Below are 288,358 nucleotides of genomic sequence, written 5' to 3' on the forward strand. Positions count from 1 at the left end.
ATGCGCACGAAAGCTCATACCAAGAACTGACTTAGTTGGTCTTTAAGGTGCTACTGGAAGGAATGGAAATTAAGTCATGTTGGATAAAGTGGCTGACCAAACAAAGTGGTCTAATGACAAGGGAATGGAGCTAAACAAATAGAGTGTAAAGTAATACATTTTTGGACAAAGAGCAAACATGTTCTGTTATCCTATCTATCGGCAAAACAGATCTGGAAGTGGCAGTGGAGGTAAGATCTTGTGATACAACCGCTTAATCAGAAGGAAACTACATGCCATCAATAAGATGCAGCTGCAAAAAGAATGGTTGGAATTCTTGGAAGTAATTAGGCAAAGTTTTTGTAGAACAGATGGAGGAGGATGAATAGCCTTCTATAAGGTACTGGTGAGGTCAAACATTTGTCCAGTTGTGGACATCCATTTTCAAGGAGAATGAATTCATAAGGAAAATTGTTATGTACTGAGTTGAATAGGATCCAGAATGCAGCAGTCTGATTGGTCCTAGAACAATAGGATTCAGAATGGAGCAGTCTGATTGGTCTACAGGAGCCACCCAATCCAGCTCCAGGTGGAAGTGAATCTGCAACCTGATTGGCCTGCAGGAGAATCCTGGAATTAGCCAATCACGTGGGGCCCATTGTGTAAATAATGTATATAAAGGAGACATTCTGGGAGAACTTCCACTCCTCCTCACCACTATGAGTTGAATAAAGAGCATGAAATCCACTCTCGACTCCGAGTATATTTCAAAAATGATGGAAAGAAGACCAGGTATAGAGGTATAGTTACGAGCAGAGACTGATCTGTTTATCTTAGGAAAAATAACACTTATGCCCCATTCAGTGCCGTGCAGTGGCAGTTGCTTCTCAATGCCATGTGGCTGAAATAAGGCTGTGAATTATAGACCTTTCTGGGCATAGTCTGCTATGAAAGGTTTCCCCAGTCAGTTGGCTATTTATTAATCCATATGTTTTTGTTGTTACTATTATTTGCACCACCCTTCAACTTAAGATCTCACAGAAAAGGCCCATTCTTGTGTTGCCATCCTCCGGATCTCAGTATGGGGGATAAAACTGAACCCTGGCATGTTGGGACAGCCTCATAGTCATCATGGCAGCCAATAAGTTCTGAGCCACCCCAGAGCCAGTCACCTTGGCATGGATGTAGAAGTCCTCCAGAACTAGCAGTCTGGGAGTCTTCAACAATGCCTCTGAGACCATCTCTGTCAGCTCAGGCAGGGAGAATGCTGGGCAGCGAGGCTGGCAAAAAACCAGCAGAATCCCTAATCTATCCTGATTGTCCAATGCCAGGAATGCGCACTCAGGATCCTGCCCCCGCACCCCCACTGGACATGGACATAGAGCCTGGAGAGTAAAATGGAATCTCTATAGACTTCAGCAATATGAAGGGACGCTATAGTGTTTAGAGCTTTTTAAAACTGTTATCATGATTAGGACTGGAAGACGTGAAGTATGGGGAGATTTTATCACATAGGAATGGGGGAAGGGTTCTTTTCCGTTCACATTTTTATGGGAACCAATGTGGTTTGCATTTCCCAGAATAATACACATACTAAAAGGCAGCTATCCTTCTAAATTCTCTGTATCTTGGAATGCAGTACTCCAACCCAAAAAAGTGTACAGAATTGTGTATATTAGGAGAAAGCGTAGATAAAATGCATTTATCAGTGGACGTCACATAGAAAATGCATTATGTTACAGGAAATTGCTTACAAAAATGTGTTCATTAGCCAAAATTGCATGCAAAAAAATAATAATGTGTATGCTGATTAATTATCAAGAGTGGGAAAAAAGGAACACCATTTCAAACTGATGCAGAAATTTTGTGAACTGGAATAATGAGAAATTGGGAGGAACCAGAATTTACATCCTGGTAGACTGAGCGGACAGGACCAATAGTGGGTCCAACAGTCAAGAAGCGAGGGGCAGATGGGGCTCGTCAGCCTGGAAAGGTAGCCCATCTAGGAGAAGGAAAACTCTGGTCCTAAACCTCCGCTGCTTTGTGGGATGCCTTTGGAAGAAGAAAAGGCTAATGTGAGTTTCACCTACAGTATGCTGCTAACTGATAAATGCCGCTACCTGAAATTGACCCTTGCATTAGTATAAATTATGCTGAGTCATATAAGAATGTGTAATTGAAGCCAGCTGACAAGAGTGACTAAACTATTCATGCTGAAACATGAATCAAGGACTCTGAGAGACAAAGCATCTACTGTCTTATCTCAATTATGGGATGTCACCATTCATAACAAAACCAACTCTACAGTCCTTTGTTTCTAGACAGTACGTTTACAACTGTAATCTGGTGTGTTATACGCTGGAGAAAATGCTCTAAAAATCAAAATTCTGTTGAAAAACAAAGCAAAACTATTTTGAAAACAATAGAATTGTGGTCATTAAAATTAATGGGGTTTGCAGATAAACAGAAATGGGAAGTATAATGACTATAACTGGAAGACAGAGTCTTAAGGAAAAGAGACATCCAGAGGTCAAAATGATGAACTGAAATTGAAATGAAATTAATTTTGATTGATAATTCAGACACCCAAAAGAATGAATATTCTGGGATGGTGGGAATAATAATAATAATAATAATAATAACAAAACAAATTCCTTCCAGTAGCACCTTAAAGACCAACTAAGTCAGTTCTTGGTATGAGCTTTCGTGTGCATGCACACTTCTTCAGATACACTGAAACAGAAGTTTCCAGACCCTTCTATATAGTGAGAAGGTGGGGAGGGGTATTACTCAGAAGGGTGGTGGGAATGGGTGATTGGCAGATAGCTGTGATGAGCCTGTTGACGACTCTTAACGACTGCAATAGGTCTTACAGGAAAAAGCAAGGGGTGAAAAGGTGAAAAATGGCTTACAACTTATCACCAAACTCAAAACCATAGAGAAACCTGGTCTGAACAAAGACCTTGGATTCTTATCTCATTATACATGACAAAGCCATTTTTCACCTTTTCACCCCTTGCTTTTTCCTGTAAGACCTATTGCAGTCGTTAAGAGTCGTCAACAGGCTCATCACAGCTATCTGCCAATCACCCATTCCCACCACCCTTCTGAGTAATACCCCTCCCCACCTTCTCACTATATAGAAGGGTCTGGAAACTTCTGTTTCAGTGTATCTGAAGAAGTGTGCATGCACACGAAAGCTCATACCAAGAACTGACTTAGTTGGTCTTTAAGGTGCTACTGGAAGGAATTTGTTTTGTTTTGACTATGGCAGACCAACACGGCTACCTATCTGTAATAATAATAATAATAATAATAATAATAATAATAATAATAATAATTTATTTATACCCTGCCCATCTGGCTGGGCTTTCCCAGCCACTCTGGGCGGCTTCCAACTGAATATTAAAAACAATACAGCAATAAACAGTGTGAGTGAGGGTTTATCTACACTTCCTCTTGTCCTGCTGCTACCTCAGGGGAAAACTGCTCTTTAGGGCTCAATTGGAGCAAATGGCAATTCAGGTTTTCTCCAGATTGATGTTTGCACCTGGCTCTGTTTAGAGAAAAATAAAAACCAAAGCAAAATTGATCTAAAAAGCCTGAAGTCTCCACTTCTCCAATATATCCTGCCCTGAATGTGATCTAATGAAGGGTTGGAGGTGGCATGCTTCTGAATACCATTTGCTAGAAACCATATCGGGGAGAGTGTCCTTGTATTCAGGTCCTTCTTTCAGGTTTCCCGCAGTGGTTGACCACTGTGAGAACAAGATGCTGGACTAGAGGGGCTGTTGGGCTAATTCAGCAGGCTCTTTTTATGTTCTTAGGGTTCTCTAAATCAAGGAACAATGCAGGCAGCCAAGAAATGATCAAAATGAATAAATGGGGGGGGGGGTGGAGGGGGGTAAGAATGTCTATGCATGCTTTCAGAAATGTGTCAGAATGTGTCACGCTTTTGAACATGGCTATAAGAGGCAGGCATTCCTAACAAAGGCTCTGAGGGCCCAAGTTACACATTGATCACAATTTTCACCTGATTCCTTGTCACCTGAATCTTTGATTACACAGCAGTGACACTGAGACAGTGTGGAAGCCAGTTTGGTTGTGCTTTGAATATATTCTGTCAGATCACAAGCCACCATAATCAGATAAAAAGTTGACAGCTATGGAAAAGTAAAGAGGGGGCAGGGGCTTGTTTGGGGAAAGCTTTCCAATCACCCTTTTAGCTGTTTTTTCCCCCTTTAAAAACTTTGGCTCAGATCTCATTATGAGTCTGAGTTCTTGACCTAGATTCACATTTCCAGTTTAGCTAAGGGCCAATTCACATGTTTCGTTTTTAAGGTGGCAAAACCTCACAAACTTGGTTTTCACATGCTGTTTGCAGAAAACAGGTTTTGTGTTAGAAAATCTGAATGCGTTTAAATTTTTTAATGTAGAGCTAATTCATACAAATTGTTCCTCCATGCACAGTGCAGAGGCAAAAGCCACCTAGAAATCAGGTCTAACTTGTGACATAATTTCTGCAAAGCTGTTCCCTGCTACTTGTGCCCGCCTAAAACTTGAATTTAAATTATTGTTGGCCCAAAGTATTAAGTCTAGCTTTTTCATCATGTTGCGGTGGGGGGGGGGGACCTCAGTTGGTTTGATCTTCAGTGGAAGCAATGTGAATACAATTCAGAGGGTAAGATGGTCTTTCTGTAATGTGGCTAAAAGTTATTCACAGGGGAAACCATGTTTTCTCCCCAGAATGCCCTGGGGGTTTTGGAAGAAGATTAAATCCAGGCAAAATGAGGTGCTTCTTCATCAAGCACACAGTGAAGCTATGAAGCACAATATCACAAAATGTAGTGATGGGAACCAACTTTGATGGCTTTGAAAGAGGTTTAGACAAATTCCTGGAGGATTCAGCTATCAATGGCTTCTCAGAAGATGGATAGGTACTTACCTTGGCATGCCCCAAATTCTGACAGTGAATCTAAAATCAAGGCTACTTTATCCTTTAGACCACTGTATTTTTCAAGTGGCAAACTGAAGCACAAGAGCTTCTTTGGATCGTTTGAAAGATCCAGTTCTTGTAGGCTGCAGTCCAATCCCCTAATCCACTACACTATGTTGGGAGTCAGATGGACAGTTTATCCCGTTCTGCACATAGGTCACAAAGACAGGAGTTTGGTGGTTGTTTCTTTAAGCTTGCTTTGCTGTCTCCATTCTATGATACTTCTTCCGGGACATGCCCCTTTCAACTCAATGAGACTTCATTTTGAGAAAATGGTAAACATGAACATCATTGACATAACTTACTTTAAATACAACTTTATTCATTTTAGAAACTCAGAAATTTCCAACACAATTCTGGTTTGATAGTACAGTAGACACTCGGGTTGTGAACGTGATCCGTGCGGGATGCATGTTTGCAATTCGCAGCATCCACAATCTGCAGCGGCATGTCTCCACATGCACGGGTCAGAATTTGGCACTTCTGTCCATGCACAAAGCGAGATTTATTGCTTCTGCGCATGCGCGACCGCCAAAACCCGGAAGTAACCCATTCCAGTACTTCCAGGTTTCGGCGGTCCATAACCTGAAAAGACACAACCTGAAGTTTCTGAAACCCGAGGTTTGACTGTACAGTCACTGTACTGAGATTCTGAAAAAAAGGATGAAAAAACTTGAAGCATAAAATAAAATACCTGAATCGTTACAGCAACAGCAAACAACAATACCATTCTGAAGGCTTTGACCTAGTGACAATCATGAGGATAACGTCCCCCCTTTTTAATACTTAAAAGCCTTTAGTGCTTTATTGCCAGCTAGAAACTAGTCAACATTAGCATTTGACTGATGGAGTCCTCTTCCTAGTGTAAGTACCTGCAGTATGATGAATCGGATAATAAAGGGATCAGTCACTACAGGTTCCTAGTGAACTCTGGCTGATTATACTTTGGAAAATGATCTGATGAAGGAGTAAAGGAGAGGAGATAAATCACAAACTTCCCATTTCTGTGTATTATCAAGGCCACAGTGTGCTACCGCTTCTTTAAAAGCACAGAGTTCAATAGGTACCAATGGTTTAACTTCCATTCTCCCCTTGTAAAAAAATGGAGTTCACGCGATCATAGGATTGTAGAGTTCAAAGGGACTGGGCGGGTCATCTAGTCCAACCCCCTGCATTGCAGGAATCTTTTGCCAAATGTGGGGCTCAAACCCACAGCCTGGAAATTAAGATTCTCACGCTCTACTGACTGAGCTATGCAGCTGAATAAATTTGGCATTCTGTTCTGCCACAGGAGGCAATTCTAAAGGACTTCCTCTGTGAAATCAAAGGAAAGGAAAAAGTTTTAAAACAGAGATATTTGGGGTGTATAGGCATGGGAATTAAAAGGAAGCTATTTCTGCTAGCTTGCATCCATATGTATGTATGGGAGAATCTTGTTACTTTCCATTTCTCTCTGTTTCACATTTTTCCAATCTTAAGTTTAGTTCTCCACGCTGTTTCGACATCAGTTTGTGATTTATTAACTTTTTAAAAAAGTTATCATAGAAATTCACCAGCATTTTCATGTCAAGTTCTCCTAATATACATGCATTTCTACACAATTTTGTCTAGTTTACACATTTTTGAAAATGCAGTTTTGGATGATATATGCATTTATATGCCTATTTTAGCATATGTGTTTGTGTAGATGTGTGTGTGTGTGTGTGAATCTCTCTCTCCGTGTACATACAGTGGTACCTCGGGTTAAGAACTTAATTCGTTCTGGAGGTCCGTTCTCAACCTGAAACTGTTCTTAACTTGAGGTACCATTTTAGCTAATGGGGCCTCCCGCTGCCGCAGCACAATTTCTGTTCTCATCCTGAAGCAAAGTTCTTAACCCAAGGACATATTTCTGGGTTAGTGGAGTCTGTAACCTGAAGCATATGTAACCCGAGGTACCACTGTATTATTTGGCTAGAGAGCTGCATTGCAAGATGTGGATTTCAAAGGATGGCTGAGGTCTGGTTCACCTATTCTTTTGGAAAGTACTAATTAGCTATGTTCGCCTTTAAATGCAAACTGAATCAATTTTCTCTCATATCCCTATCTATGCATTTGTACGGTATTCACAACCACAGCATTACAATTTCTAGGCATGGTTATTTTGGAAGGGTGCTTTCTTGCCATAGCAAAGGCAGTTAAATGGTAAGGAGGATATATGCTGAGCTTCATCAATTTTCATGTTATGCCTGCTTGGAAGTCACTGCCCTCAAACCTGAACACCATCACCTGCTACCCTAGATCTGTAGGAATGGAAGGTGATGAGTGACTGACTCAATGGTGAGGTTCTTATTTGTCTGCATTTTCTACTTTAAAATTCATTCCTTGGCAGAAATGAGCCCTTGGAAGTAGAGGAAGTTGATTTAAAAGTGCGACAGATACATTTTTTGTTAAAAAGAATCCATATTTGGAGGGTCTTTGTGTCCTGAGAAATGTGTCCTTAGCTTTTCTTACGCCCTTCAGACTCTTTTCTCTCCTGTATCTCTTGCATGTTGCCAAGAGCCAAGTGCTCAATAAAGGAGACTTGAGGCTGAGTCTAATACATCAAAGTCAAGGCCTGAAAGTTTCAGAGGAAAGTTTCGCACACATCCCTCAGCACAGTGTAAATGTGTAACGCTCAGCAACACTTAAAGAAATCATTCCTCATTCAAAATTCATTATATTGTAGCTGCAGTTTTATTAGGAAGCTGGTCGTTTCTATCGATTAACCCGAGGATGTTGTGGAAACCTGAGACAAATGGAAAGTGCCCTCAAGAGCAAACTGTGACTTCAGAACAGTACATAAACACAAATGGAAAGATCCAACCACTGTGCTTTACTCAGGCATGATGAGGAATAACAATGCACAAACAGGTTGGCCTACAGAAGGTCCCAGGTATCTCCATGCAGGACGAAGAAATTTCCTTGTCTGAAATCCTGGACAGCCACTGCCAGTCATTGTTGACAATAATAAGTTACATGGACCAATGATATGACTCAGTATAAGGTAGCTTCCATATAAGGCAGCTTCCCTAAGAAGGTGGTTCACTAATAGTCCCTCTAGAAGTCTAAATCCAGGCCTGAGCAGATAGGTAAGGATCCAGACCCATTTCTCTTCTGGATTTCTTGCCGCAAACATCATCACCACGACTGATTGTGACTGGGAATTCCACATGAGCTGTTTTATTTGAGAAGGGAGGACGAGAAAGGTCTGGAAAGGCTTTAGAGCTTTCTGTTTGGGGGGCAAATCTTCTTGTAAATGGGCATGAACATATTTCGCCAGAGGTGAATCCATTTTCATCCTTTCTAAGGCTGTGGTAAGATATTAATAGAGCTGTGTTGAAAAGTTCTCCTGCACCCCTTCCCCCAATTCTCCATCAGTGACTGAGAAAAGAAATGGCATTCAAAAATTACTCAAAGGGGGACTTTGGGTGTGTGAAATTCTCATGGGTTGGGTACAGGGGTTTTGTTGCATTTACCATACTTTTTAAGTGGCTGTTTGTTTGTCCTATGAATCATTTCACAAGTGGTCTGCACACTGCAGCCTCCCTGGGTGCCTGTGATTCAATCAAAGTGCAGAAGAAGCCACCATCTGCAGATTAGGAAGCATGAACAGATGGAGTGAGGCTGCAGAGGGCCAGAGAAATGTTTACTGGAAAGCAAAGCAAATGCACCCTTCTTGGTCACCTTGCAACAGTATGGTAATCTAAAAATTCCACACCAACAGTAATTCAGAAGAAATTCTAAAGTTCCCAGGGAAGGAGGCAGAAAAGTAAAAGCCTCAATTGCAGAGGAGGAAAACCTTAGAGAAACTGCGGGATGAATTTTGGCACATATTTATATTAGTGAAACAGAGTAGGACTTGTTCACTTTGAAAGCTTTTACCATGGATGACTGGGTGGGAAATGTCACCATACAAATGATAAAATGGGACCACTCTGTCCTGCTTTGGATCACTGGGTATGTTGGTTCAGTACTGAATTATTCTGTTAAATTCCACATTCTGGACAGATGCTCATTTTGTAGCATGAACTGGGTGCTTTGTTTTATCTCATCTGTCCAGTTTCCCTATTTGCTTGAGTGTTTTAGCACCAAATCCCCATAAAAACGGAGGTCATATAAAATGGTGTGCATGTTCAGAACACAATTCTGTATTTCAAGTTTGGATATTGGACCTTGCATCCATTTTGGAGGAGATTAGGAAAGATGTAAAATGCTGCTGCAGTTTGGGAGTCTCCTTGAGTAATGAGAAAGCCCAGTGAAGCTTTATTATATAGCAATATTAGATATATTAGATATATTAGATTAAACTCTTTTAGAAGTTCAAACAGCATTTAAATCCCTTCATTTTTAAGAAACAGAAGAAAGCGCCAAACAAAACTGAAGTTTGAACTCATGAACATTGGGTTTTATTAATTAAAATAGATAAAACTTGTGGTGGAAGGCAAAGTTCAACAATAATAATAATAATAATAATAAATTTTATTTATATCCCGCCCTCCCCAGCCGAAGCCGGGCTCAGGGCGGCTAACAACATTCAATAGGCTGCAGTCCTACCCAAGTCTTTCTAGTGTGAACGAGCACTATATATTTTAAGATACTTTTTTTTTTTTACCTTCTGCTGAGAAAATAAAAGTCTTTTGTTCAAGGTCACAGACAAATTTACTTGCAACATGATAGTTTTTGCAGTTGCTTAACAGCATTTCTTTCTCAAAGAGGGAGGCATAAAAAAAGAGAAGAATTTAAAATAAATATGTCCTTTGTTATTTAAGGTAAGAACATGATTCACATTTGTGGCCTAGACTTGTATTATTTAACAAGGTTCCCCCACCCCCCCAATGTGATTCGGTAATTTCATGTTTCCAGAATGTCAACAAGGGTAATAAAATAGCAATTTAAAGCGGCATTAAAAGCTAAAGTAAATGGCATGATTCTTCTGAAGCTATTATGACAAAAGTACTCCTGTTTTTACACAGCTTTGCACTGTAAAAAGAGACTTACTTATGTTACCAATTCACTTTTGGATGCTTGTTCACTCATTACATTTTTGAGACTGTTCTGTAATTTTGGACTGGACGGAGGTTGTAAGAAAAGGATCAAAGTAGCTAGTGCTGCTTTATAGCATCTGATGAATGTGAGAAGCTGCTACTCCTCTTGTCTTAGGGAACAGCCCTAACTTCCTACCTCAGGCTGGTAGGGCTTTATGGAGCAGTAGGGTAGCCCTGCTGTGCAAAGCAGCTGAGGCTGTAGCGGAAGTGACAGTGATTGGTCTAGCTTCGCACAATAGCAGTGGGCTTGTCACAGGATCGAATGGCTTAGGCCAGCCCCTTCTCTGCCCCTGCCAAGTCCAGGTCAAAAATAAAAGAAATGAAAAGCAACAATAGAGATATATACTGACAACCTGCCCACCAAATATTTTTTGCTAATTGTATCAAAATTATCTCAGAATTCTGTTGATGGAAATCAAAAACACTACAACATTCACCTCCAATATGACAAGAGGCAAAAATGCAGCGCTGTCTCTAGCAATCATTTGTGTTACACAATATTTGCTATGATGAGGTATTATTATTATTACTACTACTATTTCCTGAGAGCTGTTTCAGACAAGACAAACGACATTGTACAGCTCTTGGGTATAGAGTAGGCTGAAAGCAAAGAGTAAGGTTACCATAACTGCTGTCATAGAGCTTCAGTATGCTGATGACAACGCACTGTGTGCACACTCAGAGGAGGACTTCTAAACCATCCTAAATATCTTCACGGAAACTTATGAAAAGCTTGGCCTATTGCTCAACATCCAAAAAGGCCAAAGTGATGCACCAACAAGTACAAAACACCCTCTCTGCAGCATCGCAAATCCAACTTAGTGATGCAGCATTGGAAAATGCCAATCACTTTTCCTACCTGGGCAGTTATCTTTCCACAAGAGCTGACACTGATGCCGAAATCCAGCATAGCCTGAGCTCTGCGAATGCAGCTTTCTCCCGACTGAAGTGCAGAGTGTTCAAGGACTGGGACATTCGCAGGGAAACCAAAATGCTTGTTTACAAAGCTATTGTACTATCAACCTTACTGTATGCTTGTGAAATATGGACCACTTATAAACGCCATCTCCAACTCCTTGAAAGATTCCATCAACAGTGTCTCTGAAAATTTTTACACATCACTTGGTACCCCTGCCCGTACGGGCCAGTCTTGCCAGACTCTAGGGTTGTGCGTTCATCTCACTCTATAGGCCGGGAGCCAGCACTGTCCGCAGACACTTCCGGGTCACGTGGCCAGCGTGACAAGCTGCATCTGGCGAGCCAGCGCAGCACACGGAATGCCGTTTACCTTCCCGCTGGTAAGCGGTCCCTATTTATCTACTTGCACCCGGGGGTGCTTTCGAACTGCGAGGTTGGCAGGCGCTGTGACCAAACGACGGGAGCGCACCCCGCCGCGGGGATTCGAACCGCCGGCCATGCGACTGGCAAGTCCTAGGTGCTGAGGTTTTACCCACAGCGCCACCCACATCACTTGAGAGACAGGCAAATTAATGTCAGTGTACTGGAAGCAAAGATCACCAGTGTTGAAGCAATGATTCTTCAGCATCATCTTCATCGGACTAATCATGTTGTTTGGATGCCTGGTTATCATCTCCCAATGCAACTACTCTATTCCCAACTTAAGAATGGAAAGCGAAATACTGGTGGACAACAAAAGAGGTTTGAAGATGTTCTCAAAGCAAATCTAAAAAAAAAGAAAGTAGTATAAGCACTGATGACTGGGAAACACTGGCTAGCGAGTGCTCCAGTTGGAGAACAGCCTTTACCAAAGGTGTCGTGGACTTTGAAGAAACATGAACTCAGGGTAAAAAGGAGAAATGAGCTAAGAGGAGGGCATGCTTGGCAAATCCTCACTGCGATCAACTCCCTCCCGGAAACCTATGTCCCCACTGTGGAAGGACTTGTGGATCCAGAACTGGCCTCTTATGGACTCACTGTTAAGACTGTGATCAAGGAAGACAATCTTACTTGGCTAAAAGTGATCACCAAAAGAGGAAGAGGAAGATTCTTGCCTCAAACAGTAGATGCTGAAAATTTGGAGAAGTGCAAATTTCAAAGGATCCCTTTTTGTGTGTGTGTGTGTGCATTGTTTTGAAAACTGCAAATTCTGTAAGTTTTCCTTTAAGTGCAAACTGAAGTGAATTTATCTTCCATCCCTACTCCTAGCCTTACCTGGAAATTGAAGCAAGGACTTTCTGAATGCAAAGCAGTTGTTCTACTGAGCTATTACCCTTCCCCATTTTTCTTTTCTGAAACACACACTATTTATATGTAGGGCATAGGTGTAAACATGGAGGTGTGGGGTCTTGCTTTTAGCCTACCCTGGTGTTATATCTCTTTCCTCCTCCCCCTCTCCAAAACTACAGCTGCATGTTGCACATGGCTGTGCAAAAAGAAAGCCTAACCTGGGAACTCCTACTTGTGAGTGGGGATTCCACATTATCAGGACACCCACACAAGCAGGTAGGCTTAGAGCACCTGCTTTAAAGTTCACACTCATGTTCCACATGCTAATAATGGATAAAGAGGATTGTTGTCTTGAGACATTCTGGCCACATTCCTAGTCTAGCACTGATAACATTTTAAACAGTCCTAACTTCCCCCAGAGGATTCTGGGAGCTGTAGTTAAGGGTTCAGATAGTTGCTAGGAGACCTCTATTGCCCTCACAGGCCTACTATTCTCGGAGCATTTAAACAATCAAACCCTCTTCCCAGTGAACTTTGGGAATTGTGGCTTTGTGGTGGGAATTGGGGTTTCCTACAGCTCTCAGCATCCTTAACAGTCTACATTCCCAGAATTCTTTTAGGAAAGCCATGACTGTTTAAAGTGATAACATAAAGCTTTAAATATATGGTGTGAATGTTGGCTCTATATACAGGGCTCTGGGTGACAATAAGGCCAGTTCTTCCTGTCTCCCTGGCTGCTGGTTTCTGTACTCATTCCACCACTCCTCTGATTGGTGCAATAGGAAATCCAAAGCAATGCCCTTCCTGCTTTCAGTGCTATTTTTCTAGAAAAAGAGCTGCTGGAACTCACCATGAACACCTCCACTATTCTCTTATAATAGCAATGGCACCCACCTTGAGAAGTGCCGGAACTGAGTTCCGGCTGAAATAAAGCCCTGTCTGCCATCATGTGAAATTTATGACTGCTGCCCAGCATGCCAGCCTCCACTAAAAACTGTAATGCCACTCTTGCACATTGTGTGCCAATCTGCTCCTGCTACATCGTCCAGTTCTCTTAGTTCTTCATGTCATACCTGAAGCAGGCATGTTTTCTTTTTGAAAAAGAAAAGTAATGGGTAGTTTCTAGGATGTATATGTTGCCTTGCCTTTCCTCTAAGGTAGCCTCAAACAATTTTTTCCCCTCATACATATACCAGGCTTCAAGGGACACGGGTGGCACTGTGGGTTAAACCACAGAGCCTACGACTTACAGATCAAAAGGTTGGCGGTTTGAATCCCCACGACGGGGTGAGCTCCCGTTGCTCAGTCCCTGCTCCTGCCAACCTAGCAGTTCAAAAGCAGTTCAAAAGCACGTCAAAGTGCAAGTAGATAAATAGGTATTGCTCCGGTGGGAAGGTAAACGGCGTTTCCGTGCGCTGCTCTGGTTCGCCAGAAGCGGCTTAGTCATGCTGGCCACATGACCCGGAAGCTGTACGCCGGCTCCCTCGGCCAATAAAGTGAGATGAGCACCGCAACCCCAGAGTCGGTCATGACTGGACCTAAGGGTCAGGGGTCCCTTTACCTTTATACCAGGCTTCAGCGTAGCAAAGGTGCAAATTGTACAGCACACAGAGTCCCAAAGTTAGTGAGGCTGAAAGAAAAACTTCACTGAGTAATACCCACATCTCGAAGCAGTCAGGGGCACAATTCAGGGATGGAAACACCCCTAATTTAATGGGTGCAGTGATACTCCTTTATCTTATTCCTTATCTGAGTGTGTAAACTGAGACATGGTATAGCATGCTGAACAACTGAGTATCTGTGATGAATATAGTTTGGCTAAAAAATAAAAAAAGCATGGCATGAGGTAATACAGAGGGAATCTGGGAGGGTGAATAAGGGACTGCTCTATTGTAATAATGCAGAACCCCTAAGAAATTATATATAAAAAAGAACACTTGAAAAACTCTGAACTCAGCAATGCAAAGTGCTCTGAAACAAATGGAGAATCGCCAACTGATTAGGAGCCTTTTCTTTTGCTTGCTTGCAAGATTAAGGGTATCTGAGATTGTTAGTTTAGGTTTCCTGTAGAAAAGTGGGGTTAAAATAAATAAATACATTCAGTAGCACTTTGAACTCATGCCTGCTTAGTGAAAAATGCTGGGTAGAAGTCAGTACATTTCATTGATCTTTTTTAAAGGAAAGATCAGGATGGCTTCCCTGTGCATGGAATTGCAGTATTTTACAGTTATTGACACGAAAATGCATTTGTCTCATCTAAAATGAGCTGCATGAAGCATGTAGCTCGATGACTTGCTTTACTAATAATGTACAAAATATATGTCGAGCATATGCATTTACTACAGGAAGATGGGCATTTTAGCTAAAGACATCCTCTTAATAAGTCAGGCATGAAACACCCCAAGAGAAGTGTGTTTGATGTTTTTTTATTAATTAAAATGCTTAAGGAATTCAAAAGGAAATAATTTATTCCCTGCCAGTCATGTAATTTTAGTGAAGTTGAATGGGAGGGTAAAAATGAATCAGTTTTTTTTTTTAACTGTAATCCAATTTGAAAGGGAGATTTTTTTTTATTTTTTGGTAATGGAAGAAAGACTTCACTTTTGTACCAATTTTATGAGATCGTTTGTCACTAGAGAAATTGGAGTTTAAATTGCATTAGTGTTTCTGTCCAATTACTGCTTCACTTTGGCTTCTCTTTCTGCCCTGGTTCCTAAACTTTTTTTTAACAACAAAATATGATATTACAGAATAAGTCACTCTGGTGTTCTTTATCTGGGTCTACAATTCCCTATTAGCACAAAACCTGAACGGAAGTGAAACACTAGGACTTTTAGAGATTTGCTTTTTACTCCAATTAGTTCATTCTGATCCCAACTATAGTGTCAAACTAGAGAAATGTCCTTATAAGTGATTGACCAAACAGCACATCTAACTGCATCCATGACTGATCATAGATGAGCTCCCATGCTGGGAGAACAGAAGCCTTGACAAAAATACAATTTCCAATAATCTCTGTATTGGGAAATTCTTGTTGGTATTGTTATGTGCCCACCCATACCTGCAAACTATAGTTTCCAAGAATTTTCTGCATAGAATTTGCATAATTTTATCCACCTCTAACATTTTCCTCTTACTCCCCTTTTCTCTAAAGTAAAAAGCTCTAAACATTTTAACCTTTCCTCAAAGAGAAGAATGTTCATCCTCTTGATTATGCTTTGGTTGCCTTTTTTTTAGGAATGGAAGGATCTGCCCATTTCAATTCTCAGTTCCTCATTTTTCCAGTTTCAAATTCAGTTTGTTTTGCAGCAATTTGGGAACTTGGGGGGGAGGGAAATCCTCCTGAAAATTTGTCAACATTTTTAGTGTGAATTTGTTTAATGTACACATATTGTTTTGCAAGCATTCCCCCTTGATATAATGCATTTTGCATGTTCTTTTCACTAATATCTTTATTTTTTATGTACACTTCCCCCATTAGATGCACTTTGGTAAACATTTTATCATTAGAGAACTGCATTGCAAAATTCAGATAGCAGTGTTTTGGTGCATGTGCAAATTCGATAAACTCAGTTTTAAACACAAACTGAATTGAATTTCTCCTCTACTCCTAGCCCTTTTCTGAACCTTTTCAGCTCTACAATATACTTTCTGAGGTGAGGAGAATTCCTTACCCAGGAATTCGGTACCCAGAATTTCAAGTGTGGTTGCATATTTGATTTGTATAAAGGCATTAAGAAAAATAAAAGAGGCCCCTATCAAGCACTCATTTGACAGCCTGCTACTTCACTTCCTCAGCAGAATATGGCCATGTGTAGCTGCTGAACTTGTCTGTTATCTAGCTTCACATTTCTGAAGCAGAGGCAGTTATCTTCATGTCTCATAAAAAAACAAGTATTGAGAAAAGAACACCTAGCTGGTTTTTTCTCCCTCCAAACAATCTTGTTTCTCTTTTATTGCTGGTGCTGTCAACTGACTTAGTTTATATCCAGTTACAGATAGGTAGCCGTGTTGGTCTGCCATAGTCAAAACAAAATAAAAAAATTCCTTCCATCTGAAGAAGTGTGCATGCACACGAAAGCTCATACCAAGAACTAACTTAGTTGGTCTTTAAGGTGCTACTGGAAGGAATTTTTTTATTTTGTTTTAGTTTATATCATTAATTAGCAGAATCAAGTCACAAAGCCTTTCATGGATTGCCACACCATCGGACTGCAGGTGGGAGCTGTGTGTTTGAATTTTGTGCAGCATATAAATCTCCCTGCAAGAATGGCAGAGAGAAGGCTCTGACCTAGCTTCTTCTAGTAGATACTGGTATATTCAAACATGTATGCTTCCACAGTTCATTGAAAGGTTACTGCATGACTCTGGGAGGTAGGCGCAGGGGAGGGTAGTTTGTCTCACAAACACAAAAAGAAGATAGTGTCTGTACAATTTGCCTCCTATCTTAAGTTCAACATAAGCAAAAAGTTTACTCATTTTTTTTAATGAAACCTGGGGAGCTGGATATTATAGTAAGTTAGGGCAGTGGAGGGGGGGGAACGTGGCCTCCCTGTGTTATGTTGGTTCATCTAAAAAGCCCATTCCTGCCTGTTTTGTATCTTTTTCTTTCTCTCTGTTCTGGGTTATTCTAGGTGTAGTAGGTGGTTCCATTAACAACTTGGTGCAACAGTGTGGTTTCTGCTCAGAGGAGGGTTGGATCTGCGATCAAGATGTAATTCATAAGTAGAGTAGATAAAAAGTTCAAAGTGATCACTCTTTTTAAAAACAACAACAACAACAACTATTATAGATGTAGGGTGGAAGCCTAGATCTGTGACCATTCTTACATACCTGGGAGCAAGAGTCATTGAATTATAAGTGTGAGTTTTATTTATTCTTTCTATTTTATTTATTAAATTTGTATGCCACCCTTAATCCATAGATCTCAGGGCAGTTAACAACATAAAAGTACAATATGATTAGGATAAAAGTACAATATGATTGGGACTTGGGTGGTGATGTGGGTTAAACCACAGAGCCTAGGACTTGCCAATCAGGTCAGCAGTTTGAATCCCCGCGACGGGGTGAGCTCCCGTTGCTCAGTCCCAGCTCCTGCCAACCTAGCAGTTCAAAAGCATGTCAAAGTGCAAGCAGATAAATAGGTATCGCTCCGGCGGAAAGGTAAACGGTGTTTCCGTGCGCTGCTCTGGTTCACCAGAAGCAGCTTAGTCATGCTGGCCACATGACCCGGAAGCTGTACACCGGCTCCCTCGGCCAGTAAAGCGAGATGAGCGCTGCAACCCCAGAGTCGGTCACGACTGGACCTAATGGTCAGGGGTCCCTTTCCCTTTACCTTTATGATTAGGATTCATGCAGATGGAGGCTTTGCTCCACTTCCACAGAGCTGCCCCCCCCCCCGGGGGAGGGACATGATGGCATTATTAAGACCCACCATTGGAAAACAAAAACCTTAGATTGTGGTTTGCTATGGGTAATGTGAAAGCAACAAAACATGCGAAAGACCTTTCATTAATGGCTCAGACTAGACAAAATCGACATCTTACATTTTAGTATAACAGGTGATTCTTGCTTGCAATAAAAATAGTGGCAGCTTCTTCTCTTCCTCACCAGCTCAGAGGCACCTGGAACATAATATGATGGGGAGGGTTATTCATCCCCCAAGTTTGTAGCTTAGCTTCTGTTGAAGAACGTTTGAAATGGGATTTGGTTTAATGTCATTTAAATGGAATTTCCCCCCAATTGAAACATACAAAAAATAGTCACCATCAGACTGACACTACACTGACATCTTGTAGCATTGTTTTGCTAGTCAATTACCCCACACACTGTTGGCTTTCATGGGTCTCACTGCCAGACTCCATGAATTTGAGAGTTCACCTGGAACACATCCAGCACACACCTGAGACTGCATGTTGCAGTGGAAGTCTGGTCTAGGTGGCAGATCAGCGAGTCATCTGCCATTGGCGATCTTTTTCAGTGAAGAGTCTTCATAAGCTTCCGTAGAACCTAATCTGAACACACACTGTGTTCAAGCTACTTAAGCTCCTCAGTCACCTATTATCCTTTGTACCTCATCTGTTCTGGAATTTGTATCCCTGTTTTCAAAGATCACTGATCATTTTATGGCACTGATTGCACACGTGCTATTTACCATTGTCAAGGGAAATACACACTTAATTTGTTTTTCATAGTCAACATGACTAACTGCACACCTGTGTGTAGTATTTAGTTAGCATTAATTACCCATTGTCACAGCTGCAAAAACAGTGATTACAATATAGTTTGGAATCTCTACACAGGTCTTTATGAAATTGCTGATTTCCTGCACCCTATTCATCTAGGGTGGTCCAGTGCAAAAGCTTTGGCTGGGGAAAAACCTGGGTTCCGGTTTCTCATTCTGCCACATACTTACTGGAGTAAGCCTGTCTGTAAAAGAGTCCACCAAGTTATTCAAGGGATGACTCGGGGAAGATTTGAATCAGGTCATGTTTCTCAAGCATTATGCTTTATACAAATGAATGGTTCTAATTGTACATGACAGAGCCTAACACAAAACTTGCTTTTTCTGTCATCCCAATACAATTTTCCTTTGAAATGGGTTGTGATCTCAGCTGATCTATGTTGCACCCAATCAAGAGTAATTACACCCCAGCCAATATGTAGTTGCCAATTTGGCAACCGTACGAGCTCAAAAATGAAGGATCTGCTTATTGTGTCTCATCATAGCTCATATCGTATTTATATTGCTGTTACTCTGGAAATGTAAGCTTGTACCCTATTTATGTCATTCAAAGTAGCTGCAATTTTTGGTGGAAGGCTTTAAGGACATTTTTTTTGGCAATATTTCTTAAATCTATTTCCTGGTCATTATGCTGGAGCACTTTTCCATTTAGCTGCTGCTCATTTTACTCCTTCCTCCCATGCTCATTATTCTCTTTTTATCTTTACTGAGCTGTGTTTGGCATCTATTAACCTAGGTCCTTCAAATCACGTATATAAACAAAATCAAGGCTGTGCCTGTCCAACAGTGAGTGGGGGAAAACTATGTATGGGAGTGGGAACACTACCCACTTAGTCCATCTTTGCAGAACAAGAACAGAAAAGATTAGACTAGGCAACATTCTCTTATGCAACAAGGCAGTTTATAAATCAACCTTTACCCAGAGTGCTCAGGGTTCATTTTATTTAGTACAAATATAGCATTGAATGTGATTGATAGTCAGTAGCACTGATCTCATTAGCTGTTGTAGACAGTTGTGAGTATTTTGCCTAAACTGGACTTAATACTGGGTTGTGTGAGTGTGTAGTGGTAGGACACACCATTGACCTTGTGATGACTGTGTACTTCCTTCATTTGAAGATGCATAAAAAAATTAATGACTTGAACTGGGGAGACTTGGGTCCTAATCTTCAGTGAGCCACAAAGCCAGGGGGCAACCTTACCAGTTCGGGATTCATGTGTTACTGTCAGGAGCGAGCTGGCAGTAAATCACACCATGCAAGTCTTTATTAGCAAGAACATGATCTGCATAGACTTGGCGGAGTGCCAGGCCTGATGAGCACAGCAGCTCATCCTCAGTAGGTTTTGCCCCCTGCCTCCCTACAGTCATCCAAGTCTCCTCTTCTCTAGGGTTCCCTCCAAGCAATCAGAGACTGCATGTGCATGAAACCAACCTCTGACCCCATCCTTTTCATGCCTCTCCTGGTTCTGGGAGACAAGCAGGGAGTGGAGCTTGTCACAGTAGGAGGATGCGAGTTTCTGTGTCCCCACCCTTCCTTTAAAAAACCCATGTGCAGCCACATAGAGGAAACTAATGGTACCTCCTAAACTCCTGATCCTACTGGGTTTTCTGCTAGGAATGGGAGAGAATGTCCATGGGATTAATGATATCAACTTTCTATGAAACACCCTTGTATTAGTGAGCAACGAACCTTAACATTCCCCTTCTAAAAGTCCTTTGCTATAGAATTTTCTCCCCTCAAACAGTTCATGAACTAAAAAAGAATCTCTAACAGAACAATGCATTCCTCGGAGCCTTTGATAATTGGCATATTTCTGCTCCCACTGGGATGTGCCAATTAAGGGAATCAGTTGTTTCACTGTGTCTACCTCAAGTGGGTCTTAGGTTCTCCACTGTCATTGTTGGGAGCTTTGGTGAATCATCAGATTTTATTAGAAAGTCTAATAAGGGCATGAAGACATTCATGGGTTTTCTCTTATTTAATGTGCTCTAGTAGTTTTGTTCATTTAAGCACTTTCTCTTCTATTACCATTTCTGTCAACGGATACAGTCTTCAACATGACTTTCTATGCAACTTCACTTCATGCTTTGAAATGCTCACTCATTGTTACTACAGGCCATTATTAACTCACTCCACCACAAATTGTCATATAGTCTGCACACCATCTTCTTTCTCTAATCTAGGGGTTACCAATGCAGTGCCTGGAGGTGCCAACTGAGCCTGCCAGTACCTCCAATGGTACCCACGAAAAGTCTCAATAAGTGTCTTACCTCCTCAGAACTGCACAGTGCACAAGATACCTGTTTTCTCTTGCTCATCTCCTGTTTTGTATTTACTTGCTTCAGTTTTTTATTCAATGTTTCCCTGAAAACAAATGTCATTTGACAACATATAAACAACATAAGTAAATACCTTTGGTTCTTTGTAATACTAGAAAATGGGGGTGCTGCAGAGATCTATCTTAGGTTCGGTGCTGACCAACATCTTTAAAATTGACTTGTATGAGGGAATAGAGGAGATGTTCATCACATCTGCAGCTGACACCAATCTGGGAGGCGTAGCTAATACCTCAGGAGACAGGATCAGGATTCAAGATGACCGTAACAGATTGGGGAACTGGGACACAACTAACAAAATGAATTTCAATAGGGACAAATGTAAGGTTCTACATTTAGGCAGGAATAATCAGATGCACAAATATAAGATGGGCGACAGCTTGCTTGACAGCAGTACATGTAAAAAAAAATATCTGCACAATATGACAATTACTCCTAGTGATGCTAGCATTGGATAGTTTTTTCACAAGCCCCTTTTATCACATAAATACTGAGAAAGAGAATGTTAGCTCATATGGATCGGAGCTTCACATATGGCATTTCCTAGGGCAGACCATTAAATAAAATTAGGATTAATGGCTGTGGAATAAAATGCTAACATCACCAAAATCCAGAGTCATTTTCAGTGAAAAAGTAGATTGTGCCATACACTGTAAGGCTGGTATACTGGCATTCAAATTAACCAAAAGAGGACAGACGGACAGGGATGATTTAATGCTTGGCCACATGAAAGACTTATTTAATGGCACTTTGTTCTTGGGTGTTTTGAAGAAACATCAATGCTACCAAAATAATGAAAAGGTCAGAAGCCGATTGTAATAAATTAGGAAAGACTGAGCCAATTTTCAACACCTCTGTTGCATCCATTTAAATTAGTGTTCTTTTTTTTAAAAAAAAATCTGTGACATTCACACTTTGATTAAGGATAACAAAAGGGCCAAGCCAGCCTCAACAAAGCAAAACAGAGTCAGGGACAGTAAACGTCACATAAATTCATCGTTGTTGTTGTTTTTTAAAGAGAACAACAACAAAAGGTTTCAGAGGAGCAGGGTGTGTTACATTGCTATTCCATTAGCATCAAACAGTGATCTCTTCAAAGCAAACTTAATTGTCGATGTGTGATGAAAGAGCAACAACAAAAATGTTGGGTATTGCTTGCATTGATGGGACACAGCAGTTATACTATACTGGGAGCCCCACACAGAAAAAGACATTTTGCCCAAATGGTCTGCTTCAGAGGCGGCTACCCTGGGGGGAGGCCACATTTACCCATAGTGAGAGGATCCAGAGGTTGCATGGCACCCCACACTCTTGCATGCACACAAACACACTGGACTCTCTACTCCACTGATACATGCATATCAACTGTGCTCATCAACTTATCAATCTGGTAATCAGAGAGGAGGCTGATAGAAATCCCATTAAGATGCAAACTTTTCTGCCACCCAAGTGCTATATCTATTTGCACCCTCCCCTCTGCTCTTTTTTCTGTCCCTTACAAAAATGGTAAGGTTGAATGTGTGTGTGTAAAAACCAGCCAGTGGCAAATTATTGGAACCAACTCACAATCCAATTCAAAATTCAGAATTTTAACAATCATGTTTTAGTTTTGTAAAGCAAGCGGAATCAGACTTCCGGGTTGGCGCCTCCGGTAATGGCAGAATTCCTCTGATCGGGAGGAATTTGCTTCGTAGGAATCTGGGTCTGGCCGCCACGGCGAAGGCGGAGACTCACTAGAAATCACAGGCGGGTGAAGCCTGTGAATGTGGGATTCGGCTGGCACCTTTTGCGCCTCCCCTACTAGCGGGGAAACCCAGTTTCGGGGATCCGGAGCGACGTGGGGTGAGCGGCGCGGTGCTTCGAATTGACTGCTTCTTCCACGGAGCGAAGCCGCATAGCTGTTGCCGGAGAGCACTGACTTTATCCTGTGGACAATTTGATCTTAAAGCAACTACCCATGAGTAGAGCGGAGAATTGGATTTTTAAACGTCTTAATTTGGTGCCGAAATGGGGAGGTCTAAAACAGGAAGTCCACCTTCCCCTTTTGTAAATAGATGAAGCAATGAGGATGCAAGCTGAAGTCTTGGAAAGCCTATTGTAAAGGACTAAATTTCCATCAGTAAAAAATACTAAACCCCCCCTTGGTGGCAGGAGAAGAGGGGGGAAAGTTTTGGACTGAGTATACCTGCAGGAGAGAGTGAACAGAGTTAATATACCACCGCTCCGATCCTGGAAACGGCTGCCAACAGGACTGACCGTGATTAGAACGTTCATTAACAGTTAGTTAAATAAGAGGAATACATTGTTTCCATGGTCTCCGTCTGCGTTTAAAAAGGAGGAAAAGTAACAGAAAATTGAAACTAACTTTATTGTTTGAATTGAGTTTAAAAGGACTAATACAACTAGAAACTGTTTCCCTCTAGAGGAAGCTTTTGAAACTGTCACAAGAGTTGAGCTGGGGGAATTTCCAGCTGCAAGATAAAAACCTGTGAGATTCTGGGGACCTTGAAAAGGTTAAGAATGTTGACAGAAGAGGCCTTAGTGGTTGTATTATGTAAGATAAGTGATTCACTGGAACAGCTTCACAAAAAGGTGGATGTGGTAACTACCAAAATTGACAATTTGGGACAAAAAGTGAACACCAATATAGAACCTATTCAGAAACTGACATAGGAATCTACTTTGACATGGCAAACTGTGGAGAAGGCTAGGGAGAAAGTTGAACCTAAAGTAACACAATTGGAGAGAGAGAGAGTCCCAGCCTTACAGATGCAATTTGATGACCATAAGTTGATGCCTGCTATGATTGATTTTAAAGAAAATCAGATTTAGAGGATCAGAGCCCTACCTGAACTGGAGAAGGAAAGTTTGATAGATTTCCTTACACAGGAATTTGATGACTTGGGTCAAGAAGAGATTAAAACTGTGAGGGCTCTCGGACTTGGAAGAGGAGGGAAAAAAGAGAAGAACAAAATAAGAGACTGTTGGAAATACCAGAGGAACTTAGAAGAACAACAGTCAAGAGTGGAAATTTTGAAAGACGTCCTGAAATACCTTTCGGATCTTAGATTTAACTACGGAGATTTGGTTGCCCTGTCGAGAAGGAATAAAATCATCTTTAGGTGGGAGTTTCCCCGAGATCTACTCTTTAGCCTCAAAGGAAGGAAAATGAAAATAAGATCAGTGGAAGACAAAGTAAAGTTCATGTATAAATATGAAAAAGACTCGCAGAAGGGACTTGGAAAAGAGTTAAGAGCATCGGACAGAAGATCACCAGGTTGATGGACTATAGGGAATTGGCAGATATGACTGGCAGAATCCGGGACCAGGGAGAAGAGTCGGTGGAAGAAGATTGGAAAAAGTTTAAAGACTATTTATAAAAATATTGTAAAATTAATGAGTGTTAGAAAAATGTTGGAAAGGAACTATATGGCTTTAGTAGAAATGTTACAAGGAATTAAGTACAAATAGATTATTAGAGTATTAAAAGGAAAATAAAGTTAAAATATGTTAAGACAATTATATATTAAAGGGAAAAATAAGGTTAGAATATGTTAAGATAAATTACAGGACAGAAAACAGAGGAAGATGGAAAGGAATTGCTGAAGCAGTTAATTAAAGTGGAATACAAAAAGAGAGGTGTGAGGAGGTCGTTGAAACAAGTAAATGAAAGTTAAGATACTGAACTTATTAGATGTTGTCAGGGGCTCAGGAGCAGAGACACAGGGGAGAGAGGAAACGGAGAGCGAAGGGGAGGAATCTGAGGGCAGCGTAGGGGAGTATGACAGTGGCCTGAGAGATTCCATGAGTTTCTCCAGCGATTCAGAAGATTCCCAGAGGGGGGCGCCGATGGCCAGGGCAAGGGGGGTCCCAGGGGGGACACACCAGAAGCAAGGGGCCAGCGGGGATTCCCAAAGCAGCAGAGGGAGATCAGGACCAGTTCCCCCACCAGAGCGGAGTGGGGGGGAAGAGTCCCATGTGTCAGGGCCAGCATCTCCTCCAGTAGGGAGAGAAGATGAGTCAGGGCTGGCCATGCCTCTATCGCAGAGTGAGGGAACGGAGGGGAAGTCAGGTCCAGCTAGTCCCCCCGAAGAGGGAAGCAGAGACAGGAGCAGTGTAACGGTCAGGAGAAAGGTTGCCGGCTGGGCGCGCGCCAAGTTCAAATGTACAGGCGCGCGGGACGGCAGAAAACCCGGATTGGGAACCAGGTCCTAAAGCCCGCCGGAGGCAGGGGGAAGAATCAGGGGACTCAGCGTCAGAAGAGTCCAGAAAGGGCAAGACCCCAGCGGACAAGCGGACCCAGAGGAGGAAAGAGCAGAGGAAGAGGTGGAGCAAGGCTAGAGTCTTGAACTGGTGTCTGGGGGGAGGAGATTCAGACGGAGCTTCAGCGGTCTAGAGTTCAAGACGTAGAGCTGCGCGCCGCGGCTTTGAAATGGAAACTGAACTTCAATAAAGACTTTTGTATATAACAAGAACTGGCGTTGGTCCTTTGTGAGCTGGGACCTCGGGCAGCTCTGACAGATGTGTTTTAAATTGTGTTTGGTTTTGTTAATTTAATGTTTGGGGGTTGGTGTTGTGTGGTGTTTTTGTTTTTGTATTGTATTGTTTTTTTTTGTTCTGTTTAATTCTTTGTCTTTCTTTTGCAGTCTTTAAAATGTTAATAAATATTATTTTTTAAAAAAAGTAAAGCAAGCTGAATCAAGCCTTTAAACTAAAGAGAAAAGCATATCAGCAGAAGTCAGAGAAAAGCTGAACAGATTTGCCAGTTATAGTGGTGGCTGTGTCTCAGTGCTTTCCCCTCCATCATGACTACTACAAGAACCCTATTTGAAAACCTTAGAAGATAAATTAATTATCAAATTAAGCACATATATGAAAACTTGCTTTAATGCACGTAATACATTAAAAAAAAATTAATGTACTTAGCTCAGAATCTGGATCTCTTTCCTACACAATTTAGATTTAAATTTGTTTTTCACTGTTTTCACTGTGGAAACCCTAATTCCTGTTTGTTCCAACTCAGCCATAAATAGTGGGTTTTTCCAGCAAAAGGAAGTTTGGAAGAGCCTAGAGTCTAATCAGTCATGATCATATTCTCTTCCACCATACAAAAAATAAGTATACTTGTTTTCTCAGAATAATAAGCAAATTGTTGTTGTTTAGTCATTTAGTCATGTCCGACTCTTCGTGACCCCATGGACCAGAGCACACCAGGCACTCCTGTCTTCCACTGCCTCCCGCAGTTTGGTCAAACTCATGCTGGTAGCTTCGAGAACACTGTCAACCATCTCGTCCTCTGTCGTCCCCTTCTCCTTGTGCCCTCCATCTTTCCCAACATCAGGGTCTTTTCCAGGGAGTCTTCTCTTCTCATGAGGTGGCCAAAGTATTGGAGCCTCAGCTTCACAATCTGTCCTTCCAGTGAGCACTCGGGGCTGATTTCCTTAAGAATGGATAGGTTTGATCTTCTTGCAGTCCATGGGAGTCTCCTCCAACACCATAATTCAAAAGCATCAATTCTTTGGTGATCAGCCTTCTTTATGGTCCAGCTCTCACTTCCATACTTCACTACTGGGAAAACCATAGCTTTAACTATACAGACCTTTGTTGGCAAGGTGATGTCTCTGCTTTAAGCAAATAGCACTAGACAAACTTTTACAACTTTTGTTCTGACACCCAGTGTTCAAAATATAACAGTTGCTATTTCTTATCTTCTCCTTCTCTGTTAGGATTCACCCATCTAGGGGCTTATCCCCACACTTCCTCTTGTCCCACTACTTCCCCTACCCTACCCCCGGGGGGGGGGGATGCTCTTTAGCGCTCAATCGGAGCAAACTGCAACTCGGGCTTGCTCTAGATTGATGTTTGCTCCTATTTAGAGCAAGGGTTTCCTTGGGAAGGGTGGGGCAAGGGGAAAACTACTCAGACCCGTGCTTTCTGGGTAAGGGACAAGCTGAAGTGTGAACAGACACTAATTCAATAAGCTTTTCTGAGGCTGGTTGTGACCATTGCCATTTTTACTGCAGCGCAGTGCAGCGCTCACCTCCCACACACAAATTCTACAAATAGGGTCTTTAACTTCCCAACCAGAAATGCAACAGCTACATGTGCACCCCAGTGTTTTATACTTGGTAGTCATCATCTGCATGTGAGTGAAACAGGACAGTGATGCAAACCTGAATAAAATATTGGGGGTGCCCAGCTAAGTCACATGACACATTGAGCATACACCATTTGAATGGCATTGCACATCTACTTAGGGGAGTGGCTCCCTCAAATATTTTATTGAGGGGGGTAGGCAAAGGGACCTTGCCCTCTAGGAGTTGATTCCTATGAAACAGGGGTAGGGAAATTGTTATGTTTCTAGTCTGAGTTGCTTTTGCATATGTTCAGCCATAAGTCTTTTTCATCCTGTTTTTGCATGAATTTTTGTTTGGTTTTTCGTTTTTTAAAAAAGCACATAAAATGCATTTAATTATGATTATTTATGGATCTCTTCTTACGAAGCATCTTGAAGTAATTTCACATTACAATAAAAGCATTGCACGTGCACACACACACACAATTTAATGCAGTCACATATATAACAACAATTTCAAATCCATTACAGATATGAACTAGGATAGACATCTGCATTCAGAAGACTTGTCTGCAATAGACTCTGAAAAGACAATAGAGTGGAACCAGTGGGATATGTAATGGGACAGAATCCCAAAGGCATAGGCACCATTAATAGGATTACAACATTATGTGAGGATCTGCTGATACAGTTGTATCTGCAGAGTTCCCACTTCTGCAAATCACAGTGATCAGTTGTATATATAAGGGATGAGAATTGCTTTTTAGGTACAATATATATATTAAGTGTACTTCCTCTCAGAATACCCATTTCTAAATCACCCCCACCCTCAAAATACATGTCTTAAACATACTTTGGTTGCAAAATCCGGATCATTGCAAAATTCCTTGGATATTTCTGATATGCAAATGAGTCTGAGAGATGTGGATCAGATCAGTTCATATCAGCATCCTGTTGGTGACAGTGTGGTGCTGATAATGCCAAGGTTGCAGGTTCGATCCCCGTATGGGGCAGCTGCATATTCCTGCATTGCAAGGAGTTGGACCGGATGATCCTCAGGGTCCCTTCCAACTCTACAATTCCATGATCCCTAATGTAAATCAAGCATGAGAGTGAATAACTTGCCTAGGAAAAATAAATGCCCCGTTCCTCCAGCATGTGGCTTCCATATAGGTGTGCACCTGCTGAAATGACTAGCATGAACTTCCAGTTACGCAGAGGAAGTCTTAAGAATCAATCTTATCCAAAGCAATTGGTGTTTGGGAGCCCCACTGTTTCATTGCAACAGCGGGAGTAGCATTAGAGCGCTGCTTAAGTTTCCTGGATTCTAAGTTTGCATTCATTGCCACACGCAATGGAATTGTTGGCATGCAGTGTGGAGGAGGAAAACACAAAACAATGTGCTCAAGAGAAATGAGGTACATGACCTGAAGTTTGTGTGTCTAGCGGTGGGGGGTGGGGAAGAGAAAAGGTGAGAAGCAGCACTACTCAAATGAGAGATGCAAAGAGATTGCCAGATCAAGGCTGGAATGGAATGAATAGCACTGGCTCTGCAATAGAGGAAGCCTTAGAGAATTTAATGGAGAGGAATGTTTTCCAGCATACGGAGTGGAGTGAAAGCCGTTTTGACAGGAATGTTAAAATCTCCCAAACAATCAACACTTCAGCCCCAGCGATGCTGAAATGACAGCAACCGACACAGCTACCTAATGAAGCGTCCTTCGTTATCTGTTCTCTGCTGAATCTGTGCATCTTTTGTTGAATACATGCAGCATATAACAAACACAGTCATAATTAAAACTAGGTACAAAAAGATGGTAGGCTGATACTTAACTGAAAATTCCACATTGTTGGTAACTTACCTACTTCAGTCCAGTGGCGTAGCGTGGGGGGTGCCAGGGGTGCCGGCCGCACCGGGCGCAACTTGGGCGGGGGGCGCACTCGCACTAGCAGCTTTCTGCCCCTACTAAAATCCACGGGTTAGAGAGCCCGCGCTCGCTCGGCTTGGCGAGGAGGTCGCAGAAGGGGGAGAGCAAAGCCGAGCGAGCGCGGGCAAAAAAAGGAGAGGAAGCCGGGCGGGCGGGCGGGCTGGCTGGCTGGCGGGGGTCTGGCTGCGCCTGCTGCTGCCGTGGCCGCTGCTGCCGGGCTTTGACAGCTTGGCGAAGCGGAGGGAGAGGAACATTATGGTAATTGCGGCTCTCTCTCCACTGGCCGCCTGGGTAGTGAGCCGAGCCGAGCAGGGAGTCTGGCGAGGGGGCGGGAAGAGACTTTCCCCCCTTTTTTCCACCTCGCCTGGTCAAAAAGGAGAGTGGAGTCTCCTCAGGGCGCCCTCAGGCAGGGCAGGGCAAGGCAAGCAGAGCGAGGAGGAGAGAGGGGGGAAGGGGGGGGAAGCAGCCAGGAAACGCCGCGGTGTGGAGGGGGAATCAATTAAGGAGAGAAAGCGAAAAGCCTTGGAGAAAGGGAAAAAAGGAAAGAAAAGAGGCAGCTCTGGGAGAGCGCGGGGGAAAGAGAAGCCTTGCTGCTGCTGCTTGGGAGAGTAAATTACTGTACTTGCCTTGCCCCGGGTTAGGGGGCGCAAATTACTTGCCTTGCCCCAGGTTAGGGGGCGCAAATTACTTGCCTTGCCCCGGGTGCTGATAACCCACGCTACGCCGCTGCTTCAGTCAATAGGTTTTTATGCAGCTCCCTGACAGGGCCTTTAATGCAGGCCTGCAGCAGAGTTTCATCTTTTACCTTGTGTATTCTTATCAGCCATGACTGCTGTTATACCGCGCTTTTTTGAGTGGGCGATGGAGGCTTTTAAGCTTCACAAACAGCCCAATATTGCTGAAAGTAGACAGAATAGCTTTCACCCCATTCCCCTGAGCTCGGTCTGGACATGTGGAGAGGAAGAAAGAATGAGACTTGTAGCCACTTTTACACCATACATTTAAGCCCTATGATATAACTCTAAATAGTCATGGTTTTCCCTAAAGAGTTCTGGGAGCTATAGTTTATTAAGGGTGATGAGAGTTGTTAGAAGACCCCTGTCATCACCACACCAGCCACAGTTCCCAGAGCTGTTTAACAATCTATCCCCCTTCACAAGGAACACTAGACAAATGACAAACTAGCTCTGAGATTCATATACCAATGAATTCTTATGCCAAATGAACAGAATCTCTAAGTGGTTTATAAAAACATTAAAATGAACCTATCTGAATGGAACTATCCCTGCAGCCTTGCCTTAAGAGCAGTGCACCTCACCCCTGACCACCAGGGAGGCTGTCTGGGGCCAGTGAAACATCCCACAGGACCCACAGGTGGGGAAGGGTGCTATAATTGTTTGTAATACTTGAGGAAGTATTGATGCAGAAGATGGAAAAGACCGGCATTCTTTAATGCCACAAGCTGGACTCAGTGTACTTTGGGAGAAGGGAGTAGGAAGCCAATGAAATGTGGGTGAGCAAGAGCAAATGCGGAAATGCTGCCTCACGGAAGGCCTTGAGCAAAGACAAGCTACCATATTTTTCACCCTATAGGACGCACTTTTCCCCCTCCAAAAATGAAGGGGAAATGTGTGTGCGTCCTATGGGGCGAATGCAGGCTTTCGCTGAAGCCTGGAGAGCGAGAGGCGTCGGTGCGCACCGACCCCTCTCGCTCTCCAGGCTTCAGGAAGCTATCTGAAAGCCTTGCAAGCCCAGTGGGAGTTCGCGCGGGCTCGCAAGGCATGTGGGCAGCAGCCTGCAGCCCGAAGCACGGGGCGCCCTCTGGAGGACGCCCCGTGCTTCACGCAGGTGTCCGCAAGCCTTGCGAGCCCGGGGGGAGTTCCCCCAGGCTCGCAAGGCTTGCGGGCGGCAGCCTGTTCTGGGGGCTGGGGTCGGGGGAAGCTCAGGCTTTCCCCGCCCCAGCCCCGTGGCTGGGGGGGGGGAATAATTTTTTTTATTCATTTCCCCCCCCAAAAATGAGGTGCATCCTATGGGCCAGTGCATCCTATAGGGCGAAAAATACGGTATTTCCTCCAGGGCAGGCATCCCTAAACTCGGCCCTCCAGATGTTTTGGGACTACAACTCCCAACATCCCTAGCTAACAGAACCAGTGGTCAGGGATGATAGGAACTGTAGTCCCAAAACATCTGGAGGGCCAAGTCTGGGGATGCCTGCTCCAGGGGGATTTGGGAACTGTGGACTTGGAAAGGAAGTGCCAGGGAAGAAGGCCAGATAACAAGTAGAAGAAATACTTCTTGTATCTGTGCTGAATCTTCCAACAATCCATTGGATGTCTGTGAGTCCTTGGGTGCTATCCACTTTTTCAGTGCCTTGCATGAATCTGTAAGTAAAGTTCAAAGCCGAGCTGCTGCCAATCACCATGGTGGGGATCATGTAGAGGAGCTGCCTTGCTCACTGCCTGTGATAACAGGGGCAGCCCCCTTGCAAGTTGTACCCCTTTTCAGAAGACCTATACAAATGCAATGCTAGAATTGCAGACTATTGGACTATTTCCAAGAGAAGTCCTATGGAAGAGGCAAACTTGCATAAGCCAAGGCGCATCTGTCAGCCTTCGCAACTCCATTGTGATATGGCATAGCCCATGAAGAGTGTGAACCAGGATAAAATTAAGAGGAGGAGCTGCAAGGGGCAGATAGAAAAGCAAATTTGTGGTTTGAGCTGTGGGCCTGAGGTTCCTTACCGTTGACATATAATTAAGGCAAGGACACTATCAATAACATTTATATGCCCATCCAATAAAATTGTTTTTTTGGCCTGGAGATTTCTTTTTGAAGTTAAACCAGTCTTAGTCTTCCAGACCATGGAAGCACATCCCATAACTTTCTTCACAGGTCTCTGTTTTCATTATCCATCTCCGAACTGTTAATGTTAACTGGTGGGTTCATTCATCATTGCTCGGTTGCATTTCAGCTAGGGGAGGCTTTCTTGAAGTCTGTATTATTACACTGGCTTTATTACAGCCACAAATAGCTGTGGGAGCTCATTGATCTCCCCTTCCTTGCTCCTTCCAATTCAAAGATCTGACCTAGATTATACTAGATAAAACTGAAATATGTTTATGTCCATTATTCCCATAGGAGGCATTTATATTTTGCATTACGAGTTAATAGCGAAAGACTCTACAAGTTTTTGCATGCATAAAACAAAAGCTTTTATAATCCTGAGGAGGCATCTTGCTGTGATAATATATTTAACTCACTTGCAGTGCTGTAAAACAGATAAACTTTAAATACAACATATTGTGCCAAAAGATTAGAACCGACTTTGCTTGAGTTCACTATGAGTTCAGAAAATCAATGTTAACAGTGTTTCCCCCTCCCATTTTGGTTAAAAATACAAACCGTTTCCTGTTCCCATCACACTATCTCTTTGCATGCATAGACCACAGATAAAAGGTTTTACAAGGGGGAAAAGCAGGCAAATTTAATGTACAAATATGCTCTTATTGGAATTAAAGTAACGATTTTGTTTAGCACATGTGTATTCAAGAGTGATAAGAATTGAGAATAGCAGATTGGTTAGGCTTAAACTGAACCAGAATGACAGTGATCCATCCTTGTAACATGGAAAGAAAAAAATAATAATTCTACTCTAGTGGATTTCCCACCCATTATTGAAAATATGGGGTAGTATGGGGTAGTAGGAGAGGGAATACCTCTGGTGTGGGGCACATTGTGTTCCTCCTGGGGTCATTTGTCCACCTTTGGTCTCCAACCCCCTGCACTCACTTCTCACCTGTGGCTCCTAGAAGCTGTCAACATGTGACAGTGGCCACACCCTGGGAATGGCTTCGACTGGCTGGCAAAACCAGGTGAGGGTAGCCAATGTGTCTCAAACCCTCAGTGAGATAGGCACTTACCCTACATGTGAGAGAGGCTCCAGAGGATTGAGAAGACAAGGTCAATAGTGGGTTCAACTGCCAAGAAGGCGGTTTCTGCACAGGCTGCAGAGGGAAGCGAGGAGCAGATGGGGCTCATCAACCTGGGAAGCCACCCCATTTAGGAGAAGGAAAATTCTGACCCTAAACTTCCACTACCTTGCAGGATATCTTTGGGAGAAGAAAAAGGCTAAGGAGTAAAACCTACACAAATCCAGAGCGGAGTCCCTAAGATGGTTGGATGGTGCATTGTACGCCTCCTTCTGGCAACTCCTGCAGCCAAGCTGGTGCCAAAAGTATTGCTCTGCTGTGGGGATGCAGATGCAGCGTGGGGGTGCACCCCCATCTCAGCATAAGACACGCCACAGTGGGTCTAGCCACCATGCCCACTCTCTGACCTTTTCCTCTTTCGCAGAAAGCTTTGCTTAATGTTCCACTTGGCTGGAGCATGTCGAATAACGCAGACTTTCGAGTATCAGGGGAACATTTGGGGGAAAAACACCTGTCTGACACATGTATAGCTAACGCTGGAAATGTGCCTTACTGGAAATACGTTAAGTTCAGGGTGGTTTCGCTACTGTTTCCAATTGTTGACTTCTGCTAATAAAAGGAGCCTCTGCTGAGCTAGCCGGCAGCTTGCTTGGAGCTTGCTTGCTAGCTTGCTCCTGCACAGCTCACATGCATTCAACTCCTGTGCCGTCCTCTGTTATTTCTACACTCTGCTTTCCTCTGGAACACATCAGTGAGGCTGAGAGGAGGATTTTGTCACTCCAGATCCTCCATACACACTGCAAATGCTTGTGCCCCAGGAAAAGTCACTTTGGTGCCTCTAATGCAGCAGTTTGAGGCACAACCCCAGAGACAGATGGATTCTAACAACAGTAAAAATATATTTTGGACTGAGCCACCCCAAACTTCACAACCCTTTTCACATATTGTGAAGTTGGAGTAGCATTTTGGCAATGCAGGGTGGGGGTAAATGTGATTTTGGAGCTGGCAGCAAATCTAGCACCAGTGTCAAAAGTGCTCCCAGGAACTGTGGAATCACAAAGACAATCAGAATGCCCTTGATCTGCAGGAAGGTAAGAAATGGTGGCCACCAACTGTTGGGACTCCCAGGAGCCCTGCCGCTGTTGTCAGAACCACCAAAAGGGCTACTGGCATGGGCAGTAGCTCAGTGGTAAAGCTTCTTTTTCCCATGTAGAAGGTCTCAGGTTCAATCTCTGGCAACGCTAGGTAGGGCTGGGAGAAACTCCTGCCTGAAATCCACCTCAGACCATCTCTAAGTATTTGTTGATCCACACAAAACTCACTGTGCTTGAATTTGGCTCATGACGACAACAACAAAATTGCCCTATAGAACCAAGAGTAGTCAAATTTTGGTCTCATGGTAGGAATGAAAGACTGAACCTGAGCAAGGTAGAATTTGATGAGTGATCTCCCCCAAACTTAGTAAGATTTTTTTTTTTTAAAAAAACAACAACCTATGTTTCTTTCTGCACTGAAACAAGAGATAGTTTGCATGCTGGTGTAATTTGTTCCAGAAGTCATTGAAGGACAGGCTTTACTGGCAGTGATTTAGAGACCTGTTCCTACCTCTGGTGACTTTGTGTTGGAATTCTGTCAGCAAAATGTATCTTCAAAGCCATTTCATCCACAGTAGTTATTACTCAGCTAGGTTCACTCAGTGAATAAATATCCCCTCACGCTAACACCAATTTTTCTTTCTTGGAGCGTTCTCTACAGAATTTGGAAGGGAAGGGGGGAGATGACAAAAACAAGGGGAAATATGTTAGGAAAGGCCTGGATATTGGACTCTGAAGACAAACCAAACTAACCTTTCTTTGGAAGACAGTTCTGCTTCCATGTAGATGCAGAGGCAACTTAGTCCAGCTTCTCATGAAATGGTCACATTTGCTCCTGTGACCCCATCGCTTTGAAATGCCAGCCATCAGACTGGAAGATTCTGCAGTGGGAACATGATTGTTTTATTTTATTTTTTTTATAATATTTTTATTAAGTTTATAAAGTACAGAAAAAAGAAATAAAGACGTAGAGAGAAAAATACAGTAAAGAGATTACAAATTTCCATAATCCTTTTTTCCATCTATTGGACTTCCCCACATCCTCCAAACCCTGCATTCTCTGTAATACAGAATATCAGCAATTTGTTAACTTATTTCCAAACTTGTTGTATCTTTCATTTTATCATGTTTCCTAATTTCCATGCTGTTGTAATTCAAATCTTATATGTTTTGACTTAAACATAATAAAGTTATTTCATTATTCCACCTTTAAATTCTTGTACCTTAATTTCCATTTCATTAGTTTACCAATGCTGAAGCAAAAATTTCTGAAAAGAGCATTTTTTAACATTCATACAACTTGTAATGTTTTTTCAAATAGTCTTTGAATTTTTTCCAATCCTCCTCGATTGTTTCTTCTCCCAAGTCTCGGATTCTGCCAGTCATTTCAGCCAGTTCCATATAGTCCATCAACTGCGTCTGCCATTCCTCCAGCGTGGGTAAATCTTGTGTCTTCCAATGCTTAGCAATCAGGATCCTTGCTGCTGTGGTAGCATACATAAAAAAAGTTCTATCTTTCTTAAGTACTCTCTGGTCCACAATGCCCAGAAGAAAGGCCTCCGGTTTCTTAGGTAAGGTATATCTAAGTACCTTTTTTAGTTCATTATGAATCATCTCCCAAAAGGCCTTCACTTTCGGGCAAGTCCACCAGAGATGAAAAAATGTCCCTTCCGCCTCTTTACATTTCCAACATTTGTTATCAGACAGGTGATATATCTTAGCAAGTTTAACTGGGGTCATGTACCACCGGTATATCATTTTCATAATATTTTCCTTCAAGGCACTGCATGCCGTAAATTTCATTCCGGTGTTCCATAACCTTTCCCAGTCTTCAAACATAATGTTGTGCCCCAAGTCCTGCGCCCATTTTATCATGGCGGATTTGACTGTCTCGTCCTGTGTATTCCATTTAAGCAGCAAGTTATACATTCTCGAAAGTAGTTTATTTTTTGGCTCTAACAGTTCTGTCTCTAATTTCGATTTTTCCACCTGGAATCCAACCTTTTTGTCCACTTTAAAAACCTCCTGGATTTGAGCATAGTGCAACCAATCTCGCACCTTGTTTTTCAATTTTTCCAAGCTCAGCAACCTCCAATTGTCTCCAATTTTTTCAATTATTTCCCAATATTTAGGCCAGTAGGCTTCCATGTTAAGTCTCTTACGTGCCTTGGCCTCCACCGGTGAGAGCCACCTCGGAGTCTTACTCTCCAATAAGTCTTTATATTTTGTCCAGACCATCAAAATTGCTCTTCTGACAATATGGTTTTTAAACAATTTGTGAACTTTAACCTTGTCATACCACAAATATGCATGCCACCCAAAAGCATTGTCAAACCCTTCCAGATCTAGGACATCAGTGTTTTCCAATAAAATCCAATCTTTCAACCAGCAGAATGCTGCAGATTCATAATATAACCTCAAGTCTGGCAGGGCAAATCCCCCTCTTTCTTTCGCATCAGTTAGTATTTTAAACTTTATTCGGGGCTTTTTGCCCTGCCAAACAAACTTGGAAATATCCTTCTGCCACTTTCCAAAACATTCCACTTTGTCCACGATCTGTAGGGCCTGGAACAGAAATAACATTTTCGGCAATACATTCATCTTTATAGCTGCTATTCGGCCCAACAAGGAAAGTTTCAATCTTGACCATATTTCCAAATCTCTTTTAATTTCTGACCAGCATTTCTCATAATTATCTTTAAACAAATTCAAATTTTTGGAGGTCAGATACACCCCTAGGTATTTTACTTTTTTAACCACATTTAATTCCGTTTCTTTCAGGAACTCATCTGTTTCTGTAGTTGTCAAATTTTTTGCTAGAACCTTAGTTTTTTGCTTGTTCAACTTAAATCCCGCCACCCGACCAAAGTCAGAAATTAATTCTAACACTCTTTTAGTACTAGAGACTGGCTCCTGTAATGTTAATACCAAGTCGTCTGCAAAAGCTTTCAGTTTATATTGTTTCACTCCGACCTCAATTCCTTGTACAGACCGGTCCTTTCTAATCATGTTCAGTAGCACCTCCAGGACTGAAATAAACAATAGGGGGGATAGGGGGCACCCCTGTCGTGTCCCTTTTTCTATTTTGAATTCCTCTGTCACCACATTGTTAACAATCAATTTAGCTTTTTGCTCTGAGTAAATTGCTTCTATTCCATTTTCAAACCCCCGCCCGACTCCCATCCCTTCCAAATTTTTCTTCATAAACATCCAAGAAATGTTATCAAAGGCTTTCTCCGCATCAATAAAAATTAAAACCGCTCTAGTATTAAGATTTGTTTGTAGAAGTTCCAAAATGTCAATAATGTTTCTTGTATTATCAAACAAATGCCTACCAGGGAGAAAGCCGGCCTGGTCCTTATGGATCACTTCATTAAGAACTTTTTAAAATCTACTTGCTAAAATATCCGCAAAAATTTTGTAATCCACGTTTAGGAGTGAGATGGGGCGGTAGGAACATGATTGTTTTAGATTAACAAGAGCTATGGCTTAGTGATAGAGCATCTGATTTGCCTGCAGAAGGTCTCTGGTTCAGTCCCTGGCATCTCCACATAGGGCTGGGAGTGACTTCTGCCTGAAACCCTGGAGAGCCACTGCCAATCAGTGCAGACAGTACTGATCTAGATGGGCCAATGGTCTTTCTCAACATGAGGCAGCATGTGTGTGTGTGTGTTTACTGTGATTACCAAAATATAGATTTTATTTCTGTGACGAAATGTTTTGGCTTGTACTTTTGGCTTTAATAAAAATGAAACGATACTGTTGCCAGGGTGGCAGTTATAAAGCTTTGAGGATGAAATGTCCAGAAGGGCTTCGTGTTGGTACTATCCTCAAGGCTGAGGCCATGTGTTGTAAATGCATCTAGTGTGTGCATCCAGATGTTGCCTCCATTTGTTACAGAGTAAGATCCATTGTGAGCTCTCTCCCTCATCCTTCTTTACCTGCTCCTGTTATTTAATCACAGCAATAACCAAGGTGACGAAAATGAAGGAATGGCTTAGCGAGGTCGAATGCAATAAAGCACGCAGAGCCACAAAGGGCAGGCTTATTTAACTCGTTGCGAGAGGGTGGTTGCTGGAGGCATCCCATGAGTTAAATGTACTTCCTCACACAATTTAAGAGAATTGGTGTTGGTCATCTGCTTTTTTATGATTTTGTAATGTAGTAATGTTCTAATTATTTTATTGTGCACCTCCATGATCTTCCCTTATTTGTTGCTTAGATGATAGATAGATAGATAGATAGATAGATAGATAGATAGATATAGATAGATATAGATAGATAGATAGATAGATATAGATAGATGATAGATAGATAGATGATAGATAGATGATACATAGATAGTTGATGATAGATGATAGATAGAGATAGATAGATAGATAGATAGATAGATAGATAGATAGATAGATAGATATTCCTGCTGGGTAGAAGAGGTCAAGGATATAAACAATACAATGAGTTTAGATTTGTGGGGAAGGCTCCCCACTGCAGACTTGTCTCCAGCATATGGAGGGCTGTAGGGCCTCCAGCAATGCTGTGAGGAGTCTTGATAAGTGTCTTTTGGGATTAGTACTGTGGAAGGGAGAGGAACCAGCAGTAGGCGAAGCCAGAGTCAGACAGGCAGAGCCACCCTCTGAGTGTCTGTCAGCCAGTGGAGGCAGGCTGAGCTTGTGGAGCAGTGCTACTATCAATGATTCCAAACCCGATGGCTATTACTCACATGTGCCCACTCAAACGCTTCAACTGGTGGAACTGACACCATGTAATGCCCATTCCACATTTGTAAGAACTTGGTCATTTAGTGTGGCAGCACCTAAACTTTGGAATTCTTTGCCTATTGATATCAAGCAGGTGCCTTCGCTGTACAGTGGTACCTCGGGTTACAGACACTTCAGGTTACAGACGCTTCAGGTTACAGACTCCGCTAACCCAGAAATAGTACCTCGGGTAAAGAACTTTGCTTCAGGATGAGAACAGAAATTGCGCAGCGGCAGTGGGAGGCCCCATTAGCTAAAGTGGTGCTTCAGGTTAAGAACAGATTCAGGTTAAGAACGGACCTCTGGAACGAATTAAGTTCTTAACCCGAGGTACCACTGTACTCTTTTCAGTGCTTGCTCAAAACACTCTTACACAAGCCTATCCAGATGTTTAGAAATTTGAGGTAATCTTACTTTTATATATTTTAGAGAAGGATTGTATTTTTTTCTTGTTTTATCTTTTTGTAGACTGCTTCGAGGGTGTTTTTTTTTAACAAGCAGGTGGTGTATAAATTTTATGAAATAAAATGAAATAAATAATAATGAACTTTCTCCAGTGTCAAAGGTAGTATGCTTCTAAATATCAGTTGCTGGAAACCACAGGAGGGGAGAGTACTGCTGCCCTCAGGTCCTGCTTGCAGGCTTCCTGTCAGCATCTGCTTGGCCACTGTACGAACAGGATGAAGAAGAAGAGTTTAGATTTGTGTTTTGTTTTTTTTTGTTTTTTTGCATTTTAAAATTTTTTATTGATTTCATTATAAATACAATATATCCGAACTACAAAACTTTCCATTCATTTTTGACTTCCTTCAGCGACGTTGACATTCCTTCGAATTTGAATCTTTAAATCACATTCCATCCTTACATATTGCCATACATACCTCCCTTTATACATTATTTCGATTTGAACAATACTTGTTAGTTCTTTACAGTGCCTCTTTAAAACCCACTAGCGTTGTATTTACAAAACATTTATTCTCCAGATAACCCACAAATTTCCCCCAATCTTCAATAAACTTTTGATCTTTTAAGTATCTTAATTTCCCTGTCAATTTATCCAACTCAGCGTATTCTGTCAATTTTGCTCTCCACTCTGCAACTGTTGGCATTTCTTCCTGCTTCCACCTCTGGGCTATCACAATTCTGGCTGCTGTGACCGCGTACTGGAATAGTTTACAATCCTTTCTCCTAATATCCTTTCCCATAATGCAAAGTAGAAAAGCTTCTGGTTTTTTTACAAAAGTATAACCTAACATCTTTTTCAGTTCATTGTATATGTCCTCCCAGAAGCTTTTAACTTTCTTGCACTCCCACCATTGATGATAAAACGTCCCCTCCATAAGTTTACACTTCCAACACTTATTATCTATCTTATACATCTTAGCTAATTTTACAGGAGTCATATACCACCTGTATTGCATCTTCATTACATTTTCTTTTAGTAGTGTACAGGCTGTAAACTTTATATTTACTCTCCACAGCTTTTCCCAGTCTTCCATTTGGATATTATACCTTAAATCCCTTGCCCATTGTACCATCACTGACTTCACTTCCTCATCCTTCGTATTCCACTCCAGCAGTAGTTTATACATTTTGGAAAGGTTCTTATAATCACTATTTATTATCTCTTTTTGGAATATTGATTCTTTTTCTTCGTATCCTCTTTCCTTCACCTCTGTTTTAAACATCTCATTTATCTGGAAATAATGCAGCCAGCCTTGTGTAAGCATTTTGACCTGGTCGTATGGTTTAACTTTCCACTTCCCTCCTTCGTAGACAACCATATCTTCATACTTCCCCCATTTTTCCTTCATGTTAACTTTCTTTACACCTATCATCTCCTGTGGGGACAACCAATGTGGTGTTCTCGGTTCTAATATGTTTTTATATCTGTCCCAAACCTCTATTAATGGACCTTTAAAAATGTGGCTACCAAATCCCCTATGCACTCTCTTTTTATCCTTCCATAAATACGCGTGCCACCCAAACCTGTTGTTATACCCCTCCAAATCTAATAACTCTTTGTTCTCTAACTTTACCCATTCTTTTAACCAGCACAGACATGATGCTTCGTAATAAAGTCTCATGTCTGGTAAGGCGAAGCCCCCTCTTTCTGTTGCATCTGTTAACAACTTAAATTTAATTCTGGGTTTCTTCCCTTCCCAGACATATCTAGAGATCGCTTTTTGCCATTCTTTGAAGTCCTTTGTTCCTTTTAAAATGGGTAGTGTTTGGAACAGGAACAACAACCTGGGTAGCAGCATCATCTTCACCATAGAGATTCTTCCCCAGAATGATAATTTCATCCTGGTCCAGAGCGCCAGATCTTTTTTAATTTTATTCCACACCGGTACATAGTTATTTTGGTATAGGTCGATGTTTTTGTTGGTAATCCAGATACCTAAATATTTTATCTTTTTGACAACCTCAATTTCAGTTTGTTGTTGCACTGTTATAACCTTATCTTGCTCCATATTTTTAATAATCATCTTGGTCTTACTCTTATTCAATTTGAAACCTGCAAGTTTCCCGAATTGTTCGACCTCATCCAAAAACGCCCTTATACTTTCTATAGGTTCTTCCACCGTTAAGACCACATCATCTGCATAGGCTTTAACCTTGTACTCATTAAGGCCTAAAGTTACCCCTTTAATTTGTTTGTTTTGTCTAATTGCATTCAATAACACCTCCAAAACCATTATGAAGAGCAGAGGCGAGAGCGGGCAGCCCTGCCTCGTTCCTTTACATATTTTTATGTCCTCAGTAATAACATTATTAATTATCAATCTCGCCTTCTGCTCTGTGTAAATTGCCTTTATCCCATTTAAGAACTTTTGTCCCACCTCCATAAAGAGTTTAGATTTGATATCCCGCTTTATCACTACCTGAAGGAGTCTCAAAGCGGCTAACATTCTCCTTTCCCTTCCTTTGTGAGGTGAGTGGGGCTGAGAGACTTCAGAGAAGTGTGACTAGCCCAAGGTCACCCAGCAGCTGAAAGTGGAGGAGTGGGGAATCGAACCCGGTTCACCAGATTATGAATCTACAGCTTTTAACCACTACACCACACTGGCTCTCGTGTGGTCCAGGATGCTGGACTATTATTATTAATTGAATTTATATACTGCCCTATACCTGGAGGTCTCCGGACAGTTCACAGAAAATACCACAATATATAAAATCAAAATAAAAACAATAACCCAATAACACCCCCCCCCCAAAAAAAGAGCCACATTTTAAAAGTGTATAGGATGTCAAACAGGTCAACAAAAGGCCTAGTTAAAAAGGAGCGTTTTTGCCTGGCGCCTAAAGGTGTATAATGAAAGCACCAGGCAAACTTCCCTGGGGAGAGCATTCCACAGATGGGGAGCCACTACAGAGAAGACCCATTCTCGTGTTGCCACCCTCTGGACCTCTCAAGGAGGAAGCACACGTAGGACCATTGCTCTGATCCAACAGGCTCTTCTTATGTTCTGTCCTAGGAGACCACCCTCCACTGCATATGATGGAGAGGGCTAGGGAGTATTCCCACACCCTGCCTCCTTGTGCTATTGGAATTACGTGAGGAGGGGAACAACTGAAGAGAGCCAAAGCAGGGCCTAGCTGGAAAACAAAACAGCATGATAATCATGGCTCTCTCTCTCACCAGATGGTCAGAAACAGAAGCTACATATATTTGTAGACCAGATCCTTTTGGATCTTAATGTCTTACGCAAAATGAGACACCAACTATGTAAATAATAAAAACAAAGAATGATAGCACAGATCTCTTATAACCACTTATCTGTTCTGTATTATGTATGCTGGCCCACCCTGCACAAGTGTTACCAGCTTAAAAGGGCTTTAATCCTCAATGAAATTATTTACCAGTATCTTCTGTTCTATTCATCCAGGCTATTTGCATTCAGTTCAGCTTTCTCAAGACAAAAAGCCACCGGAGCCTGCCTGTCTAAAGAGTTTAAGCTTATGTGCAATAAAGCAATATTACATTCCCTTCAGATTAGAACGTTGTGCTGTTGAAGGGATTATGGTGGCACCAGTCACCATGCAAGAATTTGGAGGAAGAGAAAGTTTTGCATATTACAAAGTGACATCTTAAAATAATAATAAAAAGAGTCTTTCACAAGCTGTAATCCTCTTCTGGAGTTTTTCCAATAGCTTTATGGACTTCTGTGTGAAAAATGCTGTCATAGTGATTATATTGCAAGATGACACCAGTAGGGGGTATTGGATCCAGGAGGTGATTATGCTTTTCTTGTCAAACAGAAAGCAAAGTGATGCTGAACCTACCTAAGGTTTTACTTTAAGTAGGAAGGAGATGGGGGGGGGGAATGCAAAGAACTCCTGTCATGTCAGGTTTTGCCTGACCTTTTCCAAAACAGATAGGAAGGATCATACTAAGTCAGTTCTTGGTATGAGCTTTCGTGTGCATGCACACTTCTTCAGATACACTGAAACAGAAGTTTCCAGACCTTTCTATATAGTGAGAAGGTGGGGAGGGGTATTACTCAGAAGGGTGGTAGGAATGGGTGATTGGCAGATAGCTGTGATGAGCCTGTTGACGACTCTTAACGACTGCAATAGGTCTTACAGGAGGAAGCAAGGGGTGAAAAGGTGAAAAATGGCTTTGTCATGTATAATGAGATAAGAATCCTAGGTCTTTGTTCAGGCCAGGTTTTTCCATTGTTTTAAGTTTGGTGATAAGTTGTAATTCAGCAGCTTCTCTTTCCAGTCTATTTCTGAAATTCCTTTGTAGTAAAACAGCTACTTTGAGATCTTGTATAGAATGTCCTGGGAGATTGAAGTGTTCTCCTACTGGTTTCTCTGTCTTGTGATTCCTGATGTCCGATTTATGTCCGTTTATTCTTTGGCGTAAGGTCTGGCCTGTTTGTCCAATATAGAGAGCTGAAGGACACTGTTGGCATTTTATGGCATACACAATGTTAGACGATGAGCAATTAAATAGTCCCGAAATGGTATGTGTGATGTTGTTGGGGCCAGTAATGGTGTTGTCCGGGTGTATGTGGCAGCAAAGTTGGCATCTGGGTTTATTACAGGCTCTGGTGCCAGTGTCTGTGTTAGGTCTGGTTGTAGTATTATTGTGGGTTAGGAGTTGTTTAAGACTGGGTGGCTGTCTGTAGGCAATGAAAGGTCTTCCTCCCAGAGCTTGAGAAAGAGAACTGTCATTGTCCAGGAGAGGTTGTAGATCTCTGATGATGCGTTGTACTGTTTTAACTTGGGAGCTGTATGTGATGACTAGAGGTGTTCTGTTATTTTCTTTTTTGGGTCTGTCTTGCAGCAAGTTCTCTCTGGGTATCAGTCTGGCTCTGTTGATCTGTTGTCTAACTTCATCTGTTGGGTATTTTAGTTCTAAAAAGGTTTGCTGTAGATCTCTTAGGTGAGAGTCTCTGTCAGTAGAATTGGAACAGATGCGGCTGTAACGTAGTGCCTGGCTATATACAATGGACTGTTTGGTATGTTTGGGATGGTAGCTAGAGGCATGTAGATATGTTTGTCGGTCAGTTGGTTTACGGTATAAGGTGGTGTCTATGTGCCCATCCTGTATTTTTATAGTAGTGTCCAGAAAATGTATTTCTTGCATAGATTGATTCATTGTTAGGTTGATTGTGGGGTGAAAATCATTGAATTTCTGGTGGAAGGTGTTCAGGGTCTGTTGACCATGTGTCCAGATGATAAAAATATCGTCAATGTATCGCAGGTATAAGAGAGGTTTGAGTGGGTGAGAGTTTAGGAAACGTTGTTCTAAATCTGCCATGAAGATGTTGGCGTACTGTGGGGCCATGCGGGTGCCCATTGCTGTGCCGCTGATCTGAAGGAACAGGTCATCACCGAATTTGAAGTTGTTGTGGGTAAGGACAAATTGGCAGAGTTTGGTGGCAAAGTCCGCTGTGGTTTTATCTGAAATGGTGTTCCTTATAGCTTGTAAACCATCGTTGTGTGGGATATTGGTATACAGGGATTCCACATCCATAGTAGCTAGTATAGTATTGTTGGGAAGATTATTTAAAGATTGTATTTTCCTCAGAAAATCTGTGGTGTCACGTACATAGCTGGGAGCACTGATGGCATATGGTTTCAGAACAGAGTCCATATAACCGGAGACACCCACTGTAATAGTGCCAATACCTGAAATGATGGGGCGTCCTGGATTTCCTGGTTTGTGTATTTTAGGTAGAAGATAGAAAGTTCCTGGTCGAGGTTCTGTTGGTGTGTTAGTGAGGATCTGTTCTTGGATGTGTGGGGGTAGCTCCTTAACAATCTTGTTCAGTTCTTTTTTGTATTCTTGTGTGGGGTCTGAATCCAATTTTATGTAAAAGGCGGTATTGGAAAGTTGTCTGTGAGCCTCCTGGATGTAGTCAGTTTTGTTCATGATGACGACAGCTCCAACAACATCAACAACAACTCCAACAACAACTGGCCCCAACAACATCACACATACCATTTCGGGACTATTTAATTGCTCATCGTCTAACATTGTGTATGCCATAAAATGCCAACAGTGTCCTTCAGCTCTCTATATTGGACAAACAGGCCAGACCTTACGCCAAAGAATAAACGGACATAAATCGGACATCAGGAATCACAAGACAGAGAAACCAGTAGGAGAACACTTCAATCTCCCAGGACATTCTATACAAGATCTCAAAGTAGCTGTTTTACTACAAAGGAATTTCAGAAATAGACTGGAAAGAGAAGCTGCTGAATTACAACTTATCACCAAACTTAAAACAATGGAAAAACCTGGCCTGAACAAAGACCTAGGATTCTTATCTCATTATACATGACAAAGCCATTTTTCACCTTTTCACCCCTTGCTTCCTCCTGTAAGACCTATTGCAGTCGTTAAGAGTCGTCAACAGGCTCATCACAGCTATCTGCCAATCACCCATTCCTACCACCCTTCTGAGTAATACCCCTCCCCACCTTCTCACTATATAGAAAGGTCTGGAAACTTCTGTTTCAGTGTATCTGAAGAAGTGTGCATGCACACGAAAGCTCATACCAAGAACTGACTTAGTTGGTCTTTAAGGTGCTACTGGAAGGAATTTTTTTGTTTTGACTATGGCAGACCAACACGGCTACCTATCTGTAACTGGAAGGAAGGATCATATCACTGACAATTCATGTTTGGGTATAAAAAGTTACAGTTGTCACACTGATACCTGTTTAAAAGTTGAAGATTTTCAGTGGAGAATTAGCCTCATTTGGCAAGCAGAAAGCATAGGTATAGCATATGTTTGCATGGGGAAAGATAGTGCAATTCATAGCATCCTCTTCTTGGAGTTCTCTTCCACACATCCATAATAAAGCTTGGCTCACACAGGGACCTAACAGAAGTCCAGCTCCAGATGTGAGCTTGTTCCTCTGTGAGGAGGGCCAGTGATCCACTCTCCATACAATTGGTATTTTTCCAAGGCATATTCAGACAGATGTGTGTACTGAGTTCCATGCATGCAACAGAAATTCTCCTTCCTCTTCTTCCTGTGCACCCTCAGAATCTGCTCCAGAAGTTCCTCCAACCCCCTGGAGTGTTGGTTTCTGCTCTCTTCACTGTGCAGCGAAATGCTTGTCACAAGACAATGTTTACATTCCACAGTCTGTGCTGTTGGGTTTTCCCACGGGAAAGGAGACTGGATGTGACGTACACTGGTTTCCTGTTTTTCACTGTTCTTTGCAGTTCAGTGTGTGTTCTCTCCGTGCTTTAGAGGAGAGAGGATGCTTTCTCTGCTCCGGCAGAGGCAAGATGTTTTTCTGTAACCTACCAGCTTTGAAATGTAAATAAAGCAATATAGAGTATGTGCACGTACTCCTCATCATTCCGCTGTGCACGGGACACTGCAATCTCAACAATAGTGTACACAGGGGCTGTAGGTGAGATGAGAGGAAGTATCCGTTGTGCAGGTGGAAGTTTGCTAAGCTAGCAGAACAGCCTCATTGGATATCCCCCATCATCCCTCCAGACATTTAAGATTGCATGCCCTGGTCTCCAGTGTCATATCCCTTTCTGATCCTGTCCCCATGCTGTCCATTTGTTGGAGCTTGTTTGCGAAGGACAAGCCTGCTGAACAAGCACAGTCTCTCCATGACCGCACAAGCAGGGTTCCCAATCATAGGGAGAGCATATGTGCATTCAGCCGTCTTCTGATTTCACTTAATGCATGGATAAGGCTTCAGTGCAGACTTAAATCAGGTAAAAAGACTGCCTGATGGTTAAACTTTCACACACATTTGTAAGCAGCATAGGATCACATTTTGGGAAAGCAGTTCCCCCTGGTGCTGGGTGAATGTGGGGAGGGGGGATCCTTTCACTAACCCCCATGATATACTGTATAAGGGTTGTTTTGTGTGTGACTTTTATTCTGTAAAGGTGATACCATCTTTGAGCCATACACTGCTGGTCTCACAGCTTCTCTGGACCCCAGTCCTGATGTCCTCCTGTTAGGTATGGCAGTCTGTAGAGGAAAGGACTGTGCATATAGATCTCTACATTCCTTTGGAGCTTGAAACTTGTGTGATAAGGGTTCCAGGTAGGGATGGAATTTTCTGAAAAATATGATGTCTGCATGAATTTGTTTTTCTAATCTTGCTCCTTAATCTTGATGAGAAACCAGATTGCACTGCTCCCCCTGGTTCTGCTAAAATTATGAACAATTTTCATGTATTTTATGCATTATTATACATTGATTATTATATATTTATTATGCATACATACACTACAAGTTTCCTTAAGTAAATGGCACAGAAACAGATACATATCTTGATCTTGATCCCCTCCCCCTCTTTCCTTTTTCCTATCTCCTTCTGTGATGGAACTCCTATTTGGGGACTTCCCTGGCTTTTTTCTGGCCCACGTAGGACCAGTCTGGATAGTTGGCCTCCGTAAAGATTTGACGTATTCATCCCCCAAAAGTTTTTGATTTGAGTTTCTACTGAAATGAGGCTGCATTTTAATGTTGTATTTTAATCTTGTTTTTAAGTTGTATTTGAATCATTTTTTTTTATACCTGGTGTTAGCTGCCCTGAGCCCAGTCTTGGCTGCGGAGGGCGGGGTATAAATAAAAGTTATTATTATTATTATATAACCATGCATATACCTGCAAAAAATTACATATTAATATACTTGTAAAATTATGCTGCAGAAATATATGTACAGTGGTACCTCGGGTTACATATGCTTCAGGTTACATATGCTTCAGGTTACGGACTCCGCTAACCCAGAAATATTACCTCGGGTTAAGAACTTTGCTTCAGGTTGAGAACAGAAATCGTGCTCCGGTGGTGCAGTAGCAGAGGGAAGGCTCATTAGCTATAGTGGTGCTTCAGGTTAAGAACAGTTTCAGGTTAAGAACGGACCTCTGGAACCAATGAAGTACTTAACCCGAGGTACCGCTGTAGTACAAAATGGAACTATTTTATACATGTTATAATAATAATAATAAATTTTATTTATATCCCGCCCTCCCCAGCCAAAGCCAGGCTCAGGGTGGCTAACAACAATCAAACAATCAAATAATCAAACATTCTAAAAACATTTCATTATAAAAATTAATTAAAATCAAATTAATGGCAACCGTTAAGCAAAATTCTGTGCAGGTTGCCAGAGGAGGGGGTCAGGCTCCGCCCTGACCAAAGGCCTGGTGGAACAACTCTGTCTTGCAGGCCCTGTGGAAAGATGTCAGGTCCCGCAGGGCCCTAGTCTCTTGTGACAGAGCGTTCCACCAGATTGGAGCCGCAGCCGAGAAAGCCCTGGCTCTAGTTGAGGCCAGCCTAACCTCTCTGTGGCCTGGGACCTTCAGGATGTTTTTATTTGCAGACCGTAGGTTCCTCTGTGGGGCATACCAGGAGAGGCAGTCCCGTAGGTACGAGGGTCCTAGGCCGTATAGGGTTTTAAAGGTTAAAACCAGCACCTTAAACCTGATCCTGTACTCCACCGGGAGCCAGTGCAGCTGGTATAGTACTGGATGAATGTGATCTCGCAGCGAAGATCCCATAAGGAGTCTCGCCGCGGCATTCTGCACCCGCTGGAGTTTCTGGGTCAGTCTCAAGGGCAGCCCCACGTAGAGCGAGTTACAATAATCCAGTCTGGAGGTGACCATCGCGTGGATCACAGTGGCTAGGTCAGGGCGAGAGAGATAAGGGGCCAACTGCTTAGCTTGGCGGAGATGAAAAAATGCCGCCTTTGTTATAGCTGTAATCTGTGCCTCCATAGAGAGGGAGGTATCAAAGATTACACTCAAAATCTTAACGGACGGTGCTGGCACTAATTGCACCCCCGCAAGAGATGGGAGTTGCCCCCTCAATCCCATATCATCCCGCCCCAGCCAGAGGACCTCTGTCTTCGAAGGATTTAACTTCAACTGGTTCCCACGTAACCATCCAGCCACAGCTTCCAAACATCTGGTCAGTGTGTCTGGGGCCGAATCAGGATGGCCATCCATCAACAGATAGAGTTGGGTGTCATCAGCATACTGATGGCAACCCAGCCCAAAACTCCAGACAAGCTGGGTGAGGGGGCGCATAAAGATGTTAAAAAGCATCGGGGAGAGTATCGCACCCTGAGGCACTCACTCCACACACCAAGGAGTGGCGCGATGACAATCCCCCCCCCAAGCGCCACCCTCTGTCCCCGACCAGAGAGAAACGAGCGCAGCCATTGAAGGACTGTGCCCTGGATCCCCACGTCGGCAAGGCGGTGGTCCAGGAGTTCGTGATCGACCATGTCGAAGGCTGCTGACAGGTCTAGAAGAATCAGCAGCCCCAACCCGCCTCGATCCAGCTGCCTGCGGAGATCATCTGTTAGGGCGACCAGAGCCGTCTCAGTCCCATGACCAGCACAGAAGCCGGACTGGAATGGATCCAGGGCCGATGTTTCATCCAGAAACCTACCAAGCTGTTCAGCAACCGCTCTCTCAATCACCTTACCCAGGAATGGAAGATTCGAAACCGGGCGGTAATTGGATAGATCTAAGGGATCTAATGAGGTTTTCTTTAAGAGCGGGCGCACCACTGCCTCCTTCAGTTCCCCTGGGAATATCCCGGTGCCAAGGGACAAATTGATGATATGCCCCAGGGGGGCACGCACCTCGTCTGGACACACTCTAATCAGCCAAGACGGGCACAGGTCAAGAGGACAGGTGGTGGGCTTTCCAGCTCGGAGGAGTCTGTCCACATCGGCTGGGGATATCCGGTCAAAGTGGTCCAATACTGGACCCGAGGACAGTCGAGGGGCCTCCAGTTCCTTTATTGTATCCAAATTGGCAGGGAGGTCATGGCGGAGCAACAGGACTTTCTCCGCAAAAAAGCTTGCAAATGCCTCACAGCTGTGTGTCAGATTGTTATTTAAATTTGGCTGTCCTTCAAGGGACGTTAAAGACCTAATTATACTAAATAATTGCGCCGGGCGAGAGCTAGCGGATGCAATGGAGGCCGAGAAGTAAGACTTCTTAGCGGCCTTCACTGCCATCTCATAGGTTTTCATAAAAACCCTATAAGATGTTCTTGAGGCTCCGTCACGGGCACCCTGCCATACTCGCTCTAGCCGTCTGAGGTCCCGCTTCATTTTCCGAAGCTCCTCGGTAAACCAGGGAGCCCAGTTTCTGTGGGGTCGCAGAGGGCGCTTAGGTGCGATCTCATTGATGGCTGCCAGGAGCTGGATATTCCAGCCCTCAACAAGCTTAGTCAATGAGTTGCCAGGGGGAGCAAGGTCCCGCAAGGCTTGACGGAATCTATCAGGGTCCATCAGCCTCTGCGGGCGAGCCCAAATCGGCTTGCCACCTAAGCAGGGTGGGGATGGAACGTCAGTCCTGGCTTTCAGAGCGTAGTGATCAGACCATGGCACCTTCATCGAAGGAGACATGATCACATCTATACCGGCGCCAAAGATCAAATCCAGCGTGTGGCCTGCTTGATGTGTGGGGCCTGAAACAAACTGGGAGAGCCCTAGTGTCGCCATGGAAGACACCAGGTCCAGAGCCTGTGAGGAGGGAGTAGCATCAGCATGGATGTTGAAGTCCCCCAATACCAATAGGTTAGGGAACTCCAAGGCCCAGCCGGCCACCGCCTCCAGGGTGGCTGCTGGTGCGCTAGGTGGCCGGTACACCAACCAGACAGCCAAGCTCACAGAGCCCCACACTAGGCCAACACATTCAATGCCGGGGATCGATGGCGATGGTAGAGCCCTGAAAGAACAATCTTCCCGGATTAATAATGCCACCCCTCCCCCCCGGCGCACAGTCCGTGACTGGTGGAGGACGGAGAAACCCGAGGGCGCCATCTCTCGTAAGGTAACAGTTTCCCTTTCACGCACCCAGGTCTCCGTCACACAAGCCAGGTCGACCCCCTGCGAGGTAAAGAAATCTCGCAGAGTGGTGGTTTTGTTGCCTATAGACCTGGCATTGCACAACACCAGTGACGGAGGTGAGTAATCCTTGCTCACCCTACCCTCATCTCTCGGGATGGGGCGCAGATTGGAAGGGGTACGAGCATATCCGTATCTCGATCTCCTTCGCCTATGACATCTGCCCCCACCGCCATACCTGTTAGGGGAAGAAGTTTGTGTCCCAATAAGAAGATCGCTCCATCAGTACATGCATTTTTGCCTGCCTGATGGAGGGATCTGCCTTCTCCCCCACCCCATGCTGTTCTGACCCCCCACCCCCGAACAATGAGTGGCCACACAAAAGGAGGAGAGGAGGTGAAAAAACCCCTCAATTGCACTAGCAGAAGCCCTTGCACAGGCTTCCACTGGTGGGGCTCATTAGTTGAATCCTGTCCTTTAGGTATAATAGTCATAATTTTTGCATATAATCACTTGAGCTTATAAAGCCCTGCACACCAACAATGCAACTCTCAGTTGGTTCAGAGCTGCCAAATTCAGTGTATAAATCTATTTGGTTCTTCTTCCATCTCTAGTTCTAGCTTCTGGGGAAGTCTACACATGTAGAGATGCATGTAGGTCCACACATAAAACATGGACCTTGGGGTGGTACTAGGATGGGGGGGGGAATCTGTGTAATCTCAGGGGTGGGGTGAACTGCACTGTTGTACAGTTCAATCTGTTGTCACAGATTGGCCAGCAGTGCAGCCGTACTCCACAGTAACCTCACAAATGCTTCTTCATTCCTGGAACACCACGAAGAGAGATATATTTGGAAGCTGCTACACCTTCGAAATACATAATATTTGTTAGCTGAGGTACTTAAATAACGCAGATGACATTCTAAGAGAAAATCCTAGTAAAAATTTATAGCACAAACTGAACCAAAAAGAATACATCTTGAACAAAAAGGCACAAAGTAGTTTTGCTTTTCTGACTGAGCTTGTTCAGAGCATGGTTAGCTTCAACTAAAAATTCACCGCCCAAAAATCCTCCCTCAGAGCAAGAGAGGATAACAGAACACATGCTAACCTCCCTAAAGATCATGCCAAGTTCCCTGGTTCCTTTGCAACATTGCCACTCACTCCTCTTGAGTTGTTGACCAACACTGAGACCAGAATTAACTCTTAAATTTCAAACTAAGTGATCTTGGCTGCTGTACTTCCAACAGCATTTAAGCCAGCAATCTTATGTCTAGGTAGAGGAAATTTACATGTAAAGGAGTTCTAAATCACCATCATTTTTTTTGGGGGGGGGGGACAAAAGTATCTAAATTAGTTATGTATACAGCTTAATGTGGTGATATTAATAATAATAATTTTTCTGGCAAGGGGGAAGCAGCATGAGTTCAAAATTAAACTGATTCACTTTCTCTACTGCATGTTTTATTAGTTCAATATCAGTTAATACTCCTCGTGGGTTTTTCTCCTGCACTGTATAAATCTCAGCTGAATGAAGTAATGTCTTTTGGAACTGAAAATCCAACCCCCTCAGGAGAATGTGGGACTCATTGCTTCCCCTACTCTTTCTCCTATATTAATGCCAGAAAAGAGCTTCATTCTACGCACAGGGGCCCTGCGACTGATGCCAGAGCGGAGGGGGGGGGGAGGAAGACGGCATAAACACAAAAGCAACAATGATTCTAGACCAGCCTGGTGTCCTTTGGATGTTTGAACTCAATTCCCAACTGCCCCAGCCAGCATGGAGGACACCAGATTGATTAAGGCTAGTGGTCCATTCTAACAACTCTATACAAACAGCTCCAACACATCCATTATATGTTCCACCCTTTGTTTAGCTTACCATGAAATTCTGTTTGTGTCAGCTGTCAAAATGCTGTGGACATAGTGTACTTTGATTTCAGCAGGCCTCTCTGCAGGTCCTACATGATATTTCTGTTGACAAGTTGATAAAACGTGGGCTAGATTACACCTTTGTAAGGCGTGTATGCAGCTGGTTGATGAACCATATTGAAATAATGTTCATCAGTGGCTCCTCAGTGAGCCCGTAGAGAGGTGAGAAGTGGGATGTCACATGGTTCTTTTCTGGTCGACAAAGGACAAAATGACAAAGGAAGAAGTAGAGGAGAAGTTTGTTAGAGCTGCAGATGGCACCAAAATAGGTGATGTAGCTAATACCTGAGATAACAAAAAAGGATGAAATCTTATCTTGACTGGATGGAGAACATGGGTCATTCATTTGATATGTTTTCTAATGGATAGTGCCAGGAAAATGTATGAAATGGAACATTTATGGCAGCAAACATTCATAAATGTCCAACCCAGGTTTCCTGTTCCTGTTCTCTACAAGAGTCAGAAAACAAACACCATGATAATGTCACAAGAATCATATCTGGAATAACTGCAGTGGTAAATAGATCTTTATTATCAGTATACCCAATAAGAAAATCTTCTTAAATTTTTCATAAAGTAGCTCAACAATTCATCTTCAGTGAAGCTGAAACTCTGCATTACAAGCTTTCTTGTGAGAGGTAGCTCTTTAAATGAAGCAATGCCCTGAATATTGAAAGTGCATTATGCTTTAATTCTCAGTCTGAAGTTCTGTTTTGTTTCAACAAAAGTATAATCATTTTGTCAAGTAGAAAACTGCTAGATCTTTCTCCTGATTCTTAAAACGAGGTCTGCATGCATTCATACTGTAGCAGCAGGCTTTGATAATCATATTCAAAACTGAATGAGCCAGTTTTGAAGATACTCCCAGGCTTAAAAACCTGTGAAAAGAATTCCTAAGCATTTCACTCCTTATTTTAAGCATGGAGGATGTCCCAGCTGTTGTGAAGACAAGGCCCTTCATTCATGCAATTTGTATGCCGCTTTTCACAAAAAAGAAACACGCTCAAAGTAACTTACGACAAAAGAACAGGGATACGTTTCAAGCAAATACTCAAAAAAACACAGTTACACATAGGTAGCCGTGTTGGTCTGCCATAGTCAAAACAAAACAAATTCCTTCCAGTAGCACCTTAAAGACCAACTAAGTCAGTTCTTGGTATGAGCTTTCGTGTGCATGCACACTTCTTCAGATACACTGAAACAGAAGTCACCAGACCCTTCTATATAGTGAGAAGGTGGGGAGGGGTATTACTCAGAAGGGTGGTGGGAATGGGTGATTGGCAGATAGCTGTGATGAGCCTGTTGACGACTCTTAACGACTGCACAATAGGTCTTACAGGAAAAAGCAAGGGGTGAGAAGGTGAAAAATGGCTTTGTCATGTATAATGAGATAAGAATCCAAGGTCTTTGGATTCCAAGGTCTTACAAAGGAATTTCAGAAATAGACTGGAAAGAGAAGCTGCTGAATTACAACTTATCACCAAACTTAAAACCATGGAGAAACCTGGTCTGAACAAAGACCAGAGTGGTCTACCACACAGAGAACAGAACTATGGTTTATCAAGAACATATGGACGGAACCACTTTGGCTACCCATAAGGAGAATCAAAAACTTTTGTTCTCTAAATAGTCTATACTGGACAATCTTAAAGAGAAATGCTCATTTGTGATGTAATTCCATAAGGAATAAGCTCCCTTTTTATCCTGATAGAATTAAGGGATGGGGGAAGAGAATTCATCCAACAGACACCACAGGTGGCCTTTGAACACTTTTATTTATTTTACACCTGGGATGTGGCATGTCCAACAGATAGAGAGATGAGTTATTAAGACTTTTCAACAATGAATATTGTCTGTGAACTGGGAGATATTTCCTGTTTATTCCTGGGACCTATGAAAGCAGCAACATATTTTGGGAGTGTTCTGACTGAATGGCTTCCTTGGTGCCACTAAAACAAAAGAGGTATATATATATATATATATATATATCAATCATATTTTTTAAGGCATGAAACAACTGCAAAGTGCTGAAACAAAATATCCTCTTTCAGATAGGAAATTCCTATAATACGGTATTGTATAAACATCCCAGAATATTTGCTAATCAATATTCATGCAACATCATATAGTAGACATGACAACCACATATTGGAAACATGGGTGGGTGAGCAGTGATCAGCAATTTTAACAAGATGTATGTCATCTCATTGATAGTAATACCAGCTGCATGCTTTTTGTCCACTGGTAATAGGGTTAGATAACACATTGAAAGATGAAGCTCCCAATATCATAGGCATAAAGAATTCAAATATGAAAATAAAACTCAGTCTGCTCTTTACAGCATTCATAACTGAAAAATATATTGACAAAAGTGGAGAGCTTTACAGAGCTGACAGTAAGGAATACTTGAGGAATACATATAGCCTGTCACAAACCAATGAGCTATGAAAGTGGAAAGTATTTTACGTCTGTGAGTGTGAGTGTGTGTGCGCGCGCGCATGCTTATGTGTGGAAGTCTCAGTACTTAAAGTAAAATGAGCACCCTTTTCCTAATCCCTTGTTTAAAGGTTAGCCTATTAGGTTTTATTGGGTTTTTGGCTAGATTTGTAGGGCTGCCTTTATATATCATCCAATCTGATTATGACAGCTAGCATGCTGTGTGCAAAATATTAAAAGTGGGACACTAGCAACTAATGAATGGTTAAATAAATAATGGGATTATGTGGCAAAACCTAAAATAACAAATTGTGTTCATGTTAAAGAAGGAACACAAAGGTTAAATGTATGTTTTATTGGGAATGGCATGTGTGTATTTTGTAACAGAAAGGATATTAAGATTAGAAATGCTTTTTGTAAATTATAAGTATGCGTTTGCATGCATTTGATTTAGAAGTGCAGATGTTCAAACAATCAAATAAACAACCTTCAGTTGGTTCAGCAAGGAGCTAACCGATTGCTTACTGGGGCAGAGGAATGGAAGTAGTTGATGTTTACCATGAAATAACTTCACAGGGGCTCTCTTGTTAGTTTTCTGAGTACAAGTCACAGCTGCACACATTTATGAAGGGCATCTGTACTCCTTGCAACTTCATTTAAGGTCCTGGATGCCAAATGGGCCTGAGCAGATTCCTAATAAAAACCCGCTAAAAATTGACTACACTGCTGTGGACTACACACTGTGAATAGCCCTTTCATCAGCAAGGAGACATCTCAAGGCTATCTTTTTGCTGACTTCTCTATCTCTTCTGCCAGCCTTTGGATGGTCAAGGCTCTGCTTTTATACTGGGTGGTTTTCATGTAGGACTAACCTTTTTTGCCATTTTGAAATCCCCATGGAAGAACAGCTTTGCAAAGCTCAGTTGCTCTTTTCTGTCTGTTCTTGGAGTCTGTAATATTTAGGAATGTAGTGAAACTCTTGTTTCTAGCATTTACTTTGGAGATGAGCTAATCTGTGAAAACACAACATCTGCTAGAGCTATAAAACAAATGAAAATTAATTAGGTATTTGAAGGTCTGCTTTGGAGACAATAGGGTTTTTAAAGTTTACTAACTTCTCAAAGGGCTTAAACTATTTAATGGGAGTTCAGTCTGTAAAATATGTTGGTTGCTACTAGTTTCTTGATTCTTGTATTCTCTCAACATATTTTCACTTTGCTGGAAAGTCTGAGAGGATTAGAAACATGAGATCAATCTCCAAGGAGTTTTTCATGCAACCGATAGCCAAGATCATTCCTTTCTCATGTAGTAAATTGCCATCATAATCTCTTCCATCTCTAGTGCTGCTGCATCCTGTCAAACATATATAGATAATTTTTCATGTAATCTTCATTTATTCTACATACAGCTTTTCGTTTACATACAGCTTCCTTAGCAAAATATATGAAGAATGGTTCTCTCTTGTGAAAAGCCTGGATGGTTCTCCTGAGTGAAAGCAGAAAAGCTTACATTTCCAGGAGAGAAAGATTTATATAGCTTACGTATTAGGGATGGGTAAATCTGGCTATTTCTGTTCTGACAGTGTAATCCTATGTCTACTCAGAAGGAAGTCCTATTGAATGAAATAGGACAACAAATATGTGCTCTTCAAGGCCCACATTCCCAGCATGTTTGCACTTCTGACTCAGTGACATCTACGCTGGCTTGGTCATGTACACAGAATGGAAGGTGGCAGGTGTTGGTTTCTGTTTGTGCCACTGTGCAGTGCTTGGAGTCACAAGACTCTGTTTTGCATTCCAGACATTCCAGGCTGTTGGAAGTCTCACGGGAGATGGGAGACGGATGTGATATTACTGTTTCCTGTTCCTTTATTTTTTTCAGTTGCTCTCTGCTTTCACAGAGAGAGCATGTATATTTCTTTTCTGTCTGCGTAGTTAGAAATAAAACGTAGCAATGTAGCTCATACATTTCTCATCCTTCCCTGCTGCTGGATACTCTGCGTAATGAGGGAACGTGCCTGGAGCCTTATCAGAGGCTCAGGTCATTAATCATCATCAGAGGCGATTCCGAAGGGCTCGGCCAGAGGAGTAGCTCGGTCGTAGCGCAGGCTCCGACAGCAGGATCCCCAAGGATGTGCTTTACGGGGAGCTGGCTTCAGACACCGGGCCTGTTAGCAGACCAACTCTGCGTTATAAAGATGTCTGCTGAAATAGACTCAGAGTTGAGTAGTAATTTCATGCTCCTTATTTCAGCTCATGGGTACAGTGATTGAATTCCCCCCCCAAAAAACCTCAGGCTTTATATACATTATTTGCACAGTGGGTCCCGTGTGATTGGCTGACTCTGATTCCCATCTGGAACCTGATTGGCCTGCACTTGCAGGCCAATCAGGTTGTTGCATTCTAGGATCCTCCCGACCTAATAGGCTGATAAGCTTCCTCCTGGGGCCTGATTGGGCTGCTCCTGCAGGCCAATCAGGTTGTTGCCTTCTAGGATCCTACCTGCCTATTGTTCTAGGATCCAAGCTCAGTACATAACACCTGCAAACATGATATGAAGGCTGGCAACATTAACCCTGCCGTGTGGGAATCCCTTGCAGACAAGGGCAGTGCCTGGAGACAGACAGGCCATGTATCCACAGCAGTGACCAGAGGAGAAATGACTGCTGGGAGGAGCACAGAGAGGACAAACGCCGTGATGCATCAGCACAACAGGACTCCTTCATCTTCCTCAACCACAATAACAATAAAAGAATGATACCGTAACTCTCCAATGGTTTGTCTTTACCACCAATGGCACACTCTTCCATTGTTTTGCAAAACAGACAGATGCCCATGTTAGGTTGAGTAAGGATTGCAGCCTCAATCACTTCTGCATGCTTGTAGCCAGAATGACTTTTAGATTATGTTCTTGTACTATGGGGACTAAGGGGCGGGCATCAAAAATGGATTTTGCAAGCCTTTCCGGTTGCCAGGAGACTTAAACATTGAGCCTGGAAGGATCAGCACCCATTATCTATTATGTAATGGTCTGAGGACCTTAACACCCTTGCTATATTTGAATACACTTTTTTTTAGAAACATCAGCTTTGTCTGAATACCTGATTTGACATCCAGATGGCATAGATTGAACTATATGTGTAAACCAAGATGTATGTATTGATGGTTATTGTATTATGGATGTGAGCTGGCAGGGTTTTTCTTGTGTTTTCTCTTTCTTTTTTCATATGGTCCCCAGGTTTTTCTTTTTCTTTAATACATTTGCAGTAAGAGAATCAATAACAATTGTTTGCACCCCAAAATCCATCACTGTTCAGCATTAATCTGCAACAAAACAAAAATATTATTTAATTGCATACTTTAATACATGGTTTAATGCATAATTTTTCTGAAAATATGAATTTCACTGTGGGAGTTTGGGGCTCAAAATGTGTATTTTGCTACATTTAGCCTGCTGAGAAATGTTTCACAGCATTATGATAAATCAAATTCTTAGAGGGATATATATATATATATATATATAGGGATATATTCACATTTGAAATTATGGATTCATTCAAGGTAAAATGCACTTGTAGAAGATAATTCTGTTGTAATGTACTATGTGCAAGAAAATCACCCTGGCCTTTTGACACCTGAGGTGTGTTTTCCCTATTCCACTGAGAGTCATTTGTTTTAACTGTTTTTAATGCTGAATTTATTATTGTTGAAACCAGCTCTGGGGTCTGCTGGTTAAGGACAGGTAATAAATATAATATCATCACCATCAGAAAGTGTGCATAACAATGCTTAAGTGAACATCTCATTCAAAAATATGTTACATTGGGGAAATTTCCTTGCAAAAATTTACCTATTGGGAGAAATGTGCGTAAAAATACTGGCATATTTTCATGAAGACATTTAACAAAACGTGTTCTCCCTAGCAGAGAGCATGTGTTGCGGTGGGGGATACAAGCCAACCCAGTGTTGCTGGGCGGATTTGCGTAGTGACCCAGGCAGTGAATTGGTTAATTGGGTCGCTGGGGAGAATTGCTTGTTGCCAATTTTGAAGGAGGGATCAGAGGTTTTAAATATTGGACGCCCAACTTTGGGCGTCTTCTTGGCTGCTTGCACCAGATCATCCACCCACCCACCCTGTATTTGGGGGGGGGGTGTTGTTCGCTTGACCTTGCTATGCCTGTCACGGGGTCATCTGCTTTGAGGCAGGAGCCTGGTAGGAATTTTGTCCATCTGGCTGATTGGCTGGTGCCATTTGGTTTTTACCTACTGTGTAGCAAATCGTCACAAGTTGTAAGGTTGGCGGTTAGGCATTGGTTCAAATTGGTTGGTGGAGGGGTAAGTGCCTATCCCTCCAATGGTGGTGCGGAAAGGGAATTCCGTTAAAGGAATCCAGGGGCTTGCCATTCTTTTCGTCCTTGTCCCTGGCATCGGACTTGGGCCATGCAAGCCACCAGGAGCATGAGGGTGAGAAGTGAGGGACTGAGGCCCAGCTTCATTTTCTCCCCAAAATTGTTTCCCTCACTGGCTTCTGCTGGAATCCAGAAGTCAGTTCTGTCCCTGGGCAAGGACAGATAGTCAGAACCAGTGCCTAAGCAACCACTCACTTGTGTGTATTTAAATAAAGTTGTGGCCAAAATCTTGCCCAAAACCCAAACCAAAATTGATGTGTGAATTATTGGGGGGTGGCTTAGGGACCTCGACACACACACACACACACACACACACACACACGCAGTGAAGCAGAATTGTGGTAGACTGAATTTAAGGTTGGAAAAATGAGAAGCTGAAGTTGACATACCCAACCATTCTTAGGGCATAAAGACATACGTAAGACGAACCTGCAGGATCAGGACAATGGTCCATCTAGTTCAGCATCCTTTTCTCACAATGGCCAACCAGGTGCCTGTGGGAAGCCCACAAGAGGACCCAAGTGCAGGAACACTCTTCCCTCCCTTCCAGCAACTAGTATTCAGAAACATTGCTAACTCAATGGAAGTAGTGCAGAGCCACCATGGCTAGTAGCCATTGACAGCCTCACCCTTTATGAATTGATCCAGTTCTCTTTTAAGGGCATCCGAGTTGCTGGCCATCACCGCCTCCCATGGGAGCGAGTCGAGTGCCATAGTTTAACTATGTGCTTTGTGGAAAAGTACATCCTTTTATATGTCATGAATCTTTCTCCAGCCCTTGAGAATCTCCCAGGTTTAGGACCACCTCCTTGGTCTTGTAGTGAGGTGAAAGCTTACTGGGAAATGATATATAATGAATTGAAAAGGATGTTTAAAATAACGTTTGTAAAAAAACAAAACCCAGAAGCTTTTCTTTCGGGAATTATAGGGGCGGAACTACCCAAACTGTATAGAAACCTATTCATGTATGCTACTACAGTGGCAAGAATGTTACTTGCCCCAAATTGGAAAGAAGTAGAAGTCCCAGCAAAGGAAGAATGGATATAAAAACTTATGGAATATGCAGAAATGGCGAAACTTACCGGAAAAATAAGAAATCAAGATAACAAACTTTATAAAAGAATGGAAATGGTTTAATGAATATGAATACGGATAAAATAAAAACAGATAACATTGGCAGGATTATTGTAACAACCTGCAGTTTCATTAGAATATATATTTAAGGTAGATGAATAAATGAACAAATTAGTTTAATTTGAATATGCAGAAGATATTAAAAAAATAAATGAAAGGAACTGCAGAAAGAGGGGGAAGGAAGTCAAGCTTTGAAATGTTGAAATGACTGTAAAATTATTGAAATGTATAAACCTGAAAATCATATTTTTTTTAAAAAAAGGTTAGGACCACCCCCAGGCCACCATACATCTCTCTCCCCAGAACAAATCCTTCACTGTCCCTTCTCTACAGCCTCCCCAAGTGCTTACACCCTTGAATTTTGATAATGCTTCTGGCTTGCCTGTACAGTGTTACCTCAGGTTACAGATGCTTCAGGTTACAGACTCCGCTAACCCAGAAATAGTACCTCGGGTTAAGAACTTTGCTTCAGAATGAGAACAGAAATTGTGTGGTGGCGGCGCGGCAACAGCGGGAGGCCCCATTAGCTAAAGTGGTACCTCAGGTTAAGAAGAGTTTCAGGTTAAGAACGGACCTCCGGAACGAATTAAGTACTTAACCCGAGGTACCACTGTATGGAGAATGATGCGTGGGGTGGTGGTGGTAAGGATGCTGTTGCAATCTCAAACTTCTGTATGGGTGAAATCTAGCCCATTGTGAAAAGGTAAGACTCACCCCCCTTTTTTTTGTCTCGGGTCCAGCCTGCCGCCAGCATACAGCCCCCGGAAGATTGGCCATGATGGAATGCAGTCCTCAGGCTGAAAAAGTTTCCCCACATAATATCCTGTTTCCTTTTGTAAAAAGAAAGAAATGTCTTCAAGTATATCCAGAGTTTAGCCTGCAGTTTGACAAAACATCCTTATTGTGTATGGATTCCAGACCTACTTGTCCAACTCAATTACTGTTCCAATCTAGTCATGCTGATAGAATTTACAGAACAGCTTCTCTATTTTCCCACATTTTAATTCTGTTACACATTTGACTGTGAATTTATTCTGGTCGGGCAAATGATTGTGGGGCGAGCTGGGGGAGCAACTGAACCAACCTGAAGAGAAGGAGAAAATAAAATAAATACTTTTTTTCTTTTGCTCTTCCCTATTCCATAATATGGAATGGAATCGACCATGAATGAACAGGGATGATGGATATGGGAGTAGAGTTAAATAAGAAGGTAAAGGTAAAAGGACCCCTGACCGTTAGGTCCAGTCGCAGATGACTCTGGGGTTGCGGCGCTCATCTCGCTCTATAGGCCGAGGGAGCTGGCGTACAGCTTCCAGGTCATGTGGCCAGCATGACTAAGCCGCTTCTGGAAAACCAGAGCGGAGCATGGAAACGCCATTTACCTTCCCGCCAGAGCAGTACCTATTTATCTATTTGCACTTCATGTTTTCGAACTGCTAGGTTGGCAGGAGCAGGAACCGAGCAACGGGAGTTCACCCGTTGAAGGGATTTGAACCGCTGACCTTCTGATCGGCAAGCTCTAGGCTCTGTGATTTAACCCACAGCGCCACCCGCATCCCTGAAATAAGAGTCATATACAATAAGTAAACTAATGTTTGGCTCCTTAAAGAAAGGAAAGGAGAAATTCATCAAACACATTGCTGCCTAGCTCTTGGTTTCAGGTAAATCCCCAAAGTGTTGTAAAATGAACAAAACTATATGCCTGCCCAACAAGGAAGAAGTTAATCATTTATAATTTGAGGCTATGGTCTGGTCTTGCCTCACTCTTCAACTCCTTTGTTTGGGATTAAAGTCCTGTTCCCATTGCATCCAGCCACCCAGAACCCCTTGCAAAAGGTAGCAGGAGATTTCTGACCCCTCTAGCAGATGTACCATGTAGCGAGTAATGCGGAATCTGTCACTCTATATATTTTTAGACCACGTGGAATTGATTAGAACTCAGGAGCTGCTCTACATCTGACCACGTCACTGCTTCTCGTGTTCACACTGAGTGATTATTATGGTTACAGTGCAAGGGACTTGTGTACAAGATGCGCAGGCCAGACAGAAATCTCTCTGTATAAGAAAGTGATTGTTTTATGTGTGCTGACCACACTGTCCCAACTATAGGCTTGCCATACGTCTGTCAAATTCCAAACATGCCAGGAAATCAAACATCTAAAATGGCGTCCGGAGGGGAGTTTTTGAATTTTAAGAGATGTCAGGAATTTCCAGGACTTTTGGGGGGTTTTCTGCCCCCCCCCATTTTTTCAGGGTTGAGAGGTCACTTCCCTTGGCCGGTGAGTGGGGGGAGAATGAGGAGGCGGGGGAGGGAGGAGGCAATGCAGTGGGAAAGAAACATCCAACAAGGAATCTTGTAGGCTGGTAAAGGGGGTTGCTGGTCCTGACTGTGTGTGTGACTGTGTTGCTGCAAGAGGAGAGGTGCAGGGAGAGGGGGAGCGAAAACAGCTGAGAGTATGTAAACACTGGCACCAACATCTGTTGGGAAAGGAATTCTGAGCAGGGTGGGTTTTGTGTCTCTCTCTGTGTGTGCATTAAGCATTCTCTCTCTCTCTCTCTCTCTCTCTCTCTCTCTCTCTCTCTCTCTCTCTCTCTGGATAGCTCGGCAGGGGACTCCTAATCTCAAGGTTGTGTGTCTCAAGGCAGGGGTTCTCAAACTTTTTAAACAGGGGACTGGTTCACTGTTCCTCAGACACTGTTGGGGGCCGGACTATAGTTTGAAAAAAATATGAATGAATTTCTATGCACACTGCACATATTTTATTTGTAGTGCACATTTTGTGTTGTATGTCTTAATAGCAGTATTAGTCTACCTGACATTTATTATTATTATTATTATTATTATTATTCCTTGTGTTTAAAAATAATAATTTCATTTTGCAATATAGAATAGATAGTAAGTGTTACAAACATATTGACTGTCTTTGCATTATTCTTTTATTAAAGGGCCAACATGTTGACCTACAACTTTTCATTTAGGAAGCTTCTAAAGTTACTAGTTCTTCCAAACTCTGGGCCCTGCCCACAAGATTATAATGTAGCCAACAGTATATTTTTGGAGTATTCCTTAGAAGTTTCTCCCTGATCTGGCCTGACTATCCATAATCACTAAGGCAAACCTGGCCTGCTATTGTGCTCAGTTTCTGTCTGTGAGTTTCCAACAGGCATCTTGACCGTCTCTCTGAGAACAGTATGCTGGGCTAGATGACCCTTTGGCCAGATCCAGCAGGACTCTTCTTATTCATCTCCACCCCCATCGTTCAGCCTGGACACTGAGATTCAGCGCTGAGGGCCTTCTGGCAGTTCCCTCACTGCGAGAAGTGAGATTACAGGGAACCAGACAGAGGGCCTTCTTCGTAGTGGTGCCCGCCCTGTGGAACACCCTCCCATCAGATGTCAAGGAAATAAGTAGCTATCCTATTTTTAAAAGACATCTGAAGGCAGCCCTGTTTAGGGAAGTTTTTAATATTTATTGCTGCATTTTTTTAACTCAATTGAGAGCCACCCAGAGTGACTGAGGAAACTCAGCCAGATGGGAGAGGTATAATAAATTATTATTATATTATTATCTTTTGGGAATGTTTCCCTTTTTCAGTCACATGCCTGGATCCAGTCGTATTTTGCTTCTCTTCTGTATCCAGTTCTGCTTTATCTCATGACTGATTCCAATCCTGCTCTGATTCTTTTGAGATGAGTTTTTAAACAATGGTTTTTTGGATGTTTTTTGGAACATCCAAAGGCTGAAGTGTGCATAAGTCCGTTCTATGACAACCTTAAGCCGAAGATACGCAGAGCAGGGCTAAGTAACTTTGTCGTCAACCATCTCTTCCCCTTCTTTAGCAGCTGACAAATTTTATAGAAAATCCTACCCTGCATCAAAATGACTCAGGATTCTATACGATTTCATAAAAATCCCAAATGTCATTCAGCACAATGTTTAGCTTACAAGCACATGGATGAGTGTCCCTTGTTCTTAATCCCAGATCAGTCTGTGCTGCCTGGAATTCACTGAGGGCAAGGCATGTGTCACATACGCCATGCTTCTGACTTTTGAGCCAACATTTTCTTTGTTGGGCTTCAGTCATTTATCAGGTGTTCTATCTCCTTAGCACACACACCCAACCCCTTAACTCTTAAGACAGCAAAATGTGAAAGGGTGAAGGCTACTGTCTGACAGAGTTTGATAGCAATGCCATCGTGTTTTCTAGAAAGCACCCTATGTTTTTCCTAGCTGCATAGGAGATAGAAATTCATTCTTCAGTACTTTCCACCTTCGTGCTTTGATACCTAAGATTTATTATGTTTTATTGAAGTTCTCAGGTATTATAGGCACTAACTCTATAGGACTGAGGAGTCTTCAGGCCCCTCAAAGTCTGTTGGGATGGGGCTGAGCTTGAGGGAGCAGAGGAGGCCAAGCATGATTTCTCAGTCGTTCACCTTTCTCATTACGGGGTGGCCAGGACTGTCTGGAACATCCCAGGGGCGAAAGGATGGCTCCCCTTTTCATCCCTGCTGCTGCACTGTCTCCCAAAGGGGCACCGCCTCTGCTTTATCTTCTGCTCCAGCTTCCAGAGTGGCATGGGCAGGGATTACAAGTCCCATCATGCCTCAGCCCCATCCATTCCTTCTGCCTAGCTCACTTCCTCTGCAGGGCCACTGCTCCATAGATATTGTTGTTATACAATTCCATTCACCATATAGATGGGTTTATGAAGCATTTTTGTATCCTTCTGCTGTGCTGAGGAAGAATTCTATGAAACAGTGGGTATATCCAGAATCACTGTTCACTACGTCTGTTGCGGACCACTTCGGCAGCATTGGACGTCATAAAACAAAGCTTTACGGCTTGTTTTCATCAGATAAGAATCTGACCAATTGCTTCTTTCAGAGACTTGCATAGTCTACAAAGACTTTCAGAGACTTATAAGACTTACTTTCAGAGATTTATGAGATTCTGCTTATTTGGTTTTTCATATTGTTCAATATTCTGTATAGATTATATAAAGAGTTTATATTGCATTGTTGTACTTGGTCACTGTTTTGCCTTGGATATTACTCATAATTGGTTGCAACACAGGGTTTAATTGTTTGCTTACTTAGCTCACTTCCTTGGCAGGGCCAGCAGTGGCAAGGCCTGCGAGCCAGGAGCCGAGTGCAGTGGCGTAGCTAGCTGCTGGGGTGCCTGGTGTGGGGGCTTGTCCTGCAGCCAGGGGTGGGGCAATGCACCCGTGGGGGCGGGGCGATCCACCCATGGGGTGGGGCGAGACTCACTGATGCTTGGAGACTCTCCGCCACCTCCCCCTCAGCTTTAGGGCAGTATATACAGTATATACAGTTTTGTTCATGTTACTTTCCTAGAGAACTGCACTGGAAAATTTATAGAAGTAGGGCTTTCAAAGCACGGGTGTCTTTCAGTTTTCAATTAGTTGTAGAAAGTGTGAATTAGGTAGGTTTGCCTTTACATGTGAACTGAATTGAATTCCTCTCCCATCCTAGCACAGAGCAGTAGCGGAGTGGAAAAACTGACAGCAAAAGAGGTAAAGGGTTGGAACAATTTGAGTCTCTGGGGGGAAAAACATGAAACAGGTGAATATTCAGCACAGTCCTGGAGTCTTATGGGAATCATGTATGAACTTGACTGAACCACCACCGTCATCATAATTTATTACAGTCAAAGACCAGCTCGAAAAGCACAACTGGGACAGATTTCACAAGAATAAAATGTACATGTAAAGCAGTGTACAACAAGAGCTTAAAGATTAAAATCTAAGATAAGTAAATATGCACATAAAGACCTAAAAATTTGGGCTACCATACAAATTGGCCCTGCCAACCTGGAGGCCGACTTTGACTGTTTTCCTGAACCACCAATTATTTGTCCCTTATGTAGTTTCTTTCTTCTTCTTTTTAAAAATACATCTTTATTCAGCTGAAGATACTTTGGTGATGTAAGCAACTTGGCAATGATCCAACCTTGATTGTCAGCTATGGGAAGCAAAGAATTTCAAGCGCAAGCTTTTCCAAAGCTGATAGTGGAAAGCCCCAGATGTGCATGTGGTCTCTGGATGAGTTTTAATGGATTTTTTTGCCAGCAGAAGGAAAACCTTTAGTGCATTTTGGTGGTTTCCTGTTTTCACAATAATGCCTAGAGCACCTTAAGTATGGCAATGATATGTGAAGACATCGGCAGTCACTTTCTCATAGAAGGAATGCATTAGCACAGACACTTCTGTCATGGCCGTATTGAAACATCGCTACTCTCTGATGGGTCATTTTGAATGGGAACTTTCAGGAAAAATTAAACAAAATGTGGAGGCTCATAGCTCTAAAATCCTAAGGTGTAATGAGATGCTTGATTTACAAATTATTTTATTTAGATTGTGGATATACCACTCCATATGTCAAATCCCCCCCAAAATGTATTTTTGTTGGCATACAGTGGTACCTTGGGATGTGAACGGGATCTGTTCCGGAGCCCTGTTTGCATCCCGAACAGAATGTAAGACGCGACAGCGCGTCTGCGCGTTCGCAGGTCGCGTTTTGCCGCTTCCGTGCATGCGCATGACGTCATTTTGACCGTCTGCACATGCGCGAGCAGCGAAACCCGGAAGTAATGTGCTCCGTTACTTCTGCGTCGCCGCAGAGCACAACCCAAAATTGCACAACCTGAAGTGTATTTATCCCGAGGTATGACTGTATTTCAAATCTCTGAGCAGTTCGCAACATCACAACATTGTAAATAAAAATAAATAAATAATAGAAATAGATAATCCACACTTAGATAAGATCACCTCCATAAATCAATGTAAATGAGAAACAGCTAACATGCAGGGACCGTAATAATTAGTAACAGACCAAAATATAGAAATAGAGCAGAGACAACCAGCCCCACCCACATGCATCTATTAATAGGCAGCAGCACTCTCACTTCTGCTGCTATTGCTCCAACTTAAGATCACCCAAAGGTGGAGCATAATAACACACTTCCCACCGATGGAGCTCCCTGCTGTCACCAGGGAACACCCATAATTATTCCTGCCCCAGGAAGAATTACACATGTCCCACACCCCTAGTGCTCCTTGCTCTCACCAGGGAGCACCCCTAAATACGCATGAATCAAAAGCAAAACAGGGTAGTGATCTCACCCTTGATATAACCCAAATGGGTGATCAGTAGCAGCACTATGGGCTGGGAGTGTGCCTAACAAACCCCAGGTTATCTCCAACCATCTCCTCCAGCTTCTTCTGTTCAGGCTTGGCTGAAAGGTCTGTAGTCTTTTGGCTGAGATCCTTTGTGCTCTTGTTCTTCAGTTCACCCCGGGGGCTCACACCTCAAGCAAGCTGTGAGGCTTCATGCTACATCCCATACATCCAGTCAAGTCATTTCCCTGGTTTTCCTTTCCGGTTCTCATGTATTTTTGTTAGTCATTATTAGATCTGGAAAAGCATGCACCAACATAGATTTCCTTCAGAATACAGACTAGATCCAGGAAGTGGATCCTCGATACTTTCTCTACCAGTTGGCCAGTTATACTATATCTCTTGACCATGTCAGTCTTTTCTTTGAAGTCAACATTCTAGCTATCCATACAACATGGCAGATTCTGACATAATTAATCAGCAAGTACAGGCAGCGTTATGACAACCAGGACTTGTCACCAAATTTGTCCCATATTGATCACATTTGCCATGTTATCAAAACGTTATATTTCCACAAACAGCCTCTGGCATGCTAGGATTGCATTGGGCAAAGCAGTGAACAGCTGATTGTGATTCCAGCCTAGACACATGAACATATCCCTTAAAATATCGCAGACCAGTCATGGACCCAGATGGCAAAAGATTGATGTTCTCTCCACCCCTTTACACTTTAAAATGTATATGAACGATTTAACATCTGCAGTGTGTCTGTGCTTCATTTTTGTGTGCAGTGATGACCTCATCCTCTAGGTTGCCTTTTTTTGGTACCTAACCATCATAGAGTTTTAATAAACCTGAGCTCACTGAGTAATCACATCTGGATTGCTGCATGTCAAGAGCAGCGCTTGCGGGTGGGGTGGAGGGAGGAGAAGAAAGGGACCAGGCCATAGCTCTACAAATCAAATGTTATGGTACATGAAGTAGTTTTGAGGTGGGAGATGACTATATGTTCCAGATGTTATGCAAATACACTTTTTACAAGCACCTACTGTGAATTCTGAAAAGAATTAGCATTCAAACGTTACTGATGCTAAAACAGAAATGGGGGGGGGGTAGGATGGAAATCCCTACAGTATCCCAGAAGACAGGAGTCTCTCTGCATCACTTTCTGAAACTATGCTCTCCTTGTCTTCTCCTAGACTGAATGGATTCACCTAAATGCCATGCCCTCCAGCCTTGCTCCTGTGAAACAAAAGAATGCAATGTCATATGCCACTGAAAGCTCCAGAAGAATCAACAGGGTTGCATTTCCCTTTCCATTTCTGGTACAAATTATCCATCAGGGCAGGGATAGCCAAGATGAATAGCCCTCCAGATGTTGTTGGACCACAACTACCATCATCCCTGAATTGGCCATGCTGCTTGGGACTCTTGAGAGCTATGGTGTGGAGAGCACCACACAGGCTATCTCTGCACTAAGGTAGACAAGGTCAGTTTGGTCGATAAGCTAGGCCACAATTTTGACTGAAATGGCTCCAGGTGATTATATAAAGGGTCCACTCCCCAGTCTTGCTGCTCCTCCAAATGATATTATGTATTATACATCAAAATGACAGAACAAGCATGGCATTTTCATGAACCAGCATGGCTTGCTCTCTTGCTCTCCTCAGATGGATGTTTATTCAACTGCAGTGGTATGCACAACATTTCTGTAATTTTATTCCATGGCTATTAAACTTGACTTTATTGAGAACTGCTATTCGTTTTGTTTTCAGACCACCACATTTTCTGACCTTGTAGACATCATGAAGGAGAACACTTAAAAAAAGAAAAAAAGAATTAATAGCATTAGGATTTATGTTATTTGTGTGTGTGTGTGTGTGTGTGTGTGTTTCATCTGGAACTCTTCCAAAAGGGTCCTGAGGAACTGGCACAGTGAACTAGGGCTTGATCTGTGCTTTGAGACGGAGGTCTAAGTTCCCACTCAGCTGAATGAGCAAAAGGGTCACTAAACACAGCAGGGCTGGCCGGCCACATTTTGAAGTAAAATGATGTACACAGTTAATATCTAAAGAAGGGCTGAGGAACTTTGGACCCACCCCCACCCCAATGTTGCTGAACTACAACTCCCATTAGTCCCAGCACGCATGGCCAGTTTCCAGAAAGCAATCCAAAACGTCCCCCAAGATAAGTAGAAATGGGCATTGAAACAAACTGAAATTGGTAAATATATTAAGCCCTGTCCTTCAAATACTTATTTCCAAGGCAGCTAACCAACTAAGCATAAAACTATAAACAATACAATACAAAATGAAAATGACAGCTGAACTGCATAAAACAGCTAATGTAAACACATTGCCAGAGTTATAAGTCAAGAGCAACATAAAACATTACAGCAGTTAAAAAGCCTGGTGTTTTTTTTTAAGGTCTTCAAGAGGCATCAACAGTATGTGAGTACACCAAAAAGGGACCTAGAGTAGTGGTGCAACATCTGCTTTGCCTGGGTTCAATTCTTGACATCTCCAGGTAAGTTTGGGAAATTCTCCTGTCAGAAACCCTGGAGAGGTACGGCCAGTCAGAGTAGACAATATTGAGTAAGTTGGACTATTGGTCTGACTCACTGCACAACAGCTTCCTGTGTTCCTATTAACCCAGGTGAAAATGCACACTCCTTTTTTTTTTTTTAAGCATAGCTTTTTGAGACAGTGCTCTATAAGGCATCTTCCTATCCTCTTATGTGCACACCAGGTGCCCCCTCCCCTCATTCCAGAAGCCTCTCCTCAATGACATCAGGCTGCAGCTGGAGCCAGCAGAGGGACTCCATAAATGACTCCAGTGCATGGACAGACTGATATGGGAGCCAGCCTTCCTTCAGATTAATATGAATACTTCTTTGTAAGGCAGCCATGGGCAGATACTAAAGGGTGTGTGTGTGTGGTAAAGCTTCAGGAAGGTGTTGGATGAGATAGGTCTATGTGCCATGCCTTGTGATCCTTTAGCCACCCAGCCAGTCTCAGGTGTGATGTTGTCCTTGTGGTGGAATTGAAGTAACATTCAAGTCCAGGGTGTGCATGCCATCTTGTCTTCCTCAGGAAGCAAATTGTCTTGGGCTAGGTCTTGTACTGGCTTACTTGAACTTTGCTTCGGTCTGAGACACTAGAATGCAGTGTTTCACCAAGCTAAGCCTGCCCCCACTTGCCCTCTCTTTACTTACAGCAATATCAAGGAGAAGCAGGCACTGTCATCTCCCTTTTCTTTAATATCACACTTGCCTTTTTAGAACTGAGTGGGGAGGTGGGGAGGTGAATAAAACCCAAATTGGTTTTGCCTATCCTTTGCTCTGGTTCCACCTAGTGTTGGCCTCCATGCCTTGTACCCTACCAGTCTCAACTGGCATCTACCTCCTCTGCTTGCCTTTCCATCTCAATATGGAGGTATCCAGGATGCTTTACCACAGATCAAAAATGTCAATAATAATAATAATTTATTATTTATACCCCACCTGACTGAGCTTCCCCAGCCACTCTGGGTGGCTTCCAACAAAATATTAAAATACAGTAGTATATCAAACATTAAAAGCTTCCCTAAACAGGGCTGCCTTCAGATGTCTTCTAAAAGTCTGGTAGTGGTTTGACATCTGGTGGGAGGGCATTCCACAGGGTGGGTGCCACTACCGAGAAGGTCCTCTGCCTGGTTCCCTGTAACTTGGCTTCTCACAGTGAGGGAACCACCAGAAGGCCCTCAGCACTGGACCTCAGTGTCCGGGTAGAATGATGGGGGTGGAGACTCTCCTTCAGATATACTGGACTGAGGTCATTTAGGGCTTTAAAGGTCAGCACCAACACTTTGTTTTTTGTTTTTTTTTTAAAATAATATTTATTAAAGTTTCAAATGTTACAAAAAGAGAAAGAGATAATTCCAAGTTAAACAAAAACTTAATAACACATCACAATAAAGAAAGAAGAGAATAGAAAAAAAATTATAAAAAACAGAAAAACAGAAAAATAGAAACAATTAAAAAACACAACAAACCTTCCCATAACTTATCTTTCATTTACTTGTTTCCTTGACCTCCTCGCACCTCCCTTTTTTGTATTCTAGTTCGGTTAGCTATTTCAGCAAATCCTTTCCATCTTTCCCAATTTTGATCCTATAATTTATCCTAATATAATGTAACTTTACCTTTCCTCCTTTCATCCATTAACAATCTATTTTTACTTAATCCTTTATAATATTTCTGCTAAAGCCACATAACTTCATTCCAGCCTCCTTCTAACATTCCTTAATTTTACAACAGCACCAACACTTTGAATTGTGCTTGGAAATGTACTCAGAGGCAATGTAGGTCTTTCAAGACCGGTGTTATGTGGTCTCGGCGGCCGCTTCCAGTCACCAGTCTAGCTGCCACATTCTGGATTAGTTGTAGTTTCTGGGTCACCTTCAAAGGTAGCCCCACATAAAGCGCATTGCAGTAGTCCAAGCGAGAGATAACCAGAGCATGGACCACTCTGGCAAGGCAGTCCGTGGGCAGATAGGGTCTCAGCCTGCGTACCAGATGGAGCTTGTAAACAGCTGCCCTGGACACAGATTTGACCTGTGCCTCCATGGACAGCTGTGAGTCCAGAATGACTCCCAGGCTGCGCACCTGGTCCTTCAGGGGCACAGTTACCCAATTCAGGACCAGGGAGTCCTCCACACCCGCCCGCCTCCTGTCCCCCCAAAACAGTACTTCTGTCTTGTCAGGATTCAACCTCAATTTGTTAGCCACCATCCATATGCTGCTGTTTTAGTTTGTGTTTGACTTGACACAAAGCAGCAGCTATTAACAGTCAAATAAAATCAGCAGAGAAGATCAGGTCAAACTTCCATAGTGACAACAACTGAAGCATCCAATACGGCAAAAGGCCTGCAAGAAGTCTTCAGTCTGACACCTGGATCCCTCAGGGAACTGAGCATCCAAAGCCTGGAGACTGCAAGAGAGAAAGCTCTGTCTTGCGTACCTGGAAGCCATGTCAGATATTGGCAGGACACACAGCGGGGGGAAATCATACTCTTCTAGTTTTAGGCATTTGGAAATGCCTCGGTTCTCACACAAAGATTCAACCTACCTATTTGTCAATAACAGAAAGATAATAGTTGGCATATGGATGGGCATGGAGCAGCTTTCTCCAGCATGGTGCCTTCCAGATGTTTTGAACTATTTATTTTATTTATTTCATAAAAAATTATGTACTGCTTGATTGTAGAAAAAACCCCAACACAGTTTACAAAGAAGATAATACAATAAAATAATCTCTAAAAGATTTACAACTATAATTTACAACACAGAGGTTAAAACTGCAATAAAATAGACTAAAACAAATTAAAAGTCATACCAACTTTCTAAGCATCTGGGTAGGCTTGTCTAAATAAGAATGTCTGGCTGGGGCTGATGGGAGTTGTAGTTCAAAACCTCAGGATGACACCAGGTTGGCAAAGACTAGTATAGAGGAACAATAATACAGTTGAAATATACTCCAAGTCTAGAGTGGATTTCATGCTCTTTATTCAACTCATAGTGGTGAGGAGGAATGAAAGTTTCCCCAAAGTATCTGCTTTATATAGATTGTTTACACAATGGGCTGCATGTGATTGGCTAATTCCAGGATTCTCCTGTAGGCCAATCAGGTTGTGGATTCACTTCTATCTGGAGCTGGATTGGGTGTCTCCTGCAGACCAGTCATACTGCTGCATTGTTCTAGGACCAATCAGACTGCTGCAATGTGAATCCTATTGCTCTAGGACCAATCAGACTGCTGCATTTTGGATCCTATTCAACTCAGTACATAACACCAGTAAAGCAGGTAAGGGCAGGGGAACAACCCAGGTTTATTGTTAGGAAATAATGTGGATAAGCTTAAGAAATGCTATGCTTAAATATTATATTACATTATAATTATGCTGAAAAATACTGTTTCTTGTCCTTAAGAACATTTGTATCACAAGTAGTTTGTAGCTTGGTCTTCTATATGCTTACTTCAGAATATGTCCAACTAACGTTTTAAAAACTCCAATGCCCTTCTCAGAAAATGATTACAAAAGAAGAGAAGGGCTCCATTTCCTGTTCTGTCCTATTTGATAAAGTTGCAATGGTTTTCATGAGTAAATAAAATTTAAAAACAATAAGCATACTTTTCCTCCTTTGAAATTGATTCCCATCCTTCTGCCTAATTGCTATCAACATTGTAATGGAAATCATATTGCAATATTGATTAACAGTGGTTGCATTTTCCAATTATTTCTCTAATGAGTTAAGTGGCAATGACCCAGAAAATGGACTAAGACCTCACTACAGACTAATGTTAATTTGGTTTAAATTGTTATTCCCCCCCCCCTCTTCCAGCAAATAATGATGAGAGACGCCTACTGTTAATTAATCAAAAAACTTCTCAAAACAGAGTTCACCAGGTGGAAATAATTAGGCTTTAATTGTCTCTTGTTTATTACTCTTCAGAGATGTAAACAAGAAAAGCTGGGTTCGTTTGACAGTCGTTACTAAAAAGCTTCGTAATAAATAAATCAGAGGCACCAGTGTTGTGATTATGTCATGAATATTTGTTCTTCTGCATTTGTTCTGTGAGTCAGTTTGACAGGTGAAGAACTGGTAATTTCCCTTTAGAATTAAAATATCAGATCAGCAGGTGGGAACATTTGCCTTTTGTTTCATTCTCTTCCTTTTTTGTTGATTGTTTTCAAATTGCTTAACTGACTGGCGGAAAGATACAACTCGTTGTCAGATGGAATAACTTTTAATGATGGAATTCACAGACAATGAAGAAATTTCGGTTGCACCTGCATTTTGATTTGAACAAAGGTACTTGAAATCTGGGAGGAGGAAAAACCCAACAAAAACCCAATCTTCACAACTGTCTACTTTAAGGTATTTTCACTTTCCTCTCTTCACTCATTTCATCATATTAATAGGGGTCTTTTTCCATTCTTTCCTTGCCAGCATACATTTAGTTCAGAATAACAGGCAGTATGAGAGATAAAACCTGGATCAACTGAAGGAATGGCTAAGGAGGAAATTGTGCAAGCATGAACACAATCCCATCACAATTAAGCACCTTGAAGTTCCCTTTACCTTAGCAGAATAATTCATCCACCTAGAGATCCATTGATTGTAAGGTGAATAAGGTGGAAGCATAATGCTTACTTTTGCAGCTTTTGGTGGAAAGTTTTCTGAGTACCTTGTAAAGCAGGGGTAAGGAACCTGTGGTATTCCAGATATTATTGGACAACAATTCCCATCATGTCTGACTGCTGGTTGTGGAGACTGGGGCTAACAGGAGCCAGAGTCCAAAGGGTTGCCATTCCTTTCATCAAGAACAGAAATCTAGAGCTTCCATAAGAAAGGGACCATTGAACAGTAAGGATGAGCGCTGATGAATGGGGTAGTCAGCCAGGAGTCACAATTATACAATGGAAGGCAGTAGAGTGTGAAGGAAGATGTGTCAGGAGGCATGTTGTCATATAGAGAACGTTTAAGCTATGGAAAGGACTTGGAATGACATCTGTAAACAAAAGGAGGGGGAGCCTAGCATAGTGATGGGCGACTTTGGTTTCTTTCAGTTTTTAATTTTTCCAATCCCATATTCAGTTATCCATATTTCCACATTATTATTTTTATTGATGTTGTTGTTTGGCCAATTTCTCCTATTATTATTATTATTATTATTATTATTATTATTATTTTATTTTCTCCAATTAGGTTTGCCAGCTATTCTGAATTTCTCCCTCAACCATTGGTTAGCAGGCAAATGTTTGAGGAAGTTTATTTTATCCAGATTGTCACAGTGCAGAGGTCCCCAGTCTGGGTTGGGAAACCTGTGACCCTCCAGATGTTGCTGATAGGTGTGTTGGGAGCTGGAGTTCAGCACATAATTCCCCCTTTAATCCTCATCCTGGAACGATCACAGAATATCAGTTAGGAATATGCAACGCGATTTCCCATTATGAGCTTTACAATGCGTTTCCTGATTTATTTATTTTTTAAATGTGTCTAGATCCAGCCAGAGTAGTTGTTGCTTCCCTTTGTTGGGTGTGGGGAAATCAATAAACTTTACCCCCGGCTACTGCTAATAAGGGAAGCCTGCTCTTGAGAAAATGTCACTTTCCTTTGAGAAATTTGGTGACATGATGCTCCCCTTCTCTGCCCACAAAAGGGGCATAAGAGCATAAGAGCCAACTCCTAGGGGCCAAGACCATTTTGCCCTCCCAATAAAATATTTGAGGGGGCCACACCCACCCTCCCCCAAGTTGATGGGCATTGTTATGCAAATGGTGTGTGTGCTCCACATCTTGTGATCGATTATGTGGGGGGGGGGCAAGGCTTACTTGCCCCTCCCCTCCATATTTTATTTAAGTTGGCAGCCCTGAGGTAGAGCATCTGAAGAGGCCATCAAAATCAGACTTCCATGTTGTTATCCCAGGGGTGCAGAAAGCTGTCTTATCCCGAATCAGGTGACTGGTCCATCTACATCATTGTCATCTGCACTGACTGGCAGTATGCTCTCCAAGACTGGAAGCAGGAGTCTCTAGCCTTAGCAGATATTCCAGCCCTGAACTACAGCCCTTTCCATCTCTTGTCAGGTGGGGAAGTCATGCACACCCACAGCTGCCGCATGTGTCTGCATCCATGTAGCTTTGTAAAGAAAACTGCATTGAAAAGTGACTTGGTCCACCTCACTCTCCCTTCCCTGCCAAGCACTTGATTGGCAGGTTTTTGGCTTTCCTTGCATGGCTCCCTGGATGAAGTCATGATGGTCACTCACATGCTGTATTAGAGTACAGCCCTGATTTAATGGATTTCTTACGCACTGTTTACCCCAACCTTTGCCAACAACGGTCCGTATAGTTAAAGCTATGGTTTTCCCAGTAGTGATGTATGAAAGTGAGAGCTGGACCATAAAGAAGGCTAATCACCGAAGAATTGATACTGCTGCTGGAGGAGACTCTTGAGAGTCCCATGGACTGCAAGAAGATCAAACCTCTCCATTCTTAAGGAAATCAGCCCTGAGTGCTCACTGGAAGGACAGATCCTGAAGCTGAGGCTCCAATACTTTGGCCACCTCATGAGAAAAGAAGACTCCCTGGAAAAGACCCTGATGTTGGGAAAGATGGAGGGCACAAGGAGAAGGGGACGACAGAGGACGAGATGGTTGGACAGTGTTCTCGAAGCTACCAGCATGAGTTTGACCAAACTGCGGGAGGCAGTAGAAGACAGGAGTGCCTGGCATGCTCTGGTCCATGGGGTCACGAAGAGTCGGACACGACTATACGACTAAACAACAACACTGTTTACCCCCAGAGTGAGTGAGAGTAACAAAAGATATAGCTATGAAACCATTGCAGCTACCAAACAATAAAGGAGGGAAACAATTAAAAACAGTTCCATATAAAAAACAGTTTAGAACAATTCCGTATATATATATATATATCATATACATCTTTAAAGTCACATTATATCTGTACACTACTTTCCAAAGTACCCAATGGCTTGTGAAATCGTATGAAAGCAACAAATGCTAGAAGTTTTAAAGACGAATAGGGCTTCTGTCTTTTTAATCTGCTGCAATCATTTTAGGGGGAGGACTGAGAGAAGAAGAATACATTTTTTTATTTTTTTAAAAAAATGTATCTTATTTTAAAGGGGGGAAATTGCAGCATGCTCCTTTGGACAGTTACAAATTCTTTCTGAAGTCTGTTTTGATAATTCATGGGGAATCACACACACAACCTGCCTTGGAATTACTGTTTGAAACATGCATGAAGGTACATTTTATTCTCAAAAAAGTAGTGAAGATAATACTGAAATATATGACTGAGCCTATACGAAGGACCCCCTGCTGATTTCTGACACAGGTATATATAATTCCTTGACATAGCATTCGGTAGCTACATTTAATAATAAGATCACTCACTTTTTATTGTTTTCTCCTTGATTTCCCCCTTCTCCTTTATTTTATGCTTTCATCAATCTGAGCCAAATATTGGAAATGGGAGGGGGACCCCCGCGCTCTGCATTGACGCAAGCTTTGAGTTCTAGATTAAAATGTAACAAGCGGCATTCCGATCATTATTTTTCTTAACCACCAAATTAGAGAAACTGAAATTGGAACTGATTTTACACTTTCCTATCATAATATTTTTATGAGCGAAATTGGATCAACAGCCACTCAATGGGAGGGAAGGCAACCCAGAAGCCTGGCTGCTAGCAGAGATATTTATGAGGGGCTGCTGTTTTGCTTGGAGTGCAAGGAGAATTTGGGGCGTTTGGAAAAAAAAGAAAAGAAAAACCTGCACAAGGATCTTTTTGTCGTGCTAGTGATACTTTCGCCCTAAGGTAATGAGGAGCTTATTTCTACAAAGGATGGGTTGACGTAGTGCTAATTTTTGCCTCTGACCCACTTGTAATCCTATATCATACTATTATGTTGCTTGAACAAGAAGTGTCTATGTAAGTTGTTAGGTTTTTTGGAGATGAGTTTTGCAGGTCTCGGAGAATAGGAATGTGTGATCCTGAGCCAAAGTCTGACTTGCTCATATTTCTGCTGGTGGCAGCAGGACTTTCCATTGCTCAAACATGGAAGGATTTGCAGGGGGTGTCTATGGACTTACAGTATTAGAAGGCTTGTTAATTGGCTCTTGCCGAGAAGGAAACTCACAATATGAAAGTCTTAAAAGGAACATCAGAAACCAGACAGATTTCATATTGCAACAAAACCAAAAATTAAACACACACTGCCACAATTGTCTTTGCAGATTTGGATATAATAACCCTGTGAAGTAGGGGCTTTTTGTCAATTAAAAAAAAAGTTGTTTAAAATTGTTTTTAATCTTGTTTTTCATGCTGTAACCTGGCACAGGACTTTAAGGACAGGTAATAAATAAAATCCTCATCGTATCATGTGTCTAGAATGGTCCATTTGCCAGTTTCCAATTGGCCTCTTGGACAATACGTACCTTTTTATGTACCTTTGTACTGTATGGATCAAAAAGGAACAATTATATAGCAATACAACCTGATACCACTAGGGGTATAAGGGTGGAACCTATGGATTTGATGTAATCCCTGCTATTTTTTGTATATTTATTATATCCATTGTTGTTTTTAAAAAACAGTGGTAGCAGAGTCAGTAAAAAAAAAAAAATCAACAGCCCATAATTATAATCAAATATGCTCCCCCCCCCAAAAAAAAACACACCAATCAGATAAAAACAGGAAGAACATAGATCAGTCATTAAAAGCCCTGGCAATAAAGTGGCCCAACAAATGCCTCTGGAGGTACTGAAGTAAGTCATACTAAGAGTAGATCGAATCACCAAGTGATTTCACTGAGTCTTCTCTGAATATGTCTAAATTGGATTCAAGCCCTTGTTTGTGACTCTCAAAGCTGCCTAGGGCGAGTGCTTCACAGACAAAGCACCACCTCTCAAGAGGTCATTGCCACCCACTTCACCTAAAAACAGAAAAACTTAAGAAGGGCTTTCTGCATCATGCCAATGGCCCATCTAGTCCAGCGTACTGTTCTCATAGTGGCCAACCAGATACCCATGGGAAACCTGCAAAGCAAGATTTGAGCACAAGAGCACTCTCCCCTCTTCTGGTTTTCTCTATTGCGTGTTGAGGTCCCCAAGGAAAACCCCTCAAATAAATCACACTTCACACAGAAATTTTGTTTAAGGTTTTTGGCATAATTTTGGCCACAACTTTATTAAAATACAAAATGTGAATGGTTGCTTTGTTTGCTTAGGCATTGGTTGCGACTATCTGTCCCCACCCAGGGACAGAACTGACATCTGCAAGCCAATCAGTCAAATGGACAAAATTCCTACCAGGCCCCTTTCCCAAAAACAGATGACCCCATGACAGGCATAGCAAAGTCAAATGTGAACAAACCCTAAAATTAGGGAGGGTGGGAGAGTGATCCAATGCGCGCAGCGAAAAGAGGAACCGCGCAGGGAATGTATAGCCACTAGGCTGTCAATCAAAACTGGCAACATCAATATCTCCCCAACAACTCCGGAGAGCCCAAGCACTTTCGTGGCCAACCAATTGAACCTGCCCAACAACAGAGGGATGACTTGCAAGACCCCACCACAACGCGTCCTCTCCATGAAGGAGAACACGCTTTCATGTTCTCCATGTCATGCACGTTTTTTCAAACTCCTATCATTCCATCTCTTACTCGCTCAAGCCCAGTTTCTCTTTCCTTAATCTACACATTTGCCAAACACTAATCTATGCACACATTTGTCACTGAAAACCTGTGTTCGTCACCTTTTTATTTAAATAACTTATGCAACCATAATCACACAATCACTGCTGTTTATTTTGTGAGGTCCAACTGCATTTTGCTCAGATTATATTTCAGTCCCCAGGACTTACCCTTTTTCTACCATACTTAATAGAAGTATGATTCATAAGCCATATCTATAGATATACAATCAAATGATGGAAAATGTACACGTTATTTTAATCTTACACCTTGACTGTGCCTCAGCACAACTGATTGACTGATTGAGCAATAGATGGATTTCAGATATTTATAGCCTACATTTAAAATATAATATTCAAGGCGACCCACAGTATGTTCTCCATGAACACAAAACACTCTCTGATACCTCATGAACAATTCCAGAGGGGTAGCCATGCCCGTCTGCTGCAGGAAAAACAGCAACCAAGTCTCTTGTGCCACTCTAAAGAGTGACGGATTTATGGTGGCATAAACATTTCATGGACTAGATAGTGATGATTTTATTATGATGCCTCCTTGTCTGAGGTCAGTTTGTGTGGCAAAATAAAAGTCCAGCCTCTAGACCACTACCTGGAAAGTCGAGTGGATTCTGAGATGATATGGTTCAGCTAACCCTCTTCTAAAGCTCATATAGAAGTAGCAAACTTTTTCTGTTATGTACTGCTCTGCTCTGCTTAAAATGGAGACTCTGAACAGGAGAATCAGGTGTGAATGGTACTTACTTGGCCAGAAAAAAATAGCTGATTCTTTAATTACCAATAAACACAAGCATATAACTGGCTCTGATCTTATAGATTATAGTCCTGCAGAAAGGATCATTAATTTTTATCTAAGCAAGCAGGCACAGTGGTGAAAGTCACTTGAAGCACAGAGACTTTGAGATTTTACATGCCTTCATTTTCAACACAGTTCTTTTTATTTACATGATGGTCCTTGGCAAATACTCACCATCCCGCAAATTATTATGGTTTCCACAGAAGGCCAACTCCACAGAGGGTCAAAGGCTCACCATCCCTCTAATTATGTTTGCCTCCACAGTGGGTCAGCTCCTTAACTGTGCAAGCCAAAGTAGTGTGATGGGCAGGATAAATTGGCCAAAGTCAATATGACTTGTGATACAGGATGCATTATGAAGCATCATATAAATCTTGCTTTTGGTAGAGATGACTATTACAAACGTGGTAGCTGGGTTATTATTGCTGTACTTAAAAGCAGATGAAAGGAGACTTGTGTCAGAATTATATGAATGTATTTGGTTAAACAGCATTTGCTGGATCACTTGATCCAAATGCAGGGCAAGCACACTTTCCAGTAAGAAAGAGCCCCAGCAAAACCCTTCTTTTAAAAAATAATAATCACAAAACATGCAGCATATTGAAGTGTGGGAATTTAGGCTGTTAAACCTTTTAAATATGGGTGCTCATCAATGGTTCCTCTTCATCCTGGAGAAGAGTGACTAGTGGGGTGCCACAGGGTTCTGTCTTGGGTCCGGTCTTATTCAACATCTTTATCAACGACTTGGATGATGGACTCAAGGGCATCCTGATCAAATTTGCAGATGACACCAAACTGGGAGGGGTGGCTAACACCCCAGAGGACAGGATCACACTTCAAAATGACCTTGACAGATTAGAGAACTGGGCCAAAACAAACAAGATGAATTTTAATAGGGAGAAATGTAAAGTATTGCACTTGGGCAAAAAAAAAATGAGAGGCACAAATACAAGATGGGTGACACCTGGCTTGAGAGCAGTACATGTGAAAAGGATCTAGGAGTCTTGGTTGACCACAAACTTGACATGAGCCAACAGTGTGACGCGGCAGCTAAAAAAGCCAATGCAATTCTGGGCTGCATCAATAGGAGTATTGCATCTAGATCAAGGGAAGTAATAGTGCCACTGTATTCTGCTCTGGTCAGACCTCACCTGGAGTACTGTGTCCAGTTCTGGGCACCACAGTTCAAGAAGGACACTGACAAACTGGAACGTGTCCAGAGGAGGGCAACCAAAATGGTCAAAGGCCTGGAAACGATGCCTTATGAAGAACGGCTAAGGGAGCTGGGCATGTTTAGCCTGGAGAAGAGGAGGTTAAGGGGTGATATGATAGCCATGTTCAAATATATAAAAGGATGTCACATAGAGGAGGGAGAAAGGTTGTTTTCTGCTGCTCCAGAGAAGCGGACACGGAGCAATGGTTCCAAACTACAAGAAAAAAGATTCCACCTAAACATTAGGAAGAACTTCCTGACAGTAAGAGCTGTTCGACAGTGGAATTTGCTGCCAAGGAGTGTGGTGGAGTCTCCTTCTTTGGAGGTCTTTAAGCAGAGGCTTGACAACCATAAGTCAGGAGTGCTCTGATGGTGTTTCCTGCTTGGCAGGGGGTTGGACTCGATGGCCCTTGTGGTCTCTTCCAACTCTATGATTCTATGATTCTATGAAATATCCTGGCAAGAACTCATGCCACTGCTGAAGGCAAAAGCTGCGCTGTTGGGTCCCCCTAACATTCTAATCATTCAGCTGGGTGAGAGCGACCTGGCTAGCAGGAAGAGTGTGGACTTGTTGTGGAACATGAGAAAGGTCTTGGATGAGTTGGTTGCCTTATTTCCCAGAACAACCCTGTTCTGGTCCTCTCTCTTGAAGAGAAAGGTTTGGCGCAGTGCGCATAACATTATGGCCTTTGAGAAATCCAGGAAACGAATCGCGCGGTAGCACGCAAAGTGCGTTTTATGAATGGCCTAGTTATATCTCATGATGATATCCAGTTTGGCGACCAGACCCTATTCCGGGATGACGGTGTTCATCTTTCAGATCGCGGAAACAACATATGGCTGGCTAACATATCCCATAGTCTTAGGGATTGGTTGCAGCTGTGAGGGTATTGGCGGTGAGCCTTTTGGCTCGGGTGGCGGTTAGGCATTGGAATGTGTTGTTGGTGTTTCGGGGGGCAAGGTGTGGCCATCGCCTTCCCCGACAATTTTGGGTATTCCGCTAAAGGAATCCAGCGGTCGTGGATCCTGTTCGATGCCCGTGTGGCGGGGGGCCATGGCACGACCCTCAGTGACATCAGGAAGAGAGCCTATAGTTGGATTAGCATCAACAGGCTCCCCCTACTGGTGGTTAACCCCTCCTCAGACTCACCCCTCTACGAGTGGGTGGAGTCTAATGTTCCGTGGTCCAATGCCTAAGCCAATACCTTCTCACATGCTGTAATCAATAAAGTTGTGGCCTTTACCTTACCCATTAACCTTACATTCTGTGTCCACGTGTCTTTATTCCCCAAGCGGGGATCGAGTCCTCGAATCACAAACTTTATTCTCATTAGCCAACGGCCATAGCAACACAAAGAAAGCATTATATACAATTAAAAAGACAACAATGGGTAAAAAGGACAATCAAATGATCAAGTGTGCGGTGAAATTCTTAACCAGTATCTTAACCAGGGACGTGGGTGGCGCTGTGGGTTAAACCACAGAGCCTAGGACTTGCTGATCAGAAGGTTGGTGGTTCGAATCCCTGCGACAGGGTGAGCTCCCGTTGCCTGGTCCCAGCTCCTGCCAATCTAGCAGTTCAAAAGCACGTCAAAGTGCAAGTAGATAAATAGGTACTGCTCTGGTGAGAAGATAAACGGCATTTCCGTGCACTGCTCTGGTTCTCCAGAAGCGGCTTCGTCATGCTGGCCACATGACCCGGAAGCTGTACGCCGTCTCCCTCAGCCAACAAAGCGAGATGAGCGACGCAACCCCAGAGTCGGTCACGACTGGACCTAATGGTCAGGGGTACCTTTACCTTTACCTGTGGGTGGGTCCTATATAAGCAGTGGCAGGAGCACAGCTTCTCACTCGTCCACCTGCTCCTGTCAAAGGGCAAGAGCAGCAATTGTGTTGGCAGCCTAGCCACCATTTTGTGTCTTTCACAATGTCCCTGACCTAACAGCATTCCAGGGAACTGTGGGAAGAAAATGGCATCCACCATAAAAAAGAAGACGTTTGTGAGTATTTGTGAAAATTCTGCAACATAGCCTTCTGTTTCAAGAGGATAGAGAAAAAGAGTAATATGTGACATTCCCCCCAGAAAAAATGTATACTGGGAAATTTCATCTCATTCTGAAAGCACTCATATATACACCTTATATTCCTAAATGGAAAAGAGGTTTATCTGTCGTACTTTTGCAATCTACTAAGGGCAAAACAATTGATGGCTTATAGTAGGCCTGTTGGCGAAACATTTCCCACCATCTAACATTTACAGTGGTATAGCACCATATTGATAAAAAAGCCACAGTTCCATAATGCAATGGTAAGTTAAAGGGACCCCTGACCATTAGGTCCAGTCGCGGAAACTCTGGGGTTGGGGTGCTCATCTCGCTTTATTGGCTGAGGGAGCTGGTGTACAGCTTCCGGGTCATGTAGCCAGCATGACTAAGCTGCCTCTGACAAACCAGAGCAGTGCACAGAAATGCTGTTTACCTTCCTGCCGGAGTGGTACCTATTTATCTACTTGCACTTGACATGCTTTCGAACTGTTAGGTTGGCAGGAGCAGGGACTGAGCAACGGGAGCTCACCCCATTGCAGGGATTTGAACCACCGGCCTTCTGATCGGCAAGCCCTAGGCTCAGTGGTTTAGACCACAGCGCCACCCGCGTCCCAATGCAATGGTACTACAGTGTAAAAGGGATGTTCTGAATCAGAAATGCTAGCACTATAACTAGGAGAACCAACTCAGTATATCCCACATCTGAATGCAGCTTTGGACTGGGCAGTCATTCAAGGAGAGGACTGCTTCAAAGAGAGGACTGTGCTTTGTGAAGTAGAACATGTGACCACCATACATAAAAAGCTATAAAATGTCATTGCTAAAAATGTCAGATTTGACCTCAGCATGGTGCCCCTTTGGTGTAGGCCAAAGTCAATGGGATAGAGAGCCAACCATTCCAGTGAACAAGATAGACGTATCTGTTGGCCAAATCATTTTTTAAGTGACTTAAAATAGTCCAGGGGGTATCGTGGGCCAGCCTGTGAGTAATTCTAACCTACGTGGTGACAGGCAGTGTGGATTTTCACATGCTAATTTACCAGTTCATTAAAAAAAACAACCTTCAAAGACTTAGTATATATATCCATGTCTGGCTCCCAAGAAACTGTAATACTGACAAGTTATGTGGATTTTCACATGCTTATTTACCCCCTCAAAACTGAATATGTCTACCATAGGGGCCTTTGTATCACGTTACCTACAGAATGGTCCTCTTATAACACTCAATAAGTGGTCTCACGTGTCTGCCATAACCCTAGCTATGTTTGCCAAGCTGAAAAGGAACAGAAAAGCAAAACAGAAGCTGCCCTTTCCGACCCAGATTAAACATATAGCTTCTCTGGAGAAAACAGTTCTCTTTACCTGAAAGAGCTCTCAGTGATACCATAGGCATGATCTAATAATAATGGAACTCTCCATCTGTCCGGCTCCTTTAAAATGAAGAATTCCAAGGCACTATTACATCGTAAGGCAATAGCCAATAAGAGTTAACTGCCTATTATCACTTGTCACATTGAAACCTAAAATGTTATTTCACAATTATGATAACCATGGCTAGGTGCAGAAGGGAGAAGCAGAAGGCTTTACTCATTGTCAACAGAATGGCCCAATAGGAATGACATTACATCACGACATTCTTCATGAAAAAAAGAAAAGATGGCTTTGACTGCAGAGGGAAGATTTTGGCCTTTCACTATTTAAAAGTTTTTTTTTTTAAAAAAATGTCTCTTTGTCATCCTATGCTACCTGCAGGGTGTAACCTTCCCAAACACTGATGGGCATTACATTCCAAAGTTTGTAGAGGGATTCCCAGTTATCAGGCAATGTCCCCAACTGCTCAGCTGCCCATTCATAGCAATCAAGGCAGTCAAAACTCATAATATGTTTTTTAAAGCGTGTTCTCCTTTATGGAGAGCACGTGTTGCGGTGGGGGCCACCAGGACACTCCAAAGTTGTGGGGCGGGCTAATTGATCGTTGGCCACTGATGCGATTGGGCTTCCCTCGTTGTTGGGAAGACATTAATGTTGCCATTTGTTGATTGACAGCCAGAAATGCTAAAACTCCTTGCAGGAGGCTAGGGCTTCCTCTTTTCGCCCGTGCATCGGATGGCCCATCCCCCCCTCCCTAGAATTAGGGTTGTTCGCTTTGACCTTGCTATGCCTGTCATGGGGTCGTCTGCTCTTGGGGTAGGGGCCCGGTAGGAATTTTGTCCATCTGGCTGATTGGCTGGGGCTATTTGGTTTTTGCCTACTGCGTAGCAAATCGTCACAACTTGTAAGGTTGCGGTTGCGGTTGAGGGGCATGGATTGGCTGTGCCTGCCCCTCTAATGCTGCTGCTGCAAGGGATTCTGTTAAAGGAATCAGGGGCTAACTATTGCTTGTCCACCCTGTCAAGGGGGCTCAGGCCACTGCAAGAGCTCCTGGCTGCATTTGGGGTGGGCTGAGGGCAGGTTCCCTGCTCCGTCGCTGCCCCCAAGTGTATTCCCCTTTTCTGGCTTTCGCAGGCGTGCGGAATGTCAGTCTGTCCCCCATGGTGGGGGCAGATAGTTGCAACCAATGCCTAAGCAACCACTCACATGTTTGTATTTTAATAAAGTTGTGGCCAAAATTATGCCAAAAACCTTAAACAAAAATTCTGTGTGATGTGTGAGTTATTTGGGGTGGCCCTGGGGACCTCGGCATGCAACTATCCTGAAAGCATGCTGTCACGTTTATTTAGTGGACTACACAGAGGCACCTGAAATAAACAGTTTTGCCTTGGCAATCTTAGCAGAGCTGGACATATATGAGGGTTTTCTGCATCATCTTCTGGGAGTTTTAGCACTTACAGCAATGTTGCAGAAGCCTGAGAGTGATGACACCCTAGAGCAATTTTACCTGGGATGTGGTTTTGGAAACAAGAACAGGATTGTGGGCTAGTTTCTGCAATTTCAAGTGGTAGTAGATAACCAGCTGCAATGTATCCTGAGTAAATGTTATTGTGGCAGCCCCTAAGAGCAGAGTTTACTTGAGAAAGGTTGATCGAAATTGCAGTTCCTTTAATAAAACACTGCAGCCGCAGTTAAATCCATATCTTTTGTCTGCTGTTTTCATTCCAGATCTGACGACAAGCGTAAAATGAGATGTTCTGAACATTTTAAAATCAAGGTTGGGGGCAGGAGTCTGGATTTCCATTATAGATGAAATAAATGCCCCCCAATATTTTTTTTATAAAAAAACAAATTAAGTAGTGCCTGTAGCATGCTTCCCTAGTTATTATGTGTTTCCACATTCTTTCCAAGCAGTTTTGGGTGGCACAAACTCTGTCCCACTTCATTTGCCATAATAATTGCCAGCTTAGGCATCTTCAAACTCAGCACTTCAAGGCTTAAGAGTTCTGGAAATGGAATTCACAGCACGGCATTGCCTCAGTGTTCCAGACCTGCACCAGCCTTCCCCACCTTGCAGAAACAGCCGTCTTTGCATTCAGACCTTGGAAAAATGAGGAGCCTGGACATTCTGCTTGTGCAGACCGGGAAAGTTAGAGTATGATCATAGGAGTGGTTTAATAGTGAGATCTTAAACCCTGATCTTTCAGATACTTGCTTGGAAGCTTAAATATATTAGTCTTGACTTATGAGACCCTAAACAGCTTGAAGCTAAGCTATGTGAAAGACCTATTCCTTATTTACAGACTGCCCAGGTCACTCCACTGCAGGGGAGACTCTCACACTGAACATATGTTGCTCTGGCTCAGAGCTTGGAAAGTTCATTCCAAAAAGCAAGTAGTTCTAGTTCAATGTCCAAAAAGGGAACTAAATCCAATTCACACATTCAGTTCACAGTTCCATTCAAGTTCATCCAAATGATCCCTGGCAAAAAACAAAACAACCCCCCCCCCCCGCATTTCCAATATTGCAAGCTGCTGTGCTGATTATATAAAATAGATTTAAGACTAAGTAAACATCAAGATACATCCATAGTGGAATGTGAATTGTTTAATTTATTTCCCCCAACAGTTAAGATCCTTAATCGTAAAGGCCCAAAGAGTTTAAAGAGTAATGTAGGAGGGTGAAACCGATGGTAAACTGGAAACAATTCTAACCCAAAACCAACCTAATTCACATCCTTTTCACCCAGCAATTATGGGAACTACTTTCAGGTACAGTTCTGAGATTTTCGAAGTAATTCAAGGAAGTAATTCAAGCCGGATTTTGCTAGGGTGGTATTCAACTAAGCCTTACTCAGAGCAGGCCCACTGAAATGAGTAAACATGGCAAAGTTAGGTCTATTACCCAGTAATTTGAATGGGTCTACTTGGAATGAAACTTAGTTGAGGACCACCCATTCATTCTGAGCATTGAGTTGGCTGTGGTGCAGAGGAGAACCTCCTCAGTACAGTGGTTCCTCTGGATACAAACGGGAACCATTCTGGAGCCCTGTTCGCATCCTGAAGTAAACACAACCTGCATCTGCACATCTGCGTGGGTCGTGATTCGCCACTTCCACGCATGCGTGTGATGTCATTTTGACCATCTGCGCATGTGCGAGCGGCGAAACCCGGAAGTAACACATTCTGTTACTTCCAGGTTGCCACGGAGCGCAACCCAAAAACACTCAATCTGAAGCAACTTCAACCTGAGGTATGACTGTAATGGCACCTACCTATCCTGCAGATTGCTCTTCCAGCAAACACCAGGCAGACACAGAAGCTGAATGGCTCCTGCAAGAAATTAAAAACCTACTTGTTTACCCATCATTTTTGCCAGTCTGGTATTGAGTTCCTATTGCTCTCATTTGGTTTTAATTATCAAAATTTATTGATTATATTGCATTGCTGTATATTTCATATGTAAACTGCTTGCTTCGTTGTAGAAGTGAAAAGCGGGGTTTGCATATTCTAAGTAAATAAAAAATTCATTTCACTGAATGTTTTTGAAGCTTTCTTTGAACTTTAAAACAAGATGACTAAGAAATAGGAGGAGGGATAGGACAGAGGTCTCTAAAAAATTATGCATGGTGTGATTAAAGGGGATAGACAGACACTTTTATCCCGCTCCCGTAATACTGAAACTCAGAAGCCCTACTCAGGCATTCAGTCTCCTTGCATGTCAACAGGTGAAGCAGGGCACACTGCCAGGCCACCTCCAGCACATCATCTCTACATGCTTTAGAGCCCTGAATGAATTTGTGCGCAAAGATCTTGTGACGGACAGCAGAGCCAGACTAGAATCTGGTGAATCTGGAGCCTCTCGCTGATTGGCTAGCCATAGCAGGGGGAGGGAGCAGAACTTTGGGAGGGAGAATAAAAGGAGCATTTTCTGAAGGAGGTAGTTAAGGTTTGGTTTTGAGATAGGACTAAGGTTCAGGTTAAGACATAGGGTGTGAATGGAGTTGGGAGATAGGGAGTGAGATAGGGAGAACTGGTTCTGAGTTAAGTTAAACATACACACTGAGGAGACTATCCATAGTGAGAGAACAGCGCCTTGCAGCTTGGATAGGAAGACTGTGTCAAGGGTCTGGAAAAGGTATACAGACAGGAGTGTTCTGGGAGGGCTGAGTCTGATCCAGGAGAGGTAGATCCTGTGGGAATTCAGGCTACCTAGGTCTCAGGATAGCCAGGAAGGGAGAGAAGGCTCCCAACCCAGTACCAAGGCATGAGGTGATCCTTTATATCAATTAGAATACCTCAAGTGTGGGATTGTTAAGAGAGTGGGTAACCAAGGAGAAGTGCCCCTTGCTTATGAACCAAAGTTTTAAGCTGTGAAAGAAACTGTATGGTATTGAAAGTATTTAACTGTAATATCCAAGTAACAGAAACTGAGCTGAGCATTTTGCCATCTATTCTACAAACCTGAACATCTACCACCTGAAGTGTAACACCTGATTTTGAGTAACTGGAGTTTAAGAAAAGCTGTGCCTATAGTGTTGTGTTAAAGCCTGAGACGTCTTAGTTAATTAACAGATAGGTAGCCGTGTTGGTCTGTCATGGTCAAAACAAAATAAAAAAATTCCTTCCAGTAGCACCTTAAAGACCAACTGAGTTAGTTCTAGGTATGAGCTTTCGTGTGCATGCACACTTCTTCAGATACACACTTCTTCTTCTTCTTTTTTTTTTTTATTTTGTTTTAGTTAATTAAAGTAAACAACTTCTACCTGAAAGAATGCATTTCCTGACCCGCTTTGCTTCATAAACCTCTTTTGTCTAATAACACTTTTCTTGTTTGTTTGATCAAATCCTGCCTGAGACTCTAATCACTAAGTTTGGTGCTGGTCCCATGGACTGCAAGAAGATCAAACCTATCCATTCTTAAGGAAATCAGCCCTGAGTGCTCACTGGAAGGACAGATTGTGAAGCTGAGGCTCCAATACTTTGGCCACCTCATGAGAAGAGAAGACTCCCTGGAAAAGACCCTGATGTTGGGAAAGATGGAGGGCACAAGGAGAAGGGGACGACAGAGGATGAGATGGCTGGACAGTGTTGTCGAAGCTACCAGCATGAGTTTGACCAAACTGCGGGAGGCAGTGGAAGACAGGAGTGCCTGGCGTGCTCTGGTCCATGGGGTCATGAAGAGTCGGACACGACTAAACGACTAAGCAACAACAAAAGACTCATAGCCCTTTCTCCACCCAGAGTTTGCCTCTGGTCCTGTCAGCCAAGAAAGTGGTAAGGAGGAAAGTGGAGGCAATGTGGCCCTGACCTGGAAATAGTCCCTCCACTCTGCTAAATTTATTCATAGTAAAATAATGGATATGGGTTGTTGTTATTCTTTTTTAAAAAACAACAACCCTCCACTTATGGACAAACTCCATGTTATACACAACACACCCTTTAGAAAATGAGATAAGGCCTTTTTTGTGGGGATATTCTGGACCAGGGAAGTGCTTCCAAACTGCAAATAATTCCCAGTGTGATTTCCCACCCACACTTTGTAGTTATATATATATGTTTTCTCTTAAAAAAACATGCAAGCAATGCCCAGAACCTTGGGAGGTGTATCGGTTTCATGTTTTAATAAACAGATCAAGAAGGTGAATCACACAAAGAGAATTCCCCCCGCCCTCTCTCATAAAATTGGAACTCATTGACATCGAATGAAGCTGAATGTTGGAAGATTCAAGACAGACAAAGGGAAGTAATTCCTCACACATTGCAGAGTTTCACTTTTTGCTGTAACAAAAAGTGATAGCAAACAAACTTGGATGGCTTTCAGAGGAGATTGGAAAAATTCATGCAGGGTAAGGCTGTCTATGGGTACTAACCCAAATGACTATGTTCTACCTCCACTGCCAGAGACAATATGCTTCTGAATACCAGTTGCTGGAAACTTTAGATGGGGAGAGTCCTATTGTGAGTTTCCTATAGGCATCTGGTTATCCACTATGAGAACAGGGTGGTCAACTGGATGGGTCATTGGCCTGATCCAGCAGGCTCTTCTTTTGTTCTTACTTCTTTGAAAATGTCCAGCACGTAATAAGTATGGGAGCAAAAATGAGGTCGTAGTTATTATCACACCTCAAAAAGTACATGTTGGCGGATTTTAGTTCTAAGTTCAGAAACATGGTGCAAATGTAAAAAATGGCAAAGGTTTATCTACCCTATAATGAGTAGTTCAACAACAACAATGGAGAGCTTTGAGGTTTTCCAAAGAAAAATGCTGCTATATCCAAAAGGAATTATTCAGTGTGTTGTATGCCTATTAGCAATACATTCAAAACACTGATACTTTCATCTGTTTGGTACCGGCATTTATTCATGCCACTGTTATGATGGGATATGCCAGGAGGGAGGCTTTTAACAATACAGAAAAACACCTCCGAAATGCACTGTCTAGTAATGCTCATGGTGATGTCAACACAAAACGTTTGCTTCTTGTTCAACTGCTTTTTCTAAATGCCCCGAAACTCATATAAAATGCAAGGTAAATTGCAGTTCCTTTTAAAATTATTTCTCTTTGCTATGTATGACCCATTTGGTATCATTTCCACATGGGGAGAACACTCTGTGGTGCATGCAGTGAATCAAATTGTGCTGATCTGAATTAGTCTTCCTTAAACAATTAAGTAATTTGATCAGGCTAAATAAAATTAAGAGAAAACTGTGTACACATGCGCGTACACACAAAGAAAGATACCCAGCTTAGCCTAAAAATAAAAGGATTTTCTGGACTACAATCTCCAATACAAATGCTTCCTAATACTTTGTAAGTCACTGAGATTTGCAGATTTGCTGCGTTTAACTGCCCGGGAACACATTTTAGCACATCTGCATGCCAACAAACATGATGTTCAGAGTCCGCTTAGCTAATCACAAGCATAGTGTGTCCTGCTGGCTCCAGGGAGTTCTTGACGTGTAGTACCAAAACATGGAGTGCATCACATGCTGAGGATATCCTACACCATCTTGAAAATAAATTGTGCTTTTTGCAAAGCATTTCCCCGAAGCTCTCTTCAGCGTATTACTGCAAACTGTTATAGATTGTTTTACTAGAAATAAGCCAAGCCATCCAAGCTGTGGTAATTTCGGGCAATTACAAGCAGAGATATGAACCCAAGTTTAGCAGCTGTTCAGTTTCATCTGCCTGATGATGAGAAAGCAGTGTTCGCTACTGCGGTGCCAACAGATTGCCAGGAAACTGCCAAAGCCATCCACAGTCTTCAGAGGTTAAACACTAGAGGCAAGGGTTGGATTCACACATCCTCAGGAGTTCTGCTCCTGGGATGTTCTGTTGCAAGTAGGGTGAGACATGTTTTCTTATTCCAACTGCAACCTCCTATGCCTTCTGAAAATCTGGGAGTTAGGGGACTTTGCAAAACATTGTAAAAGGTGGGATTGGGGGCTACAGTTGGAAGTGGGATTTGGGAAAAAAGATTATCCTGCTGTCCTTGAACAGGAGCCATGAATGCAAGGAGCACAAAGTTTAATGTACAATCCCCCACCTCCAAACAGATTGGCCATGTTAATGAAATCCTACATTGCATTCATGTTGCCAACCTTCATGTCACATTTGCAGGCATCTTTGTAACACAGAGTTGGTTTGCCAACAGGCCTGGCGGCTGATGCCAGTGTTAAGATTCCTGCTCTGGGATTGCAGTCATGGGATTGTTGTCTATCACATGATGGTGTATGTTTTGACTCCACAGTGTAGGAAGTGATGGAGACAGGATGTTTGTGTTACTGTGTTCTGTGAAGAGGGACTATTTGTTGAATGGTTTCTTTAAATGTAAAGGTTCATCATTGTTCCACCTAATGTGTATGTCTTTAAGGGGCCAGAGCAAGGGCCAGAGCAAGATAACGAGACCCAGCTTTACAGCTGTGAAACATAGCAGGTGCTGCTGAGTTGCATTGATTAAGGTGTGTCAGCATTTGCATGTAGTATATAAAGAGCAGCACCTAGCTCTCCCATTACCCTGGGGGATGGGTTGGTGGTTGGGTCTGGTTTGTTGTTAATGTATTTAGTGTATAAGGAGTTTTTCTTTTTTGTAATTAAAACCTTGTTTAAGTTATTTTTGAGTCCCTTTCTTTTTAATGCATGGTCTCCCCAGCAAGCTCTCTGCAGCGCTACCATACTGCAAATAGCCAACATCTTTGGTTATGGGCCCAGCTGCTGAGTGGATGACTGCATATTTTTGGACTCTGAGAAAGGTTTGAAAACTCCTTCTCCTGTTAGTGTATTTTTTGTGGGTCGGGAAGATTTCCAGAATGGTTGACCGGGTTCCTGAAGCTGAGAAGGCTCTGGTCTTCCCACAGCTAACAGATGAGAACTATAGTTTATGGTCTTTTCGGGTGGAGGCGCTTTTGACCTCTAGGGAAGTATGGACCTATGTAACTGAAGACCCTCCTGACCCTGTAACTAATGCTTGGTCGAAAGGAGATGCAAAAGCCAGGGCGATAATTAATTTGGCAGTCAGCGACCAGCAAGTAGTCTATATAAGGAATAAGAAAACTGCCAAAGAAATGTGGGACAGTCTTGCAGCAGTGCATGTTAGAAAAGAGTCAGCGTCTGCATTGACATTTTTCAAGCAGCTGTACCAGACGAAGTTGCAGCCTGGTGGTGATTTGGCAGCACACTTGAGACATCTGGAGGCAATACGCGGTGAATTAATTCGAAGGGACATGGACATACCTGATATTCAGTATGTTTTTATCATTCTTTGTTCCCTTAATGAGGACTTTGATGGTATAGCTAGCCAGATATCTGCCGTCCCACCAGCACAATTAACTGTGGAAGGGGTGACGGCAAGATTAATGGGCGAGTTGGATAGAAGGGAGGCTTGTGCCATAAGCACTCCTATTTCCAGAAGTAATGAGGAACGCCATATGCAAACTTGTGGTGATGCGACTGCATTTAAAGCTGCAAAGCGTTGTTGGTTCTGCAATAAGCAAGGACATTTTGCAAAGGACTGCAGAGCCAAAAGAAAGCAAAGTACTCCCAAGCCTGTTTCTGCTCGTCAGTCACGGTTGTCATCTCAGCAGCCAACATCGCACCGTAAAGACAGAAATGAGCCGCGAGCGTTTCATGCTCGGACAATAGATCGTAAAAGAATTAAAGATGCCAAGTGGAAGTCTTTTATTATCGACTCAGGAGCATCTCAGCACGTTTGCAATGATCGAAGCTTGTTTATTTCTTTCGAAGAGGAAATTGGTAATGTACATTTAGCCAATTCACAAGTCTTGCAGTCGCTTGGCAGGGGTACTGTTAAACTTGACTCTTTAAACACAACAATAGCGAACTGCATTTACTGCCCGTCAGTGGACAATTTATTGTCAGTAAGGTGTTTTGCTCATCAAGGCATAACTGTGCGTTTCTTAAAGTCAATGTGTGAGTTTTTCGATGGGAACAAATGTCTATTGTATGCCCGGGAATCTGATGGTTTATATAGACTGTATTTTCGCACCTACTCCCAATTGCCTATAAACTGCAGAGCAGCACAGTCAAGCCAGGGGTTGAGGAATGTAAGGCCACATTCTGGGTGTGTCCATGAGGCGCACAGAATTCTGGGACACCTGAATTTTGCTGATGTAATTAAGACAAAGAATATTGTTAATGGTCTCAACTTAAAACCATGTAAATTCTTTATGCAATGTTTATCCTGTTGCAAGAATAAGATTAAGGTTGCACGCAAGGGTAGGTGCTCAGATAGGAAAGTAACTGAGCCATTTGAACGTGTACATTGTGATTTAGTTGGGCCACTCCCACCATCATTAGGAGGTTCAAAGTACTGGCTCACCCTCATAGACCAGTATAGTAGATATTGTTGGACTTATGCAATAGCTGAGAAGTCCCAAGCATTTGAGAAGTACAAAGTTTTTTGCAACTGGGTAAAAACTCACTTTAACAAATCAATTAAGAACCTGTTTTCTGACCGGGGCGGGGAATTTGTTTCTGAGGATTTTGAGAAATTCCTGGAAGCGCAGTTATCATGAGTTATCTTGCCCCCGAAGTCCCTGGCAAAATGGGCTTGTTGAAGTTGTGCAGCGTGACTTGCAGGCAGGGGTTAAAACTTATCTGCATGATGCTAATCTGCCCAAAGACTTTTGGGCTGAAGCGCTTAATGCGTTTTGTTATGTCAGAAATCGCAGTTATCATTCTGGTTTAGATGTCACCCCCTATGAGAAGCTGTTTAAAAAATGCCCTAATCTGAAATACCTACGCATTTGGGGTTCAGATGTAATTATGCATTATCCCGCTAAGCAGAAATTGGGTGAGCATAGTGTCCAGGGAAAATTAATGGGCTACCAGCAGGGGGCATACAGAATTTACATACCAGCAACTGGCAAATTTCATATTACCAGAAGCATGATACAAACTGTAAATTGAAATGGAGTTGCTGTTTTCCAAGATACTGATGGTATAGATAATACTGAGGAAGAAGAGGAAGAAGCAGCAGCAGCAGCAGGGAATAATGGTGCTTCTGAATTAATGGAAAAAGACAAAAAGCCTGTTGAATCTGATAATTTGTTTGATGATTTAAAGTCACAGGCACCCGAGGGGAGGTTAGATTCCCTTGAGTTTTCTGACCGTGAGCTTAGCCTACAGGCATCTCTTCAATCTGACAGTGATGATTTACAACCTGAAACTAGTAATTTACTTAGTCCCATTAAGTCTGAGGAGTCTGACTCTCCTTCTGGACTAAGACGTTCAGATAGAAAGAGGCAGAAGCCACAACGATTTGCAGATGAACATTTTAATACTGTGTATGCCAATAAGGTGGTTTTTGAGCCAAAAAGCTACAGTGACGTTCAGAATTTACCTAAGCACCAAGCTGCAAATTGGTATAAAACTATGAACTCTGAGATAGCTTCTTTAAAAGAGCATAACACTTGGTCTCTTGTACCACAAACCCCAGATATGAGACTTATTGATTCAAAATGGGTTTATAGAGTTAAAATGAATGACAAAAATGAAGTTGTAAGGTACAAAGCAAGATTAGTTGCTAGGGGTTTTCAACAAATTCCAGGCGAAGATTATGATTTGTGTTATTCACCAAGTGTAAAATATGAAACAGTTAAACTTTTGTTAAAAGATGCATCACAACGTGGACATTCTGTTTATCACCTAGATATAAAAACTGCATATTTGTTTGCAGATTTAAAAGAACAAATTTCTATGCGTGTTCCTGAAGGCATAGACGCTGCTGAAGGTTTGGTATGCAAATTAAATAAATCCCTTTATGGTCTGCACCAAAGTGGAAGGAATTGGCACCAAACTTTAGCGAAAGAATTGCTGGATATTGGTTTTTCACAAGGAAAGGCAGACAATTGTGTGTTTATAAAGGAAAGGGCAAACTCTGTGACAATGTGTGTATGTAGATGACGTGTTAATTTCTACAAAAACTAAACAGGAATATGAACAGGTAGTATCACAGTTACAGAAGAAATTTGATGTGGTGGAATTAGGCATAGCTAAAAATTACTTATCCATGCAAATTGAGAAAGGCAAAAATGGATCTTTTCTGGTTCATCAAACTGCAAAAATTGATGATCTTGTTGAAATGCTACATTTAGAAAATGCAAATGGGAAGGAAACGCCTATGGTGTGTGGTTTCACCTTTACAGGTGAAGATAAGCCACTTCCTAACAAAACTTTGTATCGTTCTGCTATAGGCAAGCTAAATTTCATTCAAAGAATCTCAAGACCAGATATAACTTATGCTTTTCACTTTCTGGCAAAATTTGTGGAAAAGCCTACTACACAATGTTTCTCTGCTCTTAAGAGAGTGGTAATGTACCTTAAACATTATAGGTTGCAGTTTACGTCAAGTATTGACAAAGGTTTTGAAATTTTCTGCGATGCATCTCATGCAATGGAACAAAATAATTGCAGGGGTGTGTCTGGTATGGTGTTTTGTTATAACGGTTGTCCATTTGAATGGAAGTCCCAGACACAAACCATTATTTGTCTCTCCACAACAGAGAGTGAATTATGTGCATGCATTCAGGCCACTCGTGATGTGGAATGGTATCTGCAAGTATTTGCAGACCTACAGATGCAAGTAACACTACCAGTAAAAGTTTACCTTGATTTCCAGAGTGGACTCGCTATCCTATGTTCAGAAACCAATACGCAGCACACTAGAGTCTTAAGATTACGTTTACAGTTTGTAAAGAAACTAATTGCTGATGAAATGATTGTATTTGAATATGTTCCAGGTAACAATCAAATTGCGGACATTTTTACAAAAGCACTTCCAAAGGTTACATATGAAAAACATGTACAAAGTATGCTTTATGTTTTTGTTCCACAATGATGAACTGCAGGGGAAATGTTGAATGGTTTCTTTAAATGTAAAGGTTCATCATTGTTCCACCTAATGTGTATGTCTTTAAGGGGCCAGAGCAAGGGCCAGAGCAAGATAACGAGACCCAGCTTTACAGCTGTGAAACATAGCAGGTGCTGCTGAGTTGCATTGATTAAGGTGTGTCAGCATTTGCATGTAGTATATAAGGAGCAGCACCTAGCTCTCCCATTACCCTGGGGGATGGGTTGGTGGTTGGGTCTGGTTTGTTGTTAATGTATTTAGTGTATAAGGAGTTTTTGTTTTTTGTAATTAAAACCTTGTTTAAGTTATTTTTGAGTCCCTTTCTTTTTAATGCATGGTCTCCCCAGCAAGCTCTCTGCAGCGCTACCATACTGCAAATAGCCAACACTATTGTCCTTTGTTCTTTTCTCTTTGCTGTCTGATGCTAGAGAGGGAGCCATGTTGCTGTACTCTCTGTGTGTTTATATGTAAAAAAGTAGATTAGCTAAAATGCTGAGTTGCTGAGGTCTCTTACATGAACTGTGAACACTCTGCGGATCCCTAAGTGTGCTGATGTCTGTTGGCATCGGTCGCTATGATGTTTGGGCTGAAAAAGGCTTTTGAAGCTCCCGAACGATCAACCAGGAGAGAGAAAACATGCCAATCGGGCATGGGTCTCTGCAAGGGTCCTACTCGAGTGTAGGACAAGCTTCTGACAGCTAGCTCCCCATAGAACACATCCTTGGGGATTCTTGTAGACGACCACAGTGCCACAGTCAGGTTGTGTATCCACAGCAGTGACCAGAGGAGGACGGACTGCTGGGAGGAGTACAGAAAGAATTGCCATGCTAAAGCTGCTTCAGCACAACCAGACCCTTTGTCTGCCCCAGCTGCAACAAAACATATCTCTCCTGTATTGGTCTGTACAGCCACAGCAGGCGCTGTAACTCCCCAATGGTTTGGGGAGGCACACCCTTCCCTTACTTCCTGAGACAGAAGGATGCGAACCGACACTGGACTAATATCAATGAGGCTTGTGCCCATGTATGTAGCTGCTTCATTTCTCAGTGAGCCTGAATGCAGTGTGAAAGTATCCAATTAACCATAGTTTCAATTTTGTCTGAACCATGAAATTATGGTTATCAGCATCAGCACAAACCAGGATACGCTAGCACAGGTTGAAATTTGGTTTAAGATCCTGACATTTTGTGAAGCTGGGAACCAAAATGTCCTGCTTAACTGTGGTTCATTGAAAACATCTGCATTGTAGATATTAATATTGCTGCTGCTATTTAGTTTAGAGAAAGGGCATGAGAGTAAAAGATCCGCCATGCTCTCTTACCATTTCTACACTCTTCAGAGAAAGCCACAGGGGACCAGCTAATAAGCAAAACAATCTGGCCACATTTGGTTTGACCCACTATTATAAAACTCAGAGGGGGAAAGCTCATGTTCCAGTCTATGATACATTCCTAGAGAACAAAGTGAGAAATGCAGGCTCGTTTCCTTGAGCTACATATTTGAAAAGTGAACAGGAGTGAGTCCTTACCTCTCACCTCCTCTGCAGTTCCATCATGGATATCCACATGCTGTTCCGAACTAAAACATCTCATATATACCTGTCATAATGGAACCTATGGGTTTCTGACCCAGGGAGCAGGCTGCACTTGGCTCAGAAACACCTGCCATTTAGAAGCCTGCAACAGCAGCTAAAGCATCATGGTGCATCTTTGCCTTGGTTCCAGCTGATATATTAATCTTGAGCATCTCCCTTGTATTAATTAAAGGGATGTTAACCTCTGGCCCACAGTTGGGAGGGCCTTCCCATCAGCCATCAGAGCTTTTCCATGGGGTTTTGTATCATCAGTGAGAGATCAATAACAAGCTCAAGCTAAATTATGGTGGGTGTCCAAATAGGGAAAAGATTAACATCGGGGATAATATTTTTCTCTGCCTGTTTTCCTCCCTACCACGGTAGAATGGCTAATAGATTCCTTTCAAATTGCATCCTACTCAGACTTGATGCTTGCTAATGAAGGAGCTTTTTTTGAAGATTGGTAGCTGGAGAAACAGTTTTGAATACCAATCCCCAGGGTAGAATGGACATGGGCCTGCAGACGTATGGCTTGAACCAGGAACCAGGCTGAAATTTCTCGGAGAAGATTTTTTCCTAAGAACATTTCAGAGAATGTTCATATCCACACACGAACACAACAGACCCTGAAAATGAAGGCCATTTTGCTAAATGTTCTCTGTCATTCTTTTGTATTGTTTTTGTGATGGGTGCCATTTACTCACTTCTCCCCACTGTCCTGGAACCATGCTAGGCCCAAGGCATAGTAGAGAAGGCAAAATGGTGGCCAGGGTGGCAACATGTTTCCAGTTCTAACAAAAACAAACAGAAGAGAGATTGTCAAGGTGGGAGAGAGAGAAAGACACTATGCCACTGAAAGAGCTAATGATGAGCCCTACCTTCAAGAAAATGGTGGAGAATCTCTCCTCCTCTTAGAAAATAATTCATAGGATAGTTCCCCAATTTTAACATGAATGGTTTCGGTAAAGCCAAATTGTCTCTCCTTCCTATTTAATCACAGAATCATAGAACTGTAGAGTTGGAAGGGACCCTCAGAGTCATCTACTCCAACCTTCTGGAATGCAGAAATGTCAATGAAAGCATCCATGAGTGAGCACTCTTTGGGTTCAGTCAGTCAACCAGCTACAAATCCACTTTACAGTTACCTTGTCTAGCCCATATTTTACCAGCTTCTTCACATGAATACCATGAGGGACTTTGTTGAAAGCCTTCCTAAAATCAAGATACACTACATCCATGGCATTCCCCTGATCCACCAAGCTTGTAACTCAATCAGGAAAAAGAAATGAGATTTTTCTGGCATGGCTTATTTTTCAGGTAGTCATGCTCGGTCTTAGTAATAACAACACCCTTTTCCAAGTGCTTATAGGCTGACTGTTTAATTATCTGTTCTAGGACCTTTTCTGGTCTTGACATCAAGTTGACTGGCCAGAAGTTACCTGGGCTTTCTATTGTCTCCTTTTGAAGATGGGGACAACATTTGTCCACCTGCAGTCTGCAGGAACCTCACCTGTTGTCCAAGAATGGTATCTGGGATATCTTGGGAATGTCTTTCCTTACAAGGTGAAAGTTAGGGTGCTAAATTTAATATATAAATTCAGGGAATATTTCGCATCTGAGGCATAAAGAAAGAATCCTTGTGGAGAATGTTTCAAAACAAATCCACTATGAGCTTCAGGTTAAGAGGACAAGCATGTCTGTTGTATAAGGCCGCAGATGTATTTGCTGTTGCTTGTACTACTTAAGTACCAAATTATGTTCTTTCAGTGCAGTGAAATTGTTGCTTCTTAGTGGAACCTGCTGTAACGTGAGATAATTCTGCGCTCATTCAACATTTGGCATGCCAGGATTTAAGTGCCCATGTTTGCAGGAGCATCATTTTCTCGACATGCCAGAAGGAAACAATATTAGCAGTAGTTGCTGAGACATTTCTTCCCAATCAGAAGGAAAATGGTTTTGGACAGAAGCCATTGGCAGAAACGTGGTCTCAATGACAGCCCTGTCCTCCTATGTAGAAAAGGAGCAGATGCAAAACCCAATCATGAGTCAGAGTGGACCCTTTCTGAATCTAAGGGTGATTTGAATTCCTATTCCATGAGTTACATTTGGCAGCCAGTATCCCCATGAAGAAGGGTTGATCAGCCCCAAAGGAGTTGTGACTTGGATTACTTTGCTGAATTAAATTCCCGAATCCAGCAAGGCAATCTGAATCACATAATTCCCCTGTCTCCACTCTGTTCTTTATGTCTTTCTCTATATTAAGCAACCTTCTTCACTTGTTGTGTCACTGTCCACAATGTCTCTGACCCAGAATGTTTCCAGTTTAACATTTATGTACATACTCCCCCCCCCACACAAAGTGAGATTATTTATGATTTAATGGGAAATGTGTCTATAAAGCCAGAGGTGTTCCACAGAATATCCAAGCCCAAACCCAATGTATCTGGATGAAATCTGGATAGTCTCTGGCATCTGTTTCAGATATTGATGCTGTGCCTCCCCCATGACTTCTTTATTTCTACCTAGATTTTGAGCTCTGAATTGCCTTATCTGGTTTGTGAAGTGGGGCCAATTAATTATGGATCCCCCATTGTTCCATATTTTATTTTCAAAAGTACTGGTAAAAAGTACTGTCCGCACAGCTTCAGCAGTACAGTCTGGTAATTTTATCCTGTGGACTCTTACGGGCAGGGGATATTTAGATGCCAATGCACATTACTTCAAAATGTCGTATACTAGCTTTCCTGCATTAGGAGACTTGTCTGCTCTCTTCTGTGTGAGGCTCTGGACTTTTGCCGTATCTTCATGGCATAACTCCACAGCTTGTCAGAAACTTCAGTTTACTTTTTATCCCTCTGCGCTGATAAACCACTGCTCCTTTCCCTTCAAAATGCATTCATGATGTGGTAGTATCTATGGTTGTTTCCAGTGCTTTTTTCTGGGGGGGGGGACCCAGGGAGACACATACCCCTAAACAATTTGTGAATCTAAGTTTGGGCTCATTGAGGGGCTGTATTTCAATATGAGTAGGAAAATGAGAGTACCCTAAACATTTTTTTTAAAGGAAAAAAGCACTGGTTGTATCAAGAGTCAATTTCTGTGGTGTTCAAGCAATGCACTGGAGTGTGTGATGACATTTAGAAAGAAAAAAGAATTACGCAGAAATAATCTTGATGGGGTCAGATATACAATCACATCAATATTGCTTAACTTCTTAATTTGCCAGTGCATATGTGTGAATCACAGAGAGCGGGAAGACAAAAAATAGCTGAAGGAAAAGATATGGCAGGTGGGGCAGGTGGCACATGCTCCAGCTCCAAGAATCCTTTTTGAAACTATCTTCATTGCAAACAGATTTCAGAAGCAGTATAATCCACGGCAGAGTGTACCCAAAGAGCAATAACTGAACAGAAGGGATGAAATCAATATTCTCACCTTTAATCTAAGGCCACTTACTTTGTTTGCATCACACAAGATTGAACTGGGCTATTCCAAATTCTGCAGCCCTTGTATCTTCCCATAGCAACAGGAGTATCACCATAAGTTTGGGTCAAGAAATTATGTACAAGATGAGAGAGATACGGTTTCATTGTTGGAATGCTGATAATGCTTTCTTGAGTGCAGAAGAACGATTCTATGATCACTGAACTGTCAGAAGGTAAAGGTAATGAAAAGGACTGGCTTTGACTTTCAGATTTCCTCTAGAATGCAGTCTAGAATCTAAGCCTTTTTGTTATGCATTAACACCCTGTTCATCTTTTCAGATGTCTTTCCTATACTTGATCCCTTTGAAAAGGGAACTGTATTTTAAAATCTAGAAGGGTTGAGGAAATTTAGATCAGAAGAATCAGAATCAAACATCTTGTCTTTTGTTATGTTTCCAAAAGATTTTCAAAGAATAGAAATATGAAGACATGTCCCAAAATATATACTTCCAATGTATGCTGAAAACCTATCATTGCAACTGCAATCTGATATCCAGGGGTAATATCCGTTGAATCCAGTGGGGCTTGCCTTTGAGTAGACAGGTACAGAATTTGACTGCATTCCTGTGCACACTTTCTGGAGTGTGAGCACCACTCAGCTCAGATGGCACTCACTTCTGAATAAGCACAGACAAGATTGAGCTATAATGCTTTTTATTTCAGGTTGCTTATTGTAACATGAGCTCTGCAAACTCTTGCTGTGCTTTCCATTTGAAATGCTCTTTGTGATATAATTGTCTGGACTAATTGTTTAGACTGATCACTAACTAGTGAGCTAGGTAGAACAATACATCCATCTAGCTAGCTAGAGATTTATTTATTTATTATCTAGCCCTTCTTATCCAATATAACTGGAATTTTTCTGCAGTGATCTTAAAGTTCTGTCTGTAGTACTGGATGGTTCATTCACAAATGGAAGTCATCACGCAATGCATAGATCATCATGTGAGGAAAATGCATGTGCAAACTGCCCTAGAGTCCTTTGAATAATAGCCATGAACCTCTTTAAATTTATTGCAACTGGCCAACCACAAAGTTAATGTCAAATTTCGAGTGAATTCAATACAGTAGATGTAGTGTGGAGAGATGTTTGCAGCTTGGAAATATGGTAGACGAAAAAGCTACTTATAGTAACAACACACACCAGTCCAGCGAGATGTACCGTAATTCATATGTGGAAAAAGAAAGTCTAATAGCTCAATTGGTTAGAGCATGGTGCTGATAGTGCCAAGGTTGCATGTACAATCCCCTATAAAGGACAGCTGCATTTGTCTGAATTGCAGGGAGTTGGATTAGATTATGATGGTGGTGATGATTATACCCTGCCCATCTGGCTGGGTTTCCCCAGCCACCCCTGATACAGGGATGCCCTCAGATGTCTTCTAAGAATTATGCAGTTCTTTATCTCTTTGACATCTGAAGAGAGGACATTTCACAGGGTAGGTGCTACTGCCGAGAAGGCCCTCTGCCTGGTTCCCTGTAACTTTACTTCTCAGTGAGGGAACCAGCAGAACACCCTCGGAGAAGGAGATGCTCCTTCAGGTATACTGGGCCAAGGGCTCTTCCAACTCTATGATTCTATGAAAGATTCAGGGTGGGGTGGGGAGTGCCCAGATTTTCTGGTGCATTAGAAATCATTAATAGAAAACTGCCTTCTGAGAGTCAGATGAGTCCACCCATTTCTTTTACTCTACAGTGACAGGCAGACACTCTCCAAGGTTACAGAAAAGAGCTATTTCCAGCCCGTCCTATTGAAGCCAAGGATTGGATGTGGAAAATTTTGTGTACAAAACCTGCGCTTCATCACTGAGCTGTGGCTCTTTCCCAGTGTTAACAGTTGCTGTGGCCAGATCCTTGTACAGAGCACTGTTCAAGGAATGCCAACGACTAGGCTGAGATCATGTGTAGGGTGTCAAATAGCTAAACTGTGACAATGCTCAACACTTATTCAGAGGTGGAGTGTGGAGGAAAGAACTGAATCCAAGGCCATCTCTGCTTCCGTCCATGCTCCACCTTGCACTAGATAACTGGTGCCGTCAAAGCTTCGTTTGTTCAGAGCGGCTCTTGGGGGACTTGAATGGGGGCCAGTCAATGTGAATAAAATGAAAACAAGCCCAAAGATATATTTTTTGGATTAAATTGTATCATATCCAAAACCTACAGCCTAAATTTGGAGACAGTGCATCTTATGTTCAGAGTTCTAGTTTGGCAAAAGGTTAGACAGAATAATATAAAAATCCAAATATTATCTTTTTCGCTATGGAGGAAAATGTATGTTCATATTGCTCTTCTCACAATAGTTTTTCTGTGTAGTTGTCCAGTATATAAATCTGTTCTGTCAAACTTCATTAGTCACTGTAGTTCTTTTTTTAAAGTCCTTAAATAAATAGAGTCTTTTCTATGGCCTTGTGAAACAATGACTGTGGGCCTGAATAGAAAACATTAATAACCTCCTAGCAGAATTGATCCTCACTACCAAGGCCTAGTAAGGTTGGGCATCTGCTGAGGTCCCTCACCCCAGCAGGAGTCTCCTGGACCTGGTGCAATATGGAAGTAGGATCAATGGTTGAGTGGAACCATGGAGGGTGGCTTGCCTGAGGGTCCTCTTAAACCTAGCTATGACACTGTTCACTACAAAGCTTCTCTCATCAAATCTTGTTGAACTCACCCTGCCATTATGTTTGTGCTTCTGAAGGAGCAGGTGTGTATTCCTGACCTATTCAACATATGTTCTCTTTCTACTGCCAAGATGGCAGGTGAATAGGAAGGGTAAGTGATATTGTTTGCTTAATAATAATAATAATAATAATAATAATGGCTGTCATGAAGGGGCCCAAGTCTGAGTAATAATAATAATTTATTATTTGTACCCCACCCATCTGGCTGGGTTTCCCCAGCCATTCAGAGCGGCTTCCAACAAAGATTAAAAATACATCAAAATGTCACACATTAAAAACTTCCCTGAACAGGGCTGCCTTCAGATGTTTTCTAAATGTCAGGTAGTTGCTTATCTCTTTGACATCTGGTTGGAAGGCATTCCACAGGGCGGGCACCACTACTGAGAAGGCCCTCTTCCTGGTTCCCTGTAGCTTTGCTTCTCACAGTGACAGAAACGCCAGAAGGCCCTTGGTGCTGGACCTCAGCGTCCAGGCAGAATGATGGGGGTGGAGACGCTCCTTCAGGTATACTGGGTCGAGGCCATTTAGGGCTTTAAAGGTCAACACCAACACTTTGAATTGTGCTCGGAAACGTAACAAGAGTATTTGGCTATGATGTGGGAGACCAGAGTTTAAATCCCTACTTTGCCATGAAGCTCACTGGGCAATCTTGACCCATTCACTATCTCTCTGCCTAACCTACCTCACAGGATTGTTGTGAGGATAAAATGGGTTGAGGAGAGCATATAAGTATAATAAATTAAATAATAAACTTGGGACCATGAATCACCCCACACACAGCATTCACAAAGGGGGGAATATTACAAATGACATGTCTAGTTTAACCCTTAATTTGCATGTGCATTACCTACCGGTGGGGAAAGCTACATGTCGGATGTTGGGCTTTTGGAAAATGCAAAGGATTTCTGTCCTATCCACATTTTCCCCAGAGTAAGCCCCACTGAACCCACTGGGACTTCTGTGTAGACATGCCTAGGATTGCCCTGGCGATGATATGAAAAGGTGGCTTTTTGATGCAGCTTGTTCACTGTTCCAGTGTTTGTATCTCCAAATAAAATTCCTTTCCCCCCTAAGGATAATGTGTCCTTGCTTCCTGCTATTAAAGTGCTTCTCATCATCAAAGCACATTGCTAGCATTAAGCTACCTTCTTGGTGTTTATTATCTCCAAATATTTATAGAGACTCTGCTTAGCACTAATTGCCAAATGTTAGTTATGCTTCATGCTGTTCAACTAACTATTTGCATAACATTTATTTAACCCATGCCAGAACAATACTGCATGTATCTAGAGATTTCCTTGAAATATCCACTTCAGAATTATGTTCAATCGGCTTCCTTTCTTGTAATCCCTTGTCTTCCTTTGAAAGTAAATAACTTGTCATTACTAATTCCTAATGTGTTGATCCAGGAGATCCTTGTGCACACATGGGGGGGGGAAAGGTTTCCCTTCCCAGCCCACCATTGTGCCTACCCAGCATGCAAGCTTTCCACTTGGAGGGAAGGAGATTTCCATTAAAGATGTTGCCAGATTTCACCCTTGCCAGCCTCTAGACCAGAATCCCATGTGCTGACTGGCATGGAGTGAGGCCAAGAGCACTGCCACATTGTAAAGGTAGGTTATATTTAGTAACTGATCATTGAAATTTAATTCCTAAAGCTGCAGAACCATGCAGCAATTTTCCACTAAATGGAGAATAGCAATTGATATAGCTTACCCTATACAGATGTGGCACAGTGTAGAGTTCCAGAATTGTGGCTGCTGACTGACAAATTCTCCATGGATATATTTATTCCAAGGAGATATCTCTCTCTCTCTCTCTCTCTCTCTCTCTCTCTCTCTCTCTCTCTCTCCCAAGGGGTGGTCCTGTTTTTTTCTGGCACATGTGAATCCCACTCCTCGTTTTGCATTTTGTTGAGATTTCAGGATGTGTTTAAAAATGGTTTTCAGGCTTCAGGCACTTATCCCCAAGTCAAATACTGCAGAAAATCAATCAGGATGTGATAGTGTATATGAAGAAATTATTGTTGTTTTATGGCTCAACCAGTGTGCAGAATTGCATGTGTGCATCAGCAAAATCAGCAAAGAAAAGGAGTAACCACTTGGCAGTGTTATATCAGTGCAAAATGGGGGCAGGGAATAATAATAATAATAATAATAGTAATAATAATAATAATAATAATAATAATAATAATAATAATAATAATAATATATCTGTATCCCGCCCTCCCCATCCGAAGCCAGTCTCAGAGCGGCTACAACAATAAAAGTGACACCGCATTCTAAAATCAATACATTTTAAAATCAGTTCAAAATCAAATTAATGGCAACCATTGAATTAGAGTTCTGTGAGGATTACCAAAGGAGGGGGTCAGACTGTGCCTTGGCCAAAGGCCTGGTGGAACAGCTCTGTCTTGCAGGTCCTGCGGAAAGATGTCAAGTCCTGCAGGGCCCTAGTCTCTTGTGACAGAGCGTTCTACCAGATCGGGGCCATGTATGCATAGGAACTGAAGAAATTAAAGTCTACAACAAACTGCAATCTCACGTTCTGGAAATTAATTTTAGAGATTTTCCCAACCAAGTGGTTACTCCTTTTAAAGCGGAAGGAGTGAGCCCAAGGAACAAAAATAGAATGGAAGGACTGAAAGAAGCTCATCCCCAACTAAGCTAGTGCACAGATGAACAAAATTCCTCCCATGTCTATACTGAGTTTATGAACATGGTTTTTAGGGGAAGGCGAATTCGACATCTGCGTCTCACATTGATGTAGGTGTTTCCTAATAAAAGTACTGAGTATTTTATGGCTTCCACAAAATTTAATAGGGTTCTATGGAAGTTGCTTTATGAAGTGCAGCATTATAAGTGCATTGGATTGGATACAGAGTATTATATTTTCCATGGATTGTTTGAACCAAATTCAGTACCAGAAGAATAATTGCCTTCCAAATTGCAAGGGATCGTATAAAACATCCGCATAAAGTTGCACCATTTATCTTTTAAGCTCTTCTTAAAATGCAATGTTAAAATATATGCAGATAATAAGGAAATGCCTTTCTGGACCGCAGGTTCTAAGAAAAGCAGTTATAACGCTCACTTTAACTAGGTGTGTGGTTTTTGTGTGGCCGAACCGGTAATCTGAAACAAGCCCCACTGTCTCACAATTACCTGCAACAGCATGAAGGCATGTCAGAGATTAATGCATGCCCCGTTCTTTCCAAGGTGCATACCTGCTGTCTACCAATATCTGATCTGACATTTTGATGGATACAGGTCAGGCAACTACTGCCAGTCAGTAATTTCATTTATCCATAGGTGGCTTCAACCAAGTCTAATTTATCATGAGCCCATCTGTGTTGATGCTGCTCTTCTCGGCTTGCAGTTACCATGCTTATGTCGCTTGAGGGGCATTATAAATATCCTGGCTGCCAAACATTCCATTCACGTCATTATCTGTTACAGTGCTATGTGATATATATATATGTGTGTGTGTGTGTGTGTGCGCAAAGCATTACAGAGTAGGGACAATGGCGCAAACTGCAGACCACCCATGACAATTCTCTCCCTTCCAAAACAAGGACGATCGCCTAGGCAGGGTAGGAGACCTCAGGCCCATGGCCTCTCTGTTCATAGAAAGCTCTGAGTTTTGCATGAATGGAATGTAGCATATGGTACCAAAGTAACAGTAGCATTTTTGCCCCTGTTTTCCTCCCTGTGGGGATGCGGGTGGCGCTGTGATTTAAACAGCTTGGACTTGCTGATTGGAAGGTCGGCAGTTCGAGGCCCCACGATCGGGGTGAGCTCCCGTTGTTCGGTCTCAGCTCCTGCCTACCTAGCAGTTCGAAAGCACGCAGTGCAAGTAGATAAATAGGTACTGCTCCGGCGGGAAACTAAACGGCATTTCTGTGTGCTGCTCTGGCTTTGCCAGAAGCGGCTTAGTCATGCTGGCCACATGACCTGGAAAAAACTGTCTGCAGAAGCAGACAAACACCGGCTCCCTCAGCCTGTAAATCGAGCTGAGCACCACAACTCCAGAGTCGTTAATGACTGGACATCATCATAATGATAATAATAATAATAATAATAATAATAATAATAATAATAGGACTTCGGGTTGGCGCCATCGCCGAATGGCGGACTCTCTCCGAGCTCCGGAGGGAGCCTGCTCGGCAGGGGCTGGGTCCCACCGCGCCGGCGACGCGGGGACCCTCAAAAACCATGGGTGCTGAAACCCATGGAATTGGTGACTCGGCGGGCACCGTTTGCGCCCCCCGACCCGTGAAGGAGCCTTTTTAAAGGCTCCGGAGCGGGGGACGGGGGGGTGGTGTGGTGCTATGAGTCCTCCGCTTCCCCTGCCGAGCGAAGCCACATGCCATTTGACGGAGAGCGCTGACTTCTTCCATTGAAAATTTGGACTAAAAAGAATAACCCATGAGTAATTGGGAAATCGGATTTAAAAGGAAAAAAAAATTAAATTTGGAACGAGCGGGGGAGGTGCAAAAAGGAAGTCCGTCTCCCCCCTGTTGTAGAGGATTTAAAGCAAGGATCTGACAACTAAGATCGAGAGAAGGGTCTACTTTTTATTGATAAAGTTATTAATTTCACGATGGAAAACTACAAGATTGTGCTGGAGGAGAAAAGTGGAATGTGTGAGCTAAAGTGTAACCCCCCCCCCCCCCGGGAACCGGGAGTGATCCGTGAGAGCGCCTGGTGAGGAGATATAGAGATTTTGACAGCTGTCAAAGTAGCTGTCAAAGTTGAAGAATGAAAAGAGAACTTTGTTACGATGACTTTGCCGGTTATATTTGTTACAATTTGGATATAAATTGTTGAAAACAAGGGATAACAAGTTACTTTGACTTTTGGGTGTGATCTGGAAGGAAACTGAGTTACCACAATCCCTCTAGAGGGGGCTTTGGGACACTACAAGAACTGCTGCAAGTGGAAATTTACGCATGGAATTGAAAGGGACTTTTTATCTCCTGGGAAAACTGCAGAAATGAAACATTATTTTGTCTACAGAGGTCTCTACACTAAAGGAGACAATAGATCTATCTATTGAAGAATGGAAGGGACTTGACGCAAGTTTTTGGTCCTGAACAAATAAAGCCTCTGTAGAGGAATTAGAAGCTTTTGGAATTAGAACGTTTTTGCAGTGGAACAGGAAAAGAAACCAGAGGAAAGTGAGGAAAGAGAATAACAAGAGAATAACAAGAATTGGACAAAGCTGGAAGTGGGAACATTTGGGACATTCAGATTTAAAAGGACTAAGAAATAAAATCTGAGTTTCACTCTTAAATATAGAGATCTGGATGGAAAAAATGGACCTTCTTGAGATAGAGTCCTTCCAAGATTGGGTGTTCGATACTAAAGACTACCAAAAAGATGGCAAAGACTATTAAAAAGACGGCAAAGTGGAGCAGAGAGAGATTTGGACATAGATGTGGGGTCTCCAGGTTGACTGCAGACATTGATGGACATTGGGGATCATAACCGGGAAAGGGGGGAGGGAAATTTGGAATCCAAAGGGTGTAAAATTATACATATATATTCTTTATTTTTTTATTTCATTCTGTTCTGTGTATTAAAGAGGGGAACTCGTGGAAGGGAACAGGGGTCGATTTTAGGGGGGGGAAATATTTTTAACACTGGGTCAAGGATAATAAGCATAAAATTTGGGGTAAGAACTTGCTGAATTAATGTAATGGAATTGGAATATAAGAGGGGGTGAGGTGGGGAAGTCCTGGAAAGATGTTAATGAAAATAAGGCCTAAAAGTAAATGTTCTTTTTTTTCTTTTTTCTTTTTTCTGTTATATCTGGAAATTTCAATAAACATTATTTAAATAATAATAATAATAATAATAATAATAATAATAATAATTAATAATAATAATATCCCGCTCATCTGGCTGGGCTTCCCAGCCACTCTGGGCGACTTCCAACAAAATATTAAAAGTTTATTAAAAATTTTCCAACTAAATATTCCAACAAAACATTAAAAGCTTCCCTAAACAGGGCTGCCTTCATATGTCTTCTAAAAGTCTGGTGGGAGTGCGTTCCACAGGGCGGGTGCCACCACCGAGAAGGCCCTCTGCCTGGTTCCCTGTAACTTGGCTTCTTGCTGTGAGGGAACCACCAGAAGGCCCTCGGCGCTGGACCTCAGTATCCAGGTAGAACGATGGGGGTGGAGATGCTCCTTCACTTAACCATCAGGGATCCCTTTACCTTTCCCCTTTCCCCCCTTTGGCCACACCCACTACTGGCAGGCCTGATATATTATCCACCCACTCCTCCCCATTACTGGCATATGTTTAAGAAGCACTGGAAATGGCTTTTTGCCAACTTTTCCAAATCCCTTGCAAATGCCCCTCTGCCTGGATCCCTTTTGGAGCCTGCTGGGGGAGGAATGAAAGCAATCCACTCAGAATTTCAACCAAAACCTCTCTAAACCCTATCTGGCATTCACTGCTTGAGGTCCAGAGATAATGGTTTGCTCCTGATCAGGGTCTGGAAATGACAGAGCCCTGGTGTTAAACCAAAATCCCCAACTTTTAATGTATTGAACAAAGCTGAAATGAGGATTGAGTCAACCTTTACTCTGCCGTATGAAGAGGATGACATGAAATCTGAATTATTCTTGAGCAAGGGTAGAATATGGCCCTCAAGACAGTTTTTGGTGGCCTTTCAAAGTTGGAGATTTCTTCAAAAAGCACCACATTTCCCTCTGGTGTAGCACCATGATTAAAAGGTTAAGGACCCTGCCAGACTGGTGATCTTTCGTTGGTGTATTCTGCAACATGTCATTGACACAATAATAGTGCATTAGTGGCAGATTCATATTGGTCCATCAATGCATCATTCCACTTATTTGTTGGTCTGAGACGCTTCCCTATATTATTGCCATCTGGAGGGGTGCTCCTGCACTGCATGGCAGCAAAAACAGGACAACAGCATCAAGAGCAACCCAGGAAAACCTGGGGTATGAAAAGTTACAGGATTTCAGCAGGAAGCAACAGGACAAAGACTGATTGGAAATGAAGCAAGATGTTTGCCCTCAAGCCTTTGCAGGCTGAGACAGTATTAAAAGTGGGAAGGATCTCAAATATCTGCCCCAATACCATCATGAGCAGAAATAATCATGAACGGACAAGAAACACAATGTGTGGAAGAGCCCCTAGAAAGAGTCGGAAAATAGGAAGGAGCACTCCTTCCTGTTTCCTGTCTCTAAGACCTTATTCACAGATGAGCAAGAAGAAGTATCTCTTTGGAATGGCTTTTTCTTTTCTTCCCCATCACAGCTCTGGACAAGGAAGAGAGTCTCCTGTCTCAGTGTTATGGTGAGAATGATAGACACAGCTCAAAGCAGCATGCGGGCCATTTTCTGACCTGCTTAGCTCTAGCAAGGCTGCTGAACCATGTCCCATACATTGCAGTTTTTCCTTCCTCTGTGCCTTGGGGCAAGAATAAACTCTGCTACTCAGTTTGTCTCTTTGCAGGCCCTTCAAGTGTCCCTATTTTCCAGGTATGTCCCTGACTTAGAGAAGCCATCTTGGTTTCTGATTTGATCCCGGAATGTCCCACTTTTCCTTAGGATGTTCCTGTTCTCATTGGAGAAATGTTGGAGGGTATGGAGTTATCTGACCCCCGAGCCATCTGAGGGCAGCCCTATACAGGAAAGTTTTTATGTTTAATGTTTTATTATGTTTTTATATATGTTGGAAGTTGCCCAGAGGGGTATAAATAGTAAAATCATACTTATGGGATGCCTTTATTTTCATCAGAGAAAAGTTGGAGGGTATGGCTTTTGTTACACTTGGAATGACTCTGACCATTTGTTTCATGAATTGGGGGAAGCATAAAGAAGGAGACCAAAGCTATCAGCCACATGATGTCAGCATCTTTTCTTACATGCATTTGGCAACACTCCTCTCCTCCACCTCCGTAATAAATAATACCAAAACATATTCCTGCAAGAATGATTGTTTCCTTATGTGTGAGGAGGGGGTGGAAAAGGTAGGTGAGGGTTCTATGTTTAATTTATTGTGTTTGAAGTTCCCTTTCCCTTTCCCTTTCCCCAGTGTAAAAAGCAAAGACAAAAGAAAGATGCATCACTGTCTCCTTATTCCAGGAGGTGCGGCGGGGGGGGGGGGGAGAGGTAAAAAAAGAGGAAACGAGATAACAGGATATGGCTATGCATTTCCACCCTTGTTAGAAGTCCATATACTATTCATTCCAGTCTGTAGAAGGTAAGTGTGATAGAAATTCATCTGCGTACCATACAAGAGGGAAAGACTGATAAATTACTAATGTGAAAGAGAAATGCTTTGATAAATAGGGCTGCATATAACATTGCTGAAATGTGTAAATCTCAGGGATGAACAGATCAATCTATTTCTGGTTCACGCTAGCTTTAGCTTATGTTCATTCATAAGTCATAGAATCACAGAATCTTAGAGTTGGAAATGACCCAAGGGTCATCTAGGCCAACCTCCTGCAATGCAGGAATCTCAGCTAAAGTATCCATGACAGGTGGTCACCCAACCTCTGCTTAAAAACCTCCAAAGAAGTAGAATCCACAGCCTCTTGAGGGAGACTGTTTCACTGTCGAACAGCTCTTACCGTCAGAAAGTTTTCCTGTATGTTTAGTCAGAATCTCCTTTTTTGTAACTTAAAGCCATTGTTTCAGGTCCTACCCTCCAGAACAAGAGAAAACAAGCTGGTTCCATCTTCCATGTGGCAGCCCTTTAGATATTTGAAGATGACTATGATATCTCATCCCAGTCTCCTCTTTTCCAGGCTTAACATACCCAGCTCCTTCAACTGTTCCTCATAAGGCTTGGCTTACGCCTGGTCTGCCCCATTTCTGAATTAGATCAATTACATAGATAAGAAGTTTTTTTAAAAAAAAAAATCACATGCCAAACTGTACTTAAATACATATTGTACCACAACATATGTATCAAATATATTTTATGTCCATGGGTGCATTTCTAAACATATGCTATCTTAAAAAGCACATTTTTATCCATTTTGTTTGTTTGATTTTAGCTGAGAAGTAATTGTTGGCTGTCTGACTCGAGAGAGTATGGAGTGTGCCTCCAGGAGTGGTCAAACTGTTGCATTAACAGCACCAAGTGACATTTCCAGGTCACAAGCCTGGGCAATGTGCATGGAGGTCCTGCGCTGCCCATATGACAAGACCCCTCTCTTGGCCTCACTGGTGTGATCCAAAGGAAAACAAATGGTAAGTTTGGCATCAACTTGGCTGCAGGAGTTGCCGGAGGGAGACATACCATCCAACCATCTTAGGGACTCCACTCTCGATTTATGTAGGGATTACTCCACAGCCTTTTCTCTCTCCCAAATATATCCCACAAGGCAGTAGAGGTTTAGGACCAGAGTTTTCCTTCTCCTAGATGGGCTACCTTCCTAGGTTGATGGGCCCCACCTGCTGAGATGTGGCATCACAAAATTCTGAGATGTGTGAAATCGAAAGGATAATTATGTTCTGCTTTGTGTATTAGACTGGGAAGTGCAAAGTGTATAAGATGCCCCCTATTTGGGGGGACTCCAAATTAAGAAAACACCCCTCAGCGCTACCCAGGTATAAGACGAGCCCCAATTTTAAACCAATTTTTTTGGTAAAAAAAACCAACCTCTAGTCTTATACATGGAAAAATACTGTAAGTTGGTTTCCTAAAAAAATGTGGAATGAACCAATTTTTCTTCCATCACTATCAGATATTGGTTCAATGAGTTTTTAACTATATTCCAGTGATTATATTACTGCCACATAGTATGTCTTAAAATCAGTATTTGTCAAAACCACAACATCTGGATTTTGACAGACATAAGAATGCCTAGAAATTCATTTTGGTGCACACTTTTTAAATATAAAAATACACACTTTTCAGTGCATTCACCAGTAAAACATGCATTTTACATATAACTTTTCCATAAAATATGTGTTTTGGTACACACTCTTCTTAAACTCAAAATGCACTGCAAAATCCAAAGAGGTGTGCATTCTGTTTGGAAATTGTATTCTGATGTGTAAGGAAGTTTGAGAGTATTGGATTGGTTTGTGGCAAAAAGCCGACCGGACAAATTCTGCCGCTTTCCTGAGTAGCTCTTTAGCTCTGCGATATATATATATATATATATATTTGCTTTCGTAGATTTTCACGGGTACAGGAATGCAGGTTTTGGTGTCCTCGGGTGTCTTCCCGTGTAAAAGTTGGGGTGTCTAGGCGACGTTTCGACGAGGTCTCACTCGTCATCTTCAGGCTGGTGCTTTCGGCTTCTTGTTACTGGAACAGAGCAGGATCTCAGTGTTTGAGTTCCTATAAATACTGTAGAGGGGGTGTGGTGTATAGCCTCCAATGTTCTGGGCAGAGAGGAAGTTCCCAGGCTAGTGTGCCTTTTCTTCTTTTGTTCCTTAATTACTTGAGAGATATCTTGAGTGATTTCTTGAGTGATATCCTGAGTACCACTTAGGTGGGTCATTAGGTGTGGATTAGTTGTTAAAGTCTTTGTGTCTTGACCTCTTGAACTTTGTGAAGAGTTTTCCTGAGAAGATGGCTGTACTGTACTTAGTTGTGCTCTGGCTTGGCTTCGTGTATAGGGGCGAGCTGTGGTTTTGTGGCTTGTGTCAGCCAGATCTGTGTAGGGATTGCAGGGGGGTGCAGCATCCGGAGGTGCCACCATGGATTGGCTACTGGATGGTGTCTGTAATTCATCTGTGGAGAGGGTCTGGGTTTGGGTCTGGTGTGGTTGATTGGTGTTGGCGTTCTGTGTGCCTCTGGATCTGGTGTCAGTTTTTGTGGGGACAGTTTTGTGTACAGTTTTTGTGGGGACAGTTTTGTGTACAGTTTTTGTGGGGACAGTTTTGTGTACAGTTTTTGTACAGTATTTATAGGAACTCAAACACTGAGATCCTGCTCTGTTCCAGTAACAAGAAGCCGAAAGCACCTGTACCCGTGAAAATCTACGAAAGCATATATATATATATATATATATATATATATATATATATATATAATTCTGCTCTTTGTTTTTAATTGATTTAATGCCACAGAACTGTGTTCCTCTTCACTCTGTTTATAAAGTTGGCTTTTTAAAAACTTGTGGGGTTTTTTTACATTCTCTTTTTGAAGGGGTAATTATAATTGTTTTAATCTTATTTTTGATCTTTTAAGTCACCCAGATAATGTCTTCTATACAGCTGCTTATAAATAGTATGTATAATGGAATAAATTTAGGTTCCTGGCAGCATTTATGTCTGAATAAATTGACACCTAACTTTTAAGGTTTCCCATATTCATATGGGATTGTGAGCATTCACATGAAACTGTCTACATTCATTCACCAAATTTTGGGAACTCCCTTCAGTTACAGTAGCTAGAGTAAGATGGCACAGCAGTTCTTAACATGCTATCACTCCAATTATTCATAGATTCCTGTCTCTCCATCATTAGCCATTTTAAATCAAGATTGATTGTCTTAAAACCAGCCTTGTCATATTCTCACCCCAGCAGGATACTTGATGCAGATCAAATGAGAGAAAGGGGGGAGGCCAAATTAACGAGCAAACCTCAAGGGACTAAAAACAAACATTCATTTAAGAAGCTTGGGTTTTTGTTGAACAGTTGGGTAGAACACTATTTCGTTCTGCACTACTGGAAAAGAAATACAAAAGGATCACATTTTTAATATTCAATTGGCTATGCACGGAAAAATATGTACAGTGGTACCTTGCAAGACGAAATTAATTTGTTCTGCGAGTTTTTTCGTCTTGCGATTTTTTTCGTCTTGCGAAGCACAGATTTTGGAAAAGCTTCAAAAATCACCAAAGTCTTCAAAAACCTCAAAAAAGGCTACCACACCGTGGTAGTTGTCAAGTCGCAACTGCACCCCTGAATGCACGGTTTCAAGAAAAAGGAAACAAACTTGCAAGACAAAGGAAACAAACTTGCAAGACGTTTCCGTCTTGTGAAGCAAGCCCATAGGGAAATCCGTCTTGCGAAGCAACTCAAAAAGCGAAAAACTCTTTCGTCTTGCGAATTTTTCGTCTTACGAGGCATTCGTCTTGCGAGGTACCACTGTAGTCATTTTGACCCACCACTTTGCTTTTCCAAATGAATATGTAAGATCTACAGATTTTCACAGCAATGTGTATATTACACAGTAATGGCACAGAAATTACTCAACACTGCAGAACATGGGGAAAGAACTTTTCACAGGGTGAGAAGAATATAATTCAGAGGCATTCAGTTTATTCAGCTTCCCATATGTATCCCCCCCCCCAGTCACAGTTGTGAATTCCCTTTACCTTTACCTTCCCTTCCCTTCTGTTTAATTCAAAGGTTGTTTGCTATTGGGACAAGGATGGATCAACATGTCGATTTTGGCTTCTTTCAGTTTCTCATCTTTCAATTTTCAATTTAGTTCTCTGCATTTCTGCATCAATTTGTGGAGTTTTTTTCTCTTTAAAAACAGTCATGAGAATTCACCAGATTTTAGAGCACATGTCTCCTAAAAAGCATATTATAAAGGGTTGGGGGGGTTGCATTATATTGCAAATAACAGACAATTTGGACAGTCCTGGCAGAAGGTACAGAGACCAACAGTTGATGCAGCCAGAGCCAATAATATGTGAAGCCAGTGCTTTCTTTCTGAGGGGTACACCTACCCCTAAATATTTTGTGAATCTAAGTTTGGCCTCATTGAGGGGCAGTATTTCAATATGAGTAGGAAAATAAGAGTATCCTTAAACATTTTTTTAAGGGGAAAAAAGCACTCTGTAGAGCCAACCAGTTCTAGTTATGTCGCCATCCCCTTCCCTGCTTGGTTCTACAAGGGCAACATTGAGACTGAGGAGGAAGAAGCCAACAGGCAGTGTCAGCCCCTGGCCTGGTTGTAAATAAGAAGACAGTCAGATGAGATCTGGATGACAACTGACTAATAGGCCAGCCTCCACTGCTTCCATGGCTAAGGCAACCCCCCAGAATCCTGTTTAATTGGATGTGGGTTTTCCCCTTGTCAGTCATAGCCTTTCTGGAAGGCATCTTATAAAGCAGATAGCTTGAGCAAGTCCTTGTCTCTCTTGCCCAAGTGCTTAGTCACTTCAGCCTGAGCAGAACCTGTGCCCCCCATTGCACAAAACAGGGATGGTGAAGACGCTTCATGTACGTCAGTGAACAAATGGAAGAATTCTGTTCAAGACAGGATTGTTACAAATTACGTTATCTTTGTAACACCCCAGAGGACAGGATCACACTTCAAAACAACCTTGACAGATTAGAGAACTGGGCCAAAACAAACAAGATGAATTTTAACAGGGAGAAATGTAAAGTATTGCACTTGGGCAAAAAAAAATGAGAGGCACAAATACAAGATGGGTGACACCTGGCTTGAGAGCAGTACATGTGAAAGGGATCTAGGAGTCTTGGTTGACCACAAACTTGACATGAGCCAACAGTGTGACGCGGCAGCTAAAAAAGCCATTGCAATTCTGGGCTGCATCAATAGGAGTATAGCATCTAGATCAAGGGAAGTAATAGTGCCACTGTATTCTGCTCTGGTCAGACCTCACCTGGAGTACTGTGTCCAGTTCTGGGCACCACAGTTCAAGAAGGACACTCACAAACTGGAACGTGTCCAGAGGAGGGCAACCAAAATGGTCAAAGGCCTGGAAACGATGCCTTATGAGGAACGGCTAAGGGAGCTGGGCATGTTTAGCCTGGAGAAGAGGAGGTTAAGGGGTGATATGATAGCCATGTTCAAATATATAAAAGGATGTCACATAGAGGAGGGAGAAAGGTTGTTTTCTGCTGCTCCAGAGAAGCGGACACGGAGCAATGGTTCCAAACTACAAGAAAGAAGATTCCACCTAAACATTAGGAAGAACTTCCTGACAGTAAGAGCTGTTCGAGAGTGGAATTTGCTGCCAAGGAGTGTGGTGGAGTCTCCTTCTTTGGAGGTCTTTAAGCAGAGGCTTGACAACCATATGTCAGGAGTGCTCTGATGGTGTTTCCTGCTTGGCAGGGGGTTGGACTCGATGGCCCTTGTGGTCTCTTCCAACTCTATGATTCTATGATTCTATGATTCTATGACTTTGAACACTGGCTCAATGGAGGAAAGCTAGGAGTTTAAAGAGGGTGGGGGGACTCTTGAAAACAAGAAGAGTGAAAGATTAGAGAGTGGTGAATCCAGACTGGTGCAGGCATGTGTAATCAAACATTTTAAGGCCTCCAATGGAATGGCTGTAGCTTGTTTAATAAAAGACAGCTGGATTTTGGAACTGGATAAAAATGGAGGAAATCAAGCTAGAGATAGGTAAGAGAGACAATATGTCTTCAGCTGACAATTAAAGTGGAATGGAAAGTCAATGAGGCAGTGATGAGGCAGCCATATATTGGATTAGTAGCTCCTACAGGGTTGAATGAACTGCTCAACAGAAAAGGGAAGTCAAGAGGGGACATGTTCCATGACATAATCTAGCACAACTCCGTACGGGGTTATAAAATAAATGAGATTGCCATGAAACCTGAAACAAACCATTTTGAAGGTGTGTTCAAACTCTACACACCTTTTTTAAATGGTGGCATTTCATGGCTGCTGCAGTCCTCTGAAATGGAAATGAAGGAAGCTCACTAAGAAACCGGGGGAAGAGGTAACAGAAGGGTTGAGAGATGGATTCTACAGAAAGATGTTCACAACATCAGCATAGCATCAGCAAAGGTGAGCATACAGTGGAAGGGCAAAAGAAGAAGTATGGATAATGAAATATGAAAAAAAGGGAATGTGGCCTGAAAGTATCAACTATCCACCATTTTGATTCCCTAATAATCATATTGGCTCAAAAGTGTCAGTTTGTCAAGACTACCAGTATTCTTACTTGCCTTTTTTCTAAACTAAAAAGTCCCAAATTCTGCAACCATACTTTAAAGGGGAAACTCCATATCCAGTGGCCTCTACCTGGAAAAGACAAATTGTGGCCGAGGAAAATCTCCCTCCATATTGTATCCATAGGGATGGGAATGAAGGCATAACACCTACAATCAGTGCTGCCTTTTCTTTTAACAGTCCTTGATCAGTGTTCAAGGCAGGGTGGAGTTCTTAGCTGCCAATAGAGCTTTAACCATGGTATTGAATCTCATTTATTTCCAAGTTTTACTTTATTCAGATATGATTCAATCACTGGCTTAGCTATATGTATTTACTACTGGATCCAGATCAAGCAGGTAATAGTCTAATCAGACTAGTGGTTTTAAAGCATTTCATTTGTAAAGACATTGTTTTAAGACACACTGGGAAGCCCTTCCTCCTCCCCCACCCTTTCCTTGAGGCAGATGATAACTTAATCTACAGAGCTCTTAAAAACGTTTTACAACTCCCCCAAACCTAGTTAAAAACTCTTGCCATCTGCCTTTCCTTTAACGAAACTGGCCTTCGTGAGATAAACCTCTGCTTCTGACAAGGTTATATCTTTAACAGGTCTTTGCTGGATGAATTTCTGCTCACTAAATAAGTGCATTTCATCAGTCGATACTTTCACCCATTTGCCTTGTTGAGCAAAGACGCGTGCCTTTAGGAAATCGACCAGGCAGGCGAATGTACAGTCTACCATGGCCATTACATGGACTAAAGGAAGGATAATTGAGTCGGTCATCCAGATAGCTGCAAGGCCTTCTGTTAAGCACTCTTGCTTTGTTTGACTCACATGGGTCCCACAACACCTCAGGCTACAGAGATGTAATTTGTGTTTTGGTTTTTGCAATTTATATTGATAATACAGAGGAAGGAGACAGTTTGGTTATTGGATTCCTTTCCTCTGGCCTGTCCATTCTGGCATGTTCATAAAGCTGAGGATGTCAAGAGTTATGTCCCATCCCTTGAATCTTATTGGCAGCTGCTGGGCACCCTGTGGAGAAAGCTGTAATGTGTAGCAAACCTTTGCAAATGTTTGACACCTCCGTGCCCTTGTCTGGCCTGTTTTCCTATTCAGATGTTGTCAGGTTTTCCTGATGGGGAAAGAGACACTATTTAATTTCCCTGCATAAGGGAGAGAGAAATCCATTAGTGTTTGTAGCCTGTCAGAGGAGATTGTGTCATCCTCCAGCATAAACTACAAATTTGTCCGATGGCTCAGCAGTACTGGAGAAAGCTAGCAGACAGCAGGTAGATAAAGGCCAGGCTGGCACTTCAAAAGACCTCATCACTTGCAGGTCAAGTGTTTCCATTTATCGGGGAAAAACAAAACCTGATCCTTCTCCAGGGTAATCATCATAAAGTGTTATATAGAGAAACAGCAACAAAAATATAATATGTTGAAGTATTATCCCAGGGCATCCTTGAGATTGAGAATCGTTCCAGTCCTGCATGTGACACTCTACACTTCAGGGCAAACACAACACAGTGTTCCTGCAAAATCCTATAGTTCCATGCCAATATAAACTAATACTAAAGAACTGGAGTCTAATGCTATATTATCTTCAGGGAGGGGAATAAAATGTAGGTCCCTAGTCCTTTGACCATGAGAGGCCACACACACCACAGTTGCGGGCTCAGAGATAGTATTACACTTTCTCTACTTCTTTAACATTTGATACATGGACTAATGGACATTAGGATTGCAACAAAAACATTTGTATCATATTAAATGACCCCATGGGTGATTCTGAAATGTTCCCTGGGGACATCCCTCCAAAAATCATTTTTTGTGCTTGTTCACTTGCTGTTGCTCTAGTAAACAGTGACTGCTTTCCTTATCTCTTGCCAGAGCCTTTACTTCCTCACAGCATGAACCCAGCCAATTAGGGATCACACTCTGAAAGTGATGACATTGCAGGACACCATGAAGGGACAATTCTCCTTAAATGCTGGTGGAGAGGAGAGAGGGGCGGGGACTAATCTGCACTGGCCAGTTATAACATTAAAATGAATTATAAAAATGTGACACTAGAGGGTGCTGTAGAGCAGCGATCTGTCAACGGGAAATTGCATTGAGAACTATATTACTTTTTAAAAGCGTTTTTACAGACCAGTGTACATCCGGGGGGGGCGGGAGCGGGAAACCCTCACCAGGGAGGGCTTTGCTTAAGCAAAGAACCACTGCCAGGCAGTATGCAATGGCAGCACCACAATCAGGGCCTCTCTGGCTGATCATAACTCTGAGGTGGCTGATATTGGAGGATGGGATCCTTTAGGTACTTGGGATCCAAGTCGTTTGGGGGCTTTGCAGGCTAGTACTAACAGCCTGAAGTGTAGTGCTTTCAGTACTGGTGACAAACTGTTCCACCCAACTGCCACATTCATCAACCTTGAACCCCATTCTGAATTAGCTGCAGCCTTTAGACTATCTTCAAGGGTGTTCCCATGTAAAGCACATTGCAGTAGCCCAGACATACGTGCCACACTGGTTTTATTCATACTAGATCTTAGTGTGGAGTGCCCACTATGTGCTCAGGATGCATTCCCACAAAATCAGAGGTTGTTCAAACCAAATCTTGGGTGCAGCCATTAATCAGCGTTGGCGCCTGATTATGTGAAAGTGATTTTTTCTTTCTTTTAAAATCAGGAGTCCATTATCCCTGACTATTGGCCATGCAGGCTTGGCCTCATAGGACTTGGAGCCAAATAACATCTGTACAGCAGCAGACTCTCCAACCCTGTTTGAAAGCAACTCTTTAAATTTCTGTGTAATGCTCCCTGTGATAATCTGATGGGTTGGCAGGGAAGGGCTTCCTGACAGAAAATTTATTCATTACTAAGCACCCCTTGGAGTCTGCTCATGAGTCGAATCAGGAGTGGAGAGGATATTCGCCAGCTCCTTGAAATTGAACTTGTTCTCATCACTCCATCTGCATAATCCCTTCATCAGCTACAGACGGGAGAGCTTTGTTCAAATAGCACCCCTATTCCACATGAATCTACTCTAACCAGGTTCCAGCCTGGAGCTGGTTTAATTCTGGAATCTAGTCTACTACAGTTGCTTTGAAACTGAAATGCATACTTGAGGCTCTGTTTCTAAAATACCTGTTCAATTTGTAATTTAAAAAAATAACTTTTTAAATTTCATCTCCGCTGATTTCCTCCAGCTTTTTTTTTTTTTTAATGACAAATCTTTGGTGATTTCCTCCAAAGGAAATTGACTTTTTAAGAAGGTTGCCAACTTTTTACTAGTATTCAAGGTAACTTTTTCAAGACAGGGTTGTCAAATGAACAAAAACACCAGCCTAGACTTTTATTGTGCCTTTAACAAAAACCACCAGAGGAGAAAAATCTAGTTCCTAACTAAAGCCTCTAACTGATATTAAAGAATCACAAGGGCAGAGAATCACTGACAGCAAATTTCCTCACCAATCCAAATTTCCACATAACCAATTCTTCAGTTTATCCTTCTATGAAAATTCAGATCTTTATCTTTATAATGTTTGCATGGTTTATAATGAAGGTTTACTTGAGATGGATTTTTTTCCTGGCTGCCAGCAGATTTATTACCTTTTCTTTCATGAAGTAATTCACAATGTGAATCTGTAATTTCTCTACAACATTTTGAATAAAGGGTATAGATATATCAATTGAGGCTGTTTACATTCAGTTTGTAATATTAGCATAATTTTGCTTAAATACATGCATATATCTGGGGCATTATTCTAGGGTGGTGTCTGGGGGTTTCGGATGGGGCCAAGATTGAATTTTCATGGGGAGTTTTTATAATTCTGTGATTATGTTTTTATATTTTGTTGTTAAACCTTATTATGAATTATAGGTGGGTTGCTTACTTTTACTGAATATTTTAAATGAGATGCCTTCATTAACAATTTATTTAAATTTTGTTATAGTTTACAACTTAGTGAGTTATGTAATTTTGTTCGTGCTGTGAGCTACCTTGAGTATAGCCTACTATGCAAAGGGGCATACAAATAAAAGATCTTGAGGATAATCATGACTGGGGAATTTATATCATATAGTATTCTCAGGCAACTGTAATTGGCCCCCGAGTATCTTTCTTATCTTGAGGTAAATTGTCCCACAAAACTGCACACAAAAATCCATTGCTCTATTCCTTTTTATCTCACCACATTTCAAGCTCCAAACAGTCTTCTTCCTTCTCCTAAGTGTGAGCAAATATCATGTTCAAATTTCCTGCCTCACAAGAGGCATGCTTGATACTTCCCCTCATTTCAATTCATCTTGCCTTCTCATTCAATAAAAGATGGCAGGGCAACTAGAGTGTGTGTGTCTTTAATCTTGAACCATTCGTGTGGTTTCTTCCCCCCCCCCACTCTTAGCCGCTCAGCATCAGCACAACACAATTATGAAGATGTAAACATCACAAGGGCACTAGGCACATGGGCTGTCACAATGAGTTAAAGCAGAGTGCTCAGCTCCCTGAGCGACTGCTGAGAAAGAGCAAACACTCTCCTTGGGAATTCAGCTGGGTCGCACGGTGTGGGAAAAGCTCGAAAGCACAGGCCAGGAATCGGGAAGGTAGATCCATCCAGTTCAGACACCATTCTTTCCCATCACATTTCCATTTCCTACTTACATCCAGGTAAGAAACATGTGGTGCATAGTGTATTGGGTCAGAGAACCTCACTTTGGTACGAATGCACAAGAGGTGTTCGAAATAGTGAACGTGAGAAGCTGCCTTATACTGAGTAAAACCATTGGGCCATCAATGGAGATTCAGTGTGGTGTAGTGGTTAAGAGTGGTAGACTCATAATCTGGTGAACCGGGTTCGATTCCCTGCTCCTCCACATGCAGCTGCTGGGTGACCTTGGGCTAGTCACACTTCTCTGAAGTCTCTCAGCCCCACTCACCTCACAAAGTATTTGTTGTGGCAGACGAAGGGAAAGGAGAATGTTAGCCGCTTTGAGACTCCTTCGGGTAGTGATAAAGCGGGATATCAAATCCAAACTCTTCTTCTCTCTTCTTCTTCATCAATCTCAGTGTTGCCTGTCTTGCCAAATGCAAGGTGGTTCTTTTAAAATGAGATTCAGAGACAATAGAAACACAAGTGAGAAGATAAAATATTTTATTCTAAACAGCAAGCATTATATGCATTACCAAGCAAGCACTTTGATCTGCCACTTGGAAGCCATCCAGAAGCAGTGAAGTGATCCCCCCCAGGTAGCCTTCATTTGCACGGCCCTGAGGCCATCAGTCTGTGCACAAGCTTCAAAGAACTCCGCCCAAAATCATCTGATTTATAGATAGCTAACCTGTTAGCCTGCGTGGCTTGCCTGACTGCCTATGTGCTACTAGCTGCGTGCAGATTATTCATTAGCCCCCTCTTTCCATGCCTCACTTTCTTAAAACAATGCCCAACATCAAAAGAAGGTACCCAGCAAGATCACTTCCTTCCCTTCTAACAGATTAGGGCATTAAAGACTGTTCTTCAGCTATCAAAGAGCTTAGAGAGGGGGAAGCAAACAGGAGCAGGAATGCCAACCATGTTAGAGCACTATCTCCTCGAAATACAATTATCTTCCGGAAAGCTTGCCCATACATGTCTCTGCTGACTGGCAGTGATTCTGCAGAGTTTCAGGAAGGGGACATTTCTAGGCCTACTCGGAGATGGCATCTATTGAGCCTGGGGCATTCAGTGTATAAGGCAAATGCTTCACCACTAAGCCACAGTCCTTTCATGCTGCTTGAATTAGAGGGAAGAGCCATAGGAGGCCCCTTAATTTTTAGAAAGCCACACTAGGCAATGGATGGAGTTGTGGAGTGCAGTTTGTGGCTTTCATTTTGGGCCTCCTCTCCACCCATCCAGTTCAAGGACCATCCCTGTCTTTTTTATTTAATCTTTTTCTTTTTTAAGAAAACAGTGACCTCAGTGCTCCTAACTCACCCACCCCAATTCAAGCATTGTATCAGCTCTATGGTTTTTTGTTTTTAAAATAAGACCTAAGGCAATAAAGATATTTTATTTGTCTGCACAGTTCATGTAATTTGCATGTTCTAAATGGCTACCTGTCAGAGCAAGGAGAGGCTCACTGGTAAATGGTATTAATTTGCTTCCAGAGCTTTAATACATTTAAGGTGAATTGTGCTGCAAAGCAGCTGACTAAAGTGAATTGCCTTACTCTTTACTCTCTCCCCATGTGTTTACCTCCCACTAGTCCTTCTGCCCACAAGTGTGAGCAAACGACATGTTCACATTTCACAAAGGCAAACACAAGGTGTGCACATTTGTTAAAAGTATATAAACATACGTATGTAATGGCAATATCATGTTGTATACAGTTGGTTTCAGAAAGCATGTGAATACCTGGCCACATTATTCAGAAGAATGTCAGTCTCACACAGACCTACCAAAATGAGTATCAGCCTTATTTCTGAACGTAGGGTGATACTCAATGCCGTCTCTTCCACTGATGGAAAGCATCCACCAGAGAGGTAATTTTTGCCAATTCCTTTTCCCACCAGGGTCCTCCAACCCTCTGGTCTAGATTTGAAATGTCTATGGGGCTATAGGGGAAATGTCCTTGTTCTACTGGTGGATACCACTCATATTTGTTCATTAGAAATTAATTAATTACCGTATTTTTCCGTCTATAAGTTGCCCCCCACGTATAAGACGCCCCCTATTTTTTGGGCAACAACCAATCGCCAGTCCGCCCTTGGCACAATCTGTGTATAAGACACCCCCTAATTTTTGACATTACTTTTTAGGGGGGAAAGCTAGTCTTATGCACAGGGAAATATGGTAATTTCGCACCTTTCAACATGAAGGTTCATAGGCTGGTGCACAGCATTTCATAAAACACACACATAAGTACCAAGAACATAAGAGCAGCAAGGCTTGGATTGCAACAGCCAATGTTTTCTTTCAAGGAATGATTGTTTTTGGAAGCTTGACTTCTTCAACACTGATTTCTGTTATTAACTGACACACTATTCTTACAATAAACCCAACCCTGCCTTTACAAACTGTAAAGAAAAGGAGTGAAGAGAAAACAGTTGCTTTCATTTTCGATAACACTCAGCTGGACTTGCATCAAAGAGTGTTGCTTTAGATACCTTCCCTCTGCCATTGTCACACAATTCCCTTTAAAGAAACAACACACAATATCAACAGCTTGCAACTCTTTTTGTCTTTTTGATTGGCATGATAAAGGTTCTGTCCTAATCCTTGGGAGTAGGCAGAGTAAGTTCAGAATGAAGAAATGTGAGTAGCTGAATTGAGACTTGAATTAGATTTTACATTCAACAAACAATCACATTAAGAAATAGGAGTCCTTGATTCTAACATAGACCATCAGGTGTTGGGGACATAATTAATCTTGAATGTCATTAAATCTGAGCCATTTATTGAAAAACAGAGTACCCGTTGGTGATTGCTTGGGATGGATATATAGTTTCTTTCTGTATTTATGTATTTTCATATTTAATCCCTAAGGTAGAATTTTCATATGAACCAAAATATTTCAATGCATTCATACAATTTATACACAGTAAATAAACTGTTTAATCCTCCTGCAAACTTAGTGATGCAAAAGTCCGTGAAAGCCTCACTGTTTTACATAATCTCAACTCTTGGGGATTAAAGGGAATAGAAATTGGTGGAACTGTACATCACCAGATAAGAAACTAATAATAAAAAGATGTTGTCAAAGATCACAGGTCTGTGCCCAAATGATACAAATATTTCGTGAATTTCCCTACGTGATGTGAATAAAAGGCTATTGATATATGATGTGATTTTCTATCATGGGCCATATAGGAGATTTAGACTGTCAGCACCTTTTCCCCTCTGCAGAGGTGCGGGAATTATTAGGAAGGTCTGCCCTTGGAGGCTGATGGATCCAGTGGGATTCCAAATGGCTCTGAGGTCTTTTCTGGCTGATATGACTGGTGCCCCTGTCAAAGCCCTGGCCGCCTTCTGGAACACCGGAATGCCTCAGGCTCACGTGATCTCCCCTGAGTGCCCTCTCCCACTTCATGGAGCCCATTCAGCCCCCTGGTATACTCCAGAGCTTAGGGCGAGTAAACAAGTTGGGAGACAGCTTGAACACAAGTGGAAGAAAGAACTGAATGTATGTAACCAAACACTGGTGAGGGCTCATTATCGAGCCTACCTAGTGCCAGTGAAGGCAGCAAAGAAGGCATACTTTGCTGCCTCCGTTACTGTTGAGATTTTCATTCCACCTTAATGAGCAGACGTGTGGAACTATAATAATAATAATAATAATAATTTATTATTTGTACCCCGCCTATCTGGCTGGGTTTCCCCAGCCACTCTGGGCGGCTTCCAACAGAGATGAAAAATACACTAAAATGTCACATATTAAAAACTTCCCTGAACAGGGCTGCCTTCAGATGTCTCCTGAATGTCAGGTAGTTGTTTATCGCTTTGACATCTGATGGGAGGGCATTCCACAGGGCGGGCGCCACTACCGAGAAGGCCCTCTGCCTGGTTCCCTGTAACTTGGCCTCTCGCAGTGAGGGAACCGCCAGAAGGCCCTCGGAGCTGGACCTCAGTGTCCGGGCAGAACTGTTGCATGTCACATGTCTGTTTACACACAGCACAGCTTGCTGGGAACTTCCGTTGTGTATAGCTTTTGTTTTTTGCTGTTCTCTCTGAGAAGACGAAGGAAGAGAGAGACGACATGTTTCTTTGTCCTGATTTATGATTAATAAATCTTTAGTTGTAGTAAGCTTCCACAAGCCTCATGCCTATTCTGTGTGTGCAGTTCGCTCTAGTGATAGTGTGCCCTGACTTTGAAGCCCGGGTTGCTGATCTACATCAGAGCAGAGGCCGATGGTCTTCGCAGCGGTATGGCATTATGTCATCTGGTAGAGCTCTTCCAGGTTGCATGGGGCCTTTTACCAGCTGGCCCAAAAGAGGTGGTAGAACCAATGGTAGCTTGCTGTGACTTGTTTGCAAAGCATTTTGAGGATAAAATTGGAAAAGTAGATATATACCTACCAGATCTGATTGGATACAAAAACTAACAGAGTATGCAGAGTTAGATTATTTATCCGAAAGAATCAAAGATAAACCCAAACAGGAATTTGTCTCAGATTGGAACTGTTTTAAGGCATGCCTGAAGAGTAATTGCTGCAATCTAAAAACGGTGACGGCTTTTAAGTAGTTTCTGTGGATAACAATTTCAAAAGGAAAATTGATATATATGAAAGTATTATAAATAAAAAGACAATTGATGAATATAGGCAATACGTTTATTGGTACAAAATAGAAGAGACGGGAAGTCACTTATTTATGAGGAATATTATCAGTTCAAAGTTACATTCTTTTTCTTTTTCTCCTTTTCTTCTTTGTGTACAGCAATGTTTGCCGATTTATGATAATAACAATTATGAACTTACCTTGAAAACAAGAATATGTATAATTGCAAGATGCAAAGTTTTGATGTAAAGATGTACTTGTGAGTAATAAAGGAAAACTAATAATAATAAAAAAGAGGATAAAATTACTTGCATCCACCAAGACCTTGACTCTGCTGTTATAGCAGATGAATCTTATGGGGTGTCCAGAGCACAGTCTAGTCCTGTAGTGTCAGATGAGTTGCAGTGTTCATTGCTCAGTGCCCCAGGTCCAAACCAGGTGGTTAAAGGCACTCTCTCTCTCTCTCTATATATATATTTAAGGCTAAAAATCCACATTGAGGCTTAACAGTGTGTTATGTATCAGCCCTGCTGCAATACACTTTTATAATGGGACTGGAATGACACTGTGGATGATTGTGCATGATGATGGCCATTTTCTGCTGTAAATCCTGGCATAGTATATTTTCAATGAGCATTCCATCTTCATATTGAAAACACCTGGTATTCGGGTGGTGTGGGACACACAGGCAACTCTAGGCTTTGCTTTTTAAGCCCAGAAAAGAGGGATAGACCTGAACAACCTTCTATGAACCCAGGGCATTTCACCCATGCCTTGGGATCAATTGCTCACTCACCCCCTAGTAATGCTTCTGTTTTAAAATCTGCAGTCAAATAATCCATGTGCATGGTATTTGAAAATCACTAATAACATTCTTTTTCTTCTTTCATTTCCTCTTTTAGCAAAAATTCAGGAATGGAGACAACCCATAGTGCATAAGAGATCATCTATGTAAAATATCAGAATAACTCCTTGAACATAATACTCTAATTTATCTATCCTCACATTTAAGCCAGTTAATTAACCCTGGAATTTTCAATTATGCTCAAGTTTCCAAGGGGATAGGGTCGTTCATAAAGTATTGATTGTAAGCCTCACTGCAAGCTGAGCTTACAGGGAGGGATATACATTTTCTTAATTTATAATAAAACTTTTACATATTAATAATGTCATAAATAAATAGATGCCACATGTCTGGGACAGACAGGATTGGTACTAAGGGAAGTTATACTAGGGGAATGTATGGCTTTGCATGAGTCAACAATATCAATTTTAGTTTTAGTTTCTGACCCAGGAAACTTTTTAAACAATACATATAAAAGTCTGCCCTTTGTCCGTCACACATGGAAGACAACTGTAGCTACATTTTGCCAGTATTTCCAAGATTAGAACAGATACAAATTAGTACCTAATCAATGTGGTTAGATATTTCACAGCTTCATCTGGAAAGATGTTCCCTGTATTCTGTAAAATATATCTTTAAATTCTGCTTAAGCACATTCTTCTTTCATGTTAGTTTATACCTTCTGGCTGTAGCCCAGCCAATACCCTCAAATAAATCATCCTATTTAATTTTATAATAACCCTTGGCTAATTTAAATACCTCCATCATGTCATCCCTTAATCATCTAAGGCCTTGCTCCTGGCTAAATTATATAGCTAATGGTCAGAAAGGCAGTGCAAGCCAGCAAAATAGCTGTCATGATTGAAAAGCTATGGTTCATAAAAAAATATATATATATATCATGTTGGTCGTGATATATAACTTTTGCATTGAAAAGGAGAAAGAGAACTTTTGTCCTCAGTTCTTCAAAGAGCCAGCAAAGCACAGGTGCTGTTGACATAGTTCTGAATGAATGAATGAATGAATGAATGAATACCTACGTACTTGCTTATTGTTTGCTCCTTATATCCTACCTCTTCAATAAAAACGTTTTAAGGAAGCTACCCCCTACATACCTGGGAGTTCAACCTGGCCAAATCACACCTATGCAAGAGAATGAAAGTCATTATAGTCCTAGGTCTTCGTTATTGTTGGAGCCCATTCTGGTGTAATTGGTCTTCTCCAACAGTAGCTGTTGACTGTGACAAAACTGCATAACTTACATCATCATGCAAATTACATAAATTACATTGTCACTTCATGATTCCATCCTATTCATTTCTGTGCAAAGGAAGCACAATGCAAATAGAGAGAAATATAAAAATTTCACATGACCCATGGACTGAAAGCAACAACAACAACAACAACAACAACAACAACAGTGGAAACTGATCATATTCACAGAACTGACTTCCATTCCAGACATGGGATGAATAAGGCAAAACTGGCAATTCCTTCTCCTGTTCCTGTTGGAATTCTTTGACATCCCTGGTGCTCACCAATTTTGTCTAGATCTTTATCTCTCCCCTGCATAAACCTGACCAAAATAACCTGCTAGGGTAAGAGATCCAAGCAGATGGAAGGCCTGCCCAAACACTGTCCCTGAATTTTTTCATCTTGCACTCCATCTCCTAAGAGGCATTCCCTTGTCCTTCAAGCAGGCAAGAGAGCAGCATTTGTCCATCAGCGACAATTTTCCAGACACTTTCAAAAATTGCCTCTTTTCAAATGTTGTCCTAAAGTACACAATATTCCCTTGGTGTCTCTTTTAAAGGACTGGCAACAATCATCTTGCGTTGTTCTCAGACAGAAAGCCTCCAGATGAGTATCTGTAAAGCTTTTAAGAGCTTCATTTATCCATCGAGTTGGTAAGAAAGAACAGATCTCTCGCTCACACACAAGCACTCGCTCTTCCTCTCTCACACCTGCATGGACTGGAAAAAAAAAGCTTTGTAGCGCTGTCATTTCCCCAGGTTGTTAAGCCATTTGTCACAACTGTTGTCTTCATCACACATATATATGCGAGTTTAATTACCCCTGTGTATTAACCTGTATTGTTATGCTCTCGAGTGATGGGAAGATGCATAGAAAACCACATGAAAACCAATGCATCATAAGAGCCCCCAGGGAATTAAACTCAGATTTGTTCTGTGCGGTCCCTCTTCCCTGCTCCCCTGTCAAGGTCTAGATCCATGTCCCCTCCTCTTTCTTCCCCTGCCTGTTTTGCAAACTCACTATGTCTTCTTCAGAGCTGCACCCCACTTCTCACATTGGTTTCTGTTTATAGGAAAGATTATTGATATGGAACACTGAAAAATTGGGAGCCATTCTCAAAACAATCCTTTGTACATTTATTTAGAAGTGAGGCCCACTGTGCTCAATTATTAAGTATGCATAGACTCACAGGAGGCATGTCCCATTTTGCTGTATGAGGTAAAACAGGAATGTGCCACTGTGCTGCTGCTAAAGATTCCCTTGCCTTGGTTGTGCAACAACATCCACAAAGCTGCAGTGTGATCTCACCAGAACCCAGCACCTCTGGCAGCAGCAGAGCCAATGGGATGGATGGGGCACCCTCGTGGGGCATTTTCTTGAGGTTCTGCCACCCAAGGCAGCTTCTACGCCTTGCTTCATCGGTGGGGTAGCCCTCTATAGACTTAGAGGCTAACAGTGCAATTGTAGCCATGTCTATTCAGAAGTAAGTCATAGAGAATTTATTGGGACTTACCAGCAAGTTAAGGGACGTGGGTGGCGCTGTGGTCCAAACCACTGAGCCTAGGGCTTGCTGGTTGGAAGGTTGGTGGTTTGAATCCCCACGATGGGGTGAGCTCCCGTTGCTGGGTCCTAGCTCCTGCCAACCTAGCAATTCGAAAGCATGTCAAAGTGCAAGTAGTTAAATAGGTACCGCTCTGGCGGGAAGGTAAACGGCGTTTCCGTGTGCTGCTCTGGTTCGCCAGAAGCGGCTTAGTCATGTTGGCCACATGACCCAGAAAAACTGTCTGCGGAGCGGACAAATGTCAGCTCCCTCAGCCAGTAAAGCGAGATGAGTGCCACAACCCCAGAGTTGTTCACGACTGGACTTAACTGTCAGGGGTCCTTTACCTTTACCTTTACCTTTACCAGCAGGTTAAATGGTGTTAGGACTGCAGCTTGAATGGCTAAAATTGTCAGCACATCATTTATTTATTTTGCAGAAGTAGAATCAGGTACAGATGGAGTAAAACCAAATTGTATGTTTACCGAGTGGCTATTTTTATTTTTGTTGACCTTTTTTGCAGGCTTGTACAGTGGTACCTCAGGTTACATATGCTTCAGGTTACATACGCTTCAGGTTACAGACTCCACTAACCCAGAAATATTACCTCGGGTTAAGAACTTTGCTTCAGGATGAGAACAGAAATCGTGCAGCAGCGGCACGGCAGCAGCAGGAAGCCCCATTAGCTAAAGTGGTGCTTCAGGTTAAGAACAGTTTCAGGTTAAGAACGGACCTCCGGAATGAATTAAGTGCTTAACCTGAGGTACCACTGTATCTATCTTTTACCAGCAGTTGAATGATGAGCTACTGATTAACTCTGGCCCAGTTTAGAATATCTCGTTACCTTTCACTGGTGACCCAACTGCAAAACTTTCCAAGATACTCCCCAGCAACAAGTTCCCTTTGTATGTCTGAAACATTTATCCAGAAACATAGATATGTAATTTTCTTGAGGGCAGGGTTTTCAAAACAGGATGTTATGCAATGTAGCTTGCTTGTTAGTTCACTTCCAAGGACAGTCACATTCCAAAATCCATATTAGGGAAATGCCACCCTGAGGCCAACCAAAATGGCACAAAATAGCATGCAAGACCTTTCCTCACACAAGATGGTGAACAAAGCAACGAGTGGGGAAGAGGGAAAGTTGACCAACGTGGAAGCCATGGAGTCTACATCTGGTCACAGTCTTAAAATGGAATTCAAGAGGAGGCAGCAGATATTCTAACAAGACTCTGTTAGGTGCTCTGCAGGTTTCAGGTTTCGTCCAAAGCTGCTGGGGAAAAGGGGGGTTGATTTCCCCATATTTGAAAATATAAAACCCAGCTGTTACACTCTTAAGAGAAAGACATGTGGGTCACTCCCTATTCAAGGTGTTGATTGGCTCACTTTGGACCTATTGCTCTTCTCTTCTTCATTCTGTATCACTGTTTTATTTCAACAACATTTCACATAAAATCACTTCTCTCTCTTCTGGAACTATGCTCACAGTTCCTTTGTTTGGGACACTTACCTATAGTTGTGGATATGGGATTTTTATATCAGGATTTTCAAAGCTCACAGGTATTCTTTACATTTCTACCAGAGTACCTTATTTAATATTGGACTAGTCGGCCATGTCTAGTAGTAAACAGTAGTTTGGTATTACACTAACAATGACTTCCTCATGTGCTTCCTTGTTGTTTTTCTCACTTCCACTCACATATGTTTCTTTAATGTTACCTCTGCATTTCTGGAAGCCATAATTTGCCAGCAAACATGAACAAAGCAAAGTAAGGTTTGTGTGAACCCTCAACTGAGGATTGCAATAGAGAATCATGACTTGTAATTGTGGTTTGTAGGGCTTGCAATTATTTGCCACTTCACATCATTGCCTGCAATGAAGTAACTTATTAAAATAGAGCTCATGAGCAGAAAGAGGGAAAGGAAGCATTGTGTGAACTGCTTTAAGCATCTGTTTAGGTGTATTTTTAAAAACAGTTTGCATTAGGGAGTTAATATTTCATGAAAGGCAAGTCTGTGCAAATGTTCATTTTGAACTTTATGAGCTGAAGGCTTCTGGCTGTGAATTCTCTCACCCAGGCTAGCCAATGTGGTACCTTCTAGATGTTGTTAAACTACAACTCCCATCATCTCTGACCATTGGCCATGCTGTCTGAGGCTGATGGGGGCTGTAGTCCAACATTATGTGAAGGGTACCATGTCAGCTACCCCGATGCAACTGGTCTCTCTGCATCTCTGCCTGGTCCATACCTCCTGCCCTGCAAAGGTGGAGTCCTGAATGAATACTGTTACTGGGAGTAACATTTACTTTTGGGTAGGATGTACTTCTTTGATGCTATTCAATAGCTCTCTCATGCTGCCTTCAGCTCTCTAATGGAAGGAGAAAAATCATACCGTCTGTCTTCAGCCTCAACCTGCTATTTGCTTGCTCATCCATCTTTAAGATTAGCACAGCACAAACTGTCAGTGTCAGTTATTGCCCCCATCCTGATCATTTCTCTGATGAAGGTTGTCTTGATCAAATAAATGTTTCCTAAAATGGAGTAAGACAAGGAACGAGATGACAGTTCATCTGTGCTTTATATTTTATTACCTTGATATTCTTTCCCCCTTCCACTTGGTTATTAAGCTCCATGGTTTGGGCCCTGCTGTGGCATCAGTATTTCCATCCTGCAGTAAGCCAGTTTACTCACTTGGAGCTCTCCGTGGTCCTGCAGGTTCTGCCCTGCCTTTCTGCCTTCTCCGCAGAGTCCAACATCAGGCCACAAAACAAACATGCCACCTTCACTTCATTGCTCATGTTGTAAGACTGGAGTAACTTCTACCCTTTTCAAAGGAAAAAAACCCAAAAACTTCATCTGCATTGTTACTCAGTTCTCTTCGGCCCAATAATCTCTGTGTGGTTGTTGCTGTCAAATATGTTTTGTTCCCCAATTTCCCTTCCCCAACATTATACTGCACCTTTTACTGATATGCAGTTTTGCTTTCAAGCCTATATTCAAAAACTTTTGTGACAGTTAGTGTGTTGACAAAAGATTAAGATGCTAGTGTGCTCTATGTGAATCAATGATTTGCAAATATAAGCACTTATTTATACTGAGATACTGGCAGATTGCCAGGTTTCTTATTGTGCCAAAAGCTACATCTTTGTTATGTCTCGTGACCCAGTCATTAAGGCCTCTCAAGACATGAAGTTTCTTAAGATGTGATGTTTCCTACACGGGGAGCATTCTCTGAATAGAGAGAGAAAATGTACTTCATCGCTGATGAAGAGCTGATGAATAGTTTATTTTTCTGCAAGCACACAGGTCAGAAAGCCTATCTGTGTGCAGCAATTAATTGTGAATGGTCAATTGCTAATTGTACACACAGAAGAAATGAATTCACTAGGAGCTGTTGTGGAGTCTTAATTCATTGGCAGCCTCTATTGATCTCAATGGAACAGGCTTGCACGCAACTCCTGAGCAAGTGCCACTGGGACAAATAGAGGTTGCACAACAGCTGATTTATATTTCTCCACTAGCAAGGGCTCCCACCACTTGGGACAATGAGTACAGATACAATGCTTACTTGTCTCATTGTTAGATCTGAACAACAATGGCATACCCAAGTCCTCAGTGCTATTGGTCGGTGGTAAAATCGAAGGAGGGGGGAAATGTGCCAAATGTTTATTTGATGTGGAGGTGAAATTCTTCTTAAGTCCCCCCCGAAAGTGTTCTGACAAATTTATCTATATAATATTGAATGAAACTTTATTTCTAGTTTAAGTTGGTGGGTGAAACAATCAGTGGGCTTAGAGAGGAGAACTGGAAGGAGTTGGGGCCAGGTCATTCACTTCCTTCAACAGTACCAAAATAATATTGGACATTTAAAACTGGATCTATAGCTGCACTAAAAATTCATGGGTGGATGGCCCAGGAGGATGGAACAGTGTGTGTGTGGGATCAGGATGAATAACTGTGGAGAGGGGATTGTTGCCTAAAAACACCTCCCAACATCTGCCACTTGAGGTAGCCACCTTTACTGCCTAATGATAGGATTGGCCCCGTTTGACTCCCTTTATCTAGATAGTAAATTGAGCATAATGTTCTCTTTTTTATTTTTAAAATAAATGAATGCAGTGTGTGGGTGACCTGCAGCCATTGAACTAATTCATGGAGCCCTCAGCCTAATTTCAAAAGCTCTCTGGAAGTGCTTAGTTCACACCCTGCAAGAGTGCTCTCTCCCTGACTGGCAGCCTCCTGGGCTTGAAGGACAAGGGGAAGAAGGGGTGCGTGAAAAGGAGTAGAAAAAAGGATGGCAGAAAGAGGGTGGCCCACTCACTATTGGCATTTGTACCAATCACTGCTGCGATTCAGCCCAAGACAGATTAGCTTCATGGGAAGGTGGGGGTGGGATTAGATGGTTATGGCTTGGTTCATATGTCACAAGAAGCCAAATTCTGACTTACAGGAACCACAAGCATTTTCTGGCTCCCAGAGGAGCTTGCACCCAATTGGTGCTCTCTGCTCCATTCAGCATCATGCAGTGCAGCAACCAAACCAAGGTTTGGCTTAGTAAGTCATCCAAATCATACTTCCCTCCTCCTTAAGCACAATCTGCATCCAAGTTTGTTGTCTGGTTACAGATTTGGGTTAAGGAGGCAAGACCCTAACCATGATCCCGACTTTGTACAACACATTAAGTCAGACCTTGGCTTAGCTGTTGCACTGTGCTAAAAGGAAACAGGGTAGAGCAAAAGGAGTGCAAGCTCCTCTCTGGGAGACAGCACATTTGTGTAGTTGTCCCAGCAAGTCAACTTTTGGTTTACTCTAATCAGCGCTTTTTTTCTGGGGATACACAGGGATACACATACCCCTAAACATTTTGTGAATCTAACGGGTGAAGAAACATTTTTTTTAAAAAAATAGTTTCTTCTCTAGTGCGGTGAATCATAAGATCTGTTGAAGAACATGGTGAATTGTCAGTTCCCCCATGGCAGCCTTATTTCCTGCCGTGGTGTTTCCTGAGTCTTAGACAGAAGTGAGTGTTTAATGTGGGAAGCAGTGTGCAATGTGGATGTGTGGTGTTCTACTGATGAAAATTTGGCCTCATTGAGGGGCAGTATTTCAATATGAGTAATGCATGTTCTTTGTACTTTTGTCCATTTACTATATTTATTTTTCCTGGTTTGAACTATAAAATGGTGATTTTCTTGAGTCAAAATGAGAGTAAAGGAAAAAGTAAAGGGACCCCTGTTCATTAGGTTCAGTCACAAATGACTCTGGGGTTGCGGTGCTCATCTTGCTTTATTGGCCAAGGGAGCCGTCGTACAGCTTCCGGGTCATGACTAAGCTGCTTCTGGCAAACCAGAGCAGTGCACGGAAACACCGTTTACCTTCCCGCTGGAGTGGTACCTATTTATCTACTTGCACTTTGATGTGCTTTCAAACTGCTAGGTTGGCAGGAGCAGGGACCAAGCAATGGGAGCTCACCCCATCGCTGTGATTCGAACCGCCAACCTTCTGATCGGCAAGTCTTAGGCTCTGTGGTTTAACCCACAGCACCACCCATGTCCCTTCCAAAATGAGAGTACCCCTAATCTTTCTTTTTTAAAAAAGCAATGTCTCTGATGCATGAATGAGGCCAATGTGTCTTACCTCAAAATGTGGTAAGCTAAACCTACTATGTTCTGGGGTACTCCTTTCATTTTGTCAGGTGTGGCTCCAGATTTGTGCTCCAAAATCCTGGGCTGACTGCTGTTACTGGTGCAACTACATTCACAAGAGGCGGCGGATTGTGCTCCTGATTTCAATTACACATACACCAGAAATATTTTCTGTAGAAGTGTGCCAGATTTGTATAACATAGGCTATTGATCGCAATAGTACATGATACACTTCCACTAAGGGTGTGATGATGAAAGTGTGTTGTGACTGCGCTAGCATAATAGATATCCATTTCATGCACATCAAAATTCAACATCCAGATGTTTATTTTAAACCAAAGCCTTTGAAGTCCCACGGCTGATCATTGCCACATTTTATTTAAGCTGATTTCTGTTCTGCAGAAGGCAAAAGCCAAAAATAGGGTTCTGAAACTCCTTTTTCTTTGCCCTTGTTCTTTCTACTCAGTCACCTACACTGCCTTTCAGCAGTTCATTCTAATGTATTCAGCAAAGTTTTCCTGACAAACAACTTGCATCAATCCCTTTCTTGAAGACTTCTGACTTTTTTTTTGTTATGTAAAAAACCGTATTCATTATGAACCTTTTTGCTTGCCTCTGCCGAACTGTCTCAATGTGGATCAAATGCAGATGGGTGAATAATATCAAATTTGACCCAGTAAGAAATAGGAAAGGAGACAGTCATTGAAAGGCTGCCGGAGCCCTTTGCTGAAATGAGTCCAATTATTTTCTTATTGTAAGGCAAAGGACTTTTTTCTGTATTTCAGAAGGTTCATCACTTTGTATCTCTGAGCCAAGGATAATGTGCTTGAGATGGGACACCAGGTCTCCTGAATCACCTCAGGACAATGAATATCTGAAACCCAGACAGCCATCTTTTTGCAAATGATGCATCATACAAATGCAAATGACAGATTTGACTTTCAAATCAGAATAATATGACAAACACAATCTCTTACAGCCGTCTGAGGTGTGCCAAAGTTGTCTCTTGTCTCCAAATTGTGTGGTGTGGCACGATTCGCAAATGGAAACTTTCCAAGTTTGCATTTTAAAGGCAGCATGTTATACATGATCTGGAACATGGCGACACATTATTCTCCACAGCAGTTGCTTCTAATTAGATGAAGACAACACTACCTTATGAATTTGCGACTAAAATATCTCCCATATTGCTGCCCTATCAGCTGCTGTCAGTATTGAAACTGCTGATATAGTTCCTGGGAGCTGGATGCTGGTTTATTCACACACACACACACACACACACACACACACACACACACACATGCTGTCATTCAATATAAATATTCCCAGGGTGGTTTAAACAATAAAAACCAATCAAACAATAAGACAAAGTTCACAAAACCTAAAACTGTGATTAAAAATTGATAGCAATGAAATCAATCCATATTTATTCTATATTTCTTAAATTTGTATACTGCCCTTCATCTGAAGATCACAAGGTGGCTCACAATGTAAGAATACAAAATGAGATCACAAAATGCACTATAAAACAAAAACAAACCAATAACCCCTCTTCCTCAAACACATTTAAAATGCCATAGAATGCGAATCAGCCAAAGGCCTGGTTATAGGTGAACGTTCTTGCCAGGTGCCTAAAGATGTAATGATGGCACCAGGTGAGCATCCTGGTAGCAAAATCGATAATCAGGTGAGCTTACCACCTGAGAACATCCTTTCACCACTTTCTATCTGCCTCACATGATGTTGGAGGAAGGTCTTAGATGACATTCTTACCCCAGAGGCATGCTGGTGTGGAGGTGGTGCTATGGAAATCAGTTCACAGACCCTCAATTTGTGATTTTTGTTTAATCTAAGAACTGTCTCCAGTTTGGGAGTGGGGACAGAATCAATGCATTCTACTTCAGAAATGTCTACATCAGGCTTCCTCAACCTCAGCCCTCCAGATGTGTTTGGCCTACAACTCCCTAGCTAGCAGGACCAGTAGTCAGGGATGATGGGAATTGTAGTCTCAAAACATCTGGAGGGCTGAGGTTGAGGAAGCCTGGTCTACATAAATGTACATGAATCAAGTTCCCAAAATGGTAACACATAGGGAATAATCCAAGAATTACAACACCAGCATTCAGTTTCTTCTGTGATTTAACAATATGGCTACAGAGGAAGCCAAGAGGGTGCTGTTCTCCATAAAGATAACATATGAAGGAACTGAGGAAAAATCTGGGAATGGAGACAAAGCCACACAAGGAGTTCCATTATATTGATTTTTGCCCTCCCTCTTGCTCACACTTTTATATCCTCCTCCCTTGCTTCTTGCCTTTTAAAGTTGCTCTTTACATGTCCGGTTCTTATAACCTGGCTTCATAAATCAGTTCCTTAATTATGTGTGCTGCTGTTCTCAGGAGAGTCCTCAATTTGTCTATGTCTTTCTGGTATTTGGGTTCACTCAACTAAATGCCAAAAGGGAGAGCAGTAAACAAGTCAAATTGCACACACGCTCAGACAGACACACACACCTCACTCCCAGTGTTTTGCTTCTTCTGTGCACCTTAAAAACTCGCACATATTTGTTATCAGTTATTTTCAGCAATTACGAGGTTGGGGTCACGTTGCAACAGAATAGGGTTTTTTGAGGGTTTATGTTTCTGCATTGTCTTGAACCCTCTGTAACAAAAGTAACAGTGCCTAGATCATTCTGGAGACATTTAGTATTCTCCATGTATGGCTATATCTTCACAGATCAATGCAAAAGAGAAAGGGAAGAGAGGTGTAGGTGGATATTACACTCAGGCTGGCTTGCAAAAGATGGGCTGAGTTGCTTCTTTCTCTTACTTTTTTAAGTTCCTTTAAAAATATAGTTTATTTCCATGACTAATATAGTTTACCCTCTATTGCAGATGCATCTCAGGGGGATGTGAAGGCTGTGGATCTAGCATGCCCAGCAAGCCCCCAACACACACACACACAACCTCCTCCTTTTTGCCCCCCCCCCCAGAGAAGGAACAGCCCCAGATGTGCATCTTTTCACATCCTCATAAAGAAAGCAAGTAAAGTTAGATCCCTCTCTCTGTAAGGGCAGACCTCCATCTCTGAGTGGAAGCTCCAGTGAATTCTATGGTCTCTGGGACACCCTTTCACGGACCATAAGATCACAACCTAAATGTATGATACTTTAGTTGCTGGAAAGCAACTCTCTGCCTTCTGGTCAAGCAAGCACCCATCACCTGCCAGGGAACTAAGTATCTCAGACTACAGCCTGTTTTTGTTGGGGCCTTGGGCCTTATCTATACAGGTATCCTCAGACAGAATGGATGGGCTCCTAGCAAGTGTACATTGAGTTCTCAGCCGAGGCACTGTGAAAAAAAATACAATCCTGATGGATTTTGCAAGAAAAATTGAGGAGGGCAGCAGCAGCAGCACAGTCCATTCAAATGGGCCCCCTGCCTCAATTTTGCTTGCACCCACTCCAAACCCACCAGCTCATCCTGCCATGTTTCTGATGATGTAGCTGGAAGCACAAGAAAAATCCAGCCAATTTGGGATTCTAATTAAGTGAGCTGTTTTCCATGGAGAAGATGCTTCACACTCTTGAACCCCAATTCTGTACACAGAGGGGAGGTCACCCACCACTAGTTTGAGAATTCTCCTGAGAATTATGCAGCGGAAAGTGAGGAAGGAACAAATTCAATTCTAACCATCAGTGTGCTCTTCATTAAAATCTCAGCATTTGAAGTTTTCATTCATGAGCAGGGAACATACAGATACTCAAAAAGTGAGGAATAGATACTTGAAAAATGACTTCTGAAAGATTTTGTATAAAGAACAATCACTGATGTACGGCTGATTTTTTTTTTTTTTATCTGTAGTCCATATGGAAGAGAGTTTTTCTTATCACTTTAAATCTGTGTAAGATCAGATGTTAACATATTTCAGTTGTGCTATTTGTTAGCCGATTCCCTGTTTTAAGTAAATGTCAGCATCTGCTCTTGGCTTTGGCTCTAGTTAAGGCTTACACGATGACTTTTTTCCTGTCTGAGTAGAATTTTTCTCATGCATAGTTTTTGTTTGAAGAGAGTCCCAGATTGTAGCTTTAGAGAAAAGTGGGAGAGAGAAGATATATGGAGCAGGATACAAGGTTTTTGATAACAAAACCTACGGATGAGATGACTGGAGCTATAATGATTTGAGTACAGTATTAAGTGGTTTGAATAGATCCATGTGTAATTCTGCTGCAGTCCTCAAGTTCTTCACGATACCTGCCATTAAATTGATAAAACCCAAGGGCCTTGGTGGCAGATTCTAGACAATTTGAGAATGGAGCTATACTAAGGTTGTGTGTGTGTGATTTTTGCATCTTAGACAAAATATTTTTCCTCCCCCCCACCAGATTTTAGTTATTTTGAACACACTGACAACAGCACATGAATAAAAATTGCCAAAATTGCCCCTGCCCTACTCTTCTCTGAAGACTATTGAGAGCCCAGAACTTCTGAAGTGACTGTAAGCACTTGCTCACTCTGCAAAACGGCAGTGAGGTAATGTCTAACTCCAAATATAACTGTTTTGTTTGAATGATTCAATGATTTGAAAACAGAGACTCTATGTTCTATTGTTACCGGAAAAATTCTTAGTAAAAACCATATTTTTTTAAAAAAACAACAATCATAAAAACATTGTTTTATGGCTGTGCCATACATGAAGTACAATCCAACAAGGGGTGGATGTGAGACCCCCACTAAGGTAAATGACACTTTAGAAAGCTATTGATTTCATTGGGATTGAAGTTACAATCCTACACACAGTTACCTGGAAGTATGTTCCATCAAAGTCAATGGGATTTACTCTTGAGTGGATGTGTATAGGTTTGCACTTAGGTTTCTATAAGTTTGTATTTGTAGAAATGTCTACTCAGAAATAAGTTCCATAGACCTGCAGATCTTATCCCGAGATAAATATACACAGGACTGCAACTTCAGTTTTGCTCTCTCTTTTATAAAAATAAAATATTTTACACAATGCATAATCAATTTAAATTATACATACTTTTTTCTGGCAAGTAGGCATGCAACAAATTCATATTTGCAAAACAACAACAATGATTTTAAAGGAATGGACCCAGCCTGTTTTAGGCTCTCTGCTATAAAATGAAAGAAGCAGCCCCCAATTTCTGAATTATGGATATCCTAATGTATTCCAAACTGCTCGAGGGCAGTGCTTGCATAGAATTCCCATTTTATTCTCCAACCATCCATGTCAGGTAGGTGAGGCTGAGAGAGTGACTTCTCCTAATAAGTCTCTTTTTAAAAAAATAATTTTTATTAACCGGCCAATCAAATCAAATCACATCACATAAATTCTAAATTACAAAGCCAAATTTTAAATTTTGTTGAGGGAACCCATATTTCAAGAATTTGAAGGGGGATTCTGATCATCTTCTTGCCACTGCGTTAATGTCCAAATCAGTCCAAACAAAGTTCATAATTCTATCCAGTCTTATCTTGCTGTTTCCACGTTCGAAAGTTTATCTCCACACAGCCTTTAATCCACAGCTTAAGTCCTTAAAATGACATTTCTGACTTGTGGGGGGGGGGGAATTTCTTGTTTAATCACATAGGGAAAGAAAGGAAAGTTTCCCCCCTCCCCCATCAGTCCCTTTGCCATACTGAGTCTTGGCGTATCTTCTCATGATTTATACTTGTTCCTCCGACTCATCTTGTTTTATCAGAGATCTCTTCTGTTAGCAGTCTTTACTCCCCCTTCTTCCTTGAAACATGTGCATTCACTTCATCCAAATTGTTTCTTTTGAAGTTCTTGCAGCTAGTGGCGCAGATCAGAGATGGCATCCAGGAGCGCCAAAATCCCACAGGAGGGCATTGTGCCTAGTGCCCCCATCCCCACAAATTCGGGGGTGGTATAGGGCACAGCAGGCAAGGGCAGTCCCCCACCACAATCCTGGGGGGGCGGGTAGGGAGGCTATTTACTCCCATCACAGCCTCCAATTTACTTCGTGTGGGTCGGAGAGATGTTATTGTCAGCCATCTTCTGATGCGCCCCTAGTGGTCCCTATCTTCTCCTAATAAGTCTCACGGCTGAGCAGGTCTTTAACCCATGTTCTATTACTATGTCACACTGGCCGTTTTGTTCCATTCTTGACTCTGCTTCTAGTGCTCTTCTGAAATCTGGTCTCCACTTGCTTGAAAGTTTCCTTCTCCTGCAAAAGAGGCTTCCATTATTTTTTGCCACATTCTTGGGAGACTTGAGAATTTCAGTTGGTACAGGATTGCGAGCTTGCCTTTTTATTGCAAGGTGGCCATGGGTGTTGTGTCTGTGTGCGCTTCCTGTAAACAGTTCTCTGTCACTCTGCGGCCTCCCAGCTTGCCCACAGTTCCTGATCTGAAAAATAATCACATTTTAGGAGTTCTGTCATGTTATTTTCCCTCGGGATTAAATTCAAGTATGGGCATCAATGGAGGCCACAAAGTGCAGACCACAGGTAAGATGCTTTCTAGGCAACACTCCTCAACCACTTTTGAACATTTTTGGGTGCATTTTTTTCCTTATTCATTGACAGAGAGTGTCTGGGGGTGGAGAAACACAAGAGAAATTTTCAGCAAAACACGAGCATGGATTGTAGTGACGGGGCTTAATGAGGGTCTGTTCTTAGAGACTTGCAAATGCTTAGAACCATGCTTATGGAAAACATGAAGTTTTGGTTTGGGTTGAAGCCAGGAAATGTTTTAAAGATAGGACTTGGTCCGCAGACAACAAGCTATCATTATGTTTATTAAACTCTTTCTAATCCCTACACGTGCACTGATGAAACTCAGTTTAAAAGCATTCCTTTTTGGTCCAACTTAAATCTGTTTGCATTGTCTGGTGATCAGAGGAGCACTTTGGGGGAAAGGTGGAACAACTGGTTAAGCAGCCAGAAGCCTTGTATTATTTAGCCAAAAAGAAAAGCATCCCAAGTAGACCTTTGCTGCAGCTTTGGTTTTGGTTTTGTTTTAAAAAATCCCTGTGCTAAACTGTCAAAATAGTGCATCTTAATAGGCCCTGAACAGTTTGACACAGAATGCTTGGAAATTAGCAGACCCTGCTGAAAGCTTTTCATATTGTATATCTTCTTGGTTTACATATCTGACTTGGGAATAGCTATTAGGAACAGAGATTTCATAGCAAACAGTGTAGGATGTCTAGGGATAACATGTAGGCAGGTATATTAGAGATGGCATTAATTTATCACAAAATTTACAGTACTTAAGCATGGGGAAACAACAAACTCCTTATAGTTTATAGTAATGTAAAAATGGAAGGGGTAGGTCATTGTGTCCAAGTTTCTGACAAAAGCAAGAATCCTTCCTGAAGTGATTCTGGCCAAAAGATTATGCACATTAGTCTCCAGTTGAGATGGAGGAGTCCTCCCAAGCTCAGCTCAGATTAACTCAGAAATTGAGTTCCTCCAAAATGTTTGGAAGATCTCCAATCGCTTTCTCAAGCCAATCTAGAAACCCAGAAAAAAACATGACTCTTCTCTCAGCCTCTTAATTTTACTATATTTTATGTCACAAAGTAATACTGTGCCTCCACTATGTTAAATAAGGTAAACCTAAGAACCTGCAGTGGCAAAAACCAAAGGTAGAGGTAGAAGAAGAAGAAGAAGAGGAGGAGGAGGAGGAGGAGGAGGAGTTTGGATGTGATATCCCACTGTATCACTACCCTAAGGAGTCTCAAAGAGGCTAACAATCTCCTCTCCTGCAACAAACACTCTGTCAGATGAGTGAGGCTGAGAGACTTCCAAGAAGTGTGACTAGCCCAAGCAGCTGCATGTGAAGGAGTGGAGAATCGAACCCAGTTCACCAGATTACGAGTCCACTGCTCTTAACCACTATATCACACTGGCTTATTTAATAAATGATGAGGTAGTAAGAAGCCTATCGTAACACAGAGAAAGCCTGCTGGACCAGGCCAAAGGCCCATCTTGTCTAGCTGTCTGATCTTAACAGTGGCCTTTGGGAAGCCTGCAAGCAGGACTTGAGTTCAACAGCACTCTCCCTGCTCATGATCGCTAGCAACTGGCATTTGGTGGCAGAATATAGACATCCTGGCTAGTAATCCTTGATAGTACTTTACCTTTACCTTTTTTATCTCTCTATATTTTGGTCACATCAGGATCACAGCATGTTTTCTTCAGAGCTTCTCGGTTTGCACACATTTCCCAAATATGACTGCATTCATTCCATCTACTAAGAATAGGAAACAAAGAAAATGAACCGAGGGGGAGAATGAAGCTGAAGGGGGGGGGAGGCATCTGCGCATTTGTCTGCGGAATCCTCTGAGGATGGAGCTCAGTTACATGAACATCAATATATCCATCCACATACAGAAGACTAACCAGAAACCCTGAGCCAAAAATAATAGTGTTTCAAACAGGAAGGAAAAATGAAATTTCAGGAGAAAGACATTTTCTTTCTCTTTGCATATCCTTCTTGGCACAGAGCATGTTTATTTATGGTCTTTGGGGCCATACTAGCCCTGCATTAGGATCATATGAGAGCCTTGTTCTCTCTCTCTCTCTCTATTTTATTTTGTTTTATTTTTTTGATGTGGCTAATAGGATATAAAAGCCTTGGCTATGATTTACCACTTAGAAAGATGCTATCGAGACAAATTTGGGGAAAGTACGAGACACAAGGGGTTACCATGGGGAGAGACTCCCCCTTTCTATTTCCTCTTGTTCCCCTTGTTCTCAAGTTGAGGCTGTTGCTGTGTTTCTCAGATGTCTGAAGAACAACTTTTTAAGAGTGGGGCCACTACATTTCCTTGATGAGAGGCCTACTTCGGCTTCTCTGTGCAAAGTTTTGTTTCATTGTTTCAGAGCTAAGCTTAGGTCTTTGAAAACCACTTCTTTTTCTTTCAGGGAAATCCCAGTTCAGTGACAGAACAGGGGATCCTGCTGGCTCCCACCCCAACTCCCAATTATTCCTTCAATCTCTTCACAGCACTGAGGCCAGCAAGCAAAGAGGCCACTGAGGGCAATAGCAGCAGCAGCATTTACCTGCCCTCCACCCTAAGTTTCCAGGGCAGCTTGCAACCATCACTCAGGCCAGACACTGAGGTCCGCCTCTGAAGGTCTTCTGCTGGTTCCCTCCCTGTGAGAAGCAAAGCTACAGGGAACCAGGCGGTAGTGGCACCCTTCCTGTGGAACACCCTCCCATCAGAGATAAAGAACTATACAACTTTTAGAAGACATCTGAAGGCAGCCTTGTTTAGGGAAGTTTTTAATGTTTGTTGTTTTATCGTGTTTTTACTATTCTGCTGGGAAATGCCCAGAGTGGCTGGGGAAACCCACCTAGATGGGTGAGGTATAAATAATAAAATTATTACTATTACTATTATTATTATTATTATTATTATTATTATTATTATTATTATTACTATTATTAAAAATAAAACATTAAAAATTGTTCAATACAAATCACAACCACAACATAGCATGGTTGTAAATATATACATCTTGGGTGTTGAAGAACAGGACAAAAATGTATGTCTTCTGCATTTGTCAAAACCCGTATAGTGTAGGTACCAGATGTGCCTCCTGAGGCCAGTGGAAATATTATTTTTCCATTTCTATCATGTGGGTGCAAATGTGTGCAAACCACTGGAAAGATCTGTTACCCTGAAAATGACAGTTCAAAGAATAAGGGCAAAGGTCTCAGGGCGTGTGTCGAAATGCTGAGATTTCAGGTACACCTACTATCTCAGCACCTGGAAGGGAATTAGCCTGCACCCTCCAGCTCAATCTGTAAGCAGCCCTCATGGCTATAACATCCAGTCTGATTGCCACCCCCCCCCAATTGTTTCTTATTTTTCCTACTCCTATCATCTGCTACCTTATGTAACAGCTTGCCCGATGAAGAGTTCTGAAGAACTTGATAGCTTGCCACTGTCTTGTGACATTTAGATTGACCCTAATAAAGGTATTACTCAACCGTGGACTTAAGGTTTGTGTATGCAACAGGTCTGCTTGTAATGAAGACTCATTATATATTTGCATAAATCATTATATATGCTTATCATTATGAAAAAAAAAAACCACAATGAAATTATTATGGGTTTTGTTTTTATTTTTTAATACACTAGAGCCATATTAGTCTGTGACAATTTCTAGTAAAATTCCATCAGAGTCGACGGTTCCAACATCTGATCTGTCACAAGGGACACAACAGTGCTGCCACCTTCTGGATTTTGTACAGCCTCCTGGACAAGTTTCAAATGTCACAAGACATGACAAGATAGATTTCCTCGAATTGCAGGATCTTGTGCTTTGAAACAGCCCTGGATGAAGTTCTTAACATTGGGCTTTCAATATATTCCTCATAGGAGAAACATTCTCTGACAAAGTGAATGGATAGAAACCATGGGGTGAAGAGTGCACCAAAATATTACCTGCACTTCAGGTAGTCCAGAAGATAAAGTGTAGAAAATGATCCAAGTAAACATTGATTAGGGTTGTGTCCCATGCTAGCCCTATTTAGAGGAGACCCCTTGAAATGAATGAACTTGTCTTACTTGGTGGATCTATGCTTGGTTGCTGGATAAAACCCTCAGAAATCAGTAGAAAGGCGAATTTAAGATCCTTAAAGCACACTTCACCAACCCATTCTGTCTGGAGTTAATAAAAGTTGCCATCCAACTAGACTGGCATTGGCAAAGGCACTAGCAGTTGGACTCGTTGATACAGTTGGTCCAGTGGCGGAGGAAGAGGTATGTGTGTGGGGGGGGTGGAGCTCACCCTGGATGTCATCACTGATGGGGAGGTGTGACAAAATGATATTTTTATTTTTTAAAAAAAAATTGTGCTCATGGAACTTTTTAGGAGTGACATGGTGCCTTAGGCACCTGCAAGTTCTGTGCTGTCTGAAACGGCAGTGTGGGACTTGTGCCTGCCTACTGCCTCTCCCTCAGCTGTCCTACAGCTGAGGGGGAGGTGGTGGAGAGGCTCCAATCATCAGAGGGGCTCGCCCTGCCCCCACAGGTGGATCACCCCGCCCCCAACTGCAGGACACACCCACACACCCGAGCTACACCGCTGAGTGGGTCTTATTGAAATAATGTATTTGAAATAATAAATAAGTGCTTAAGTTAATTGTCATTATTATTTTTCACAAAAACACCTCTGTTGCAGTTCTCATTTGAAAGTTGCTTTCCCACTACCTTGCCTATTGCTGTATCCACAATGTGGGGCCACAGCTCAGTGCTAGAACATGTTTTTTGGGTGCATAGTGTCCTCTCAGCTTGAATCACCAGCATCTCCACTTAAAAGGAGATATCAGACAGCAGGACTGGAAAAGATTTTGCAGAGCCACTGTCAATCCCAGTGGGTGGCATTGGGATAGATAGATTTCTTGATCTGATCTTCAGTGTAAGGCAGCCACCTATGCAGATTCTGCTCCTATCATGTTCTTCACATGCTCTTTGTTTAGATACACCTCCTGTTCTCAGGATTAGCGAGTTCTTGGAGCACATTTGTTGTTGTTTTCAAAGCAGAAAACATGCTTTTAATCCAGCAGATACCAATTATTTTTGCAGAGTTGTCAACTGTAAAAGCATATCTGAAACACTTAGATGAACACACGCAGGAAAAAAATGTTCAGATAATGGGTGATCATCCATTGCCAAAATCCATAGTTTCTGGCATGTTGTGGGATCTGTAAACCCAGCCTCCAAACACAGAAGATCTTAAGAAGAGCACAACTGGAACAGGCCAAAAGCACATTTACTCCAGCATCCTGTTCCCATGATGGGGGCACAAACTCTGTAAGTAATCTCCCCAAACAGGTGTAGAGGAATCCTTCCCTTACCCCTCCCCCTCTAACCAGGCAGCAGGGTTTTGCATTAGCTACTTCCTTCAGGAGATGGCAGTGCACAGCCCAGCCATACTGCGGCAAACCTGAGTGATGGAACCACCCCTCTCGCCAACTCGGAAGGAGAGAAGGTGTAGATGTTCCATGATGCTTTACTGCCAATCCCTCTCTGCCACTAGAGGCCAGGGAGACCAGAAGAAAGGTGATGCCCTGTGGTAGGTGATGACTGAGGTGGCCACCTCATTCAGCCTCATGGGTAGACCAGCTCTGCTCTCAACATGGGCATAGCCAGGATTTTTGTTAGGAGCTGGGTGCTCCACCATTCCCTTAAATTACTGCTGCCCCACTCTCTTCTCACAAGCTCAATAAATTGGCAAAAATGTTCTGATCTCTCCTCTCACAAAAGGGTTTGACTCACATTCTGGCTATGTAAGACAACAGCTGCCCATTGTCTCCCATTAATGACCAGACCATTTTGAATAATAAAACCAGCTGGGCCACCACAAATTAATGTGTGTGGCTAGGTTTTGTGCAACAATGCTCTCTCTCTCTCTCTCTCTCTCTCTCTCTCTCTCTCACACACACACACACACACACACACTTTCCAAGAAATCTTTACATTTTGGCATTTCTCCTGGAGAATCGTGACCCTCAAAAGCATCCAGGAAATAGCAAGCACTTGGCACCATTTGAATTGAAAGTTCCTTTTCCTGATCCATCTGCCAATATCGTTATTGGCAGTTTAACAAATATCTGAAGGTGAACGCCGTTAGAAGAGAACAAATGCAAGATGCATCTGAAATCTATTATAGGACACATCGGGTGGAGGGGTTGAGGCAGGGAGTGAGGATGTTAAACACATACAGGCACATAATTCCAGGAATATTTGGCAATATCCATTTCTAAGTGGAATAAACATTGGGTAAGATACCTCTGCAGTAAGGCAAGAAGAACCATTATCAAACAGTGTCTGTAGCTCATAATATATCACTGAGTTAGCAGCTCAGGTGCTGACAGGCGGAGGCTTCCAGCACAGTCCTAACAATGTCTATTGAGTAAGCCCTCTCTGTAGCCACTGGGTTCTCCCCCAAAGGGAGGAGGAACTGCAGAACTAGCCACATCTTCTCAGGAAGTAATCTGTTAGTTGCTTCAAGCGGATGTTGGACATCAGTGCTCCCATGGTGTGGGACACTCTTCGAGAAAAGATTTGGTAGGCACCCTCACTTTTGACTTCCAGGTATCTCTTGAAGACCTGTAGCTGTTTAATTAGCCAGCCACTTAAATGATTGTGTGTGTTGTTTTTAATAGTGCTTCATGTTTTGCATTCTTTTACAATGGCCTGATATTTTATGATATGGTGGTATGTAAACCCATTTATAAATATTAAATAAAATAAATTTTTTTCCTCATTAATTTACAGTGTGGTCTTAAAAATGCAGAAGGAATGTTCAGCAGAGCACTAATTTAGCAGAGGAAAAAGTGTTGTAGATAAGCAGGCAATCAGTGTACAGTATTATTATTTTTTAAGTCTAAATAATTGTGCTTGGGAGGAATATCTATAGAAGGAATTACAACAAAAGGCACAAATGGGACATTTCCACTCACACAGAGCTATTTATCTCAGGATGGTATAAATGAGGGTGAGGAAGAGAAAAGCCCATGGCTGTAGCCCATGGATGCCACTTAGACAATCAAATAAAAGCAATTAACTTGCATTACCTACATGTGCCATTTCTGTAAGCACAGTAGAAACCTTCATGCACTATGCAAATCCATCTCACTGTGACTAGCTTAGAAACCACTGAGAGAAAGAATGAAAAAGGATAAACCAGGGAACTTATGCATCTTGCTTAGGTCCAAACTAGCAGTGATGGCAATTGTTTTTTCCAATAATGTAGAAAGGAAGCCAGCCTGACTTTGTGTGCCTTCAGACCTGGGGAATACTGTGCTAGTTTTCCTGATTAAAATGCTAGTACTTCTGTCCTCTCTTCCAATGTTGTAAGTTGCTTTGGGTTGCCTTGGGCAAGATAAAGCAGCTAACAAATTTAATAAATGATGATGATGATGACGGCGATGACAATGATGACAACGTTCTTTTCACCTGATTTCCCCCATGAAAATGGCAGGAAAGAACTGCATGCAATGAAACTGCCCCAAATTTCATCACTTCCTTCCTGCAATTTTCTGGGTTAATGGGGTTGCCGACAGATTTTCTCTGGAAACAATTAACATGGAAATTAGTGCTAATCTTCCACAAGGTTCTACTGATCTCTGGGGGTGTCTTTTAAGCAGTGTGAAAGCTCAAATATAATGTGGGAATTAGCTGTTAGGGAAACGTTAGGGAAACGGTATGAACTGCTGTATGAATGCAGGCTTTAACAGCAGAAAATTATATGGTTGAGAGGTCCTGAATTATCCTCACAGCCACTACTTGCTTTCCTTACACCCCCTTGCCCAAAGAGCCATCAAAGTTTTGCTGATGAGAACAGCACTAAAAGAGAAACATTGCAGGGAAACAAGTAATAGATGAGGCAATGGTCTGCCTCCTATATCTCAGTTCTGTTCAAAATCAGACCCTTCCCAACTCTTCTTTCTTTCTGGTTGGGTCAGTCCTGGAGTGACTGAATCTGTCCATTTCAGATTCTCTTCATCTCTCGGTTTTCTCCTCTTCAGTTTGTCCCATTTCCAAATCAGTCTGCAATTAAAAGAAAAGTCATCACAGAAATGTCCCAGCATTTTAAGATGTGTTTCTTCTAATATACACCTTTTATGCAATTTTGCCTAACAAGCACATTTCTGCAAGGATTCCCCCCCCCCCAATATGATGCATTTTTCTATGTTATTTTCACTAATATGAAATATAAATTTCTCAACTTTCCCCCAATGTTCACATTTTTGCACTGGTGTGTGTGTGTGTGTGTGTGTGTGTGTGTGTTTGGGGGGGGTTGATGAAATCAGCAAAATTTGGAGACATGTGAATTTCCAAGGATGGCTGTGTTTGGTTTGCTTATTGTTTAGCTAGGTTCTACATGAAATGCCCCCCCCCCGGCCCATCTCTAGTCAGTTTCTCAATGAAATACACACAGCTGCTATCACCATGTTGAATTTAGCTCTTTGTTTGTTCTTGGCTGTGCTGTGCTATATCAGAAATATGGGGATTAGTTGGGCTCCGAAAGAGCTGTTCTTAGGTTTAAGACCTGACCAAAACCCAGGGTATCAAGGTTAACTGAGAGTTGGCTCAGATCCATTTTCTTTCCTGATACATAATCAGTATGAAAGATTAACTATACCATGAAGTAATATAAGTATGGTCATTAGATACCCCTTCTGCGATGTTGAGCGGAAGCTAATGTAAGCATAGATATGGAAATCAAGATGGGCATCTCTAAGGAGGGATAATAGGTTGCTGTCCTTTCTACCTCTAGGTCACTGCTTCCCATTCAAGGTGCTTTGATAAACCAATAAAAGGGCCCAGGGGAGAGAAAGGGAGTTTTGTCAGACCACCATTTCCCTAACGCACAATGTTCAACTGGACCAGATCCAGGTCTGAAGCCCTTTGAAGAAGCTATCCAAGTGTTTAAAAGTGACCGTGAAGACTAGCACCACTTTTAGAAGAAAGGGGTATCAGGATCAAACAACATGTGGTGTTAATAATGTTCTTTGACCTCTGCAGGCCAGAGTTTTCTTGCAGAGAGAGCCACTGTGGGGCAAGGAGTGGCCTGGAATGGGAGGGATTTAGCCCTCTGCTCACTGCTGGAGTCCTGATCTAGATTTGGTGGGGAGGACATGCCTCAAATTGACATTGGGGGGAAAGCTCCCATTTGCTGCAATGGGAACAGGCAATGCGTCGCGCTTCTAGAAATGCCAGATCAAAGTTGGCACAGTTGGAGAAAAGCGACCCGTTAAGTAAAGGGATCCCAAGCCAGTTTACGGAAATTATTATTTATTTTCACAAAATTTATATGCTGTTACTTGTAAAGACAGCCCCTATGTGGTTTGCAAGGAATATAAAATATACATTAAAGCTGTCGATAAAAACCAAAGTTAAAAATAAACATAAACAATTAAAACATGAATAAATCAAACTGTTAAAAATATACATTATAAACGAGAATTGCAGATTGAAATGCAACTCTCCTTTACCTGTTCAAAGATTACAGGCTCTCCTTGTTTGAATCTGAGCCATAATTGTTGGGAGTACAGGTGAAAACTTAAAAAATCTTAAGAAGCACCTGCTAGATGAGAGCAGTGGCCCATCTAGTCCAGCCACATGTTATCCCTTTGGGCAACCAGCAACCAACCAGAAGGTCCCGAGTGCCACAGCTTTTCAGTTGCTGCACCCAAGCTGTGGAACAATCTGCCCCAGGAAATCCATCTGGCACCCTCTTCAACAATCTTTCACCACCTTTTGAAGATGTAGCTGTTTTGGCAAGCTTTATTTTCAAGTGCCTGGTTAATTTTATATATGACATTTTATCTGCAGTTCTGTATGCCATTGGCGTGTTGTGTTGATGCCGTGCTGTTTTTAATTTCCCTTTTTGCCTTTTCTAGAAGCTGGTATTCTCCCTGGATGTCCTCCATGGATGTCCTCAGATGGGAAAGTGGAATAATATTAAATAAATAAACAATGTGGGTCAAAGGACACATATGCATTTTAAGCTCAACAATTTATTTATCAGTTTAGCTATGGAAAATGTATGGACATTATAAAAAAGCATAGTCATATACAACTATATATTTTTTTAAGTAAGATAAAATCAGCTTTTCCCCAAAAGAAAGTTGATATTGCACATAGCCTCGGGAACATTCTGCAAAAATAAGAGAGTGTTTAGCATTTGACGAAATGTATTCTTAAGGAAATCAGCCCTGAGTGCTCACTGGAAGGACAGATCGTGAAGCTGAGGCTCCAATACTTTGGCCACCTCATGAGAAGAGAAGACTCCCTGGAAAAGACCCTGATGTTGGGAAAGATGGAGGGCACAAGGAGAAGGGGACGACAGAGGACGAGATGGTTGGACAGTGTTCTCGAAGCTACCAGCATGAGTTTGACCAAACTGCGGGAGGCAGTGGAAGCCAGGAGTGCCTGGCATGCTCTGGTCCATGGGGTCACGAAGACTCAGACACAACTAAACAACAACAATTTAATGCTAGAGTCTAATTTGGGGCTTCCTATAGACATCTGGTTGGTCACTATGAGAACAGATGAGCCGTTAGCCTCATCCAGCAAGCTCATCCTATGTTCTTAACCTTCTTCTCCTTTGGCGATTGCTCATAGCTGAGTAAGATTGTCTTCCATGAACACTGTCTTAACGATGTGTCTGTAGGTGACTGTGGAGGCCAATTCTGCATCCATACATCCTTCCACAGTTGGGACATAGGTTTCTGGGAGGGAATTGATCATGGTGAGGGTTTACCAAATGTGCCTTCCTTTTAGCTCGTTTCTTCCTTTGGTCCTGAGTTTGAGAGTTTTCAAAGTCCATCTTTGAAGCTATCAGCCAATCACCCATTCCCACCACACTTCTGAGTAATACCCCTCCCCATCCTCTCACTACATATAAGGGTCTGGTGACTTCTGTTTCAGTGTATCTGAAGAAGTGTGTGTGCACACGAAAGCTCATACCAATAACAAACTTAGTTGGTCTCTAAGGTGCTACAGGAAGGAATTTTTAAATTTTGTTTCAAAGTCCATGACACCTTTGGTAACGGCTGTTCTCCAATTGGGAACACTCTCAGGACAGTGTTTCCCAATTGTCGGTATTTATACTACATTTTTAAAAATTTGGCTTGAGAGAGTCTTTAAACCTCTTTTGCTGACCACCAGCATTATACTTTCCATTTTTAAGTTTGGAGGGCACAGATGACTGCATTGAATAGGCAAGTATATAGGGGGTAAGGTCATATATATTCTGGTCCCAAAATGTCCACTGACAATAAAACTTTTATGGTAAAACCGTGCAGCACATTGTAGCATATTGGCAGAGCATCCGGAGTTCCTCAAGAAGAGAATTATTAAACTACTCTAAGAATTGTAGCTCTGTGAATGGGAAAATGGTCTCCTAGCAATTCTCAGTAACCTTAATAAACTACAATCCCCAGCATTCTTTGGGGAAGTTGCAACTGTTTAAAGTGGTATGATACTGCTTTAAATGTATAGTGCAGGTGAGACCCTAATCCTTGCTGATCTACTGTAAATTTCTCAGCAAGTAGACCTCAGTCTACCAGCTGTTTTGGGGAGGGGGGCTGGAAAAGAAAGAGTTAAACCCCCCTCTCCACCTTGTGTAGTCCTGAGGTTCCTCGGGTTTTCCCCAAGCTGCTATTTACAGTACATAACAGAAACACGTTAGCTACATTGGCACAAAAATTGCCACATCTAATTTGGCCCTCAGGATTTGCAAGCTATTGCACAGGACTATATCTGCATTCAAGGCCTTTCCTTCTCTGGAAGTGCTTTATTTAAAAGATCTCTGTTGCTGCCGTTAAGAGCACATCTCTCCTTCCTTGAATTCCTGCCGTTGTTTTGAAACTACATGCTGTTGTTTGATGCCACTAGAGCTTCCAATTGCAATGAAGAGGAAGGATGTGGTATAGACTGGAACTTGTAAGTAGTTGCTTCTCTCTTCTCCCCCTGCCTCCCACCCCCATCCTCTCCAGTCAGGCGATGGTGGTGACATTTATGGTTTATAATAGGCAGGAAATTCTTTGGGCGGCAAATCAAAGGGACTGGGACAGTGAAAGCGATGCCAGCAGGAGGTCCAAAATCGCAGCAGGAGGCTTCCCCGAGTTTTCATACTGACAACTGGCCATTTAATGAGCCTGTGAAGGATCTTGATAGTAAGTTTGCACAGGGGTGCAGCACTGAGCAACTTAGCAATGGGCTGATGCTGCTTTTAAATATGAAGACAGATGCACTTTGGGTGAGCTTAGAGTGGCTGGGAGGGAACAGAAACAGGGAAGAATAAGAAAATGGAACTCTCTTTTGATAAACAGATTCTGACTTGTCGTTCCTACTTGTGAGCTGAACACCTAACACTGGCATCTTCCTCTTTGAGGTAGCCAGCATACGTGTGTGTGTGTGTACGTGCATCAGGAAAAGATTAGCTTTCAGAGCATAATAGGTAAGGCACACTGTGTCCTTTAGTCCATTGATGACATTTTGCAGCATTTGCTACAGGCAAGGAAAATTGATCTGGCCACAGTACGATGAAATCTGATAATGTGGCTCCTTCCTTCCCATATCATATTTGGTTGGATGTGATAGTTAATAAATGAGGGAAACAGTGCAACATAGTGGTTAAAACAGTTTGCAGTTTGAATCAGGATGTTCCAGTTCAACCTGAACTCAGCCATGAATCCTTTTTAAACAACAACAAAAACAACTTGCATTATATCTGATATTCCTTCCTTCATAAAACTCAAGGTAGTATAGTGGTCCCTAAAAGGTCTCCCTTCCAGGTACTGACCGTATCCACATTTGCTTATCATTAACAACCTGGAAGACTCATCTGCCTTCAGACGATACTCTAGGGTCCAACTTAATATTCCTCAAACTCTTGACCTATCTTGTGAGGTTGTTACAAGGATTGCTAAGATGACATTTATGAAGCACTTTCTTTAGGTACTAGAGAAAGAACTTAGTAAGTTATTACTGTGCTGTAGTTGTTGTCACACTGCTTAGAGGACAAAAAAAAAAAATCACTTCATAAAAACTAAGGAAAAATCTGAATGGTTAAGGATTCTATAATAGGTAATGCTTACTGGATACTCCATTCTTAAGGAAATCAGCCCTGAGTGTTCACTGGAAGGACAGATCCTGAAGCTGAGACTCCAATACTTTGGTCACCTCATGAGAAGAAAAGACTCCCTGGAAAAGACCCTGATGTTGGGAAAGATGGAGGGCACAAGGAGAAGGGGACAACAAAGGACGAGATGGTTGGATAGTGTTCTCGAAGTTACCAGCATGAGTTTGACTAAACTGCGGGAGGCAGTGGAAGACAGAAGTGACTGGCGTGCTCTGGTCCATGGGGTCATGAAGAGTCGGACACGACTAAACGACTAAACAACAACAACTGGATACTTCATGCACATTTCAGCTGACTTATACCCCAAATATCTGAAACATCACTTCCTTCCCTACAGGCTCTATTGGGAGTTGAGTTCAGCCAGTGGGGTGGGGTGGGGGGACAGGACCTCTTGGTTGTTCTACAGCCCTCAGAAATGGTGGGTAAATGATGGGCTCTGCCCTAACCTCCATCTGCCCCCACCTACCTGCTTTCTTACTGCCCAGCTGCCCAGAGGGTAGCACTGCTGGTCATCTTCCTTCTTAGTCTTAGTGTTGGCCTTGCAGAATAATAATAATAATAATAATAATAATAATAATAATAATAATAATAATTTATTATTTGTACCCCGCCCATCTGGCTGGGTTTCCCCAGCCACTCTGGGCGGCTTCCATAGAAACCAAAAATACACTAAAATCATACATTAAAAGCTTCCCTGAACAGGGCTGCCTTAAGATGTCTTCTGAATGTCAGGTAGTTGGTTTTCGCTTTGACATCTCAGCAGGGACTCCTTGGCCCTGCCTGTCATTGGCTGTGGTGGCCCCTACTCTTGCGGTCTCTGCTTCCCACTCTTTTTGTTAAAAAAGAAAAGAAATAAAGTACAAACAAATCTCAGAAACAGAAAATCTCAGAAGACGATGTGAAATTCAGACCACAGTAGATTATTTTACAGTATTTAGATTTATTTTAATAAGGAGATGTAACACACTAAAATGTAAGTGCCAGATCCTGACCACATTATCACATTGTGTCTCTGCCTGCAATTTGTTCTCTTCTTTTGCCTCATTCGCAAATCCTTAACTTTTGTCAACTGAAATTCTTTTTTGCATGTTAGTGTTTGTTTTTTCACTGCCTCATCCAAACACATTTTTTCACTCAAGCCACAAGCTCAGTGTGTCTGCATGCCGAAGTGGAATAGTTTCTCTTGCAATAAGAACTATCGTAAATCTCAGAGGACAAACTCAACACACAATCCATTTCCCTTCAATTCTGGGGTTGGCACAAACTGGAATCTCCCAGAAGGAATCAGGCATCTGTTTTCTGCAGTGCATTGCACAGGCCAAATGAGACGGGGAGAATGGCATTCTCCACCTGGATTATAAGCAGATAGGCAAATTCATCATTTCACATTTATTTTCAACATTCTTACTGCATCTAAAGGTCTCTGGGGGAGCCTGTCTCAAATGTTGAATGAGATCCTACCTAATTTTAGATATATTTTGAATGGAACAGGTTGCTGAGCAGAACCAATTATCAGGGCCAGACCAAGACATTTTGTTGCCTGAGGCAAAGGCCAAATGCCGCCCATGTAAAAACTGGGTGGATTTTCAGTTGAATCTTACCACAACGCCAGTGAGGAACAGCATCCTCCATCACACCTGAGGGCAGAAGGCTAGCTTAGGGGAAATAGGGCAGACCACATGAGATACATAGCTCCATCATCCAGCACCTAACCAGTTCTACTTGCCTTCCCAACAGTGGAGCAGAGCCATTGCAATAGCCTTACATTAGCAGCAGAAGCAGCACTGACCAGGAAGAGGCAACAGCAAAGGAGTGAGGCAGCAGCAAGCCTGGGGTATGTGTGCCTAAAGCAGTACTGGACTGGTTCTGCTGGTTCCTGTACTGTGAGTTCTGTATTGCAGGGGGATTGGACTAGATGACCCTTTGAGTCCCATCCAGTTCTAAATTTTATTATTCCATGGTGTATCCATGCAGACCTGGCCTCACCACCAGATCCTCCTTATCCTCCTTCCAGTATGCTGCAGCAATGCTGCAAACAGGAGGCTGTTGAGGCTCCTCCACCCCACCAAGCTAGCCACTCCAGATCTAAGAAAGATGTCTCACTCTGTCTGTTGATAGGACCAACCTTGCCAATGACTGAACAGCCTCAAATGAAGGTAAAGTAGCAATGGAGAAAGCTATGTACTGATACACTTGACAATAATGTGGACTGAGGCCAGTCACTCTCAGCAAGGCCTGAATTGCATTAAGTTTTCATCTAAATCTCACAGCACACCATTAATGATGTTCAGTTTGGGGAGACTCATCTTGTTTACTCATCTCTACAGAATCCACAAAGTGAAGAGAGAAATGGATGAAACATCTTGGGATCAGCTAAAATGTAAAAGCATTGGATTTATTCCAGGGGAGACAGAGCATAGTGAACTATATATATATATATATTTAATGCATCCTGGTTTAATTGTTAGTTGAATGAACGGAAGGCCTTTAGCACTTAACATTTATAACATACAAGACAATGGGATCTCAATGGACTATTGATTCCTGGTGTATTTTAGAATTTTAAGAGAAGGCAAGTGCTCCACCTTAGCAAATAGTTTTAACATGGGGAAATTAGCTTAGAGCAAATAAACATTTATTCTAACTCTCAGCATAAAATGAATAATTTTTCCCACCTGAATATTGAAATGATTAGTAGAAGTAGTTGTTTCACTAGCCTCTGGCCAGGAAGTTCTCACTACATTCATGAGGACTCTGATATATGCAGAGAAATTGTGTACCCGCAGAGTTTTTCCCATTCATTTCAATTAGGAATCCCTTAAGAGAATCCCATTTCTTTCCATGGCAGAGACTGAACCTGGAACCTTCTGTTCACAAAGCAAAGGGTGCGTGAGAAATCTGATGACAGTTGCAGTGGGAGGAAGAAGAAGAATCTTTATTTGCCTCAGTCACTAGCCATAGCAATAAAATAAAAATGTACTGAAGATCGAGGTAAAAACTTAACTATACAAAATACATTTTGGAGGTTTACATCAATAATCAAATAATAGTTGCATTTAAAGGCGAGCCTACCAAATTTACCAAACTTTTGAAATCAATACACTAACTCAAACCTACCCATCCTTAGGATTTCACACTGCTCCAGATTTTGAGAATGCTCAAGCCAAGTAATGTGCACAAAAATAAGGCAAAGTCTGCATGCAAATGCACATTTTAGTGAAAAACAACATACAAAAATGTATTATACTAGTTGAAGTGGTTTTGCAAAAATTGGTATATTGGGAGAAATTCACAATGAAATGGTTATTTCCCCCTTCCCCCAAATCACAAACTGGTATGGAAATGCAGAGAAATGAAGACTGGGAAAATGAGAAGTGAGAAAAACCAAAATGAACAAATTCCCTCATCCCCAGATGCAAATGAACTAAATGCATTTCCCCAACTTACTTATCCTCAAATTCAGTCTTCTATTCAATGAGAATATTCTGAACAAAATAATGAATGGGGGCACCTCCTATTTTTCCACTGCAGAAACTGTGAAAGGAAGTAAGCTCTGTTTTTTGAACTGTTATTGCTTTCATACCCAGAGTGTAACGTAACTACTAACCAGAAGGCTGCCATAAACACCAATAGAAAGTGTTTAAATCAATATGAGAAAGCTCAGCTCCCCACTGCAGCATTTGTAAACTATTGCCAAGGGGGGGAGGAAAACCCACCAAATTTTTGTTTAAAGACCATTTTATGAGTGTCAGAAAAGTTCAGAGACTCCCGGTCACACCAGCAGGCAGACCCTCTGCATCTGCGCCCAAGAGCAGCACAAATAACAGGCAATAACTTACAATGAGAAATATAGACGAGATCCCTGTCTTTTCAACACTAGAAACCATTTTCATTGTTTAGGTTCAGCATCTGCAACCCATTCCCCCACCTCCTACCCCAATCCCCGGTTTCCCCCACCCCGTTAATTTACAGAAGAGATTTGACTCCGTGGATGTTTATGATGTGCATACCAGCAGCGAGTTTCAGGCTGCTTAGATTTATTTTTCAGATAATGATTTCCAACTATGACTTTCTAAACAATGGGGAATTGGGGGGCACTTCAAAAATATGATCCTTTTGTCTCTAGACCTTGGAAGATAAAGTCGTTCTCAATCTAACTTTCATTGAACCTGTGATCCTCCAGCTGTTTGGCAAAGAGTCCGCCCGGACGGTGATAATCACAAGGCCAGCAAAAGTTCCTGTTATTCTCTCAGCATTGGATTTTTGCTTTTGTTTCTCTCAAGGACTTTTACACACAAGTTCAACTGAATATTTCCAATAAAGTGTGTTCCTAGTTTAGCAAATTGGGGAAGGGCCACAGCTCAGAGGTAGACCCCATGCTTTGCATAAAGTCCCAAGCTCAGTCCTCGACATCTCCAGCTAGGGCTGGGAATGTCTCCTGTATAGGATGGGAGAGAATGTTGTTTCAGTTTAGTCAAAAGCAAACCTACCTGATTCGCACTTTTGGAAAGAGACGCTTACCTAGTTTTGGGTGAGCAGTTGTTGCGGCCCATCACACTCCCTCCCCAGGGGCAAAAAAAAATCTTTTGCCCTTGCAGCCGGCTGTTGGAATCCTTCTTGGCCAGCCACAGGGGATCCTGGGATAGCCTGTCAAATAGTTTGAATTTTTGGCCAATGAGGGCCTTGGTTGGGGGTGGAGCTTTGGAGGTAGATCAGAGTGAGCAAGTCTTCACTCTGACCCACCATTGAAGGATAAAAGCCAGCTGCACGGGGAGATCAGCAATGCAGCTGACAAAAGACCAACCCACTCGCCCAACCCATATGCTGCTCTTTAGGCAACTTGTATAAAAAACCTTGCTGTGGTTCAAAATGTCAGCCATATTTGGAGCTGGGAAGAAATTGGCCTGCAAACAAATTGGGCCTGCTTGGGGCTTTTGCCTTCTCCATAGCAATCATCACAACTTTTGGCAGATGAGGCACTGGGTGGAATCCTTAGTCCATTTCTGGGTTTGGGGTGATGCCTCGCGGTGCTTTTAGCAGAATGCTCAGAGTCCCAGGTTCTTCAGTGCAGTATTTATTATTGTGAGCTAAATATATATACAAATATCTACAGAAGCAGTTCAGACAGAGTGCCTGCACCTTGAGGCAAAAGAAGAATCTACACCACAGCACCACCACAATTACTATTGGACAGGCTTTACCTTTAAACTGGTGACAGCCAATCACATTACTGCTGAGTCATTCCACAGAGAGTATCGCATCAGCCTGTTGCAAACTGAAGCCTGCAGACTTACTTACACAGCATCCTACCCTCAAGAAGGTGCAATACCCAGTAAAGGGGTATGGGTGGACATTTTTGTCCTGAAGCCAAGTGGGGAGCAGAAGAGAAGTCTAGGGAGTGCCAGTTCAGTTGACCTGTGCCTTGAGGTGGTCCATAACCCAGGCACAACCCTGGGTTTCTTTGTGTGTACAAATAAAAGCATAAAAACATATGAATTTATAAAAAGAACATACACCAGTGCATTACAGTAGTGGCAATTTTTGTAATTTGGTAATGCTCTTCTCCATGTTTCAGTCATTAGGGAAGTGTGTTCTACTGTCCTTATGGACAATCTCCATTTGGAAGTTCACCTGTCTCCATTAGTCTCTAAGTTTTGATGGAAGGTACAAAACTTTCTACTTCTTTTTAAAAGCTTTCCTTGTTTAGTATTTTTTTTAATGGGCATCTCTTATAATTTGTTTGGGCTTTAAAGATGGAGTGTTTTATTGCCTTATTTAAGGTGCATAATAAAATAATGAATAAATACTCAGTAAATGGACGGGTCCTCATTTGTATTCTTGCAAAGCAGCTGCCATTAAGATGGTGGGCTGCAAGGACATCTGGAGGGTGCAGCACATTTTGTTGTGCTATGAATGAAGAAATACATTCTACTTTATGCAAGATTGTGTCAGAAAGAGCAAGACCTCCTGATGCCAGGGTTGGATGATAGCTTTTGCGCCTATAGTAACAGGGTCTCCTAAACGCTTGTCAACAGACTTGTACTGGGCCTTAAATTCCACTCCTGTTTCATCAAAATAAAATTATGAAGTTGCTTTGAATTGAGTCACACCATTGGTCCATCTCACTCAGTATTGTTTAGAGACAAGCGGGTTAGCAGCTGTCCAGATTTTCTAGGCAGCTTTGGCCAGCTCTACTATCTATCACTATCTCTATCACTGGGCTATTGTCCCATCCAAAAAATGAAGTTTTCGCCTAAGAATGGATGGAGAGACCTTCTAAATGGACCAAGGGTCCATCTAGTCTAGCTTTTTGTTTCTAACAGTGGTCAGAAAGCTGCTTCTGAGGAGCCCATAATGGGGTTATAGAAACACAGAACATTGGAAGCTTCCTTGTACTGAGTCATATCACTGGTCGATCTTGCTCAGTACTATCTATACTAATTGGCAGTGACTTTTCAGGGTTTCAGATGAAAGTCTCTCCCAGTTCCACCTAGAGATGCTGGGACCTTCTGCCTGTAAAGCAGATGTTCTATCACTGAGCCATGTCCCTTGTTGTTTTCCCCTCCCCCATGTACCAATATTAAGAGGTATACTGTCATGCTTTGATTTAGTTAACATAGCTAATAGCCAGTTGCACGAGATATCCCCATGTAATTACTGTCCTGATAGGATCAGGGTAGTGGGCAACAGGAATGACACAATTGGCTTGCCCTGGTGACCTCAGGGAGAAGCGTGATAGCTTCCACTATCATTTTAGGATTAACCACCATACTTCATGACACTGGACTTAGTGAATTGTGATTTGTTCTAACTGTGGTTGTGCTAGATCTCCAATAAACTGTCGTTTGTTATCATGGTGTTGTTGTTTTTGAACTACCCATAGTTAGGACATTTAGTTGTATATTAAAAGTACAAGCTTGCAGAGCAAGGGAGGAGAGGCTCAAGCATGCTCATTCCTGTTATGTCTGAAGCAGGCCACTGTCTATTCTGCTCATCCCAAACTTACAGGGCAAGTAACCCACACCAAGCCCCCTGCTGCATGGAGGCATAACTACAGCCAGCTCTGGCTTTGCTAATGAACCTAGTGGTGCTGAGTTTTAACTTCAAGATAGAAGGAAGTGCCAGTTTGGCAAACAGCCAAAGCATGTCTCTATTCGCGGCACAGTTTTGTATGCCTCCCTCTATAGAGTTCTGTACGTGATACATATGGTGTACATACTCCTCTGATTGGGGCAACCCACTCCACAGACTCAAAAGCTTGAGTTTTGATTGCAGAGAGGGTTATTTACAGCAGTTAAAATCCAATTTGTTTAATTTGATTATCAATTTGTGGTCCCTACTCATTGCTGGCCCGGCCTTCATCCACTTAATTTCAAAGAACATCTGCCATCTACAAAGTATTCTCTGATTCATCCTCTGAAGAGAGGCACTTTAAGCTGCAGGTAAAGGAATTGCTGATGTCTAGTTCATCATTCCATCCTTGTCATTGACAAGGCTGTTCTGGGACCAGGAAAGTTCTTTCCCTATTATATACAGTAGGGCATCTATGGAATTTTGACACATCTGATCTCCCATAAATCAGTAGACATATGTGACCCTCCCTGCCATGTGCCATTGGATCAATATGCAAGATTAACCTTCCATTCCATAGTTCAACAACACTATTAAAGAAATAACCATTCAGGTCAAGTGTTCTATGCCCCAGAGATATATGAAGTTCCAGAGGATCTATAAATCTTCAGGAGTGGACAGTTTTATTTCTCTGTCTCTATCAATTGCATTAGCACCCCCACTTAAAGGTAAAGGTAAAGGTACCCCTGCCCATACGGGCCAGTTGTGTCCGACTCTGGGGTTGCGCACCCATCTCGCTTAAGAGGCTGGGGGCCAGCGCTGTCCGAAGACACTTCCGGGTCATGTGGCCAGCGTGACAAGCTGCATCTGGTGAGCCAGCGCAGCACACGGAAATGCCGTTTACCTTCCCGCTAGTAAACGGTCCCTATTTATCTACTTGCACCCGGGGGTGCTTTTGAACTGCTAGGTTGGCAGGCGCTGGGACCGAGCAATGGGAGCGCACCCTGCCGCGGGGATTCAAATCGCCGACCTGACGATCGGCAAGTCCTAGGCGCTGAGGTTTTACCCACAGCACCACCCGCGTCCCATTAGCACTCCCACTTAAAAAACAACAATTCCAAGAAGTTCGAACTAGCATAAGGTTCTCTTTCTAAACACCCATCAAATGACAGGCTGGCCTTGAAGGTGTTGGCTTGTCAAGACTACCCAGTTAATGTCTTGATTATGAAGGGAATCCGGTCTTTGCAGTCTCCATCTAGCTCCCTGTCCACTATACCAAACTAGCTTTCAAGTAATGGAGAAGTACATTAAATAAATGTGCATTTTTACAATGCAGCTGTAAGATAACTGAAGGGCCTTCAAATGACCGAAGTTTCTGCCAGAGGTACATACTCTAAGAGAGATTTACCGGAAATATTTGTTACATACATCATCAACACACACCTGGATGCATGTAATACTTAAATCCAGCTATTAAATAACATTCCGTGAAAATGAGAAACCACACAAGTCAAATGGGAAGTTGTATGAAATCAAGAGAAAGCAATTAAGAAACTGTAATATCTTGGGGCTGAGTGATGATTGAGCCAAAGTTGAGCATTTTTTAAGTCCCTCTGATTTCTATGGGAGAAACATAAGTGGAAACCTTACTTCTCCCAGTAAAATCATTGAGACTTAAAAACTGCTTTAACTTTGGCTGGAATGTGGTATATATAGCTATGTTGGAAAATAAAAGCCTGGGGTGACACCACATTTCAACCAAATCCCATCCATTCCTTTTCATAGTAATGATTCTGCCAATTCCTCCTTCTCCCTAGAAATTTACAAAAATATGAGTTTTTGCAAATCTGAGATTTGTTCAAGTTTGTCCCAAAGACCAAGTTACGTTTTGAGCATCTGTTCCAACCCAATTTATTTGCCTAAGCTTCAAGCCTGAGATTTCATACTACAGACTTGAAGCTTAGGGCTCTAAGAAGGCCCCTCCACAGACCAAAGACCTTGGGTGTAGAGTGTCTTGCAGAGGGTTATTTATAGCAGTTAAAATTCAATTTGTTTAAATTTTATTGTCAATTTGCCTTAGAAAGATAAACTGCAGAGACTTGGCTCGGAGATGGGAATATATTCACAATTAGCATTTAGGCAGTTAAGAAGGGTGGTAGTGGTATGGCCAACATTGAACTGGATACCAGAAAACTCATAACCAAATAACATTTGAGCTAAGAATCAGAAGTGAACATGACCTAATGGCTTAATTAGAGATGGAGGGGAAATGTACAATTTGTAGTTGATTTGTTGCTCTTGTTGTTTTATTGTTGCTGCTGCTGCAGTTCTGATTTTTGTTGTCTACCATAATGAATGGTCAATGCAGACAACTGAACACTGTAATAGGGTAATGGATGTAGTTCAGTGGTGAACCATGTGCTTTGCATGCAGAAGGTAGCTGTTTCAATCTCTGACATCTTCATAAAGGGTTGGGAGAAACCGCTGCCTGAAAACCTGGAGGGGAGCTGCTGCCAGTCTGCATGGACAAAACTGAACTGTTGTTGTTGTTTAGTCGTTTAGTCGCGTCCGACTCTTCGTGACCCCGTGGACCAGAGCACGCCAGGCCCTCCTGCCTTCCACTGCCTCCCACAGTTTGGTCAAACTCATGCTGGTAGCTTCGAGAACACTGTCCAACCATCTCGTCCTCTGTCGTCCCCTTCTCCTTGTGCCCTCCAACTTTCCCAACATCAGGGTCTTTTCCAGGGAGACTTCTCTTCTCATGAGATGGCCAAAATATTGGAGTCTCAGCTTCAGGATCTGTCCTTCCAGTGAGCACTCAGGGCTGATTTCCTTAAGAATGGATAGGTTTGATCTTCTTGCAGTCCATGGGACTCTCAAGAGTCTCCTCCAGCACCATAATTCAAAAGCATCAGTTCTTTGGTGATCAACCTTCTTTATGGTTCAACTGAACTAGGCAGACCAATAGTCCGACTCAGTATAACATAGCTTCCTATGTGAATGTCTTGGGTACTCAGATAGTTCTTAAGAACATAGGAAGAACCTGTTGGATCAGGCCATTGGCCAATCTAGTCTACCTTCCCATCTCACAGTGACCAACAAATACCTAGGAGAAGCCCCAGAACAGGACCTACATGCAATAGCAGTCTACCCACTTCTGGTTCACAGCAGCTAGGATGTCAGGGGCTGGGCAGAGGAGGAGGAGTGGTGGAGACCACCCCCCCATCCTGACCCTTCCAGGGAGGAGGAAGAGGAAGACAGTATAGATTTACAACAGTGGTTTGCGTGAGGTCACAGCTCAGAGGCAGATGACAGGAAAAGTTGGGAAATAACGGGAGAGGAGGAGCAGGCGGAGCTGGGGCAGCAGTTGGCTGACATGTTGTCACTAGAAGGCATTCCAGACCCACCATTTCCTAGAACCCGGCGAGCCTTAAAAGGAGGAGAGCAAAGAGCTCAAAGGCAGAGGGCAGTTAGCGGTACCCATAGAGGAGATAATGATGATAACGAATGAGGAAGAGGTGTGGAGAGTCACTTGGGATAATGTGATTATCCAAGAGGCTGGGTTCTATAACCTCTCCCTGTAAAGTTTGAAATGAAAAAGGACTGTAAGAAACTTTTCCTTGTTTTTAATCCTTTCCTGGGCAACCAGCCGAGAGCCGCTGACAGCACCCTGACTGAGGCATGCTATATTTGACAGTGGATGTAGAGTATTACAATCATGGCTGGTAGTGTGAATTGCATACATTCCTTCATTTTGTTTGCACCTTTAACATGCAGCTGAGTGGGGCCCTGGAGCAAGGACTACATACAGAAAGAAATGTGTTCAAATGGCCACAATTTTTATTGATTCCAGCTAACAGAGTTTTGTGTGGCATATAAATAAAGGATCCAATCACTAGACAACTCAGCTGCTGACTGATATTACTTTTAAGTGCCGTCCATGTGTTTGTGCCCCCCTCAATGGAAAAGTGTGATGAAGCCAAGAGCCCACAGGATGTTACCCTGAGGGGAAGGTCTACTTTTATAACCCATGTGCCGAAACAGCCTGTCGCAGTAGACTGGCTCCTGGGCAAGGCCTCAGACATGGTACCGACAGCTCATCAGTTTCAGTACACCTCCAGATTGCTATGCAATTTGGAAGGTCTTCTAAGGTGGAAGGTCTGTTTCCTTCTTTCCTCCTATCAGTAGTTGCAAAGAAAAGTCCCTTGACTTCTTTTGAGAAGGAAAAGCAGCATACAGTTGTACTTGGTGGCAAAACACTGGTGGTGGTAAGTGGAGACCCAGGAATTTTGAGGCTCTGATCCCATGCACTTTTACATGAAAGTAAGGCCCCCTTCACACAATGCATTTTCAAGACCAGTTTGGAATTTATCCTAAATGCCAACAGTATGAAATCTCGCAATAGCCACTTTTTCCAAGCATCCAAATCCATTTGAGCTATTAAACATGTGGTATAAATTAATGGATGGGGGTGGAAGAGTAAGATGAATGAACCTTAAAGTTCACTCCCAAGCCTCCTTGTGATTCCATTTGATATTTAGCACACTTATTTTTAAAGAAGCTCAGAGCAACTTATATCAAGCGCCTAAGCAATCTTGAGGTGAGATCTGCTTAGCTTTTAACAATGGTAAGGCATCATCATTCCCTCACCATTTTATTGAGCAATTAAATAGCTCAAGTTGTTGGAATGGCTGCCAACTTTCAGATCAGATTCTCTACTTTAAAAAACCCCAACAACACCAGCCACTGAGTGCTATGCCCATTTTTAAATTTCACCAGGAAGACACAAAGCTCTATTTAAGACCAACCTTTCAAAGCAAAGGGGATATATTTGAAGGCACCCTACCTTGTTGGGAAATGAATGAGAAGATACAAACTTATACATCTTTCTTGCCTCTAGTTTCACAATAGCAAATTCAACCAACAAGCTTCATGAATCTCTGAAACAACGCTTGGCTGCTTCTGAGACTTGGTGAACTGCCAGGGTTTCATCGTCTCTTGTATAAAAACAGTTCCCAATAACTAAATGGGCATTATTTTTAAAATGTAAAGGTTGAAACCAAAGTGTAGATTATCATGGCAATCTGTTCGAATAGCAACTAAATAGGACATTGGGAAAAAAGAATTAAGGTTTACTCAGCAAAACTAGTTTACCCAATTTGCTGTAATATGTTAAAAAAAAATCAAATACAAGGATCATGTCTAATGACTGTTGTTGAAGCTGCAGAATGCAAATGCTGATGACCCCCCATTTTTTTTTTTAATGCTCAAACTCGCTTGCAAACAGGCTGTGCCAGTTTGTTGTTGTTTTTTTATAAATATTTATTAAAATTTTTGAATACAAATGCATAAATAATAAACAACATTACTTATATCATAACATAATTTCATCACTTCTTTGGACTCCCTCACGTCTCCCGCTCCCACTTGCATTGTTAAAAAGTTTTTTCGAGCAAATTATCATCTTGTTTACAATCTTATATCCGCTCATTTAAGTATAATCTAGCAATTCTCCAAAAGGTTTATATTTTCCTTAATCTCACTTATCATCGAATTCAAATCTAATTTAGTGGTGGACAATTTTTTATGATCTAGCATCCTTCTTAACATTCAACCAAATTACAATATTTTTGTAAATAAATCTTAAATTTCTTCCAGTCTTCTTCAACCCTCTCTTCTCCCAGGTCTCGGATTCTGCCAGTCATCTCGGCCAGTTGCATATAGTCCATCAGCTGCATCTGCCATTCTTCCAGTGTGGGTAGATCTTGCGTTTTCCAGTTCTTAGCGATGAGTATCCTTGCTGCCGTTGTTGCATACATAAAAAATGTTCGGTCCTTCTTTAGCACCTTCTGACCGACAATACCCAGAAGGAAGGCCTCTGGTTTCTTAGTGAAGGTATACTTAAATACCTTTTTCAACTCATTATATATCATTTCCCAGAAGGCCTTCACTTTAGGGCAAGTCCACCAGAGGTGAAAGAATGTTCCTTTACATTTCCAACATTTATTTTCAGACAAATGGTATCTTTTGGCAAGTTTAACTGGGGTCATGTACCATCTATATATCATTTTCATTACATTTTCCTTCAGAGCATTACTTGCAGTGAAGTTCAGCCCAGTGGTCCACAACCTTTCCCAGTCCTCAAACATAATGTTATGCCCAATGTCCTGTGCCCACTTTATCATAGCCGATTTAACCATTTCGTCTTGTGTATTCCATTTTAACAGCAAGTTATACATTCTCGATAGGACCTTAGTCTTTGGTTCTAACAATTCTGTTTCCAACTTCGATTTCTCCACCTGTAACCCTAACTTTTTGTCGTTATTAAAGACTTCTTTAATCTGAGCATAATATAACCAGTCTCGCACTTTATCCTTCATTTTCTCCAAACTCTGCAATTTCCAATTGTCTCCATCTTTTTCTAATATTTCCCAATATTTTGGCCATTTGGCCTCCATATTGGGTCTTTTTCGGGCCTTAGCTTCCAGAGGTGAAAGCCACCTTGGAGTTTTGTTTTCCAATAAGTCTTTGTATTTTGTCCAGACATTAAATACTGCTTTCCTGACAATATGGTTCTTAAAGGCCTTATTGATCTTAACCTTGTCATACCATAAGTATGCATGCCATCCAAAAGCATTGTTAAAACCTTCCAGGTCCAGTACATCAGTGTCCTCCAGAAGTAGCCAGTCTTTTAGCCAGAGGCTGTGCCAGTTTGGCTTTTATGTACATTAAGGAGAACTCGTTAAAATTTCTCCTAACAGCTGGCTTGAAGCTAACAGTTGGGAGGCAGAAAATAGGCACACTCTGCCTGTAGGTTCAACTTTTTAAATGTAGGGGGGATCTTAATTGGAATCTTTGGAGGCCCCCTTACTTCCCCTGAACAGGAAAGGTGGCAAGCTGGTCTATCACAGCAGAAAGCATCATGTAAGCAGCATTCCCTAACTAGAAGACAGAGCTCGTATACCGCAAAAGAATCTAAAACTTTAAAAAAACCCAACGATGTTGGATCTTCCATTACATCGAACCCTAAAGATCTGAATTGTAGAGGTCAGTTGGGTTCCCTCCTGGGCAGCCTTCTAAGAGCTGTATGCCAACGATGGGTAGAGCCAGAAGCAAAAGACTGCAGGGAAGAGTCTGAATTTTACCTTTGTATAGAAGATTAGTTTCTACACACACCTGTCTCTCCATCCCAGCAAGTGAAAGGCATTATGCCAGCCAGGCAAAAACACTCAGGACAGAAGAGGACCAGTGAAGCATGTGGCCTGGGGAGCATTCCAAGGGCCAAATAGAAAGGCTTGGAGGGCCACATTCAAGCCAAAACCTTGAGGTTTGCCTGCCCTCCTCTTAACATTTCACAGACAGAAGCTAGAGACCCTTTTGTATACATATAATACCCTTATCCTCACACCATGCATCACTGTCTGAGACCTCTTTTCTGCCTGTTGGACACTGTACTCATTTATTCTGAACAGCCTACCCTGGGCTGTAGGGTTAACATTGGGGGTTAGCATTGCTGGGCACCTGCCAAGGCCTACACCAGGCAAGGGGCCCACTGCTGAGCCCTAGAGCCTCATCGTATTACTCCTCCTCTTCCTCGCCATCACTGCTCATTCACCTGCATTCTCTGAGCATGCAAGCAGCGACAAAAGCAAAGAAATGGAGCAGCATCTGACATGTGCCTTGCATTTCCCCTCTGGGCAGTTGTGCAGCTTGCGGGAAGATTTTATTGCCTTTAGTATACTGAGATGATGGTGATTAATGAATTAAAATTCTATCCCGCCCTTTGTCTTGATGGAGGCTTGGGCAGAAAATAACCAAATGGTGAAACAGTACAATTTAGCACTACATACAACTGCAATTAACAATGTGCATTGTGATTTTGCCGCCATGTTCAAGGTGTTGCTACAAAGCCCTATACAGCTTGGGACCAGGATACCCAAAAGATCATCAAACTTCTTATAAACACAACTTATAAACACAACAATTTGCAGAGGAGAGCCTTTTGCAGATACTGCCCTATCAGGAGGTCCATTCCACACAACATAGAAGCTGGGCCTTTTTTGTGGTGGCACCAACCAGGCCTTGTCTCTATGTTCTTTTCAGAGCCTGTTGAACATCCTCCTTTTTTCAAGGAACCTCTCGAACAGAGATCTTTATCTGCTTTAGGTTTGAAGTCATTTTTACATAGGAAATTGTTTTGAATTCTTTGTATATCTGTATTTTTTTATTTTCAAAATGATGTATAAATGCTTTACTGTTGATGTCTTTCCTGTCAAATTGCTCCGAGATATGGGAAACAATTCACAAGTGCAGTCAAATAAATGAATAAATACCAGGTGAGCCAGTCTCCCCTCAAATCTACAATTTCTCTCCCCTTTCCTACACTGAAAATGTTTTATAATCCCATGCAGGGGCACACTTTTCTGCAGGAGATGCATGGCCCTGTGGAAGTGGGGGAGCATTTTCAGGCTGACCTGACCTGGTAACAGCTTCTCTCACAAGCAGCCCACTGAGCACGTTGAAGAAGGATAATAAAACGATACAATTAGAGGAAAATCATGCCTATCATTTGTTGACATGAAGCGGTGATTAGGGGAAGGAGCACATTTCCTCTTTCCCTATTGCTGCTGCTAATTCAAGCTTAAATCCTTGCTCAGTCCACTCCCACCTGTCAGAAAAAAAGGCATTCATTACTCTAAATGCCTTCTTGGGTACAGTCTCAGCTCACTTAATGCAGTTTATCACCACAGCAAGAGTGAGAAGCACAGAAAGAAATTAGGTTAATCAATACCGCAGCAGTTGTGCTTAGCATTCAATTTGGTAGGTCCCTCAGCTTGCCAGACCTTTGACTATAGGCCATGACCTGCTTTAGGTCTTTGTGCCCAGGTGGCTGTCTTTTAAGAGGATGCGCTGATCTAGAGTGGAAGGAAGCCTTAAGCTTGAATAAATTGTGTCATTCCTGCAAGTTGTATGCCACACCTCAGAACATTTACTATGCTGCTTTGGACTCTTGCAGCTCCTAAAGTACAAGTCAAATATTTAAGTGCATTAAACTTTCTATCCTTAGGAATACAGGAATCTTCCTTGTACTGGGTCAAACCAACGGTCCATACTGATCAGAGATGTAAGAATGCAGCAAATTCTGCTCTGTCCTGAATTCATTGCAGTCATCACTGTTTCTTTTCTCCTGCAGCTTGACTTCCACTAAAACCTACATTATTCAACTTGCTATCTGTTGTGGCTGAAACTTATGTAATTATATAATTGCATGTCAGGGCAAACCCCCCTTAATTCCACCTTTACACTCATGGGGGCTAAACTGGGAGTGATGGACCAAAAACAAGACCTTGGGATCCTAGTAGACAGCTTGTTGAAGATGTTGCCTCAGTATTTGGACATCTTTGCCAAAATGGGGTCAACTAAAATTAAGACTGTAAAAAATGAGAAATTGTCAGAAATAATAATAAAAGAACAATCAATTCATTCCTAGCCTCAGATGCCACGTCCTGTCAGTCTAATGTCAGTTTCCCTCCCTTCTGATCGCTTCAGTGGTGGCAGGTAGTTTCCTGTAAAGAACTGCTTCATCAGTCAACATGGAAACCAAAATGCTTGTTTACAAAGCTATTGTACTACCAACCTTACTATATGCTTGTGAAACATGGACCACTTATAAACGCCATCTCCAACTCCTCGAAAGATTCCATCAACCGTGTCTCCGAACAATTTTGCACATCGCTTGGGAAAACAGGCGAACTAATATCAGTGTACTGGAAGAAGCAAAGATCACCAGTGCTGAAGCAATGATTCTTCAACATCAACTTCGTTGGACTAGTCATGTTGTGCGGATGCCTGATGATCATCTTCCAAAGCAACTACTCTATTCCAAACTTAAAAATGGAAAGCGTAATGCTGGTGGTCAACAAAAGAGGTTTAAAGACTGTCTCAAGGCAAATCTAAAAAAAATGTAGTATAAACACTGACAACTGGGAAACACTGGCCTGCAAGCACTCCAGTTGGAGAACAGCCTTTACCAAAGGTGTCATGGGCTTTGAAGACACTCGAACTCAGGATGCAAGGGAGAAACGTGCTAGGAGGAAGGCATGCTTAGCAAATCCACACCATGATCAACTCCCACCCGGAAACCCATGTCCCCACTGTGGAAGGACGTGTGGATCCAGAATTGGCCTCCACAGTCACTTATGGACTCATTGTTAAAACTGTGTTTATGGAAGACAATCTTACTCGGCTGCAAGTGATCGCCAAAGAAAGAAGAAAGAAAGAATATTTATGGTCTACCAGTGAACAGGGGCAAACCATGGAGGAGAGCATTTACCTTCAAGTCCAGCTTTCATAGGGGAAGCACACGTGTGGAAAAGGTGCTGATATATCAACATTTTCCCATGGTGTTCATTGTTGTGTCACAACACTTCCAAAGCTGTGAATCAAATTTAGCACTACATGCCAGTATATCAGTCAAAAATCTACTGTTCTATAACACAAAAAGTATAGCTGTATGAGAGGAACATTAGAAAATGAGACCAAAGTGCTAGCATTATCATTGGGGAAGCTAACACAATATTTCCCACATTTCGATGGATCACAAATGCTCTGCTCCTATTACAGATAGGTAGCCGTGTTGGTCTGCCATGGTCAAAACAAAATAAAAAAATTCCTTCCAGTAGCTACTGGAAGGAATTTTTTTATTTTGCTCTGCTCCTAGTATTTGATGGACAAACATCATGTGGCACTGTTGGACATGTCGGGAAGATGGAATGTTATTGGGGGAGGTGCAGACCCTCCAAGTGCCCCTGTTTTCCAGGAATGTCCCTGATTTAGAGAAGCCGAATTTGATCCTGGAATGTCCCACTTGTCCTTAGGATGTCCCTATTTTCATTGCAGAAATGTTGGAGGGTATGGAGTTATTTAACCCTCAAGCTGACTGAAGGCAATCCTGTATAGGAAAGATTTTTTTTTTTTAAAAAAAAAAGTTTAATGTTTTCTTATGTTTTTATATACCGGTATGTTGGAAGCTGCCTAGAATGGCTGGGGCAATCCAGTAAGATAAGTGGGGTATAAACAGGAAAATTATCAATATGGAATGGGACATCCCTATTTTCATTGGAGAAATGTTGGAGTGTATGGAGGTGCTGATTTCAGAGGGGGAGAATCATGTTGCTGCCCTCCTCAGACTGCCTAACTCAGGGGTGAGAAATATGTGATCCTTCAGATGTTGTTGAACTACAGCTCCCATCTTCCCTGGCCATTGTCTATGCTAGCTAAGGCTTCTGGGAACTGGAATCCAATGACATCTGGAGTGTCTCAGGTTTGCCACCCCTGGTGTAATGATTGTATAACTTCAGTGAGTGTCTATGATGGTGTAGGTACTGTTTAGTAGAAAAGAAATCCATAATCCACAACATAATCCACTCAGGGGAAGGGGTGGGTGTGTTAAACTCATTGCTAAAATGGAAATTTAACAGACTGAAAAAAAGTAGGACTCCAAACATACATCACATAACAGTTATAGAGATAATTTTTACACCCTGTGAGCCAGATGCACACTGCAGTGGGAGTCCAGAAGACAATAAAACAATGAGGGTGGCAGGAAGGAACATCTTGGACCACCTGGGGATTTGGCCCATTTTTAAGAGGCTTTCCAAATGCTGGCAGGCTGAGGACCAAATCCATTGAGTGCTTTATTGTGGCAGATGATAATAATTCTGCTGGGTACTTTATCAGTCCTGACATTCTCTGGATAATGGCCAATGGGAAAGCATTTATCTACCATGTGCATCTACTTAAAAGCTGGAACAAATCTTCATCTTTATTAAACAAGCCACTCACTCATGGCCTTGATTTTTTATTTTTTTTAATGCTTTGCCTTGCAAGTGCAAATGAATTTTCTGGAGCATTTCATGTAGAAATGTAGTAGGTCACAGGTACTAGGTTATCAGAATCAATAAAATGTGTAACTAGTTGAAAACAGACATCCCAGCCTTAAGCCGGCTTGCTCAAAAGTGAAGCACCAGAGTTATCTGAATTCAGCAAGTCTTACTTTTGAGTAGGTATATGTAGGATTGCACTGCATGGCTGTGATCCTGCACACACATTACTGTTGGTAGGTCCAGTTGAACTCAATGGGGCTAATTTATGAGTAGACAAACAGATGACTATGTTGCACAAGTGTCAAGAAAAGAAAAGAAAGTGCTGTTGTGCATCTAGTGACTCAACGTCATCCCCCCCCCCCACAGTTTGCGTCAACTTCATTCATTTGATACTTCATATCCTGCGGCAGAGTGGGAAGGGGATGGAGGCAGTGGTGTTCGTGAAATATGAAGTATCAGATTGTGGAAGCTGAAGATGAGTGAAGATCATTTATCAAAAATCTGTTTTGTTTTTTTTATCACAGTAATCATACCACTGATTTTCTAACAGATACATCATCTGGGAGGAACCAAAGATTACTCAGTATCTCTAATAAAGTTCATAAACTATTGTATTACTATATTTTCTCCTGTCATGAGATGGAGGGAAATGCATAAAGTCTTTGCAATCTCCCCTTGGATCTGACAAAGTCCATTATCTGAGCTCTGAGACATCTCTGAGTGATGTAGTAAGGTGATATTGATCAGTGCAAAAAAATAAAATAAAATGCAATCACATTTTTTATATTCAGGCTTTTGTATGATTCTTTGGCTTTATTTGCTCTCCAATGTTTGTTCTATCCAAGATACTGCTATGGTCTCTACATAGCAGTGATCATAGAATTTAAAGCTATGTCAGCTATGTCAGAGAAAGGTAAGGTTAGTTACTGGAACTGATTACCTTTTAATATTATAATTATACTGAAGCAGAATTATATCTTACAATGGGATTAGATATGGAATGGGACTAAAATATGATCTTCTATTCCAAAGAATTTGAAAGAGCCAATGTAACACCAATTTTTAAGAAGTGTTTAAGGAAGATGCAGGAAATTAGAGTTGAACTTAATGTCTGTTCTGGGTAAATTGATGGAAATAATTATCCATGCTAAAATCATGTAGAATAGCAAGTCTTGAAGAAGACTCAATATGACTTTTACGAATGTTAGTCTTGTAGAAGTGGTGTCATCCACTAGTCATATCCACACCATCCATTTAAAGCATTCTTATACTGCTCCAACAGTTTTTGGAAACTGTAGTTTAAGGGTGCTGGGGATTGAAGCTCTGTGAGATCAGCACCCTTATCAAACTGCAGTTTTCAGGAATCTTTGTGGGGAAGCCATGACTTTTAAAGTGGCATAAGAGCTATTTGATATGCTTGGCGCAGATGTGACCATTGTATACTTGACTTTCAAAAAGCTCTTGAGAGAGCCTCTCACCAAAGGCTCCTTGGTAAATTTAGCAGCCATGGGATAAGAGTAAGAGTCCTGCTATGGATCAATAACTGATTAAAGAACAGAAGGCAGGGCACAAGATGTGGGACACAATACAGTGGTACCTCGGATTAAGTACTTAATTCATTCCGGAGGTCCGTTCTTAACCTGAAACTGTTCTTAACCTGAAGCACCACTTTAGCTAATGGGGCCACCCACTGCTGCCGTGCCGCCGGAGCACGATTTCTGTTCTCACCCTGAAGCAAAGTTCTTAACCTGAAGTACTATTTCTGGGTTAGCAGAGTCTGTAACCTGAAGCATATGTAACCTGAAGCATATGTAACCCAAGGTACCACTGTATACACATGGAGGAATAGGAAAAACTATGGAAGAAAGAGATAAAATTTACAGCATGTGTGGTGATTAAAGAAAACTATATGAAAATGATGTATAGATGGTATCTAACTCCAGTTAAATTAGCAAAAATGTACAAAACTAAAGAAAATAAGTGCTGGAAATGTAAAATCATAGAAGGTGCATTTTTTTCATATGTGGTAGGGTTGCAAAATTGTTACGAATTATTGGGAAATGATTTATAATGAAATGAAGAAGATGTTTAAAATGACCTTTGCCAAAAAACCAGAAGCTTTCCTATTAGTTATTACAGGAATGGATTTACCAAGATCACAAAAGAACTTTTTTATGTATGCAATGTACACAGGTTAATACATTGGCAGGGTTTTAAGAATATTTGTAATTTTATTATGAATGGACAATAATTCAAATGGTTAAAACTTTATAATGGACATGTAGTACCTTGATATACAATGGAACCAAGGAAGGAAATAGCAGGAAGTCAATCTGTTTTGTTTTGTTTTAGTTTTTATTGTTGTTTGTTTTGTTATTGTTATTGTTGGAAAATTAATAAAGTGTTATGAAAAAAAAGAAAGAAAGAACAGAAGGCAGGGAGGAGAATAAATGGGCAGTTCTCACAATGGTGGGATATAGGAAGTGAGGTCTCCCAAAGAGCTCCATCTCCATTGGAACCAATGTTTTAAACTTTTTCATAAATAATCTGGAATTATGGGTGAGATGAGAGGATCACGATTGGTGCCTTCAACAAAGTCCATAAAGTATATGAAGAGGACTGGGAATGGAAGAGGAACAGATAAGGAAAGAGCAATGTAAATACAACTTGGGAAGGCTGAAGCAGAGGTGGACACTAAATAAGGAATTGGTAGGATAATAGGTGCTAGATGGACCCATGGATAGTTGCAAGTCAAAATCTAAATAACAGTTTGAATGAAGCAGCATGGGTAATTTGTTTTAATAGAGAAAGAGAAGGGAAACAGAATTAGAGAGGGAAAGGAACCTGTTTCAAGATGAAGGGGCAGAAGGGGAACGTTACAAACATAAGAAGAGCCCTGCTGGATGTAGACCAAAGGAGCATCTAGTCCAGAATTCTATTCTCATAGTGACTAACCCAGATGTCTGTGCCTCATGTTGCACAGGTTGTTTCTTACAATTTTATAATGGCTGCTTCTTCCTAGTTTGCAGGTAAATTGCAGGTTGTTGTCAAGAAACAGAGAGGCCAAAGGTTGTGCTATGGGATTGAGGGTTTGCTGGGTGACCAACCCTCTCCTTCTAAGGCAAAATAAATAGTTTGAAGGCAAGGATATAGAGAAATGCTTGAAATGGACTTTACTCTCTTGGCAACATTTCCCACCCAGTTGGAAAGAGAGGAAAGGGAAGACTCCAAAGGATCCCAGACAATCATCTCACTGCATAGGAAGCTGCCATTGATTTATTTTACTTTTGTTGGTCTTGTGGCCACTCTTTTCTCAAGTCATTGGTGAGATTTGATAGTGTGTGTGTGTGCATGTGTTTAAAAGTACATATGAGAAAAATTCCCTGGGCCTCATGTGGGTCTTAAATGCTGTTGGACACAACAAGGAATGCAAAGCAATCTATAAATCCATATGTAGATATGTTTGTGGAGTGCATAACATGCTTTTCACTCAATCACAGCTGCTCCATTTGGTGTGCAGATGTATTTGTGTTTTAATTTGCAAACCTTCAAGTCTGCAGAGATCTTGACTTGTGTGTTTGTGTGCATGTGTGTAGGTGCATTCTTTTCAAGGTATTATCTCCCCTTTGCTTAAGAATGGCTGGGAACTTGGAGACAAAGCAAAAGAACATTTCATCTAGTTATGTAATAAAGCCAAATTGTTGATCCTCCTGATCCTCCTGACAGGATAGAACCTCCATAAAGGGAATGTTCTATAATTAAAACCAACTTCTTCCAAGTACTCGGGACACTGTTCACGTTGGCAGTCTAAGATCTAAGAGGCTATAATTAAGGCAGTGGTTTATTGGTTCAGCTTCTCCCCACCCTCAAAAATATGTATTTCTCAAGCTTGTTTAGAAAGAGGGTGGTTTCTGCATACAGCCTAGCAGAAGGTCTGGAATCCTTGATAGCTTTCCAGTTGTTCTATGTGACTCTTATTATGATAAAATAGCATTCTAAATTCATTTAACAAGAATGTGAAGGATAATTTCTTCAACTGATGTGCTTCTCTGACTTATTCTCCTCCCCCCCCCCCCCTTCTCTGTTTTGAATTGCAGCAAAGTGCTGGTTGTTAATTTGTCTATCACAAACACAAAGCCTAATTTCATTAGGTGGGATCCTTTGGTGGGGCGACGACATCGGAGCTTGTGAACATTGCTGTTTAAACCTAGGTATCCTAAATTGGAAATGATGTAGAATGCTGTGGTTTGTAACAGAAGCTCCTGGCAGGGTATTTTGTAGCAGTCATGGAACAAGTTGCTAGATCAAAGAAGACTACCAGGAGTGTTCCAATCAGGTTTGCCTCCAAAATGTGCCCCTCTAAGTCTCAGCAGATTAGGCCTCTGCTTTCTTCTCCCCAGTTGCTGCTTGGTAGTGATTGGAGGTGCATAAATCCCCCTTTCTCCTTCTATCGAAATAACACTATTTTCCTCCCCAAATGGGATAATTCTCAGCTTCTTCTGGGCCAATTGGATTCAAGCCAGACTCCATCACATCTCTGACTGCATCATGAAATCTCAATCCATATACCGGCTTGTTGGGAGGGGAGAGGATGCTGACTTCCTAGTAGGTGAGTCACTGGTGCTTATGGGAAGGGGCAAATTGCCTGGAAAGTTGCTGTGGTGCAAACACATTGCCTGGAGCAGTGGATTGGCTCTACCACTGCATCCACTTCATTGGGCTCTCCTTCATTAGAGGGGTTTAAACAGTGGTTAATGGCCATGGATGCTTTAGCTGAGATTCCTGCATTGCAGGGGGTTAGATTAGATGACCTTCTGGGCCCCTTCAAACTCTACAATTCTATGGGTCTATGATTCTATAATCTCAAAATACAAACCGTAGCCTATTCAAGAGCCCATTTATGCCTGAACATGTACATCTGTGCACAAGGCTATCACTGGCTACAAACCCTGATGGATATGCTTTTCATCCACTGTTGGAGGCGGTATGATTCTGAGTACCCAGGGGCGTAGCATGGTTTGCTGGTAGCCCGGGCAGGTCAAGTATTGCACATACTTGCACCCAGGTGGACAGGACAGTGGTCAGAGCCTTTGCTCACCAGTGTCTAATCATGGGAGTCTTTTCTTGCAAACTAGCCCCAACCTGGGAGCAGAGATAAGGCAGAGAAACATGAAGCCAGGAGCACCGCTGTGTCGCCTCGCCTTCCTGTTTTTGCAGCAAGGCACTCTGGGCAACACATGTGGCTCTGGCAGTGCTTTCTCACCTTCCTCCCTCCCTCCTAGGTAGGTGGTGGCAGCACCCTCCCTCCCTCTTGGCAAGCCCAGGGGCAGGGCGTGCGTAGGTGTCCCTTCACCAGCCGTGATGAGAAGAAGGTAGTGCTACCCTGGCCCCAAAAGCACAGCCCAGCCCTGGCCTAGATGAAGGAACCTGTCATGGGGGCACCTGTTTTTTTCTTCCTCAGAAATTTATGCCCAGGGCCACAGACCCCCTGTCCCCGCCCACTACCCTTTGAGTACCAGTTACTGGAAACTTCAGGAGGGGAGAGTTACTGTTGCACTGAGGTCCTGCTTGAAGGCTTTCATAGGCACCTGGTCAGCCATTCTGAAGATAAGAAGCCAGGCTAGATGGACCTTTAGAACTCTTCTGAAGTTCTTATGTTTATGTGATCCATATCCAGGGATTTTTTTTCAGCCAGAACTCAGTTCTAACACTTCTCAGGTGGGCTCCATTACCATTAGAGGAGAACAAGGGAGGTGTTCATGGTGAGTTCCATCACCTCTTTTCTAGGAAAATAGCACTGTCCATATCTTCCCGTTTTTTGCATGGTATGAACCATGCTTATTCATGTGGGTGTGCATGTTTAGGCATCAGTGTAAATGAAACCTTGAATGCATAGAGGGCAGAGACAGAAGCAGTGAGCATAATCCTGTTCTTCTCCTTCATGCATCCATTTCAATACTAATATGGAAGCTTCTGGATGAGGTTTAATGAAAACTGCAGTTTAACAAACTCATTGATCCAAAGAAAGACCGCATTTAGTAAGTTTATTTTTCATTCTCTTTATGCTACCACACTGCAAACAAAATAACCCCCCCCCCCCCGCTCCTAAATGCTGCTTTGTTCTTACTGTCATCAGAGCCATATGGTCATGTATACAGACCTTTACTAAACTCCCACCATCTCTGATCATTAACAGTGCAGCTCTTTGCCAGGGTGTGTTTGCTGAACCACAGGGAGATTATCCAATGAAGATGTCAGTGTCAAAATGTCTCTTCCAGGAGTCAGTGCCTAGCTCCTGATTGGCCAGTCATTTTATATTCCCATTGAGAGAGTTCAAATGATCTTCTAAATATAAGCTGAAGCTTATATTCATAGCAATCTTCCTCTCCAGTTATTAGAATGAGCATGATTGGATAATGTCATCACTCTGATCTTGTCAGCAAATTCTCTTGGCCATTTAACAGACAAAATGGCCAAAATGCAACAGACATACAAAGTAACAGAGTGAAGAAATCCTGAAAGAGATTCTTGCTGGTGCTATATATAGATTCAGAACAATAAACGAAACTATATTTAGCATCAGTCGCACGGCAGGTGATTACCAAGTGATGGATTCCCTGCCTTTGCAGCACACTTTCTGTAGTGGGGCCAGACAGGGCTGGGCTTGGAAAATTAAAAGTTTGTAATGGGGGGAGGGAGAGTCAAGTGGAGATGTGGAGAAATGACTAAACAAGACCTTTAGCAAAGAAGCAAGCCCTGCGGATGGAATAAAATTAATATAGAAGAAGAAGAGAAGAAGAGTTTGGATTTGATATCCTGCTTTATCACTACCCTAAGGAGTCTCAAAGTGGCTAACGTTCTCCTTTCCCTTCCTCCCCCACAACAAACACTCTGTGAGGTGAGTGAGGCTGAGAGACTTCAGAGAAGTGTGACTAGCCCAAGGCTAGCCCAAGGCTAGTCACCCAGCAGCTGAATGTGGAGGAGCGGAGACGCGAACCCGGTTCCCCAGATTACGAGACTACCGCTCTTAACCACTACACCACACTGGCTAGCAAATGTAGGATACAGGTTGATCTGTAATATGAATACATGACCACCCCAAAGTTTAACCTTAGAAGATTCCATCTTATTACATTTATAAAATCATAGCATGGGAAACTGCCTTATACAGAGTGAGACCATTGGCTCATTAGCTCAGTACTGTCTACAATGACTGGCAATGGATCTCCAGGGTTTAGGCATCTGGAGATGCTAGGGATTGAACCTAGGACCTCCTTTGTGCAAGGCAGATGCTCTAACATTGAGGTATGACCCTTCCTCACTGAACTGCAGGTGAGTATCCCAGATGCTTAAGTGCTGGATCTTCCTCCACCTTTCCTTTCTCCCACTCCAATCCAACTAACTTTCTGAAGGTCCAGAGGGTGGAGTAGCAGTGGATGCTCTAGGGGAAAAGGTAGTCATTTAAGTACATTGGGCACAGATTCTTTAGAGTATTATATACTAAAAGCCAGTATATCTGGAGGAGCGTCTCCACCCCCATCGTTCTACCCGGACACTGAGGTCCAGCACCAAGGGCCTTCTGGCGGTTCCCTCACGGTGAGAAGCCAAGTTACAAGGAACCAGGCAGAGGGCCTTCTCGGTAGTGGCACCCTCCCTGTGGAAAACACCCTCCCACCAGATGTCAAAGAGAACAACAACTACCAGACTTTTAGAAGACATCTGAAGGCAGCCCTGTTTAGGGAAGCTTTTGATGTTTGATGTATTACAGTATTTTAATATTTTTTTGGAAGCTGTCCAGAGTGGCTGGGGAAGCCCAGCCAGATGGGCGGGGTATAAATTATTATTATTATTATTATTATTATTATTATTATTATTATTATGGCAGCCAGTGCAGCTCCCTCAACAAAGCTGTTATATGTGGTCAGTAGCCAATGCTCAATACCATCCAGGCTGTAGAATTCTGCTGTAGCTTCCCAACCAGCCTCAAGGGTAGCACCACGGAGAGTACACTACATAGTCTAGCCATGAGGTTAGCAATGCTTGAACCACTATAGCCAAGACACTGTAAGTATTGATATATTCTTTTTTAAAAAAATAATCTAACAATTTTAAGATCAGGTTATCTCATGTTTCAAGCACTGAAAATCAGGGAAACTGGAAGCTAAGACAGATGCCTTAGCAGCTATGACTCATGACAAGCAATTATATAGAAGAGTGTCACAAACTGTGCTTGCTTACAACTGAACCTACATGCACCCATTCTCGTCATTGGTTTTTTACCCTTTTGCCCCATCCTGTTGTCCTGGTCAGTATCAGGGTCCTGGTCTCTGAGAACTTTGACCCTAGTGCAAATAGTATGTGCTTGAGGCCTAAACTGGATCAGAATGATAATGCAAGGGAAACAGCTGAGGTCTCCTTTCCCAGTCTAGATCAAGGCAGCAGGCCACCAGTTCACTTTAAAAAGCCTTTAAGTAATTGCTAAGTGTGCGAACAATGTCATGTCTAGTTTGGTCCTCAAAATCTAGAATGGTGTGCATTCATTCCATTTGCTGAACAAACTGACATACTTGAAAAACCCCAGAGTGCTAAAATATGTTATCAGCAGTTAAAAATAAGCCTCATCGGCATGTAAAATAGAAGGGTATAAACTATATTGTGTTGTAGTATATATATATCTTCAGACATTGAAATGCATGTGCACTAGTGGCGATATGCCTCCACCACTCCCAGGAAAGGAGATTTTTGTTTTGTTTTGAAAATTAAGTGAGAAACTGTAATCTAAGCCTGTAAATTTAAGTGAGAAACTATAATCTAAACTAGTGTTTTTGGAAACACTGGTTTAGATATTTGTATTTGCTTATTTTTTTATATTTCATAGTCTATGGAATTTCCTACCAGAATAACTTAGAGTTTCTTAATGTGACCCTTTTCTTTCTGCCAGCAATTCCCTTAAAATGCTTATCATAGAATAGTAGAATTAGAAGGGATTCTGAGGGTCTTCTAGTCCAACCCCCTGCAGTGCAGGAATCTCAACTACAGCACCCATGACAGATGGCCATTCAACAGCCTCTCAGCCTTCTAGTAGCTTGATATGATAGGCTTAGGCAGGAAATGGACATTGATTCTCCTATTGCTTTCTGTGATACTTCCATAATATTCTGGTAATGGGGAACCAGTGACCAGGGCAATGTTGTTTGACTTCAACTTCCATTATCCCTGATCATTGGCCATGTTGGCTGTGGTTGATGACAGCCAACAGTCCAACAACAGTAGATTGCTGTAGATTTCATATCAGATAGATGAGATAGATAGATAGATGATAGATAGATAGATAGATAGATAGATAGATAGATAGATAGATAGATAGATAGACAGACAGACAGGTAGACGGTAGATGGTAGATAGTAGATAGTTAGATGATAGATGATAGATATAGATGACAGATGATAGATGATAGTTAGATAGATGATAGATAGATAGGTAGATTTAGATGATAGATAGATGATAGATAGATAGATAGATAGATAGATAGATAGATAGATAGATGATAGATAGATAGATAGATAGGTAGGTAGATATTGATAGATAGCTGATAGATAGCTGATAGCTGATATAGAGGATAGATAGATGATATAGATGATAGATAGATAGATGATAGATAGCTGATAGATAGATAGATAGATAGATTATAGATTATAGCACTCTGTGGTGGTTCCTACCACCACTGCTATCGGCTCTGCTGCTGTATGAATTAGGCCATTGAAATAAATCAGTTCAAGTTCTCATATGACAAAAATGTTTCAGGTTAATCACCAGCACCATTACACTGATCCTCTGAGGCAGACATTTTTTTTAGCCTGGCAACATCCTCTATTTAAATTTAAGTAGTCCTGAGCTTAAATGATTAGAAGTCTGGGCTGTCTGTTGTGTACATGGAAAAATAAAGTAACACAAAAACTGGTTTGGGCATTCACATTCTTAATGGTTCTGGCAGATTGAATCCGACAATACCAAGGGGAGTAAAATCCTACGTTTGATGACAAATACAGTGCCTCATTCTGAGGCGAAAAAGATATAAATAATGACATTGCAGGGCAAGGGGAAAATAATAGAAAGATGTGAGTTTGTTGCCCCTAGTTTAAATCAAGCAATGTAATCAAATCTGAAACATTTAAATATCAGAAACCATAGTACAGTTATTGAACATTAAGTTCCCATCACACATTTAAATAATCTAATTTTTTTTTAATATAGCAGAATCTTTCTGAATCACACCCCAACATGGAGGCCAATTTCCATTAAATAAGTTGGTGGATTAGCCTGCAGATAAATAAACAATGCGAAAGCAAAGGAATTGCACTGCAAAATGTATTCTGGTCATGTACTCTAGCAATTACAGCTGAGTTTTAATTATTGATGGTAATTCATAATGCACTAGTAAATGTCTCGAAGTATATTTTCTGCAAATAATAATTGTGCAGAGAGATGCTAGGAAAGGCTTCAGTTTTCAGAAGTTTCTGCCGTTTTTGTTTCTGCAATTCTAATGTGATGAGAGGTGTTTAGATAGGCAGTCCTCCATAGGCTTGGCAGACAAGCCTCAGTAATATTACTGGCACACAGCAGAAGATACACAGTCCTGAAACCATCAAGAGCTTAAGAGCCTAAGAAGCTCTTATTGGTTGAGGTCAAAGGTCAAACATTGTTTTCGTACAGTGTCCAACCAGATACCTATGGGAAGACCACAAGTAAAAGCCCACAGCTGCCTGCTTCCACATAACTTCTTTGTTGAATTGGCTTGGTTGTGTCTGCAGTGGTAGATTGCGTGGTAGGATGGAGGCACTTACTGACCTCCTAGCAGTCGAGTCAATGCTGCTTACCAGGAGGAGCAAGATGGTGGGGACATTGGTGGGGTGCAGATGCACCAGCTAAGCCAAACTTGTGTTCCTGTTGGTGTATTCTCACCATTCCACCCTCCCTGCTGCTTCACATCTCCTGCTTCCAGTAGAAAGCAGTGACTCACCTGCTGGGAGGTCAGGTAAGTGTCTCCACCCTACCACACCATCCACCACGGCTGAAACAACCACTTCCTCCCAATTCAACAAAGATACTCTGTGGCATCTCTGTGTGCCTTACTTGTGGGCTCCCCATTGGCGTTTGGTTGGCCATTGTGAGAACCTGATTCTTGACTAGATGGGCCTGATCCGGCACAGCTGTTTTAGGTTTTAATAATAATAATAATAATAATAATAATTTATTTATACCCCGCCCTCCCCAGCCAAGGCCGGGCTCAGAGCGGCTTACAAGCAATAATAAAAACAAGATGAATGATTACGACTGGAATTAGGACTGTGTATAAAAACAGACTTGTTTGTGTGGTTCCTGGTCACATACAGCTTCCAGGGTTGCATGAAATAATTCCATCACTGAACCTAGAAACACAAACATTATCTTGATCAAGAAACTTGGCCCTGCCAGCTTTAACATTGCCAACCAGTTATTCATGGGCAGAAAGAAAAGAGAAGGTCCTACCATTAGACATGTTGAGACAATTGCCTCAGGCAGCAGATGCTGAGCAGCAGCAGAGGCAGTCCCCCACCAAAAAGAAAAAGGAAAAAAAGAAACCAACCCCAAACCCTCTCAGCTCACTGGCCACTCTCCCATGTTGGAGATCACAGCTGTGTTTGCCCCACACAACCAGTCTTGCACCCCCTCAACTAGCCTGCTGCCCCCAGGTGCACTAAAGGACACTGTCCAGTTGGCAATGGTTATTATTTCTGCAGCTATAAAATGAAAGTTGTTTTAATTGTTCTAACCCACCCAGGAACCTTGGTGGGAAAGGTGGGTAATTAATAATAACCATTCATTCATTCATTTACCAATATAAATTCATTTACCACATCGTCAGACAGCAAAAATTGAAATTCAGGCCAAGGAGTGGGAACACCAGGCTAACAATACTCAAAGTATGAATGCTTTTGCAAAAGGGGCATATGTGTAGGTTTGGATTGCAAGAGATTCTATCTGGAAATGTGTCACAGCTTATAACTTGTATGGTTTATTTCTAAATTGTGCAATTTATTTATTTAACTTAGATAAGTTGTTGGTTTTGCAAGCCCCCTCCATAGAGGCTGGCCCCTCTCACTGTCCTCGGAGCTTGCTTACCGGTAACCTCCTCTGCTGATATCTCGGACAGACCAGGGAGATTTTGATAGGTGACATTTTCCCAAGCATGGGTAAAATGCACAACCCCTCCCTCCTGCTTCTGCAGGGGAAAGAAAATAAGTCAGAAATCTATTTACATGATGTTTATTTCTGACATTACAGCACTAGAGAAAAACACGTCCTTTCAGTTCAGTTCTTCTAGCACATCTGACAAACTTCCTGAATGTGCGCACACAGAAGGTTTCAAGTTACACTCTTCACAAAGACTTATCCAGCCTGTGAACGTCCTGGGAAATTCTTCTTTCCCACAGATAGGCACATCATGTGATGTCAACAATCTGGCTGTCTGCAGCAGTGATGTTTCCATATACTGACAATGTGTAGGTTTGGATTGCAAGAGATTCTATCTGGAAATGTGTCATAGCTTATAACTTGTATGGTTTATTTCTAAATTGTGTGATTTATTTATTTAACTTAGATAATCCACAGGTCTCTGTGGCTGAGTTTCTGGTTGTGGGCAGGGATGTGGGAGATTTGGCTGGCATTTTACAAACTTCTCAGAACAGTGACCTGTTCCTGCTCTACCACAATTATCTAGGTTGCAATCTTACACACACCTAGCTGGGAGTCGGATCTAGTGAGAATGGAACCAATTACTTAGTAGGCAGATTGAATGGTCACAGTACAATGTTATCTATCTTCTTGAAAGTAAGCCACCTTATGTCAGGCAGCCGAGGAACCAACCCCCGCGGCAGGTTGCCAGGAACGGATAAGACAAGGAAAAGTCCTTACCATCTGCTTTTATTCAATATTTACAGAGAGAGGCTTGGGAATGCAACCTCTTGGAATAGTGGTGTTGTTCCGAGTAAACCTCCACGCCTCTTCTCTCCTGCTCCCTCATTCGTCAACAGCACCACCAACCCTACGGCTGCTTAGGGCCATCTGCCTTTGAGCCCTTTGCTCTCCTACTTTTAAGGCTCGCCAGATTCTGGGAGATGGTGGGTCTGGAATGCTTTCTAGTGATAACATGTCAGCCAGCTGTGGCTCTGGCTTTGCCCCATCCTCCTCTCCCATTATTTCCCAACTTTCCCCCTCCTCTTCCCCTGAGCTGTGACCTCCCTCAAACCCCGGTGGTAATTCTGAACTGTCTTCTTCTTCTCTGGGAGGGTCAGGCTGAGGAGGTGGTCTCCACCATTGCTCCTCTGCCCAGTCCCTGACACCTTAAGGCTGCATACACACTATATATTTGTTGTTGTTGTTTAGTCGTTTAGTCGTGTCCGACTCTTCGTGACCCCATGTACCAGAGCAAGCCAGGCACTTCTGTCTTCCACTTCCACTATATATTTAGAGCACACTTAAAGCACAGTCTCTACTGCCCCCCCCCAAAAAAAATCACAGGAAGTGTAGTTTGTTAAGGGTGCCAGAAATTGCAGCTCTGGGGGAGGGTAAACTATAATTCCTAGGATTCTTAAGGAGTGTGCATTAAATGTACTGTGTGTACACAATCTAAGTCGAATGGGACTTAGTCTATAAAGTGCCTTGCCACTATATTTGATGGCAAATAATACAAACAACAAACACAGCAGCATTGATTATGTTGTTGAAAGGGTTTTTGCCTAATGCATAGTGTCCCGATAAGCCTGCAGGTACCTCCTTGTTTGGAGAACTTTCGAGGGAATTAAAAAGAATAGTGAAATTTCTCAGTGGGAGTTAACACCTCCCTAATGTCTCCATCTGTAAAACAACAATGCTATCTCATGGGGTTATTGTGAAGTCAAACAAGATAAAGACTGTAGAACATTAGCACATTAAAAAAAATACCAGGTGCCTGGTAATAATACTGTTTACTTTAGATGTAGGAAGAAGAATTACAACAAGCTATAAAATGCTATTTTTACCTCTGCATGCATAAAACAGAGTGATAAAGAATTTTAAGTTTCCGTTCCGATAACAAATGCATTCTTATTTCGCTGCTTTGTAAGAGTGTGTCAGTGAGCATTATGTCTGCTGTGCTGTGCCTTGGAATAATTGTAATTAGCGAGATTAAAATGGAAACAGATTTTAGTTAGCAGCAATTTCAGAATACAGAAAGGTCAGGAGGAATGCTGGGAGAGCATTACGATAAAACCAGCATGTATAACATTTAGGATTACATAAGGCAAAATTAAACCATTTCTCAAAAGAAGCACATTCACGTCTAAAAATGGGAGGTTTCTTTAGCACTTAGGCATGTAGGCTTTCTGTAAGCATGTCCATTATGCCACAAAAGAAAACTCTGGCTGCCTTTGCCTTTTATACAGTACCTGGGAGAAACCAAACAGTATTTTTAGTGCACCTTTTCAACACATATAAAACTTGATCCCCTGTGCTTTTGGTTGTACAGCCAGAGGAAGAAGAAAACGCTATGATAAAAAAGGGTCACCTTTGCCGAGATGTTATTGTTTTACAGTAGACCTCTTGAAAGCCTGCTTCTTGTCAAATCACTTGCAATGGGGAGGCCCACATATTACAGCTTGCACTGACAGTTGCCATTTATTCTCTCTCCCCAAAGTCCCCAGGAATGGCAGTATAAGGTTCCCCCACACTGACTCTCTCTCACACACACACAAACAAACAAACACCCTTCTCCTTCCTCCCAAGCACTCCTGATATAGCGAAGGTCACAGTCCTCATGCAGCTTAGTTGTTATTTTATTTATTCATGGCATTTATACATCAGTATCAAGAAGCTCCATGCCTTCAGGTTTAAAATTCAAAAACACATGGCACCCAAGGAAAAAATGCAGGGGAGGCTAAGACAACTTCAAGCATATGCTCTTCAGGGTCTTCATTTTTTATTATTAAATTTATATACCAGCCTTTATCCGAGAATCTCAAGGCAGTTTCCAGTACACAAAAGCACACAGCGTAATAACAAATAAAACAATAACCCCACCCCCACAGTTTAAAAGGCCATAGATTGTTTAGCCAAAGACCTGGCGCCTAAAGATAAGTAACAAAGTTTCCTTTGGGAGAGCATTCCGCAAGTAGAAAAGGCCCATTCTTGTGTTGTGTGTTGCCACCCTCCAGACCTCTGAACATCTCATCATGCCATGAAGAGCAGCAATCCTTCATCAATGTTAGTAGTGGCCCAGAGACAGATTTAGGGGAGCACAGCTGGTTCAGTTACACCAGGCACAGAGCCTCAGGGGTGCTGCAGGGGGCACCGCAACTATGATGTAGAATGGAAGGCGAGATGCGAAGGGAGGAAAGCAAATTCTGGCATTGCACAGGGCACCACTGAAATTTTAGACAGCCCCCCAAGATCTGCCACTGAATGGCCTCCCACTTCTCAGAAGTACTTGTGGCGTTTGCCCTCCTAGGTGAAATCATGCTGGGTCATAAGGAAAGGGTTAAATGAGTGTGAAGGGATTGGCAAGTGGGAACCCAAGGGGAGGAGTTAGAGTTAGAGTTAGAGCTAGAGTTGTGAAGGAGTCAGTCGGGTGTTAAGAGTAGAGAGAGGGAGGATAAGTCTGTGGGTTGGGATAGTTTGATTTGAGAGAGTGAGAGAATCTGTTAAGAGGAGTCAGATAGACAGTTGGGATAATCAGTTAGAAGTTATTAGGAAGGTATAGGCCGGTAAAGAAACTAAGATTAAGAAACTGACAAGAAAAATTATCTGAAACCATAAACTTGTTAATGCTTATAAAATAAACTTGTTTGTCTGGTTTAATGTTAACAACTGTCTGGACTCCGTGTGTACCCAAGAGAAGTGGGTTGGTGGCAGCGGGGAAGCCAGCACAGTGGTGGCACAGGGATCAATAGACCGTCAAACGTCCGGGGACCCTGTGTGGTGGCCACAGTACTCTTTCCCTGACTTCCAGATCAGATCCATGAGCAAAGCAAGCAATGGTGTCCAGGCCAGGAGGACAGGAGAATCCCTGCCACACAATGCTTCCTTCAGAGAGCTTACTTGATGACAGTTAAAATCCTCAGGGGAGATTGATAGAGTTGTTTTCCTCCCTCACAAATGTCATGGGAAATTCTAGCCCAGCAGTTTAGGGATAGCAAACTTGACTGTGCTGAGAGCCAACACAACCATGTTTACTGTCTCCAGGCTGCTTGGCTAATAGCGACACAGGAACAGTCCTTTTGATTATGCTTAGTGTGCTGGAGGGCAGCCTGAACCCTCTGCTCCTCAGTGATCTTGCATGCCTATCAAGTGCCCTGGAAAAAAAAACCAGGACATCCCGTCCCCCGTCCCCCCATGAGAGCACAATTGCCACTTGGGGCTCTTGCACAACTTTGGGCTGAGATCTTGTCCCCCAGGTTAGGGTGCCTGGGTTTGATGGGAGCTGTAGTCTAGCCATATCTGGAAGGCCACAGGTTCCAAATCCTTGTTGTAAAGATTGATTTGATGCCAACTATGGCCAGGGGCATACGAAGTGGGGGGCCAAGGGGGTGGTCCGCCCAAGGTGCCACTCTGGGAGTGTGTGTGACAAGATGGCCCCTGCCTCCCCTCGGCTGTAGAGCGGCCGAGGGCGCGTGCAGTACATATGGGCGCCATTTGCGCAGTGTCTGTACGGGCTGCTGCTTTCGCACGCTGTCCATACGGGTGTCCATACAGGCTGCCGCACGTGCACACTCCATATGGGATGCCGCACATGCGCAGTCTGTATGTGATGTCGCTCGTGCGCCAGCCTCTAAGGTTGCAGTGCAAGCGGCAGCCCGTACAGCTGCCGTGCACGAGTGGCAGCCCATACAGACTGCACATGTGTAGCATCCCATGCAGTCGCTGTGTGTGCAAACTCCATACGGGATGACACACATGTGCACTCTGTACGGGCTGCCCCCCCCCAGGTGCCGGAGAGAGTTCCTTTGCCACTGACTATGGCTAGCATTAACATCACTGTTGGTGGTGATGGGAAATTTATGAGTAAGGGATGAAATGGTCAGAGGCTATATGCTTCTGAATACCCATTGTTGAAAACCACAGGAGGAAAGAGTGCATGTTTTCTACCATTGTTTGCCTCTTTCTCTTCTGCCCTACCAGACCAGTGGATACCAGCCATTACTTATATATCTATTTATCTTGACTATTGGCAATTAGCAGCCTTCTCCTCCAAGAACATGTCTAATCACCCTTTTAAACCATCCAGGTTGAGTCGTCTCCTGAATTCTATTACTTCAAGACTTTATCTTACATTGTCCTTTAGCTAAGTACCTTGATCTTAAAGATGAAAGTCTGGAGAAATAGTTTGGTGTACCATCCTTTAAAAAAATAAACCACTTCAATGAAACGTTCTCTATGGGTTGAAAGTCAGTGACTATTGGGTCCGGAATAAAGATATAATCCCACTTGCTCTGTGTTCCCTGTTCAACACTTTTCATTTTGAGAAAGGATTTGTTTTGTCAATTTCATGCCTGCACTTCTCTTTTGCTTTTTATGCAGATGAGTGATCTGCATGACAAGAGCCTCCTTGCCTTTTTTAGAGGTCACCTCCTCCCACTGTCTGTTCCACCCCTGAAGTCATAATCCTCTGCCTGTGACATCACAATTAGTTTCTGAGGAGATGATTACAGTCACAAACAAAGGATTATAACTTCAGGTGGCTGATAAGCAGTGAGAACAGATGAGCTCCTGGGGGAAATTGTTCCCTTTTCATGCTGATATCCTTATAAAGGGGAGGGAGAAGATTGAAGTTGCCCCATGTCGGGGGGGGGGGAATCCAGACTAAGCACTTTCTCATGAGAATGTCAGTGGCTGTTTAGCAGTTGTTCGTTGATTGTAGTGATTTAATTAGCTTCCAAATAAATGTTGCTTGATCGCTTCAGGGGATTGAAAATATGCAGAGTGAAATGCTTTAAGCTAGAATTTCCCTAAAAAGCATTCCATTTAGGACACTTAGTGTAATGTTAGTCTTCATGTGACTTAAATGGCAGAATGAATGTGCATAGCATTTTGCAATAACCAATAAGGAGAAATCCATACCTTGGAGTTATCATTGTAAGTTAAACTACGGGTGAACAGGAGGAAGCTAAAAGGACAGCACTTTACTAAACAACACAAAAACATAAGAAGAGGCCAGCAGGATCAGGCCAAAGGTCCATCTGGACTAGGGGTCAGCAACCTAAGGCCAATGGGCCAGAAGCGGCCTACAGAAGTCGTTTGACAGGGCCACGAGCCACCCCTGAACTGGTGCAGCACAGCACAGCACAGCACAGGGACTCGCTTTCGCGGCACCGGAAATCGTGTCTCTGCATGCGCAGACGGAAATCGCGGGCAGACACACTCATGTCCTACATGATCCAGCCTATGGAGGGATCTCCGTGGGACCCATCCAGTCCAGGCAAGATAAACCTTGCTGACCCCTGATCTGGACCATCATCATGTTCTCACAGTGTCCAGCCAGATGCCTTTGGGAATCCCACAAGCACAACAGCATTATTTCCATCAACTAGTATTCAGAGGGATCCTGCTGCCAACAACTCCAGGGCATCGCTATTGTGACTAGTTGCAGTCACAGTGCTGGCACTCCCTGTATGGAGGCTATAGCTATGGTATAAAGGAACAAACTTGGCAACACAACGATCTGGGATGAAATTGGCTACAACTCTATTAATTACAGATGTAGGTGGACTTTGGCTTAGATATTGGGTGTGTATCCATTTCAGCTTCCTCCAAGAGGGCTGAAACTTTTACAGGAGAGTGAAAAGGATTGTGGCTTCTCCCAAGATGCCAATCTAAAAAGGTGGCCACCCCAGGCCACCAGGTTCAACTGGCGCTGATAGGTAGTCAGCAGACTGGAGCAGAAGCTTGGACATCCCGGTTGTCCAGCTAAGCAACAGCCGGACCCTTCCATCCCAGCATCTTGAAGAAGAACCCTTCCATCCCAACATCTTGAAGAAGAGGCTGGGATCAAAGGGCACATGACATCCTTCTCATGTTGCCCTCCCTGGAATGGGCATGCTTGGGCGTAAACACTGGCTTTTGATCCTCCATAGAGATAATGGAAGGTCTGTCTTCCTCTAGAAGCACTTCCCATCTTCCACTCCCACCACTCCCTGAAGTACATCACTTCCTCTGGAATCACTCCTCAGCAAGGAAGCAACATGCAATGAGGATCTGGCACTCAGGATTAATATTATTTGTTTTCACATTTAAATTCCACCTTTTCTCCAAGGATCACATGGTAGTGTATATAGTCCCCCCCCCCCCCGTCCTCATTTTATCCTCACGACAATGCTGTGAAGTAGGCAAGGCTGAGAGCGAGGGACTAGCCTGAGGTTACCTAGTGAGCTTCATTTGCTGAGTGGGGATTTGAACCCTGATTTCCTAGCCACTACACCACAGTGGCTCTCAATATGGGATGGTGGTAGCAAATTAAGCCAGAACAACCCAAACCAAAGCTAGAATACTACCAGAGCATGATGTGGTTCAGCAAAACTAAAAGAAAATAAATTCCCACCAGATGGATGGGGTTGTATCCTGGGGGTCCCAAAACCGGTGGGGGGGGGGGACAGATATAGCATGTGGCCTATACGTTAGTTATTCCTAGAGTATACAATTGGGCTCGATGGCCCACAATCCTTTCTCCAACTCTCTGTTTCTACAAAATGTGGTACAGACGAATATTTTCTGGGACAGAAAGCAATGTTTCTACCCATCTCGACTTGAAATAATGATAATAATCCACCTCGAGTAGTTTTTGAGGGTCGGCATGGTAGCACATTTTGCAAATTAAAATTGCTACATAGATAAATAAGTAGCAGCAGATGGATGAGTACCATCCCCCAGGAGGTTCCCTTGTGCAAAGCCCATTGAAATGAATGTGAGCTTTGTAAGAACATGACAGTTAAATTGATAGTGAAATTATGAGTATCATTGATGCAGTATGGCCTATGGGCACATGATTTGAAAATAAAATAAAATATGTTCTTTGGGCAACATTCTCTTAACGTTTCCGCTGGTTACTAACTTACATTTGAAAACCATAGGCTACATCTGGAAAATAGCAGATGCTAACAGATGATGTCCATTAGAAATGCACTGAAAAATAAAACCAAATGCAGAGCTCCCTGGACCCATTGTGAAGCATTTATTTCTCTTCCTCCTGTGCAAATTACCCACAGCATGAATGAAAAAAGAGAGTCTCAAATCTGCCACACCATTGCAAAGACAAACTATGGGTCAAACAAGAAAGTACAAGTGTAGCTAGCAGCCACATGTGGGATTTATTATTATTATTATTGACTTGCAAACATGGGCGGGTGGGCATCAGGTCACAGTGCACTGCAAGAAGAGATTTAATTATTCCCTTCACAGCAATGATCACAATCCTCAACGCCCCCAAATAACCCCTGTGTGCTGAAATTAGTTTTAGGAAAACAACAGCACCCCCCAATGAAGGATGTTCCCTAAAGCTAATTATGGAGTATGCATAAGGTGATATTCATCAAGATGGCACTTAAGGAGCAAAGGGTTAAACCTCCCCGCCCCCCGCCGCCCCACTGCACTCTGTGGTCCCAGTGAAAATTTCCCTCCCCTTCTAGTACTCGTTTTTGTAAAATGTAAACAGACGTTATTCTAGGTGTGCAAATTTCCTTATTTCTATCATTCAAGAGGCTTATATGTCGTCCTTCCTCAAAGCAGGAGCTCAGCACATCTAACAACCACTAAAAAGAAAAATGAACAAAATAGCACATCATTTAAACCGCAAAGCCACAACAACAACAATTCTGAAATGAACAGTACATTGTATCCAAGAACATCCACCCATTAATGTAAGAACTTCTACAAGGGAACTTGCCCTCCCTTTCTCTAACAACATACACCTCACAGATCTGTTCTAAGGGTTCCCCATCTCCCCAGAACAATTTGGGAGGGAGGCAGGGAGAACGGGGGAAGTGAAGTTTCATTGCACAAGCACATTTCCTTGCATTAACAGGACAACTGTGTTGGATGCAAAACATTATTCATTGCACAGCGATGTAAGTGGGAAAGTGGAGAACTTGAATTAAGATTGGAAAAAAGAGAGAATGTGAGAAAAGCTGAAATGGGCAGATTCACCCATCTTTACCCAAAGCTAGCCCACCTTTTATCTCCTTCTCCTAGAATACCAGCTCCCAGGATGAGGCGAGTCCAGCCAGCTTGCTGTGTTGCTCCCCATGCTGCCCCATCTCACACTCAGGTTGTTCTTAGTTGGCACAGCCACTGTTGTTGCTGGCAGAAGGAGAACAAGATGCTGCCAAAATTCCTTCCCGACTCCCTCCCAGCAGCAGCCAGTGTCTTGGCCCTCACTGCTGGATGCTCCTGCTCCTGCCATTTTGGCTGCATCTGACACACTGACATCAGCACCATGTCTAGTCTGATCCCAAGATTATAGCAGAGGTCTAACACCTACTGTGCCTAGCATTTCTTTAACATATTTTGAAGCCATGAAACGAACCATTTCAAAACTTCCTGTCCCCTCAGCGCTTAATATTGATGGATTGTCTTTATTACTGAGATTTATTCCCCACCTTTCAATCAAATAACCAGGGTGAGTAAAATCAAACATCCAGAATACAGTGGTACCTCGGGTTACATACGCTTCAGGTTATAGACGCTTCAGGTTACAGACTCCGCTAACCCAGAAATAGTACCTCAGGTTAAGAACTTTGCTTCAGGATAAGAACAGAAATAGCGCCATGGCGGCGCGGCAGCAGCAGGAGGCCCCATTAGCTAAAGTGGTGCTTCAAGTTAAGAACAGTTTCAGGTTAAGAACGGACCTCCGGAATGAATTAAGTTCGTAACCAGAGGTACCACTGTACAACAAAACAGGTTCATCAAAAATGAGCTAAATTTCTAAATGCACCGTTAAAATAATATAAAGACCAAATAAAACTGATCAAGTTAAAAGGCCTGGGGAAATAGCAATCCTTTGCTTGGTGCTGAAATGACATAAATATAGGCACCAGATACTATTTGAGCAGTGTTCAGAACCTGGGGTGGAATTGCCCCAAAGGCCCAGTCTCAGAATATGGAACATGTGGAGGCAGGAGGGCTTTCCATTTGAAGGTATCTTTTCCATTTCAAGTAGAACATTACGTTTTAGTGAGTTCAGCAACAGAAAGTTTAGTTCCATCCACATCCTGAATGCATTTATACTGGAAGTAGGTCCCACTGATTTCAGCAGAACTTTTTAAAATATAGAAGCATCTCAGATGATGATTGGAATTCAACGCTGTGCTATGATGACACTTATCTACCCATATCTACAATATGGAAGTGGTGTATGGAAGTGAGAGCTGGACCATAAAGAAGGGTGATCACCTTCTTGAATTGATGCTTTTGAATCATGGTGCTGGAGGAGACCATGCACTGCAAGAAGATCAAACCTTTCCATCCTGAAGGAAATCAGCCCTGAGTGCTCACTGGAAGGACAGATCCTGAAGCTGAGGCTCCAATACTTTGGCCACCTCATGAGAAGAGAAGACTCCCTGGAAAAGACCCTGATGCTGGGAAAGATTGAGGGCACAAGGAGAAGGAGAAGAAAGAGGACGAGATGGTTGAACAGTGTTCTCGAAGCTACCAACATGAGTTTGACCAAACTGCAGGAGGCAGTGGAAGAAAGGAGTGGAAGAAAGGAGTGCCAAGTGTGCTCTGGCCATGGGGTCACGAAGAGTTGGACATGACTAAATGACTAAACAACAACAACAATATCTACACAATAATTTCAGCTTGCTGATTGGAATGTTCCTCTCTTCCCCCCCCATGCACTATTCTGGGGATTCTCACAACCGCCTTCACCAATTGTGGGGCGGGGGGGGGGAAACATGTGGGGAAGAGAGGGAGAAAACCTGGTTGCACAAGCAGAAGTCCTTGTGCAGGGCTTCTGCTATCAAGGCTCATGAGGTAAATACTGCTCTCATTTTTAAAAAATACAAGAACGGGGTATTTTGGTACCTGAAGTGGCTTTCACTTAGCTGTTCTTGAAGCATCTTATCTTCCCTCAAAACCTTTGCAGCATTCAACAGTTTGCAAATGATAATTAATTGATTTAAATCTTACCTTGATGAGAGAAACCATGCAGCTAATCTTAATCCTTCATTCTCAGAACACTTCCACTTGCCCAGAAGATACTCCATGGTGTTCAGTACTCAGCCCCCCATTGGTTTTAATTTATATAAATGATCTGTTACTTCCTCTAGCACAACAGTAGTGGGTACTAGGCACACATGCAAATTAGAGATGGGCTGGTGGTAATGAACGACATGGCAGACGCTCTCCGCACTGACTGCCACTGATGCTGATTTAATTAATTCTTCAAGAAATTAAACATTCAAGTAGTCTTCTTCAAGCATTGTCCAAGGCTCAGCCAGATGCTTGAAGAAAATTAATACATATTAGAGCCGAGGGTTGTTGTTTTTGCATTTTGGGGGTCTTTAGGGAATTCATAGCAAATAGCACAATGAATGATCCCTTTATCTTTACCTTTTAGCTCCACACGGGGCTTTTGAGGCATCTCACAATCCTGAGTGAGAAGCATAATGCCACCGGGGGGGGCAGGGGGGGAGAGATATGAATATTAAAATGAAACAGTGCATTAAAGATTAGAGTCAACTAAATAAAGAAAGCGCTTGTAGGACACAAGGTGAACACTCAACCATAAATAGCAGGTATTTTGTAGGAAATAAATGGTCTAGGGTTTTCTTTACAGCTCTGAAATTGGGCGTGCTCATGTCACTGGGTAATTGGAAAATGTATATGTATATATATATGAAGCTTTTGCAAAAATATAAGGGCGTTTATCCCCCCTTGAATAAATGAAAAGCATGGTAATAAGTGTAGCTTGGATGCAAAGGGATTTATGTTCAAAGGATTCCTTTTCCCTCATATCTTGTAGGTCTTGAACTGACATTGCACACCACTCATCACTTCGAGTGACAGAAAACCCACAGTATATCAGGCTCTGTAATGACAGCAGTGGAACATCCGAGGACGAAAGGTCTCCCACATTTACTCGCAAGATGTCAGCTTTTCTCTGTTTCTTAGTATTCATATTCCTCTGGGGGTTATGCAGGAAACTGTCACAAGTATGAAACATGCTTTTGGAGCTGGGAAAAAAGCCCTCCTCTTTACACCCTGGATGTAATCTGTGGCCAGAGGTTAGACTCACTGACTAAAAGCAGGGATAAAATTTCCTCCAGACCTGCCAAAATTCTGTGGCATGTCAAGGATGAGCACCGGCAAAGAGAAGCATAAGCACTTTCTGCAAAAGCAAGACCAAAATAGTAACAGTAATAATGATCATAATAATGATCATAATGATAATGATAATGATGAGGCAAGCTTTAGCAAAATGTTCCGGCTAGCTTTAATTCAAGCCCGATGAAATTACATTAGCATTCTGATTGACAGCCATCATTAACCAATGCACCAGCAGGCTACAATGCTAAATCCAGTACTGAAGGACAGGAATAGACGAACCCGTTCATTTCAGTTTCTCTTAGTTTCTCAGTTTTCAAATTCAATTTGCGACATTTCTGCTGCAGTTTGTGATATATTTTTTTTAAGCCCTCAGGAAAATTCACCAACATTTTAGTGCAATTTCCCAGAATAGGCACATTTTTGCAAGCCATTTTGGCTAACATAATGCATTTTATGTGCTGTTTTCACTAATATATGCATTTTTATGCACATAAATTTTGTATATATAGTGGGTTTTGAATGATGGCTTTGTTTTGGTTTGAAAAGTGTTTTGAAAAGTGCAAATTCAGGTAGGTTCACATTAAAATTCAGATTGAACCTAATGCCTCCGCCATCCTTCCTGAAAGTAAGATGGTGCAACACTGCAGTAAGAATTCCCACAATGAATTTCTCAGAAATTTGCGGGTGGGGGAAGGCAGAGGTTCTGGTGAACCAACCAAGATAGTGGGAGATCCATGACTATATGTTCCACCATGAGGATGGGGCAGGTGTGGGGGAGAAATTCTTTTGGTTCACACTTGATGTGAACCTACCTAATTTGCCCGCCAATGCATGAATTTTTCCAGAGTTTATGATGCAGTGTTCTGGCCCAAAAAAATGCATATTGAAAAGTGGATGCTAGGAAAAAGTGCATACAAAATGCACATACAAGTGAAAATAATGTACAAAGATACATTTTATTAGTGAAAATATATTTAAAAAGTGGGTATCTTAGGAAAAACTGCCACAAAATTAACTTAAGGTTGGAAAATTGAGAAACTGGGAGAAACCAAAACTGACATATTCACCCATCCCTAGTCGGGAAGTCTTGCCATTTGGATCAATATTTGGTTTTAGAATCACCTAAAGTTGCCATTAGCCCCACACATGAAAACTTACAGGTACTGATGTGCTTTGATCAATATTTCTTTCCCTACTTATATTGCTTTGATGAATGCAGTTATTCATTCATTTTCTGCCCCCCCCCCACGTTGCATGATGCTATATTGTTTCTAATATGTTTTTTTAAAATAATATTTATTACTTTTCCAACAATTTAAACAATACAAAAAAGAAGAACAATACAATACAATACAAAAACACTACATAACACTAACACATTAAACTAACAAAACAAAACAAAAACAGTTTAAAACACATCAAATAATTTCAATATCTTATCTTTCATTCACTTATTTCTGTGACCTCCTCACACCTCCCTTTTCGTATTCCACTTCTGTTAATTGTTTCAGCAATTCTTTTCCATCTTCCTCTGTTTTCTATCCTATATTTATCTTAGCACATTCTAACCTTATTTTTTCCTTTAATACTCTATTAATCTATTTATACTTAATTCCTTATAACATTTCTACTAAAGCCATATAACTTCATTCCAACATTTTTCTAGCATTCATTAATTTTACAGTATTTCCGTAAATAATCTTTAAACTTTTTCCAGTCTTCTTCCACCGACTCTTCTCCCTGGTCTCGCATTCTGCCAGTCATTTCCGCCAGTTCCATATAGTCCATCAACTTCATCTGCCATTCTTCCCGGGTGGGTAAATCTTGTGTCTTCCAATACTTCGCGATAAGTATTCTTGCTGCTGTTGTTGCATACATAAAAAATGTTCTATCCTTCTTTGGCACCAATTGGCCGACCATTGAGAAAGGCCTCTGGTTTCTTCAGGAAGGTATATTTGAATACCTTTTTCATTTCGTTATAAATCATCTCCCAGAATGTCTTAATCCTTGGGCATGTCCACCAAAGGTGAAAGAATGTACCTTCTATCTCATTACATTTCCAACATTTATTATCGGGCAAATGGTAAATTTTTGCAAGCTTGACTGGTGTCATTTTCATTAAGTTTTCTCTTAGGGCATTACATGCTGTAAATTTCATACCTGTGGTCCATAACTGTTCCCAGTCATCCATCATTATGTTATGTCCAACATCTTGTGCCCATTTAATCATAGCAGATTTCACCATTTCATCCTGAGTGTTCCATTTCAACAGCAAGTTATACATTCTTGACAAATTCTTAATTTTTGAATCTAATAATTCTGTTTCCAATTTTGATTTTTCCACCTGGAAGCCAACTTTTTTGTCCAAATTGTATGCCTCCATTATTTGATAATAATGGAGCCAATCTCGCACTTTATTTTTCAATTTTTCAAAACTCTGCAATTTTATTCTGTCTCCATCTTGTTCCAAAATTTCCCAATATTTCGGCCATTTGGCCTCCATATTGAGTTTTTTCTGTGCCTTCGCTTCCATTGGTGACAACCATCTTGTCACCAATTGGTGACACTTCATCATTATCTGAAGAAGTGTGCATGCACACGAAAGCTCATACCTAGAACTAACTCAGTTGGTCTTTAAGGTGCTACTGGAAGGAATTTTTTTATTTTGTTTTGACCATGGCAGACCAACACGGCTACCTATCTGTAACTGGAACCATCTTGGGGTTTTCTTTTCTAACAAATCCTTATATCTTATCCAAACATTAAACAATGCTTTTCTAACAATATGATTTTTAAAAGCTTTGTGTACTTTTACCTTATCATACCACAAATAAGCATGCCAGCCAAAAGCATTTTTGAAACCTTCTAGATCAAACACGTCAGTGTTTTCAAGAAGCAGCCATTCTCTCAGCCAGCAAAAAGCAGCTGATTCATAATACAGTTTAAGGTCTGGCAGGGCAAATCCACCTCTTTCTTTAGCATCAGTTAATATCTTAAATTTTATTTGAGGCTTCTTGCCCTGCCAAACAAATCTGGAAATATCTTTCTGCCACTTCTTGAAACAATCCATATTATCCAAAATTTCCAATGTTTGAAACAAAAACAACATCCTTGCAGCACATTCATTTTTATCACAGCAATTCGGCCTAACAATGATAACTTCAAATTTGTCCATATTTCTAAATCCTTTTTCACTTCAATCCAACATTTTTCATAATTATCCTTAAATAAATTCACATTTTTGGCAGTCATATTAACCCCTAAATATTTCACTTTCTTAACCAATGTTAGTCCTGTCTCCTCCTGAAACTTCTCTCTCTCATTCACAGTTAAATTTTTCTCTAAAACCTTAGTTTTCATCTTGTTCAACTTAAAACCTGCTACCTGTCCAAATTCTTGAATCAGTTCCAATACCCTTTTAGTACTAGATTCTGGTTCCTGTAAAGTCAATACTAAGTCATCAGCAAATGCTTTCAGTTTGTACTGTTTAGCTCCCACTTGTATACCTTTAACCTCTTGGTCCTTTCTAATCATATTTAACAAAACCTCAAGGACCAATATAAAGAGCAATGGAGAAATTGGGCAACCTTGTCGTGTCCCTTTCTCAATCTTAAACTCTTCTGTCACGACATTGTTCACAATTAATTTTGCCTTTTGTTCTGAGTAAATTGCACCTACACCATTTTCAAAACCTTGACCTACCCCCATCCCCTGTAGATTCTTCTTCATAAAACTCCAAGAGATGTTGTCAAAGCCTTTCTCTGTATCCACAAATATCAAAACTGCCTTGGTATTGATATTCACTTGTAGTTTTTCTAGAATATTAATTATATTCCTCGTGTTGTCAGACAAGTGTCTGCCCGGGAGAAAGCCCGCTTGGTCTTTATGAATTTCTTCTACTAACACCTTTTTTAATCTTTTAGCCAAAATACAGTGGTGCCTCGCAAGACGAAATTAATCCGTTCCGCAAGTCTCTTCGTCTAGCGGTTTTTTCGTCTTGCGAAGCAAGCCCATAGGGAAATTCGTTTTGCGAAGCGCCTCCAAAATGGAAAACCCTTTCGTCTAGCGGGTTTTCCGTCTTGCGAGGCGTTCGTCTTGCGGGGCACCACTGTATCTGCAAAAAAATTGTAATCCACATTAAGCAGCGATATGGGGCGGTAATTCTTAAGCTGTGTCTTTTCAGTCTCTGTTTTTGGTATAAGTGTAATGTAAGCTTCCTTCCATGACTCTGGTGCCTTTCTCCCTTCCAATATTTCATTGCAGACTTCCTTCAATGGTTGTATTAACCATTCTTTCAGAGATCTGTAATATCCTGAAGTCAAACCATCTGGTCCTGGAGATTTACCTAATTGCATGTTCTGGATGGCCCCTTCCACCTCCTGATCCGTTATTTTGTAATTCAACATTAGCTGTTTTTCCTGAGAGATTTTGTGTAGTCCATTTATTTTCAAAAATTGATCAATGTCCATTTCTTTCTGCTTTTCCTGTGTATAAAGTTGTTTAAAATACCTCTGAAAACACTTCCTGATCTCCACTGGGTTCTGTATATTCTTTCCTTCCACTTCCAAATTCATAATAGTATTCAGTTTTTGTCTTTTTTTTCATTTGCCAGGCCAACAATTTTCCACACTTATTAGCCGATTCAAATGACTTTTGCCTCATCTGTTTAATCTTCCATTCTATTTCCTGATGCATCAGCTTCGTATATTGTACTTGGTATAACTTTATCTCTTTCAGAATCTCCTGTGACTTTAGTTTTGCTCTCAGTTTCTTCTCTCCTTCCTTCCCCCCCCCCCCAGGATTTTATCCTTTTTTTCATTCTGAGTTCTCTTCTTAATTGCATTCTGTTGTATTAGGAATCCTCTCATAACCGCTTTGCTTGTGTCCCAAATTACTCTTTTTTCCACTGTAGTATTCATATTTATCTCAAAGTGTTTCTAATATGTTTTGTTAACCGCCTTGGAGGTTTTTTAATTGAAAAGTGGAGTGAAATATGTATTAATTTAAAATAAATCACAGATCTTTTGCTTTGCTTGGATAAGAACTGAAGTTCATGTAAAGATGAAAAACGAAAAGACATGCCCGGGGCAAATATTTTGTATCTGCTTTATTTATAGTTTAAATATTTTAACAGGCAATATTTGGGAAAGAAATTGCATGGAAAACAGGGCTAATGAGAAACAGCAATGTGTCCTTCAATATCATATTGTACAAAGTTGAACTGACTCCATTTTCATTTCTTGAAAGAAACTGGGATCTGGTGTCTTCTCTGAAGTTTATGGAATTTCCAAGCACTGGAGCAGGAGACGTTTTGGGCGGTGATCAAACTGGGAGTATATAACAACTAAACTACCATGAACCTTTATGTATGAAGAACATGTGAACTTTGCTGGATCCATCTGGTCCAGAATCCTAGAGCACATGCTTTGCATGAGAAAAGTCCTAGATTCAATTATTGGCAGGAGTAGTCTATATGGTAGGTTAGTGCCTTGGGGCCACTTCCTGACACCAGCATCACTGTGGCTTATCTGGATGACGTAGGGAAAAGGCAGGGGTGAGGTCAGGGCTCTATGGTTGCACCCATAGATTTAGTCCTTCTGCATACAAAACATGTTCTCTACCACTGAGCGATGGTCTCTCTCTCTCTCTCTCTCTCTCTCTCTCTCTCTCTCTCTCTCGGATGCTAAGCAGCATGGAGCTATGGTCAGATCCAGTGGAATCCTTATGTTCTTAATACATAAGGACTCACGATGGTTCAGTTATTTGTTATATACTCCTAATTTCATATGGGGCACTCCTGATATTTGGTATTGTCAGGTATTGGGTGATGAGGAAGGTCCAGGCTGGCTGGAACCTGAAACTCTCCTGTCCTTTACATATTTATTTATTGAATTTATAGACTGCCCTGTAACCAGAGATCTTTACTCTGTCTGTCCTTGCATGTCATTGTTATAATGCAATTTTAATTCTTCATATTTGTTTTCATTTCCCATTGCTCTCACTGAGACTCCCAGCTGCTCTTCTGCAGCTTGCAGTTTTTGTGTTTCCCATGCAATAAGCATGGCATTTTTTTGGGGGGGGGGGGATTTCAGTTCTTGTTCCAATCACACAATCATAGAATCACAGAATTGTCAAGTTGGAAGAGATCCCAAGGTTCATCTAGCTCACCCCCTGTGAGGCAGGAATCTCAACTAAAGCATCCATGATAGACAAATACACAGGAATTTAAAAGGACAGGCACATAGATAGATTTACAAAGATCCACTAATGAATAAATCCCTCTAAACTACAAATAACTAAGTAGAGAGGAATAGGAAAGGCAGGGAAATAAAGTTTGGATGGACTGAAAATATTTGTGAAATGGTTAAGCTGTGGCTGAGGGACCATCCACATGAATTGAAATCACTTGAAATCACAGGACAAATGACAGTGTGGATAGCTCCTAACTGGGAACTCTTAAGAAAGCACTCTTTTTAGAAAGCAGTTGGTTGCAGAGGTGGGAGGCCCATTAATTTAGGTTTAGATTCAGATAATTTTGGAAGCAGCCCATGGATGCACCCCATGGGTACATCAAACCAAACAGGGGCTCCTAGCTTGGGAGATCAGTCTCCTTGGCTTGAGTTTTAAAATGCCTCTCAATAGCTGGCCAGAGTAATAGTTTATTTTCTCTCCCATTAAGGAGACGTTGGAGGTAAAATGTGCTTGCATTAGTAATTTGGTGGCAATGCCAGTTGGAAGCGGGGGGTGAACCTTTTAAACTCCCACTACTTCAGAAGGAAAGAGTTCAGTTCATCTGGATGATTTGTCTTCCGAAGATGGTGCAAGCACAGCTTTTCAAGCTGAACTTCTCTTGCACTTTCCCTCCAATTAAACTTGACAGGCAAAGAGGCCTGGGGTCATTTGGTATTGTGTGGGCTATTGACAGAAGTGGATTTATTTAGAACATTTTGAATGCTTCCCTTCTTCGACGTTACTTCTAAGTCTACTTTGAATGCAAAATGTGACCAGTTTTTTAAATCAATCACCCTGCTCCTGATGGTGCATAAAATCCCTGTTAGTATGTAGTGAATCTTCCTGACCTGAGACAACAGTGACCCGTTGATATACTCCTCTACACAGGCTTATGCAAAAGAGCTTGTGTCACAAACTCCCTAAACGTAATATTAAAAGCCTAAGACAACCCCACCCCATTTCATTTTCATTTTCATTTCAAAGGAAGCAAGTGGCCAATGTGAACATGCACCAAGCATTTTGGATATAGGGCACTATCTACTTTGGCTACTGTGTGAAGAAACCACCAATGTGGCTTCTGTGTGTGCTGTAGAAGGAAGTGAGGGGCAGATGAGACTCCTCAACCTGGGAAGGTAGTCCATCTAGCAGAAGGAAAATACTGCCCATAAATTTCTGCTGCCTTGTGGGATATCTTCAGGAGGAGAAAAGGCCTTGCATGCTTCCTTCCAGCAACTTCTGCAGCCAAGCTGGTGCCAAACAGATTGTTTTCTTTACCCTTGGAACACATCGGCAAGGTTGAGTGAGTCTGTAAATTATTGTGTGTTTGAAGAAGTCTTTTTGTTTGCCCTATCTCACCAGCCATTTTTGTTCCTAACTCCTTTTCATGTTGTGATGAAACACTCTCTCACGCCCAAGAACTCTTGCCACGTCCCTTGAACTTGCCAGATATTGGCAGAGAGAGAACTCCATGTAGAGTTCCCTGAGGAGGTGGGAGGCAAATTTCCAGTCTCTGTACTTGGGAACGGCAGCTGAGACCTTTCAGGGCAAGAATCTGAAGTGGCTCACAGAAACCATCCAAGCTTACTCATTTTTTCTCAAGATCCCTATCAGAGAAAAGAATATTAGACCATTTAAAGGTGTCATATTGCACTATCTCAAACCATGCCATAATCCAGTGGTTCCCAACCTTTTTTTTGGCCATGCCCCATCTAAGCGTCTTTAAAAACCTGATCCCCCCCCCCCGTGACATATAATTCTTATTCAGAAAGTGAATGTGGAGAAAGCCTATAAGGCAATTAACTTGGTCTAACTCATTCATTAATTGCCCCCCTTAAAAATCAAATTGACCTCCTGTGGTATGTGTGCCCCATGTTGGGAACCATGGCCATAATCCCTTGAACTCCATGCTTTTCTTCAGGATCAAGGCTCTGGCAGTTATCAGGCTCTTCTATCAGGTAGAAGGGGCTCAGCTGTGATTTGAGATTTTGACAGATCAATTGCTGTTATCTTTGGAAGCTCTCTGACACCCTTTATGACATGGGTAGGCAAACTAAGGCCCGGGGGCTGGATCCAGCCCAATCACCTTCTCAATCCGGCCCGCGGACAGTCCAGGAATCAGTGTGTTTTTACATGAGTAGAATGTGTGCTTTTATTTAAAATGCATCTCTGGGTTATTTGTGGTACATGGGAATTTTCTCTCTCCAAAATATAGTCCGGCCCCCCACAAGGTCTGAGGGACAGTGGATGGGCCCCCTGCTGAAAAAGTTTGCTGACCCCTGCTTTAGGACTTGATGAAGAGTTGCCTGCAAATTTCTTCTTCTTCTTCTTCTTCTTCTTCTTCTTCTTCTTCTTCTTCTTCTTCTTCTTCTTCTTCATATTCTCCTTCTTCTCCCTGTTGCTGCATCCTGCTTTATTCCAATAATTCCTTTCTGCTCATTTTGGTTCTCCTCCAACCTTGTCCAGCAGCACTCAGTAGAGACCTTTGTCCCAGCTGAAACATGAACACCCTACACAACATATTTTATGAATGCAAGTAGGGGGAAAAATATACCCTGGATTGCAGTCCTGAGAATTTTAGAAAAGCAAAAGCTGATTGGCTACATCTCTTTACAGTGGTACCTTGGGTTACAGAGGCTTCAGGTTACAGACACTTCAGGTTACAGACTCCTCTAACCCAGAAATATTACTTCAGGTTAAGAACTTTGCTTCAGGATGAGAACAGAAATCGTGCAGTGGTGGCGCGGCAACAGCGGGAGGCCGCATTAGCTAAAGTGGTGCTTCAGGTTAAGAACAGTTTCAGGTTAAGAACGGAACGAATTAAGTTCTTAACCCAAGGTACCACTGTATTCTTTCCCCTCCACACACACATGCACACAATTATGATTGACAAGTAGAATTCCTATGTGTGTTTACATCAAAAGAGAAAAAGCTGCTGACATTTATTTTCTTCAGTGTGGTATTGACTGGTTTCAAGCCAGTTCATGATCCCATACTGTGTATGAGTTGTTGTTGTTGGGGGGGGGGTAATATTTTGTGAGTGCTAAATTCTAAAATGAATCCAAGATGAAATGAAAGTGTTCTACAGAAGAGGAGACTGCTAAGCAATCATGTCTGCAAAACAGTTTAAAGCAAAGGCTGCAGTCTTATACCCACTTACCTGCAAGGAAGTCCCATTGAACTCAATGGGGCTTGCTTCCAAATGAGCTGTGTAGGATTGCCCTGGCAGAGCAGGCTTAAATAGCTTGCCACCACCTCTCCCCATTGGGTGAAATCACCCTCAAGCCATAATGTCCTCCCCTAGGGAGATACCCCCTTTCCTCTTTTTCCAGGGGTGGAGGGGTTGTGGCAAATGGGGTGAACGGCATTCTTGTGACCTTTTTTGTTGGATCCAAAGTAAGGAAAGAGTAAGTGGAACTCTGGTTGTGCCATGGGCCTTCCTGGCTATTTCCTGTTCAACAGGCCCCTGGACCTCCCTCCCTAAATCCATTCTCTCCATGTGATGTTGATCATATGGAGGGGATACCTGAAAAGGCTCTGGAGTCCAAAATAAACATTTGATGGGGCAGTGGACAAAACGTACGGCAAACATGAAGTATCTGGATCTGCCAAAATGCCGCTATAGTGAAACTGTGTGGTTGTATCCAACTGTGTCCAGCTCAGTTTGGGGGCTGTTTTCTGAAAATTCCCTTGCTACCTAACTGGGTGGTGGCAGCACTTTTCCTGTTGGTGTAAATAAATAAAAAATAAAAAACTTGTCCAGTAGCACCTTAAAGACCAGGGGAATAAGCTTTTGTGTGCATGCACACTTCTTCAGATACCATGCACATGAAAGCTTATACCCAGAACAAATTTAGTTGGTCTCTAAGGTGCTACTCGACAATATTTTATTTTATTTATTTATTTTGACTGTGTCAGACCAACACGGCTACCTACCTGAATCTTGTTCGTGTGTTGGTTTTCTCAGTCTGCAGCCAGAAAAAAAAAAGAAATGTTTCTGATCTTTAACTCCTCATTTTTTCTACATCTGTCCAAAGAGATTATTTAATGCCATTGTGGATGTGATCCTCAAGACTCTAACTGGAAAGGAAGCCCCACTGAACACAATGAGACAAACTTCCAACTAAACCCACATAGGGTTGTACTCTTGATGTCTGTATTTTTCCTTCCAAAAGGGAAGAGAAAGCCTTCTGTTCTTGGGAAGTTAAAGCTGACTCTTCGGTGTGTCAAAACAAGGGGGTGGAGAAAAGGAAATGTAGAATGATATGATTTCATAAGCTGTTCTCCTTAATGAAATTCGGCCCCTTTCCTCACCTCCCATTGTAATAAAGAGGATGAAGCCTTTTGTAGTTCGTTCTAAAGGGAATAGACTTTGTATTGATTTATGAGTGCAAAAGGAAATGATGGATTGCAGTAGCAGCTGAGATAGAGACGGGAATACCCCCCAGATGGCTTTTTCACCATCAAAGACTTGGGCTAAAATTGCTTCATTCATTTCCTGTACACACACAAACACACCTACCTTCTTACTGATACTGGTGTCCTTTTGTGTCAATTGCACAAGGTATTCTAAAAATATAAATAACACCCCATTAGCAATTCACCTGTTAGCATTACTTTGAATGATCCCATGGCTTTATAATGCGATTCACAGTATTTGCTGCATTATTGGTAGGCACTAGGCAGAGAAGTGCAAAACCCACACAGGAAAATTAGATGTCAACTCTTTATGATAACGCCCATTTTCAGGCCCCTATCCCCAACATTATATTCATAAATAGTCATCAGTTGCTCAAATTAGCATGCAGTACTTGTTCTATTAGGGGTGGAGGAGAATCTCACTTTGGTTGTCATTTTACTGCAAATAAACCTAGTTCACAGAACCACGCACAAACTGGAACATTACCCTTTGAAGTTTGCACTTGAAATGCATATATTTGTGTACAAAATCCATGCAGGTATGTACAAAAATCCATTCTGTTAGGAAAACCACTTGGGGGGAAACAATATAGTGAGGGAAATTGCATTATTTATTTTATTTCTTTTGGAATTTATTTAACAGGATTTGTATACAGTTTATTCATCAAAACTTCTAAGCAGCTTACATAAAATACACATAAAAATATGTCAATATAAGGAAATATGTGCACTGAAATGCAGAATTATTTTCTGTGTGTGTGTGTGTGTGTGTGTGTGTATAATGCAATGGATGCTGAACTATGGAGAACTGAAGTTAAGATTAGAAAAGGAAGAAATCGAGAGAAAGTGAAGACAACAGATTACTCTATCCCTAGCCTTTATACTTGACTGGACAGCTCTGGTCACTTTTCCTGGTCAGATAAATAAAGTGTAGGTGATTTAGGGAGTGGGAGCTGCTGCAGAGGATGTTTTGAAGATGGTGTGGAGAAAGTGGAAAAAGAAATGCTTTTCTCCCTCTCTTCCAACATTCAGAGACATTCAATGAAGCTCCAGGACACAGAAAAGAAAGTACTTTCTCACATAGTCATAGGGCATAGTTAAACCATGGGATTGGCTTCCATAACAACTAGTGACAACCACCAACTTGGATGACTTTATAAGAGGATTAGACAAATCCATGAAGGATAAGACTATCAATGGCTACTAGGCACAATGGCTATATTCTGCCTCCATTGTTGGAGGCAGTGTGCTTCTGAATGCCAGTTGCAGGCAATCCCAAGTCTGGGGAATGCTTAAGTCCATCTTGTAGGCTTCCCATAGCCATATTTTTGGCCCTTGTGAGAACAGGATGTTGAACTAGTTGGGGCACTGGTGTGATACAGCTTTCTATACTTATGTTCTTGAGCATTTGCCATCTTATCTGGGGCTAAAATGGAGACTGGAGTCCAAAAACATCTGGAGGGCCAGAGGTTTGTGTTATTCTAAAGCAGCAATGCTGCAGCAAGCAAAGGCTCTAGCAGCTCAGTCAGCTGCTTGTGGCTGCAAAGCCAGACAGGATGTATGTGACTGTTGCCATGGAAACAAAGGGGCAGTCCATTCTCCTTATTGAGCACAGGATGTGAGCTCAGTGTGTGTCATATGACCTGTACAGGATGTACATGGGTGGAGTTTGGAGTTTCTCTCTGTTTGTTGAAGAGAGCAGACATCTTTTACTGTATGACTGCTAAAGACAGGAATAAAGGCATGTAGTTACTTTTCTGTCTGAGTCTGATTCCCCTCCCTGGGGATATGCAGGGAGCAGGGAGGAGGAGAAGCAGTTGGTGTGTTTTTCTCACAGCCTGAGGAAAATCGCCGGAACGGACCTCGTGTGTTTTTCCTGCCGGGAGTCGCCGGAGGGAGTTCAAAGGAATTCAGCCGGTGCCTGCAGATAGGCACATACCTCTGACCGAGCCTGAATTCTAACAGTTTGTAGTCCCTGTGATACAATACTCTAATCATGTATGATTGTATTTACTGAACTGGGGAAGACATAACCACTGCTGAATGTGGTTTTGTATCACAATCTTTGATGAGATGATAGGATATAGGGTTTGGGGGGAAATCAAACTCCCCTAAGAATAAACAGTTAGTTTGTATATAGAATGCTTGTTCAAAATACGACAATGCTTCCCAGATGAACCTGAAGCAGAGTTGATGAACACTAAGGAAGTCCAACTGCAATTTCAGAACATTCTTCCAGTTGAACAGAACCACAAATTTCATCTCCATTTGTATCTTTGATAAATTTCAGTAGCAAACTTATTCTTAGGTACCCTGACATTGTTGATGGCAATATTCGTATTAAAGTGTGCATTAGGAAGAAATTCTAATACCCCAAAGTTTCTCTCACAGTCATGAAACATGGAGCAATAACTCACTGCCTTGTCACCTGCTATATTTCAGGCTAAATACCCTAATGTATGACTTCTTATTTAAGAGCCTTCATTTGGTGAACAAAAGCACACTAAATGGAACTAGTGCACACATCCATTTTTCTCTTTTGACACCTGCAATACAATGTGGGTCATGCTAATTAATCAAATACTTAGGCATACTGAGCAAGTTTGTGTGTTTTTGTGGGAGTAAAGAATGGATGTGTCTGTTTCAGAATCTTCTCACTGTGTAGCTTCCTAGGATTTGGGCATGTAGCATCTGTTTGAGAGAGTGGAATTAACATTTGCAAAACATATTCCAGGTTTTGAAAGCAATGAAACCAGATTAATTATTGGCTAACTCCAAGATCATCGTTTAAGCTGCAGTCCTCAAAACCAATTCCGTATACCAATTAAGGCTGGACAAAATACTCCCTGCCATTATGTAGCCCCATTTGGTGCACAATAGGTGAGGAGATTTCACTGATTTTGTGAAGGGCAACAGGACCGCCAAAGCTCCATTGGGTTGGTGGATGCTCTATAGGACATTTGAACTTAAGAAGAGTTCTTCTGGATTAGGCCAAAGGCCCATCAAATCCAGGTTCCTGTCTTCACTGTGACCTGTCAAATGCCTATGGGAAGCCCACAAGTAGGAGCTGACTGCCACCACTTTTGATTCCCAGCAGCTGATGCTGCCTCCAAGAGTGAAGGACGGACATAACTATCATGGCTAGTAGCCATGATTGACTTATGCTGATCTTCTGGTAGTGAATCCCATAGTTAAATTATCTGCTGTGTGAAGAAGCAGCTCCTTTCATTTGCATGCCAAGGCCCACTGACCCTATTGCCCCCGATATATTGAATAAACCAGACAGGACACAGAATTTAACTGTAAAATGGGTCCAATAGGCCACAACTTTATTGATTACAAATGTGAAAAGTTTCACATAGACATTGAGTATACCATTTAACACTCCAGCCTGTCTGCTTGGAATGTTTCTAGGGCTAAGACAACTCTGGGCATCCTATGACCTACATCAAATATGGGTACCCCCAGAGGGGTCCCCATCAAGGAGTGCTATGGCCCTAGCCCCCATTTGGATATGTGGACAGAAGCATCTCCTCACAGATCCTTTTAATGGGATACCCTTTACCATGAAGGTAACATGCTGCAACCTCTCTCCCCACCTTCTGTTTCTGTAAACCAACCTGTTTCTTGAAAAGACTTAGAATATAGTATGTTGTTGTTGTTTAGTCATTTAGTCGTGTCTGACTCTTCGTGACTCCATGGACCAGAGCACGCCAGGCACTCCTGTCTTCCACTGCCTCCCGCTGTTTGGTTAAACTCATGCTTCGAGAACACTATCCAACCATCTCGTCCTCTGTCGTCCCCTTCTCCTTGTGCCCTCCATCTTTCTCAACATCAGGGAGTCTTCCAGGGAGTTTTCCAGGGAGTTTTCCAGGGAGTCTTCTCTTCTCATGAGGTGGCCAAAGTATTGGGGCCTCAGCTTCAGGATCTGTCTTTCCAGTAAGCACTCAGGGGTGATTTCCTTCAGAATGGATAGGTTTGATCTTCTTGCAGTCCATGGGACTCTCAAGAGTCTCCTCCAGCACCATAATTCAAAAGCATCAATTCTTCAGCAATCAGCCTTCTTTATGGTCCAGCTCCAGCTTCCATACATCACTACTGGGAAAACCATAGCTTTAACTATACGGACCTTTGTCGGCAAGGTGATGTCTCTGCTTTCTGCTTTTTAAGATGCTAGAATGTAGTATAGGGTTGCCATATATCTGGGGGAAACTGGACATGTCCTCTTTTGGGGGGTCAACATGGCCGTCCGGGGTGAATTTTACATTTTAGAAGAAATGTCTGGGTTGGGGGGGGGGGTTAGTTAATTTATCATTTGGTTGGGGAGGGCCTGTGTCCCGGTGGATGATGGGTTTGTGTGAGCAGGTGTTCGCCCCAAGAAAGCTCAACAAGTTTTTATGTCCAGATTTTTCCTTCTTGAAATACGGCAACCCTAACATAGTAGAAACTATGCGAGAATGATGCAACCTTTCACCATTGCCACCAACATATTCAAATCAATATGCTGGGGAATTAGCTCTGCATGTTTCTCAAACTGCCTGGTGTACTACTTAAATTTTCCAATTTTATACAGAATCCATGCATTGGTATGCAGGAACCAGGCTATGATAAGACAAGACATTTTAAAAGCATATCTAGCTCCAAACCAATGATTGCCAAAGTTAGGATTCATTAGCGTTACAAATGCTGCATTCACCACTGTGTCTTGGTTAATTTAAATGTTCAGAAATCCGGGATGTTGCACCTAACTTGGCCAAGGAAAAAACTGAAAAATGCAATAAACCATTAAATGCTCTACATTTACTTAATGCACCACATGAGGAGAGTCATTCCAAATGACTTTGTGCTAATGCAGTACCAACACATTATTTGATAGACCTTTTCTCACCTTTGGGCCCCCATCACTGTTATTGGTGTTGGTGATTTTCTGTTCTGATTGCATCCAGCAATAAGAGCTTACAGGAAAAGATTACAATAATAAAATAAAATAATTCTTTGGATCCAATATCAGGTCTAACTCTAATGTGCTCTTTCATGTGTACACTAAGGGCTTGTGTCATTTGTGGACTGAAAACAACAAAAACAGCAATTCTCATAATATTCGCTACATTGATTTCTATTCCACATGTGGGCGAATAAGTGAACATCAGCTATTTCTGTTCCCTTTTCTGTTTTGGTCATAATTTCCCGAGTTCCTTGTTTATGAATCCAAGAGATAAATGCAGGTAAGTCTGTGAAGCAAAATACAAGCAAGGTGATTTTTCACTTTTCTTTTTGGCTCTAAGCTATTTTGGATTGTGGACACTCTAACTTTGGTTTATATCCCCCCCAGATTGCATCCCACAACTCACTTCATCCCCCTACACAATGAAAGTCCCATAAGTCATGGTTAGCAGTCATTTATTCAATACATTTTCTTCCTTTCTCCTCAGCTGGCTTCTGAGACCTGGACATCAATCTCTCTAGGGGAGGACATTTCAGCTGCAATGGATCATCTCTCAACCACCTTCTCTTGTCTTTGCATCTCATTTCCTAAGCTCAATAATCACAGACTGTTTGTTAACTGCAATTGGAGGGTGGACATTTGAAGATTTTTTTATAAGCCAGGTTTTCATTCTTTCACTTTCTGTGTTTAAAATCTTCATTGTAAAATGCACCAGGGGCTCTACTTCTTTCGATCTGAACTAATTTTTAAAAAATAAATGTATGAAATAAAAATGTTCAGTAAAACTGAAATAAAGCAAAAAGGAAAAGGAAAATAACTGACTTTCGTATTACTTTGGGGGCAGTGATATGAAGATGACAACAATGACAACAACAAATGCTATGTATAAATTAGATCAGAAACATAGACTGCTGCCATAAAAGACAGCCCCTTACCAAAGTCTGCCCCTGGATGGAGGAATCAGCTGTCATCCAGGTGCATCTCTGGTGCAACTATGCATTCATTCAAACTTTTACAGATCTGCCATGTATACCAGGCTCTGGAGAAGGGTGGAGAAATATGTTGCCTCCCACCAGGTGCCACCTGCAACACAACATCTGCAGCTGTCATGTCAGTGAAGTGGGAGGGAGGGAGGAAAAAGGTGAACAGGACTTTGCGAACCAGTGAGGGGCAGGGAGAGAGGGGCTTGGAGACTTACATGGGCAGAGAAGGCCCACTGAATTTTCATTGGCTCAGAAGGAAGTCGAGATAATTCAAATTTTGAGGGAAATAATAACTTGTGTTGTTTTGAATCCTGCCAGAGTCAAGCCAGGGGGGAAGTTAGCCTATCAATGGTGAGGTTCCATTTGCACCCTTACACCTCAAATTCTGAGCCACCACACTGCACTGCCAATAAGTATCAGACAGCAATTTTGTCTTTTAAAGTACCGGTAATGATTTTGTGTGAGTTTTGAAGTACATACGAAGTTAAATTGGATAATTGATTTCTTCTACCGTCAGAAAAAAATAAACCAATTGGGGGGGGGGGGACGACGACAAAAAACTATTACCACATATTTTCAAGCCAAAATAATTCCTATAAAAATCAAATTATAATGCCTGCTGGCCGTCTTTTTTATTTTTAGAAAACATGTAAACAGCAAGGGAAACACCAACCTAATATATCAATAGCTTTGATGACTTTTCCCCTCCTGTTGCAACACTGCTAATGATTATTTTATCAATCAATAAAATGTATATTGTATGGATTTGGCAATGCATAATAACGACTTGCTGTCTTTCTGTATTTCAGTACCATCCGCTCCCATATGGACTCCTTCTGAGACCATTTGCTAGGCGCCACTATTGTCTCAGGTTACCTGTGTGATAACTGGGACAGGGATAGTGATCTTTCTGTGATGATGTTCCATTTGATGTTCCATTTCCCTTCCCAGAAATGATCAGGTGGCACAAAGCTTACTATATTTCAGACTCTTGAGTCAAAGATGGGGAGCATGTTGCCCACCAGGTGTCATTGGACTGCAGCTCCCTTCTTCCTTGACTGTTGCCCATGCCAGCTGTGGCTATGGGAATTGGAGTCCAACCATGTATGGAGGATCATATGTTTCCCCAGTCTGGCTCAAAGTCAACCCAGTTTTATTTCTATATTTTCCCCAGTTTTAAAAACTCCATTCTGTTGTTTGGAAACAGGTTTTTAAAGGACTTTTTAAAAGATCACTTGATGGAAAATGTTCTAGAATTCCAGGTTCTATTCCAAAATGTATTAAAGGTGGTATTTTAAGGTTAGAGCTTAGGCTATTGTGGTTGGTTGTTTAATTCCCTGTGTGTTCCCTTTTCTGTCAAGTTGTGGGATAGTTTCAATGCTTTGCATTGTTTTCCTTGAAATCAGAAACAACAGCACATAAGGGGTAAAGCAGCATTGAGTTAAAAGCAATGTTCTCTTTTCCACCCCAGGTTCCAAGTCAAGTTCTGAGTTGGACTTCCTTAACTAATATGATGGACCACAACACAGCAATCCATCAGTTTTCTCTAGCAATCCTTCCAAGTATAGGTACCAGCTCTATAGGGCTAAGGCATCTTCAGCCCTCACCCCAAGTCTGCTGAGCCCCCCTCATCTTGACTGAGTGGAGGAGGCTGAGTATGGCCTCTCCACCACTCACCAACCTTAAATTTGCTTAGTAACGTAACATTATTATATATATTCTATAAACAAAGAATACAAAACACAATTCATTCATACTACAATGCATACCTACATAGCATTAATATATATGGTTTCTGAGAGAGGGCTTACATAACAAAATCCATTCAAAATACCATCCGGTTTACCTTTTTTCTTCTTCCCCTTTTCCCCTCCCTCCCCACTCCTATCCCCCCCCCCCCCGGCCAGGCCTCCCTTCTTCATATCTTTATCCATGTACACAGTGTGTTCATTCAAGCTTGTATGTTAGGGTTGGCTTCCCCTCTTTCTATCCAGTCCCTGTAAAAAGCCCATTTATTTGTGATTCTTTGGCATTTGTTTTCCCATCTATCCTCTGCCACTATCTGTGCAAATATTTCTGATTGTACGTATTCAAAAACATAATCATTCCATTTTTCCATATTCCATTTGGCCTTTTCTTTCCATCCTAAAGCAATAACTGCCATTCTAGCTAGAATCATAATCTTGTACAATTCTTGCTTATTACTTTTTACTTTGTTATTTCCCAGTATTCCCGAAAATAACAAACCCCTATTAACTTCTACTCACCCAGAACCTTACTTGTGATGGGGCGGTCAGGGCTGTCCGAAGTGTCCCAGGGGTGTTTCACTGCATGGGTAGGAGCCCTGCAAGGTCATCTGGAGCAGCAGCAAAAGGACAGCTCCCCTTCCTAGCCCTGCTGCTGTGCTGTCTCCCAAGCGGTTGATGCCTCTGCTGTGCTTCCCAGTCCAGCCACCAGGGCAGGGTGAGCGGGGACTACAAGTCCCATCACACCTCTGCCCTGTCAGCCCCCTCCGCCCAGCTCACTTCCTCTGCAGGGCCAGCAGTGGCAAGGTCTGTGAGTCAGGACCTGAGGACTATGCTGCACCACGCAGTTGAGCTCCGTGCAACAAGTATGCACGTGACACATAACATGCGTGACATCACATGTGTACACCACACACCGCATGTATGACAGCCCCCCTAATGTCGGGCAGAACTTGGCACCTCTGTTTCCAAGAGACAGTGATGGCCACCACAGTAGATGACTTTCAAAGAAGATTAGACAAATTAATGGTGGCCGAGGCAATCAGTGGCTACAAACCTCAATGGTTAATTCTCCCTCCACAGTCAGAGGTTTCTGAACACCAGTTGCTGTTGCACTCAGGCTTCGCCTAGGCTTCTGGCTGGCCATTGTAAGAACAGGATGTTGCACTGCCTGATCCAGCAGTGCAGCATTTGAATTTGGCTCAAAATGTGTACCAAAATACATATAACAATACATAGTTTATCCTGAAATGTGTACAGAAATGTTTGTACTAGGATAAAATGAAAGCAAAAACTGGAAACAAAAACACATGCACATTTACTCACAGAATGTGTTAAAAGTGATTTTTTGTGCTTTCATTTTTAATTGCAGTTTGAGGCTGAAACGGAACAGAACAGACTTATGAATATATGCATGTACAAAACTGAAGGGTACCAGAAATAGACGGATATGTCCATATGTCAAGGATAGATACTCCACCATATTTAGCTGCATTAAAGTGTACTGGAATTAGAGTCAAGGTATAAAGCAACCCCCTGATTGCCAAGCCAACAACCTTTAAGCAGGCCTAAAATGCTAAAGGGGACGCGGGTGGCGCTGTGGGTAAAACCTCAGCGCCTAGGACTTGCCGATCGCATGGTCGGCGGTTTGAATCCCCGCGGCGGGGTGCGCTCCCGTCGTTCGGTCCCAGCGCCTGCCAACCTAGCAGTTCGAAAGCACCCCTGGGTGCAAGTAGATAAATAGGGACTGCCTTCCAGCGGGAAGGTAAACGGCGTTCCGTGTGCTGCGCTGGCTCGCCAGATGCAGCTTGTCACGCTGGCCATGTGACCCGGAAGTGTCTGCGGACAGCGCTGGCTCCCGGCCTATAGAGTGAGATGAGCGCACAACCCTAGAGTCTGGCAAGACTGGCCCGTATGGGCAGGGGTACCTTTACCTTTACCTTTAAAATGCTAAAAGGGGCATGGGTGGCGCTGTGGGGGACGTTGGTAGCGCTGTAGTCTAAACCACTGAACCTAGGGCTTGCTGATCAGAAGGTCAGTGGTTCGAATCCCCATGATGGGGTGAGCTCCCGTTGCTCGGTCCCAGCTCCTGCCTACCTAGCAGTTCAAAAGCACGTCAAAGTGCAAGTAGATAAATAGGAACTGCTCTGGCGGGAAGGTAAACAGCACTTCCGTGCACTGCTCTAGTTTCGCCAGAAAGGGCTTAGTCATGCTGGCCACATGACCTGGAAAAACTGTCTGCGGACAAACGTTGGTTCCCTCGGCCAGTAAAGCTAGATGAGCGTTGCAACCCCAGAGTTGTTCGCAACTGAACTGTCAGAGGTCCTTTACCTTTACCTTTTTTAAATGCTAAAATGTCTGCATTGATCAATGCTGGGAATAGCCTTGCTCTGGGTTCTACTGCAAACATCTACTAGCCTTTGCAGCAGCTGTCATGGTCCAGTTCTCTATTTTTTATATAGCTAGCACCGTAGGGGACATACTTAGTTTTAGGAGATGTCAAACTGCATTTTATGCTTTTATTCTGAGACTAGTAAGAGCCATAGCTAGCATGACACCTTCTGGGAAGGATTGCCAGAGCTGTAGGGCACTTTCTGAAGTACGGCTCAACCAGGCATTCGCTCATTCCTGACTCTAAGGTGTGCAAGAGCCGACTGTGGCCACCAGATTAATACTTAGCCTGAAGCCTCAATGGAAATAGTCAATCCCAGTAATTTCCTCAAAATGCAGTAACGATCTGTTGTTTCATGCTCCTATTAAGCACCATTTCACACACAGAGTTGCTGATGTTAAACCGGCTTGTCTGAGGAAACTGATATATGTGAGTGATATGTAAGTGTGTATGTTAACAAGTTCCCCACCCCCTCCGCCATTTCAAAATCTCTGCCTTTTAATTGCATGTACTGTGCGGTGATGGGAAATAATGCTATTTGTGGCTTTCAGTTGTCTTTCTGCCTTACATGAAATAACTGTAGTGGGCAGGGAAAGGCTGTTCAGGGCAAAAGAGCAGGGAACTTCATTTGCCTCTACTACCAAGCTGACCATTTAAATGTTTGGATTCTTATGCTGAGAAAATTTGGAATGTTGCTAAAACTCGTCCCCCCTCCCCAGCCTAAATATTTTCATTTGTGAACTTGAAAGGAAAACTGTTCTTCCTTATTTGTATTTTCTGTTGTAGGGTAAAACCTATGTTGCTGCCCAGCACTCCCCTTGAGCTGGTGTACACCATATTATTTTCCAGAATGCCACTGTACCACAAAACTCTATTCTGGGGGATAGCATTTTTGTAATCATGAGCCCTATGCGGAAGATAAATGCATGGAGGCAAAGTGGGATCATACCTCCTGCTTCTGATGTCAAACAGGTTGATCGTGGACCCCTGCAAATGTCAATCATACCCTTGCAGAAGTATATGCTCATAGTCTTCCAAGAAGTTGGGGTCTCTGATCCCATGGAGTCTGCATGCACATAAGGGGTCTATGATTAGTAATAGTACCACTCTATTCTGCCTTGGTCAGACCACACCTGGAATTGTTGTTGTTTAGTCATTTAGTCATGTCCAACTCTTTGTGATCCCATGGACCAGAGCATGCCAGGCACTCCTGTCTTCCACTGCCTCCCGCAGTTTGGTCAGGCTCATGTTTGTAGCTTCGAGAACACTATCCAACCATCTCGTCCTCTGTCATCCCCTTCTCCTTGTGCCCTCAATCTTTCCCAACATCAGGGTCTTTTCCAGGGAGTCTTCTCTTCTCATGTGATGGCCAAAGTATTAGAGCCTTAGCTTCATGATCTGTCCTTCCAGTGAGCACTCAGGGCTGATTTCCTTAAGAATGGATAGGTTTGATCTTCTTGCAGTCCATGGAACTCTCAAGAGTCTCCTCCAGCACCATAATTCAAAAGCATCAATTCTTCAGCGATCAGCCTTCTTTATGGTCCAGCTCTCACTTCCATACATCACTACTGAGAAAACCATAGCTTTTACTATACGGACCTTTGTTGACAAGGTGATGTCTCTGCTTTTTAAGACGCTGTCCAGGTTTGTCTTTGCTTTTCTCCCAAGAAGCAGGCATCTTTTAATTTCGTGGCTGCTGTCACCATCTGCAGTGATCATGGAGCCCAAGAAAGTAAAATCTCTCACTGCCTCCATTTCTTCCCCTTCTATCTGCCAGGAGGTGATGGGACCAGTGGCCATGATCTTCATTTTTTTTTATGTTGAGCTTCAGACCATATTTTGCGCTCTCCTCTTTCACCCTCATTAAAAGGTTCTTTAATTCCTCCTCACTTTCTGCCATCAAAGTTGTGTCATCTGCATATCTGAGGTTGTTGATATTTCTCCCGGCAATCTTAAGCAGGGCTTGGGATTCATCCAGCCCAGCCTTTCACATGATGAATTCTGCATATAAGTTAAATAAGCAGAGAGATAATATACAGCCTTTCCCAATTTTGAACCAATCAGTTGTTCCATAACCAGTTGTAACTGTAGCTTCTTGTCCCACATAGAGATTTCTTAGGAGACAGATGAGGTGATCAGGCACTCCCATTTTTTTAAAAGAATTTGCCATAGTTTGCTGCTTTGACACAGTCAAAGGCTTTTGTATAGTCGATGAAGCAGAAGTAGATGTTTTTCTGGAACTCTCTAGCCTTCTCCATAATCCAGCACATGGAATAATGTGTCCAATTCTAGCCACCATAGTTTAAGAAGGTTATTCACAAGCTGGAATGTGTGCAGAAGAGAGCAACCAAGTTGACCAAGGGTCTGGAAACCAAGCCTTATGAGGAATGGTTGAAGGAGGTGCATATATTTAGCCTAGAAAAGAGGAGACTGAAAGGAGCTATGATAGCCATCTTCAAATATCTCAAGGACTGTCACATGGAACAAGGAATAAGCTTGTTTTCTCCTGCTCTGGAGGGTAGGACTTGAACCAATAGTTTCAAGTCACAAGAAAGGAGATTCCAACTAAACATCAGGAAAAACTTTCTGACAGTAAGAGCTGCTCGACAGTGGAATGGTTTCCCTTGGGAGGTTGTGGGCTATCCTTCTGAAATATACTCAGAGTCCTGTAGTGATTTGATTTCATGCTCTTTATTGCAGCTTGTAAAAAGTGACTGAATTGTCCCCCAAACCTCAGGCTTTTACTGTATATACATTATTTACACAATGAGTCCTGTCCGAGTGGCTGATTCTGCTTCCCTCCTGGAGCCTGATTGGTCTTTTCCTGCAAGCCAATCAGTTGTTGAATTCTAGGATCCTACTTTCCTATTGCTCTAGGATCCAAGCTTAGTACATAACACCTTCCTTGAAGATTGGATGGCCATCTGTCATGAATACTTTAGCTGAGATTCCTGCATTGCAGGGTGTTGGACTAGATGACCCTTGAGGTTCCTTCCAACTCTACAATTCTACAGTTCTATGACTCTATGATCAAAGCATGTTGGAAATATGGTCATAGGGTGCAACATTGGGAGCAAGGCCAGGAAATGCAGTCCCCCTCCCCCTCTAGCTGTCAGCTTCCATGCATAGAACTCACATCCTTAAAGGACTTTTATTAAGTCAATTGCAGACAGAGCACTAAACAGACCAGATGGATGTACTAGCTAGGCAGCCTCTGGTTTAAACAGTAAAATATGATTTCCACTAATTATGTTTCATGGATATGAAGATAGCATTGCCCTTTCCTAGCTAAGTATTGTCCTTCTTGACTATACAATTTGGTGGGAAAGACTCGAACAGGTGGCCTCACTCATGGTTTTGGTACTTAAAAACATACTGCAGCCTTGCAGGGTCACATCATGAGCAAATAGGGTCCCCTGGCACTGGAAGTGCATCTGATGGGTGCCATTATCCCCCCCCCAATAGCAAACAACATATGGTGTTTCTGCATCCCTGCTCAGTGTGGTGATGCTACAAGCCACCCAGCAGCAGCTTCACGACACTTGCAACTAGGAAAAGGACAACATCTGCTTTTGGGCAGCAAAGCACTGCTTTTCTACCATTCAGACCCATGGGACAAGTTTATGGATGCATGCAATGTATGCCTCAATGGGGAAAGCCTGGCAGCTGCTACCAAATAAAAGCATCTATTGATGCTCAGAAAGTGTTGTGGCCATCTGCTGTGTATATTCCAAAACAGTGCCCACGTGCACCATTTCTGAGAGGCTGCTCAGCGCTACCATGTTGTCTCCATAGTTAACAGAGAACAAAATAAGAAGCAAAGGGGGGGGGGGGAATACAAAATCCCTAGCAGGGCATATGAATCTTTATCAGGCCAACCATTTTTATTTATTCTTACAAAATGCTTTTAAGTCCTCCAGAACTCTTCCTAAGGCTAGATGCTAAATAAAAGCAGAGGGCGATGGAAAGGATACAGAAAAACATGGCTGATATTTATGTCTCAGTATTGATACATAATGTGAGAGGATGTAGTAGTTTAGGCCCTTCTAGGTGTTATGAAGGCTTCAGGTTGCATCTAGGACTAGCAGTGTGCTGCAAATTAATCCTGGTGTGTGTGTTTTTCAAACATTCTCCATCAACTAACAAGACAACAAACTGTGCTTCAGAATTATCAGAAGGGAGGAAAATGTTCATCAAATTCTAATGGATCAAGTGCTTCTTGTTGTTGTTGAACTTACTATACTTTTGAGGTCAGGAATGGAGTTTTGTGAGTGTCCCTTCTTCCACCATAAGCTCACTCATGGTTTACACTCCACAAGTTTATAGGGTTCTTGTGCCTAGAAAAAAATGCCATGAGGTGATTCCTCCCATGGGGCGTTTTCAGATCAGGAAGCATAGATAGCCAAGGAGGCTGCTGATCACTGGGATAAACACTTAACGGAAAGAAAAACCAACATGTCACCCTTGGTCACCTCACAATGATTAGGCAAGCTCGAGTTCCCACACCCACAGCTATTCTGAAACAATTCTCAAGCAGACTTAAATATGGCACAACAGTGGATGCCACTACTTAACAGTGCTACCCGTAAGATGGCGGGGATAAAATAAATTGCTTGATTCCTCATTTTTGTAAATTTTTAATCCAACTGTTACCCGGGTCTGTCTCTCCCAACAAGTGTTAAAGGAAATCTAGTTCTTTTAAGGAATAAGGAGAGATGCCCAGACCTGTGGAAGTGCTTACAACCTGTTATTGATCATAGAGGAGCTGGATGATGCAGAGGAGGTTCCTGAAAAATTCTACAAAGCAGAGAAGGGAGGAATAAGACATGCTCCGCTAAACTGAATAATGCCAGGTATGTTTAGACTGAAAAAGAGAAGATTAAGGGGAGGCACAACAGTCTTCAAATATTTGAAGAGCTATCAGAAAGAAGGAATAGGCTTGTCCTTTGCTGCTTCAGAGGACAGGACTATGTGGAAATTGCAAGGAAGCAGAGTTTGGCTAAATATTAGGAGATACTTCCTAATAGTACAAACTATTTGACTGTGGAACAGATTGCTTGAGGCTGGAGCTATTTCACAAGCTCAACAGTCTGTTATGACTGCTATAGTGCATCATACATACCCTGCATAGCACATCCTGCATTGAGCATTGGTTGGAAAAGATCACGCAAACATACTAACCACACACTGCACACATACATACTCACATTAGGAATGGATGAATGTGTCAATTTCGGTGTATTTCACTTTCTTGTTTTTCTAGTCTTAAATTCAATTCTCTGTATTTCTGCAGCAATTTGCATTTTGTTCCTGTTTATTTGAAAATTCAGTAGCATTTTACTGCAGTCTTCTGTTATGGTGCACACTTTTGCATGCTGACTAATCTAATACAAATTCGTATGTTTCTTTTCCACCAATATATGCAATCTTATGCAAACACTCCAATAGATGTGTTTTGAGCACACTGTTTGATTGGAAAACTGAATCACACAATTCAGAGAAAAGCAATTTTTTAATGATTCCCGTGTCTTGGTCCATGTATTGAGTTTCTCATGAGAATGGAATCAAAGTTGAATTCCTCCTCCATCCTTCACTCACACTCACAATCAGATAGCTAGGGAAACAAGCACGAAGATCACCAGATAGATATGTACACAGAAAGGCAAATATTGCTCTTCTGTCAATCAGCAGAGGAAGGGAGGGAATTACTCTCACTGAGCTGGGAGCAGAGGTCCCTTTCTGCTCAGTGCTGTGGTGAGAAGGCAAAAATTCTCTGCTCCACAAATTTTGATCTCTGGTTCCCATGACCCTCCTTCCTCACAAAAGGTGCTGCTCCACAACACTACTGCAGCGGGGTTGTGGTTATCCATACTGAAAATTCAATGCTTTGTTGAAACTGTAATTATACCGTGCTTGAATGTTATTGCTGTCTTCCTTTCTATTGCAATGTTTCTCTCAGCCTTTTTCACACTTTAGTTATTATTGCTTCTTCCTCCAATGCCAAAGGCAATATTCAACCATACATTAGTTACTGAGCAATTAAAAACTGTCCACTCACCATATAAATTTGGGTAGATTTCTTTATGTAGTCAATCGGCCATTAAGGAATAATTTCTCATCAAGGATTATCCCTTTACTGAAATGGGATTCCAAATTTTAACTTAATAGGACTGAGCAGATAGAATAAAAGAAGCTGCATTTTTCAAAAAATAAATGGTTGGCACAGACTGTGCTTTGAATATCACTGGAAAATATTTAGTTCCTACATTTAATTTAAAACTTGTTTAGCAGAGAAATAGTGGAAATGAGAAGAAGAACAACACTCTACATTCTAGTTAGCCTTTTGCATTTTATTAAGTTCCTTGCACTAGGAAAAAATGATTAAAGCATGCATTAGTTATTGTTTAGATTATTTATCCAACTGACCCTAAAGCTTAAATTATTTAGCAATCGAAGTGGTTCAGAGGGAAGCTCCCCATCAATTGAAAACATGCATTAAGGGGTTATGGGTTGCACCAGCTAACCCTATTTCCACGACCATTTTGCCCACTGGCCATGCTCCTGCTTGGTCACATAATGCACCACCAATGGGTGGCATAGACAGTGACTGTGATGAGAGGGGTTGGGTGTAACTCCACCTCCACCAATCATCTAACAATCTAACAAAATCACATTTTGGAGCTGTTAGCTTTGTCTTTGAAGAGGTCAGGCAGGAATAGATACAGTATCTGTCTTGCAGAGTTCATATCAGCTTGGAGGGGAGCGGCTCAACCAGGGAAACGGCATGGAAGAAAAGAGTTAAATACTTCACCATCACTTCCGAAGTTCAATTAGCAGCCACATGCATCTGTTTTGAAGTAGCACAATAAGCTGTAGAACCTGCTTAGGGTCGCCATATTTCAAACAGTGAAAGTCCAGACAGAAAAGTTGTTCCTGAGCTTTTTTGGCAAAAGTTGTTGTGCTTTCTGACAAATGAAATTATTTTTAAGGAAAATCACCAAAAAAGATACTGACGGCGTAGGTTGTCATACATCCGGATTTTCCTGTCCAGACACTGCTTCCAACTACAGAATTCCAGATAAGTCTGGGAAATTACAGATGTGTGGCAACCCTACCTTACACTCAGTCATACTGTTTCCTCATCTACTAGCCTTGTACAGTGGTACCTCAGGTTAAGTACTTAATTCGTTCCGGAGGTCCGTTCTTAACCTGAAACTGTTCTTAACCTGAAGCACCACTTTAGCTACTGGGGCCTCCTGTTGCCGCCATGCCGCCGGAGCATGATTTCTGTTCTCACCCTGAAGCAAAGTTCTTAACCCGAGGCACTATTTCTGGGTTAGCGGAGTCTGTAACCTGAACTGTATGTAACCTGAAGTGTCTGTAACCCGTGGTACCACTGTATTGTTCATTCAGACCAGCAGTAGCTCTCCAATGACACCTTTTCCATCACTTGCTCCCTAGTCCCCCCTTTAACAGGAAACTCTAGCATTTCTTCTTCTTTGAAGATGACAATTTGTAGCTGTGCCGTTTCATTCACCAGGTGGATTTTGATTCCTGTTGTGTATACACTGGGTGGGAAACATTGGCCTGTTGCTGTGTAACACATGAACTAGAAAATTTTAAAATCAACACTCTCTCATGAAATTGGTTTGTGTTTTGTATGACTTGCCTGATTTGAAATCTTTCTCAGACATCAAACCCAAGGCTAAACAACAGCACAGGAATTCACAGAAATCCAATGGCAAAGAAACTCAGGTGAAAACATAGATGGAAAAATACAATTTAAATGGGAAAGAGGAAATGCAAACTTGACAAATTCTTTCTTTCTTTTTTACTCAAACCTGAGAAGCTGGCTTTGTTGTAGGGCCCCAGCCTATCTTTGCTGAGCAACCCTTGAAGGCTGATCTTAAATTAATGTTTTTAAAAGTTTATATCCCCACTTTAGTAGACTGACTGGCTGTCTCCCCCAATTATCCAATGGATTTTAGGGTCCCTGGAGACTTTGGAATAATTGGGATCCTATGGTGCATAATGAATGAAGCTTCCTTAAATAGAACATGAGATATAAACAAATAAATGGAAGATGTTGTGATTATGCCACAGAATAGATAAGCATCTCTGAATTTATTCTCAGAAGGCTGCGCAATAATGAAAACTCCAATAAGCACTGTTAGTTCTGTTTGGCCTTTACAGGGAGCCGGAATATCAGAGCAATGATCTGATTATTCCAATGCTACTGATTGCTCTTCAGACGTCCTGCTTCAGTAATTAGAGCATGCTGGCAATCAGCGGGAGCCAAAAATGGCTCTACTCAAATTCCAATGGCTTCATTCTTGTCTAGTGTCTTTGCTTTTAACTTTGCATTCATTTGATTTTCTACATAACTTAACTTTTCTGTATCATTGCTTTAGGGGGCTGCTATTGAATGTTTTTTCAACAGTATCACCAGCTCAGAATATTGCTCTAAATTTGGAGGCAGCCACCTTACCTCAAATTGCATGGCTTTTGTCAAATCTGAATTCCCATGCATGTACATTTGTATGTTTAAGACAGCAACAATGAGCATGCTTCTTTCTTTCCTTTAAAAACCTTGTTCTCCTTGTACAATGTTAGAAGCCTTTCGCTCCTTCTTTTCATGGGCATTAGGAAGATGAGAGGTCATTCGCTCAGAAATAAAATTATACGCCAATACGTCTGTACGATAAGAAGCAGAAAGAGAACCTGACAATGACTATAATGATAGAGTGGAACTAGATTCATCTGAACAATTGACAAATCAGTGAATGATGGGAGAAGACAGAAAATTCAGGATTTTCCCAATATGGTTTGCTAATGGGGAAAAGTGACACCCTTCAATTCCATGTATAGAATCCAACTAGACTTGCTGTTGGTCAGTTACTTCCATACTGGTGATGGAGTGTTGTCCTTCACATCACCTAGAGGCAGCTGGCTACCTTAGGGGATGCAGGAATGGATAGCTTAAAGAACTCAAGGGGAACTTGAGCTGTCTCACTCTGCCTAATAGTGAGGGGCAGATGAGGCTCATCAACCTGGGAAGGTAGCCCATCTAGGAGAAGTAAAACTCTGATCCTAGACCTCTCCTCTTCTGGAGAAGAAAAGGCGAAGGAGTAAATAGTACACAAATCCAGTATGGAATCCCTAAGATGGATAAATGGCACCTTGTATGCCTCCTTCCAGCAATCCCTGCAGCCAAGCTGGTGTCCAACGTATTGCTCTGCTTTCCTTTGCACAAACTTCAGCAAGGGGGTGGGTCTTGTTCTCTGGGCAGCCCGGGACTTCCATACACACTGCCCAGGTTTGTGTCTCAGGGAGGTCACTTCAGTGCTGCTAAGGCAGTGGTTTGACTTCACCCCCGGAGGCACACTCCATTCTCTCTCGAGACATATGGGTGCCAACAACAACAGTAGGCTAGTTTCTGCTCTTTTCCTGTCTTCCATCCACGCAAGCATTATCGGAGTTCAAGGACAATTTCAGCCAGGCAAAAACACCCAAGGAGGGTGCAAATCAGGGCAGAGAGGGATGCTGCTGGGGCAGCTGTGAGGCCTGGGGATGTGTGGGCTGGATGGAGAGGAGGACTGAATTTGGTCCCTGGGCATGAGGTTCATGACACTGTTCTATATCTGCCATTTGAGACATAGTTGTGTGCCTTTAACGGGAGTGCGGCAGAAGGAAGTTGGCAGGTACCATTTCACCCATCGCTGATGGGTGCCCCGAGAGGGGGCAATGACAATAAAGATATTATTATTATTATTATTATTATTATTAAATGCTCTTGTCTCAGCATCCTTAAAGGAAGAAGCTATCTACTGACTTAGACTTCTCCTACGCATGAGGCCACTCGAGGACAAACCACTCTAAGCATAAAGCATTCTACATGGTCTCCCACTCAAAGCAGCCACTAAAGGTTATGGCTTGCCCCAAGATGTATTCCTAGCAGCTTTGCCCTCTGAGTGTCAGCTTTCATGCCCTACAGTTTTAGATGGGAACACAGTGCTATGACGAATCAATGCATTAGCCTCTCACCCCCAGAGACCAAGTGAGGTTTTGGAGGGGAAATGTGCTTAGTCCCCCTGGCTTATAATGCTTCTGTTTCCTGCCATGATGAAACTGCCAATCATTCTGGCACAACACAGAGTTTCTGGTGCACAGCCTGCTCAAAAGAGCATGAGATTGGAATAACAGGTTGGGCTCTGGGGGCACTTGCAATGCTGTGTGATCTTGCGTAACACCTGCCTGCGCAGGGCCTAGCTTTAATCATTGGCATCAATCCCTCCTATAAGGAGAAGGAAGGTGCTTCAGAGCCATTCTTCCCTTTTCAAAATATTCTCTACAGCCCATAAGCTGCACAGCGACACAGTCTGTGGAATGATCATAAGGGTTAGGTTAAAAATGCATAGGAGAGCCTTGGGAGACAGGAATTCTGTAGTTAAGGTTCCCATGAGGCTCTGCTTAATGGACATCAGCAGTGGCGTCCAAAAAACCCCAGTGCCCATACAGATGGAGGAATCCTTTGCGTTTTAATCACTATCAGAAGTCTATGTGGCATGGCTGCCCCATCCCTCAATTTAAATGTTAAGAAATGAAGTTGTGCTAGTGGCATTGCTAATGCCAAAAGACTGTTTGAGAACTCCTTCACTGGTAGCCCTTCTTGTCAATCTGCCTGCCCAAAGCCAATCAGAACCACGCATTCTTCCTGGGGATGTTCAAAAGCCCATCAGAACCATGCATTTTCTTCTGTGGTGTCATCAGCTGCAGCATGTGCCAGAAGGAAAGAGATTTTACTCAGAGCAGGAGCCTTGTTTACTTTTATTTCATTAGTGTGAGGGAGAGAGGGGAGGTCCTTATTAAAAGCAGTGAGTTTCCCAAAGTCTGTTGGAACAACAAAGTCTTCACCTGCCAGTCTTCACCTGGACAACAAGGAGGGAGTTGGTCTAACTTATCTAGGAAGGGAGTTCCAAAATCTAGGAGCAGCTAGGAGAAGGCTGTGTAGATTCTTCTACAGAAGAAAGGTGTGATCTGCAACACAAAGGAAATAAACCCAGCCCTAAACTCATGGTAGTACGTTCAGAAGGAAGATGGATGCAACATTTTTAAGACTGCAGTCCTAAATGTGTTTAGGAATAAGTTCCTTTGGGTTCAATGGAACTTAGCTCTGAATAAACTGCATAGAAACTTGTGCTCTGTGAAGGACTTTTGATCCAGCAGAAATATCCATTAAAGAAGAGTGAGACATTTCAAATCAGTGCTGGAGAATTGAGAGACTGTTTAGATAATGGTGGAGGATGTGGCAGGGTGGGTGGGTATAGCTGCAGGAGGAAAGGAGAACTGACAAAAATCACAACCACTCCTCTTTGTTAGCAGACCCTTCTGTTAGACTGAAAGCCCAACTGTGATCCCAGAGGCACTAATCAGATCCCATCCATTTTGGTGTTTGCGCCTTTACATTCCTCGAGTTATCATCGAAACTTGGATAAATTCATTCAGAAACAAAATAGAAGGCTCAGCTTGTCAGTTCTGAATTGCTACACAAGAGTGCACATTACCCTGCTTAAAGTTTTCAGAAACTGCTCTGGTGAGCTCCTAGGGATATCAAAGTTAGTTATAAATACCCTCTGTAAAACACCCATTGCGCTTAACCCTGGAGGCTGGTACCCTGATGAATGTACAATGGGAAACCTGCCTTTGAAAAGCAACATGTTTTGAGCTTGCAAATGTACAGAGCCTTTGAAATCCATGTGGGATTTCACTGCCTACTGGGTGTCGCTTTAGACTCCAGTGTTATCAAATGAAAACCCAAAAATGATTGATTCTTTCATCTACTTAACTGACTGCAATGTTTTTCATACAAAAATTAACATATTCCAAGGGAAACATGCCACTTCCATCAAATAATCCGCTCTAAAGATGTAGCAAATATGCATTTCTTGGTGAAGACAGTTAGATTTCAGCATTTTTCTTCCCTCCCTGGAAAGAATCTGGCACTCTTCCACCTCCTTATTGCAGTTCCTTTTCATTGGTTTATGCTCTTCCCTTTCCCATTCCTAGCTGCTTTGTTCTTTTAGATTGTGTGGAGCCTTCCTTCTTTTTCTCCTTCCTACCTACCATCTTTCTACAGAACCCACTTCCTTTTCAATGTAATAATAAGAATACAGTGGTACCTCGTGTTACATACACTTCAGGTTACATATGCTTCAGGTTATAGACTCCACTAACCCAGAAATAGTGCTTCAGGTTAAGAACTTTGCTTCAGGATGAGAACAGAAATCGGGCTCAGCGCAGCGGCAGTGGGAGGCCCCATTAGCTAAAGTGGTGCTTCAGGTTAAGAACAGTTTCAGGTTAAGTACGGACCTCCAGAACGAATTAAGTACTTAACCCGAGGTACCACTGTAGTGGTGTAGCTCAGGGGTGCGCAGGGGGCAGATCTCCCCAGGTGGCACTTACCTTTGAGGGAGGTACACTGGAGCCAAAAGCAATGCACAAACCCTGAGAGCCCAGCACCCTGAGAGCCCAGCACCCTGAGAGCCTAGCACACTGCTCGCAAAAGCAGCAGAGGGCTGCAGCGGCAGAGCAAGATGATTGGGCACCTGAGCAGCATGCGTGCCCTGCGCCCAGGGGCAGGACCACCAACCCACAATTAGTGACCCTAATTGACCGGGGTGTAGCAATTGATTATTATGATTTATTAGTAGCAGCTCTAAAAGTGGATTGCAACAATATGAAATTCAGAATTAAAAACAGTTAAAACAAATTAAGCGCACAAGAATAGGTTCCTTTGTCACCCGAACCCATGCCGCTAATGTAGAAGGGTTTATGCATGCAGAGAAAAAGGACAGTTAAGTTAGGTGTGCTGGCTAATTTGGGGTGTGTTTGTCCTGCACCTGAAGCTGGTTAAGCATGTGAGAATGAGTCAGCAAGCATGTGAGAGTGACTCAGCAGAATCTAAAGCAGAAATACACTTGCACGGTTTGCTATTGGCCCTTGCCCTGAGTCTAGTCTGTGCTGGAACACTGCAGGAAGCCTGTAGGCTGCTGGAAAGACTGTAAATTACAACAGTACGTAACTGGTAAGCTGTGGAATGGCATTCTACTGTCAGTAAAGGAATTGGCCCTACCTAGAACTGTCTGATGTTTTTTCTTTTCCATTGGCACACTCTGTGGGCGTGTTTAATGGGTTCTCTTCACATGTCCCAATACATACACACTGTCTGAAATCCCTTCCTGAGAGCTAGTGTGGTGTAGTGGTTAAGAGTGGTAGACTCATAATCTTGTGAACTGGGTTCGCGTCTCTGCTCCTCCACATGTAGCTGCTGGGTGACCTTGGGCCAGTCACACTTCTTTGAAGTCTCTCAGCCTCACTCACTTCACAGAGTGTTTGTTGTGGGGGAGGGAGGGAAAGGAGATTGTTAGACGCTTTGAGACTCCTTCGGGTAGTGATAAAGCAGGATATCACATCCAAACTCCTCCTCCTCTTCTTCTTCTTCCTGAACTCACCTTCCCTAAACCGTCATGACAGACATTTTGTTAGGTTAACTAAAGGAAGTTAGATATGAATATGAAATGAACAAAGGGTTCCTAAGTATCATTGAGAATGAAAGAAGGTATGTTGTTTTTTTCCTGGTCCCTTTTCAAGAAGATAAAAAAATAAATAGCATTACTGTATTTCATCTTTTAAAAGCTGCTCCTTGGGAAGAAGGAAAAGAAGTCTGAGCTTGGTGTGATACTGAAGTGCATTTTAGAGCTTTCGAAAGCTGCTCTGATGGGATACCCTCCTCTCCAAAGATGCCAAGTTAATTATATATATTTTCTTCCAGACATTTATATGCCAAGCCTCCACAGTACGGGCCCCTGATGGGGACTCCATTAGAACTCAACAGATTCTTTCAGATCACGCAGAAGAACAGTGGCTTTTGAAATGTGTGCACAGATCTTCCCACCCACTGCACTAGGCTTTAAACTCCATGCTATTAAGCGTGAAAATGTGCTTTCATCTCTTTACCACGCTGTATGAATTTTCATTAAAAATATCATTCTAAACACTTACAGGAAGGAAGAATGTTCACTTCTCACAAGACTTATCTCAAATATCTTAGCTTTGAACCTCCAGAGACGGGCGCACTCGTCTTTCCATTTCAAAATGTGCAGGTCATTATTCATGTTAATAGGATTCATTGTTGTTGCTCCAAAATATTGTACCATATTCTGCTTATGTTAAGACTCTGTAAGGTTCCCCTCCCCTCCCCTCCAGGTTTTCCTCTGGGTTTTGTTGATGTGGGAGTGACACATGTTATGTGGGCAGTGAAACATACAAATCTCAAACAAAGAGACAAAAATATCTCCATGTTAGCTATTTGTTGCTGATGGCTACATAGAAGGTCTAGATTCAAGCCTCCAAGCCTCTTATTATGAAGGAACAACAGTGGAAGCACTGGAGGCTGATCCATTTGGACCCCACCAATCTATCTATCCCCAGCCTGCCTTCTTTCTTATTTATAACCAGTCCTGGGAATGACACTGCCTGCCAACTTTCTTCTCTGAAGTCTGTTTTGCCACTGTAGAACCCAGTAGGGAGGAGAATGTGGGCAAAGCTAGAATTAGCTGTCTCCACCAGTTATTGGGTCTGACTCCACCTACTGTTGGCTTTCCTGCCTTCTGTTGGGGAAGAGTGCCCATTCAACATGACAGCGAAATGTGCCAATGGAACAGACAAACACCAGACTGTTTGGGTAGGGGCAATTCCCTTAGAAATAGTATAATGCAGTTCCACAGCTTACCAGTTACGTACAGTTGTAGTACAGTGGTACCTTGGGTTACAGATGCTTCAGGTTACAGTCACTTCAGGTTACAGACTCCACTAACCCAGAAATAGTGCCTCAGATTAAGAACTTTGCTTCAGGATGAGAACAGAAATCGCCCAGCGGCAGCAGGAGGCCCCATTAGCTAAAGTGGTGCTTCAGGTTAAGAACAGTTTCAGGTTAAGAACGGACCTCCAGAATGAATTAAGTTCTTAACCTGAGGTACCACTGTATAGCAGTCTCCTTCCAGCATTCCAACACAGATTGGGCTCTAGCCAAGGGCAATGACCAAGAGCAAACATACTTCAAACACAAGAGTATTTATACTTTAGATTGTGCTGAGTCACTCTCACATGCTTGCTGACTCACACTTAACTAGTCGGAGGTGCAGGACAAACACACTCAAATGAACCAGCACACCTAAATTAACACTTCCTTGTCCTTTTTTCTCTACCTCCATAGAACCTTATACCTTAACACCTTCCATACTGCCTGTTTAACATCCAGTGAAATGGTTGAGATCTCCCTTAAATTCTCTCCATGAAAAGTCTCCTTTTGCTCAAAACCAAGACATGGCGGAAATAACTGTCCCTGCTGTTCTTCCTTCCTTCCTCCCCAAGCTCTGGTAACTGGGGACATACTAGGCAGGGATACTTTAGCAACTGCACTGGCCATTACATTTCTTCACACAAAGAAACATAAATTAGGCACTTCTGATTAGATCTAGTGGGGAAAAATGTAGTATGGATCTAAGTGCTTCTCGTAATGCTACAAATTGCATATTTTGACTTTATTTGTTTGAAATTGTGTCTCTCTTGTCTATTCACATAAGCTATAAAAAGAAACAGACCTTTCTGAATGTCTCAACATAATTATGTTTCTCTTATGGTGGTATGAATACAGTAGACTAATTTCATAAAGCCCTGGGATAACACTGATATATAGTTTCCTACTGAAAGCCAAATAAAGACCCCACTGAGCCTTTAATGTCATAGAGGTAATTTTCAACTCTTTCTGCTTGCTCAAGAATAGATTAAGGGAGGCCTTTGATGGCAGTGTGCACAGAAAATGCTTCCCAGTTCTTGCAATGCTGCAAGTGACAATAAATAATTGTATTAAAACATCTGTTAATAAATTTAAAGAAGCATTTCAAAAGGTTGTGTGATGAGGTTCAGTAATCAGAGTCTTCTGAAAACAGTGACTGTAGGTAAACATTATGAGCTTTGAGGTCAAGCTTTGAGGTACCATGTTGCTTTGTGTGTTCTTGGAAACAGGTATTTTAAACATGCTTTTTGTATGCAGGGTAGGGGACACAAAGCATTCCAAACCCCATAAACTGAATCAATAGAAGGACATACACAAAAACATCCAGGCTTTCAGCTTCTAAAAATGATTAACCTGACAGTGCATCTTGCATGGTACTGATTAAGAGTGTGATAGCAACATTGTAGTCTTGTATGCCACCCCAATTTTGGCACTTTACTCCCATTGTTTTCCAGGCTAAGGGGGCTGCAAACAGATTTTTAATGGAGGCATATAATACAGAGATCAATGCTAAACATATGCTATAGTCCATTAGTTTTCTGGATGTGGCTTTTACGTCATGTGAAAGCTCAGCTATAATACAGAAGCTAGAAGTTAGGCAAATTATGTGGAACTGGAATAAACTGTCATGTGAATGCAGTCTCTGTCAGCCTCTGACACCCATCTGTAAAATGAGAATCACAATATTGACCTGTTTTGGAAAGTTGTTGTGATGATCAGTGAGACAGAGAGTGTTATATAAAGTCATTGTTGTAATAATAATAATAATAATAATAATAATAATAATGCATAGTAGTTGCTTTAGTATGCTTTGCAGAAAGGAAGAAGGGACTTTAGTAAGGATTAAGAATTATCCTAGAAATAACTAAGTGTCATCAACAATGCAGTCTGAGATATTGCAGAAGACAGCACTGAATGCCAAAATGAAGGCTGGCAGATACTTTTCCTGTTTAAGAAATTCACAGTTAACCTAGTTTGTGTATAGATCTAAGCCTGTGGAGAATATATTTGCTTGTACTAATTCTGGATATACCGTCTTATTTTATTGCATTACAAGACAGTAGGAAGATAAATCCAGTTCCAAATATTGCAAAATTATTTCACTCTTATCTAAAATGTCCCTTCTCATTTGTTTCTCCTCTCCTGGAGATGAGGAGGATCTCTAGAGTCCCCTCCCCTCCGCAGTGTGTCATCCCAGAATAGTTCTTCATGCCTGAAGTTGTTCTTACAGTTTGTGTCTGAACAATCTGGATTCTGAAAGTTCCCTGCCCACTCCATACCCATTCAAATCCCCTACGGCATGGACAGCCAAGGTCAAAAAGGAGATCAATCAAACAAGAGGGAAACCCTGAAGACCTACTTGGAGTCTCTTTCTCTTCCCTCTTTCTTTCTCTTTCTCTCACACACCACACTTTCCTGCATTTGCAGCCACAAATTCGACGAGACCCAAAGCTGGATTTCACATAATAGTCCTGTGACCTGTACACAGTGTTATAGCCGGCTCCAAATTAAAACCCGCAACACAATTGAGAACTGTCAGTAAAAGCAATTGAATTCTCAGTTCTTTTACTTCTTAAATTGGAGGGAAAAAATATCAGTTGGCAGCTCACGGTCAATCAATGCCCAGTGTGAAGGGTGTTTGCTTTCCAATCAAAACTGTTAATCCAGTTTCACACAGAAATTAGGTTGTTTTCTAATTGAGTGACCAGTAGACAACTGTCTGGACAGATTGCTAGGCGACCTTTGGAGTAATACAAATGCATTCAGCAATCAGTCCTTATTGGCGTAAAGAACTGCACAGTCCCAAGAGTTAATGAGATGCAGAGTTACAATTGATTCACAAATAACAGGGTATTAACAGATACACCAAGGATTACTGAAACTCATATATAAACTTTGTGGCTCGGGGGGGGGGTTACCCTGTAGCTCTAATGACTACTATGGAATGGACTTCAATTGATATTAAATAGGCAAGCAGATCTGTGCTGGCAAATTAATTTGCATTTGCATTTAATCACTGTATACTAAATCAGAGAAGGGCTCTTTGATATCTTCATTTCTTTCTTTCAAAATGTATCACCTGCCATTTTAATACATGGACGGTAGCAAACCAAATAATAAAGTGGCACAAGTGATCAAAGTTTCAATTACACAAAGCTGATAACACAGAGATAAATTTACAGGGAACATTTTTGACTCTGCTCTCTTCCTTCTTACTTCCTTCAAGTCTACCTTTAGCAAGTTCTGGGAACAGTGAAGCTGCATGTTGGAATATTCAGGACAGACAAAAAACAAAATTACTTTTCCACACTGTGCATAGTCAAACTATGAAATTCACTTCCACACTATGTAGTGATGGCCACCAATTTGGATGGCTTTCAATCAGGATTGGATTTATGGAGGGTGAGATTGTCAACTCTGACAGAGGCAGTGTACATCTGAATGCCAGTTTCTGGCAGGGCTCATCTTAAGTTCATAAGAGTGGACTGAGAGATGCTTGAGAACTCCTACCTACAACTTCCTGGTCTTTCCTTCATCTGTTTTTCCCCTCTAAAATCTGAGTCTGTCCACATTTCCAATAGTAGTGATATACTGCCTTCCTCACCTATCCACTCCTAGAATTATTGCCTGGACTCTTAAGCCTCAACCTTTGAGTCTTGTTCATTGGTGACTGACAGACTGTAAACCTAGTGATACGTGGTTATGTCAGTAGATAGCATCAAGAAGGTTGGCTTGGTTGTGCTTGGTGATTCAGGGTGATGAATGGTGATGAATAGGGAAGCAGAAATGAAAAAGCTCACAGAAAACCAAGCAACAACAAGTCTAGTGGTTCTGTCTTGTGGTTCTGTCCTTGATATCCTGAAGAACCTGAGAACAAAGCTCAAACCCTGAAGTTTCAGATCAGACCCTGAGATTTTGCCAGTCTACCCAGCTTTCATTATGAAGAAGCCCTACAAGGTGCACATCAACATGCCAAGTCACAGATGACAAGGTCCTCCAAGTTTCTTCTTGCAGCAATGAGGTTCATGCTTTCTCAGGTTCCAAGTGCACAACAAGAGTAGGAATGAGTTATAGGGCCAGTAGCTTCTGTGCACTTGTATCACTGGAGGATTGCCAAGGCTTGCATAGCTCCATGGGTGACACTTTGCAAGTCCCATCAGCTCATTTCCAGCCCTTACAGAGCACTGTGCACAGGGCTTGGAAGTTGCCACTAGCCAGCTGACTGGTGGTGCCTGCAAACCGCTTTGGGCCCAAACTTTTATTTACTTGCCCCACACCTGATTTCATAGGGCAGGTGGACATGTCTTGGCCAAAATAGTCTCACCTTCAATGTCTTGTAAACCTAGCCTGACCACTGAAGTCCATATGTTGGTAACTTCAAGGCTGGATTACTGCAATGTACTCTATGTGGGGCTGCCCTTGGGCCTTGTTCAGAAGATCCATCTGCTGCAGAATAAGGCAGCAGCTGATTGGGGCCCATGGCCAACTACATCTGCTAAGCATTGTTAACATATCAGCACTGACTGCTCATATACTACTGAGACTGCTCAGGGTCCTCATATTGGTTTTTTTTCAAAGCCCTGAACAACTTAGGTCCAGGGCACCTTAAAGGTAAAGGTAAAGGGACCCCTGGCCATTAGGTCCAGTTGTGACCGACTCTGGGGACTGCCTAAATCCTCATATCCCAGGTCAATCACTGAGATCATTAGCAGAAGTGCCACTGGTCATCCCCAAGTTGGCAAAGCTCATGTGACAGCAGCATGAAACTGAGCCTTTAATGTCATCAGCCTAATCTGGTGGAATTCTCTGCCAACAGAGATTCAGCAAATGCCATCTATAGTAACCTTTCTAAACCTACTTAAAACTTTTCTATGCCACCAGGTTTATGCAGGCAATTAAGACAACTTCTTTTCGTAATGGTTAGTTGATGATCTCTGATTTTTTAAACATGTTTTTTGTTGTATTTTATTTCTTTAATTCCTATTACAGCCCTTGAACCGAGGATTGCAGGGTAGTTTACAATACAGAAATGCAAAAATACATAACATGGTAACAAACAAAAACAATCACCCCCACAGTATGTATGTATGCATTCCTGTTGTAAAACACTTTGGTCTTTTAAAAATGATATATAAATATTTTTAATATAATAATGACTGGACCAGCCAAGACATTTTGCTGCCTGAAACAGAGAATCAAATCACACAGGTACACACTCCAGTCAAGGTTCATAGTACTACCCATGGCCAATCATGTTATTTTGGCACCCGAGGCTGAAAAATCTCACAAGAAGCTCTCTTCCTCCCAGGCAGAGTAAAATCAAGCCAATCATACATTAAGTAAGTAACATTTTGCTGGTCTTTCACTATGCCCCAAATCTGCCTCAGGGCTGGACCTCAATGGTAGGCCTACATGTGCATCGCTACAAGAAACCATTTTCCACACAGAAACTAGAGTATTTCTCAGCCCACATGGCTAGAGACAAATGTTTGAAAATGAGGTGGCAGTGAACAGATGCAAAATCCATTCTGTTTTTTAAACTGCCACTATTAAGTCCGCATATCAATATCTCCTTCCAAAGGCTGCCTCACACATCTCAATCGTATTTATTTGTTTCTTGCACTCTGATTAATAGTGCTTGCTTGTGAGTTACTGTAATGAATATGACAGTTTACATCCAAATGGCATGTACACTGAGTTATTTATGCCTTGGCTTCAGATCAGTTCCTGCCCCATTTTAACACAGAGGGAAATCTTACTATTTGGAAAGATATGTAGAAGGGCTTTAGCTCAGTCGCAGAGCATCTGCCTTACATGCAGAAAATCCCAGGCTCAATTCCCAGCATCTCCAGGGAAGGCTGGGAATGCCACTTGCTTGAAACTCTGGAAAGCTTCCACCAATCCGTGTAGATAGTACTGAGCTGAATATCCCCTGGATCTGACTTCGTATACAGCAGCTCCCTATGTTCCTAACTTAACTTTTATTTCAATTTGATCTGTTGTTTACATCTCAGATGTCCTGATTTCCATAAAGGGGTGCGGGGTGGGGGTGAGAGAGAAAATAATCCATCTATATGAAATCAGTAAGAGCAAGAACACCGCACAGCTATTCTCTTGGAACAGATGGAAGGCGGAAAGCTGGCATTGCTCTAGGGACACACACTCTCACAATTTTACACCAATTAGTTTTACTGCTTTGGATACATGTCATGTGATTCTATAGATTATGCAACTATGTGCATTACAGCAATATAGTGTTGCAATTGAGTAAGGGAGAAAACCCAAGCATTTTTTATTATTTTTAACTCACAGTCATGGATGGCTTTGTGCCTTTCTAGTTTCTTTCTTCTTTGGGAAAAAAAGAGAGTTATTTATTTATGAAACACTTTTATATACCACTTTCTGACACAAAGTGACCTTGAAGTGGTTTACATAAAGCACTGAAAACAATATAAATACAAAATCTTAAATTAGACTTTCAGAGCTCCTCCATACAACTTGTTTATTGAGCATTCATTGTGATTTGTTTGCACAAAGCTTGTGTAGAAGTTTGGCTGTGTCCAGTCTTTACTTAGAATTCATTCTCATTTAACACCCATGGTAAATATCTGTATCTATTAAGCTAAATCATAAACAATTTGATGCCCTTTAAGGGTACCCCAGATCTGCCTGAGGTAAGCTGCTTTATCTTCATTCAGAGGTGGGGAACCTGTGGCCTGCCAGATGTTGATGGACCTCAACTTGCATCATCCCTGACCACTGGCCATGCTGGCTGGGGCTGATGGGAGCTGGAAGAGAACCACAGGTTCCCCACTTCTGCCCTAGGTAATGGTAGATTTAAGCCTATATGTCCCTCTCAGATCCCTGTCTTAGACCTTGCCAGCCCCAGCTAGCATGGTCAATGGTTAGTAATACTAGGGTTGTAGCCCATCACCAGGAAGGCAACCTATTAGCTAACCCCGCTCTAAGAAACTCCCCTCTAAGAAATAACTTTTGAAGAGCAGTGATTTGAACTATGTGCTCTGTTGAAGAAAGATGTTTACAGCTCCTCTGCTAATGTTGAGATAAGGGTTGCTTATTATGTTTTGTTTTTTAAACCATCATAATCTTGTAATGAGGGACACAGGTGGGGCTGTGGGTTAAACCACAGAGCCTAGGGCTTGCCAATCAGAAGGTCGGCGGTTCGAATCCCCGCTACAAGGTGAGCTCCCGTTGCTCGATCCCTGCTCCTGCAAACCTAGCAGTTCGAAAGCACGTCAAAGTGCAAGTAGGTAAATAGGTACCGCTCTGGCGGGAAGGTAAACGGCTTTTCCATGCGTTGCTCTGGTTCACCAGAAGCTGCTTAGTCATGCTGGCCACATGACCCGGAAGCTGTATGCCGGCTTCCTCGGCCAATAAAGTGAGATGAGCGTCGCAACCCCAGAGACGGCCACGACTGGACCTAGTGGTCAGGGGTCCCTTTACCCTTTACTAATCTTGTAGTAGAATATATCATAACTTACAGACAATTAAAGAACACAATATGTGCTCTACCACATATGGAACATAGGATGCCATATTATACTGGGTCAGAGAATTGTTGTATTAGCTCAGTATTTTCTACTGTCAGTGACTGTCCAGGGTTTCAGGCTGGGTTCTGTCCCTGTCTTTCTGGAGATGCCTGGGATTGAACCTGGGACCTTCTGCATGCAGAGCAAACGCTCTACTGCTGAGCCACGGCCCTTCCCCATGGTTTCCCCATCTTGGCAAAAGCGATGGAGAGTCTCATGGCTCTTGTAGGTTAAACAAAGAAGTCGATACCTTGGCACAGTAGACTACCAAATTGGCACCATTTGGCATAAGTAATGCATATACAATTGACAGCTTGGTCCTGAACTTCAACAAAGGGCCGCATTTTTATTTTATTTTTTGTTTAGAGAAATGTTAACATTGGCACCAAATCCGAATCATTTCGTCGTGCCCCAGTGCTTCTCTACTGTACAGTAAAGAGCTCCTCCGGACCCGAAATCAAAGTAGTCCAAGACGGTTTTGGTTTGTTTGCTTATTTTCTTTCCTTATGTAAAAGCACACTGGGTCATTCCCAATTAGTAGCGCTCTTCAAGGTTCTACTACACTAGCAGACGGCAGTGATCCATCACAGCTGTCACATCTTAGACTGCATTGCTAAATAGTTTTCAGATGTTTCCCCATTCCCATGTTTGGGTTTAGCTTTGCATTCTATTTTATGGACCCTCATACATATAACAAATTAATCTAGGCTCTAGCAAAAAGAAAGAAAGAAAAGGAACAAGTCAACTACAGATAAGCTTTTAAAAAATCCATTCGCCAGATACAGAGATTAAGTTTAAAAGTAGTACATTTTTTCATGTAAAAACCGTATCTTTGTATATAAACCATATACACAGCCTGTTTCAATAGACCAACATGCAGGATTTCTAATAGACATTCGAAATCAACTATATTCCTGCTCTGGGTTACCAAAGCTAGCATGAGAGGTGCCTTTGTTGTATCCCTGTTTTTCTTGGCTCTCAAAAGCCTGGCGTGTGAATGAGAGTTTCTTTCGCTTTGTGTATCTAAGCCATCATTTGGAAATGTCCAATTTGGGGGTACTCTGGTGTTCCAAAGTTTGCATTCAAGCCCCCCTCACTCCCCTTTACTCTCAATTTAATCACAGCACTTAGCAGAACTCCTCTGCTTTCTTCAAAGATGTCGTCTACTTGGCAAAAAAATCACTCAGCTTACTTCTTCAAATAATAATAAACCAACCTTCTATTGATTTAATGGGGGAGACTGGCTAATAACTTACAGAACAATAATCAGGGACACTGATTAATCCTTCATTAATTTGCCATGACAAATAATAAAAATGGCCTCCAGCATTTAAATTCGGTCAAGCCTAATCACAAAATCATTTTACGTTATTTTGATTTCATGCATTCAGTTCTGTTTCTGGTGAACTCAATAGTCTGTGCTTGTTTGCGTGTTTAGTGGGACATAAAACAAATCTTCTGTGACCTCTACTAGCTTCACTAGCTTTGACCCCTACTAGCTAATTCATGTAAAACATTAATCTCTACAGTAAGTTGCTGGGCAGTCTAGAAACAAACGCCTCTGATAGCTAGGATAAGCTGCTGCTCTCCAAGGTTAAACAAAACATCACTCTGCTACATCTTCCATCTTGGTCTGTGGCACCAGAAAGGACATAAGCATTGAGACTAGAGAGGGACCACTCTGTCCATTTCAGTTTCTCATTGTTCCAATCTTGACTATTTCTCTACATTACTACATCACTTTGTGGTGTATGTATGTCGTCCCCCCCCCCCCGCAAGTCCTCATGAAAAATTATCAGCATCTTAGTATGAATTTCTACTAATATGTAGAAATTTCTATACATTTTTGACTTAATATACACAGTTTTGAAAGGAAATTTCCCCAACTATTATGCATTCTCAAATATATTTTTCACAAATACATGCACATTTTAGCCTGCCGTATGCATTTTTGTGCTCTTTACTTGGCTAGAGAATTACATTGCAAAATTCAGAGAAGTGCAAAGTTTTGAACGATGGCTCTGTTTAGGTTTGTGTGCTGTGCAAATTAGGTGGGTTCAACTTTAAACGGATCACATATCTTCCCTCATTCCTGATGGAGCCAGGACTTTCATAGTGTAGTGTGGTTCCTTCTGCACATAGACATTTTCTTTTGCTATCCTTGCACGCGGGAGCTTCTGGTGTGCAGATTTTTCCTTTCACCATTTTCCCTAATGCAAAGGGGACTGCCTCACTTCACTTCTGAAAGATCTAAGTACATTCTCTACAGCCAGGCATTCATAAACCTCCATGAAAAGATAATCCCTAAGCTGCCTTGAATCAAAATGCACTTTACTGTGCTGCCTAATTTAGTGATGTCATGGTGCTTCGTAATAGCCTAACTGAAATACCTCCCCCCCCCTTTTTTCCCCTTTTTGCTATGCTTGTAAAGCATTCTGAACCATCTTCCCTACAATACTTCTTCTCTGGCTTCAAGCTGCAGAACTCACCTCTGCCTCTCCCAACCAAGGGCTCCACTGGCAAGGATGCAGTGACAACAGTAACAAGACTTGTTCACCCCTCCTCCCTTCCTCATGCTTGGAACAGTGTAACAGCAGCTTTTCAGATGTTGAGCAATGCTCTTAAAAATTGTTTTCTACTAGCACTGCACATGAAAGCAACAGTGATGAGAGTCTCCTTGCAACTACTCATGGCTCATCCACTAGGACTCAGGGGAAAAGCCATCCCTGTTTAGTCAGCCAATGAACAACCAGCTCTTCCAGGGTGGAAGGAAATATTGCTGTGCCTTGGAGATATGAGTGCCATTTGCAACATTTTTTATTGCCACTGTGTTTTTGGCAAGCTTTCTCCTGAGAGCACTTGAGCCTATAACGGTTTCCAGTGGCCTCCCACCAACAGTTAAGTGTCTTCCCAGACACAAAGCTAAAGGGGAGGGGGATAACTTTCTCCTATGATGTTATAAAGAATAATAAGATATTGTGTATTCATAGGCATTTTGGGCGCAGACACATTTCCTTATATTTTCCAGCACCCTTGTAAATATTTGTGAAGGTGGTAAATGTCCTGTGTGAGTGCCTGGAGGCGGATGGAGGATGGATGGCGGCTAACGGACTGAGGTTGAATCCCAACAATATCTTCCTGCAGAGTGATTTAAGTTGTGTCTTCGTTGAAGTTCCATTGTATGCAACAGATCTTGAACACCACTCTCTTGAAAGGAAAGCATCATGAGTTTTCAGTACAGTCATACCTTGGTTCTCGAACTTAATCATTCCGGAAGTCCGTTTGACTCATGAAATCATTCAAAAATCAAGACGCGGCTTTTGATTGGCTGCAGGAGCTTCCTGCGCTCAAGTAGAAGCTGCGTCGGATGTTTGGCTTCCAAAAAACATTTGAAATCTGGAACACTTACTTCTGGGTTTTCGGTGTTTGGGAGCTCATTTGTTCGTCAACTAAGCTATTTGAGAACTAAGGTATGACTGTATTCCTAAATGCTTAGCTTTGGAATATGCAGAACAACTTTTCCTTGGAGTTCTTCCTGAGTGCCTTCTCTAGGAGTCCATTCTCAGTGGCCAGCTCACCTCCTTTCACTCTGATTGTCTCCAATCAGCACAAAGGCTAAGAAGACCTTCTCAGTGGCTAAAAGGCTCCCTGTTCATGCTGATAGGGTGGCTCTAGAACAATGGAGAAAGGGACAAGTGAAATAAATTCTCATATGAAACTTCATAAATGACCCAACACATCATTTTCCTTTCATTGTGATTGCCTCCATATATGAAAAATCTCACATATAAAGCAGTGGCAAGTATAAAGTAAATGGGATGTGTAACCAAAGCAAAGGCCTCTACATCATCTTACCAAATGAACGGATGTTAGGCTGTGACAGGTACGTTCAGCCTCAGTGAGCATGCACATTAACTGCAAGTTTCTGCTACGCTGACCAGTAAAAAAGGTTAATGATGCTGGCACTTAAGTGATCATAATCAGCTTTTAATGTCACTCGGCTATTATGAACAGGAATTTGGAATGTTCCTTCCTCTCTTGATATCAAATATCCATCCATCTCAGTTCAAAAGCAGATCAGAATGCATTACACAGAGCAATACATCGAGTCTACTATATCTAGCAACTTGAATGACCATGACTTTCTGGGTTACCTTTCGCAGCCTCAACACCTGATTTTTCTGTTGATGAGCTTAAGTAAAGTGCCAAACATGCAAAATACGTAGTTTACCATGGAATCCCTGATCTCTTCCCCCTTTAAGCAATTTATTGGCTGTTTTATCTAAAAGTATGAGGTTTGTCATTGTTGATACCCTTAATCATTTTTTTTTTAATGGAACTTAGAACAATTGCTTTAGGGCTGCATTCAGATAATACATTTTTCCTGTCATTAAGTAGTGAGCCTGTGAGCAAGTATCACTGGCTGGGGTCCCTCAGGCAGGTGGCAACATTTAGTCCCCACAGTGGGAGCATGCGATGGGGCTGGCTGGTTCTCTCTGTCAACCAGCAAGTTAACTCAAAGATTTATTCATGCCATGTTTTAGACTTTCTGTTTGATGTTCTGCAGCTGGTTCCAGAAAAGAAGCAATAAAGTCTGGTAACCCGTTCAGGGCCTGCATGTGACCGATTAGCAGCTTGGAGGGAGGACTCGGGAAAGCAACCCCCTCCTTGACACTTCCATCTTCATGACATTTGCTTACCTGTTCATTTTCACATTTTAGGAGATCGTTCCCATGACATAAAAGCCAGTTCTGGAAATCTAGGGGAATCTAGCAAAAGTTTAGCACTCGTTGTTTTTTGGGGGGGAGGGGGGACACAGTTTTCATTCACATTAACTTGGGAAATAGTGGGAATTTTGCATTGGTAGAATTTGGGGCAATATACCAGCCTAAAGTTCTTTCCCGTCATTTAAAATTTAGTAGAACCTGGTGGTATAGTGATCAAAAAGCTACAGTTACATAGCACAAAATGATACTGCTGTGTAAAAAAGAACATTAGAAATTGCAATAGAAGCGTTAGCATTAACCAGCAAACTTTTTGCTATAAATCTCACATCTGAATGCTGCCTAGGACTTACACTGGTTTAATGTGCCATTGACCAGATAGCACAGCTTTGGACAAAGACAGGCAACCCAATCCTATTGTTGTTTATTCTGAAGTATGTGCTGCACAAAACTTACTCCCAGGTAAGCATACATTTGACTGTGGTCCTAATACATACCTTCCAACATTTCTCCAATGAAAATAGGGACCGCCTATTTCATACTCTCCAACATTTCTCCAACGAAAATAGGGACATCCTAGTACAAGCTGACTTTTTATGATGCTCCCCATCAGAATAGATGAAAGCAAACAAGTTGATGCTTAATCATGAATCTAATGAGGAGAAAGTTCTGCTCAGACTCACTTCCCAAGCATCTAGTTGGCCAATGTGAAAACAGGATGTGTGACTATATGGGCCTTTGGCATAATTTAGCACACTCTTATCTTCTTCAGAAAAAGGAAGCAAGGGAAATATATATATGTAGATGATGACGTTTCGTCATATAACTTACATGCACTTAGTTTCAGCAAGTGAAGAGGACTAAAGGAATGACATTATTATTCTTAGCAATAAGCAGCAGAATGCTTATATATACTCCTAGGTCCTAAAACTTACTGCATTTTAAACAACATCCCTAAGGGCTGTGAAATCCATTTACTTTGTAATGAGAAAGGCTGAATTACTCCCCCTTCTATATTTTAAAACATGGCTGATTCAGAAGCCTGCCATTCCTGATTCAGTTAAGAAGAGACACTAGGAATCATACAGTTCATCTTCAAGCTCAAAAATCCCTGTACTGAAACACATTCCAACAAAGTTTAACTACCCACCTGTTTTATTTTATGTCTTGCTGATGCTGTAGTGCCATCTAAACAATTGCTAACTTCTTTTCTAAAAATGAAACGATGGATTCACTTTGATTTGAAAACATTTAAGTGCAAGGAGAAAAAGACTAAAAGGTTATCTGGTGCTAAACTGGTTCTTTGAAAGTAAATATATTCTTAGGGTCTGATCCAATCATTCACCATGTCAAAAACTAAATAGTGGGTTGATTCTAGACTTTATAATGTTTATAATAAACTCATTGAAAATCAACAATATCTATGTTGATTCCCCTTTTTCTATTTTAAGTTTTGCTTGGATTCAACTCAATGGGTTTTTGTTCACCATGTCATTGTAATATTTGGTTATGGCACCTTGGCTAATCTCTTTGCATGCATATTTGCTCTTTTTGAAGGAACAGCAGCCACATCCACACTATGTATTTAAAACAGTATCATGCCACTTTAAACAATAATGACAGCAACCAAAGATTCCCAGGAGCTGTAGTTTGGTAATGGTGCTGAGCGTTGTTAGCCCACCCCTGTTCCTCTCACAGACAATTCCTAGAGTTTTCTGTAAAGAGGAATCGATTGTTAAATCATTCTGGGAACTGAAGCTCTGTGAGGGGAATAAGAGTCTCCTAATGACTCTCAATGACACTTTGGATAGTGTTCTCAAAGCTACCAGCATGAGTTTGACCAAACTGCGGGAGGCAGTGGAAGACAGAAGTGCCTGCGTGCTCTGGTCCATGGGGTCACGAAGAGTCAGACATGACTAAATGACTAAACAACAACAACAATGACTCTCAAGACCCTTAACAAACTACAGTTCCCACAATTCTTTCGGGAATTCTTTTAAGACCATTGATCTCAATTGGTCTGAGTACTACACAGAAGCTCTATGTATATTTGCTTTCAACATCTGCTGGATGTTTGTTTTCAATTCTGCTGACTACTTCTATACCGTGCATTTATATATGGTTGCACATTACTTTTTGTGCTGCAATTTGCTTTGCTGCATTTTCCATCCTTTCCCAAGTCATTTTGGGAACATGCTAAAGGGGTCACCTATGCAGTGCTCACAGACACCTGAACACCCACCACTACCTATTATGGTGTCCATGAAGGGTCTAGTAAATATTCCCTCAGAAAACCACAGTGCTTGAGAAACTATTTTCTCTTCCTGCTCAATTCCTTTTTGCATTTGCCTACATACCCACATTTCATTGGATGCCAGGATTGGAGGCCTACCCTCCCTTCTGTTCTGAACGTCTCTTTTTTTGAACAGTTACCAATGTAGGTGCCTTACTCCCGTTGATGGAGTGGGAAACTCCTGTCCCATTATGGGTCCCTGTTCCTTTTTCCGGTCTTTTAGATGTGGCTGCTATTTTGAGTTATGTCATGTGCCCTCACGGCAGCTTGTTTGTGACTGGCACCCACAGCACTCAAAATTCCAATTATGCCCTCAGACCTAAAAAGGTTGCCAATCCCTGATTTAGAATATACCCATGTGCATTTTGCAATATGATGTGTGTTTTTGCACACTCCTTGAAATGCAGCATGTCTTTAGTGTTGCTGCTGGAACCTCTGGTGCTGTCAGACCCCTTTCATGCACCCCCCCACATTAACATCTTTCCTTATTTTGTACACCAGGTATGAAAATGGACACTGGAATTCCTCATGGGCCTCTGACATGTCATTCAACCCTAAGTAAATATGTGAAAATGTTCACCATATTCCTTCAGATCTTATTTTCTCTGGGTGAAACAGCCCAGTTCCAGTCGTGAGGAAGATTCTGCCTTAAAGGAGGTTACCTGCCAAGCAAGTCAGCACTCTGGGGAACATCTGAAAAGCTGTTGAGCCTATAGGCTCAAACTGCCAAAGATATATTGTGGGATTGTCCAACAAGCACTGTCAGCTTAACCCTGCTGGTGTCACAAATGTGCCAAGGAGCATTTTTCAGCCTACGAAGAACTGCATTAAACCCAAAGAAGCCTAAATCCACAATTAAAAGGTGGCTTAAGACATATTTTCTTAGAATTTCAATAATGGTGGAAACGGAATGAGTATCATCCATTCTCTTGGCGTATAATCAATGGAGGTACTTGGTGAACAGTCTTCATTTGAGATTTAGTCAAGTACAAGCTGAAGATACAATAATTCCCTTGGCAAACATTTGGTAAAGATTAGAAATGTGTGGGCAATGATAACCAACACCTCTGGAATTCAAACAGACTTCATTTGTTTTGCACTTAACGCTTAAGCCGCCAAGTAGCTGCAAAGTTTGAGAGAGGATAGAGGAAATGAAGTGGTTGAGAGATGTTCAGAGAATAAATGTGAAAAGTGTACATCAAGAATGGGAAAGTGATGTATGCTCAGTGGGAAAGCATCTAAGTGCAGGCAGAAGATATGACATTTCTAGTTAGGGTCTAGGAAAGATCCCTGTCTGAGATATTGGAGAGCTGTAAGTCAGCTGGTGTTGAGAATATGCAGGTTGATTAATCAATGATCTGACCTGTTTAAGGCAGCTAACTATTAATGGGGGAAAGGAATGGAAGAGGAATCAGGTGGGGAACAGGATCTGATCAGTGAGACCTCCTGCCTATCAAGCACCTGACATCTTTGTGATGTTAGATGAGCCATTTCTCCTTTACAGCCCACATTCGGTTCTAGCTAGGCTGCTAAGGTGGTGGGGAATTGATTTCTAGGTGTGGGTTGGACCTAGCATGCACCTGCAGAAGAACTCAGCAGGGCTTGAAGCTGATCAACTGATGGGTGGTGACTTCAAGCCCTGCTTTCTGTAGGATTCACTTGCCTTCTGGAGTTGAAATTAGGAAGGTCTTGAAGCCAAGTACTAATTGCAAAAAGATAGCAGTGTTTCGGTTTGTGTATTGATCTAGGAAGTGAGAATTAAGTAGGTTCCCATTAAAATATGAACAAATCTTTCCCCCATACCTACCCCATGCATTCCTGATGGGCTTACAGACATTTGCTCCCACGTATTTCTGAATTAGGCTCGAAATACCCCTCTGAAGTCGGACCCTGAATCAGCCCACCTGGATTGCAGTGATTTCTGACAGCTAGCACCCCGATCAGCAAATAACCTCTCCCCTTCCTTTTTCTATGTACAGATTTGCACATCTTACTTTGAGCCACTTTTAGAAGGATGCTGCCACCCAGCATCAAGCCTCTTGAACCCTTCTGTAAAAGATGCTCAATGCACTCTCAGGAGGATTCACCCATGAGATTACCACAAGTCAGGTCTCTCGGCAGGAGCCTGTAAAATCAAAGCTTACTGTGACACTACAGCTTCACAACCTGCTTTTTACCTTCCCGGCAGCACAATATCAGCATTCATGAATGTAAGACAAAAGCCATCTATCTGTCAGTTACCAAAGAGCTTTCTGACCCTCTGCTTTTGTCATCTTCTCCCATTTGTAATCAAAGGCTTTCCTCCCATTTCAGCTTCTCAATTTTATTTAAAAGAATTTCTTCATTTAAAAAAATTCTCAGAAAATGTGCCCTGTCATTTGAGGCTGGCATGAAAAAGCTGTTTTCCATGGAATGTTATTGCAACTGCTTTTCTAGGTGACTTAAAAAAATAAAAATAAATCCCCTGGTTATTTAAATTCAGAAAGTACAAAACAGATAAGAACACTCACTCATATATTTATAAATGTTCCCTCATGTCCTTTATCAGCTGTCAATGTTCATTCTGTGTTGTTCTGCAATACCAAAAACATGAATCACAATTCTTTCACGGTGACCTGTTTTTGATGTTGTATTCATTTCTGCGGACCTTCTTATTCTTTAAAATATATTCATCTAAACTGCATCATAGCAATGCTGAGTAGGGCTGTGAATTCCACTGCCATGTAGCCAAGCTGGTCCAAGGCTAAAGATCTCACTTTTCCAGGATGATGGAACGGGACTCCGGGGGCACCATCTCATCCTCAGGATTGTGGGTGTCCGCCACCGCAAAACAGACATGCAACGTCACACGCACACACCTGCAGGTAGGGCATGTGACGTTGCATGTCTGGCTTTTGGCGGCGGCAGCAGCTCCTCTTTCTCCTCTCCACAGCCAGTGAGGCATCCTTTTCAGAGGGGAGGAGCTCAGACTCGCAGGCAGAGAGACTCTGCCTCCATGTCTGAGCTCTCCCCCCTGAAATGGATGCCTCGCTGGCTGGCTGCAGAGGATGGAGCTGAACTGCTTCTTTCTTGGAGGCAGCGCTGCTGTTGCTGCCTGCTGACTTTTTTCATTGACTTTGTGGGTGCGTGGCCCCCCAAATTATATTATTGTGGGTGCCCACGCACCCATGCCCCCTGGGACTTGGAGCCTATGATGAGGCCACTCTTTTAACTCAACCTCTGCTGTCAGATCCAGGGTCGAAGGAAGGCTAACCAGCACCCAATGCGGGGTGTTGGGGGGCGGGGTGGACAGCAGCGGGATCTTCTGCTCGTGGCTGCAGCAGTGATGGAGAGATCCTCCGCATGTGGCTGTGGCGGCACGATGATGGCAGCTTGCGCTGCTGTACCTAGGGGCGGTGGGGTGAGCCCCCCCAGGGTATCTTCTTGTTACCCCCCTCAGAGTTGGCACCTGGGGCGGATCGCCCCCTGCCCCCTTCCTCTGCCACTGGTCAGAACTACCTGTGTCTGGATGTCTGAAGAGAACTTCCAGGGCATGAGCAGATCATCTGGTAGGGCAGGGATTAATATCCCCTCTCCTCAAGGGCTCCTCACCTGCATGTAGGATATGTCAAGCCTACTATGGTCACACCCCACTGGTGGATTCTTCTCTCCTTGTCAACACCCTTCACTTGATTGTACAGGGATGATAGATAGATAGATAGATAGATAGATAGATAGAGATAGAGATAGAGATAGAGATAGAGATAGATGATATAGATATATAGATTAGATAGATATAGATAGATATAGATATAGATATAGATATAGATATAGATATAGATATAGATATAGATATAGATATAGATATAGATATAGATATAGATATAGATATAGATATATCACTTCACATAAAACAACCTGAAGCAATTTAGACTGCACACATATATAAGCACAATTGAATCCAATACAGGTACAGACTAGGGTGAAAATCTCCACTAAAGAGGCTTACAGTGGTACCTCTGGTTACAAACTTAATTCATTCCGGAAGTCCGTTCTTAACCTGAAACTGTTCTTAACCTGAGGTACCACTTTAGCTAATGGGGCCTCCCGCTGCCACCGCACAATTTCTGTTCTCATCCTGGGACAAAATTCTTAACCTGAGGTACTACTTCTGGGTTAGCAGAGTCTGTAACCCACAGTGTTTGTAACCTGAGGTGTTTGTAACCCAAGGTACCACTGTATTAAAAAAGGGAGGGTCTTTTGATATGAAATGAGAAGGAATTAATAAGGGTAGGTACTGCCTAAAGGAGTGCATCTAAAGGACTGGGCCCTATATCATGCAGAAAGGACCTCCTGATAAGAAGGTATCTGAAAAAGGTAGTCAGAAATGCACTCTGGACTTTAAGAAGTCTGATTTTAAAAAGATTAAGAAACTACTGGATGACATCCTGTGGTCAGAAATACTCAAAAAGAACCATCACAAGAGGTGTTGAAATTTCGGGAGGTTGGATAGTTACAGTGGAATGGTGGGGTGCACATTTTTATTCTTATTTATTTATGATTATTACTTTGTCAAAATAAAATAAAAAAATTAAGAAAGAAAGAAAGAAATTCTCAAAAAGAAGGAGTCCAAGATGGGCAGGAGTTTCTGAAAGGTGAAATACTGAAGGCACAAATGCAGACAATTCCAACAAGAAAGAAAAATAGGAGGCATCTTAAAAAATGGTGCAACTGCATAAGGAACTTACAGAAATTCATTGAAATGTTTTAGAAAATATCTTAATTGCACCCGCAAATAGTTTCTATAATTTCTGGGTGAACTGAATGTGAATTAATTTGCTTTTTGCAGTGGGGCTTTGCATAATTTTCAGTTCGATTCAATTCAATATATGGGTTCTATCACATTTAATTCTGACTATATTTTATACTTTAGCAGAGATGCTGATGACCATATGAACAAGTTGTGAGTTGAGCTGGAAAAGAATTAGTTCCTTTTTTTGGAAGGGGTGAACTGCAACTGGAACTAATTTCCCATTTCAAAATGAACTTAAAATGAACCTTAAAATGCAAGCTGATTTCATTGCATTCCCATTGGCCCCTTTTGTCTTTCCACCAACACTGATTCCATCACATCTAATTTCACTGCCTTCCTTTCTCACCCCTTTCTTCTTTTAGATTATCACCTCACTCTCTCTACAGAATGCCCAGGATGTTCACCAACAACTTTTTTTTAAACATCCTTCTTGCTACTGCTGCTCAGTCTCAGCTGCTAACTGCAGACTCAGCAGTGATGCCTTTAACTGCTGGTGAGAGACTGTATCTCTTTGCCAGCCAAAATATCACAGCTGTCGGAGATGCCAGCTGCGGAAAAAGCCGACTGCTGCCGAGCTGTGGGTTTAGCTGTGATGCCTTCTGCAGATTGTGGGAGATCATATCTCTTCAGCAGCTGATGCTCTGAGAACCACCACCAACAGAAAAAGCTGGTTGTTGCCTAGTGCTCCAGAAGTGCTAAAAGCACATTGTCTAGGGGAAGTTCATCCCAAGAACAATTCTGTATTAAGCAAAAGCAAGAACAGGGCATTGGAAACATTCTGGGAGGATTTTGGTGAGTTTTGTGAGCCACAGAGAAGCTTCTGGGGGACATATGTGGCCCATAAGCCACAGATTAACCATGTTTGATGTACAGGCTTCTGCTCAAAGAGTTGCTCTCATAATTAACCTCACATGCAGGAGACACCGCGCTAGATAGAAATGGTTGTTTTTATTTTATAACAAGTAGATTATATGCAACCAGTTCAACCAAATGATTGCTAAAGTTATACGTTCAATGCACGTGAAATGCTGTGTTTGAATGCACTGTATTTAAAATGCTTCAAAGGGAAGTTTATGGTACCTTAGGCAAGGGGTTCCATTCTGGCAAAAGCATCAGAGAAGGCTGGTATTTTTTCCAGTTCAGTGAGATAAGCTGCCTGATGACTTATCTGTGGAAACACTAGCGGGAGAACACGCAAGGCAGGAAGTTGGAACTTGAGAATCACCTCTCTCTCTCTCTGTGGGTGGGTGGGTGTGTTGGAGATGGCTAGTAGCAGTAGCAGCAGTTACAGAGGAGTTCTGCAATGATGAACAACTTAGGATCTCTCTCTGGGACCAGAGATAGGAAAATTTATGGAACTGCATAAATAACTGAACCCCATTTCTGGCTTGCAATGTGTTGCTTTGTTATTTTGTAATGTTCGTCTAATTGTAACGAGTATTTAAGACTGTTTTAGAACTCATTCTTGGGGTGGAAAGTTTATTTATTTCTGAACTCTAACAATGATGAAGACACTGGCAGGTGGAATCTGGATATGTCTGGCCAAGATGCAGTTGTCCGATCCCTTGAGCATCTTTATACCAGCAGTCTCTGACTCCAAAGGAAAGGAGAGGAAGAAAACTACTTTGATCCCCCTGAGGGTGACTTGGGTACATAAACCTAAAATGTGCTCTCCCTGCTGAAATATATCTTACAAAGGTAAAGGTACAGGACCTCTGGAAAGTTAAGTCCAGTCAAAGGCGACTATGGGGGTGCGGTGCTCATCTTGCTTCAGGCCGAGGGAGCTGGCATTTGTCCACAGACAGCTTTCCGAGTCATGTGGCCAGCATGACTAAACCACTTCTGGTGCAACGGAACACCGTGATGGAAAGCAGAGTGCAAAGGAAATACCGTTTACCTTCCCGCCAATGTGGTACTTATTTATCTTATTGCACTGGTGTGCTTTCGAACTGCTAGGTTGGCAGAAGCTGGGACTGAGTAACGGGAGCTCACACTGTCGTGCGGATTCAAACTGCTGACCTGCCGATCAGCAAGCCCAAGAGGCTCAGTGGTTTAGACGACAGTGCCACCCGCTCCCCTGCTGAAATACAAGAAGCTCCATCAGTATTGGGATTTCGTTGAACACACACCAATTTAGGCAAGCCTCCCACTTAACATATGGTCTAATTCTATCAATAGTTATTTAACTGTTAAAAATTGTTATTTAATTGTTAAAAATATTTAAATGTCTTGTTTTATTGCATTCTTTTTTAAATGACATTTTAATGTCTTGATGTAATTATTTTATGTGGATTTTAAATATGTGTGGATTTTTAATTCTTTTTATACTTATAAACTGCTCAGAAGGGATTTTGGCATGTTAGCAACATATACATTAATACAGCAATAACAACAACAGAGGGTGCAGTAGGAGGCCTCACTGGTAGGATGGCATGTACAGACAATCAAAGTTGTGTTTCAGGAAAAAAATTATGGCAATGTTACAAATATAATGTCACTTTGTCCTCTGCAATATTCACAAGATGATCAGGATTTTGTCTTTTAAAAAATCAGTGGCAGCTTTGCTTTACTGAAATCAGAATAAACAGTAACAGGAGTTATATAGCTACTGTATATCTATCTAGCCATACATACATACATATGTACATTCATACATACATACATACATACATACATATGGTGCATACTGTATACACAGAGAGTCAAAGGCACTTTTTGTCCATTTATTACTTGCAGTGTTGTAATATGTCAAGCTCACGTTCAATTTATTCCAAAGTTTGAGGATGTCTAACTCTGCTCCCTTTCTGCTTTTTTCCCATCTGCGAAGCCCTTCCACATTTATTTTCAAGCCATCAAAAGACACAATCAAATGCCTTTGTCGGGTTTTATGTCTCTCTTTATACAACAACGCAAAGAAGACCTTGAAATACAAAAGCATTTGTCTCCAATTTTGGGGTTTTATTTTCACCATATATTATTTGCATGTGCTTTCTAGCTTGCGAATTTACAATATGCCTGTTTTTATACATTGTTACTCTATTTTCCATTTCTTTTTGTTTTAATTTTCCCTAATGAATCTGGACCTTCAGAAGTATATCCATATCCTTTCTGTCTTTCAAAATATATATGCTGTCATACACTGGCAGCAGTTAGTTTTGATGGGAGATATTTAGTTTGACTGAGTATTCCATCCAGAACAGTCTTTGAAGATTATGAATGGAAATGCAAATCAAAGCAATCATGGAAGAGAGAGATTCTATTGCTGCAGGGACATAGATATTGTCCCTGCAAGCCAAATGAAGATGCAGGCTCAGTGTCTGAAAATTAAATGGAACCATACCCTATTGGACAGAGGTATTGTAACCAATTCTGTAAGTTGAATCAAATAAGACATTCCTATAAAACTAGTGGTGGGGAACCTGTGGCCCTCCAGGTGTTCCTGAACTCCAGCTCTCATCTCAGCCAGCATGGGCAATAATCAGATTTGCTGGGAACTGTAGTTTAGTACCGTATGGAGGACTGCAGGACCCCTCCCTGCTATAAACGATAGCACCGTGGTTGGATATTGCATGGATATTAGTGCTGGGTCTTAGATCCCATCTGCACTACACATTTAAAGCAGCATCATACCACTTTCAAGAGGCATGGCTTCCCACAAAGAATCCTGGGAACTTTCATTTTTTAAAGGTGCTGAGAGTTGTTATAAAACCCCTCTGACAATTGTAGCTCTGTGAGGGGAAGGGCAGTTTCCTAACGACTCTCAGCACCCTTAACAAACTACAGCTCCCAGGATTCTTTGAGGGAAGCCATGTCTCTTGAATATGATACTATACTCCTTTAAACTCACAGTGTTGTTGGGGGCTGAGAAAGCGAATAGCCAGAATAAAGTCCATTTGTTGCAAGTGTAAAAGACTACACCAAGCCAGGGAGCATATGACATCTTCCTCTTGCCAACTGTTCAAACACACATCCATCATTTCTTAACATCACATTCTAAAGGCCATGGTATTGATAGTTCTATTCACAAATTTTCCACTTCCAGCCAGTACCACAATCTCACTTCATTGCTCACCAAATCTACACTGGGAAGTCACTGGGAAATATTTGATCTTCCACCACCAATTTGGTAATGTCAGACACTCCAAGGCACATGAAAGAAGCCTATAACATAGCTTTATAATACACGTGTTGCCTCAGTTCCTGGAAGTGGCACTAAGTGTGTGGCAGAGTTGCTGTGTAAAGTTTTCCTGAAATGACCTTAAGCTTCTGATGTGACTAGAACAGTAGCTCCAAGCTAAATTGGAAGGGTCCCCAAACACTTTGAAGAGCATACCACCTGAGTCACCATATGGCCAGAAGCTACCGATCCACTGAATATTCACCTACTCTAGTTTCTAGGAAGTGTTTTCAGGGCTCCTGAAATGTTTCCTGAGGAAAAGAGCTCTGTCTTGAAAATGTTCCACTGTTTTTGATCTATGAGCTGCCATTGTTCCTCCAGTCAGCAACTGCTTTGTAGCATTCTTTCATTTGATAGCACTTCACAAAGGGATCACAGCCAAACAGGGATCACAGCCACATGGCGATTACAATTCTACAAAGTGAGTCCAATTTTGATATGTGCTGATAGAATCTTCTTTAGAGTGAGGGCAAATCTTCATGAGGTTGATATCTAGGTGGTCCTAAACAATCAAGAAGGTGAACTAAACCCCATCTGGGAGTATCTTTCTCGAATAAGAGAACACTATCCTTCTTTAGCCAGCAATCCAAGCAAGCATTTTTTGATGTGAATGAAAGTGACTGCAAAAGCTGGCCCTTCATTTAGCTTAGCCCCAGTTAGAACAATCGTGCCACAAGGGGAAGAGAATATCACATATTGGACAGCCATCTGATTCCATACTAGTAGGGGAAAAAAACCTTTTAACAAACTACAAATTAAGGCTGAACAACAAAATGTATATTTTTTTCCAATTTAGATTTTTAAAAAGCAAGATAGGCACTACAAAGAGAAATATGGCAGAATCAAAAAAAGACAACCAAGGAGATTCATTTTGGCTAACAGTAATTTCTCTGCTCTGCCCCCCCCCCCCCGAGACCAAAAACTTGTGCAGGAATATCACTAATTGCTTATCCGCTTTCTCTTGTCCCACTGTTTTTCCCTAGGGAAAACTGCTCTTTAGTGCTCAACAGGAGCAAATGGCAATTCTGGTTTTCCTCAGGTTGTTGTTTGTCCCAAACTATTGCTAAAGAGTAGGTTTTTCCTTGGAAAGAAGAGGGGCAAGGGCAAAACCACTTGGACCTGTGCTTTCTAGACATGACACAAGCAGAAGTGTGGATGAGCCCTAAGCTGTTTTGACCACATTAACTGCAGACACACTAAGTGATTAGGTGATGGAGACTCCAAAGATCATTCCTCATACTTGGAGCTCAGTCTGCTGAAATGTACTTTTACCCACATGGATCATATCACCCAAAAGACTGGTACAATCAAGTGATTCAAATCCTGTTCCACCTCTTCGATCTGTGCTGTTCATAGAGTTACAAGATTAATACCTATTAATTAGCTCTGACAATTCATATGGAATGCCTGCAGTCTCTTGATGTCTTCACAGAACAAAGTCCACATTTCTGAGCCAAGAAAGCTGGACAATACCTTGAATTAAATCAGACAGCTGCGTATTGAAGGAATCTCAGATCTGCTAGAAGTACTTTATGAGAAATCTTGAAAGATAGGCAAGGCTCCAGCAGACTGTAATAAAGGGAGACAACGTGCCTTTCATCAAAAGGAGAAAAAGAGAGGCAGGGATACTCCCTGAGAGGTAGCATAACATTTGTTTTTTAAGTAGTGATGTGTGAAATACAAATGAGTTCAGCTTGCTGATCTCCAAGTAGAGGATTTTCACAGGAAGCCCATCTACTCATTCAAACTTCATGCTGTTCCAACTGGACTGCTATTAATGGATCACTTCAAATGGTTGCTTTAGTGAGTGTGTGGGTGCTTTAGTGAACATGTGTTTTATCCATATTCCTGTTTCCTGGGTTTTCTGTTACCTCTAAAGAACAGTTGGGCCTTCTGCATATTTTTCTTCCACGACAGAAGACAATTTGTCAAGAAAGGGTTACGGCATTACAAGCATCCAAACGGTTTGCCACAAAAAAAGGTTGTAAAATACGAGAATGCAGACGTTTGTTCTCACGCAAATGTGTTTTGCATTTGATATTATTTGGTCAAAAAGAGAGTGTAGATCATGAGAATGCAGCTGGTTTGGCACATAAGGCTTATCATGAGATGGTTGTTTTAGCAATATGTGTAATTCTTTGCTCTTACAATCCCATAAGAGTTAATGGAATTGCAGCATTCTATCCAAATTCCATTTAAAAACAAATCAATGCCAGTTTATTTGTAATCGTCTAGTACAAAGTAGAATTTAATCAGCTTCGACTTTATTGTTTTCTATATTTCTATATTATTACTTGGTTGGATTCATATGCAGCATTCTTTCCTCTGTGCATATACATGTGGGCAAATAACAATGAAAAATCAGTCACTGAAACCAGAGTGGCTTCTCTTCTTTTTCTCAAGCAACAACATCCGCCACCACCATTCAGTGCTTCATACTGTATCTGGTGGAAGTCCAGTTAGTTTTGCCATGGCCTGAAAAGGTTCATCTCATGACTACATGGAGGAGGACCTTCTTCACAGTGTTCCCCAGCCTATGGAATGATCTCCAAACTGAGATATGGTGGGCATCTACTGTGGTGAGCTTCCATCAGTTGATGTCAGGTGAGTGGCAGGTAGAGATGGGGCAATCAGTTGATTGTTGGTGCTTTGGAAGGGCTGCACAAGGCTCTTTCTCTGCTCTGTGCCTCCATGCACCATACATGAGATTTGAAGGGAGCCCAAGAAACAGTTGACTGTTGGGTGCTTGGGATGTGCTGTGCAAGGGGGTTTACAAGCTTCTTTTAGAGGGAAAAGAAATTGTTCCATTTATGAAAGGAAGATCCCTCTCAAATGAAGCAGTTGTATTGAAAGCATTTCTCCTGGTGATATGAATATGAACTGCTTCTCTATAGAGAGGGACATGTGTTCCTCTGCATAGACTTCCACGGGGCTCCCTCTAATCCAGTGGTTCCCAATTAGCTAAGTACTGTTAACCCCCTGTTTTTCAAAAGCCAAGTCAAGGACCTCTTACTTTTAAGGTCCTTGTTGATATCTCTATGGTAGCTTTCGCTATGTGAATGGTGCCACCATATCCTCCAACGTGTCCCAGCACAAACGTCTGTGTGTGTCACGTGACTCATAGAGAGCACAGCGATCTCACGTGTGCCATGATCACATACCTTTTTGGATACTGTGCTCTCAGGTGAGAGCACAGCCCCCCCCCCATGGGATGCCCTGGTTATTCAGACCCCCTGGGGTCCATGGACCACAGATTGAGAATCACTGCTCTAACGGATTATCTTCTGACCAGTGGTTAAAGAGAGCCTCTTTGAAAACATCCCACCACCACCAATAAGTTCATTGGGACTGAAAGTGCATCTTCAAAGTTCTAAGTGATGATCAGCTGATAGGCAGTTACAACAACCTCCTTTGAACTTTGAAAAGTGTCAATCGTCTGACATGGAAGTGGTCGAGGTTGGCCTACAGGGGTGTGGGAGATCAGGAACTGGTTCACTGTCTAAATCTAGTTACTAACCCCTGGTTTATAGTGTGGGGGGGTTCCCCCAATACTTTTAATTTTTTTTTCTTAAGTTGCATAACAAACATAGCCAATCAAAACTTTAACAAAAGAGAAAACTTCATTACAAAATCTAGACGTAACTGACTGAATAAAATCAGAAATAAAAATATGAAGAAGCTTGTTTGTGCAGATACTGTGGAAACTTTTTTTAATAAATACAGGGATATGGTATTTAAATTAATACAAAGGGAAAACAAACATTTAACAAATCTATATATTGAAGTACACCCTATAATTTTTCCTTTTGTTGTTTGAAATATTTGTATCAGCAATAAACCACCACCAGTCTCTCACAAACTTTCCTCTATATTTATTTCTTCTAGCTATTCTTAGTTTACATGTAAGTTTCTCTATTAGGCCTATCTGCCTAGTAATCTTTAATGCCTAGTAGTGTTTAATGTTGTTAAATTAGCTTCTTTAAGTTTCTTCTAAAAAAGTGGCAAAAGTGATATGTGCAGTAGCTAATAAGTACCGTTTCAAAGCTTTATCTATCAAGTCCATATTATCATCTGTTAATAAATTTAGTACAGCTAGGTTTGGGACGTGGGTGGCGCTGTGGGTTAAACCACAGAGCCTAGGATTTGCTGACTTCCGGGTTAGTGCAATCGGCTAATGGCGGATTCCCTCCGAGCTCCGGAGGGAATCGGCTCTGCTGAAGACGGGTCTTACCGTGCCGGCAACGCGGGGACCCTTAGAAACCGCAGGCGCGGAAGCCTGCAGACTTGGTGACTCGGTGGGCACCTTTAAGCGCCTTCCCCGACCCACGAAGAGCCTTTTTAAAGGCTACGGAGAGGGTACGGAGAGAGGCGTGGTGCTGGGAGTAGACCGCTACTTCAGTGGAGCGAAGCCGCGAGCCATGGCCGGAGAGTGCTGACTTTTTCCCCAAAATTTGGACTGGAAAACAAACAACCCGTGAGTAGAATGGAATTTGGACTTTAAAATTTTTACCTTTGAATTCGGCACGACCGGGGGATGTGCTAAAGGGAAGTCCACACCCCCCCTACCTACAAATGATCTAAAGCAAGAATCGGAGAACTAAGGTGGAGAGATTACTGTCTTTTTGGTGTTAGATAAAAGATATTTCCATGAATTTGACAGAAGAAGTCTTTGTGCTGGAGAGAAAGGGAGGAATTTTGGAAGTTTTTGTGTAACCCCCCCCCCCCCCGAACCCGGGAGCGTCCTGTGCGTGTGCCAGAGGAAAAAGAATAAGGAGTTTGACAGCTGTCAAAGGAGCTGTCAAACGGGCGGTTAAAGTCAAGAACTTTACTATTTAATAACTCTCTGAACTAAAGGTGTTACATTTGAATTGAGGTGGTTGGAAACAAAGTAGTAATAAACAACAAAGTAACGGATTGTTGGAAAAGGACTATTAAGCAATTGGAATCCCCCTAGGGGGAACTAGAGACATTACAATGGCTGCAGAGGGAAAATTACTGGCAGAGATAGAAAAAATGTTTTTTCTCGTGGGAATCTTGCAAGAGCAGAGTACGGCTATGAACAAAGAACTTATGACCTTGAATTCTAAAACAAACAACTCTGCTGAATGCATAAAGGATTCGACTGATAAAAAATCTGCAGCTGAACCAGAAGAGACATTTTTGGAACTGGTGGAGAGGAAAGAAGGAGTGGAGAAAGTACAGGTGGAAAATACCAACCAGAAGCCTATATTGTCAGAAAATAAAGAAGATCATCTTCGGATTACAAATCTGCGAAAGATGAGAAAGATGAAGAAGGAAGTCCCTGGAGTACTTGGAATACTGGAATTTAAAAGAATAAAGAAACATGATCGGGACTTCCTCTTTGAGTATGGGAGAGCAGCTGACCTTTTGCAGCAACTGCTTTTAAACATTTTGGATGGAAGAAAATTTGATGTGACTGTGACAGAACTCCTTCGAGACCTGAGGACCAACAAAAAGGATTACCAACAAAATCGGCAGAGAGAGACTGACAGAGATTTGAAGGCCTCGGATGTGAGGAATCCGGGCTAGGAACTGTTTTTGTGGACATTTGCTTGGGAAGGGATGGAAACCGGGGTAGGGAGGGAGGGGAGAATAGAATTTCAAAATTTTATGACTTTTGTATTTGGCCATTGTGACCTATAATTAATATATAAAGGGAAAAATTCGTGGAAGGGAAGTTAGGTCGACCTTAGAAAAAGGATTTAATGTTTATAAGAGAATTGGATAAGTTAAATGTGGACAAGTAAAAAGAGCTAAGTTTTAAAAATAATAACAATATGTTTAAGATGATAGACAAGAAATTGCTGAACTAATTATCGGAATTAGGATGTATGAAGAGGGGGTGGGGGGAAGTCAGGGAAAGGGGGTAAAGAAAGTAAGGGTATGAAATTGTATATGTGTTGTCTTTGTCTTTTTTTGTGTGTGTGTCTTTATAAAATGTAAAAACCCAATAAAAATTTTATATATAAAAAAATAGGATTTGCTGATCAGAAGGTTGGCGGTTCGAATCCCCACGAAGGGGTAAGGTCCCGTTGTTCGGTCCCTGCTCCTGCCAACCTAGCAGTTCGAAAGCACATCAAAGTGCAAGTAGATAAATAGGTTCCGCTCTGGCGGGAAGGTAAACGGTGTTTCCGTGCGCTGCTCTGGTTCGCCAGAAGCGGCTTAGTCATGCTGGCCACATGACCCGGAAGCTGTAAGCCGGATCCCTCGGCCAATAAAGCGAGATGAGTGCCGCAACCCCAGAGTCGGCCATGACTAGACCTAATGGTCAGGGGTCCCTTTATCTTTACCTTTACAGCTAGGTTTGCGGTCATCCTAAAAGATTTTATCCATATCATTGAAAACCTGATCCCAGGATGCTGATACGTTTACATGTGTCCACCACATATGTTTATAGCACCACAGCTCAGCACCAGCTCTTCTCAGGAAGTCAGTGTTCAAGCAAACTCTTGAATTTTGCGAGTCAAGTCTGAGCTTGACCATCATTGCAGGCAGCTTAGAAGGGAAATAGTTGGTGTTCACCTGTTGCTGTCTTAAACTGGTTGTTTTTCATGATGATTGTGCAATATTTATATTTTAATGTTTCACTGTTGTTAATCTTGTCCATCATGCTGTGCATTCATGGCGTGGAGTGTGTGTGTGGAGAAGCAGGACAAACATATCAAGACTTAACTAAATTCAAAAAGACTCAAATTAATTGAAGAAACTGAAAGTGACATCAAAAGGCTCAAGCTCAAATTCTAAAATTAATTTAGAAATTCTCCTAGTTAATGTGAGATGTTGGACTAGAAGGTTCCTTTGATCTGATATTGCAGGACCCTTCTGGTCTTATGAGAAGCAAAACACAGAAGCTAGAAATTCAAATATTCAGCAAAGTGTAAGCAACAGTATCTCAATGTTGATGCTTCATAAAACAAAACTATGAAACAGAATGGGTCAGGAATGATGGTGGAGGGAGAGAATAAAGGATGTAACATACATGGGTAAAAGGTTTACAAGTCTAGGATGCAATCTCAGTTGAGAGTGATTTGTATTTCTTATTCGGGAATGGGGAGTGTAAAGTTATCAGTTTGACAAATGTCTGTCACAAATAATGGCACCTGCAAGCATAGATGTGTGTAGGAGGGTTGGCTTTGAAGAAGCGCTCTGTGGGATACAAGTTCACACATTTTCTTGCTTGGACAAAAGCAATACCCTTCAGTGGCTCAGGGGAGAGGGGAAGGTTTTTCAGCTTGAAGCTTCTCTTGGTAACAAATGATACCATTTGCCGGTGGCTCAAAGAAGAGAATTGGAGATGTGACAGAACAGCTGTAACAAAGAAATCTGTGGTAATCGATCTCTGGTTGCTGTTACAAAATAGCTATGTCTCTCCAAAGCATCCATTAACCCACTCCTTCGCTCTCTTTCATCAGCCAAAGTGTTCCAAGAAAATGAAGGCACGCAAGATTCCCATCAAACGCCAGTGGGTTAAGGCAGGTTTTAGCTCTTCATCACAACCCTATGAGGTAGGTGTAGCAAAGAAGATAGTATCTTGTGGGCACTGGAGCTGAATAGGAATTCATTCATGGTTCCTCCTTATCTGTAGCTAATGTTCTTTGTAGCACACTTGCCCTCTTATGATGAAGTAAGACATAATTTATGTTGATGGTTGCCCTGGTGTGTGAGGGGCACAGGTGTGAGTGTCTATGCAGAGTGGAGATAGGAAACCCTTCAAGTCAGCATGCATCACCACAAAACACTCCCCAATCTTTTTTCAACAGCTGAGCGCCATAGTCCACAAGTACAGTAAAGTAAAAAGAAGAAGCCATTTTTAATGACCTGAAAAATAAAAGGGACACTGAAATGAAATGCAAGAAAGAGCAAACTACCTAGGCTTCAGTACGGTCAAACAATAGGAGTGATTCACTATTTAAAATGTAATTCATCTCCAGTGCATTAAAAACACCAAAAATTCCTGTGGGAACACATAAAGAGCCTGGTCACAGAATGGTGAAGAGAGGAAATATACAGATTATCGGAGAAGGCTGATAAGTTGATTTTCAAAACCTCAAAATATGTAATTAATCATTATTTGTTTACTTACGTAAATACTACATTTTAAGGCACCACCTCCCCACCCATCCCAGCTGCAAAGAATCACCATCATCGTCCAGCTCAAAAACATATTGGCTTGAGAGCAGTACACCTGGCTTGAGAGCAGTACATGTGAAAAGGATCTAGGAGTCTTGGTTGACCACAAACTTGACATGAGCCAACAGTGTGACGCGGCAGCTAAAAAAGCCAATGCAATTCTGGGCTGCATCAATAGGAGTATAGCATCTAGATCAAGGGAAGTAATAGTGCCACTGTATTCTGCTCTGGTCAGACCTCACCTGGAGTACTGTGTCCAATTCTGGGCACCACAGTTCAAGAAGGACACTGACAAACTGGAACGTGTCCAGAGGAGGGCAACCAAAATGGTCAAAGGCCTGAAAACGATGCCTTATGAGGAACGGCTAAGGGAGCTGGGCATGTTTAGCCTGGAGAAGAGAAGGTTAAGGGGTGATATGATAGCCATGTTCAAATATATAAAAGGATGTCACATAGAGGAGGGAGAAAGGTTGTTTTCTGCTGCTCCAGAGAAGTGGACACGGAGCAATGGTTCCAAACTACAAGAAAGAAGATTCCACCTAAACATTAGGAGGAACTTCCTGACAGTGAGAGCTGTTCGACAGTGGAATTTGCTGCCAAGGAGTGTGGTGGAGTCTCCTTCTTTGGAGGTCTTTAAGCAGAGGCTTGACAACCATATGTCAGGAGTGCTCTGATGGTGTTTCCTGCTTGGCAGGGGGTTGGAATCGATGGCCCTTGTGGTCTCTTCCAACTCTATGATTCTATGATTCTATATTCCACCCTCTAAAAACTGAGCAGCCATAATTAATATGGCAATGCCAATTAATAAAGCAAGTCAAGTAAAATACTTGTTGGATCAAGCCATTGGGTTAGTAGAGCCTTGGCTTCAGCCACATCACAAGACTTTTGCTGGATCAGAGAAAATATTGAACTAGTCTATACCATTCTGCATCCAATGAAGGTTAGCCAGGTCCCTCTGTGTAGCTCAGGGAGGGGGACACAGGGCAGTCTGGAAGTGCCCCAAGTCCATCTGGTAAGCTCAGTAGTGACTACACTAATTGATGGTGGCTCTCCAGGGCTTCAGAGGGGTTTTCCCCAGCTCTAACTTGATACCAGTTTATCTTTGATCTGACCTTACCCATTTAGACCCACTCCACTGCTTGGATCTGCAGAACTGGCCCTGTTACAGCTGCCACATAGCACTCGTTCTGCATTTGTAAGAAATTGATCTTTTACTGCGGAACTCCCTGCCTATTGATATCAGGTGGGTGCCTTCTCTGTACTCTCTTTGGTGCCTGTTCTTTAGGCAAGCTTACCCCGATACGTAGAATGTTAACATGTGCTTTACTGTTTTTTTTCCGCTTATTGTTGATTTTTATTATTTTCTTGAATGTTTTCAATATCTGTTTTTCTTGATAACTTTATGGTTTTGTAAACCACATTGAAGTTTGTTTGTATTTTTTTTTCAATCAAGCGGTATATAAATTTTATGAAATAAAATATAAAATATTTTTATATTATATATTATATAATATATAATATAAAATATTTTTATATTATATATTATATTATATAAAATATAAATAAATATCTGGATTTGTTTTTGGGACCTCCTGCATGCTACTGAGTTACAGTCCTTCCCTGACAATGGAAAGACACGAAGGAAACAGCCTTCCTGTGTTGGCCTACATAGGAGCTATGCTGCTACTGAACATGGAACATCCATCTAAATATCTGTTGATCGGCTTATTCTCCAAACAAAATCCTTGTAGGAAAGCTGTTTAATAGATGCCCTAGAAATCTCACCAAAGCAATCTTCAAACTGAATTTTGAAGGTCTTGATTGGGCATAGCAGCACCACAAATATAACAGAATTAAAAGACTAGCTTGTTTCCCACGTAGAGAAACTTGGAGAGGAAACCTCACTGAAATGGAACAAAACACCTGAAGCAAAGGAACACTCCAGGATCCAGTATGATACTATGAGGAAACATAGGGTTGCCAACTGAACAGGGAAAGGGCATTTCAGTGTCAGAACAAATCCTCCTCCTGAGATTACTCATATAATATGGACCAACCAATGTTACAAATGTAGAATTCTTGGTTGGAAAGTGAGTTTTCTACCAAAGTGTTCTCTGGACAGTCTACCCATCACCAGTGTGCAAAGTGACTCATTATAACTGAAGCTTGCATACTCCCAGTTCCCTAAAATGGAGGAAGATGTAGCTCCAGGGAGTATCTCTAGATAGAGGAAACCCAGGTTCTCTGACTGGGGCCAATTGACCTCTTGCATTGTGCTGGGATTGGCAGCCAGTATCCGAGTTCAGAATTAGAATGTAACAACCATCAAAACCCAAAGAACCAAGGCCAAACTGCGGCAGAGATGGGACTTAGGTGGGAATGGACTAAGCCCCTCGCCAATGTTCTCCAGAACTATCCTTTTCCTACACAGACTTATCTGATAAGAAAAATGTGAAGAATGCTAGCAGTGGGTCCTCCATCATGCCCTAGAACCTTCTTTATCAATCTTGTAGATATTTTGGGATACAACTCTCATCCAGAATACAGCCAGGAGGGGGTCATTCACTGTAATAAGCCAGTAGTGTTCTCTCTTTTTAGACTATAAATAGGTTAGCAGATGATTTTTTTAAAAAATCCAAACTTCTGATGGGAAACCCCGTGGAGTGTCTATGAATTCTATATAAATGAGATTTAGAAGTAAAGACTGAATTTAAGATGTTGTCATCCATAATTCCTTTTGATTTTCTTGTCTCTATCTTTCTGCCTGTTCCTCTTGCTTAGACTTGCATTTTCAGTCTTCTTATTTTTCTTTTTTGTTTGTTCATGAAAGCCTAGATGGCTATCATAGGGAGGGGGAAATAGTCACTTTTTCTGGAAATTTTAAAATAGCATTGATTTTAAATCAAAATTTGTTGATTGCTGGATTGGGTTGGTGGTGGGCAAACTCCCCATTGCCCACCTTGTAATGAAGTAAGAGTTCATGAGGGTTTTTTGCATTTTGGGGGAAAGTCTGGATCTTGCCAGCTTTTCCCAATAAAGCTATAAAATTCAACCTTGTAGGAGTTCAGGAGAATTTCCTCCCTGTCTCCCACTCCGTGAAGGGTGTGGGTTCCACATCCATGGTAAAAAAAAAAAAACCTACTATGCTCAAATGGAAATGATAAAAAGTCTGGCATATTGGAAAGAGATTTCCAGCAAAATTCTACATGGGTCGAAGCTTCTTCCTGTGCTGTTCATTGAGGATCCATCCCAGTGGATCATTTCCATATGTCTGCATCTTTGGGAAATCATTTCAAGAGGTATCTCATGAAGCCAAAACATTACATCAGACATCACCTTATGGATCATGGTGCAAAACTTCTATTCCTGTCCCAGGATATTGCAAGCACTGATGGCTCTTCATTAATCCTTGGGATCTAATCTAACTCTAAATGCCCTGCTTGTTGACCCTGTTCAACAACATTTTTAACCAATGACCAAAGTTAAAGAGCCAGTAAAGAGCTATTTCAAAGGCAATAAAAACAAAACAAAACAAGTATTCCACTGCTTTATAGCAAGCAGATGAAGTCTATATGAATCAAAGGACAAATCTCATATGCAAGACATGGCTGCTTCCATAAGGTTAGTGATGATTTTATAAGCTAAAATGCTTTTTGAGACTTGGAACACGTGTGCTTCTTAAGAATTCACAAATCACTTGCTATTTGCTAATGGCTTCCTTGAAATAATATTTTATTTTTATTTTTCCCCCCATTTGCTTCCTGGCGATTATGAAGATGATTATAGATTACTGTACAATCCCCCAAATATTCTTAGAAATCTATGGCTTTAGAGAATAGTGAAGCATTTGGGATGAACAACGAGAACAATGTTAGGACGTGGTGCTGCTAACCCCTCTGCTGTTTAGGAGTTACGTGGTTGCAGTAATCTGTGGAAGCTATCTTGCATATCTTGCCTGTATCTGAGAGCACAATTCTATGCGTGTCTACCCAGAAGTAAGACCTATTACATTCAGTTGGACATACTCCCAAGTAAGTATGCACGGGATTGCAACCTAAGGTGCATTTGTCAGGAGTGAGTGAGAGTCATCTCAATGGCCATGCCTGGATGGTGGAACTCCCTGCCACAAGAGAGGTCTGTTGGTTGTTTTCTGATGTCACTTACAAATCTAGCAGACTTTTCTTTATCTAATTAAAACATAATGCTCATGTATGAGGTTTGGGTTTTCAAATTTAATTAATTTATAAATCACCTTCCACTTGAATTTCAAAGCGATTTACAAATGTACAAACTTTTTCTTTAAAAAAGCATACAAAAATACAGTGGTACCTCGTGTTACATACTTAATCTGTTCCAGAGGTCTGTTCGTAACAGGAAACCGCTCGTAACATGAGGCACACTTTCTCTAAGGGCATCTCCTGCTGCTGCCTGAGGAGATTTCACCCCTCCCATATCCAAGAATCTCATGAGGAACCTGCTGATTCTACAGAGAGGAGGAGCAATGTTCTGCTTTCTACTTATTCAGCTCCAGCAGCACGTCAGTGAGTGAGTGAGTCAGTCAGTCAGTGAGTGAGTCAGTCAGTGTGTCGGAGAGAGAGAGAGTGCTAGAGATCGTGTCTAGAGATAAGGTTGCTGCTAAGAGCAGCTGCAGACACTCAGTGTAGCATTCATTTATGCTTAGACTTTTTAGCTCTGTATATAGCTTTGTATCATAGTTGTAGTTATAGAATAAAAGGAAGATAATCTACAGAGCTGCTCTCCGAGTGGTTTATACTCTGCAAGACTCTGCAAAACTCTGCTGCACAACGACTGTATTATTGAGGAAGTGAATCCGGTGCTCTCAGCTCTAAGCTGTGAGTCCACAGCACTGTGACCTGTTCCTGTGAGAAAGGTGGTCTCTGGCAGTGCTACCCAGCTCGCCTAGCCCAGTCGGGGTTGAAGTGCATGAGTCCAGTTGGTGCACTGGCTCAAGGGCGATGCTGACATGCCTCCAAAACACAACTTCCGCTCACATCCCAGGGCAAAGGTTGCAACAAGGAGCATCTACTTCCGGGTTAGTGGAGTGCGTAACCCGCAGCATTCGTAAGGAGGATGGTACATAACACAAGGTACCACTGTAGCTAAATACAGTGGTACCTCAGGTTACAGACACTTCAGGTTACAGACTCCGTTAATCCAGAAATAGTACCTTGGGTTAAGAACTTTACTTCAGGATGAGAACAGAAATCACGCAGCAGCAGCACGGCAGCAGTGGGAGCCCCATTAGCTAAAGTGGTGCTTCAGGTTAAGAACAGTTTCAGGTTAAGAATGGACCTCTGGAACGAATTAAGTATGTAACCAGAGGTACCACTGTACAGATTTTGAAACAAAACACAATAAATACTTCAGGCAGAGACATTTTCACCCAGCCGAAATATACATTAAATTCTTTTTGGTGATGTTTTTATTTTAATGGTTTTGACTGCGTTTGTTTGTTTGTTAATAAAAAATGAATGGTTAGCAGCTTGCTAGAAGGCAGAGACACTGGGGCTCCATTATGACTCTCTTTTTCTCCGGGTATTTCTCTGATCTACCAGCATCCATTCATATTTCAAAGAAAATATGAATTAGAACTGAATATTTTTTGTTTTGTTTCTACTTTTCATCATTGCCAAAAACAGCTTCTGTTTCTCAATGCACACTTTGACTTTTTGCCTGTTTTTCTAGCATGCAAAAATTCCTCAAAGCCTGATGTTTAAAACTCATGGGATCTGGTAATTCCCTGGTGTCATTCACCAGATACATCTCATGGGAGTTCCTGATCCTTGGTAGCTAGGGAGTTATGCAATCCCTGGCTTGTCTGACCAGCCATTGTGGGCTCACTCAGATTGTACAATTCTCTGGAGCCTTAAGAAATCAGTCTTTGGGCAGTTTTGCACAGCTCTCTAAGCTTTGTTAATGCCCACACCTGGCTGAAAAGTAGAGAAATACTTTTTTGTTGTTTTCTGTATTACAAGCCTTTTTTCTGTCAGCTTTCATTTTGTGTCCGGAAGTGAACCAAAGTTGGGTGAAGGATACTTCTTCAACCTTATGCATAGTTTAATCATAGAGCCAGTGTGGTGTAGTGGTTAAGAGCGGTAGTCTCGTAATCTGGGGAACCGGGTTCGTGTCTCCGCTCCTCCACATGCAGCTGCTGGGTGACCTTGGGCCAGTCACACTTCTTTGAAGTCTCTCAGCCCCACTCACCTCACAGAGTGTTTGTTGTGGGGGAGGAAGGGAAAGGAGAATGTTTGCCTCTTTGAGACTCCTTAAAGGGAGTGAAAGGTGGGATATCAAATCCAAACTCCTCCTCCTCCTCCTCTTCTTCTTCTTCTTCTCTATGCTTGATCCTCTTTCCAGCAAGGTCATGAGGATCCAGAATGTTCATTGACTCCCTGGGGAGGTAAGTTGCAATAATGGGAATAAGGTAAAATGATTCTTAAACAAAAGGTAAACAAATGGCAATCATGTTTTGACATCTAAAAGTTCCTGCATCAGAATCCAGAGAGAGGCTCCTTCTACCAGCTTGAAGCTCCATAGAAATGCAGATGCAAACCAGATACAACAACTTCATTCCAGAGAGTCAGGCAATCTTGTGCTACAGCCACTGTTCTCCTACAGGCAATCCATTCAGGAAAGCCATACCAAATATAAGCTGTTGATAGTACCTGCAGGCAAACCCTACATGCCCCCATCCCACCCCTGATATCATCAAAACCCCTACTCTGTGTCCAGGCATGCTTCCCTAGACTTTACTCAATCACCTTTCATTTTTACCGCTTCTCATTGATCACTGTCCAGTGGATCCTGACCTACAACTGGGGCTGATGGAAGTTGGAGTCCAACAACATCTGGAGGGCCACAGGCTCCGCATCGCTAAGATACGTGAAAGACTGGCAGACAGTTGCTTATAGCAAAATATAATAATTGATTTGTAGATTTGAAAGGAACCCTGAGGATCCACTAGTCCAACCCTCGGAAGTACAGGAATATGCAGCTGTCCCATATGGGGATCAAACCTGCAACCTTGGCATTATCAGCACCATCCTCTAACCAACTGAGCTATCCAGAAGATAGTAGAAAAGTGTGATTTTTATCCACAGGTTGCTAATCTAAGTTCTCACCACTAGAACCTGTCCCCCCATTGCTAAAGTAATGTTGATTCAACCTGCCTAAGTGTCATTGGTGTTGCTTTGTCATTTGCAGAGCATGTTCTGCAAATTGTGTATTATGTAATGAAGAAATCAAGGCGCCCTATTTATGAAAAAAAAAAGAAACAAACAAATGTTCTGCACTGGGCCAGGTTCACAGTTCATGCTTGCCTTTATTTCCTTTGTTCCATTAGCCTGTAGTTCCTACATCTTGTGTGAGGAAATGCCAAAGGAAGAAAAAGCTTTTCTCAGTCTACCAGATGATCTATAAAATGTCCTCACTGAAGGAACCCAGGAGGTCAGAATGTCATTGGAGCTGATCTGAAACCTGGCCCATGGCCCATTAAGAGGTTGTCTTTTGTCAGGTTCCTGTTAAAAAATAAATGGATGAGCAATTAATTTTATTTTAAAGCCATTCAATTAGTGAAAACAAAACAACTAAGCATTATGGGAAATCTGTTTGGCTATCGATTTCTCCATTTCAGCCTGCAGTAAATCAGATGCTCTGGTTCGCCAGGTTGTTAGTGTAGAATATAAATTGCTGAGCCAGTGCAAGTTCTTACTGAAGCCTCTTTCTCTTAAGATTACTTTCCTTATTAGAGTATGTGCATGTCTTAAAAAAAAAAAAAGTTGGTGAAGAAGTGCTAGAGAGGGGCGTTTCTCATTTTCTCATTATTTGTTCTTTTTAGGCATGTTATGTCATTCCCATCCGCTCTGTGAATGTACAGGCAAAACAGGCAAAATGTGCAATGCATCCAGTGAAGGGATCATGGAAATCGGTACATCCTTGGATGAAAAATGCTCTGGCTTGTAATGTTAGGCTGGGCTCCCTTTGGGAGGAAGGGTGGGGTAAAAAAGAGAGTTATTTTATATATATATATATATATATATATATATATATATATATATATATGATTGTAAAAAAAAAGTAAGTAAAATAAATATTATAAACTGAAGGCTGATTCTCAAAGAAGTCCTTCTCCTGACTGGAATTTCAAGTAAGATTCCATGCCCCCTGGACCAGACACCCCAAGCCAGCTGTTTTTGTAGGCACATATATAGCATTTCTTTAATGTTAATCAATCTCTCTTGATTGATTACTGCAATATGCATATCGGAACATCTGACCAAGCAGGCTTTTGTTTGGAAAGGGTCGCTTGTGGGTCAGCCAACATTGTGCAAATATTTTATGTGGATGTAGGGCACCTGGATCACTCTGTGCAGATGGCTAGGGATAGCTTGCACCAGTAATACTTAGACACTTTTTGTTTGTCAAAACATTATTGAAGAAACTAAGGGCTCATCTGGATTACCTGTTTAGTGACTATTCATCCTGAGTTGCTTGCACAAACCTTACATGGAAGTTAGACTATGTCCACTCCTTACGGAACACTCATTTTGATCTGCTTGCAGGGTGTAAAGACCATTCATCCCTATTTGCCTATGGGGTGTTTACATGTCTTCCTCTTAATCGCTAATTCACCTTGTAGCGCATTTCCCTGTCACTTTCCTAACTGCACAAAGTCCATGTTTGTTTTTTGTTTTAAGTGGACTTGTGGCTTTAATTTCCAGCATGTGCCCTTCAGCAAAGCACTGACAGTGTGGAGGCAAACCACACTACGGAAATGAAGTGGTTTGCTAAATCCATTTCTTAATCCAGGTATCATCAACCTTTCGATACCTGACATCCACTTTTAACCCAAACATGCATTTGGAGACCAATTTCATATTTTTTTTACCATACATTTGCAAGGTGATAGTGCTCCTGTTGCAACCCAACTTGGATCAGGCCCCCCAGCTGAAGACCAGCATTTACTCGAATCACACTAAGGGGTTGTCCATTACTACCTAACACTGATATTTGCAATACAAGCCATGGGTTCTTAAAAGGCAAACAACTTGTTGCCTATTTGTAGCAGTGCTATTTTTCTAGAAGAAAAGAAAAAGAAGAGTTTGGATTTGATATCCCGCTTTATCACTACCCGAAGGAGTCTCAAAGCGGCTAACATTCTCCTTTCCCTTCCTCCCCCACAACAAACACTCTGTGAGGTGAGTGGGGCTGAAAGACTTCAGAGAAGTGTGACTAGCCCAAGGTCACCCAGCAGCTGCATGTGGAGGAACGGAGACACGAACCCGGTTCACCAGATTACGAGTCTACTGCTCTTAACCACTACACCACACTGGCTCTCACGGAGCTCACCACAAACTTCTCCCTTGTTCTCTTAGAATGGCAATGCTGTCTACCTGAGATGTGCCGGAGCTGAGCTCCTGTACGCTCTGGCTGAAAAATATCTCTGGTCTGTAGACACCCATATGTTTTTATTATTATTATTTATTTCTGCATACCTGCACCAAGAAGCAAGAAGTAACTGGTGGAAACAAACAATGTGGAAAGACTCTTTCCAATCCTTCTGACGTCTGAAACCCAAGGGCACATTTTTCCGAGGAAAACGTTCTGTTAGTCACCCATTCCACACTAGAGATTACAGGGGACCAAAGCCTCTCCTCAAGCAATCCATTCTATCTGGACACAGTAGTCTTACACATCACCATGGTACTTAGTGTTCTTTGGATTGGTCCCAAGATAATGCTGGCAATGTAGCAAGGAACCGGGAAATAGCATACACATGTTTTTGTCTTGCCTGCCAATACAGAGGTTCTGGAAAAAAGCATATGCAAAACTATGTTGGACATGCTACAAACAGATATCCCCTTAAATCCATCTCTGTGTGTAGCGGTACTTGAAAAAGAATCTCATCTAGGAAAAGCTGCCTCCAAGCTGCTGAACTTGGCCTTTGCAGAGGCAGGCAAGCAGGACATAATGATGAACTGGAAACTGGCCAATCAGCTTTTGCTCAGCAGATGGAATTTCCCCCCCCCTTGCACTGGGCGCAGAGTGAAGGTTGTATGAGCATGAGCTGTGCAGCTCAGCATCTGCAGCCGATGCATTTGCTAAAGGAAGGCAAAAATAGGTTATGACAAGTGTGCTGGAGACATGAAAATGACTGTCTTTGCATAATTTCTTTTGCAAAAGAAAAAATAAAGAAAGAAGGAGGAGGAGGAAGAAGAAGAAGACACACTAAAACATAATACAAAAGATGCATACCTGTATACCTGAAGGAGCATCTCCACCCCCATCGTTCAGCTTGGATGCTGAGGTCCAGTTTTGAGGACCTTCTAGTGGTTCCCTTACTGAAAGAAGTGAAGTTACAGGAAACCAGGCAGAGGGCCTTCTTGGTAGTGGTCCCCATCCTGTTCAATGTCAAACAGGTAAACAGCTACAAAATTTCCTGAAGACATCTGAAGGCAGCCCTTTATTGGGAAGTTTTTAATGTCTGATGTTTTGCTGTGTTTTTATTTTTTTGGAAGCTGCCCAGAGTGGCTGGGGTGACACAGTCAGATGGGTGGGGCATAAGTATGTTGTTGTTGTTGTTGTTGTTGTTGTTGTTGTTGTTGTTGTTGTTGTTAACTTGAAGCAAACTAGGAATCAACTCTGGGAACTGCAGCTCTGTGAAGGGAATATGAACCTCCTAGCAACTCACAGTATCCTTCCCAATCTAAATTCCAAAGATTATTGGGGGGGGGATCACCAAGTAGTATGAATAATAGAATTATAGAGTTGGGTCATCTAGTCCAACCCCTTGCAATGCAGAAATTACAGCTAAGGAATTCCTGGCAGATGGCTATCCAACCTCTATTTCAAAATCTCTAATAAAGGAGTGTTCACCTTACTTCTGAGGTAGCCCATTCCACAGTCAAACAGCACTTACCATCAAAAAGTTATTCCTAATGTTTATCCAGAAGCTCCTTTCTTGCAATTTGAATTCATTGGTTCTGGCCATATTCTCCGAAGCAGCAGAAAACAACCTTGCTCCATCTTCCATGTGACAATCTTTTAGGTATTTGAGGATGGCTATCATATCACCTCTCAGTCTTCTCTAGCCTCAACATACACCACTCCCTCAACCCTTCTTCATAGGGGCTGGGTAAAAATAATAAAATTAAATAATTACTAATTAATAATAAAAATATTATTATTATAAGGTTTGGTTTACAGGTCTTTAATCATCTTGGCTGCAGTTTTTGGCACACATTCCTACTGAAATTCATGATACTGCTTTAAAACTGTGGTGCAAATGAGGCCTCAGCATATACAGGTAACATCCCATCTGTATATAATAACACAGGGATTCTAAATGTTACACCCTATGCTTTTCTGGATGGTGGTTATAAGAAATTGCCCTTGGAGCAGTTCTTTTATGTGCCTTGTAAAATGGTTGTAGAGGATATTGTCCACTACATTACTCAATGTCCTCTTTATAAAGAGCCTCATGAAAAAAAAATTGTATGAGTTTAGTCGCAAGAATTTTTTTGTCACACTTAATGAGTTTTTTGCTTTGTGCCAATGAAAATTATGTTACTTTGCATGCTTCTTTATTTGTGCTGGCAGCCAGGAAATTAAGAGCTTAAATTTGTGGCTCGACTCCGAATGTTCTTTAGGCTTTGTTATGGCTTATACTTAAATAAAACTATTACAAAAAGTGAGCAGGAGATAAAACTTGGACAGCAGAAGACTGCACATAAAGACTGGTCTTAAGAAATTGGAGGTTTTGATACAACCAAGTGGTATATAAATTTTGTAAAAATAAATATGACTTATTCTTGTACAAGTTGACCTGGTATGTAGCTATCACTGCGTCTAGAAGAAGTGTGCATGCACACGAAAGCTCATACCAAGAACTGACTTAGTTGGTCTTTAAGGTGCTACTGGAAGGAATTTGTTTTGTTTTGGCTATGGCAGACCAACATGGCTACCTATCTGTAACTGGGTCTAGAGTTCGTTTTAAATAGTTTTGAATCTTTGCCAGGTTCCAGTTTGAGACTATGGCTTGGTTCATACATAACGGTAAGCCAAACTATGTCTTAGCATGATTGAGCAAACATGCAGGCTCCTGGACAGACCGTGACTTCCTCCCCAGTCATTTTGCTGCTGTGCTGAGCTAAGGCATGGTTTGGCTTAGTGTGCTGTCTGAGCCTGGTCAAGCTGTCTCCAGAAAACACAAACTGTAATCAAGGTTTGTTCTTTGGTTTGCAGCTTGATTGGGAGAGCTAAACCACAATCCTGGGTTTTGATGTCATGATAAATGAAACTATGGCTTAACACAGCAGAGTGCAGCAACAAAATGACTGCGGATCAGGAAATCAGCAACAATCTCCTCTCCGAGAGCCTCCGAGAACCTCGCTTGAGCTAAGCCATTGTTTGGTGTTACATGCAAATGAGGGCATTGCATACTTTAAAATATTTTAGCAATTCTAATATGCCATTGCCTGCATGCTTGTCAGTGATATGTTTTAGAACCTGGCAAGCAGGAACAGCTAGCATGGCAGTCTTGTGCTGTCAAAATTTCCTGTAGAGGGTGGGCCATTTCTGGATCCAGTTCTCCTTTGAATCAATCCATCTCTGCATCCCTGAAATAAGGTGAACAAAAAGGGTTGAAGGTGGTGGTGGAAGACATCTGTCCCCTTTCTCTAATAAGAAAAATAATAAGAGAAAATAGTTAGGTATGCACTAGCACCCCTATATGTCAAGAGGAAGGATTTTAGCTTAGTTTTCTGAAAAACCTTTTTTGTGCACAGGGAATTTGATTTGTCAGATGGGGAGGACATTCCAGCATTCACTTCTCCACTCAAAGTCCACGATCAGGAACATCACTAAGGGCAGGATTCAACTAAGTTGTTACGTGTACAGAACAAGGTCCACTCATGCAATGGGAATTTATCCTCTCTCCTCTCCCTGAACCTCTTAACTGTGCTGGGGTGGGGGTGGGAAACCCCCAGAAAAGGTTGGTAGAAGAGTCTCATTGTGTGAGTAGAATTTGTTCACCACACATTTTCCATACCCCCCAACATTTCTCTGATGAAAATGGGGATGTCCTATTCCATTATTATTATTATTATTCTGTTTATACCTCATTCATCTGACTGGGTTGCCACTCTGGGTGACTACACACACACACACACACACACATATACACATACACATAATAAAACATTAAACATTAAAAAACTTCCCTGTACTGTACAGAGCTGCCTTCAAATGGCTCAGGGGTCAGACCCTCAAACATTTCTCTGATAAAATAGGGACATCCTACCACATACCCCACGGGTGGGGCTGTGGTCTAAACCACAGAGCCTAAGGCTTGCCAATCAGAAGGTCAGCTGTCTGAATCCCCGCAACGGGGTGAGCTCCTGTTGCTCGGTCCCAGCTTCTGCCCACCTAGCAGTTCGAAAGCACGTCAAGTGCAAGTAGATAAATAGGTACCGCCCTGGAGGGGAGGTAAACAGAGTTTCTGTGTGCTGCTCTTGTTCACCAGAAGCTGCTTAGTCATGCTGGCCGCATGACCTGGAAGCTGTCTGTGGACAAACGCCAGCTCCCTTGGCCTATAGAACAAAATGAGTGCCACAACCCCAGAGTCATCCACAACTGGACCTAATGGTCAGGGGTACTTTTAGCTTTACCACACCCTCCAACATTTCTTGGAACTAAATAGGGATGTTCTAAGCGAAAACAGTACATTCTCAGACCAAATCAGAAACCTGGATGGCTTCTGTAAATCTGGGACGTCCCTGGAAAATTGGGAGATTTGGAGGCTCTGATTTCCCCTACTTTGCACTACAGTAAATTCCACCATTGTCTGCTTATCTTTTGGTCCGAATCACTAAATGTATATGAGCTAATCTGGAACTGTTAATAGGGTATAAGCCATGGACAAGGTGATCATGGAGGAAATCTCATGCACCTCCAAACCCTTATCCAGACCTGAAATAATTCCTTTCCTTTGCAGTAACTGGGCACACCTCTCAGGAAATGGAAGGCCTCATCAGTTGAAACCCTTGTATCTACAGTAAACAAGTGTTTAAAACACACAGATCTGCAGAGAGTAGGTTGAGGGGGGGCGGGGAATAAACTTGCTCCAAAATCCTGCTTCTAGGAATGGAATAATTTAAAACACAGGCTGCAGTAGTAATGGAAAATGTAGTGAGAATAGCTGTTTACAGGAATATTTTCTGTTCATAAACTCACTATTCAATAACACGCACAAATGTTCTCCCTCCAACAAATAACCAAAGTTAGATTAAAACTTTTTACAAGGGGTACACATTGCCGCTCTTTCAAACTCTGGCCCCAGATGCAATTGCTCTCTTAGGCGGCAGATTTTAAAGAAATGGAAATTGCAGGGACTTTTAAGAAAATGTTTTATGCAGCTTTGACCTGCCTTGATGGACTGAAGGGAGGGTGATGAAAACTGCAATCTTAATAAATCTCCTGCAGCTAGAGGTTTAAAACTCATACTGTTTCAAATTAGTGAGGACAGCAATATTTATTTGCTGCTGAATTCTAGCCAGCATGACATTTCAGCAGGAAACACTTTATAAGACTTAAAGGTACGGCCACAGAAGTTGCAAATGAATTCTTAAAGGATGAAGATTTTCTTTTCTTTTCTATCGCCCCCCCCCCCATTTCTTTACTTTTAATCTTAAACTAGTGGCAAAAAAGAAAAAAAAGAAAAAAAACAGGAACACAACCTAGTTCCTTCCCATCTGCCTGGAATCAGAAAACCAGACATGCACACACAAATGTTTTACAAATCCAAATTGAGTGCAAGCAAGGGAAATGTTGAGCTAGATAAAATAATAACGCAAACACCATGCTCTGCTGCTTCCAGTTGTTTAAGAGCAAGCAGACAGCAAAACAGTCATTCTGATCCAATGTTTTCCATATGCATTTTCTTGGTATGTGTCAGTTAACCTTTCCATATCCCCTAAACCATGGGTAGGCAAACTAAGGCCCGGGGGCCAGATCTGGCCCAATTGCCTTCTAAATCCTGGACCGTGGACGGTCCAGGAATCAGCGTGTTTTTACATGAGTAGAATGTGTCCTTTTATTTAAAATGCATCTCTGGGTAATTTGTGGGGCCTGCCTGGTGTTTTTACATGAGTAGAATGTGTGCTTTTATTCAAAATGAATCTCTGGGTTATTTGTGGGGCATAGGAATTCATTCATATTTCCCACAAAAAATATAGTCCAGCTCCCCACAAGGTCTGAGGGACAGTGGACCGGCCCCTGCTGAAAAAGTTTGCTGACCTCTGTGGCCTAAACAGTGTACCCAAATGGGTGTGTGTGTGTGTGTGTGTGTGTGTGTTTCAGGAAGGTGGAATGTCAAGTGGGAGTACAACTTAATGTGATCATGAACACTGAAGTTCTTCACAGGTTACATTTTTAAGGGTGGCATTATCTCAGATTAGTCATACACCTTACACTGGTTTCCTTCATACCTGCAGGCAATCTCTGACAATTATAGCAGGCTTCCTTGACTACTCTATCAGGTCATTGCCAGACTATTTTTAAAGAATGCTGCTCAGAGCATTTAGGTTGAAGAAGCTGCTGTGCACCTTTCAGTCTTACAGCTAGATTGCTGGAGAGTCTTCTTTCCTGACCTGCTGCCCTCCAGATGTTTGGAACTCCAACTCTCATAAGCCCCATCCAGCTTGGTCAATGCTTAAGGATGATGGGACCTCGAGTCTAAAACATATGGAGGCCATCAGGATGGAGAAAGCTGTCTTAGGTCCTCCAATTTTTTATACATGGAAGGGACTACAGATCAATTCTCACTGAAGTCCTATGCCAGTGTGCAATGTCAGACCCTAAACTTTATGGTCTTATCTCCCTCTTTGGGGCATAACGTGTATTATTTCACTTATTTCAGAATGTGGTTAGCCAGCCTTGTAGTGTTGGGGCTCCTTATGCTCCTTCTGATGCATGGGCTCTTAACTCTACCCCCTAACCTGAAAGTACCACTATCCTGATTAAGTGCACTGAACTATCATGCATGGGGAAAAAGATCTCAGGGAGTCTTGCACCTCTTCCTTGGTGTAAGAAGAGGTGGTTCTAATGATCTGCAGGAAGCTGCCTTACATCAAGTGCAAGGTCGGGAGGAAATAGCCCCCCCCCTTTAAGGAGCATCTAGGGCTAAGTGTTTCAAATGACACCACAAATGTCTGGTGAGGGCTCTCTATGCTCAGACCTGGATTAAGAAGGAGAGGCTGCTGTCACTCTGCTATACTTCAACCCTTGAATTAGCTTTTCAAGCTATGTTGTGTGTGTGCGCGCGCGCGCGCAAGAGAGAGAGAGAGAATGAAACTCATCTAATTCCTGCATCTGAGATCCTCTGAATTTGTGAGGTCCTGCCATTTAATCCTTTTCCAGAAACAATCTGTGTTCTCAAACATGAGCAGCGTGCTTGACCCAAATAATTATCAGCCAGCCTTGCTATTGCCAGTTAGCCTGAAAATACATTTTTAAGAAGCCAGGCTTAGGTTCAGTGGGCATTCTGCTTAAGAATCCATGACATTCTCTTTCTACATTTTTGTCTTTTCATACATTTGCCCTGGCTGCCATCTATTTTCAGCCAAGCAGACTTTGGTGGTTGATCAAATGTCAAAATGCTAGCTGTCACCTCAGGACTCCCACCAGGCTTGCCATTGCTGTAGGTACAGAAGGTTTAATAGGGAAGGGAAGGCAATGGGTGTCGGAATGAAAGTACCCGCTGAAGTCAGCAGTCACACACTGAAAGGAAGATGTGAACCCTGTTATCCCTTCACTGGAAAGAAACACCTAGGACTCATTTCATCTCTGCCTCTGAGCAGCGGTGCATGTTAGCCATTTGCAGTACGTGCTCACATACGCATGTCAAATTACAGTTCCCATCTCATTTCAACTAGCCTTAACTGGCAAATATCAGACTCTTTTCAGCAGACCAGTGTAAATCTATGTGCACAGATTAAGGTTCGCTGTCATTTGAACAGCTGGATTTTATGTTTTCAAATGGCGGGGATTAAGCATTGTGTGTTTTCTTTTTCCCAGCAGTTCTAGGGGCAGCCCTGGGTGCAACTTGAAACCTGAAAAGCACTCAGTGGAGCCTAATCTAATTAAGTTTGCTCTCTCCTCCCTGCTACCGCTCAGGACAGTGACTGGATGCAGATGTCACAGCTTCTACATCAACCTGGTTCTGCGTTGCTTAATATCTAGCCTGATGAAGAATTGCACGAGACTCAGAAGCATGCTGGTTATTTTGTTACATTTTGCTTCTAATAATTGCATCACAGGGCCATGGATGTTACTATTTGGATGACATGCACTGCAAGCAAGCAAGCAAGCAAACAAACAAACAAACACACCCCAGATATATATGGCCATATATTCCAGTGTGAATTGCTGCATCCTATTTATTTATTCATTGTTTATGAAATTTATATATTGCCCTTCACCCTGCATTTCTCTTAAAGTATCTCTTCTCTCAGTCAAGGTCCAAGATGAGAGTTGAGACTGGTGCAAGACATTCTGCCACCCAAAGCAGAGGCAGACCCACCACTGTTGCCCCAGGGGCTACCCCATGCACTGACCTCCCCCCCCCTTGCTCTCTTTGTTTTTGCCAACACTACCAGCTGTGGCAGTGCAAGCATGCTGGAGCTCCCAACCCATCAGGGCCTGCTGCGTTGTCCAAAAGGCCCAATGGGGCCTAGTTGCAGCCACAGGAGGACCTGATGGGGCCCTCCTAGCTGTGGTATATTGAGGAGGCTCAGACCCCTCAGTGAAAATTTTTTGGGGTGATTCAGCCCACATGGCCCCACATAGATGGCGTGCCTCATGCAGCCTTTTCTCCTGCTGCATTGGGGAGTTTAGTGATATGCCCGTGGTGACTAGGGCCCCAACTGTACTATACATTTAAAGCAGTATCATGTCACTCAAACATGACTTTCCCCCAAGAATCCTGGAAACCGTAGTTTGTTAAGGGTGTTGAGTAGGGGTAGGGGGGTCTTTTGACTCACCCATGTTGTTGAACTACTATTCCCACCAGTCCCAGCAAACACGGCCAACAGCCAGAGATGGTGAGAGTAAGCTGAGTTTCGTGGTTAAGGAAGGATGTGAGCCTAGGTCTCCTGCATTCCAATCTAATTTTAACTACTATCAGTAGCAGATTGTACGTTGGGGCAGAGTTATCTATCTGAGCTCTCAGCAGTCAAGTCACTGCTGCTTGCTGGGAAGGGGGAAGCGGGGGGCCACTGGGGAGGATGGTGTAGTGCAAATACACTGGCAGAAGTGCCATATTGGCTCCATTAGTATGTTTGCACCACGCTGACTGCACTGCCACCTCACCTCTTCCCATTCCCAGTAAGCAGCAGTGAGACATCTGCCAAGAGTCCGGCAAGCACCTCCCCCCTGCCAACAATACCCACTACTGACTGTTATGCTTCACTGGCTCTGTGTATACTACTATATATCGTGTAAGCTGCATGCAATGTATACACTTCTTGACCAAGAAGCATTCTACCCCAAACAACTGTATCTCAGAAATCAAACCATTTGTAATGGTTATATTGATTTATAAAACTGAATACACGAGAGCTCTGCTTCAAGAACAGAAGGACCGCCATTCACAGTAATGCAATAAACATTTTGTCACAGTATGGGAAGCTGATGGGCAGTTACTCCACAAGAGTCCTTTTCATCAAGCTATTGAATTTGGCTCAAACCGTGGTGATTATTTCTCCAAATGAGCACAAAATCTCTAAAACATATGGCAGGTCTGATTAACATATGAAAAAGTAAAGGCATGCCAAGGTTTGAGAGAACGTTGTTTAAAATGAACATGATAATTAAAATTTAAAATCCAGTTTTTAAGCCCCCAGTGGGGGGGGGGATGTTAAATTTGTCTCTCTAGGGGA

This window comes from Podarcis erhardii (assembly GCF_964252035.2).
Source record: "Podarcis erhardii genome assembly, chromosome: 1".
NCBI classification, from domain to species: domain Eukaryota; kingdom Metazoa; phylum Chordata; class Lepidosauria; order Squamata; family Lacertidae; genus Podarcis; species Podarcis erhardii.